The sequence below is a fragment of the Mauremys mutica genome, chromosome 18 (genome assembly GCF_020497125.1).
Source record: "Mauremys mutica isolate MM-2020 ecotype Southern chromosome 18, ASM2049712v1, whole genome shotgun sequence".
In the NCBI taxonomy this organism is placed as follows: domain Eukaryota; kingdom Metazoa; phylum Chordata; order Testudines; family Geoemydidae; genus Mauremys; species Mauremys mutica.
This window is the reverse complement of record NC_059089.1, coordinates 19,204,794-19,433,530: the sequence shown is the minus strand read 5'-3', so window position 1 is coordinate 19,433,530 and position 228,737 is coordinate 19,204,794. Positions and strand designations below refer to the sequence as shown.

Below are 228,737 nucleotides of genomic sequence, written 5' to 3'. Positions count from 1 at the left end.
TCCAATTATGCCATGTGCTTACTCAGACTGAGTAGTACTTTACTACACAAGTAGTCCCCAACTGAAAATCAATGGGACTGCTTTGATATTCAATTACTACAGGCTGAGTAAGGCTGAAGAATAAGGCGCTTAATATTTAATTCAGTTTTTGCTCCAGAAGAGATTAGTCCACAAAGTTTCGGGGGCCAAAGTGTAAACAGATGCGACTCCACTGACTTCAGCAGAGTTGCACTGATTTACACCACAGCTGCATTTGGCTCTGCAAGTTCAAAAGGCTGAATGTGGTTTTGACATGTCGAAGAGGGTGAACAAATGTAGAGGTAAGGTGCTTACCCAATTCTACACCCAGTGACCTAAAGTAATTGAGAATAGTTCGAAGTACAAAAAAGTTAAACGTTGTGCATGGCGAGGCTAAATTTTGTGCTGGTGTAAGCCGAATCAGTCTCCCTGAATTCAATGGGGCTACACTTGCTAACACCAGAGATGAATTTAGCCCCGAGAGCTATTCAAGATTACTGATATATTAATAATTGTACTGAAAAAGATCTTTCCTTTGAAGATACAAAGACCTATATAGCCTATAAGTAACACTCTGTATTTATAGCTCTTATCTAGCATATTGCAACCAAGGGTCTCAAAGCGCTTTATAAAGGTGGGTAAGTGTTGTTAAAACCCATTTTACAGCTTGCGTGAATTTAATGCTCACAAAAGTGTGAGGCTAATGACAGTGACCTGAGCCAAGGATAGTGCGAGACACTAATGTGGTGGGTTTCAAACACAGGTTAGCTAACATACCTCAATCACAACCTGCAACACCCTTGCTATTCCAGTCCTGGCCCTCTCCATAGTAGAGACTGCCCATTATTCCAGGCTGCAGGGCAGTTTTGTGGGGAGCATAAATGGAATGTAGGAAGAAACCACTAAAGTCATTTTCACTTGGGACCTAAGTGAGGAGTCCTGAAGTGAAAATCAGTGCACTCTGGGTCTGAACCTATGTCCCTTAAAGTCAATTGCAAAACTCCTATTGACTTTGTTCATACAGGATTAGGGCCTACTCACTACCCCACCCATTGTACCTTCCTTGCTGAATATGAAAAGAAATCCTAAATTGTTAAGACTGGGTAAGGGACCATTTCCCAGCTATTTGCCCTTCATATGAAAATAAAACGAGTGTATTTTAAAACACTGCGAGGCATGGTATTTTGCACTCAGGGTGAAACTCTGAAATCCTGCACAACGCCTGAGGAACTGAGCTTTGAGTGGCTTTGGCACGTGGAGAAATCTACCCCACCTCCCAAATGTGGAGACTGCAGTGCTGCACATTAGCAGATGCTGCTTCAACCTGTGGGCTGGAATAACAGTTACCATCCAGCCACACCTGTTAGCAGGAGTATTCTGAGCCACTGGATGTGTGTAAGTGTGGATCTGATGTTTCTGCAGCTCGGAGAGCTTTACATGGGCCCTTAGTGAATGTTACCCTCACTGATTAAATAACCAAAGGAGCAATGACTGTGCTCTCTAGAGGGAAGATGCTGTCTATTTCCTGCCAGAGGGACAGCTGGAGGAGGGGGGTGGGATTTTCAGCATGCAAGCACTTAGACAGATCAAGGAAACTGGGATGCAAAGCATTTTAGGTTATGAAAGGTTGTTGTGCAGGGAAACATGAAGCTGCTGTTCTGTGAAGGCGATAATGCTTCTCAAAATGCTTGTGCAAGCCAAACTGCTTAACCATGATAGGTCATTGCCTCTTTAAGGGAAAGAAGCATCACAAGTTAAAAAAAAATGTTTTCTCCACCTTCTTTTCTGAAAAACTTTGATCAATTAAACATTACTAAAGCACATTAACTCCAGAAAAGTTCAGCCAGGTGATGGGAAGTGCTTCACCTTGATACAGAGAAAATAAGTCACTCTCAGCCCCTTGTCTTTGTTTCATTTATCAAATCACTGTATAGTCAAGCGGCGTGTCTCAGGAAGTGTTTAAGATTTATTTGATTTTTAGGAAGAGAGTGAATCCCTGAGCTCCAGCTCTGGGGGAAGAGATAAGGGTAAAGCAGGAGGGGCTTTTAGAGAAGGAATCTATAATTAACAACCCATCAGAAAGGGAATTTGCCTGTCAGCTTATTATTTAAATGGAAGCATTTGTTTGAGAGTATATCTTTTTTTGCTCCAGGGGCTTCTATGCATCCTTGATGGAGCCCTGAAGATTCCTCTAATCTCCTACTCTCTCCTCCCCTACCATCACCATACACATTTTAAAACACTTCCTCACCTCCCGTCTCCCCACTGAGGCCTAGCGTCAACCATCCTTGTGGCTAAGAACTGGAAGAGGTATTCCCTCTGAAACCCATCAGTACTGCTCCTCTACCCGCCATAGGGCTCACTGCTGAGTGATGTGAGACACTTCCTCCCATACCTCAGGGCTGTGTGCATTTCCGTTTGCAGTACTCCCAGCCGCTGTCAGCCCTGGAAAGCAAGAGATGGCAATCTTAGTCTTGAACTAGAAGTTTTCTATGGATTCTTTTTAACCCACAGTGTTTGCAGCCAGGTGCACATCACCTCTAATGGAGTTGACAGCAACAGCAAGGGTTTTTAGGTTAGTGGTTGAAGAACACGCTTGTAATGAGTGAAGTAATTGAATAAATGCTGACAATTTGATATGGAAAATGCATGATCAGCTAGCTCTAGAAGGTTGAGTTGTACTTTTTCCCTCTCTCCTTTACACTGGAATAAACATATTTATTTTTTACTGAGCAGGTGATCTGTTCAGCTGCACAGACGCAGCACATGCACATGCTGATTGCTAAATAATTGACCCAGTTATGCAAATATTGTACTCGCATCATTGGAGCTAAATAAATACATAGATATCCAATTCCAACACTCCACTTCCTCTCTACATAAATCCTGGTTGAACAATCCAGTCAATATTATGCACAATTCTATCACCAATCATGGCAGTAACATCCATATAGGAAATAAAGGTCACAATCTCTTGGCCAGAGAAAAATGAAAAAGACTCCATCCTAGCAAGTACCAGTAAAAGTTGATCATCCAATAATAACTGCGAGTCTATGCAGATTTCCCCATTGCAAACATGAGTAATACATTGTGGACGAACCTCCTCAGTAAGAGGTGGCCACCATACTCTTCAGTGTATATTCCCATTGATTTTCCCAACCTACTATCACCTCTGTTTTATCTGGACCATCTAAGTTGGAAGAGAGAGTCACAGAGCTGTGTGTCATCTGCATATCTGCAAACTGAAGACATGGTAGCCCATGCCTTCTCACTAGTCCTCCTGACTGCCTCATATATCTGCTAAACAAGAGGAAGGATAAGATGGAATCCTGTGGAGGTCCACATGTTGTGAGCATCCTTGGGTTAAGGAGCAATTGCCAATGCAAGCTTTTGGGATCTCTTTGAGGGTTAGGAATTAAGCCATTGAGCAGAGCCATCCATTCCCCGCAATGTCTCGTGGACTGTGGTTTCAAAGGCAACAAATAAATCTGAAAATATCAGCATGGATACCTCAATTTTAACCATCACTAGGAGGATACCATAACCCCAGTTTCTGTGCCATACCCAGTTCACTACCCTGCTGTCTAGGATGTCTAGATTTAACCTGCAAATTGTTATATTCATTAAGTCTTAACCTTTATGTAATTAAATTTTTTTTCTTAACTATTGATGTGGAACTGCACTTGGACACACACATGCATGCACACATATACACACACATAGGAAAAGGCAAAAATAAGGGGGATAACAATTCCATAAGAATAAAATGAATGTGAACTTTTCATCCTGGAAATAAATTCAGAGAAGTGGGTAGCACAAAAGAAGAGAAATAGGTAGAGTTGAGTTTTGTAGTCAAAGAAGAGAGGGGTGTGTGTGTGTGTGTGTGTGTGTGTGTGTGTGTGTGTGTTTACACACATATCGAGAGAGAGGGAGAGAGAAAATGCATAATGCTTAATTCATAATTATCCGGTGTCTTTAGATAAGGTCAGGACTATATCAGACCCAAGTCATCAAGTATTATATGGCCAAAATGTTATTTTATGTTTATATGTAAAATATTTGTACTTGGAGTACTCTGTAAAATATCTATATCTATATATGATTTAACAGGGAATATATTTTGGGAAAGAATTACTCTTATGTTTTTCCTATCTTCACTAGGTCAACTGTATAGGGAAATCTATGGGATTGGCTAATTCAATTTATTTGTGTTACTGGTTAAGATTTTTCAATGGTGTAACATATTTCACTTGTCTGGTAGATTTCAGAAACAACTGTAACTTCTCTCTACAAACTTCAGATGGAAGAAGAAAACCAGGTTGAGTTAACTGTTGCGAATGAGAAAGGAAGGACCGTAGCAACGGATTGTGCAATCCTTGCAGATCATTGGGGCTACTTGTGTAAATAATCGTTGCAGGATCTGGCTCATAATTTTATACCTGTAATTAATCATTCAGCCTCATGTCATACTCAACAGAAAAGTAATAGCTGCTTTGTCTGTTTAGGAGAGGGGTATGTGTGTGTGTGTCTATATATAGATACACACACACAGAGCCAGTGCTGACTGTATTGGGCTTTTTCACTCAAATTACATTTTTGTGAAAATTTATAAACTAAAATTAAAATAATCTGCAAAAACAATGAATGTGAAATACAAATAAGGGAAGAAGCATGAGATGTTTTCCCTTGTTTTTGCAACTCATGGTCACTGTGTGTAAAAGCGTATTGCATGGCAACTGCATTCACACATCTCTATAATAAAATATCCTAGCAGATGGACCCACTATTAAAGTGTACCCCCCAGATTTGCATATTTCATATTCATAACAAGATGGCACTAAGTACACATGGGATAAACAAGGCTGATACAAACACAATAGCATCGGATTAATGAAGGAGTGAAAGGATGTTGGTTTAGGGTCCCCTAAACTGCTAGGAACCCAGTTTCTCATATTAATAATCACAGCTCAGTCCAGCTCCCACTGAAGTCAAATGAAAGTCTTCCACTGATTTGAAATGCTGTTGGACTGGGCTCTTTGCTACGGCTAAGATGGGTACTTCATAAATATCAAGGGTGATAATCTTATTGAATAATGGAGACAAGCCCAAAACTCAGTATATGGATCTGGATTGTGAAGACCCCAGAGTTTGAGACTGGTCAAATCAGGGGGTTTGCTCCAGACTACTATGAAATTAGGGCCTACCTGAAATTCAGATCTTGTGGGAAGAAGAGTCCATCTATAATTTAATAAAGTAACATCCTATCAAACACTGGGTGTTAAAAAGTGGAGTTTTGGAGTCTGAAATCATTATGCCCAGATTCACAAAGAGACTTTGGCGTTGTGATGCTGAGCATTGCAACACCTAACTTTCAGGTGCCTAGAAAAATCCCAGAAACAACACTGTGATTCACAAAACCCAAGGTAGGTGCCTCATCTCCCTATACAATAACGGGGAGAGAGAGACACCTTAGAATGTGATCCACAAAAGCCAGTGTGCAAGGTGGGGAGTTGCCTAAGCCTAATGGGAGATGTCGATGAGAGGGAAGTGTCCTAAGCGCTGGCCCTCACATAGAGATAGGTGTCTAAGTCCAGGCTATAGGTAGGTGCCCATCTCTACAAGCAACTCACAGGCAGGAGCTCCTGTGACTCCAGGAGCTGGAGTCATGTGGCTGAGGCATCAAAGTTGGCTTTTGTTAGGTGCCTGCCTCATTCCACACAAAATGGCTGGAGGAGGAGAGGGTGCCAACTGTATAACTTTTAGCACAGTGGTTAGAGCACTCACTGGAGATGAGGTTCAATTCACCCCTGTGCCTGAGAGGGAGAAAGGGTTTAAATGGGGGTCTCTCCCCTCTCAGGACAGTGCTCTAACCAGGGCAAGATTTAGGGGCAGATGACCCAGGCAACCACCTGGGGTGCCAGGCTTTGGGGGTGCCAGGCTCAGACTTCTGTTTTTGATCCTAGCAACAAAAGGGAAAATAGAATATTTGAAGTAAAATGTTTCAGATATTCCCTATTTGGATTCATTTTCCACTAACCTCCTCGAATGTTCTGTAGAATCTCATGGAACCTTCCAGACTTTCTGAGAAGTACATTTTCCTTGAACCTCCTAGAATGTTGTCAGTCATGCCCTAGCAGGTGTATAAGGGGCAGGGCATCACCATTCAGTCAGTGATATAAGAATGAACTGAAGTGAAGTGAGAGCCCAGCTGCGATAGTGTGAAGTTATATTTTATAGGTGCTGAGTGAGTTTAGGCTCCTACAGGGTTTGGTGGGAGTTTTGTGGAGCCTAAAACTGGGATTTATGGGCCTAAATCCCATATTCAGATGTCTAAATCTGAGGTGTAGATTCCTTAGTATCTTTGTGAATCCTACTGTAAAATCCTTGTCATAGAATGGCCCTGTCCCCTTAAGAGGGAAGAAGCCAGTGTACCTGTGACTGGAAGCAAGCTGTGCCTCTCTCTTCCTCTTCCTTTCCCTTTCCCTCTCTCCCCTTCCCACTCCCCCTCATGGGTTTAAGAGAAGGCACCTGGGTGAGTCAGATAAGAAAGGGGCAGTGAGAGATGTAGGGTTCTTCCCTGCCAGCTCCCTAGGAATGGGGAGAGAAGCCAGGAGGCCTGGGTAGCAGGAGAGGGAGTCTCTGGAGCAAGAGGAAGGCCCAAAGGAGCATCCTGTGACCACTCTCCTGTACAAAGGGCAGACAGCTGGGAAAGACTCTGGAGAATTATGAGGCTTTTATTAAGCCTAAGGTGGGTAGATGTTGTGTTATAGCTTCAGTTAAGTTTTTGAACTCCAGCAGGGAACTCTGGAGGTAAGCTGCATGCCCTTCTGCCTGTAGGATGATTGAGACAAAGAGCTTTCGGTCATAGATGGTGGTGGAGCCGGAACCTTTTGAGTTATGGTATTGGACTTTATTTTGTGATTTGAGTTGTCCATACTAATAAATGAACCTATTGTATATTCCATCCACAGCTGAAGTATTCCTGAGGAGCCCTGAGAAGGGGAAACTGAGGGTGGGTTACCTGCAGAGCTCCCCAGGCCAGAAACTGCTGAGCTTCAGTTCATCTGCAAATTTGACACCATCAGCTCAGGATTAAACAAAGACTGTGAATGGCTTGCCAACTACAAAACCAGTTTCTCCTCTCTTGGTTTTCACACCTCAGCTGCTAGAACAGGGCCTCATCCTCCCTGATTGAACTAACCTCGTTATCTCTAGCCTGCTTCTTGCTTGCTTATATATACCTGCCCCTGGAAATTTCCACTACATGCATCCGACGAAGTGGGTATTCACCCACGAAAGCTCATGCTTCAAAACGTCTGTTAGTCTAGAAGGTGCCACAAGACTCTTTGCTGCTTTTCCAGGCTAGAAAGAGGTGCTTTGAGATGGTGACGACCCCATGACAGTCCTATCACCCTACTCCCTTAATCTGCCCATGTTCCATATACTAATAGTATCAAAATGTGTAAAATGTTTATGAATGAGCAAAAATAAACAAAGCAGATTTCTAATCCACAGGAATTTTTAAAAGAAAATTTGATCATCTGCCATATTACTGGTGCCAAATTCAGGGATAAATCTAGGTGTGGCAGTTTAGACTAATTTAAATTCAATTTACACCTTCTTCCAGGTCCCCTCAGTGTGTAAATTACATCTGCTTATACTCAAATCAAATTTGGACCTTTGCATCAAAGATATTGATGAGATCAGTTTCCTTAAACTCTAGTAGGGTTATTTTTGTTTGTGTTTGAAGGGTTTGGTGTGGGTGGTATGTGTTTGGTTTTTTTGGTGGGGTAAGAGGAAGAGAGGGACTGTATTTAAACAAAACAATAACGTTTAGGGTAATAAAGGTACAAGAACATGTGTTCCTACTGGGTAGTATGACCGCTTTTCACTAAGGCTGCATTTGTTATGATCGTACACTCTGTGACACCAGTGCTAAAATACTGTCAACAATGCAAAATAAGCATTAGTATCAGGGCAATCTTGCCACTAATCCATGTTGAGTGAAATCTTGAACCGATTAGAATCAATGGACATTTTGCTATTGACTTCAATGGGGCTAGGATTTCACCCATTGGATCTACCATAAAAACAAGTATGCAAGTAGCACCGTGGGACCAGGAAATATGGTAGCCATGTATGTTTCTTCTAGGAGTGATATTTCTAGCTTATATGCCGAAGAGTTGAGATCTTGATTTCCCCACCTGAGACAAACTCTTTAATTTTTTTGTAAGTTTTGTTTATTTTGTTAGATTTTTGTTCTTTCAGTTTTAAATTCTATTAAGTTTAAATGAATGAATATTGAACTAGAGACTACAGTGGTGAGTACTCTAGGAATGCCTCAGAGAGACAGATAAGATGGATTGGAGATTTTTAAATATTTTGTTTTGAGGTATATATTCATATTTTAAATATACGTAGGAAAAAAACCTTTTAATATAGCTCTCCTTTCCTCCATTGGAAGAGAGGACTACTATCATGAAATTCTTATTTGATATGTACTTAACTTTAGGTTCCCAGGATGAAACATTTTGAAGTATGTATTTCACAGACTTAAAAGACACAGGACCAGATTTTGCTCTCAGTCACATTAATGCAAGCCCATTGGCTTTAAACTTAAATTATTTGTCTGCCTAGCAATGAATAAATAAGTTAATTGATAGTAATAACTAATGATATTTCTTAATTTACATTGTTATAGAGTGTCTTTTATCTCAACGCATTGCAGTTACTTGATATACTAGAACAGGGGTCAGCAACCTCTGGCACGCGGCTCGCCAGGGTAAGCACCCTGGCAGGCCGGGCCAGTTTATTTATCTGCTGCTTCGGCAGGTTCAGCGGACCGCGGCTCCCACTGGCCGCGGTTCGCCATCCCAGGCCAATGGGGGTGCAGGAAGCCGCGACCAGCACATCCCTTGGCCCGTGACGCTTCCCGCCGCCCCCATTGGCCTGGGACTGCAAACTGTGGCCAGTGGGAGCCGCGATCCGCCGAACCTGCTGATGCAGCAGGTAAACAAACTGGCCTGGCCCGCCAGGGTCCTTACTCTGGTGAGCTGCGCGCCAGAGGTTGCCAACCCCTGTACTAGAATCTTTTCTCTCACCATTTAATTGCAACCAGCTCTGAAGTGGAGGACAGTAGCTCTTTAGTAACATGACACAGTAGCTCAGACCTGGAAATTAAACTGAATGCAGGATTCAGTTGTAACTGTGCAGGAACTTATGACAGTAGATTGTATGTAACTCCACAAATTAATTCCAGTATCTTTGACAAGTTAACACTAATTTTGCATTAAGTGCCATGAGATCTTTAATGATCACAAGTGCACCTTTTCCCACCCCAAAACATTTAACAATACAGTGCCCTCTAGCATTATACTGGGGCACTGGCTCAGTAACACCACCATTCACTACAGCACGGGCAGGCAAACTATGGCATGTGTGCCAAAAGCGGCACATGAGCTGATTTTCAGTGGCACTCACACTGCCTGGGTCCTGGCCACCGGTCCGGGGGGCTCTGAATTTTAATTTAATTTTAAATGAAGCTTCTTAAATATTTTTAAAAACCTTATTTACTTGACATACAACAATAGTTTAGTTATATATTATAGACTTATAGAAAGAGACTTTCTAAAAACGTTAAAATGTATGACTGGCACGCGAAACCTTAAATTAGAGTGAATAAACGGAGACTTGGCACACCACTTCTGAATGGTTGCCGACCCCTGAATTACAGCATCCACAACTTGTCTTGAAGATTTTACTTCTAGAACTTTTCAAGCATGTTCTGCTTAGTGTGGGAGAGCTGATAAGAGCACAATCCCAAAGTGGTATGGATGGCTGTCTTCCAGGGAGTGGACTCAAGTACGCCCTAACTCTAGTGAGGTGTAGAAAAGATTTCTTGACATCTTGTATCCTACATACAAATTGTATTCGCTTAAGATAAAAATGCAAGTAAAGTGGGCCATCGTGGCCAGGCTGCTAGGGGAAACCATGCACCATGATTTGTGACAATTTATTAAAGTTATTTTAATATCTTGCATTTAGATTTATATGGGACTTTTCAGATATTCACATGCAGCCGCTAACTAGCAAAATGCACATTAAGGGAAGGGAGAGGAAAGGACACAAGGATGAAAGCTGAATCATACGGAACATGCTAAAGGATGCTCAGGACCAGATCCTAGCCTTGTTGTGGCTGCTTTGTGCAGGGATGGTGGCACAAGTGGATTCTGCCACCTGAGGATTCCTCTGTGAAGTGAGTGTAGGGGAATCCTGAGGTGGAGCAGCACCACTGCCATGGCTTCTATATCACCCTCCTTCCTGACCACTGCAGTAATGACTACTGATCTGTATGCTCTGAAGATCCCCAGCTGCTGAAATAACCTGTTAGGGCTGGTTGTGTGAAGCTGACCCAATTTAGAGCAGCCCTACTACTGCCCTAAACTGCAACTTGGGACAGGCCGAGTGTGCCCTGAGTCAGGGGGGCATAATTTACTTTAAAGCCATCTTTACAAAACCGCCCCCCACTAAACTATGTGGGGTTCAGAATGGCTTGACCAGAAGACTTCACCCAAGTCTTTAAACACAGTTAAGTTGATAAAGTCTCATCTGAAAGACCCACATTCTATAAGCTACATGGGATTTATTTTATCTGCTTCACACGGATGAAGGACTGTATCAACCCTGCTGGGATTTGAACCTGTAATTCTAGGGAATTAAGGTGGTCCAAATCAGTATGTTAGATAAATAAACCATCCTTTTAGCTTCAATAGGCATGGATTGTACTATAATGATTGATTGGACAAGAAAGGAGCCAGCTAGCTCCTTCCGTTCATATAAAACCCTAGGAAAAAATGTAGCAAAGCCTGGCAATAAATTGTTTAATTCAGAATATGCTCATGCTATTGATTGACATATTTCACTGATGTGAGGGAAAGGTAACTGGTGAATTTCAAATGACATGGTCATTTCTATCAGTTGTTAGCGAGCTGGAATTATGAAGTGACAACTAGATAAGTTATGGTCTTGACACACAGTTTCATATATTTCATATGATTGCATGAGACTTCCTCTGGGAGATCATCATGAATAATGTTATCACAATCTCTTATTTACTTTGGACCATAACATGGCTGTGACAATACATAGTCATATGTTAACAGCATCTCATAATTTGGAACATGTAACAACTGGAAAAGGAAACTTAAATGTATTGGCAAAAAAATAGAAAACAGGAGTACTTGTGGCACCTTAAAGACTAACAAATTTATTTTAGCATGAGCTTTCGTGAGCTAAAGCTCACTTCTTCGGATGCACTTTAGCTCACGAAAGCTCATGCTAAAATAAATTTGTTAGTCTTTAAGGTGCCACAAGTACTCCTGTTTTCTATTTTTTTGCGGATACAGACTAACACGGCTGCTACTCTTAAATGTATTGATAATTTATAGTAACTAATGTTTTTGATGAGAATTAATTATTATATATAGTGCAGCAACTGTTTTCATATAAGCAAATGTTATTTTCTCATATTAAAAATAAGTACTATACATCATATTTACCTTTACATTCTCTCTTTCTCTCGCTCTGACACACCTATAATGGTGAAATGTGGAATAGTAAAGTGAAACCAGTAACAGAAGTGGGTATTTAACTCAAGGTTAAACAAATATTCCTGCAACCCTGGTAATTCTTTAAATTGGTAACTTGAGACCACGTGGTTCCTTTTTGGAGGTGATCTATATTATACATTTCATTGTATTTATTTTCATAAGTGCTACTCATGAATGGCAGAGTGAAGCATAAAGGAGCCGTGGAGAATAATTCATATCCCAAACAACTAACCCTAAAAAAAAATCTGTAGGACATTAATGACCTGAGTGGCAGTATGATGGAAACTTTAGAAAGCCAAATTCTCCTTTCTCTCTAATATTCTCTGCTTTCACTTCAAATGCAGAACTTTTATTATTGTCAATAGTATTTCCATACATGGAACCATGAGATTCAAAGTCTGTAATAAGAGTCTTGAGCCCTTCTGCTTTAATTTCTAACTCCAACTATTGTGTTAGAAATGGAGACTACCTCATCATGTATGCAATATGTAAGTAATTGCACAAAGATGTCTCCTTACAGCCTGAGTGTCAGCACTGAATAGATGGATTGGGGGCTTCTTGAAAGACAGCACTACACATCTCTGCATCATCATTTGCGAAAACTTTAGTTAAGTATCTTAAATTCCTTGCACAGCAATACAACCAACTGCCTCAGCTTCTCAAGGGCACTATACCTTTGATAATGAATACATTTAAACAAAAGGGAGGGGGGAACCTTTCCTGAATATAATAGAGTGCAGCTTTCTACTTTCATATTTCATGGGACATGAAGGTTCATCATTTATTGAAAATATGATGTGGACTATCAGTAACATCCTGTCTAGATTTCATTTTCAGAGGAAAATGCCTTTGCAGTAAAATTACCCGAAACTGCTTTTCTCAGAGAAAACCTTTTGTACTGGATATTCATGTTCAGGCTATGCTGCAATGTTTCTCCAGCATATTTTCTCCCTCTTTTTGTTTCTTTTATATCTTGTATTCCCAGCTGAGACACTTTCTATTGCAAACCTGTATTTTCTTTAAGTTTAAAAATTGTAAACTCATCATGGACAACTTTCCAAGTTGCATTCTAAGATTCCAGGTTTAGTGATATCATCCCAGACTGACTGAGCACCTAGGTCAACTTAATTAGAGACACTCCTCCAGAAAGAAATTTTGGGGTCTCAACTACCACATAAATGCCTTCTTAGCTAGTACAATCAGTTCCTCATGAGTTGCAACTCAGCGTATCATGAACATTTTCCAGCTATTAGCTCACCTGTCACAAGAGGTGCACTATTTAGACATCCTCACTGCAATACAAGGTCTAAAGTATACACCGCCTTTGAGCCTCATATTGTACAATAATAGATGCTGTTAAACAAACACCACAGGGGGTATCAGTGAGCTGATATGAGTGACTGAATGTCAAACCCCAGGCAGCAGAGCCAACAAAGAGGGTTAAAAGTTAAATCAAATTTCTATTCCATGGTAATAGACTGTAACCAAACAATTCTGAAGACTGGGTGCTTTGGATGGGGGAAAGGACATAGCAACTAGCATTTTCTGATAGTTCTCTTGGGTTTTTTTCTACTATCATCTGTCTCAGAGACAATTTCTCCCTCCAACATAAAGTCTCTGATAAAAGAGCTAAATCATGTAATGGATAAATTCCACTAAGGACAAGACTGAGGCTATAAAATTAACAGCCTGAAGCCATATCACCTTGGGCTGTGAGCCTGCAGCCCTCACAAGCAAAACAAGGTTCGGATGCTGGGTCAGTGCATGGATGGGACCTCCACGAAAAGCTCAAGTACTGCAGGTGATTGATTCAGAACAGCACAGTTTCTTCTGAATTTCTTCTGAACCAATGCTGCAGTATTGTGTCAGGGGTACTGTGCGTCTAGAGGTGCTGACTTTCAGGTGAGATGAGAAATTGAGGTGCTGACTACCTGTAATAGTTAGATTACGGTTACAGCGTGTTTACTGGCCCTTTAAAAGGGAAGAGGCTAGTGCATCTGAGACTGGTTAGCTGGTCTTAAGAGGAGCCCCAGGGCCTTAAAGGAGAGAGAAACTTGGTGAGGCAGGAGATTGGCAGGTGAGAGCTGCTAAAGGCAGGAGGCTCTAGAAGGTCCATGACGGAAGCTGTAGGTGGTTCCTGGCTGAAGGCAGGAGAGGAGTAAGAGGGAGCTGCCTGCTGGTTCTCTGGGCTGAGGAGTGGCGGCAGAGGGCTGGAGAGGGTTGAAGGTAGAGCAGCAGTGGAGGGGCTTACTCTCTGACATCTCTGCTGGAGCCTGGGGAACAGTAGAAAGGCCTAGCTGTTGGCTATCTGGGACATGAGACATTAATGGACAAAGGGGCTTTGGGGATGCTTCTCTGGTAAGGATGACCTCCCAGCACAGAGACTGTAGGGTTCCTGCTAGAAAGAGTGGGGTTGCACTCTAGCTGGAAGGATTAGGGTGGCTGCCCTGGTAAAATGGCAGGAAAAGGATCAATGAAGAGCACAGGTGTGATGGAAGATACTGGAGTGTGGGGTGTCAAGGGACTAGATATCTTGGGATTTTAAGGATGATATGATTGGGGGCGATCAATGGACTACATTTTGGAACTTTTGTTATGGACTATGTGCACTATGTTTTTGTAATAAATTGGCCCCAAGGAGGGGTATGTACTGAGGTAAGAGAGTCTGGGAGGGAGTTACTGGGGATTTTGAAGGAGGGAAACTGAGGTAGATGCACTTGCTGTGCTACAGCCTGTAGCAGGAAGGTGTCCCAGGTGGGGCCACCTTGTGACAATTCCATTGCAATTTTGTAACACTAGGGTATTTTGGCCAAATTATAACTTGCTTAACTGTGTGATCTCTACATAAGACTCTGCTACCTATGTTTTTCATTTTTGACTATAGCATTGTCTTCTCTTCCTATCTTAAGCTGTTCATTGGTGCTATGCACTATTAAACTGCTGCTGTGTTCCACAACAAATGTGCTTTCATTTAGAGTTGGATTAATTCTTGGGGAGAGTGTATTAGCTTGTAAACTGCTATATAAATAAATGCAAGATATTAATTACTACACTTGGTGTCCTAAACTAATTTAGAACTCCCGTCTCCAGAGAGATGAGGTTCATGCATTAGCTCACTGGGTTATGAAATCTTCATCTGCAGAAGCCTAGCAATTTACATTTTTTTACCTGAATATTTCATGCAAACAAATAAAATGACCAGTTCACTTAATATTTCCTCATTAGGCATGGTCTTCCAAACACTGAAATGCAATGTTGTGTTTTTTCCCTTGTACAATAGATTAGCACCTCTTAGCAGAGCTGGGCCACAGCTGTATTCACCTTTGTGAATCCAAATAAAGAACCCTGAAGAGGAATACATGACTTGATGCCACAAGCCAGGAAAAGAGAAAAATCCCATTAAGAGGCTAATCAATACTAATAGCAAAGAGTAGGATTTTAAAAGCCTCTCAATGAAGTCAGGCAGCATCTTACCAGTCAGTCAATGGAAACGGAAGTGGGAGAGGGAGAGAGAGACCCTACTTTGAGAGGGACACAGAGGAGTTGGGTCTCTGATACAGTACAGCATGTCCTGGCTGATGTGTGTAAAAGCTTGCCCAGTGGAAGGAACAACACAGCCTAAAGGGGTATGGGAGAGTGTCCTTGCCACTTCTTTCCTTTCCTTTCTCTTAACTCTTACAACGGCTGTTACAGTCTGAAAAGCGATACTGTAAAAGTGACATTGAGGGTGTCAATGTTTAGCCTCGCTCTGCAATTTCCACATTTGTTCAGGTCACAAGGCAAAAGGAGTTGCTGGGTTGTGTTCCCACCCCCACCGGCAGTAACCTTCACCCTGGGATCAGGAAGTCAAGGTGGCTTCCTCTCTTCCTTCATTACCGAGACAAAGATTCTGCAGTCAGAATCTGGCTAACAATTTTGAGGGTGATACATATGAGGCAGAACAGAATCCACCACCCTTTCTCATAGCGGTACCAGCTCTGAAGGCTCAATAGGCATAAGATCTTGTTTACATCAGAGAAGTTACAAGATAGCTTTATCTGCTCCATAAACATCTGAGACATAATGCCATTTTAAATGTTCATTTCTATGAACATAAATGGACTAAAATCTAAATTACGTTTTTGGCTTTGGTTTTATATTTCTCAATCTTTCTTGGCTGTAATTAAGGCTGTTTTGTATGACTCATACTTGTTTCTCTCTTTTTATGCCATTAACAGTGAATTCAGTGCTCAGGAAAAGCATTGGTCTGACAAGCCATGCAGACTGAAATCCTCAGAGCAGGTAAAACGGAGTCCACGGTTGTGCCAGTTTCCCCAATGCTGATCCACTAACATGCCTCATTTCTGACTCACTTCCAGGTGAGAAGGTTGCTCAGTCTCTAGCTCTGTCAGTCCTTGGCGCCTCTACTTAAATTGCCACAAAGGCAGTGCCTACGTATTTTCAGAAAAATCACTTCAGGTTATACAGAAGAAAGCAATAGCAGGAGACAGCAGCACAGGGAACTTTGAGGGTGTGAGTGTGTGTTAATATTCAGAAAGCATATTGCTTAAAAGTCAGTGCCTGCTTTAAAAAACCACTGCAAATTGGTGTGTGTAGAACAGCTATCGGATGATAACACTTTAGGAGTCCTGAACACCATGGGCCACATTTAAACCAATGAATTAGAAATGTAATTTATATTACATTGCCAACCTGCTTACCCATTCACTTCCTCCCCTCTGGCATGAAATACCCCTGCCTAATATGGTTTGGTTTTGGTTAATATGCCAGAAAAAATGATGCCAAGCATGAAATACAACTATGTATGTGTGAAAAATCTTAATTAAGAGCAAAGTTCAGAGCGTCATAAACTGTTCTTCAAAAGATATTCAGTTGATGAAGGCCATTTGTCATTATAAATGCAGTAATAGCTGCACAAGGAATTTTCAATGTACAAAATGTGTTATATAGAAAAAGAAAATCCTTGTAAAGGGGAACCTCTTGCTATAATGAGGATCCTTTCTGAAACAGAGTTGGCTGTGGTATAAGACTATTGTGCACTGCAAGCCATGATAAATATTATGATGTCAAAGTATACACCACCTCTATATCTGGAAGAAGACAAAACATAGCCTAACAGAGGATGAGTTGCAGCCCTACTGGGGGAGCTAGTACATTCTCAGTGCTTTCTGTTAAGACTTGCATTTTTGCAGTGGTCGCACATTGTGCTGCTCAGTCTAAAGTATTACCAAAAAGTCCATTTTAACACCTTAGCAGAGACCTGAAATATGCCTTGTGCTTTGAGACTAGGCTTGAAGGGGAGGTGATATATGGAGGGCTGCATTTTGCACTTAGTGTTGTGTTCACAGAAAACTTGCCCTCAGACCAGTCCAGAATTTTGTAACACAACCCCACAAGGTCATTCCCTACCAGCTGAGAAAAGCATATATGAGCCTACTTTTTAGAGTGGCATTGGGGTTTGGTATTCTGTATTTTTCTCCCACAATGCAATTACCATTTCTACACAACAACTTATAACTATATTGTACCAATACATCTAATATTTTATCTGAATAGCAATACTGTATCAAATATGCTATCTGAGGGCATACCTACCTGTAAAAATACTGTACCAAACATTTATCTGTATATGTGCCTATAGAACAATATTATACCAAATATTTATTTGTTTACTTAACCTGCATAGCAATAATTTACAAAATATTTACCAGTGTACATACTTGTATAATTATGCACATAGCTGGATATCTACTTATTGTACATAACCGATAACTAGGCTTAGTAAGCACTGTATATATATCTCACACAGGTGCACTTTAATCAACCATAAACAGTGAAATAATAAAACAGGGAATGCTGCTTCTTTTAAGAAAGTGAAGCTTCTTGTTACAGATTCTGCAACATCCTTTGTAAGAGCTTCTTATAACACCAGGTTAGGTATCCAAGGTGTAGGAGACCGAACTATTTTAAAGTGATGAAATGCCATGAATAATATCATCAAGTAGAGGTGAAACTCTATACCCCTGTGCTTCCCATCCCAGAAGGAAGCACAGGGCCCATAGTATTTACACTGTAGCTCCCAGGTTAGGGCTACTCCACAGACAAACTTCAGTGGTACCATTCACCCAGTGTAGATCGCTCCATAGATGTTATCCAGTAGTGCTTTTCAAAGGAGACAACTTTGATATTGGTAAGCAAGGAAGCTCAGTCTTAGACAAACTTAGGCTCCCCTTATTCCAACACTAAAATAAGAGAAGTTTAGTGTTATCATTGACCAAGAAAATCCTACATTTCCCATCAAAAGCCAAAACAAACAAATAAAAAGGAAACCTATGCTTGACAGTTCCCCTTGTGTCACTCCAACAGAAATGATTGATACAATTAAGGTTTAATGGTAAGAGAGAACTTGAAGATATCTAAATGCCTTGTCCATGGAGAGCGCTGTTGGCTGAATTATTCATACAAATGCAGCGTGAATGAAGAATCAGCACACGTCTTTCCTACATTTGCTTTCCAAGCTAGAATGTAAGCAAATCACCATAAAATCAGTAGGCTGACTTGGCTGGCACTTTTTATTAAATGCAAAGAAATCAGTCTTATTGTGCCAAATTAAAACCTGATGCAGGTCCAGTGAAGTTGTTACACAAGAGATGATTTTGGCCCACTATCCTAATAACTAGTTTGTGGGGCAGAATATCCTTGTGAGGAAAACAAGGCTGTAATGAAACATGGGGGGGAAATGGGGGGAAGAGTAAGAAAGCCATTAGTGCTTTTTCATCCTAAATTCATTGTAGAGACAATGGGCTAAGATGAGACTTTCTTATTGTGGGGAGAAATGATATTGTGTATGGTGTTTTTTGTTTGTTTTAAAGGAATCAATCACATTAAAAAGCTGTGTCTTAAGCATCAAGCTTTGAAGGACTCCCCAAGCTTTTCCTTTCCCTGTCTACTCTCCTGCCAAAACTTTGATAGCTTTAGCTTGCAAACCAGCAAAGTTCAGAGAGTTGACTGTGCCGAATATAGTTTAAAAAAAAATTGATCATGAATTTTACTACAGCTGCAGCCTTCACTTATCCCATTTCTGATCAAGTCCAGCTATTCTAGGTGAATGGGACTTCCCAAAGGAAATGAACAGTAAAGTTTAATGAGAAGGGTTTTCTTTGATGGTCTGTTATAAATAGTGGATTTCTAATGGGGTTGAAAAGGTTTTTGTTGTTTTATCCAATGGGTGAAAGAAATCTTATAATTATTTAAGGAGTGGGAGGCAGGGCCGCCGAGAGCGGGTTCGGGCCCCGGTGAAAATTTTTTTTCGGGCCCCCAGCAAGGGCAGACTGGCTAAACAGGGCCGACGAAGCCGGGCCCCGGGCCCCCTTCCGGACCGCTAGGCCCCAATAATTTGTACCAACTTCCCCCCCGCCCTCTTGTCGGCCCTGGAGGGAGGTGGACAGATTTGACTCTCCCTCAAACATTTCACAAAATATTCTGATTATAAATCAATAAAAACAAATCTGTAACAACGGAGGGGGACATTTTTGAACAGCTTATTGTTTTGTGAATAGACTTCTGTTTGCATATCAAAGGCTATTTTTTGAACTGACAACAAACAGGATTGGATCAATATTCCTCATGGGGGTTCTTCTGTCCTGCATCAGGTACAGCATCCCAGAAAGGGCACCAGATAGCAGACTTCACAGTGCAATCCCTTATTTTAAATAAAGTACTGTAGTATTCTACAATTCTCCATAACACTAGGGCATACAATAGTGATACTGCAGTGTTTGGGAGCTGTTACTGCAGTATACTTCTCTATTTTTGTTTTTTATTATTATTATTTTTAAACAAAGGATGAAAATTAGGAATGTTTTTACCTTTTCCTCTTTGTTATATTTGCCTGCTGTAGAATATTTTTCTTTTGTGCCATTTGTAGGACAGTTCAGTAGTCTTATGTTTTCAGGAGTCCTGTTTTTTGCCACCTTTTCAGAAGTAACTGCTGTCATTTCAGGAGAAAAGTACATTAAAATACACTCGGTAATGTCTGTTATTGACATGATTTAATTTGGAAAGTTGCAGTGTTAAATGCAACGAAGTGAAGCACTATGTTAAGATAGTGTTGAAACATGAATGGTAGCAAATACTAATAATTGTGGCTTCATTTTCATGCAAACTAAAATGAGACTTCGTCTCAGATGGTGACATATGATATGGCTCCTTCAGGGGAAACATTTTGCTAATTTGTTAAACTTGGATCTGGTTATCTGTGCAGGGCAGGTTTCCAAAGAAAGAATCAGGAATGGATCAGTGCAGGTGATACCTGGGTACAGAATTAAGCCACTTTTTATGTTAGGAAGGCTGGGGAAGTACTCACTCTTTGGTGAACGCTGAGAGGAAAATGACGTAGGCCTCATCTGGTACATGTAAAAGTTTTGCCATCATAGCTATGTTGGTTACAAGTGTGGGGAAAAATCACAGCCCTGACATAGCAATGCCAGCAAAAGCCCTAATGTTGACAGTTATATCATCAAAAAAATCATTTTGCCAGCACAGCTTAGCTTGTTCAGGGAACTGGTATAAGCTAAACTGGCAAAAGAATTATTTTGCTGGTATAAGCTATGTCTCCACAAGGAGGGTTTGCCAGTATAGTTTATACTGGCAAACGCTTTCTAATGTAGACAAGGTCTTAGTATCACATCTCCCAGATTTGTGAACAGTACGGTAAGTGAGTGCAATATGCAGTGGCTCTTCAAAACCGTTTGCAGTCTACTACTGGGTTTAAGAGCAGTCTCTCAATGATCTCATTTACTATTTATAACAAACAGCATACTAATTACTAAACTGTGAACCAAGGTGTCTGTGCAGGGGATGGATGGTTGCAGTGGTGCAGGGTCTATTCAGGAAATGTTTGTCTTTAGAAGAAGGCAGGTTTAGGAAAAGATTGATAAACCTGTCTAGGGAAGAGATGACTAGTGGAAATGGGGTGGGATCAGGAGAGGATCAGGGAATCTGCTCTGCTCTGGTTGCAGAAAAATTGAGTGAGGATTAGGAGGTTTCTACAGGTGAGAAATGTCTACCATGGGAATGATTAGAAAATCTGTCCAGGAACAGGGTGACCTCAATAAGAGTGGAGGGGAAGAGCTGAACACCTTGGAGAATCTGTGTGTTAGGGAACAAGCAGTGAAGCCTAGTGACATACATTAGTCTAGAGTAGCTTATTTGTTCTTGGTCCAGTCTTTATCTGAAAAATAAAATATCTGAATTTCACCTCCACCTAGTTTCTGTAGAAGATTTGCTAAAGTTCTCTGGTCATTTTAATGCTTTATTATCAAGTCTGCTGGCTCTTCCAGGCTCCCTTCTTTATAATACGAGACATTAGCTAGAAAGAAAGTGGGGCTGTATTCTTTCAAATGAGAAAACAGGGCAGGTAGAAATGTAAAGCCACTGTGGTGGTTTTTCTTTCTTTGTTTGTTTTTTATTAAAGCTAAGTATTTCTAATGCACCCATCACCATCATATCTAGGCTGCGGTTTGTTGTTTTTCACAGACTATAATGTGATTTCTAAAGTTTGGATGATTGTTAATGCTCATGCCTAACCATTAAAATTATGTTCCTAGTTAAACTCGAGGGATTTACAAATTTGTTTTGCGACTCCTAAGTTGCAGTGAATATTGTGGTTATGTGATACCCATGAAAGGTTTAATTTGGAGCTGGTAGAAATAGTGTTAACCTCTCAGGAGTTAAGTAGCCAATTCAATTGTTCTGTTGATATAATGCTTCTGACTTGTGCTTTATTGGTTGAGTATGCGGCTACTTGGCATCTTACTGAGGGTGAGGAGGGAGGGTGTAGTTCCTGAGGAAGCTCAAGAAGATCCTCTGCTCAGGCAATTCAGTGAAGCTCTTATTTAATTCAGCACTTGTGGTTTGAGCAATAGTTAATAAATGTCCCAAGAAAAAAAAGCAACTAACTGGGAAATGAAAGATAAAAGAAGGGTTTTTCTTTGCTTTTCTTACCAACCAGTAGTATTCGACTGAATACAGAGAGCTGTAGCTCATAAGATCACTGACTCTCAAGTAAATGGGGAGGCTGCAAATAGCAGTATACTATGGTGTCTCCCTTCAGTGATGGGAACCTCTTCTGTCCTTCCCACCCCTCTTGCAACCTTTAAGTTTCAAGCCTACACCTAGTATAATCAGGTGGTAAAGATGGTTCGGTTGAGTTTCAGAAAGTACCTGGCACGAGGAGCAAGCACAGATGCTCCTTTTAGATCAGTGACAGCAGTTGCTTGGAAAGCTGGAGACTTGGTTCTGACTTTTGTCCATATTAAGTGTATTTATGTTTTGTGAACTGTGATCCATTGGGGAGATGCATGACAGCCTCCACCCAAAGGTTTCCTGGTTTCTCAAGGATTTCCTCAAGCATTAGACAGCCATCAAATCCACAGCCTCTGTAGCAGCACTTAGAGATATAGTTTGGCTTCAGTGAAGGACACTACATATGGAAGTCTGGTTGTATTTAAATTAGAGATGGTGCAAAACAAAAACTGGGATCTGACACTGAACTTTTAAACAATTCAGATTCTAGTCCATGCTTAAATTCTGTGTCTCAGACTCAGCTTTAATGTAAACTAAGAGGGTGACTTCTGGCTGGACTAAGTGGAATTCAGCATCAGAGTCAACACTCTGCAAACCAGAAATCTTCAGTGTGAAAGTAACTCCTTTTTATTCAATGTAAGAATTGTGTATGGAGTTTAGAACACTGGTGCATCTGCTGACCTGGAATTCTGCAAACTCTGGAGTCTGCAACTTCCAGACCAGGAGCTCGAGAAAAAGGGGAAGTCTTCCAGAGGTTGGGAATCCAGAGAGGATCCCAACAAAGGGAGTATCTAGATAGAATCTCCAATATTTGGCAAGTATTCTTCAAGAAAGTGAGTGGCAGCCCCCACCCCTAATACAAGAGCTCTGGCCTCAGCTGTCTGAAGTTTCAACTTGTGCTCTACACTTGCTCTTTACTGTTTTTTCACTGACTTGAACCCAGGTCCTCTTGGCACAGTAGAGGCTTGTCTACACTGGAAAGTTACGCTGCAATATTTTTCCTTTTTCTGGCAGAAAGTGCTTTATGTCCATGCACATACAAAATGTCTTATAGCAGTTTATCTCGCCACTTAAATCAAAATACTTAAACTGCTTCAGAATAAAAACAAGACAGCTTGGCACCATCCTGGTCCCCTCCCTTTTTGCACCTCCTGCTGCAGTTCAGGATGGATGTAGCAAGGTATCTGCAAACCGCTTAGCCACACGCACGATCAATATCAGAAAAGATAAATCTGCTGCAATTGACTACAGGCTGTACTGTCACTAACTGACTATGAAAAATGATCAGTACTTGAATACACTGCATTTTTATCTTTAAATCTTTCAACAGAAGCAGTGTCAATATCAAACACTAAATAATCTCTAGATAGCAGGAAGATTTTTTTTTATTTTTTTTTTAAACAGAAGATGGATGTTGCCTTTTGGAGACCTTAAATACTGAAGCATGGAATTAGCCCTGCAAATCTTTTTTAAGGTGATTGGCTGCCTAGACTTTCCTCTGACTTAATAAGGACACTTTAAATATTTTAATTTAGTTTTACTATGAGAATTACATACAGCTGGACAAATTCTGTTTTCAGGTACCACAGTTGGGGCTAAATCGATCCCTGCTTTAACTCCAGTGACTTTAATGAGATTGTACCAGGAATTAATCTGGCCAGTTCCCTAAGGGAACTCTAGCATGCCCTGTGTGGAGAGTGGAAAAAATGGTTACTGACCTCACTAACTGTTCTTCGGGATGTGTTGTCTACATATATTTCATATTTGTGCATGATATCTTTTGGCAAGCAGTGTCTATTGGACTACACCTGCAGCTTAGAAGTCCTCACACAGTCACCCTCCGCACTTGAAGGCATAAAGAGTGGAGTGGGCCCAATCATCCCTCAGTTCTTTCACCAATACAGAATCCCAAAGGACTAGGACTCCATAGTTGTGAGGGAGAAAGGTGGGTTATGGAATCAATGTGGACAACACACTTGAAGAACCAGTTACTGTAAAATCAGTAACTTTTCTTTCTTCTCTGAGTGATTGTCCACATAGATTCTAGTCTTGGTGACTAACAGGCAGCTGTCTGTTGTTTACCTGGAGGTGGGTTCTAGGATTCCTGCTTAAACGCTGACTGCAGGACAGTCCTACCAAAATGGGCATCCAGTCTGGAAGCCTCTACCAAAGAATAGTGCCTTGTAAATGTGCTGACCAAGCTCCATGTAGCTGCCCTACAAATTTCAGAAATAAGGTTGTTCTTCAACACCTTAGGAGAACAGTCAGGAGAGGCTGTTTGAGACCCTAGTGGGATGAGGTCTGAAGTGGCTAGGTGGATCTAATTTGGCTATCTTAAAACATGTTCTTATACAGTTGGAGATCCATTTTGATAATCTCTGTGAGCATAGTGCCTGATCTTTAACCCTACCATTGAAGCCCATGAACAATCCAGGTGTGCTCCTGAATGATTTTGTTCTGGGAAGGTAGATGACAATGCTTGTATTTTATGATGTTTAGCTTTCCCTGGGGAAGAATATTGGGAGGTGAGTAAATTAGCTCATATGGATGAGACCAGAATGTGACCCTGTTCTTATGAAACCCTGTGTAAGGGAGACCCACCATGAGGGCTTGAATCTCCCCTACCTTTCCAACTGATGTAATGGCTTCTAAAAAGGCAATCTTCACTGATAGGGAACAGGATGCTCAGGGCTCAAAGGTGGGACTCATCAAATCTGTTACTCTACTGAGGTGCAAAGGAGGAGGATCCTGAACCAGGGGACAAACATCAATAAGGCCCTTACAGAATCTAGCCATGGTAGGGTGAAAAAATACTCTGTGGCCCTGGATAGAAGGGTGATCTGCAAATATGGCTGCTAGATGGACCCTCATAAAACTAATACAGAATCCAGATTGTTTCAGGGCTAGTAAATACACCTCTACTCTACTATAATGCGACCTGATATAACATGGGTTCACGTATAGCGCAGTAGCAGCGGGGGTCTGAAGGCACTTTAAAGGGTCCGGGGCCCCGGCTGCTGCAGGGAGCCCTGGGCCCTTTAAATCACTGACGGAGCCCTGCCCTCCCTACCCCAATATAACTGGGTTTCAGCTATAATGCGGTAGGGATTTTTGGCTCCCGACAACCACGTTATAGTGGGGTAGAGGTGTAGTCCGGTATTGCTGAAATGGGTGCTGTCTAAAGAGACAAATGGTCCTGAGATTCCCAAATAGAAAACCTCTTCGACTTCGCTTTATACACCAGGCTAGCGGAGGGTTTCCTGCTTTGGAGAAGAATGTTATGAACATCAGCTGAACAAGGTGTTTCAGTCAGTGTCAGCCAGACAGCATCCAAACTGTCAGATGTAACAATGCTAGGTCCCTGTGTAATATTTTAGTTATTTTGCAAGATTGTTTGGCAAAGCAGGGGAAGTGGCCAGCGGCTGCATTGAGAAGTTCACCAGATTTGAGTATCAGGACTGCTGGGGCGATCATGATCATCAATCCAGCATCTTGCCTCAGTTTCCTCAGTATCATGGGGATCAAGAGGAAGGCATACATTAGTCTTGACATCCAGAAAATTAGAAAGGTATCTGACAGGGTATGTAGACTGGAGCCCCCTCTGGAGCAGAACACTTAGCATTTCTTGCTCTGGTCTGAGGCAAATAGGTCTACTGGTGGGTATTCCAACCTGTGAAAGACCTTGCCTTCTCTAATATAAGCACATAATAATGTATTCATATTTTAAAAAAACAACAACAACCCTATCAAAACATAATACTATACTGCACACTCAATTTTCCCCTGAGGAGAAGCTGAAAGGAAAAAACCAAATCACACTCTGCAAATGTTAGTCATGTCAATTAATGTCCTTTAGTGAGGCGGTCAGACATTATGGTGATGAGGATGGTAGAAGAAGATGAATAGCATGGAATTGACTTGAACCTCCCCCAGATAGATCAGGCAGGTACAGAGTTGTCCCTTATATACTAAACAAGGAGGATTTAGAAATACCTGTTACTGTTTCAGAATCTCTATTAAGTGAACAGGCAACTATTTCTCGAAGGGTGAAATTTCACCATGGTACAGAGAGCACACACCAGGCCCTATGCACCATTTTAGGTCCCAGTTGGCCGTCTCAGTGCTTAATTTGTAATAAAAGAGTTGCCAGGGCTCAAGCAATTATTTTACCTTCGTAACTGATGTGGCAAGTCCAGAGGTGCCGAGGCTATGAACAGCCAACCCTAGAGATACCAGGGCAAATTAAGCACTGGGCCCTCTGCATGGGTTTAAGTGGTGCAGAGAGCCTCGTACAGGCCTTCTTCAGTGGAGTGAATTTCACCGTGAGGGATGCAATTTTAATTATCCTTCCAAACAAGCTTCGTCTGCTTGATGCACAGTTGAATTGAAGGATTCAATTTCCCTACAGGAGAGCAATGGAAATTAGAGACTTGAAAAGCAGTCATAAATTAATTCAAGGTTAATCTAACAATTGAGTTAAGCACAATTCAACTGAAACAAAATTGTTTCATAGAAATTACAGAACTTGTCTTACAACAAATTTGAAACTTTCTGCAAGCAGATTCAGTTCTACAAGATGGCAGCTTGATTGAGAGTTATATTATTTTTCATTATGGATATTTACAACTCATTTAATTATTCCTTACAATCATGCCTAGAAATTAGAATATATTTTATATTACACTGGAGTTTACCTTTAACTACAGTCACACATTTATGTAGACCTGTGTCAGGAAAGAGAAAGGAATGCTTGAAAGAGGACCCGATTGGAGAACTTCTTAAGGGGGGTATGTGCTTAACATTAAATATGTGCTTAGATGCTTTCCTGACTAGGGATATTTTCCTGAATCGGGGCCAGAGTGAAGTAGACTCTGAATTTCCCACTGAGCCTCTATTTATTATATCTGTTGTCTGGAAGATTTTTCTATGCTAAATTGATGTTTAAACTCATCCAGGCTGTCCTCCTTGATGAATTGATGAGTCTGAAACAGTTTGAAAAAACCTGACCTGTTAGAAAATTTATGATGATTCAAAATTGATAGTGTAATCTGGGAATCCCAAATTTTCATAGCTATTTTCAACCATAATCAGATTTTATTGACTTCATTTTTACTGTTGGAATCACACTTTTAAAACAGACAACTCGTGAAAAGGCTGGATTAAAAAAGAGGCCTTAACTGAAATGTGCATACAAGGAAGGCTATGGTGTAAAAAATAATAAAACCTTGCTCTTGCATAGTCCTTGCCATTCCAGGACCTCAAACTACTTTACAGACACTTGTTAATAACTGAAGCCTAAAAACACCCTGAAAGATGGCTATTTAAAAAAAAAACACAGTTGGGGAAAGTTAAATACAGAAAGCCAGAGTAATTATTGACACAGGGTCAAATCCTAGAAAGCAATACTCAGCCTGTGTATCTAGGCTGTGCAATTGGGTTTTCCTCTCTGGCAGTGGAGGAATAACTAAATCAACATAACAGATGCTACCACAAACTTAAGAATTCAGTAGCTTCTGAACCTCTTTTGCCCCTGCTCCATGAGGATCAAGGATAGTTGATTTGCACAGTAGTATATTGAGTGACTACTGAATCTGGACTCTCCACATCCATGGAAGTGGATTTGCCTCATGTGAGACTGTGACAGAAACATATACTAGGAGTCCTAACTTTTAGTTGCCTGCTGTAGCCACTTGACACAACAGTCTGATGTACTACAATACAGTAAGATTTAAAATAATATGACAGAATCCAGGAGAAAACCCTAGTTTAATCACAGTGCATACTGAACATAGGAAGATCACAGAAACACATCAAAGAGCCTAACCCGGTAGCCCTCAGACAAAACTCCTAATAAATTCAACTGGAATTCTGCTTGCATGAGAACTGCAGGATCAGGATGAGTGATTGAGCCATGAAGAAACAATTGGACCATTCAGTCTCATTCCCCTGCCTGTTGCAGCTCTGCTTGTCTACATTATTCCCACTATATTTAACCTGCTCCTGACCGCTGTCCATTTGAAAGTATGCAAAAATACATACAAAATTTAAATATGTATTTTACATATTTTAAAAATAAATATATTGGTGCAAATTTTCAAAGAGACGGCTGTTTGAATGTAATAGTGCAACAGCCCATGACTCAGAGCTCAATTTAAAGAAAGCAGCACATATGTTTTGAGCAGACATCAGCGTTCAGACTGAAGAGAAAGAGAGGAAAAAGCATTTTTTTTTTAGATGTTGAGTGGACTGAATACAGTATGAATTTATCTACAAACCATCTGTGAATTCTGGTATTTTTTGATGCCTTCACAGATCTAATTTTAAGCAGTTATTTAGCTTTTAAATGATGATATATTCTTCCCGTTCAGTGTTACACCAGATTCTGCACTTGATCTTTGAGTAGGAAAAAAAAAAGCAGCTGAGTGTATTGCTCTACAGATTGCGTATGGAATAAAACAGCAGCCTTTTATTTTTGCAAGTAAAATTTGATATATTTTTGGGACAGAATATTACATGCATAAAATAGCACATCTAGTTTGACTGGGTACAGATTATTTTTGCATTTTGTTTTAAATTTTAATGTGAATTCAGTGCTGGTGTAAGGTGCGAAGTTGGCAGTCCTGGAGACTGAAATCCTCTATGTTCTGTGGAGAAATGGCCGCAGTAGGTTTCCCCATACTGACTTAAACCTGACCTCAAAGGGGCCAACTTCAAGGGACAAAAGGCAGTTCAATTTCCATAGGTAGCCTGTTCAGTCCTTGGCCATTCTGAAGAGCACAAGGATGCCAAATAGGTATAGGATGGGAGATTTTGTGACCATGGACATTTCTTCATTGGAAACTGACTAACACCTCCTAGCTGTTCCACAAGGGAAAATGAAGAGCCATCAGTTGTGGTAGCCCTTTCAGGACTGGGATTATCTTTAGGTTTGTGTATTATATAGCACCAAGCTCACTGATGGTGCTGAACAAATACCAGTGACAATTTAAATGATTGAGGATTGAGGATTGAGCGGTGGGAGAACCAGCCAAACCCATTACACAAGCATGGTTAGGGGTCCTGTCTACACCGCAGAAAGTGTGACAAGCTGGTTATAGGAAAACAACCTTACACCAAAAGTAGACCACTATGAACAGTGAAACATGCTGTCTGTCATAATGTATTAACCATGCTGAGTGACAATACAAACCACATTTAAACCCAACCATATCACTAACTAATTACGAACTTGATTAAATGTTGTAGTGTACTAAAGTCTCAGTTTCCCCCAGCTGTAAAATGTATAATTTATCTAGGGTGTTGTGAGGAAGAATTAGTTAATGGGATCAATCCTACAATTCTTCCTCAAGAAAAAGTCCTGTTGACTTCAGTACGACTCAATGAGTAATGAATGCAGACTTGAATGCAGTACAGTGTTTTTTAAGACAAAATATAATCAGGGTTCCATGTATCCTATGATTGCAACTGCAGAGTTTGTCACAAACTGTACTGTCTGCTACAGAAATCCTAGAATCATAAATCTGGAAAGGACCTTGAGTACCCTGAACTCATGGCAGGACTAAATATTTTCTAGGCCATCCTGACAGGTGTTTGTCTAACCTACTCTTAAAAATCTCCAATGATGGAGATTCCCCAACCTCCCTAGGCAATTCATTCCAGTGCGTAACCACCTTGACAGTTAAGAAGTTTTTCCTAATGTCCGAACTAAACCTCCCTTGCTGCAATGTAAGCCCATTGCTTCTTGTCCTATCCTCAGAGGTTAAGGAGAACAAATTTTCCCCTCCTCCTTGTAACAGCCTTTTCTGTACTTGAAAACTGTTATCATGTCCCCTCTCTGTCTTCTCTTCTCCAGACTAAACAAACCCAATTTTTTCAATCTTCCCTCATAGGTCATGTTTTCTAGACCTTTAATCACTTTTGTTGCTCTTCTTTGGACTTTCTCCAATTTGTCCACACCTTTCCTGAAATGTGGCGCTCAGAACTGGACACAATATTCCAGTTGAGACCTAATCAGCGCGGAGTAGAGTGGAAGAATTACTTCTCGTGTCTTGCTTACAACACTCCTGCTAATACATCCCAGAATGATGTTTGCTTTTTTTGCAACAGTGTTATACTGTTGACTCATATTTTGCTTGTGATCCGCTATGACCCCCCCAGATCCCTTTCCATAGTACTCCTTCCTAGGCAGTCATTTCCCATTTTGTATGTGTGCAACTGATTGTTCCTTGTTAAGTGGAGTACTTTGCATTTGTCCTTATTGAATTTCATCCTGTTTACTTCAGACCATTTCTTTGGTTTGTCCAGATCATTTTGAATTTTAATCCTATCCTCCAAAGCACATGCAACCCCTCCCAGCTTGGTATCATCCACAAATTTTATAAGTGTACTCTCTATGCCATTATCTAAATCATTGATGATCTAAATGTGAAGCAGACATGAGGACTTCATTAGAAAAAAAGTTTCCAGCCTTTATGATTGAGAGAAATAATTCCAAATGGGAACCAAATGTAAATCAATACAGTGTTGTTTTTCTGAGTTTGCAGACAGCCTGAAACAGTAGTTAAACTGCCCCCATTCATTTCAATAGGAATGTTTAACTCTGAAGCCCAATGTGATGATTTCATTTTCAACACTGTTGACTATTTCTCCACTTATCATTTTAGTGGATGTATCCAGATAATATACATATCCATTATAGTTGGATGAAGTGAGATATTTTGGGGCAGGTAATAGCTAAGAAACAAGAGTATTGAATCAGAAATTCAGGCCTTCCCCACAATCCAGAAAATTTCTTGATAACTCCAACCTTGCCCAAAAAGGGAAGGGAAAGAAGAGATCCATTGTTAATATCCTCACTCCTCCTAGGTGCCGAAAACCCACACAGTCTACTATACTTCCTCAGTGCCCAAAGTCTCAACTGCCTCTTACTGAGTCGAGAAAACTACCATCTTATCCCTTGACTGTTTTAGGTACTACTATTATTATTTCTATAAAGCTGTCAGCACAAAAATGTGTGGCAAACTGAAGACTTAAATTTTTGGGGAAGTGTAAAATAATTTAATATCAAAATAAAATATAGGAGGAATTATATGCTGATTGTATTACTCAGCCTCACACTTCATTTGGCATAAACTTTAATCTGTTACATTTACCTGAAGCAGCTGCAGAATTTCCAAGCTGCCATCAAATACAATAATGGAATGTGAAGAAACCTGATGACCTTGCCAAAGAATACAGGACCAGCTTGCCACAGGATACATGAGGCTTTGAATACACAGATTTAGTTACACAGGAATACATTTGGTTTACAGGTAGACAATTAACACTTGATGATTCAATAGTAATGTTAGAATTCAAGTACTGTCATTCATTCCAAATAATGTATCCTGTCCTATCAGGTGACAAGGATTGCTTGTGAAGAGCTGAGCACTGACTCAGAACTTTACAAGAGATGCTCAGCAGCTGGCAGGATCAGTCTCAGTATTTGTACAACAGAACCTCAGAGTTATGAACAGCAGAGTTATGAACTGACCAGTCAACCACACACCTCATTTGGAACCGGAAGTACACAGTCAGGCAGCCGCAGAGACTAAAAACAAAACAAAAAAAACCAGTAAAAAAACCAAATACAGTACAGTACTGTGTTAAACGTAAACTGTTAAAAGAATAAAGGGCAAGTTTAAAAAAAGATTTGACAAGGTAAGGAAACTGTTTCTGTGCTTGTTTCATTTAAATTAAGATGGTTAAAAACAGATTTTTTCTTCTGCATAGTAAAGTTTCAAAGCTGTATTAAGTCAATGTTCAGTTGTAAACTTTTGAAAGAACAACCATAAAGTTTTGTTCAGAGTTACAAACATTTCAGAGTTATGAACAACCTCCATTCCTGACGTGTTCATAACTCAGGTTCTACTGTAGTTGATTGCCCTGCCCACCTCCCCACCAACAAAACTTCTTTGTATTATTATGGAAAATCTTTCTAATTATCTATCTTTCTCCCTTCCGTAACAAATCTCTTTTTATTTCACTTCTGGGACCACTCTAAAAGCATACTTTGGGGTTTCAGATTAATCAGAACAAATCTCTATCCATGCCTCTCAATTCTTAGGCCAGATCGACACTAAAAAGTTAGGTTGACGCAGCTACATCGCTCAGGGGTGTGAAAAATCCACACCCGTTGCGACATAGTTAAGCCAACCTAAGTCCCGGTATAGACAGTGCTAGACAGCACTATGTCGACAGAAGAATTCTTACATCAATGTAGCTACTTCCTCTTGGAGGTGAATTAACAACAGCGATGGAAGAACCCTGCTGTTGTTGGAGGGTGTGTCTATATGAAAGTGCTACATGGTGCAGCTGCAGAACTGCAGCTGTGTAACTCTTGCAGTTTAAGTGTAGACATAGCCTTAATAGCTGTGGTGCATGCTATGCTTTGGGTTGATATTTCCTGCTCTGTTCAGTCCTGCCTTCTTGTGTATAGATTCATCTTCATTTTATACTCTCCATCCTTACCTCTGCAGCCTTTCCTGTCAAGATGTGCAGGATTCCAATTTGGATCACTACACCTCTACCCCGATGTAACGCAACCCGATATAACATGAATTCGGATATAACGCAGTAAAGCAGCACTCGGGGGTGGGGGCAGGACCGTGCACTCCGGCAGATCAAAGCAAGTTCGATATAATGTGGTTTCACCTATAACATGGTAAGATTTTTTGGCTCCTGAGAACAGCGTTATATTGGGGTAGAGGTGTATTTGCTTTATGATAACTTTTTTCCATTCTCCCTAAAGTAAATTTAGAGCTTATGAAAGGTATCAGACAGGCAGCACTGGGAATGAAGTTCTCTCCTAATCCACAAAACAGATACAGAATTGGCAGTTACAGTGCAGACCCCCCACTGACTCCCCGCCCTCCTACGTCCACCCCCACAGACCTCTCTACCCCAACACTGACTCCCCACCGAATACGTCCACCCGCACTGACCTCTCTACCCCTGGCTGACTCCTCACCTCTCTATACCCCCCACACTGACTCCCCACCGCCCTATGTCCACCCCCAGAGACCTCTCTACCCCCACACTGACTCCCCACCCCCCTACATCCACCCCCACAGACCTCTCTACCCCCTCACTGACTCCCCTCCTCTCTCTACCCCCACACTGACTCCCCGCCCTCCTACGTCCACCCCCACAGACCTCTCTACACCCTCACTGACTCCCCACCTCTCTCTACCCCCTCACTGACTCCCCGCCCTCCTACGTCCACCCCCAGACGCCTGTACCCCCTCACGCACACTGACTCCCCCACAGACTTCGCTAACCCTCCCTCCGGGACTACATTTCCCAGGCTGCCCTGGGCCGACGCGCCCCGTGGTCTTCCCGGCGCTTCTCGTTGCCAGGCGGGGGTGGGAGGCCCATTCGGCTGGCTGCGGGGTAAGATGGCGGAGGGGGTGCTGAGCCCCGGGGTGAACCTGGAGGCTTTCTCCCAGGCCATCGCCGCCATCCAGGCGCTGCGCTCCAGCGTCACCCGGGTGTTTGACTGCCTGAAGGACGGGATGCGGAACAAGGAGACGCTGGAGGGCCGCGAGAAGAGCTTCGTCGCCTGCTTCCAGGAGAGCCTGCACTCGGTCAGCCGGGACTTGAGGTGCGTGCGGGGCCGGCTGCCCGCCGTCAGGGGAACCGGCACGCTGGAGAGATGGTGGGCAGCGGCTCGGAGCCAGGTGTGAGTGGGGGGGAGCCACCCAGGGGCGGCGCGGGGGAGCAAGGGTGCCCCGAGGGGAGCTGGGGCCTGAGGCGGGAGCCTGGCTTCGCGGGAGGGAGGCTGGAAGGGGCACCCTCAGCTGGACCCAGCCCGTGAACCAGCGAGCCCCTGGGGCTCCCGCCTCGGGCGCGGCACCGTCCGTGTCACTCCTCTTTGCGCGGAAAAAGCGGGGAGAGAGATTGTAGCTAGGAAATGTGATTAGACGAGCACAGCAAGGTGGGTGGAGGGCTGGCCCTTGCCTTTCACTTCTGGCTTGAAACTGACTTGACTTGGAGTTGAACGTCCACTTAATTTGGTGGAAGCAAGCGTGTGTCAGGACTAGGGCCAGTGTGATGAACTGTTACAGGCGCAAATGTTTCCCCTGCAGCGTTTGAAATAAAATAAAATAAAAACCTCTTAGCATTAAGAACCTCAGAGTGAAACTGAGGGCAAGCGAGTGACACTGACTGAACAGAATCTGCCTTTTTAGGTTTAGACCATGAAAAAGTAAACAAAGAGCGTAAATAGAAGTAGATTATCAGAATTTTTTCTGTTTTAATAGGTGTTAGTAACTAACTTTGTTTGTATATAGTGTTTGATTTTAAAGTTAACAGCGTCTCTTTTAAAAGCTGCACTTCAAATTCATCCCGAAGGTTGAGTTTTAATAGGATGCATCAGAAACTGAGAGGTGGTGAGCCCAGTTATCAGTTGTGTGGCTTGTTCAGGTAGATTTCTAACAGCTCATCAGCAAGGGATATTATGGACTCACTGTTTCCTTGTATTCCCCTTCTGTCTATATCCATCTGTTGACTCTTGTTTTATATTTAGGCCCAAGTTCTCAGGGGTGTTTAAACACCTAACTGACCTAATTCCCACTGAAGTTCATGAGAGTAAGGCACCTAAATATCTTTGAGGATCTGGGCCTTAGTTTATCAACTCTTTTGGGCAGGGACTGTCTTTTTGTTCTGTTTGTACAGCACCTAGTGCCTAAGATTTCCAAAGGGGTCTGCACCTCCTTTTGAAGTTTTGTAGGGCTCCACAAATGAAAAAAAGGTAGAAAACCACTGACCTAAGTGAAAGAGGAGAAATTTGTGGGCTACACTAGTTTAACAAAAACGATGAGTACTTGGGGCACCTTAGAGACTAACACATTTATTTGGGTATAAGCTTTCGTGGGCTAAAAGTGGGTTTTAGACCGGGAAAGCTTATGCCCAAATAAATGTGTTAGTCTCTAAGGTGCCACAAGTACCCCTCATTGTTTTTGCTGATACAGACTAACACAGCTAGCACTCTGAAACTAGTTTAACAGTGATGCTAAACTTTGTTTGTAGGATAGGAAGCCATTGAAATTAAGATTTGGTGGGGAAAAATATATTTTTGTACAAACAACAAAAGTAACTCTCAACGAATGTACATTAATCTAAGTGACTGCTCCTATGCATCTGCTATTTTCATTTTAACATAGAACTGGATCCTGCAAAGGGATTGATAGTTATAATACAAGAAAGCTAGCTAAGAGCTACTTGAACAGATCCCTTTGCAAGATCAAGGCCTCTCTTTATTTGTTTTGTCAAGTGCAGTGCTGTAAAAGTTTTATAAATATTCATTTCACTGGCTCTAAACATTTAGTAACTTCTCTGTTGACTAGAGAAAGTCGTATAATTCTGAACGTGGGGTAACCAAGAACTCAGTCCAGACAAGTGATATTTTATTACTTACTGCTTCCCCCATACGAGCTGCTGTGTTGCACTTAAACCAATATGATCATACTGAGGCTGTGAAGGTAACTAGCTTCCTACTTGATTCCTTGTAAACACAAGAAAATTAAAGGTGCAGATAAATTGGAGGGCTTTCTCCACTACTTTGCTAAATTTCTATTTTGATAATACTCAGCTGACTTTTTTTTTCTTCTTCGCCTTCCACACATACGGAAACTGCACTTTGGGAAGTTCCAAAATTGTCTCAATTTTTTTTTTATTAGCCAACCAAATTTGATGACAGTGTCTGTCAGTAAGTTACCTGAAATATTTTCCTGTCTTGCATCTTAGCTAGAGAAGGTATTCTCGCCCACTTCTATAAATATCTAATTATTTTTTCTGAAGTTTGCAACATAATTGGATAGATATCATTTTTATTATTTATATAACGAGCAAAAGTAAGAGAGGTGCTTTAGACACATGATAGCATATTTAAATTACTGAATGAAACAAGGATCTTATCAAAAGCCTGTTGAAGTCAATGGACTTTGGATAATGCCATAAAAAGGCAATTTATGTTTAATGTTACTACTGTGAGTAATCCCACTTATTTCAGTTTGTCTACTTTCAGTAGTAAAGCTAGCACATGCCTAAATGTTTGCAGGAATGGAGCCTTAAGGTGGTGTGGGACATTTAAGTCTAAGTCAGAGGGAATGATAGTTAAGGCTACGTTTTTGTCACAGGTATTTTTAATAAAAGTCATGGGCAGTAAACAAAAATTCACAGCCCGTGACTTGTCCTTGACTTGTACTATATAGCTGTGACTAAAATTTGGGTGGGGGGCCGTGGGTACTCAGGGCAGTCCGGGGGCACTGCGGGTGCTGGGGGAGGTGACCCAGGACCCCTGCTGGTGCTAGGCGGGAGACAGGCCGTGGCGCATGGTCTGGGACCCCTGTTGGTGCTCAGGGTGGGAGGGGGGTTGGCGGGCCTGGCAGGCTCCCTACCCAGCGCCATGTGTCCCTGCAGCTCCCATTGGCTGGGAACCGCAGGTGCAGGCAGCACGCAGAGCCTTGTGGCTCTGCCTAGGAGCTTCAGGGCCATTCCAGTTGGAGCTGGGGAGCCTTGCACCCTCCAACCCCCTGCCCTTAGCCGCCCTCCCACACACCCAAACTGCTGCTGCTACCCAGGGGTTGCCTGGCTTGGGCAGTCCTTGAGCCAGCATTAGCCGCTGCAGAAGTCATGGAGGTCACGGAAAGTCATGGAATCCGTGACTTCCGTGACAGACTTGCAGCCTTAATGATAGTTTATGAAGAAGGATGATGTCGCAGCAGGGAAACTGCTTGGATCCCTTGACAGTTTGTTCCTTGATTTTTCAGTTTATGTTGATAAACAACCTTAACTAATGTTTAATCAAAGCTTTTGTATGTGATTTATTTTTTTTATATAGTATCCAAAAGTGAGGGAGGTGCTTTATAGGCATATATGACAACAGGTCCCTTTCCTAGAGAGCTGACAACCTAAATGGACAGAATACAGGCAAAGAGGAAAAGAATTGCAAAGGCAGTATTCCCCCCACTTTTAGTATTTTCCCTTTTTAATTTTTATATTTTTAAGTATATTATTGTTCTGCTTGTTCTTCAGCTTTGGATCCTTAATTTGGCTTCTCTCCTGCTAAGAATTTCTCAAATCACTGCATTAAGGGCTGAATCCTGCTCTTAATTCAGTAGGAGCTTTGCTGTTGGCTTCAGTGATAGCAGGATTCAGCTTTCACTCATCAAAGGAAAAGGCACCTGATTATGGCTGTCATTTGTAATATCACATTTCAGCACTATGGAAAGTTTCTGGGTTTATAAAGATTATGAGATATTTAAAATATGCATTAACTTTTTATCAGTAAATGTGATGTTTGATAAATGAGATGTAAGCAGCAAAAACTAAACTTAAGCACTATAGTAGGAATATTTTGTGGCAACAATAATAAACCACAGTGTTTCAGTTTAGTAGTATTTTATATAGATCTAGAAGTATGCATGGCATTTGTAAAAATGTGATACATCCCTGCCCTGAGAATTTATGAATTAGAGACTTCTTCCATACATTAATAAGCTGTTCAGGATGTGCTGCAGAATCAGGTTCTGCATTATTACCTCTGTTTATTTAAGGGAAAGAACTTTTAAGTTCCAATACCTTAATTAAATAGTGTGGGACCTGCCTACTTTAGAGAGGCCACCTCTCTGGCCATGTCTGGTGAAGACGTGCTAAATCGATGGGAGAGCGCTCTCCCATTGATTTGTGTACTCCATCTCCCCGAGAAGCGTAAGGGAAGTAGGCAGGAGAATGCCTTCCATCAACACAGGGCAGTGTAGACACCGCGGTAAGTGGATCTAGCTATGTTATACATATAACTGAAATAGTGTAACTTAGATCGATTTACTGTGGGAGTGTAGACCAGCCCCCTGTCTGCATGTTGTACTGCAGCAATTACAGGAAGGGAGGTGCTCAAGCTGGAGGGCTGTTGGCTCAAAGTGAGGGTGCTGCTTAAAGGGCATTCTCCAAGAGTGCCCCTGGTGTTTGGAATTTCTACCAACCCTGGTCTAAAACATTCTGAATCTTCAGGGCATGTTACAAAGCCCATCTGTTTACCCAGGTTTTTGGGGAGGGAGAAGTGTTGTTGTTTGGGGATGGGTCACTTGTGACTCTTTGGTTAATACTGGTGATTAAATGCTTGTCAAATTGCCTTGAGCTTTGGACAAGTTTTTAAATTTTTGTCTCAATTGATTTTTTTTTTAATTGTGAGATGTGTAAGGACCATATCTTACATACACACTTGATTGTTCACTCCACACTGTCTGCAGATCTTACATAAAAGGTGTTTGTTTTTCTACTTCTAGTGAGCTGGAACGTCTGAGCAATCTAGTAGGCAAACCATCTGAGAACCATCCTCTCCATAATAGTGGATTGTTGAGCCTAGATCCTGTACAGGACAAAACTCCTCTCTACAGTCAACTACTTCAGGCCTATAAATGGTCAAACAAGGTAAAAGATATGTATCAAATTTGCTAATGAATAGATCTTTTGTAGACTCTGAAGTAATTAAATAATAGGTGGGGTATTTGGTATGCATTGGTATATGATGTTTGGTCTGCTATAAAGGCAGAACCCTATATATTTCACATTATCAAGGCTGCAGAACTTATGAAACAGAATTTCAGCTTTAATTTATTTTAAAGTTTTTAATTCTTATGTTTGTGAAGATAATCTTCCAAATGTGAACGGATGTTGTATTGTCATTGTAATGGGGTATGGAGGGCCAGGTGGTCAAGCGGTTGGAACTCTTGACCGCCAGCCCCTTGCTTCCCTGGTCAAGGTGCTCAGTCTTTAAGTCAGTGGGGTAGGGGGACCCAGGCCCTCCCACTCCACCAGGTCCCAGCCCAGTGCCTTGTATGAGTCAACCCCTGAACAGGGGACCACCCAGCGGGGAGTCTATATCTACTGTCCTGTGTTACTTCCTATTGCTGTCTCTTCAGTTTGTGGGGTGGCTCTTATAATCCAAGTTGCTGTGGTGGCTTCTCTCTAAGTAGCGTCCCCTCATGGACCTTGGGTGGTGTCCTGCTGCGGTCCCAGATTCCTCTGGGCAGGGCAAACATAAGTTTGGCAGAGCCGGAACCCCATAAGGTCTCTGTGCTTTAGTCACCCAGTTATCTGCGGGGAGGGATAGCTCAGTGGTTTGAGCATTGGCCTGCTTAAACCCAGGGTTGTGAGTCCAATCCATGAGGGGGCCACTTAGGGATCTGGGGCAAAATCAGTACTTGGTCCTGCTAGTGAAGGCAGGGGGCTGGACTTGATGACCTTTCAAGGTCCCTTCCAGTTCTAGGAGATAGGATATCTCCGTTAATTTATTTATAATTTATCTCTTAGGCCTGCTGCTCTGAAGTCTTTCACAGTCTCTTTTAGCCAGGGAGACCATGCTTATTTCCTGCCTTGGCTGGCAGGCTTGTGATCCTTTCTCTCAGGTAGGGAGGCAGCTAGCTCCTGCCTCTTTGCCAGTCAGCCCTGAACTGAACCAGGTTCTCTCCTTTTCTTCCCCCTCCAGGCCTGGCGCTGGCTGCAGGTACAATGGGGCAGGACTAACTGGGCCCAAAGGTCCTCTTTAACCCCTTCTGTGCTGGCAGGCAGTTTCTTCACTTCATCAGAGTCATCTGCAGAACTGCCCACATTTCTCTTGGTGGGGTGTAACTCTGAAACCTAATAATAACTTTGTGTTGTCTATTCAAACTGGTCATTTTAGCACAAATATCCAGCTAATAATGCCCTTATTTGTCCTTGGAGGAAGTACGAGACTTTGTGGCAGAAGGCAGTAGGATGCTGAGGTGGAGAACTAGGAGTTCAAGTCCCTTCCAAACCTACTTCCGAGAGAGAAACTGGAGATGCATCCCTTTCCCATTGCCAAAAGCCTCACCTGCTTCCCATGCCTTCCCAAATGTCAAAACTGTCCCTTGTCTTGCAGCTGAAACCTCCTGCTTCACACCTCCCTGATAATTATTGGTGTGTACCTCTGTACTGTAAATATAAACATCTGTTCTATATTTACCACTTCTGGACTGTATAAATTAAATTGAATAGCAAAATAAACCCCACAAGGAATACTCTACTGATCATATTGTGAATTTTCATTTTTAATTCAATACAATCTTCTATTCTAATTTATCTGCAGTGCTGCAGAATTTCTAGTCTGATGCAAAACTCAGTATTAGTTTAATTTAAAGTTTGATTTCTTTTTTTTCCCCCCCCAAACTGATTTTTTCTGTTTAAAGTGTAGTTATCATCAGCAGTTTGACTTTCTTACTTAGCAGACCTACTTCCTGGGTATAGTCAGAGACATAAAACCCCCTTACTGAGTTTTGTTTTGTTGACAAATTTAAAATGAAATACAAAATCAAGCCCAACCCCTCTACTCAGGCTTGGGGACTTCCAGAGGGTTTTTCCAACCAAATGTTGCCAACCTGTTATACATACCTACTTACTTTACAAAGTATCTTTGTTTTAATAACAAAAATTACTTTGTACCCTTGTGAGCACTCCGGAGCCATTACAACTAGGGGAGAGTGTGAGGTTGATTTGTGTATGGCATTACTGATAAGAGATTCTGCAACTGGAACTTAGCTAATAATTCCGATGATGCACAAGAAAGAGCAGAATCCATCTCTTTTACATAGTTGTATTGGTTCTGTAGCAGTATCAGGAATAAAAAATAGCAAAAATTTTGGGTAGTAAAGTAAGCAGATATATGTTCCCAAAGTAGATGATTTCTTACTGGTGATGCCTGACCAAGAAAGACTTTCAGATTCCAGGATGAATTTAGAACGTGACTTTTTTCATTTGTAAACTGAGCAAATTGATCTAGTCTTATTAAGACCCATAGAGCCCCACTGTCATTTTTGCAATAATTTTTCAGAGTGCAAATGTATGTTAACATTTTATAAATTAGGTGGAATTTAGTGCTAATAGATACTTGTCTTTTTAGAGAGGGGATTTTTTTTTCTTTTTTTTAGTGGAAACATATTGTACAGATCTAGTCTATAATAAATAAATAAATTTTTGCATTTAACTAGTTATTGTCTGCTTGATGCATCTCTAAGCATTACTAACTTCCTTTCCTGAGTTTCTTGTAATCTGCAGTCACCTCCTGCTGTCTTTGCAGCACTTGGCAGTGGTATATAGATTACCCGTGTGACAGCTTTAGCCATCCAGTGGCTTTGCCTGTAGCTGCAAAGATTCTAATAGTGTTCAAGTATGCTGGTGCTTAATTTTTCTTCATTGATAAACGTGTTGTGAATAAATGTAATTAATATAACTTTAAAATATGTCTTTGGCCACCTTCTCTTCCTACTATATGTGTCCCCTGTTTGGAAGGGAAGTTTCGGTAGCAGTAATGTGTGGATGCACTTGCTCTGTCTGCATTTAATTTTTAATTTGTGACCCCCTTTGTGGGTTGCTTGTTGTATTTTTGATGAGATGAGATGAGGGCATTTCCCTCTCCCTTTTTCTTTTGATGGTTCATGCATTACTGATTACATGAATAATCACTTGGTTGCTTGTGGAAGATAAAGAGAGGTTGGCTGGCATGGGCGTGAGTGTGTGCGCGCGCGTGTGTGTGCGCTAGGGTAGGATTCCAAAAGACATCCATGAAGCACAGGGAAAGCACTTGTAAAAGCCTTCTGCTGTTGCATGGAGCCATACATACCCATTTAACTTTTACAACCATGGGAATTTAGGTAGTAGACTAATATAAATGATAAAATATCAAATAAGTGAATTATCTTTTGGGAGAAAAGTAGTGAAAATACACTATAAAGACATTTTACATTAATAGATTTGCAATACTTTGTGTGTGGGAATGTTTTATAGACCTTAACAGAAAATTCTAAATATTAAAATGGGAAATGAAGCTAAAATTGTCAAGGGAATCCTTAATTTTATCCATCAGTGTGAATGTGTATAACTGTGGTTAATGAATATTATGTGGAGGCTCACATTTCAAATGGCAATTAGTGTCTTAAGGCTTTGGCTTGGGGCCATGTATTTAGTTTATACTTAATAGTTGTGGTTTTTCAGAAGTTTACCCCAAGAACTTACTTTATTGTTCCCATGAACCACAAAACCAGTTCCTTCTAGACCTGAGCAGCTAAGGTTTGCCTGCTCTGGGGTTACAGAAGATTATAATGAAAGAATTAATTCTTTCCCTAGAGAAGAGTTATCTTGGCTGCTCTTTATTAACACCTGCTATCTTGATATTTACTTATTGTAGTTTTTGCATATGGTAAAGTTGTACATGTAATAGAGACAGCTGTGTTCTTTGGGAACACAAAACAGCTTGTTAAATGTATTAATTAAACTCACACATGAATCTTCAAAAGAACTTTACTTTTACAGGTGTTGCCTAGCAGAGCTTACAAATTTTAGCTGGTATAAACATTGAAAGTTGAAACTGATCATTTATAAGGGAGGAATTAGATGGCTTTTTGTTTGATTTGGCTAATGACTTATTGTTTTAAGTAATCACAGAAATCGTATAGCTCAATTGACTTAATTCCTGGTCCTAGATCTCATGGAGACAGGAGATGTCTCCATTAGTCAGTATTTAGGTCTAATATATGGAGTGATATATAATTTTTACCATTTCTTTAAGAATGGAAGCTAAGTTTTTAATTATAATTGAAGTACAGTAACTCCTCACTTAAAGTTGTCCCGGTTAACGTTGTTGTTGCTGATCAGTTAGGGAATGTGCTTGTTTAAAGTTGTGTGATGCTCCCTTCTAACGTCATTTAGCAGCTGCCTGCTTTGTCTACTGCTTACAGGAAGAGCAGCCCGTTGCAGCTAGCTGGTGGGGGCTTTGAACCAGGGTGGACCGGCAGCCTCCAATCAGCTCCCTGCTCCCCTAAGTTCCCTGTGCAGCAGCTGCCTGCAGTTCAGCTGTGTCCCTCCCCCCACTGCCATGTGCTGCTCCTGCCCTCTGCCTTGGAGCTGCTCCCCGAGACTCCTGCTTGCTGTGCCGGGATTGGGGGGAGGGAAGGAAGAGGGGGAGCTAATGTCAGGATGTCCCCCTGCTCCTGCACCCCACTTACCCCATCTTCCATAGAGCAGGGGGGACACACCAGGGCTGGTCTCAGCAAGCTGATCTAATTAACAAGGTGCTGTATTTAAGGGAAATGTGCATATCTCCCTCCATTCCTGCTGCCTTGCAGAGTGAGAGAGTTAACCCTTGAGGATCAGCCAATTGCTAGTTCATCATTTAGCAGTAAGGGAAATATCCCACCCTCTGACTCCTCCACCTCAGCCAAACTTCACAATCATCATCACTGTGTACCAGTATTTAAAACTTATACTGTGTGTGTGTGTGTACATATGTCTTTTGTCTGGTGGAAAAAAATTTCCCTGGACCCTAACCTCCTCATTTACATTAATTCTTATGGGGATATTGGATTTGCTTAACATCGTTTCGCTTAAAGTCGCATTTTTCAGGAACATACCTACAATGTTAAGTGAGGAGTTACTGTACCATTTCCCAAATTGACCTTCCTGTGCATTTTGATTTAACAAGAAAAGAATTAGGTATCTTCCTGTAGGTGAAATGCTGATCAGATGTTGATAAGTTATGGTGCTCCTTGGAGCCAGCAGGTATCCTTTTTTTTTTTCTTTTTTTGTTAGCACTCTTTGAGCTCTGCCTAATGATTAGAAATTTTCTGTTTCAGTGGACAGTTGCATTTTTGTACTTTGCTCTGCCAAGCAGTTTAGAAATCCAAGATTACAGTGAATGTTTCAAGGATCGTGGCATGTGCATGTGTGGTCTGATATTACTTAGACCACTCAGCACTTCACCTGCAGAATAATACTTTTCATTGTTTTCTAGTCTGCATCCCTGTATTACGTTAGAATTCACAGAAAAATCTTATGGGAAGATAGTACCGCAATTATAATTTTACACTTGAGGAACTGGTTAAAAGTCATTTAAGTTAGACTGAAATACTGACTAATACAGACATTTTATATCCATATATGTTTCATACAAAAATTATATTAAAATTACATTAAGGTGGCAAAGCCAAGTGTTCAAAAGTTAGGAAATGCCAGAATGAAGGTTGCCTGTGCAACCTTAACTCTAACTCCTTGTTTGTAAGCATTGGATTAGCTTTTAATTATATGATCATATACTATTTTTTACACAGCACCCTGCCTGATTCAGTGCAGAGACTGAGGCAACTGTTACTACTTATATTTATCATTCATTGTATACTCCCGTGTCTTATTTACTATAAGCTGTCCAAATACTGCACTGAGTATGGAATATTTTCATGGTTTTTTCTGTTGTGCTTTCAGATGTTAATGAATTCATCTTTACAACTTCCCTGTGAAGAAGGGAAATATTGTTATCCCCATTTTACAAGCAGGGAACTGAAGCACGTTGAGATTTAGGCCAAAATTTTCAAAAGTGCCTACTGACTTTGGGTGCCCTAGATGCTGGTAGCCTGAGTTTTCAGAGATGCAGAGCACTTGCAACTCCTATTGACTTCAGTTGGAATTGAGTGCTCAGCAGTCTTGAAAATTACACCCTAGGTAGGTATCTCAGGTAGAGCTTCCAAAAAATGAACAATCATTGACTACCTCTGCAGATTTTTTTTTAAATGACTAATCTAACATCACATCTGTGACAGAACTCTTTTTTTCTCCTGGATTTCAGTCCAGTGCCTTAATCGCAAGGCCTGTACGCCCCATCTTTCTGTTGAATAAATTTAACTTTCTGCTGCAAATGAGGCCAGGGACCTATGGATAACAGCTTCATTCACTAAGCAACTCTGCCTTCTGTGCTGTCCATTCTGTGCACTGAATGATGCAGTGGTCTTGTGGAAAAAAAAGTAGGTGATTGTCTAATTAAAGTCTGTTTTATAAGGTATACACAATTATATTGGATACATGACATCTAGGCTAATTTAATTTTAATCTATTAAAGCTTGTAATATAATAGCTATCATGCTGGTTGTAGCAATGTTTGAATTTGAAATACATTTAGCATCTTCTCTGAATGCTTGAGGTCCACCTCACTCTTTGAGTCGGATGTACCTTTGATCCTTCATCTGCTGCTTCTGTGAGTTTTATTGCTTGTTCTGTATATTTATCCATCCTCCTTGCCCTTAGGGTGTCATTTGTGTACCCTAGGCCTGTGCATGCCTGAGGCAATGCCTGTTAAGGTATATCCATTGATTCCATTGAAACAGTAAATGTGTTGCATACTGTATGTCGATGGGGTAGGTGAACACTTTCAGAGGAAAAATGCTTCTTATCTTAAAGGGACATTTTCAAGTAGTTAATGCCCAAGGTTTGACCTTCTTAAAATTAATCATCTGGTAGAGAATTTTTGCTGCTTTGAAGGGAGTGTGGAGAGGCACTATGTCTAACTAACCCTCATCAACCCCTATTCCTGGTGGTCTTAAAGTGGTATGGCTGCTCTGTAGCAGCAGACTTAAACATTGTTCCTGGAGTTGTTAAAATTAATCTTGCTAGTAACAAAATTCCTAATGCATAAACCAGAACGAAGTCTTGTAAACACTTTCAGCAGGGAAAGAAGTTGAATTTTCAGACTTTCAGTGGATGTTGCATACAGCAGTGTGTGTGGTGTGAAATTTTTGAAAGAAACAGCATATATTCAAGAGAATAATTACATATTTCACTTTGAATTAAAACACAGAAATAAAGCACTAGCCTATTCGACGGTGGTTTATATGATGCATTTTTTATTATGCCTAAAGTGATGCTTCCACATTTTCATTCTTGTGACATGTACAAGGATGGGTGGTGATGGTGGTAGTTAGAACAGAATCAAGATAGTATTACAAAATTCTGTTAATGGTATACTTGGGGAGGCAATATTATGTAGTAGTTAGAACAAGTGACTTGAAATCAGAGTTCTGAAATCTGCCACTGACTGGTTGTATGATTTAAGGCAGATTACTTAATTGCTCAGTTTAACCATCTGTATAAGGAAGATTATAGCTACTAGACCTTGAGATGTAATTGATATGTGTAAAGCATTATAAGATCCTTAAATAAAGGGTGGTGTGCAAGTGCAAATTATTAGGAATTCATTTTAAAACACAAGCTTCTCTAATACAGAGTGTGAAGTTAAATTGAACCAAGATAGAAAATATTACTGTTAATCTGCGTATTGGACTTGAGAAACTATTGACATGTTGTAGGTTTAATATTTATTTGATGATTTTCTTTCTAAAATGCTTACATTATTTTATCCATAGTATTTTACAGAAATGTAAATATCTAACTTTAGTGTTAATAACCATTAATGAGTTAAAATGATTTTGTCACTTGAGAAAAGAGAAATTACATGTTCCTTTTCTGTTTATTAAATTACCTTGTTTCCTTCTAAATTAGTTGTGTAGATTGTGTTAGTTGCACGCCTCAAAAAGGAAATCAATAGAGCCTTATAGAGATATTCCAGACTTGTTAGGCTATCCTTGGTAGCTTACTATCGATTAGACACAAATATTGGGCTTAACGGCAATAAAATGCCATTAAATGTTAACCATAATACTAGAGGAACACTGTTGAGGTAATTTTTTTCTTCTTGATTGTAAAGTGAAGCACTCATTCCAAGGAACATTAATTTTAATTGCTGGATGCGCTCAAACATTTTGAATTTAATGCAGTTTTACAGTAGTATGGGCAATGTAACTGAATTATTATGTTGGCAGTTCTTTGGAAACTGGCATATAGCCAAGAGGTTGTACATTAGGGACTTCATCCTATAGAAATGCAGGGTTGTAATGTTTTGACATGCTGTTATGGGGGATCCAGCTTTTTCTATAGAGATTTCATTCATCCAAAGGGGAAACGTTTTCCTTTCAAACCTATTGTAACATCAGCTGGGTGATACATGTGCCTGACATATTGAGGAAACTTTATTATGATAGCTTGACTGTCTGGGAACTAATTGCTGAAGTCCAGTGCTTCTGAAGGTTACTCTTGAAGAGCTATCTTTGCTGTTCAGGATACAAATGGTAATGTCATAGTAGATTTTTGGCTCTTGACATACTTGATGAGCAGGATGGTTGTCCAGAAAAGTGCCTGTTTAGGGGAAAGATTTTAAATGATCCAACCTTGGAGTTGGTACTCCAGTCAATGGAGGAGCAGTTGACAGTAACACCAGTAGAGCTTAAACACTTATGTTGGTAGGATCTTATGGTTAAGACATAGACTAGGAGTTTGGGCCCTTGGATTCCATTCTTGCCTTGCTTGCTAATTTTCTTTGTAACCTTGGACATGTCACCAAAATCTCAGGGCCTCAACTTTCTCAAGTGTAAAATGATATAATAATACTTAGCCAACTTCCTGGGAGAGTTTTGAGTCTAAATGTGTGTAAAGTGCATTGAAATCCTTGTGCAGAAGACACTATATAGATGCCAAGTATTATCCAGTTAGTCACTAATCTTCTTCATTTGTCTGGCAGCTTGAAAAATGCCCTTCTGGGTTTCTAATTCTTTACAGTTTTAGGCAAATGTTTTGGTGAAATGCCTTTAGTCTTCTGAATTCAATTTTCTGAATATTCTGACTTTGAAAGGTTTAGGGAAGAGATGATGATCTTATCCCATCCAACTGCCATAGGTATGGTTCCTTTGTGTTCTACCAGTGGGATGTTAGTGCTATTATTCCTAGATTTGACTCAGTGACCAGCAGAGGGATGGCAAAATTCAGGTGGAGCATAAATTCTCTTGCTGATTTCAGTGTTAGTGGGTAACATGGAGGGAAGACCATCAGATAAAATGTGTTTATGCCAGAAATTGTCAATAACTTTGCAATAACAAAAATGTCACAGGAGGAGGAAAAATAATTGGCTAAAGGGTCACCAAGATTCTAAGGGATTTTTTATAAAAGTGAGAAAATTATTTGAAAAATTACTGTGATGATCATTCAAGAGGGTGGTGGAGGTGGCGGGGGAAGCTGGGAATTGCTGAGTATAGTGCAGTATTTACTCTTCCTAGAAAAAACACCTGCTAAAGCAGCAATTGGGGAAGAAAGAGGCATGTAGGAAGAGTAGGACTAAATCAGTTATGCCCATCTATTTTTGGTGAAGGATCATTTTTAGTGATTGATACAGTAGATTGGAAGTCAGGTCTCCTGTGTTCGCTCCTAACTCTGCTTCTGACTTGCTGTGTGATCTTGAGCAAATCACTTAATCTCTTTGGGATCCTGTTACCTACCTACTTCATTGGCACTGAGGCTTAATTCATCCCTCTAAAGCACTGAGACAATCCGCTCTGGAGTGTATATATAACTACAAAATATCATTCTCTGACATCTGATAAATCATTTAAAACAAACAGAAACAAATTTAAAGGGAAAGAAATTCTTAACTTCACATGAACATTGAAATACATGGTGGCTACTGTTGAAAAGTGCACAGGCTCCTGCTCAACAAGATAGTGCATTGTAATGAAAATTCCCAGCAGGAGACTAGTTACAAAACCAAGAAACTTCTTGAATGAGCCTTTTGTCTCTGAGCATTGCAGGACAATGGGATTCACAGCATTGGTTAAAATCACGGGAAAATTTGTTTAATCTGTATGAGCTAAATATGTGACTAGGTATAAATATTTTGTGTTTCACAAAATAGGAATCACCTAGTCCAGGTCTCATCAACCAGTTATTCTGGGAATGTCCGCTGCAGAGGGACCACCTATGTTGCAATGTTTAGGCACAATGAGGGTGAGTTAATAGCAGCCATAACTCAGAACTGCCTGGCCTTCCTGACGGTCTGTTTTTTAACATTAAGGTTCCCATATCCTCCTTTATGGTGAGTTTAATGTATTCTGGATTGTAGAATCTATTGTTGCAGTTGATGTCCCACAGATATCATGCTTTTGTAATGTGTGCACCACTGTGCTTTTCCTCTGCACACAGGAACCTGCTAGCTCATATTTTGTGTTCTCTAAGGTGCTTTCTCAGGGCTGACTGCAGCATGGCCTTAAGAAAAATGATGAGTCTCTGAGGCCTTGTCTACACTACAAGACTATTTCGAATCAACTTAGTTCGAATTTGTGGATTCGACCTTATGAAGTCGAATTTGTGTATCCATACTAAATACACTAATTCGAATTTCTGAGTCCACATTCACGGGGCCAGCGTCGACTTTGGAAGCGGTGCACTGTGGGAAGCTATCCCACAGTTCCCGCACTCCCCGCTGCCCATTGGAATGCTGGGTAGAGCTCGCAATGCCTGCTGGGGGAAAAATGTGTCGAGGGTGGTTTTGGGTAACTGTCATCATTCAACCGTCACTCACAAACGCCCTCCCTCCCTGAAAGCGCCGGCGGGAAATCTGTTCGCGCACTTTTCTGGTCGGTTACAGCGCGGACGCCACAGCACTGAGAGCATGGAGCCCGCTGCGATCATCGCTGCACTTATGGCCGTTGTCAACTCCTCGCACCTTATCGTCCACCTGTGCAACAGTCAGCTACTGAGAAATCGGGCGAGGAGGCTCCGGCAGCGCGGTGAGGAGAGTGGCGCAGACCTCTCAGAAAGCAGGGTACGCCGGGCAGTGGAGATCATGGTGGCAATGGGTCAAGTTCATGGTGTGGAACGGCGATTCTGGGCCCGGGAAACAAGCACGGACTGGTGGGACCGCATAGTGCTGCAGGTCTGGGATGAATCACAGTGGCTGCGAAACTTCAGGATGCGTAAGGGCACTTTCCTTGAACTCTGTGACTTGCTGGCCCCTGCCCTGAAGCGCCAGGACACCCGGATGCGAGCAGCCCTGAGTGTGCAGAAGCGAGTGGCCATAGCCCTCTGGAAACTTGCCACGCCAGACAGCTACCGGTCAGTAGCGAACCACTTTGGCGTGAAATCTACCGTGGGGGTTGCTGTGATGCAAGTAGCCCACGCAATCGTTGAGCAACTGCTCTCAAAGGTAGTGAACCTGGGAAACGTTCAGGTCATCATAGACGGCTTCGCCGCGATGGGATTCCCAAACTGCGGTGGGGCTATAGATGGGACTCACATCCCTATCCTGGCACCGGCCCACCAGGCCAGCGAGTACATTAACCGAAAGGGCTACTTTTCCATGGTGCTGCAAGGACTAGTGGACCATAGGGGACGTTTTACCAACATCAACGTCGGGTGGGCGGGCAAGGTTCATGACGCGCGTGTGTTCAGGAGCTCTGGTCTCTTTAGACTCCTCCAGGCAGGTACTTTCTTCCCGGACCACAAAATAACGGTTGGGGATGTGCAGATGCCTACAGTGATCCTCGGGGACCCAGCCTACCCGCTAATGCCCTGGCTCATGAAGCCCTATACAGGCGCCCTGGACAGTGAGAAGGAACTCTTCAACTACCGGCTAAGCAAGTGCAGAATGGTGGTGGAGTGTGCTTTCGGACGTCTCAAGGGGAGATGGCGGAGCTTACTCACTCGCTCGGACATCAGCGAAAAGAATATCCCCGTAGTTATTGCTGCTTGCTGTGTGCTGCACAATCTGTGTGAGAGCAAGGGCGAGGCCTTTTTGTCCGGATGGGAGGTTGAGGCAAATCGCCTGGCTGCAGTTTACGCTCAGCCAGACACCCGTGCTGAGAGAATATCCCAGCGGGAAGCGCTCTGTATCCGGGAGGCTTTGAAAGCAAGTTTCCTCGGAGATCAGGGTAACCTATGACTCTCCACTTGCTTTCAAGAGAAACTGACCCTGGGCCTGTGTCAGTTTGTGTCGATTTGGATCTGCGGCTACATGCCTTGTTCTCCAAGTTTCCCCCACTTCCAAAGCACGTTTTTAAGCAAAGTAATTGTTACACTCATTATTAATAAATCTTTCTTTTACTTTGCATTTCTGTTCTGGTGTTGAGACATGGACGCATACTGTGCTGGGCACGGTGTGCACTGACGTACAGACCGCTTCCTCCATAGAGGACTGACATCCTCCTGCTCCTACATAGGTCTCTGGGGTGGGGACGGATGACAGTGGTTCTGCATGAAGGGAAGGGTTAGCAGCAAGGAGCGAGAGCTGCCTTCTTAGCATAGGCGTATGGATGACGGCAGAGGGCTGCGGTTATCTGCGTGGGAAGGGGTGATGGTGTGGGAGAAGGGTGACTATCTGTCCGTGGATGAGGGCTCTGGTTGGGGCTCAGGGCAGCGGATAGGCTCGTGGATCCGTTGCAAGTGCATCGTAAGGGCAGCCTGCCTTCACAGTAATGGCGTGACAGGCGCTAGGACCCTGGACAATTATACACATTACGAAATGAACAGGGGCAGCATACACAACACAGAATGACCCTGGTGCCTACTGACTGCAGTGTGTGTGTGCCCCGCAGTTGATCCTTTCCCCAAGTCTGTACCCTGGTACTGTAGGCTATACCGTGCAAGTATGAAACCCCTGTCCACCCCATACACCGAAAAATCCTCTGACAGGAAAGACATGACGGAAACAGTGATTAACAGCAAACAGCTTTTATTAATCTAATAAACAGTGGGGGGATGAACCTTGGATTTGGGACTGGCTGAGCCTATAAAGGAAGCACTTCTACAAATTTCTAACGTGAGAAGTGCGGGGTACACGGCCGCTCTGCTCTGGTTCAGTGACAGTTCTCACGTCCTCTACCACCCCTCCGTCTTGTACTTTTGGGTGAGGGGGGGCCAGGACTTCTTGGCTGGTGAGGGCGATTGCAGAGACACTGCAGGGGGGCCCTGTCCTCCAGCCTGTGGTCCTGCAGGACATCAACAAGGCGACGAAGCGTGTCCGTTTGTTCCTTCATGAGACCAAGTAGCGTTTGGGTGGTCTGCTGGTCTTCCTGCCGCCACCTATCCTCACGTTCCATGAGTGTGCGATGCTCACATAGGGTCTCCCTCCAGTGTTTCTGCTCTGCAGCCTCTGCTCGGGAGCAGACCATCAGTTCAGCGAACATGTCGTCCCTAGTCTTCTTCTTTCGCCGTCTAATCATTGCCAGTCTCTGCGAGGGGGATGCCTGGGCAGTCCGGGAAGGACCCGAAGCTGTGTGATGGGGAAAGTTAGTGATTTCCTTGTACAGATACATTTTCGCGAACAGTGAACACCGTCTAGTCAATTTCCATGAAGAAGACCGTACCGGACAACAAGTGTCACGTGGTCTCCAGAGAAGCACAACATTTTGGCCTACGCTCTGATTGGCTGCGCCATTGCACAGGAGAGCGGAGAAGTCGGGAGAGAGAGCAGAATCCCTCTAGCAGAGAGTCCTGGTAAGCCTTACAGTACATTATGCTTATCAGTTAACGGATAGCTGTGCCGTCGTGCTAACGGCAATCTGGAAATCAGATACTATGACCCTTTTGCAGCCACTCCCGACACTGCAGGGGAAAGATCAATCTATGCTTTTCCTGTGTGGCCTACAGCACGTGGCTGCTAAGCGCGGGGCTTTGTTATGCAAAGTATAAGTAAACCATTAAGAACAGTAACTATTCGCTAATTGCCCTAATTAGATGCAGCACTTCAGTAACGAGATTACCCTGAGGCGTGTCTCTCGAGTGCAGAAAGAAAGGATGTTAAGGGAAGCACTTCACCGACCGGGACCCTACGCGGCCATGCTGGTAGAGGCGATGGTTCCCCTGTATCTGAGGATGTCGTGGCGTGGAAGAGTGAGCTTCACCGGAGGACCAAATAGGGCACCTCTTCCTCGAAACCTCCTGCGGAGGGTATTTGAGGAACTGTTTGAAGCATTTGTGGAATTGTCCATGGAGGACTATTGTTCCATCCCAATCTGTGTAGACCTACTGTTCGTTTAGTTTCCCTTTAAAAAGTTTTAGATATAGTATTTATAGATAGAATTTATATTTTTGGTATACATGTTTTCGAGCAAATAAATATTTTCTTGTTTATACGACTTACCGCCTGATCCTTCCCCTGACTCTGAGTCCGGGTTCACGGCCGGTGAGGGTTGGTAGGGGATCTCTGTGAGGGTGAGGAACAGATCCTGGCTGTCAGGGAAAGCGGCATTGTGTTCGCTGTCGCCTGCGCCTTCCTCCACGGACCCTTCGTCGTCTTGCCCATCGGCGAACATCGAGTAGGAACTGTCCTGGCTCACTATGCCATCCACTGAGTCCACGGTCAGTGGTGGGACAGTGGTGGCAGACCCACCGAGAATGGCATGCAGTGCCTCGTAGAAGCGGCATGTCTGGGGCTGTGCTCCGGAGCGTCCGTTTGCCGCTCTGACTTTTTGATAGCCTTGCCTCAGGTCCTTGACTTTCACGCGGCACTGCATCGCATCCCGGCTGTATCCTTTCTGTGTCATGGCTTGGGAGACCTTCTCGAAGGTCTTTGCATTACGCTTGTTGGAGCGCAGCTCCGACAGCACAGACTCCTCGCCCCACACAGCGATCAGATCCTGGACTTCCCGGTCTGTCCATGCTGGGGATCTCTTTCTATTCTTGCATTGGGCTGACTCCTCTGCTGGAGAGCTCTGCATCGTTGCAGGTGCTGCGGAGCTCGCCCCGATGTCCAGCCAGGACGTCAGATTCAAAGTGCCCAGACAGGAAAATGAATTCAAATTTTCCCGGGTCATTTCCTGTGTGGCTGGTCAGAGAATCCAAGCTCCGACTGCTGTCCAGAGCGTCAACAGAGTGGTGCACTGTGGGATAGCTCCCGGAGCTACTAAGTTCGATTTGCATCCACACCTAGCCTAATTCGAGCTAGCAAGTGCGAATTTAGCGTTACTCCACCTGTCGGGGTGGAGTACCAAATTCGAACTAAGGAGCCCCCTAGTTCGAATTAAATGGCTTCCTGGTGTGGACGGTTGAGCGATTAGTTCGAATTAACGCTGCTAAATTCGATTTAAGATCCTAGTGTAGACCAGGCCTGAGGGTGCTAGCCAGTACAACTTGTTCTTTGATTAATGTATCTAATCTAACTATCTTGTTATCAACCTGAGAGGGTAATTTATTCACAAATTACCCTTTAAACATAAAGGCGTCTCTCAGATAAGCACCATATTGATCCTTTACAGAAGATCCATAGTACACCTCTACCCTGATATAATGCTGTCCTCAGGAGCCAAAAAATCTTACCGTGTTATAGGTGAAACCATGTTATATCGAACTTGCTTTGATCTGCCGGAGTGCGCAGACCCGCCCCCCCTACCCCCGCCCCCGGAGCACTGCTTTACCATGTTGTATTCTAATTCATGTTATATTGGGTCGCATTATGTCGGGGTAGAGGTGTATTTGTTCAACAGATGTGTGCATGAGAGAGAGAGAATGTTACAGCAACAACACTGGTTTAGAAATTAAAATTCTAGCATTTATCAAAAAACTTGAGTACAATATTTATAACAACATTAGTGTTAAATGTTTAATTTGAAAATGAGTCTGTATTTCTTGCGTTTGTGTAAAGTGCCATTTTTATACATCGCCCAGTTACATGGATAATAACATTCATGGTTACATTAGATGGAATTAAAATTTATAAGGAATATAAACCCTCATGCTTAAGGGGAATTATACACCCCCAACTGCTTCAGAGTGGGAAGAAATCTCCTCTAGAGTCTGGCTTTCATTGTGGGCTTTCTTGCACCTTCCTCTGAATCTTCTGGTGTCAGCCTCTGTTGGAGAAAGAATACTGGATTAGAGGTACTGTTGGTCTGATCTAGTGTGGCAGTTCCTATGTTCTTCTCTGTCAGCGACGTTTCCACTTCTGTCTGTGAAAGTGGAAGATTCTCTTTAAACTCTAAGAAGAAGTTAAAAAAAAAAAGTGGTTGTAGTTGGAAGTTATTTTCTGTATCTTTGTGCTACCAACAAAACTCCCACTTACTCAAGTGGTGCAGAATTGAGCCCTCAGCAGGACTAACTGCTGTAATAGCACTAGGAATTGAAAGAAACTAGAAGAGCATAATTCTCATCCGCTTTTCCCTTGCCCTTAAATGAACCTCCTCACTTTTATCCTTTTAATTCAGCATTTTTCCTTTCTGTTTTCTCCTTCCTTCCCTTCTGTTGCTTTTAGAGTTTTGTATGATTGTCTTCCCTCTTCTCCCCTTTGCTTATTCCCCATCTTTTTGTTTGCGTACTAGCCCTACCTTTTTAAGGTAGAGGATGTATGCGTGTGTGGTGTGATGTGATGTGATTTCTTCAAATTCCAACTCCCCCGTTTCCCCAATTAAAACAAAAAAGGCATACATCTTAGCGAAGCTCCCTTTGGGAGACGAGAGCTGCGCATGGATTCTTATGAAGCTCATAAACCCCAGATTTAAGAAGTTGCTATGGAGTAATGAGGCTCTCCTAAGGTCCAAGCATGCTACCTTTCTAGCGTGCCTCATCCTTGCTGGTCTAAGGAACAATATTTAGGCCTGGCCTACACTTAAAATTTAGATTGACGTAGCTATGCACTGAGCACTGTAGCTATTCTAACCTAACTTCTGGTATAGAAATGACTGTGTTGAAAGAAGAATGCTGCCATCGACCTAGCTACTGCTCCGTGAAAAGGATTGCCTATAGTGATGGAAAAATCTCTTCCATAGCTGTAGGAAGTGCCTACACTATGGTACTTCGGGGACATAGCTACAGCCCTGTAGCTGTGCTGCTGTAGCATCAGGAGCGTAGACATGGCCCTAGTTGGATGCACTGCCACCACCTCAGCCTGTTTTATCCTTCAATTTTGGTCTCCCTCACCTCCTCTATTGTTCTTTCTCCCCCTCAATGTTACTGTAAATCCTCCCTTGCCAACACTGGAGGATCACGCTTGTGCTGGTGACTTTGCAATGCTGGCCACAGGAGCAGAATAAAATTATCATTTTTACTCTGCTCCTGCTGGCTTCCTTGTAAAGATGCTATGGGTGGCGGGGGACTGGTGGGATTTTACCACAGAGTAGCAGTGCTGTGCCAAATTTAATCCCGTGTACAGATCACAGGATATGCGTATGCATTTCTTGGTACATTAAGTATTGATTCATTATACTTGTATAAGAGTGTGGTGAAGATGAGCTGTTCTGTTATTTTAGAGATGCAAGAGAATTAACTAGGAATCCTTGGTCCATGTCTGCTTTGATAATTCTATATATTTTTTTAAATATGTAATCATTTTATTTTTACATTTTCTTTCCCAGCAGGAATTATTTTAATCATTTGCATTAGGGCGCTGTTGGTGAGAATGGTGCCTCATATGTGCAGCTAGAAGATGCACTCCCTATTTCAAGTTGTTAGAATGCTTTATAAAATCTAATACAGCCCACAATTATTATACTGTGCTTGTGTACGTGGTGTTCTATTGTTTTGCCTTGTCTTCTGTAATGCTATAGTATTTTTCAGGGCTATGATTAAAATAATGCCAGAAACAGTACAACTCTCACTTTTCATAATTATGAGAAGTGATACACTAATATACAGTGCATCATAAACCCCAACAGCTGACAGGTGGTTGTGAATTGTTAAATGGTTTGAAATACCTTTATTTTCTGATGAGTGTTGTTTCATATGTCTCTAAGTATTAATGTCCTAGCTGTTAGCACATCTCAGGGTGAATATGATTGATGTTGCTGTGCTCACCAAAACACTCCTCCTCTTCCCCATCCCCTCCAATTCTTATTCCTCTCTTCTTTTCTTATTCCTTTACAAGAGCTGTATGAACCGTTCATTTTTGGGTGGTTGAATTATACAGTAGATAAGCCAGTGAGACCACTCTTCCTTTTTACCTCTACTTTAATTTACATAGTGTAATCATTGCATACATCTGGTTAAAGTGCCTTAATTTAATTTGTGTTAACAAAATTTGAACTAAATTGAGTCATGCACTTTTACAGAATTGTGATTTGAATGGCATCTTGCTCTTCCACGTATCACATTGGGGCTGTAAAAAAAATGAAGACAAATATTTATAGAAGGTGATAAATATGACAACGTATAACTGCAAGACATTGTTGTGTGGGGGTTAAGTGAAGAGTCTGAAACAGAATTCCTGGGTTCTGCTCCTGCTGCTGTTGTTCCTAGCACTGTCGGTGACTCACTGTGTCACCTTGGGCAAGTCACTTAACCTCGCCGTGTCTGGTTCCTGTTAGTGGAATTAATATGTAAGGGGTAAAGCTCAATGTTGATGCAAATATGGCTATTATTAAAATTACTTTATTTGTATAATTTTAGGTTATTACAAACTTGCCTGCTTCTTTACTGAATTTTAGGAGATACTTACCTTCATGCATACAAAAATTGGAGATTATGATAGCTCCCATGCTTATGTTTTTGGTTACTTATTTAATTAAACAATATGTTCAAACTAATTAAGGAAATTCGTCTAAAATATCTTTTTTCTGTCAGCCAGTGGCAAGCACCAAAAGTGTCAGAGGATGCTGACTCCCATAAAACCATATTTATTATCACCAAGCATGTTTACACAGACACTGGAATGCTGCTTTATTACTTACACACGTTTCAAAGCATCACATAAAAGAGACTAATATAAGTGTTAGTAGTTATGATTCATGCTATGTACAGAATACTGGGTAAGAATTTTAATTGCAAGTTGTAAATGTACTATGAATGGTAGCTTGTAAATCTAGGAACTATTTGGACAAAAACAAGTCAACAAGAATGTTTTCTCAAACAGGACACACATCCCTTTGTACAAGACAGCAGTTTCAAATAGACAAGATCTTTATCTCAAGAAAACAAACTTTGTAAGATATTTATTATTTGTAAGTAGGTCCATAGATCCATGACGTTGGAGTCTCTGTTGTTCTGTGCACCCTTGCAGGCAGGTCAAACTTGTTAGTCAGTGGCATGGAAGGCATGGCTCTACCTCTGAGAAACTGACAGTTTTTTGCCTCTCCAGCTGCAGGCAGGCAGAGCAGCTCCTCCCTGTTGGTGGGGGGGAGAAGAGAGAGGAGGGGGAAATCCCCTGGCTCTTCTATCAACAGAGAATTTCCTTTCTCCCAATAGTCACTGAGACTCTGTGTCCCCTGTTCACCCACATGGAGTGCAGCATGGCAGAGAAGTCTAAGAGAGGGGAAGCTACAAACTGCCGCTCCTGCATCTCACCACCAACGGAGGGCCTGGATGGAGATCTTTGCCTGTTCTGTGGAAACCCAAGATCCTTTTCAGTTTCCCAAGCAGGAGAGTGCCTAGAAAGCAGTCAATGGTTGTGCCTCAGCCTCAAGATCTCCCAGGCCTGACACAGGCAGCAGCCCCATGACCATGCAAATGGTGGCTTGGAGCATAGGTTGAAGCAAAACATTGAAGGACCTGGGAAGCTTCCTGTCCAGCCACTGGAGCCTGCACTCACAACCCCCACTGTTGACCATGGAGTAGCTACCCAGCTTCTCTCTTGAAGTGTGGTGGTGGTGGCATGGAGCTACTGTTTCAGAGCAGGCACAGCAAAGAGAGCCACATAGGGGGCCCTTGGGACCAAACTCTTCCTTTCCACAGTATGCTCTTCCCCTCCCAGCCTTGAAATGTTTCGGGGTATTCCGTCCCAGCGTCATCCCACCACAGTCTTCCATTGTAGCAGGTGGACCCTGTGACCCTCTAGGGTTGGAGCCTGGTCAAGGGATGGATACGTTGGTAGTCCAGCAGTCAGGGACGCATAAAGTTTGGATTTTACAAATTTTGAACCTTGCAATCTAGTGTGTTGGATGAAAAGCACAGGCTATGCCAATTACTAAACTTAAATTAGTTTAAAGCTTTAATAAGAAATTTTAGGACAATATATGACCACCTTAATAAAGCAGATAGAGCAGGATAGCGTAATGATTAGTTACCCATTGCTCGGGTGGAGGTTGGCTGTTTTTTATAATCATCAGATTCATGCTGGTCCAGTCTGGTGAAGGTCCTGCATTGCGCCACCTCTCACTTTGTTAAACACACATGCTTTATACCAGGGGTAGGCAACCTATGGCACGGGTGCCGAAGGTGGCACACAAGCTGATTTTTCAGTGGCCCTCAGACTGCCTGGGTCCTGGCCACCAGTCCGTGGGGGCTCTGCATTTTAATTTAATTTTAAATGAAGCATCTTAAACATTTTAAAAGCCTTATTTACTTTACATACAACAATAGTTTAGTTATATATTATAGACTTATAGAAAGAGGCCTAAAAATGTTACAATGTATTACTGGCATGCAAAACCTTAAATTAGCGTGAATAAATGAAGATTTGGCACACCACATCTGAAAGGTTGCCGATCCCTGCTTTATACCTTATCCTGCTAACACTCTGTCTGGTGTCGTCTTCATCTTTTTATAACAATTATGATTCTCCTAATTCAGTCCAGCTATCTTTCCATTGCTTTCATGTATTTCATTATTTTTTACAACAATTGTCTTATTCTTATCTGCTTCTTGTGGTTTTGTAGTTGCTGGTTGGCTAGTTCTGGTCAGCCAGAATCCCTCCTCCCTAGTCTGTCTTACTAGGGAGCTCTTCACGTGGCTAATAAATCACACATTGTCTGGTTTGCTTTGCCCTGTTACCTACACAGACCAAGAATCTACTATAGATAAGACACAAACCAGCTTTCTGATTTTTACAACCTTTTGAAATTGTTTTAGCAAAGATTTAAAAGCTGTGAGAGTAAGATGCATACATACAGAAAGCAGAAAAGTGCCATTTTACATTTTCGTATAACACTATTAAATATATAATATACTTTAAGATTATTTAATATACATTTATCTAACACAGTTCATTATTAGGGCTGTTGCGCTATTAAAAAAATTTGTCGCGCGATTAAATAGAATACCATTTATTTAAATATATTTGGATGTTTTCTACATTTTTAAATATATTGATTTCAATTACAACAGAGAATACGATGTGTACAGTGCTCACTTTATATTTAGTTTTGATTAGATATTTGCACTGTAAACAAAAAATTGTATTTTTCAATTCACCTCATACAAGTACTGTAGTACAATCTCTTTATCATGAAAGTTGGACTTGCAAATGTAGAAATATGTATAAAAAATGTAAAAGTTTAGAGCCTACAAGTCTGCTCAGTCCTACTTCTTGTTTAGTCAGTCAGTCACTCAGACAAACACATTTGTTTACATTTGCAGGAGATAATGCTGCCCACTTCTTGTTTACAATGTCACCTGAAAGTGAGAACAGGTGTTCACATGGCACTGTTGTAGCTGGTGTTGCAAGATATTTGTGTCAGATGTTAGATTCATATGTCCCTTCATACTTCAACCACCATTCTAGAGATGCGTCCATGCTAATAAAGGGTTCTGTTCAATAACGATCAAAAGCAGTGCAGACTGATGCGTGTTCACTTTCATCTGAGTCAGATGCCTCCAGCAGAAGGTTGATTTTCTTTTTTGGTGGTTGGGGTGCGGTAGTTTCTGCATTGGAGTGTTGCTCTTTTAGGACTTCTGAAAGCGTGCTCCACACCTTGTCCCTCTGAGATTTTGGAAGTCACTTCAGATTCTTAAACCTTGGGTCGAATGCAGTTGCCATCTTTAGAAATCTCACGTTGGTACCTTCTTTGCGTTTTGTCAAATCTGCAATGAAAGTGTTCTTAAAATGAACAACATGTGCTGAGTCATCATCTGAGACTGCTATAACATGAAATATATGGCAGAATGCGGGTAAAACAGAGCAGGAGACATACTATTCTCCCCCAAGGAGTTCAGTCACAAATTTAATTAACGCATTAGTTTTTTTAACAAGTGTCATCAGCATGGAAGCATGTCCTCTGGAATGGTGGCCAGAGCATGAAGGCATATACGAATGTTTAGCATATCTGGCACGTAAATGCCTTGCAGTGCTGGCTACAAAATTCTCATGTGAATGGCTGTTCTCACTTTCAGGTGACATTGTAAAAAGAAGCCGGCAGCAGTATCTCCCATAAATGTAAACAAACTTGTTTGCCTTAGTGACTGGCTGACTAAGAAGTAGGACTGAATGGACTTGTAGGCTCTAAAGTTTTGCTTTGTTTTTGAGTGCAGTTATGTAACCAAAAAAAAATAAATCTACATTTGTAAGTTGCACTTTTACGATAAAGAGATTGTATTACAATGTTGTATGAGGTGAATTGAAAAATATTTCTTTTATAATTTTTACAGTGCAGATATTTGTAATAAAAATAATATAAAGTAAGCAGTGTACACTTAGCATTCTGTGTTGTAATTTAAATCAATATATTTGAAAATGTAGAAAAACATCCCAAAATATTTTTAAAAAATTCAATTGGTGTAGTATTGTTTAACAGTGCGATTAAAACGGCGATGAATCATGATTAATTTTTTTGAGTTAATCACGTGAGTTAACTGCAATTAATCAACAGCCCTATTCATTATATATTTCTTTACAAGAGTTATCAAGATTTGTGGACAGGTGTTATAAATTACTCTTCTTCTTTCATAGAAAACAAAGAGCTGACTTGACTTGTAGTGCAGGATGCTGTCTCTTGGAAGAGAGAGGCTTGATTTTTCTCTATGGTTGTAGTCTTGTGTCTTGGTCCAGTTGGGACTAGAGGCATGGTGAAAGTCAGTGCTCTAACTATGGGAGTGGAGATTGCAGAACACCAGAATTATCATTTTATGACCGATTGTCAGGGTATTTTGGTCAGAGAGAAGTTTCTTAGCTTTCATTGCAGCATAATTGGTGTCACAGTACACCTTTTGGTGGCTTATAGAAGAGGATAAGGGACTGGTAAACTAAGAATGATAAAAATGTAAACATCTTATTCAGAACTACTTGAATCCTAAATCTTTGCATTACAGTGGTTATACCTACTTTTGTATAAGCTCTTGCTTTCAAGTGAGCATGGGAGAGTTTGTGCTTGAATAAATTATAAAATCCTACAATTTAGAGATGGACACAACCTATTAGGGCATATAGTCAATTTCCCTGCCAATGCAGGATACTCTAGTGCTTTATCCTGTCTAATTTTAAATGGTTTCCATTTGGAAGAAACAAGAGACATAAACAAAATCTTTTGTCAGTGACATTAGTGCAGTTATAGCATGCTCTGGTAAAACCTTCTTCTGTAGTAATAAAAGTAGGTTTAATAAAGGCCTTTAAGATGACTCATTCTTCCAGGTACTGTTTCTTGGCCATTATTTGACCTGTTATAAAAGTAACAAGTTTTACAGACTCCTGAAGCATCCTGAAGAGATCAATAATTGTCTTCCTGTCATTAACCCCTTTGCAAGGTGAACTCTGACTGAAATCTCGCTTGATGACATTAGGCTGTAGATGGAATGCTTAAAGTTGTTATTGTACTGCATGTACATTAATGGTAGAAGACAGTCATACCAAATCACTACTAGATAATTATATTGAGCAGGAATGAAATAAGCTCACCAGTCAAATATTACTCTTTTACAGTTCTAAACAACTCATGAAATAAGCCGGTACAGTGTAATGAATAAATTGATGGTACTTTTACCTATTAGCTTATTGGTAATTTTCCAATTTATGCTTATTACAATGTTTTAAACATCTCCAGTACTTTGAATGCTATGTCCTAACATTTGGTGTAACTTGTATGCTCTGCATATACGACCGCTTTGATTGAGAAAAGGTAAAACATTTAAATATCTTCTTCCAGAAATTTACCCAAGAAACTGGCCAGTTTAGGAAAACACTGTAGGACTATTCTCTTTGGCCAGGCTTTTCCACAAAGGTTGGTCAGTATCTCCATCCATCCATCCACAGTATGCCTTGATACGACATTGATGGGCACCAAACACATTCCTGAAATAAATAAAAGTAATGATTTTCATCAGAAATTGACCTACACCCTATATCAATATTTAATCTTTGCTTCAGTCTTTTTCAATGTAGTCTGCAACCAAAACAAAAACTGCATCTATAGTGTTTTGGTTAACGTTCGCAAGTCTTTGGGCTTGTCTACATTTGAAATGCTATAGCGGCACAGCTGCACCAGTGCAGGTGCTCAACTGTAGCACTTCAGTGTCGACACTACCTAGTTGACAGCAGGGGTTCTCCTGTTTGGGGTAGGTAATCCTGAGAGGCGGTAGCTAGGTTGTCAGAAGAATTCTTCCGTCAGTTTGCTTTGTGAATGTGTTTGGGAGAACTAAAAATTAATTTATTATCTACTGTTCATTTACAAATAAGATCAGGTAAGTGACTTGTTGGAAAGAATTTGCAGGTAGCTTTATTTTGTGTTTGCAAAATGTATCTCCTGGCAAGAAGTGAGAGGAGCGTCAGTGGTTACTTTGTGCTTATTAAACAAAGGGCTGTTTCTATAAAGAACTTGTGAAACTAAGTGAGAACAAAAAAAAACAGGAGTACTTGTGGCACCTTAAAGACTAACCGATGTAGCGCTGTGCACACTATCGCTTATGCTAGTGAAACTTATGTTGCTCGGGGGGGGGTGGTTTTTTTTCACACTCCTGAGCAACAAAAGTTTTGCCAACAGGCGTGGTAGTGTAGATATGGCCTTACATCTGACATTGAGTGTTTTTCAGAGACATTCTAGGGTTTGATTGGAAACCAGAGCATGACTGAAAACAGCTACCTTTTAAAATATGAAATACAAATATAAAACTGTCTTTTACACTTAAAAAGGTAAAATTAAAAGCTAAGCTACCAGTCTTCTCTTTGCTTGCCCCATTGTGCTTAGATCTTTGGCTACACTTGCATTTCAAAGCGCTGCCGCGGCAGCGCTGCCGCAGCAGCGCTTTGAAGCGCTAAGTGTAATCAAAGCACCAGCGCTGGGAGAAAACTCTCCCAGCGCTGTGCGTACTCCACTTCCCTGTGGGGAATAACGGACAGCGCTGGGAGCGCGGCTCCCAGCGCTGGGGCTTTGACTACACTGGCGCTTTGTAGCGCCGCAATTTGCAGCGCTGCAGAGGGTGTGTTTTCACACCCTGCTGCAGCGCTGCAAATTTGTAAGTGTAGCCAAGCCCTTAGTATTCTTCTGTCCCTGAATTCAAACACTGTAGTGATCTGTGTTTACCCTGTCAGGTATACAGATGCAAATGAATCAATTAAGGGTTGAATGGCAGCCACGTTTGTGAATTTCCTTGCTTTTATCATAGTTAGGCTATGTCTACATTTTTGTCAGTAAAACTTTTGTAGGTCAGGGATGTGGGGAAAAAAACATCCCCCGCCCCTCAACCAACATAAGTTCCACCGACAAAAGCACCGGCGTGGACAACGCTATGTTGGTGAGAGAGACTCTCCTGTGAACATAGCTACCACTGCTCACTGGAGGTTGTTTAATTATGCCGACAGGAGAACTCTCTTCTGGTGGCATAGGGAGATAGTAGTATAGGCATAGCGTTACTTTAGTCCTATCTAGACGTCTCTCTTTATATTTTAATTTAATTTAAATACATATTAAACTTTTCATAGATGTGTGATCACATAATATGCAACTGCAGCAGTACTGTGCTTTACTTTTCTGAACATAGAGTTTTACTTTTGCATATGAAGTCTCATTGAAATCAATGGTGCAAATATTTCCTGGTGTGTGTGTGCGCGCACACATTTCCTGCCCCGAAGAGCTTTACTCTTTTATAATCCTGCACACAGAAGAGGAAAGAAACAGCACACACATGCTGTCCTAGGTTATATCTTGTCAGCCACACCAATTACATTACACCAATAGCTGCTACAGGTAAGGTGAAATATCTAGGAGAGACAGTCATCCAGAGGGTTTCTGTCTTAAGCTCTCTAAGGTATGAAAACATTTGAGAATCCCTGATATGCACAATTTGACATTTCCCCCCCCCATCCTAAAAACCCAAAGCAATAAATCTATGCTAACAGAACTTTTTTTTTTTTACAGAGGTTCTATGAGGTTGTCAGGGTCTGAAATAATAGAATGTTACTATATTTGTGTTTTTGGCTGACCATTACAATAAAAACAGCTGAATCAATCTGTTGGGTCTTGACAGCTTGTTTCCAGTTTTAGTCTAATTCAGTTTGAAACAGCTGCTACTGATATCTGAAAAACAGTTTTATGATGGAAATGATGACATTCTCAACTATAGCAGTATTTCAGAAGTTGGCTTTTCCTTGCATTAAAAGAACAACCCATTTAGAGGAAATGTCACTTTTTAACTTAGATCAAATAAGTGTGATATATTTTAAAAAACATTGTTCTTCTACTGATACATTCAACCTTGAGGGGGATTTTTTTCCCCTTCCTGTTCAGGTTTCATTGCTCCTTTAAAAAAAAAAAATTCTGCATTTCACAGTAGTTAGATTTTTATTCTAACATTCATTGTCCTACCCATATGCTTTGTTATATTCTATTTAGGGTTTTCTCTGCACTTGTCAACCTGTTGAGGTCTAATAAGTTTCCTGGCCTGCCTTATGGTTCAGTTTTACTCAGAGCAGTACATTTCCAGAATTTCACAGAATGTGTCTTAAATTTGGCTTATGCCATTTGGAGTGAGTTGGCTAGTATAGCAGTGCTGCTTACCCAGTCTGGCTTTGAGCTAGTTGTTGCCTCAGTTTCCCCCTTTTGGGCTCTCCAGTAGCTTGAATAAAGGATTTCATGTGTTGAGTAATGCCACTTCTTTGGGGTCTGGGTTTATTAACAAAGTTTACAGGGAAACATAAGCCTTTTCCATCAGCCTTTCCTAGCTGGCTCACAACACTTCATGCTGTGTTCTTAGTCTTGTTTATGCTGAGGCTTTCCTCTAGCAGACTTACTCTCTATGCTCCAGCCGTCCTAGCAGGCTTGCACTCCCAAGGCCGTCTGCCTGGGAGCTAGGAATAGTCTCTCTGCATAGAGAAGTTTATGCAGCCCTTCTGCTTTCTGAGTCTCACTCTGCTCTCTGTCAACCAGCAACCAAAGTTTTCTAACTGGAGTCTTTCCTTCCTGCCTGTCCACAGGCATCTGTTTTTTATCTTTCCCCTACCAAGAAGGCCTGATTTAGCCATGCGCCCTGCCTGTCATGTGACTTTGCTAGTTTACTCCACCTAGGGAGGTGAGCTAAATGTGTCAAAGGTGAGGCTGGACCCATCTCCCTTTCAACATCCTGTTATAGCTAGTTTACCTGGCGTATCCTCTAAAGCCCTGTGTAGTCATTAAATAGTTCACAGAGCTGATCAGATTTGCAGGGTCTCCTGTGGCTTACAACATGATGGTTCCAACTTGGGGCTTGTCTACACTGGCACTTAACAGCGCTGCAACTTTCTCGCTCAGGGATGTGAAAAAACACACCCCTGAGCGCTGCAAGTTTCAGAGCTGTAAAGTGCCAGTGTAGATAGTGCACCAGCACTGGGAGCCGTACTACCAGCGCTTGGAGCTATTCCCCTCATGGAGGTGTTTTTTTTGTTGGTTTTTTTAACGTATGCCGCAACTACACAGCAACGTTAAAGCGCTGCTGCGGCCAACGCTTTAACGTTGCTAGTGAAGACATCCCCTAAATGGCATTCACACATCCCACGAAGCAGTATTGACTTCTTTGTTGCCAGTGATCGGCTCTGGAGTAGGATGTCCTGAATGCTATAAGGAAATTGTTTGCCTTTACAAGGAGGAGGGAAGGGTTGTGAAGAACTGTTAAAGAAGAAAAGTGTCTGCTAATGAACTGTCCACTACCTATGTGCGAACAAAAAATGGGGAATGATACTGAGTGTTGGAATTTTGAAAGCTCTCTAATGGGAACAAATTCTGGGGGAAAGGAAGTGTGGCCTTATGGATCGGGCCAGGGCCAGCTCCAGGGGTTTTGCTGCCCCAAGCAGCCCGCCCCCCTCCCCCCCCAAAAAAGCCGCGATCGCGATCTGCGGCAATTCAGCGGGAGGTCCGTCGCTCTGAGCGGGAGTGAGGGACCCATCTGCTGAATTGCCGCCGAATACCTGAAAGTGCCGCCCCCGTTCCGGAGTTGCTGCCCAAAGCACCTGCTTGATAAGCTGGTGCCTGGAGCCGGCCCTGGATTGGGCACTAGACTGGGATTGTGGAGACCTGGGTTTTGTTCCTAGCCCTTTAACTAGCTGCTTGGGTAACTTTGGGAAAATCACTTCACTTCTCTGTGTCTCAACTTTCCCATCTGAAATTGGGATCATGATACTTCCTTCCTTTTATAAAGTGCTTTGAGAGCTACTGAGGAAAAGTGCTATATAACAGCTGGGTCATAATTCTTATTAAACTGAAGTATACTTGGGCATCTTACAACTTATATGTTTTGGATTGCTTTGATTTTTGAATATTTTAATACTGTTTTACATTACCTCTATTCTCTGTTACCAGCGCTGTACAAGATGATAAAACATTTATTTGATTTGTTGAAGTCTTCCTTCATTTTTCAAATTGTAGGTTGTTTTTTCATCTTGGAAACAATGTTGGCTTGAGCTGTGTGGTACCAGGACTAATCTAAATTAGACGCTGTATTCTAGAATTATGGAATAAAACATTAGTGTGAACTGGAATTGCCTTTTGTAGTATGCATTATAAGGGAAAATATATGTGCAGAAGATGCAGAGTACATTTAAAAAACAAAACAAAAACTCAGACTTTTTGCAAAAATTTCTACTGTAAGATAGTGTCACAGATTAAATTATATATCCACAAAATACCTCAGTATTGCCCCCTCTCAAGTGCTTATGTGTTTAGGGATAAAGGGAAGGAGGTGCTTGACTTCTTGATCTATTTTCTCTGGAATCATTAACTTATTTGTGTGTCCTTTCTTTTTCTGTAAATGTCAGAATATTATGATCCAGCAAAGTCTCAGGAATATTTAAAGTTTTTTTTCCTTGATTTTTTTTTTCCCACAGTCTAAAGAGCCTGATTTGGGACCGCTTTAGGATTAAGTTGGATTACTAGCATCTTCTCTCCATCCCTCTTGTGTACCTTGTATGAATACGTCCTAATAACTATTGATATTGCATTCATCCTGCAAGAAGCTAAGACCTTTAGTGTCTGCTGATGCTGCAGTTTTGATGTTGTGTTTTTCTTACAAGTAAAATCAATTGAGACAAATCTTGGTAACTTTTCCAGTGAAATAAAGTGGGTAGGCCATTGAAGCCATTGAAGGTTGTGCCTTATACAGGGCATGGTCTTACATCACATGCATGACTTTTTCAGCAGAATTGATTGGTTGATCCAGTAGATTTAAAGGTCAAGCTTAATCACATTTCAGAAAGATTGAAGAAGATATAAAATTGCTGCTGTGCCTTATTTGGCTATGTACCTTCCTTTGGTGCAATTTGCTGTTCACAGTATATCTCTTAATTTACTCAGCTGGAGTATCAGTGCTTAAAGGGCACAAGTCAACACACTTTTTTCCTCTTATAAATGAGGGAGCCAGTTAGTGACTTGGAGTCACAATTAGCTGTCTTTTAGAGAACTTAAGGTGGATGAGAGGATTCTACAACACTGCAGAAATGAAGGTTACAACTCCCTTTTGCGGGGGAAGGTGTGAGGAAGGATGCAGGCTCAATGTTTTTGTTAACTCATCCTTACAGTTGTTGGAGTTGACAAATTCAGAAGCCTGCTGATTTTGGCCATTCGAAGTGTGTTGCTGCAGAACAGATGGAGGGGAAAGACTGCATGACCATCTTTGGCAGGTGGGGACTTTTTGGTTGTAGGGAATCAAAAGCACAGCTTATTAGTGGTGGTTTATGTGACAGCTTAGTATTCTGTAGTTGTCCATAAAGATCAACCTGCTTTGGAATGTGAAGTTTTGTAAGCATGGTGTTTCAGGATCACGTTTCTATTTAAAAGACAACCACATCTGTATACAGCTCTGAATAAATTCCTTGTTGTTTTTGTTGCAACCATCAAGAATGAGACAACTGCTTCACCACTGCAGATGGCCATTGCTCCTTTCAGTTGATGCAAAGAAAAATAGATATTGCAGGACTGAGAAAATAGTTTAATATAATTAGTCTAGTGAAACAGCAAAAGGAGTCCTAAAAGGGTTTGATGGGAAGAAACTGAATTTAGGTTCACTGTCCAAAATGAAATTTAGAGACGCTTTCAAGTTTAAAAAAAAAAATCACACTCTTATCGGATTTTTTAACCTATTACTATGATTTCTGTAACTGAAAGATGTTAAAGAAAAATATATTTTTTTCATTAGTATTTTGTAACTTGGCGTATTTCGTACTTGTATGTCGTCTGTTTCGACATTTCTGCTATATGAATTAAACTGAGTTCCTCTGTGTGGGTCTTTCGTGCCGCAGTAAGGAGAGAATAACTTTTTAAATTGAAAAATGGGATTTTAAAACTACAAAATTTGGCAGGTGTCTTTGGACAGGTATAGATCTACTTCTCGCTTATTTTAAAATTGATAAAATTTAAAGTTGACAGTGTCCATTTAAATATCAAATACAATTACAAACCCTCAGATAGTGTGTATGATCTGATGATGGTTTACATTGAGTGCTGTCAGTCATACTGAAGTAGTACCTCACTAATTTTACGTTTTGTTAGTCAGTACATAGAATCATTTTCACCAGAAAAGTGTTGCTTAACTTCTCAGTGGTAGAGGGAGTGCTCTAATGAAGTCTCTTACTCAAATTGTTACCCTATAGTATATTTTTGGAGGCTATATTATGGTATCCTTAGTACAGTTTTATATATAATTGAACAAAATGCACTTTTATTTGCCATATCCTTTAAGCTTATTGGTTTGCTTATGTGCTAACTTGCAAATTTAGAGCTTGTCTGCACGGGAAAGTTATTGTGCATCCAGCCAGGGTGTGGATTTACAGGTCACTAGCTGCTCTGTACTTACTCCCTGTGTGGACACTCGTACTGTGCACTAAAAGTGACTTTGGGTGATTTAGTTTAGTACATTTTAAAGTGTATTAAACTAAAGTGCACAAGGGCTTTTAGTATGCAGTGAGAGTGTCAACACAGGCAGTTGGTGTGGAGTTGCTAGTGTCCAGTAAATTCACACTCTAGCTTGCTGCATATGAATTTCCCGAGTAGACAAGCCGTTGGTAATTCACAATGATTTTCCCAGCAGCAGATCTCAGACTGTGAGTCATGACCCCAAAGTGGGTCGGGACCCCGTTTTAATGAGATCGCCAGGGCTGGCTTACACTTGCCGGGGTCGGGGGCTGAAGCCGGGGCCGGGGGCTGAAGCCTGAGCCTCACCATGCAGGGCGGAAGCCTGAGGGCTTCCGCCCTGGGCTGCAGGGATCAGGTTACAGGCCCCCTGCCTGGGACTGAAGCCCTTGGTCTTTGGCTCCCCTGCCCACTGTGATGGGGTGCGGGCGGGCTCAGGCTTCGGTCCCCCCCTCCTGGGGTTGTGTAGTAATTTTGTTGTCACAAGGGGGTCGTGGTGCAATGAAGTTTGAGAACCCCTGCTGTGGAGTATAACAACACAGTATGACTTCAGCAACTTTGAACCACTGCTGGTGGCTGACTCTGGATAGGACAAAAACAGATTGGAGTTAGTTAAAATGGAGTTAGTTAATTCAATTTTTTTTAAATAATTCCACACCCTTTTTATTGTTTGGGGGTTCTTTTTCTCTCGCATCCCAGACTGTAGGTAATGTATTCTTGTTTCTAGCAGGTGCAAACAAAGCTTTTGGAGATGTCATTGTCCCTATATAAAGGACTTTGCTTGTTCCAGTACTTATCTTCAGCAGGAGGGAAGAACTTCTGTTGGTAGCCCTGAGATTCCAGGCTTTTCTTTTAACTTGCTTTGAGCATTTGAATACCAGATGCCCTTCAGATAGTGATTCTCCTGATACTCAGCGTTCCCCTGGATTGAACCTCCTCCCCCTCCTTTGGGCTTGGTGCCCAATTGGGCTGGCACCAGACATGACTGCAGGTGGGTGTCCAGTCTCTAGTCACTGGCTTTTGCACCTGCAGAGAAAAGCAGCAAAGAAGGAGAACATTAATGACAGGTTTTTCAGGGGGCATGGCTATGTTCTATTCAGGCTGTAGCACTGCCAACCTCAGGGCTTGGCTACACTTACAAATTTGCAGCGTTGCAGCAGGGTGTGAAAACACACCCTCTGCAGCGCTGCAAATTGCGGCGCTACAAAGCGCCAGTGTAGTCAAAGCCCCAGCGCTGGGAGCCGCGCTCCCAGCGCTGTCCGTTATTCCCCACAGGGAGGTGGAGTACGGACAGGGCTGGGAGAGCTTTCTCCCAGCGCTGGTGCTTTGACTACACTTAGCGCTTCAAAGCGCTGCCGCGGCAGCGCTTTGAAATGTAAGTGTAGCCAAAGCCTCAGAGTTAAAAGTCATAACTTAGATTTCAATTTTTGTAAAGTTCTTGGTGTTTCTTATTTTTGTTTTAATTTCCCTCCTCCTCCACTGAATGTATGTGAGGTAACTTCAGGTTGAAAATATAGTAGTAGTAATGAATAAAAGAAATTAACAGCTTGCTTTTGCTCCTGGATTAAAGTTATCTTGATTCTGCTGCTGTTGGTGCCATTTTAAAAATGTTGGGTAGTTAACTAGAAGCACAAATGATGGAAGCCTTGTGTGGGATAGCCCTGCAGAGGAATTAGCAAAGTAGGACATAGGTAGAGGGATCAAGTAGGATTTCTAGTATTCTACTCCTAGTTTAACCACCTCTCTAGGGTCTCGAGGCTATGATCAAATCCTTTGTCACTTACCAGTTTTTCTAAAATAGCTGCATAGCTCTCCTTTCATAAAGTATGTCTTGTCCTCTGATCCTGTTTGTACTCTCATTTTGTGCATATGTAGTATGTGTAAATATATAATATGACAACCCTTGCTTATTTCATTGTCTGCTTTTCTTTTTGGTGAATTAAAGGAAAGGTAATAAGGTAATAATTGGAGATATACCAATCTCCTAGAACTGGAAGGGACCTTGAAAGGTCATTGAGTCCAGCCCCCTGCCTTCACTAGCAGGACCAATTTTTGTCCCAGATCTCTAAATGGCCCCCTTAAGGATTGAACTCACAACCCTGGGTTTAGCAGGCCAGTGCTCAAACCACTGAGCTATCCCCCCCCCGGGCAGTGTACAACTTTCTCTGTGTCCTTAAACATTAGTGATCTTTTAAAATTGACACTGACATACACTAGTAGTAGTAGAAGTATGTGCTTGAATGGACTGAGGGGACACTTCTTTGAAGTGGCCTTTCAAAGTGAATTTTGCATTGCTCTGATGGCCTTCTAACTTCTTTGTGTGTTTTGCTGTGTCAGCCACAATGAGATCTGAAAAACATATCTCATGTTTGCCACACTTTGCAGTAAATGTGGAAAGACTATATATTTTTAAATAAATAATGGACCAGGCAAGGTCTTCACAGAGGCTTGCATGATCAAATCAGAGTGGCAGAAGGTCCTTTGTGATTTCCTTGTGGCTGATAAATCCAAGCACTACCTTGAAAGACCAGTTTTTGTTCTTGTAATGTGTTTTTACAATTTTTTTAAATGCCTTGTTGAGGGCCATTTTCACTTAAAAGCTGTTTGTCAAAACTGACAGTTTTTAAAGGGTGGGAATGTGGTTACTCTTTTCTTACAAGCTGTGTTGTATGTTACACTGATCAATATATTACAAAGACATTGTTTTACACTAACTTAAAAGCTAGAACATATCACTGAGTGCAATTATAGCTTCACTAAGTTTCCAGACTACAAGAAATTTTCTGATTGTAAATTAATGTTTCAGTGTTGGATGGAGATCTATTTGCAAACCTTTTTCAAAGTAAGAAATTGAAAGAAGGAATATAACATTGAAGGAATGCTCCGTATATATAAAGCCTATACTCTTTCTTCCATCATCTTCCCTTCACTCCTTTCTTTAGCTTGCCTCCTTTCTTAAGTTTGATAATTCAAACAACAGATGGTGGTGTTTTCGAATTAAAACAATTTAATGCAAGATCCATTAGCTGCCAACATGAAACACCCTATACAAAAAGGAAAGAAACTCATTATCAAGTGTATTTAACCAAAGTAGGTATTTAATCTTTCTTAATCATTTGCATTCTTGAGAAGAATGATAACCAGTGGCAGCTGTCATTGCAGGCCAAGCCCTATGAATATGTTTGCTGGTAATTACTGTGTAGGATCTGTTTTAATTCTTTGGTTGGTACACTGTACAAGAAGTTTAAGTCCAGAAGAAGTGAGTTGTATTTTGAAAGCATCTTGTTTATGATTAATTTGATTTCATTTTTTCCCCATTTGATTGATACTCTTTCAGGAACAAAACACTGTTCATTTATTTTATTTTTTTTTCCCCATGGCTAGTGGAAAAAAAATACTTTCTGCTTTAGTGGTATATGCATTTTTATTGCAAACTAAAAATGAGTACTGTTGGTTCCTGTACCAATTGAGTGTATTTTAACATGGATTCATTCCAGATGGCTACCCTGTTGTTCATTTTAAATCTGTAGCAAAATACAGATAGTATTTCATCATGGTACACCTCTACCCCGATATAACGCTGTCCTTGGGAGCCAAAAAATCTTACTACGTTATAGGTGAAACGGTGTTATGTCGAACTTGCTTTGATCCGCCGGAGTGCGCAGCTCCGCCCCCCCCTTCCCCGGAGCACTGCTTTACCGCGTTATATCCGAATTCGTGTTATATCGGGTCGCCTTATATCGGGGTAGAGGTGTACTTTAGAAACTTACGAATTTATCCTTTTGTATTTTGAATTGTAACAGCTTCTGACTGATATCCCTCACCACTTTGCATTCACATGCTAGAATATTTGTTCACTCTTAACCAGATTAACTTCCTTCATCTGTCTCTAAAATCTGGCTTGAGTTGAAGTGGAATTTTCTATTCATAAATTGCTGCAGCTTCGTAAGGGGACATGTTGACAAGTAATGTTTCCTCTAATGATAGAGAGTGAATAAACTATATCTAACTGTTTTAAAGAAGGTAGTCCTATTTTAGTCTTGAGTGTGGCATCAAAATTTTCCATACTGATGTGGAAGATGGGGAATAAAATCTCTCCTTTCTCCCCACAATTTTAGTACTTTCTTCTGCTAAAGGTTTACTTTGTTTAGTGGACCAAGTTAACCCTGATGAAGATTGTTGTCTTGTCTAATGGATGTTAGTGTAGTGATGTGAGAATTGCATACTTAACCATTGTTTGGAGAAAAGCTTGCCTACATCTGTGGTTGCTTCCCCTCTCCTATCTCTCTCTCTCTCTCTCTCTCTCACTTATGTGGCTCCCATTACCATAATATCCGTCACACACGGAAGTGTAGATGGTGTGACCTAGTGGCTGGAGCAGGAGTCTGGCTTAGTGAGTGGAGCAGAATTAGGGGACTGAGCTGGAGTCATGGTCAGGAGACAAGCCACTGGTGAGACCCAGGAGTTAGGAATCAAGAAGTCCGAGGTAGGCAGGGACTAGGACTGGATCAGAGCAAGCAAGGGCTGGACAGATAGCAGGGCTGGCACAGCTGTGGGTGTGGAACGCATTAAGCAACTGTGCTCCAGTTGCTGCCAGGCTTAAATAGGGATCTCTTGGCCCTTCTGTCCAATCAGGAAGCGCAGTCACTTAGTGAGGGTTTATTGTGCCCAGTCGAGCTCATTGGGTTGCTATATTACCATGCCCAGAGCCAGCTGACAATACCTGAGCACCTCACAACCTTTAATGTATTTATTCTCCCTACTTCATAAGGCAACGTGAAATGTTATCCCCATTTCACAGATGGGAATTTGAGGCATAAAAAGACTGTGACTTGCACAAGGTCACACAGGAAGTCTGTCTGAACAAGGAGTTGAACCTGAATTTCATAAGATATATGCTAGTGTCCTAATCACTAGACCATCCTTCCTTCTCCCTGCAGATTTTTTAAAAAGCTGTCTTTTTTTCTGAGAAGACAGAATAATCTTAGTCTTCTGTGTCCACTCTGATGCTTCATGTTTCAGCTGGTATGGGGTGCAGATAAGGAGGCTGCATTCACTTCCTCCATCCAAGTCAAATACTATTCCCCTTATTTACACCATTTTTTTAAATCTTATCGGGGCTGCAGAGGGGAAAAAGGGTCTCATGCTTGCTTCTAAACCTATGTTTTCATCCATGGTGCCATTATTAGGAACTTTTATACATTTATTTTCAGGTATCCCTTTGGCCAGAAGATATTCCAATGATTTAGCCTTTCCCAAAGGTTACAGATTTAAGTTTTAAGAATTTTTAAATGTTTGGCATTCAGTTATGGTGGCCTGGGAAATTCAAAATTAAAAAAAAAGAAAATAGTTTGACCTCCTTTCACGTGTGCCATTGAATCAATCTTCTGCTCGTGTGTGCATGTTCTTGCTCTTCGCATTGAAAAAGCCCATTGTATCTGCTTAGGTTCTCAAGGACTGGAACATTACTTACATCTGAAACTAGTCAGCTGCTTGTCTGCTCCAGAATGCCGTTGGAAATGTTCCTCAGCAAATGTTGTTTGTGTTCCATCCAATTAAATAAGTCTGCCAGAATTAAAAACAAAAATTACAAAACCCACAGTGTGTTAATGCTGCCCAGTTGCAGTCTGTGCCATCTCCATGGTTTTGAGCCTTCACTATGCACTGTATGCTCAGAAGACTCTTCTAATCTAAAGCTGAGCTAAAAGTATGTCTAAATAGTTGATGTTCATAGGCATTCTGCATGGTGCAGAATCAACGGGGGAAAACTACTAGTGCCAGGCATATAAATTAATTTATTTGCACAAAATTATGGTGGGATAGCCATTATCTTCCAAAAAGCCTGAATACTTGTATGTTCTGGAAATAAATTCACAATTATAGTAGTGTCTCGTACTGTTATGTTCTCTGCCTCTCTTGATCACTTCACTTCTTGATTACTTTTTCCTTTTACATAGGATTGGAAGTGCTAAATGCGCCCGTGTCCTGGCCGGCAGTGGAGCATCCGCCGAAATGCCGCCAAATTTCTGCAGCGTTTCGGCGGTGACGCCTCTCGATGATGTCACTTGGCAGCAAGCGGCATCATCAAGAGGCGTCGCTGCCGAAATGCCGCAGAAATTTGGGGGCGACGCCTCTCGATGATGCCGCTTGTCAGCTAAATTCTAGGCAATTGTCTTTAAAGCCAGAGATATTTCAGCATTTATGCAAAAGGTAGGATGTCTCAGTTTCAGTTGCCTCCACATCTGTATGAAATTACGGTTAGGACAGCTCCTTCAGTCAATTTTTGGTGAAACAAGCCTGATGCTGTTTGAACCCTGGAGAAAATAGCCCCTTGGCATATGCCTTCCATTTATGGCTATTACTTTTCATGGTTACTACAAAGAATAAGGGGAGAGAAGGCTGTCCTAATCCTACTGAATACAACCTTTTCAAGGAGGAGTTGGCACTGAAAATGATGGCCGGTCCTTCATTGTTCCTGCACAGACCAGATCTCTTGGGAGCAGATTTGACTTTATAATTTGTTGATTCTCTTCCTGACATCATGGCTACTGAGAGGCAAAGACTAAGATAAAAGTTACTCCCAACATGTAGTAATAAACACTTAACTGAACTATAAGGAAGGCTGGACTCCTTATAGTTTCTTTTGCATCTGAAAGATTTTCAATTACTGCTGACATTTCTGTTGGTTTTTGCAGAAAAGTACCATTAAGCCAGGTGATAGTCATTTTAGGTTACTACTGCCACTATTGTAGCCCTTAGTGGCAGCATCGAGGGACTGAAGGGTGTCTACACTAGATTTTTGTGTGTGTGTCCATAATTTTCTATTCTTGCTACCACTTTTTCAGCTCCATTAGTGGTCGCAATGATGAGAGCTCCAGTGTAGATATGGGTCCAGGCAGCTGTTCGCATTTTAAGCCCTTTTTCACCTCCCTCTGCTCAGAGGAGATCCTATGTGATATAGTGCTCAAAACACCAATGGCCACTAGCACTGCCACCATTGCTGCAACTAGGGAAGCTGAGCCAGTGCAATAAGGGGAAATCTGGGGGGTCAGGGTGGGGAAATCCTAGCATGCAGAGGCCTTTGTGCCTCCTAGGAATGTAAAGGAAATAATGCTTTACTTTCTGGTACTAGGTGGGTTGTTTAGATCAGTGGTTCTCAAACTATTTTTTTCGTGGACCACTTGAAAATTGCTGAGGGTCTCGGTGGACCACTTAATGATTTTTCCAAATGTTGTTTGTACCGTTAGCTAACTATTGTAAAGCACTTTGGATAAAAGCGTGATATAAAAAAACCTTTTTTTGGTTCTACAAATAAAAGCACACAACTCATATTTTAGTATCAGTCGTCTTACCTTTCTCATGTGATGGATGTGCCCTCTCGCTCCCACCATGGCAGCTCCTGAGCTGGGGCTGGGAAGGAGGGAGGTCTCTCCCCTGCCACAGCAGTCACAGACCTGAGGCTGGGAGGGAGGGCCATTTCTCCCTGCCAGCCGCAGCCCTGGAGCTGGGGAAAGTCGCCTCTTTCTCTGACTGCTGTAGCCCTGCACATCCCAAATTCCCCGCACCCCCTCTTCTCCCTCCACTGCTCCCTCCCACCTACCCTCTAATCCCCCCAAGGCCACCACCTCACCTTACATGTGCTACATCCCAAATTCCCCGCACCCCCTCTTCTCCCTCCACTGCCCCCTCCCACCTACCCTCTAATCCCCCCCAAGGCCACCACCTCACCTTACATGTGCATCTTCTCCAGGGTCCAGGCACCTAATTAGTGGACGGACACCTGCACGGCTCCACTAATTAGGTGGGTGGCCCTTCTTTCTCTTGTGTGCAGCTGCCCAGACACGCACCTTAGAGGGAACTATCCGCGGACCACCTGAATAGAACTCAGTGGTCCACGGACTACAGTTTGAGAACCTCTGATTTAGATAAAAGTAAGAGTTTAGTATATTAGGAAAACTTAATTTACTTGAGAAAGTGAAGAGAGAGCTTCCAAGTCAGCCATTTCTAAGTTGATTTCCATCTCTATCAAAAATGTGGATGCTGGAAGTTTTCTACTTCCTAAGCTCTGAATGAATTCCTTCAGGTTGGGCTGTCTTTGCCAGTGGTACTCAGAATGGGGAGCTTTGTGCCAAGGAGGAGTTCTGTGTATGTTTCATGCATTGGGTAATGCTACCTTGCATTTATAATAGAATCTTCCATCCAAGGATCTCTAAGCATTTAAAACACATTAATAAAGTTTAACCTTACAACAGTCAAACAACATCATGCCTGTTTTTCAGGTAAGGAAATAGAACTTCCAAAAATGTGGAACGGCTTATTGTAACCCTTGGCAAGTCACTTAGACCCACACTTTCAAGAAGAGGCCACTATGGGTTTTTTTTGTTTGTTTGTTTTTTTTGTATGTGTTTGTTTTTCTTCCCAAACTTGAGATAACTTGGGTCTGGTTTTCAGAACACCCATAACTCCAATTGAAGTCGGTGGAAGCTGTGTGTGCCCAGCACTTCTGAAAATTAAGTCTAATGTGTTTCAATATGGTCATTCAAAATCTGTGGCCTTTTGAAAGTGTGGACCTAAATGACTTGCAAAAGGTCACACCAAGTCTTTGGCAGAGTGCAGGGTAGAAAGAGACACTTTCTTCCACTAAGATGTGTGTGGCCTTCTAGGTGCCAAAGATATTTCTCTGAAGGTGGCTGACAGATGTTCATACTCTGAAAGGAATACTACTTCCAGTAAAGAAGCGAGAATAGGTACACCTCTACCTCGATATAACGCGACCCAATATAACACGAATTCGGATATAATGCCGTAAAGTAGTGCTCCAGGTGGGTGAGGCTGTGCACTCTGGAGGATCAAAGCAAGTTCGATATAACACAGTTTCACCTATAACATGGTAAGATTTTTTGGCTCCCAAGGACAGCATTATATCGAGGTAGAGGTGTAGTTGAAACCACTGTCACTTGCCATTTCCTGTCTGGTGGAAGAAATATAACTCTTTGGGCTGGGATGGAGCACCAAGCTGCAGAAGCAAATCTCACAAGGTGCCCACACAGTTGTTCAGTATTGCTGGAGTAATTGTTGATTGTTGATACATGTGATTTACCTTGTAGTGAATGTGCCAAAGAAACTAATGTGGGTAGCCACATTAATGTAATTGAATTTTTTACCTCTCTTTTGTGATGGTCACTGCTGATAAGCAAAAGATAAATGGTTTTTATTTATTCCATTAATAATTAAGTACGGACAGCAAGAAGGCTTAGTCTCTTAAATCGGTACACTGATGAATCAATGCTTCCTGCTCCTTTTAAGATTCTCTCAGTATTTAATAGTTGTATAGTGTGAGAAAATAAGGAGGGCTCCTTTTTAAATGAAGAACTAAAATGTCTGTGGCTCAGATGGAAGATGCTTAAGTGATAATTAGGTTATTGAAAAGTGCCTGGATGTTCCTTGGTACTGCAAGACGGCTGATGCATGAAAAATCAAATGCATATCAGTTACTTTGCAATCCAGTAAAAGTAATTGTTTAGGATTTCCCTTTGTTTCAACTCTGTGACATAGTAATTTAAAGCTGGCTGAGTCTCTAAGCTAAATCTCCTCTGAGGATATCAGAGTGAAGAACTAGTTAACTGGGGTGTTGGCATTATTTTGGGATAATTTTTGTAGTAAATAGGATAGTACAGGTCATTTGAGTGTTTTGGGGCTTTGTGCTCTTTAGGTGCTTCTGCAGTGAGCTGAACACTGTGATATGTGCAAATTTAGTATTTAACAACTTGGGTTTGGCCCTGAAAAGCATGCTCTCTTCCCTGTATTTCTTTGATTCCAATAAAGCAGAGCACATATTGTCTTTAATCAGATATGCTGGTGTTAGTTGGTGAGGGATGACAAGGTCATGTGCGAGTAGGGTAAAAAGAGAAAAAAAAAATCAAATACTTGAGCTATGTAGGATCTGCTTTTCCCCCCTAATGTATTAAAAGTTGCAATGATATACATGGTTTCATTTCCATTCATGTAGGTATGCATGTGATGCCACAGTGCTGCTTCTGAAATTGGTACTATTACATTATTAATATTACTGATCATACCAAGAAAGTGTCTTGCATTTAATATAGAAAGAAGGTTCACTTGCCCCATATGAAAATCTCAAATTGGAACTGAAGATGCCATAAAAATTTTAAAGGGACAAGGTCAGATTGAAAATCATATATTTTTAAAATACAAATTCCCTTACCCTGTATTACTAAAATCATTTTAGCTGGTTTTAAAAAGTGAGGCGGTTTTAAGCATTTGGATTACTTATGGTTTTTACAACTGCATGCTGTTTGTCCAAGCTGAGAAAAGTAAAGAAAGTAAACAACGGTAATGGACTATTTCTAGCCATTTTCATTTCTTAGCACTAATAGAAAGTTCAGTGCTTGCCTTGTAAACACTATCGAGGAATATTTACTTCCAAAAAGATTTTGTTGTCTTTTTTTAAATTATGGAAATAGTTGTACCTGAATAATATAGAAATCTCAGACTTTTGAAGATTTTTATGTACAGAATCATGCTGAGATCGTACAACACAGTAAATTGATGTAAAATGGATTAATAATCTTGCCAGTATATCTCCCTGCTTCTTTGCCACTTTAGCTAGTTTTCACTTTTTAACTTAAAATTGAAACGGTTAAAATTCCATTATTAACAGTTATATCAGAAACAAAAGTTGCAAAGTCAAGCACTCAGAAGTTAGGAAATCAAGAATCAAGGTTGGACATGCAACCTTAAATTGGCCCTCTTGTGGGTACGTGTTAAATGTCTTTAAAAACATGATCACAAGGTATATTTTGCCCCCCAAATCTCTCCCTCCTTCAGTACACAGGAATGGACAATGCTCGCTGAATGAGTAGCTATTCAATATTTTGTTTTATTTTCATCCTTCAGTGTGTTACCACATGCCTTATTTACACATACACATCAGCCAAACACTGCACTGAACACAGAATTATTCATTTCTTCATGGTCTCTTTTTTTTTTTTATAGTGCTTATCACAGTAGCATATAAGTGCTACAAAGAAGGAAACTGGCTGTATAAGAGGGGGAGAGACACTCCCATGATTTGGAAAAGTGACGTGCAGTTGGTGGTGGTGAACTTGGACTATGACTAATGCCCAAACAATGCTCAAGAGTGGTGAGGAAACTGAGGCAGGGAAATGCATAAATCAAATTGATTTAAATCATGAGTTAAATCATTATTTAAATCACTAGTCAGGAAGACTCGATTTGATCATGGATTTCTACATAAAAGTGCATTCTTCTTGGTTGTTATAATCTTAATACATATTCTTCACAACTCAGAGATAGATGTAGGTTTCATTTTTAGAAGGTACACACTATGCATTTTTAAGTGATTTATTTTGAAAACTTAGTTTTACAGATATATCAGAAAACGAATGATCGGTTATTTCATTTATCAAAGGTAATTGAAGCAGATATTTATTAAGTCATTGGGAGGTGAACTACGTGATGCTGGGCAAGTCATGTACACACAAATTTTCATAGGTGTCCACTGTTGCTCATTTCTTGCTACCCAACTTGAAACATCTATGGAGAAGTGCTGAGCGCTTGTAACTGCAGCTAAGGTCAGTGGGAGCTCTGGTCTGAATTTATAAAGTTCCATACAATGCTAAATACTCTGAAAAATCTGGTCCTAGGCTTCTCAGATTGAGCACCTGAAATTAGAGGATACTTTTAACAATTTTGGCTTTAATCTCTGCACCTCAATTCTCCATCTGTTAAACTGGGAAGAACGAAGATACTATGATGCGTATGACATTGCGGGGAATTTGTCTGTACAACTTATGAATTCTGGTTAATATTGTGAAGTTGTTGTTATGAAATGCTATATGTCTCTGTGTGCCCACCAGGGCTGACAAGGCTTTAAGCATGTCCTTTGCAGGCAGGGTACTATGGTGGTTCATTAATGACTGCCTGTTCAGCTGTTCAGGGTGAAGCACCTTGGGACAGTGGGTTAGCTGGTTCCGGCCTAGGAGTAGCTACTTTGTCCTACTTGTCCTGCAGACAATGGGGAATGGACAGTGGAAAGAAGGGAAGGGGGGGGGGAGAAAGTGACAAAGCAGGTAGTTAGAAAGGATTAATGGAAAAGACTCAGGGAACCACCCAAGAAGCATTGGCTAGGACAGGGGAAGGCGGAGACAGATCAGCCAAGGTGAGAGAAGGAGAGTTAGGAAGAGAAGGCTCCATATTTGAGAAGATAAGTGACGCACTGCAGCAGAAGCAAGGTAGATAAAAAACAGTAAGATTTTTTTTTTTAAATTTAAATTAGATATTTTAATTAGGTTTATTTTTAAAAAGAAAAAAATTATTAAATTTAAATTTGAAATTAGTAGGCCTTAACATAGGTTGTAAAGTTTACTGTAATCTATTAAAATAATTTAAATTAAATAAATAAAGTAATTTTTGTAGTACATGTTTGCTGCTGAAGTTTTAAACAGTCACACCAGTTCAGAGATGTGAAACTCACTTATTAAACATTGGAAACAAAATTTGTTAAAATGCTAAACCAGCTTTTGACAACAGTCTTTCTGTAGGTTCAGAAAGAATATTGTATTCATTTCAGTTTATTCAGCTAGTTCAGTTCAATGACAATTTCATTCAAAGTTAAGAAACCAGTTGGGAGTTGAAAAAGTAGGACTAAATAACCTCTGCTTGCTTGGTTGCATGGGCAACCTTATTTCAGGCATTTCCTAACTTTAGTGCTTGACTTTGCAACCTTAGTATTCTTTTAACATAACCTTTTTTTTTTCTTTTTTGAAGTAATTGACAATATATGTTATGAAATGAGTAAATCACTGTATGTTGGTCTCCAAATCTGAAATTTTTATTGGGACAGCAAAAAATATCTCAGATGTCACTGCAAAGAGCATGTTGTAAATATCTAGATAAATATAGTAAAAAGCTTTTTATGGATCCTGTTTCTTTCTCTTGGTGGTGGGGAAGGGGTAAATGAAATAATTGATGTGTGCACTGTTAGCTGTCGACCAGGTTTCATGTGGCGTATCTCTCCTTTGGCATGCATATTGCAGCAGCACATTTAGCACCTCGCCCACAGCATCCACCTCCTGTTAGCAAAACTTGCCAATAGAAAAGCATTCAGAACTTCATTATTTCTACAACCTGAGTGCATTTGCAAATTAATTGATGTGTGGGAGGAAAGGCATCTGCTTTGTAAAAACCTTTAACTATTGCAGTAAAACTAGAAATAAAATTGGTTGTTATAGTAAACTGATATGTAGTTACAGGTAGTGTGGCCTCCAGGATAATGTGGCACCTTGATGCCTTTTTCTCAGGTCATTACTGACTTGGGTGCTCACTTTCTTTAATACTGCATTCTGGCATTTGAAACACACATTGTTTGCTAAATAAGAAACCTTGAAAACAAATGGCAGACAAGACATAACACACTTTTTTTTGTTTTGTATTTTTGTATAGCTAGTGGTTTCTTGTATGTTGCTTACTCAGCACAAAGCCAGATTTTCATTAGACCTATGAGTGACTCAGGGCATTTAAAGGCTCCTAATCTTGTGGGCTAATTGTGTTGCCCTACAATACCATTATAATTTCCCATGAAAAATAATATAAAGCATGTTCCATTTGTGTACTCATAAAAATCATTAAGTACATGCAGAAAGTCTTGCATATCTTGAATAGTAGGGGGAAAAAACAAACTGTTTTGATTCTCTCCCATAAAAGGTGGTGGTGACTGTCTTCTATTTCTGTTTGTTTAGTGTCTTGGACTGTACCCATTGCTATGGTATCTGAGCTCTTTACATATAAGCTATTGGTAACTTCAGTCAACTAGTGAATGAATACTGAGTAAGCACTTCTTAGCTTAAATTGCACTGTGTTGTATTTCCTTACTCTTTCTAGTTTCTCTGATCAGTTAACTCACCCAGGTGTTGCAGACAAGGGTAAGAATATGTGATCTGTTCTTGGAAGTAAGGATTACATAATCCATAGCTGTTACTCTTTGTGAAAGCAATCTGTGTAATGAAAGAGGTTTTAGCAAAGCAAATGGATTTATTACACCAGTTCAGACTACTATACTTTTTGGATTTGGTTGTAAAACATCTCTGTGCTTTTTGCACTCTCTAGTCTGAGTGTGATATTTAAACAGATGGACAGCTAATTTTTTTTATAATCGAGGCCCGTCTTTTCAAATGAGGAGACGAGATTCTTATTTGTTTAACTTGCTACTGTTAAGAAAACCTCATCTATATAAAGTATCATGCTGTTCACTTAGGTCTCAGGGTTTGAGAATTTAATATAGCTATGCAGTTAAGCATTGGAGTTTTTTGTTTTTCACAATCATGATTTCAGACTGTAATCTTTCTGCAAGTGTAATGCCAGCTATGCTTGCACACTTATTTCAAACCTTATTAAAGCATCATTTCCTTGTTTAGTTTTTAGATTTGGGTGCTTAATCATGGTGCAGGCAAGTTGTTCAAACCCATGTTATTTTTGTTTGGGGGCACATATTAACTTGTTTCCTTTTTCTTTTTGTAATCCTGAGTTATCAGGATTCTGATTAAATATCCTAACTTTTCAATTAAGAGTTATTTCCAAATTTAATTAACCCCAAATTGAAGGTAGGAACTGGGTTTTCACTTACATTCAGGTTTCCTGGTCACACTTTTATATGTTCCATCCTCTGTCTATTATAGAGTTTGTAAATAGTTTTGAAATGCCAGTTTGTGATATATGGGCCTCTTTAACATTTCTTTGATTTATGTGCAGCCCGATGGGGAAAAAAGCAAAGGAAGCAAATTATGCTGGGGAAAAATGTTGCCAAGCTCCACTTTTTTCAGTTTTAGTTAAAAACTACACTTTTATCAATCAAACCTGATGGATTTTGTTTTCCTTTCTAAAAGCATTCATAACTTAACTCTTTGAAGGCTTGAGAAATTTTTGGCCATGATTTTCAAAAGTGACTAGTGATATTTTGGGTGCCCAATTTTGAGGCACCTTTAAATGGCCTAACTTTTAGAGGTGGGTTCTTAGTACTTTTTGAAAATAAAGGCCATTTATGTCATTTCAGTTAGGGCTTCTAAAAATTGAGGCACCCCAAATCACTGTGTACTTCTGAAAATCTTGGCCACATGTTTCTCCTTCTGTGTACAGTCTAGATTAGTGTTACACAGCCTTTATTGTATAAAAGTAAATTTTAATCCTCAAAAATTTAGTTTGTAAATGGATTAAAATGAGTTTTCATTAGAGTGTATCCAAATGATGACAGTTTTGCAGTTTTATAATCTGTTCTCTCAAATTCTAGTCTTAAATGTCCTAATTAAGTGCAAAACATTATTTTTTCTCATGTCAGAAGGCCTGTTTCAGTGCAAAGGTACAACATATCCTGGAATTCATGAAAGTCAGTCTTGCTACGGACTGGAAAGTCTGCACAAAAACGGCTTGATATCAGCTATGACCAGCGTCATGGACTGAGCATGAAGAAAAATGATCTTGTGGCACAAAGATGTAAAAAGGTTCACCTGAATGGCATTGTTGATACATATAACCAAATGAATCTTGGAATTGGGAACTCTCTCCATTAAGTCACAGTTCTACACTTTACTTGCTGATAAATGGATGTGGATGCTGAACCCAGCTTTTATTCCTGAAGTCATCTTAATTTTTCGTGAATTTCAAGAGATTGTATTGCCATTATTATGTCCCAGGCTGTCTCATCCAAAGGAAGAAGCATGGAACACACTGGAAGTGAGGAGGACACTTAAAATATACAAGCTAACCCATAAGTAGGGCTACGATATTGTCACGGAGGTCATGGAAGTCATGGAAACCATGACTACCAGAGACTTCCATGACTTGAGCCCATGACCTGTCCATGGCTTTTACTAAAAATATGCGTGACAAAAACTTAGCCTTACCTGTAAGTCCAAGGAACTCTGCCATCAAATGTAAGAAAGCATCAGAATCTTTCCATATCAAGATGAATGTCTCTGGAGTATAGAACCTATAAAGCAGAGCTGTTTGGAGCATGTTTTCTGAAACTAGTAGAGGTGTTCCAGGCAGAGGCAGAGAAATTTGTGCTCCATATGAAGAAATATACTGGGCAGCCACATGGTCATATGCGTGTTTGGCCAAAGGGTGCTGCACTCAGTAGTACTTCAGTGCAGTCCAACATATTCTTTCTAAATATTCATGTACATGGGTTGCATCCTAATAACCTTTTTATTATTTCCACTCTTAAGTAAAGACTGATGATAATCCCATTGTAGGACCTCTCTGTATTGAAGAATAAAAAAAGTAATGTTTAACTGAAAATTTTATTTACTCAAGAAGTAGAAGTCTACAAATGTAATTTATAGTGATATGAATGAATCTGGAAAAAGCCACTCTTCTTCCAGCCTGAGTGTGTCCACACAGGGTGTTGTTCCTGGTTAATTATATTAACCAATACAATAAAAGTGTGTGCGTGTGTGACAAGCCCAGAGGGTAAATAAAGCTGGGTTGTCGTAATCTTTGTGGGAGACAACATATGCTACTCCAACGTTTGCTCTTCTCCCCATCCCTCTTCGCCTACCAAAGTCTGGATTTGTTAATCTTCCTGGCTCATTTCAAAACGCATCTAATTTTTTTCCTCTTAGGTGGCTAGGGGGTCTGTGTTGATTGACGGCTAAAGGGTTGTTGCTTGTTTTGCTGAAAGTTCGTTATCTTTGTTCTGGGTTTTATTCTTGAGCATTGTGCATTTTAATTACTGTGAAAGCAACCAGAGATAGAGAGAAGCACTTTAAAGAAGTTAAAATAATATCCCTACTGGGCTTCAGGCTGGTTCTCCACTGCTTCCATGCATGAAGCACACACACACACACACTTCACCCTCTCTCTACTCTTCTCTTCCTGGAACAATCAGCAATTCCTCTTCTGGAACAATCAGCACTTCCGCTGCCTGTGTAGGAACTTTTAAAGGGGTCATGCTCTCTAAACCCCAAAGGGGTAACATAAATATTAGGTTTCTTTAAACTAGATAATAGTTCAATTTTGATATAGTCTCTTCAGGTTGAAATTATCCCAAAGTGCAGTTAAATTTTACTAATATAATGACCAAGTAGATTTCAAAACACTTTACAAACCTGCATGATCAGCAGTGTCTCTTGCACAGACTTGGACACTGCAACCACTTTTATTAGAGGTAGAAGAGGGATGGAAAGTTGATCTGGATAATGGGCCTATGACCAATGCTTTCAGGAAAGTGTGATGGATTTGTTAACTTCTGCCTGGTCATAAACCAGAGACCAGCAGAGGAGTCTTTGGTGTAATATCTCATATGAAGGACAGAACTTTTATTGGTCCAACGCTTTTTTTTTTTTTAGGGTGATGTTGCAATTTTAGTATTGGGTAGGAGCCTAACTTTGGAAGTCTACCTAAATATATGGACTCTATCGCCATCCTTTATGAGCCCCTCACAATAACCTAGTCAAGAAGGGGAAATATTATTCCCTTTGAATGCTCTTAATCTCTCTGTAAAAGAAGGTATCAGAGGGGTAGCCGTGTTAGTCTGGTTCTGTAGAAGCAGCAAAGAATCCTGTGGCACCTTATAGACTAACAGACGTTTTGCTGCATGAGCTTTCGTGGGTGAATACCCACTTCTTCGGATGCAAGACATCCCACTTCTTCACCCACGAAAGCTCATGCTGCAAAACGTCTGTTAGTCTATAAGGTGCCACAGGATTCTTTGCTGCTTCTGTAAAAGAAGTATTTGATAGAGCTGAGGACTGAATCCAGACCACCAATCCAGTGCCTTAAATGCAAGGATTAAATGAAAACACCTGTTAGCAAGCTTTCCAGATCACACATGGACATTTAAGAGTAGAGGCCTGGAAGGATAGGAAATTATCTTCATATAAGGTTACGTTATATAAGGTTTTTGTTACTTGGCTCTTGTTTTTCAGTCTCTTCAAAAACTTGCAGTAGATGAATTATTGCTCAGATTAAAATCCAAAATTTTCCAATTACAGCTCATCAGGAGGGACTTGTACTTCTTCAATTAGCGTGAAGCAAGTTCTTGATTGTTTTTATTTATTTTATTATTGTTGCTTTAAACAAAAGGAATGTATCTACCTGATCCCATTAGACTGAAAATAGAAACATTCCAGTCAACAATTAAATATTGGCATATCAGGAAGAAATGATACTGGAATTCCTTTGCTAATCTAATTAGCTCTTGGTAACAGGAATATACTGTTTTATTTGGTTTTGCAAGTCTTCCATTTCTTTCACTAAGGTGGGTTGTGAAGTTGTTATGTTGCCCCTTAATTTTCCCTTTCTTCTTTCCAACATCTTAATCCTTCTCTGAAAGTAGTAAGCAAGGACAAGGTTGATCAGTTCACTGATTTACAGTCAGGAGTTCATACTGAATTTTTTTGTTTTGTTTTTGAAAGAAAATAAGAGAGAAAACCACACTTGAAGGCTGCAGTCTGACACTAATTAAAACAGCACTTGCAGCATAAATATTGTGCTTAGAGAGAATGGAATAAAATAGACATAATGAAGGAGAGAAATTCTAAAATAAACAATGTTTAAAAACAACACAGACTGAGAAAGATACAAACTTTGTTTTCCTAGTATGCCATCAAAGAGAGCATTTTCCAATCTGCCAGTCTTGGGAAAGGACCCACTCATCCCTCTTCTACAGGACTGGGGAGCAAATGTAGGTCTCTTCAGCATGTTCCATGTGGAACTGAGGCAGTGACACGCTGCATATGGCTTCAATACAAATAGAAGCAGTTACATGGAAGAGATTTTTAATAGAAGTGCAAGCTCTTTAGTTCTGCAGCCTAGTTGGGCCAAAGAGTGCAGGAAAAGAGGACAACTGTAATACTGGGATTTGAAGGAAGAAAAGTAATGGGATAACAGTTCTGTTACCTCCACAGATGGGGCACAATACTCGTTGCTTAGGCATCCTAGTCGGTCGGAAGGAGTGTGGGGAATATATTTTAAAAAAAGAAAAGGAGAACAAAGTGTTCTAATTGAGTTGGAAATCTAGAACAAATACATGATGTCTGGCTTTCCTATTAATTGAAAAGCCTGAAACATAGTTAAGCAGGAGAAAATAAATAAATCGGAGAACCTGCTCTTTTGGTCTATTGATGCTGTTTTGACCAAGTTGAGAATTCAGCTATCCTAAAATGATCAAACATTGTTTAGGAAAAAAAAAGTATTTCCAAACTGGCCTCATTATCTGAGATACGCTTTTAAAAAGTATCAATTAAAGTAATGTAACTTCTCTCTTGCCTGCGTTCGTCTGCAAAGATGAAACCGAGGGAGTGTTCTGTTGGCTTGCTCATAGCTGGGTTCAAAAGAACTATTACAGCTTTATCATAATAAACTCCCTTGTTAGCTGAAAGCAAGAAGTATTTTAATGAGGGGCAAAATACTGTACATCTTAAAAGGAGAGAAATGTGCATGTTTTTGCTAATGTTATAGTGGCCTTAGAAAGTCCTGTGATGGATAAGGATCTGTCACTGCTTCCAGGAAGCACCTATTCTCAGGGAAGTTGGAACCAGATACTTTTAAAAACAACTCCCTCTTGCTTCCCTCTTGCCCCCCCCCCCAAAAGCACTTTATTTAAAATATTATATACATATATGTTCCTATAATATTTAAAATTAAGATTTTGGAAAAAGTCACCTTGGGGTTATATGAATGAACAAACATGAGTTTTCTGGTTTTAAATATTTTTTAAGCAAAGTAATTACTCAAAAAAGAATTCTAAGGATTGTTAATATGTGAATTTATTGCACACAGTGAACTGCCATGATCAAATACTCCAGGTGCTTTTTCAGTTTCTGCAAGCTAAATAATATCTTCAGTAAGTGGAGTGTAATGGCTTGTTTTGTCAGCGATCAACACAAGCAAAAGATCATTTGATCTAATATGATCCTAATGGTAAACCTTTGACTGCCAGAACCTGGGACTGGACAATAGAGGATGAATCACTGGTTAATTGCCCTGTTCTGTTCATTCCTCCTGAAGCATCTGGCTCTGGCCATGTCAGAAGACAGGCTGTTGTGCTAGATGGACTATTAGTGTGCCCCTATATGGCCAAACTTGCATTCTTAGCATTTCACTGGTGGTAAAGAGCTTAGCTTCTCACCAGCCAGTTGGATTTCCCCAAAACTGAAAGTTACATGGATGAGTTACTGTAATAGTGCTTCTGAATGATGGGGAATCCTGAGTGGCTGATATGATGATTTTTTAATACTGTCCAATATGTCAACATTCAGGTACAACAGGTATTTGCATATTTTAACCTGACAGCTGTTGCACACATTTAGCTGGCAAAATGCTAAACGGTAACTGTCAACAGCAGCTTGAGGGTGATATTCACTGAAAATATCAGAATAAAAGAAACTTCTGTCAGTCTAGCCATAGCATCTGATTTCTGGGACAGTTTTTATTGAAACAGTATGGTTACAATTGGAGAACAAATTATTTGGAGAAATTTGGTATGTATGCAAAATACTTTTAATGAAATATTTAGAGTGTCTGTGACGAATCAGTTTGAGTCACATCTTTGATGTAAAAAGTTAAGTAACTCATGAGATGGCTTGTTGGTCTGCTCCTTCAAGGTGCTCAGCCTCCATTGAAATTAATGAGTTGAAAGCACTCCACATTTCACAGTAAATGCTGAGCGATGATTGGACCCTAAGGGACCCTGTACCATTCTTTTCTGAGGAATGAAGGCAGAAATCTTTTCAGTCATGTGACAAACTCTCTGATGCTCAGAAGGAGTGGATGGACCAAGTCATAAACTTCTTGAACTGGTTTTATTCCTCTCCCTACTTGTATTGAATTCATTCTTGACCGATGTCTTCCGTTAAACATCCCAGGCTGGCTTGAGCTACAGAAGCCAAATATTTTTTCACCATCCAGGAGAGTGTGAGTTGGCTTTGAATTGAGTAAAAATAATAGCAAGTATTTTACAGTTTATTAATGAGAAGGCTATGATTCTTTCAATATTTTGTTTTTAAGTAATACTAATAATTACTATTTATACAAGTGTTTCAAATCACTTTTTTTTCTTCAAGAAATGCTGGAAGTATGCCAACAAAGGTGCTTTTCTGGATCACCATATATAGTAGTAATACTGTGAGCAAAATAAAGGTTGTCACGGAGTGTGGGGGAGTCCGGCTCTGCACCCCTCTTCCTGGGACTCAGTGACTCTCAGCCAGCCAGTAAAACAGAAGGTTTATTGGACAACAGGAACGCAGGCTACAGCAGAGCTTGTGGGCACAGCCAGGACCCCTCAATCAAGTCCTTCTGGGGTTCAGGAAGCTTAGTCCACAACTTGGGCTTCCCTGAATTCCAACCACCCAGCCCCAAACCAAAACTGACCCAACCCTCTCCAGCCAGCTCTTTGCCTTTGTCTAGCTTCCCTGGCAAAGGTGTTGACCTCCCTCCCCCCTGCCTAGCTCAGGTTACAGGCTGAGTACCTGTCCCTCATCTAAAGCCCTCCCCGGTTCTTCCATCCCTCACACAGACAGTCCCTACTCCATCACAAAGGCGGTGAGCTATTGCATGCCAGAGTGAACAAGTAGGGATAGTGCAATCAGTAAAACAATGGAATAATACTGTGTGAAATTACATATATTTTGCAGTGTCTTTAATGACCAGCTGAGATAACGTTTAAGACAGCTTCGTTACTCAGTGTTGCTAGCTTTCACTAATTTGTTGCGAATCTCATGATTTTTCTTAAAGGTAATTTTCCTGGAGTCAGGCAGTTGCAAGCGAATCTCATATTTTTAAAGAGAATTTCTAGCTCTCATGGTTGCATAGAAACTCTTGAAAGCACCTTAAAGGCACAGAGACCAAAAGGCAAATAAAAGAACTCCACAATTTTAAGTAAATAAACCTGATTTTTTTTTTAAGGTATGACTCATGACTTTTGAATAGTTGGTGTTGACAGTATTGGTTGTATATCCCATCTGTAAGATAATTCCTATATAGGAAACTGTGATAATAGAATGACTAATGGTTTTCTATTAGCTCCTATAATAACTGTACTGTGATAATTTCATGCTGGGAATAAGGGACTTTCTAAAAAGCCCATGAAACCAGAATAATAGAGTAACTGCAAATGGAGTAACAGAACAGAAAACCTAGAATAACCAGATATGATGAAAAGGTGTATTTCCCTCCCCCAATCCTTTATTCTGCTCACATTTGACCATGCCATAAAATGAACATATTATTTTGAAAAGTAGAGAACTATTATAGAACATTTCATGGTCCTCCTTTTTGAAACAAGAGTTGCTCTCATGGAACATTGAGAGATAAATGTGTGAATTGTAAGTGTATATTTTATGTACATATAGCACATTATTAATCTATATGCATTAAATCTCATCCTGTATTTGTAAATAGTAATAAATCTGAATTACCTTCAGCCTTGGTTCTGTTCTTCAGAACCTGAGACTAAGGAAACATTTTCCCAGTCTTTTTGGTTCAAAAATGCATTGTGTACAATACAGTATGTGATGCTTTAAATAATGTATAAATGAGATTGGACAGGAGTTGGCTATCAGTTTTATTAACTTTGACCCTTTCTCTTATTGTAAAGAATTTTTTTTTAATATTTAATGGGTCCTTATAGGTTTTTGACAGTTGGGTCTGTGTTCCTGGAAGCACAGAATTAGCACGCACCTAATTAAGCAAAAGTCACTGAATTACTAGGAGTCAGCATTCAAGGACATAGTTTGTTTTCTGGAATACTAATTTTAAAAAAATGGTACATACTTTTCTTGTACCTTGCCCCTAAATGTGAAATACACCAGAAGGTCACTGAATAGTATCACATTTTAAAATGGTAATATTAATAATTCATCTGTAATAGTACTATTTTTGCTCTGTCTTTTGAGCAAGTGGCCAAAATGATGCCATTTGGGTAAAATACCTGTTGTGCCACTTTGCACAGAGAGCATGACTCTTTCAGAGTAGTGTCAGCAGGGACAAAATGGCTGAGTTTGCACTGATCATAATAAGATGCAATGAAGAAAAGGGAAGGGAATGTTTCTAGAGCCAGGAAGAGGTCTCCTGCCAAGCTGTCTTTCCCTTTAATTCCATAAACACTGTGCATATTGCACTCATTGCAAATTCTGGTAGTGGAGATAAAAAACTAAGCCCCTGACATTTTGAAACATTGTCTTTCAGACTTGTAGTGTCCCTTTCGTTCATTGATTTCCCATTTAAAAAATTTGTAGGCGAAAAACAAATTTGAGCAAAATTCATTGGTCTAAGATGAGTTGTTAGAGCAATCTGATACCCCTCCCTTTCCCTAGCTGAGGGTAGTTCTGCTTTTATTAAAACTGTTATACATCTTTGTCTGTGTCATAGTGCTGTATAAATCACATGGCAAATCGACCAAGTAAATCAGGAAGCTGTTAAAAAAGCAATATGGATGCTCTAAACACTGACATTTAAGTCTTATTGGCTCACTGGATAGCGTAATTCATTTTATAGCCATTTTCAAGGAGATCATTTCAATTGGTTTTGTTTCTTTCATTTTCAGTCACAACACTGTGGAACAGTGGTGTGTAAATGGATTTTATTTTCTGAACATTGTTAGGTTATGCTGAGGAAACGCTGACTTTCATATGTGGTGGTCATGAGATTAGTTTCCCTAAATCGTAAAATAGCTGACCTTTTCAAAACAAATGTGTAGACGCTTTGACAAAACACTGATACAGGGCTACAGATATGGAAAGAATTCCACTTGGCTAACATTGAATAAATATCTGGTGCTTTTTACTTCAGAATCTGGGGTAGGGTGAACTCATTGATCAGGATGACTTAAGAACTGTTAAGGTTAAATTGTTAACTTATCCTTTTCATAATTTGGTTTCACCATAAGGACCCCAGTATGTCTATCTGAGAATGTGCTCAGTAAAATGGCCTTCCATGTTCACGTATGTCCTTCACATATGGTCTTTCACTGTCAACTAAAATAAATGCATGGAGAAGACTGCTACTTCAGATTACATTTTCATTTGCAAAATGAGCAGGTACAAGGAATTGAAACAAAAACTAGATTTTCCTAGTGTAGCCAGCTTCCTGATCCTCTTCTTTAAGGATCCCTGAATCTCTTGGTTTATTGTGTATGATCTGTTACGACAACAATTATTTGTGAATGGGTATCTTGTTCATTAAAAATCTGTTTATATAGTAAAATATTACTTCTTTGAATTAATGAGCACTATCCGTGAAAATGTGCCTATATTTATAGACCATTGGAATCTAGTTTGTGGGTTGGTTTATTATTATTATTATTTATTATTATTATTCTGGTATGGGTCTCTGAAATGTCCAGGTTCACAAATTTATTTTGCATAGAGCAGCAGATTATGGGATCAGTTTTCCTGGCATCTGAAATAAATATTTAAGAGAAATTGGCTGCCTCTGTAGCATTTAGGTCAACTTGGACGCAACATACTGTCCTTAATTAGTTTGTATCTGTAGCTTATTAAACACTACAGTTTTTAATATATTGTGGGTTCTGCTTTCAAGACTAAAAGAGTAGTCTAGCAGAAATTTATAATTTTGGTCACAGGTCATTCACTTAGATAAAGCCTCCTATAAAACTAGCATGGTGACTTCAAATAGAAAAAAAAATCAGAATGCTTGGTTATTAGAGAGAGAGGATGTTCTAGGGTTTTATGAACAATACTGGGTTGCAGGAAATATTGATTCTGTTACTGGCTCACTTGCAGAACGGCTGTTACCTTGGTCAAGTTACTTAGTCTCTGTGGCTTAGTTTCCTTATCTATAAAATGGTCCTTCCTCATGGACCTGTTGTAAAGTGTAAATTGTATTTAATATTTATAAAGTACTTGTATGGATGGTGCTATAAAGTGCAAAGTATTAGTTGCTGTCTTACTAGCAGCAAGTAGCTGTTGTGTGGGCAAACGGGAGGATTTTTAATGCACTGTCTCTTTGCTGATTTCACTTTGCTCTCTAGTTGCAGTACCATGCAGGGTTAGCGTCTGGCCTTTTGAATCAACAGTCTTTGAAACGTTCTGCCAACCAGATGGGAGTATCTGCAAAACGGAGACCAAAAGCCCAACCTACAACTCTTGTTTTACCACCTCAGTAAGTAGTGGAACATTTTGAGAGAGTTCTTATTGTGTGATGTGTTTTATTTTTAAATTAAAAATAAAACCTTTTAATATTAAGTGGCTTTTGCTATGGGCTTGCTCTGTGGAGGAGTGAGACCAGTAACTGGATGGGGACTACGGGTACCACGAAAACAATGTATTGCTGCCTGTCAGTCTCACTGAATATTGCTTTGGACTCTAACAACAAATCTGAATTACAGGAATTCTCCTTTCCAGTTGGCCTTGAAAGTATTTTTTGCAAGATCAGATTGACATTGAAGCAAGATTCTTCATTAACTGATCAGTGACTAGGAGATTTGAGTAGGTCTTTTCAGAAGGTCCTAAAAGACTGGAGCCAAAATGTCTTTGGTGCTAGTACTTTCTTGACAAATGCCTGTTCTCAGTCCATCTGTTCACCATATGTTAATTTTTCATTGGATTGAAACCTCCTTTACAGGTGACAAGCAATTATGAGGACACCTAGAAAATGTTTATGGAAATAGACAACAGCACTCTAGGCAGTCTGTGTTGTGATGCCAGAAACACTGAGACACTCACAACTAGGCTTATAAATAACTAAACTGTTTAAAATATTTAGTTATGTATAAGAAAATTATTATTATAGTAGGAAATGAAGTGTTAAGTGATTATTCAGGGTACTGAACATCCTTGTAGCTGGTAAAAATGGACTGCTGCCTTTCACGTAGAACAAGATCCACTGATGTATACATACTGTATTACTTCTCTCTTGTCACTGGAGTCTGTGGAACTGAGTCAGTGCTGGACCTAAAGGTAATCCAAGCTTTCTTAAGATAAAATTAAATGAGAGCAAAGTGCAATCAGCAGAGTTTTCTCCTTGTATAGTAACTTTAAACAGCTAGTAATTCAAAAATCTATCAACTGTTGTATCTCCTTACCAATATATCAATAGCAGGATGGTTAAAAAGGCTGCTTTAGCAAAATTAAATGATGTAGGGCCAAATATCACTCTGTTATATCAATGTAACTGCATTGACTTCAAACTGCGGTGGTAACTTGGGTAGACTTTCGTCGAATGTGTGCATTTCTTTGGCAGAGGAGTCAAATTTATTTGGTAGAGAAAGACAAATTCCATTTTTAATTATGATTCATGGGCTAGAGTATTGTGTTGCCAATTCTCTCAGTTTTATTGTGAGTCTTATGATATTGTTTTTCCTCATAGCCCCAGCTTCTGAAATCCTATGATTATGGAAAAATCTCAGCTTGTTGTTGGGTTTTTTTTTTAAATTAAATCATGTTTCTAACCTTCTTGGTTGTGGAGGAAAGCCTGAAAATGTGACTAGAGTATATCATGCATAGAATAGAGCCTTTAGTGTAGTAACTAAACTTGTAGTTACTGTTATATTATTGTTGTTTGTTCAATACCTTATTGCCACATTCAGCATCACTCAAGTGGAAAATATGCTCACCTTAAGGATCAGCTATATTTCTCTTCTCTACCACCTCACCTTTTTTCCCCCCCTTGCTTCTTCATTAACCGTTCTGTTCTCTCTCTTTTCACTGTTCTTGTGTCAATTCTCGTTTCTTCTTTCTGAATTTCCTTCCTGCATCAACTTCCAATTCCCAGTCTTACCCTTAGGCTTTACTCCCACTTCTACCCCCATTTTGCCACTAAAATAAGCAATGAAAAAGTTAATGTTTACACTTTGGATCGTTAGGCTTCAGAATCAACATGCCAGTGAGATTATTGGTAGGCAGGGAAGTTCACATCTTGCAGGCTGTCTGCAGATTCAGACAGTAGTGCATCTGTTATACTTGATTCATGTTTGGAAGGTTTTCTTCTCAATCATGAGGATTAGAAAGGTTTTTTTTTTTTTCTCCCAAATGGAAGCTGGGTATATGCAGATTCTAAATATTTCCCATGGACCACATAAATTCATCATGAGAGCTGGATCAGGCCCATCGGCTGGATGTCTACCTGCTTTGGCCAGTGGTGAGAACAGAATTGTGGAAAGTTTAAGAGGTGTCTCATTTGAAAGTTACAGTTGTTTGAAAATGTGATTCCCTCACCCAGTAAACTTGCTGGCATAGCAATATCATCCTGGGAACATCTCTTATTCAGATTCCTTCCTGCTTGTGATTAGTGATTCAGGGCCAACAAAATAAATTGCAGCAGTTGAAGGATTATTGAGATAAAAGGGCACATTATTAATATTTTCCAGTTGGGGTGAGAAAGTGTCCTTTGTGTGTTATCTTTCCAGGTGCTCAAATATTCTCAGTTTTGAAAAAAAAGAGGGGAGGGAAAAAAAGCTTACTCAAGTATGTTGCATGTCGGGAGATCAGTTGATGCCTCAGTTGTTGTTTGCATATTGTATAACCACATGCTGTGGTGCCATTGCAGATAATCTGCAGTAATTCTGGTTTCTCTAATAGTGAACATATAATTGCATTTCCATGGATTAAGATGACTACATGTTGTGCTACATTAATTAATCAATATTTTATCTGCTTGTTCTGTCTGATATTTTTGTATTTGACAGTCCATTGTTATGCTTAATCTGATATCTTGCTTCAAAGTATAAAAATGGAGTGACAAATAGATTATGTTGTCCCAGTTGTGCTACAGTTTCATGGGTATAATGAGTTCTCCCTTCTCATTTTTCCTCATTCCTCATAGCAGCAGAAGCAGTATGAGAAGAATCTTCAGCACAAACCAGATGTTTCCTTGAAAAGGCATTTTAGGAAGTGTACAATTCTTCCCACCACTTTGCTATTATTTATGCCATGGAAATTCAGATATCTTGTATCTAATGTGTATTTGAATAAATAAGATTTTTTTTATTTTGACAAATATTCTTGTTTCAGTAAAAATATTAAATTAAGTTGCATGTCTTTAGTAGCATTGTCTGCAGGGATTCAGTAACACTTAAATGTTATTCAGAGCAGTAGCATTGCCTAAAGTTTTTCTTAGTGCAAGGGGAGATAAAACTAGTTTTGCACTTCAGTTTGTTGTTTCAGGGAAGCAAGTCTAAGTTTGAACACACAGCGACACAGCTGAGTTTATTGGGCTTATGCAACCTGGTTAAACCAAGCCACAGCATTCTTATCAATGATGTTCAAGGCAAGAAGTCCTCCAGGAAGTTGAGTAATTTTTCAGTCCTCAAAAATGTGTCATGGCTGCCCACATTGACATAGTAGACTGTCACTAAAATGCCACCAAAATTCCACAGCAGTACAAATTCCATGTCCAGTATGAAACTAGTTCAGAAGGCTCCATTGCCTTTGTGGTAAATCATACCTGGGTTGATGATGCATGGGGTACGAGACAAGATAATTATTTGTCTCTTTCTCTGCAGATAATGAAGCTCTCCATGTATCCTCTATCATAAATCCTTCACCTAGTAAACTTGTCCACAACTGGTGATGCAAGGGCAGACCACCATGTTGTGGATTAAACAAGTCTTTAATTAAGGGTAGATGTGGCATATCACAAAATTTCGTCACAAGTTTTGCTACGCTTTCCTCTCTGTGAACACTGGGCAGAGCAGTATTGCAGAGACCCAGTAACCATGGTAGAGGAGTAGATTTAAGTGTCCCTGCATCATGGAATTAAATTGCACACCAGTCATCTTTGTGTGATGCCTATACTTGAGCGAGCCTATACTTGAGCGCAATATCTGCCACTGAATAACAGTGCGCCAAGGCTGAAGTGCGTAACGTTTAGGTGTTGGTGCCCCATGTTGTTCCGTCCAATTGTCCGAGCAGGTTGTTGCACATTTTGACCTTAGTTGCTTTCTTTGTAAGATGGTCACAATATGTAAGAGTTCATTCCAATGTGACACCTAGATGGACAGGCGTGAACTACGCTTTATTTGCTGACCACTGAGAACTATGTTCAACTCTCTGCCCGCTTGTGCATTATGTATGAGACACTTGACACAGTCTTATTCCACTTGGTATCAGACACCTCCAATTACGACAATTGGCTGTAGCTGTCAGATCTTCATTCAGAACACGCTTAAGTATGTCAAAGGAGTGTGACTGAGTGCCGAAGCATACGTCGTCTGCATAAATTGTGAGACCCAGTATCTGAACAGTATCTGAAGTTTAAATTATTCCCTAGTATAGTGGTTGAGATTCTCACCACTTTGTATGTTTAGGGTCTTCCATTATGACATTCATTGTATTGGGAAAATAGGTTCTTGTAATCTGCACCTCACGGCATACCGGACGAAGGGCATACCTGTCTCCTCCTAGAGGATTTCATCTTCAATGACGTTGTGCATCTGCACCTCTTCTGTTTCGGCCCATGTGCCATAGAGCCACCTTGCTGCACATTCCGCCAGGGCTCACGCTTCTCAGCTGCCTTCCTGGCTCGCATTCCCTTTCGGGGGATGTGTTGTACACCTATCTGGTCCTCGGTCCACACCTTTGCCTCATTGGTCCGGGAGTCCAGAGCTGTTGCAGCCTCTGGCTTAGCGGTTGCGTTCTGCAACATCTAACTCCGACCCCACCGCCTACGTAAGGCTTGGGAATCACCTAACTGGAATGCATAGGAGCAATCACTCGAAGAAGAAAAGACGGTCACTCACCGTAGTAACTGTTGTTCTTCGAGATGTGTTGCTCCTATCCATTCCAGACCCGCCCTCCTTCCCCACTGTCGGAGTAGCCGGCAAGAAGGAACTGAGGAGCGGACGGGCCGGCTGGGGTATATATCCTGCGCTATAGCGGCGCCACTCCAGGGGGCACCCAGCCGGCCCGCCGGAGTTGCTAGGGTAAAAATCTTCTGAAGAGCCGTGCACGCGCGGCGCGCACACCTAACTGGAATGGATAGAAGCAACACATCTCGAAGAACAACAGTTACTACGGTGAGTAACCGTCTTTTTTTATTTGCTCAGAACTCTCTGGCTCATGGTTCAATTGACAGAAAGGTCTGAGTATAAATGAGGAGTAAAGTTTTTTATTTTGTTTTTGTTTTGGTGTGTGGTACCATTTTTGTTGTTGTTTTTTGTTTTGCTTTAGGGCTTTTTACTTACACTGGAATATAAATGTTTCCAATATATTTCCTAAACTGACAAAGAAAGCATCTGAACTAAGTGAGTAAAAGTTTCTCTGAATCTAAATTTAGGCCTTTAATCTACTTTGTATGAAACAGGACCAGGAAAATGACTCATTTAAATAGAAAAGACATCTATAAAATTGTTCAAGAAATTTAACATGCACAACTGAAAGCCATGAAAATAGTTTCTTTAATCTTTGGTTTAATTCAGGGAGTTGATGGAGGAACATGGCCCAGTGGGTTCTGCTGGTTACACACTTTCTCACTAGGTCTGCTCCTCCTTAGATTTTTCTCCTGGTGAATGCATAACTGCAGGACTTCATTACACACATTAATGGGAGAGGACACTTTGTCTGGGCCCCTCCAATTAGGATGTCAATTGGGGGATGGCGGATCTAGGAACTCCTTCACTGCCTCTCCTCACTGGTTGAGGAGTTCATCTCTTTGGGGCCCTCTGCGTGAAATTGACCAGTCAGGAGCCCACCATTCAAATAGCAATATAAATGGCTTTGTAAGACAAAAGAAATGGTTTGCCCACCGTATTTAGATTTGTTTTTCATAAACTAAGCTAGATAAGACATTCCTACTTAGTTACAGAAAAATGAAAATAAAACCTTGTGTATCTTGGAAATCATTCATCTTTGATCACTCACTGGTCAGCCTGAGTCTTTTCTGTCTTGGAGATCTTCATGGGAGTTCCCCATCTCCCACTCAACGGGTTATTTAAGCCCCTGTGTCCCTGGCAAGTCTTAGGATGGTTTCTAAAATTAATCATCATATCAGACAGTCCCTGTTCATATCCTGCCAATCTCCAAGTAGTCCTTTCAAGGTAGCTGCATGCAATAGGTGTATATGCATTTGTGCATTTTCAAGAAGTCTAGGGAGAAAAAGGTCCTTTGATGATGATATAGCTTCCTTACAAATGCTAATTCACTGGCTCAGCAGACATCTCTTTTTCTAGGCTTAGAAAAATAAAATTACAGATATCAATAAATCAGTTTTTACCTTTTTGTTCCATATTACATATGCTTATTGACATGCCAGTTTCTCTTTCACGGTCAGTTTTTTTGCCAACTTTAATCGTGTTTACTTTTATTTTTTTCACACAATGCATAATTAACTTGTGGAACTCATTGCCATGGGGTGCTGTGATAGCCAAAGTATAACAGGGTTAAAAAAGAATGAGATGAGTTCATGGAGGGTAGGTTTGTCAGTGGCTATTAGCCAATCCCATGCTTGGAGCGACCTGGAACCTCTCACTGCCAGAAGCTGGGTGGAGTTGGGGGAAGACAGGCGTGGATCACTCCAACTGCCCTGTTCTGTACACTCTCCTGAAGCTCTGGTACTGGCCACTGCCACAGACAAGATACTGGGCTTGGTGGACCATTGGTCTGACCCAATATGGCAGTTCTTATGTTCTTATCAAAGCATAATTTATATATTTTTATATATATTGGAAAGTTAAATTCTATTTGTGTCTTGAGGAGCCTATATATATTTTAAAATAGCCAGTACAGTAATTTGTATGTAATATACTAAAGTGAATTACTATGTTTTATCTCCTAACTAAAAGGTGTGTACAAATATAAACTGTGTTCCTAGTGATCAAATATGCCAGAATAGATTATATGGAGCCTATCTTGTGTAAATCTGCATTTTCTAACTTAGATGCTACTGACATGACTATGAAAAATTCTAATGGTCAATTCTGCCAAGGTTTCTTGAGGGGCAAGTTAGTGACTTTTTTTTCATTATTTTACAGAATAAACAATGTCTAGTTTACTTAATAGTTTTTTTTTATGATTTATTTAGGAAATTTTTTAACACATTTACAAACCATATGTAAATAATAACAACAAAAAAACAATAATTGCAACAGTTAGCTTTTGTTTAGAGACTTCATATAGATCTTTCTGCCCTCTGCTTGTTTGCTGGGTATGTAATTGGTGTGTTAATCTTTCCATAACCACAACTTCCCATATTTTTTGAACCATTCCTCTATGGTTGGGCTATATTTCTTTTTCCAGTGAAAGGCTACCAATAGCCAAGCAGCTTCTAGCAGATGAGAGATTAATTCTTCCTTTCCTCAGGTGTGACTATTTCCACTAGGAAGTCACATTAGGACTACCAAAAGATCGTTTGGTAATAAATATCCAACAATTGGTGATATTTGGTTATAGATTGCATCCCAATACTCTCTAATGACTGGACATGCCTACCATATATGCATAAAATCTCTTCTTTCACCACAGTTTCTCCAACATTTATTTCCATTCACACACACACACACTCTCTCTCTCTCTCTCTCAGCCTGACTGATGTGAGGTATCACTGAAACAGTATCTTAAATACTTTTTTCTTATTGTGCTGCAGACTGCAGTTGCTGGTCCTCTTTTCCAGATCAAAGCACATTCCTTTGGGGTAATTTGTCTATCCATGTTCTTTTCCCAATATACCATATATGGACAATTTTTTTTGTTAGGAAAGCTGTCTGCAAAGATTGATAACAATTAGTAATTTTTTTTGTTTCCTAGTTGACCAGATGCCATTACTCCTATTAAAATTAGCTTTCTGTATAGAATAGTCTTTCTAGAAAGCTGGGAAACATAATGCCTGACTTGAATGTACTGGTACCAAGAGAGAGAGTGGGTCAGGTGAAATTAGTTTTGATCTCTTAAGTCAGAAAAGTTTCTTTACTGAATAGCTCACCAGCAGAGTATATTCCATGGGTCTCCCAGTCTTGGAAATGCACTGGTTCATGATCTGGATTCAGATCTGGGTTATTTGCAGTGGGTGTCAATTGGGGAGGGAAAAGAACTCATCTCATCTCTAGTTCTATCCTAAACTCATAGAGTGGCCTTTGATAAAGGATATATGTAAATTTTTGGAAGGCGTGTTTTTTTTCTTAATGCATGGTAGGCTAGAGATGTCTACAGTGCTGCAATTTTCTTGTTCAATAAAGACCTAGTGTGGTCTGGGTTAGAGTGCCACCAGTCCACCACATAGTACCATAGAATATTTGGAACAGCAAGTTTGCCTGTTTAATGGGTCTGTACAAAGTGTCTGTACTCGCTCTTGATTTTTTCTTATTCCATATATATTCTAACAACATTCTGTGTATTTCAAAAACAGATTATTTTTTAAAATGAGTACAAAGAATGTCCAAGCAGATAAACTTTCATAGTTTTTTAAGGCGAGAAGAGACCATTATGATCATGAAGTCTGACCTTTTGCATTATACAGGCCACAAAATTACTCCCAGTAATTCCTGGATTGAACTCAATAATTTCAGATTCCCAGCTAATTGTGACAGTTAATTTATAAATCTTTGGGGAAAAGGGACATTTATAATGGAAGTCCTTACATAACCCTAACTAATAGTATGAATGGTACTCCAACACTTATTACATCATTCTATAGAGAGCAGTCTCAAATTTAGAGGAGAGTTTAGTCTCAAATTTAACTTCTGGAAAGGTTTACTTTAAAACTATTCAAGAAAGAAAGAGCTAAAAGTCTGTGGCAGTAACTTTTTTGTTGCTTTTTTGGGAAAAGTCATCCAGAGTTCTTTGTACAATTCTAAAGTTCTGCTTTGCCCCTACTGTCAGGGCTGTATTAAGTGACAATATTCATTAAATACCAGAGAGATGATATGCAATAAAGAAATAATCCTCAGGCCCATGTCTGTACTTCTCTCCAGAAGAGTTAAAGTTGAGAATGTAATTAAAGATTAAAACACTGTTTGCATTCTGGAACATGGAGATACCTTTTTGTACATGAAGGGGAATTGCATTAATAAGGAAGAGATCAGTTTCCAATAACTTTCAATACTAGGAGCTCAATTAATATCCTCAGTCATGTTTAAGTTTCTCACAGTATTTCTTTAGCTTTACCCTTGCAAGACAGTGCAACCGGAACCGTAAAAGGATATGTGCTGCTCCAATTCAGTGACTCTCTTGCTTCCTAAATTAATCTTTTTTTTTAATATGAAAAAGATTAAAAGTTAGGTACTTATAGTGCAAGACGGCAGTGATTTACATGGAAAGGTTTAGTTACATTTCAGTATATAAATCTTGCACTATGTAGCTATGTTATTTACCTTAATATTTGGTGTCTTCATGAGTATCCATGGTTTGGATCATGTTAAACTTTTTTTCTCATTCTCTTTGGTAAACTAATTAACAACTAGATTTCCTTCAGATGGTGTTGAGTGGAGCTATTTTTGTGTAAGTTGCAGTGCAGTACCATAGGATGAGGGCACACTTTATTAATCATTAATTGGCATGCTGATATATGTGTATTCAAAAAATATTTGTGCACCTTCATGATAAATTCTGGTAATTATATTCCTAAAACCACTCTGCAGAAGCCTGAATAGAAAGGTGACTGCAAACATTTCTGTGCTGACTATTTGACTTCATCAACTTGTTAAATACCTTTTACTTTCACCAAGAGAGCTGTTATTAGCCAATGGGTTTGCACTGTTTTTATCCAGAGCATTATAATAAATAGTAATTCTGTTAAATATTTTTCACTTGCTTTGAAATAAGATCTGCAAGTGCTTTGACAAATAGACTGAAATATTTTCTAGTTTCACCATGGCTTTTGTAAATACCTGATTGTCTACACTACTCCGTTACAGCGCAGCCATGGCTGTGACATGGGCAGTGTAGACACATTTTATCACCAGGGGAGAGCTCTCCTGGTGATTTAAAAAAAAACCCACCCTTGACAAGTGGTGGTAGCTTGCTCCCAGCGATAAAGTGCTGTTTATACTGGCGCTTTTCAGCACTAAAACTTTTGTCGCTCGGGGGGTGTTTTTTCACACCCTGAACGACAAAAGTTTTAGTGCTGAAAGTGGCTGAAAGGCTGTTTTGAATTGGCATTGTAGGCTTTTACTGGGCTAGAGAAAGGTCTGCCACTGGATGCATAGAGAGCAGAACTATGAGTTTAAAATGTTGATGTGTCCTATAGACTTTCTAGTTGGTAGGCATGTGCGTATGTATGGAGTAATCCCATATATGTGACCTTTCAGGGGGCGGGGGTAGGAAGAGGGGGGACAGCGAAAAAAGTCAGGAATTTCAGACTTTGTGTCCATGTCTGTATACAACAGTGCAAATGGAAAAAAGGCATTTTCCTCACTGAATCATGCTTCACATCTATGTCTTTCAGTAGTCATAAGGTAATATACACATACGCTACTTACTATATCTTCGTCATTGATTTCATACTTGTTAAATCTTGGAAATTATCACTGGTATGTACAGATAGCTTTTAGTGGATTAGAGAGGTGGCCCTCTAAATTAGGGTTTTGTAATTAATTTGTAGTGGTTGAGTATTTCAGTTTATTAAGGGAATTCAAGAATTACTTTTGAAAGTTATATTTTATTTCTTTAAAGGAAAACCACAATATAATGATATGCTAACCCCTGCTCAGAGAACAGTGGGTCACTACACGAATACTTCTAAAGTGTCTGTCTGAAATATAATAAAGAATTATTAACAAGCAGACAGCTACCATTATGATAGTTTCATGAAGCAAATTAGAAATTAGGACTGACAATATTTGAATGCCATTAGCAACCACTGAAATGAGCATTTTAAGTTTCGAGGTAAATTCTATATTCTTTGGTCCTATCCTGTGAAATCAACTTTTTCAAATTGTCTTAGATAAAGGTTTTCAAACTTTTTCCTAGAGCAGGACCACATCTTATTAGAAAACCCCGCCTCTTCCCTTCTGGCTCTGCTGGCTGCGCTGCCTCTCCTTGCTCCCTCTGTTAGGGGGAAGGGCTGTGTCCCACCTCTCCCTCTCTATACCCGTTCATAAGCCGACCCCCGTCTCTGGTGCTTCCCTTTTTTACTAAAAAAATTCGGCTTATGAACGAGTATATACACGGTACTTTGTTTTCACAGTAGAGAAGGAGTACGTTTTGAAATCAGCTGTACTTGGTTTGTCATATAAAATGTCAGTGTTTTTTCTACTTGGTTGAGACTCATCACATTTAACTATGAAACCACACATGGCTTGTGCAACGTAATTAGAGACATCTGAGAGACAGAAGGAAGTTTGGTTTTTTGATCTCAGAGACTGCTAAGGTCATCGACTATCCTTTTTCAGTTAAGACTGTGTTAATTTTTTTTGTCAAGCCTACCTTTGATTAGATGGCTATAACATGCTTTAAAGAACAAATGTGAAATAATAGAAAATAGTGTGTTCCAGTTTTAAAATTTGCAAAACATTAGAAAATGTACTGTGTATGGACTAGTCTTGCACTGGCTGATATTGGACTCTGTGGGTATGTCTACACAGCAAAGAAAACCTCACAACTGACCTGTGCCAGTCAACTCAGGCTCGCAGGGCTCAGGTTATGGGGCTGTTTCATTGCTGTGTAGACTTCTGTGCTTGGGCTGGAGGGTTATCTCTTATATTCACTTAAAATTCACCTTTTATAGTTAATAAACTTATTTCTTGTTTATAATATAACCCAGTTTGTGCAATTCATAATTTTTTGGGGGGCGGGGGGAGGGAAGAGGCTGTGCATACCTTCCTCTACATTGAGGGAGGAGGCGGATTTCATAATATCCCTTTGGGTCTGTACTCCAAGGGAGGTGGATACCTTAGTGCTGAGGCAAGTCCTTTAAGCTGAGTCTTCCCAGAGCTGATCTCAGTGTCTGTGTCATTCTGCAGTTAGGTGTGGCCCTGCCTGTGGGTGTGCTGGAGGAGGTTTAATAGCAAATAGCTCAGCAAAACATGTAAAAAGGGGGCCCAGGCTGGCAGAACAGGAGGGCTCAGTGGTTTCTCAGCACATCAGGTGGCATCTTAACAGGGGGCAACCCGTCACATCGTTGTTATCCTATCAAACCTAATTCTCATTGTTAATCCACAAACCTGATACTTCTGGCAAAAACTCTGGCTGTATCAATCCACTTTTCAGCTGAGATTTAGAGCCGGATTGTGGCTGGCGTTTACCTAACGGAGAATTGGGAATGGGATGGGGGGCAAGGAGCAGAGACGGCTTCTCTGTATGCTCTTTGGGATGCAATCTTACCCCCAAGGGGATCAAGAGGGACAGCAAAGGGCTGGGAGGATATTGCATTACTTCAAGGGACACCGTAAGAAATGCACACCTCTGCAATACAGAGAACTCTGAGATTAATTCTGCCTCCCTGACCTTTCCCAGGTGTCACGTAGACCCAAAGCGCTATGTACTCTGGACCATGTGCAATTTACTCAGTCAAACTCATAATTAACAGCACGACAGAGTGATGTCTCTCATTTCCAAGTTTGTTATTCTACACTGTATATACTAAACTGCATTATGTATACTAAGATAATATGGAGTACTGTGCATAAAACAAAACTGTATATGTGGCAAACTAAGTATTTGATCATTTATTAAATATGGTAATTCCTAATAGTCTGAACCAGAGAATTTTTTTATGTACTCAGTTGCATATTATGGTGTCATAACAATCTATAGTTAAGATTTCAAGAATCCTGTCCTTCTGGAAAGCATTATTTTCAATTCCTCCTTACTTTCCTGAAATAAAAATACAAGCTTTTTTGACATAACATTTCTAATGCTTAGTCTCAGACCTAAGGAGAGAATTTTTTTATTGAAGTTTGAAAAAATAAAAATCAGAAGAATCATTTAAATGTTAGAATTGTGTGCGAGAGAGAGACAATCATTTTTGGCATCTGGTACTGAAATAAGTGGTTGCTTTGAGAAATGTAAACTTTTTCATATTTTTAACTGTCAGACGTCACGTTCCATTTGAAGGTTTGAACACATCCAGGTTATAGTTTAAAAAAATTAACGTAGTCATTTATTGTATGTCTGAGTAAGATTTAGCCAAGTGCTCCACCTACTATGTGCATTTGTTGTGTATGTCTTCAGGAGAATGCACACATCCCATTCAGAGCTGTGTAAACTGCCAAGGAGGTGTGCAAGATCCAAATAGGACTCTTATCCCAATGAATTATTCTGTAAGGGGAGCAGTTGCATAAACCTCTCTCTATGCTGGCTGGGAAGTTGATCCCAAGTGTCTGTCTCACCTCATGAGTGGCTGGAAGAAAAGAGGAAGTAATTTTCTGCTTTGCTGTTCTATGCAACTTTAGAAGTATGATTTTTTTATTCAAATCTTGATCTAATCTAATGTGTTGATGTATCTGGCAGCAGGAGTCTGTGTAATAATCTTCTTTATTTTGTACTCCAGAACAATGCTGATTTTTTTTTTTGCTGAATTTTTTTTTTTTTACTCCCATTCAAGAATTGCACAGCTGTACATTTTCTTACAAAAGCAATTACAAAAAACCAGCAGGCATTGATCAACACAGATTGACCAAAGAGAAGGTTTGACTATTCCACCCCAAATGTTGCTTATGATAGTCATTTATATTTGTACATATTACAAAAAGGCTAGAGAGCTAGAAGTTCTTTAGTTCCAATAAAATATAGAAACTTCTATTAAAGATACGGTAGAATTTCACTGCATATTATAACCTGCTCAAAATATTGGCATTGCCTCTCCACTCTTCAACTATTTCATAGCAGGCAGCAGGGTAATGAAGGGCTCACATTATTGTAAAACTAATTAATGAAATCTGTGTGTGATGTAAGAACACACAAGATCGGCCGTACCGGGTCAGACCAAAGGTCCATCTAGCCCAGTATCTGTCTACCAACAGTGGCCAATGCCAGGTGCCCCAGAGGGAGTGAACCTAACAGGCAATGATCAAGTGATCTCTCTCCTGCCATCCATCTCCATCCTCTGACAAACAGAGGCTAGGGACACCATTCCTTACCCATCCTGGCTAATAGCCATTTATGGACTTAACCACCATGAATTTATCCAGTTCTCTTTTAAACGCTGTTAAAGTCCTAGCCTTCACAACCTCCTCAGGTAAGGAGTTCCACAAGTTGACTGTGCGCTGCGTGAAGAAGAACTTCCTTTTATTTGTATTAAACCTGCTGCCTATTAATTTCATTTGGTGACCCCTAGTTCTTGTATTATGGGAATAAGTAAATAACTTTTCCTTATCCACTTTCTCCCCATCACTCATGATTTTATATACCTCTATCATATCCCCCCTCAGTCTCCTCTTTTCCAAGCTGAAGAGTCCTAGCCTTTTTAATCTTTCATCATATGGGACCCTCTCCAAACCCCTAATCATTTTAGTTGCCCTTTTCTGAACCTTTTCTAGTGCCTGTATATCTTTTTTGAGGTGAGGAGATCACATCTGTACACAGTATTCGAGATGTGGGCGTACCATGGATTTATATAAGGGCAGTAATACATTCTCAGTCTTATTCTCTATCTCCTTTTTAATGATTCCTAACAGCCTGTTTGCTTTTTTGACCGCCTCTGCACACTGCGTGGACATCTTCAGAGCACTGTCCACGATGACTCCAAGATCTTTTTCCTGACTCGTTGTAGCTAAATTAGCCCCCATCATATTGTATGTATAGTTGGGGTTATTTTTTCAAATGTGCATTACTTTACATTTATCCACATTAAATTTCATTTGCCATTTTGTTGCCCAATCACTTAGTATTGTGAGATCTTTTTCAAGTTCTTCACAGTCTGCTTTGGTCTTAACTATCTTGAGCAGTTTAGTATCATCTGCAAACTTTGCCACCTCACTGTTTACCCCTTTCTCCAGATCATTTATGAATAAATTGAATAGGATTGGTCCTAGGACTGACCGTTGGGGAACACCACTAGTTACCCCTCTCCATTCGGAGAATTTACCATTAATTCCTACCCTTTGTTCCCTGTCTTTTAACCAGTTCTCAGTCCATGAAAGGACCTTCCCTTTTATCCCATGACAGCTTAATTTACGTAACAGCCTTTGGTGAGGGACCTTGTCAAAGGCTTTCTGGAAATATAAGTATACTATGTCCACCGGATCCCCCTTGTCCACATGTTTGTTTGACCCCTTCAAAGAACTCTAATAGATTAGTAAGACACGATTTCCCTTTACAGAAACCATGTTGACTATTGCTCAACAGTTTGTTTTTCTATGTGTCTGACAATTTTATTCTTAACTATTGTTTTGACTAATTTGCCCGGTACTGACGTTAGACTTACCGGTCTGTAATTGCCGGGATCACCTCTAGAGCCCTTTTTAAATATTGGTGTTACATTGGCTATCTTCCAGTCATTGGGTACCGAAGCCGATTTAAAGGACAGGTTACAAATCTTAGTTAATAGTTCTGCAACTTCACATTTGAGTTCTTTCAGAACTCTTGGGTGAATGCCATCTGGTCCCAGTGACTTGTTAATGTTGAGTTTATCAATTAATTCCAAAACCTCCTCTAGTGACACTTTAATCTGTGACAGTTCCTCAGATTTGTCACCTACAAAAGCCAGCTCAGGTTTGGGAATCTCCCTAATATCCTCAGCCGTGAAGATTGAAGCAAAGAATCCATTTAGTTTCTCCGCAATGACTTTATCATCTTTAAGCGCTCCTTTTGTATCTCGATCATCAAGGGGCACCACTGGTTGTTTAGCAGGCTTCCTGCTTCTGATCTACTTAAAAAACATTTGTTAGCCCACGAAAGCTTATGCTCAAATAAAATTGTTAGTCTCTAAGGTGCCACAAGTACTCCTGTTCTTAATTTGGGGTATACATTTAAGTTGGGCCTCTATTACGGTGTCTTTAAAAAGCGCCCATGCAGCTTGCAGGGATTTCACTTTAGTCACTGTACCTTTTTAACTTCTGTTTAACTAACCCCCTCATTTTTGCATAGTTCCCCCTTTTGAAATTAAATGCCACAGTGTTGGGCTGTTGAGATGTTCTTCACAGCCCTCTCCTGGGCTGTTTTAAACCTCTCAGGGCAGGAGTGGGTGACCACCCCGCTATACTTAGGTTTTTAATAAAACTTACTTCTGAAATGTTTAAACAATAGTGAAATATTTGTAGTACTACATAATTGTTAGCATATGATGTATTGCTTTTCATGTTACTATAAATATTTCACATTATTTCATTCCAAGATGAATTTAAACTGGAGCAGGTAAAGAGAAGAGCTACTAGGATGGCCAGGGGAATGGAGGGATTATATTATGAGAAGAGACTGGAAAAGCTTGGCTTGTTTAGTCTAATAAAAAATGCTGAGAGGGGATATGACTGCTTTTTTATAAACACATTGGGGGGTAAATACTAGAGAAGGTGAAGAGCTATTTAAGAACAAATGGCTTTAAACTTTCCATGAACAAATTCAAGCTGAAAATTAGAAGATTTCTAACCATCAGCAGGGTGAGTTTATGAACTGCCCTCCCCTAGTAGGAGTTTTGAGGGCAAGCAATTTAATTACTTTTTAAGAGAGAGATAAATTTATGGATTCAGTTGTTTGATGGGGTTGCTTGTGATGGTAGGGGTTGAGCTCAACAGCCCTGTGGATCACTTCTGGCTTATATTCCTAAAAGCTCATGTTTTAGGGTTTCAGCTGGTCACCTGCAGTGATCACGGTTTTTCCCTGCAAAATATATCTATATTAAAAAATTAATTGCACAATTAAACAAAAGAAATGATATTTTTCAATTCTCCTAATGCAAATACTTTAGTGTAATCTCTTTATCATGAAAGTTGAACTTACAAAAGTAGAATTATGTACCCAAAAAAACCCAACCTGCATTCAAAAACAAAGCAATGTAAAACTTTAGAGCCTACAAGTCCATTCAGTCCTACTTCTTGGCCAGCCAATCACTCAGACAAACAAGTTTGTTTACATTTGCAGGAGATAATGCTGCCCTCTTCTTGTTTACAATGTCACCTGAAAGTGAGAACAGGTGTTCGCATGGCATTGTTGTAGCCAGCGTCGCAAGATATTTACTTGCTAGATATGGTTAACGTTCGTATGCCTCTTTATGCTTCAACCACCATCCCAGAGGACATGCATCCATGATGATTACGGGTTCTGCTTGATAACTATCCAAAGCAGTGCGGACTGACGCATGTTCATTTTTACCATCTGAGTCAGATGCCACCAACAGAAGGTTGATTTTTCATTTTTGGTGGTTCGGGTTCTGTAGTTTCTGCATCAGAGTGTTGCTCTTTTAAGACTTTTGAAAGCATACTCCACACCTCGTCCCTTTCAGACTCTGGAAGGCACTTCAGATTCTTAAATCTTGGGTGGAGTGCTGTTGCTGTCTTTAGAAATCTCACATTGGTACCTTCTTTGTGTTTTGTCAAATCTGCAGTGAAAGTGTTCTTAAAACGAACATGTGCTGAGTCATCAACCGAGACTGCTAGTACATGAAATATATGACAGAATGCAAGTAAAATAGAGCCAGAGACATACAATTCTCCCCTAAGGAGTTCAGTCACAAATTTAATTAATGCATTATTTTTTTAATGAGTGTCATCAGCATGGAAGCATGTCCTCTGGAATGGTGGCCAAAGCATGAAGGGGCATATGGATGTTTAGTAATCTGGCATGTAAATACCTTGCAATGCCAGCTACAAAAGTACCATGCGAATGCCTTTTCTCACTTTCAGGTGACATTGCAAATAAGAAGCAGGCAGCATTATCTCCTGTAAATGTAAACAAACTTGTTTCTCTTAGTGATTGGCTGAACAAGTAGTAGGACTGAGTGGACTTGTAGGCTCTGAAGTTTTACATTGTTTTGTTTTTGAGTGCAGTTATGTAACAAAAAATGTACATTTGTAAGTTGCACTTTCATGAAAGAGATTGCACTACAGTACTTGTCTGAAGTGAATTGAAAAATACTATTTATTATGTTTATCATTTTTACAATGCAAATATTTGTAATACAATTAATAATATAAAGTGAGCACTGTAAACTTTGTATTGTATTATAAGTGAAATCAATATATTTAAAAATGTAGAAAACATCCAAAAATATTTAATAACAGGAAACTGTAACTGTTTACCAGTGCAATTAAACTGTGATTAATCATGATTAATATTTTTAATTGTGATTAGTTTTTGAGTTAATTGCGTGAGTTAACTGCAATTAATCAACAGCCCTAGTAATTATAAATAATAAACTGTCCTTTGCCTAATCAGATCATTTGTGTATGTGTATACTTAACTATGATTGCTGGAGCTATATTGGATGAATAAATAGGGTTCAGCCATAGTAATAATATATCCCCCCTTCTTTTAACTGGATGGATGTTCATTACTTTCAGATTTACCAGGCTTACTGGACCTCTGATCCTTATGGCTGTCTTTGAGTGTATCCCCCTCAGGTCTCGAGTGGTAAACTGTCACCTCTCTTAGGGAGTAATCACTTGATATTCCCACTTTAAGACCACACCCTGGGCTGTAATCCACTCTGATAAACCACAAGTACCTCAACAGCTCTGACTTATTTTCAGTACCTTCAGTTCCTTTTCCCTCAGGGAGCAATGATGAGGGTCTCCATTAGCCAAACAGCCTTCTTAAAGTATTATTTATTTAGAGCAAAACTATAAGAGAAAAAGATCTTAAAACAATAAAACTGATTATATGTCTAGTTTATCAGATACCTATTTTCCATATGGGAATTGTGATTGGTCTAAGCTTTTTATACACACACACACACACACCCCTACCTGCGAGGGCCTGGGTCACAATCTCTTCCCTTAACTCGCAACCAGTTCTCTCACCACTGATTCTGGGAGTGTCACTTAAAATCTTGCCTAGTCCTTTGATCACCTCCCTTCTCAGATAGGTCACTTTTAAACTATCTATAACCCTTTGATCTGTTAGCTCCTAGCACTGAGAAACAACGCTTGCTACTTGGGTACAGGATATATAGGATCCTCATTGTCTTTCAAGTTTGTGTTGGAGATGTTCCATTGTGTTGCCTTTCTGCTGGTCTTTCAAACAGCTCCCCATTAAGTCAGATCAATACTTTCATATAAGAAAGTCTAATGACTCATAACTAAGGCTAAGATTTTGTCATGGTTATTTTTAGTAAAAGTCAGGGACAGGTCACGGGCAATGACCTGTCCCTGACTTTTACTAAAAATATTCATGACAAAATGGGAAGATGCTGTGCAGCCGTGGGGCGGCTGGGAGGTCTGGGGCTCCCACCACTCATGGGAGCTTAGAGCTTTAGGATCCCCCCTTCCCCCACTGTGGCGGCTGGCAGGGAGCTGTGGGCTACCCCTGTTGCCCATGGTGGCTTGGAGCTTGGGGACCCGCTGCCTCAGGCGGTGGGGATACCTCATAGCTCCCTGCTGCTGCGGGAGGGGGTGGGACCCTGCAATTCCCAGCTGCCAAGGCTGAAGTCACGGAGGTCTTTGGAAGTCACGGATTCCGTGACTTCCGTGACCTCCGTGAGAAAATTGTAGCTTTACTCCTAACTGTACAGTAACTTTATCTCACTGACCAGGTCACTTAAGGTATTCATAAGATTATTATATATCAGCTCCATGTTTGCCACAATTACATATCTTTACCACTTGTGTAGTATGTGTGCTTAATTCATGGGTAGGATGGTCCTGACTCTGCTGCCCTTGTTTGGATACTAGATAAACACCTATTCTTCTTGTTTTGGGCACATAATAAAAAGAAGCCTTCAATCTTGTTAAATCACTGCTAGTCACATGAGGGGATTAATGATTGCTGTTGGTATTTAGGTGCCACATTCTACAGATTAATCCAGCAAATAGGATCACACTCTGAGTCTGATGTGCAGCTCTGTGTGACTGTGAGCAAAGTGCTTTGACATAATTCTCATCTGTTTGGCTGGAGACTGTCTGGGAGATTTCATAGTTAGACAGAGATTTAGCTCATTTTTTTTTAAACTTTGGGCCATATATTGTCCTCGATCTGCATGTATATCTCCTGATACGCTCACAGATCAAGAGCACTGCTTGGCCCTTACTGAGTATTAGTGTCCTGGGAATTGCAGCTGTATTGTAAAGGAGCAAGTTTCTGTTTCTTTGATGTACGTTTGCCTTAAAGGTAATGTTTGTGTGAGAGCAGCACCATTAAGAGGTGGCAGTTAATTAAAAGTTGTTCCATGGCCCCAACCGTTAAAAGATGTCCTTGCGGCGGTTAAATGGTACACTAATATCACACTGTAGGGAATCCCTGTACTTTCAGTAAAAAGGAAGTTAGCGATAAAGATATAAAATTAAAGATTGCAAATTCTAGTTTCACTGCTTGTTTCACTGTCCAAATGGAATGTACACTACTGGTAGTTGAGATAATTGGCCAGAGAAGAGCAGACTAAAATAATAGAGGAAATTTGTTAGGAATTAATAAAAATCAAAGTTTTCTCTTAGCCTGTGATTTCATCATATGAGTGTTTTACTTTTTATCATGAGTGTTTGCAGTTGCTATTTTAGTAGTATTTTGCTAACAGGAGAGATCATTTTGAAAGGGTTAAATTAAAACCATTGCATGCTAACCAGGAGATATAGTGCATGCTAGTAAATCTTCCGTCTCCCCCCCAAGTATATTATGTTGTCAGCTGTAATAAACAAAAAAGAATAGGTCCTTGTTAATTCATACTAATGACATGAGAAAAACCATCAATTTTTATTTTGTGGTTTAGCAAATGTGGCTTAGCAAAATTCTACTTGCAATGTACAGAACAGAATTATATTACATAATGAAGTTATTTATTGATGAATACACTTAAACACTTGTGTGTGATTTAAAATGAAAGCTGTTTCAAAAACATAGTGCTAAAGAGTTTCAAAAGCATAATACTAAATAGTTACACATTTTAGATGCTTAAAATATGTATTGTTAATGACATGGAAGGAAGTTCTAGATTCCTCCTTGTAATAAACTTAGACATATTAGCCTTTCATGAAAGTCAACGCCAATATTGAGACCTATTGTAAGGAGAGTTTTTTGCAGTTTGGACAACAACTCAAAAGGAAAACCCACACAAGTGATTACTATACTATAGTTACAGAAAGAATGTTTAATGTCCTTTTAAGAAGAAAGGGTACAGTGTTGGCAAATTGCTTTGCTGTGCTTCCCATACTCAACATTAAAAATAACTCTCTTGCTTTTTTATTTCACTGCAGGACATTCTCCGGGTATTTGTTTGTTTACAAGGAACCCTCTGGGGGTGTTAAATCAAAAAGCTTGGGGAAGCATTCTAGTCAATGACTTTATGGGAACTTTCTTTTAAACACAGATCTTAGACCATCACTTTCTAACTGTTTTAAAAACATTTTTTGGTACACATGCTTTGCTTTTGCATGTCCTGCCCTCCCCACTCCCAAGAAGGGAAGGGGCCGCGGGGAGGTGACATACCAATGCAGTCCCTAGAAAAGGAGCTTTTTATACAAATGGGGAATACATTTTAAGTGTCCTGCGTGGGTCTGCAGGCAACCCTTGTTGATTTTTTTTTTATGATATGTGACTTAGTCCCTGTGTACTTTTTAGAAGAGCTGCTCCACTGTCATTTCCTTCTCTGTTTCCTTTTGAAGGAGCCCTTTTTCTTGATCCTACATTGTTTCGCAGCATTGTTGTCATACCAGAGTTCTCGTACTGGCCATATTCTCACCCAGCAGCATGTGCTGATATATCAACATTTAAATTCCTATCTCGTACTGACATTCCCTGTCTCCTCAGCAACCTTCTGCAGTTCAGAAGGGGTCACCTGATTGTGGTGGTTGCAGTGTGTAACACTTTTACTTGTTCTAGTGCTTGTTCAGAAGCAATTTAAAAACAAATCTACAAAGTCTTGTGGCAACAATGTAATGTGGAATGCAGATAATTTTATTTTGCTAAAGCTCAGTTATTTTCTTTTCCCTTGAACTCTCAAACTTTAGAGATTGCCATATGTTCATACAGAATGTTCAACCCTAAAATCATGTTTCTCCTTTTGTGTTGAAAATACACTGCTTTTTGGTGTTTTGTTCTTAGGAGTCTTTCTGTTTCAGGAAATGTCAAACTGTGCTACTTGATTTATGCGAGAAGACTGGATCATTCAATTTGTTTAATGTTCGCTAAGTCTACCAATACCTCCAGAATGATAGGTATAGAAAAGATACATTTTATGTCATCTGGCATTCCCAGTCTGCCCCAGCCCATGGTTCCTTCTAATCAACTGTTTAATACCTCACAAAGCTTCATTGCAGAATGTTGGACAGCACACTCATCCATTACCCTGTTCCTGCATTTGAAAGCAAAATAGATGTCTCTTCTAAGCAATTATATTAAAAGGGCTAAACTATTTAGAAACTTTACCTTCACATTTATGGGGAATGACAGTAGAGGATTGAGAGGCAGCATATCTGGGCTTGGGGACTGCAGACAGGTCTGGGAGCCAGATTCTACTGAGTTCTAGTCATGCTCTGCCACTGACTTGTTTTGTTTCATTTGACCCTTCTGCCTTAGTTATACTATTTGCAGAATGGGAATAATAATACGTTTTCTAAAAGCACTTTGAGATTTACAAATGAAACCGCTATATAAATTCAAATGATTATCAATTTATTGAACTGCTTTGTGCCTCAATTTCCCCACCTGCAAAATGTGAATAGTACCATTTTCACAAGGATGTTGAAAATGAATTAGGTAGTATTTGTACAGAGCTTTGATGAGATAAATCACTAATATTAGGAGGATGCTTTCTCATTAGGAAAAAGTCTTGGGTTTTGCATCTCATTGTCAGGTAACATTCAAACCCAATTAGATATTTTTAAAATTCAAAGTATATTAGTGACATGTCCTAGGAAGTGAATGATCATATCATCCTACTTTCAAGATCTAATTGGAAGGCCTAGCTACCCTCTGCCAGGATTCTTATTGAGGAGTGATGTATTATTTTGTACCCCTTGTCTCCATGCTTTTAGGTACCATTTCAGTTACAGAAAGACAAAGTGCGAATGCATGAAATACTTACACAGCAAGCTTGGCTGGAGCCTGTCAGTCTGTTTCAACCTCTCTAGACTACCTGAGTCTTGTAATTATTGAGCTCTTTTTCTGGTTATTACATTCAGCGTTTGGTGTTACAAACAAGTGTGCACTAAAATGTGGAAGGTATCTTGGTGTTTGATATATTTTTAAAAACAGAAGAGTTCTGTCCCAAAAAGCACTATGGAACTAAGCTACCATCAAGAATGCTTATTTTAATCTACTTTTGTATCTTTTATATGCAGAACTTCATTTTTGTGGTGCTCAGATTTTTGACCAGGGTTCAGCAAAGATGACACTTGTTCATGACAAGTTTGTACGTGCCTTGTAGATCACAGAATCTTAAAAGAACTATTTCTGAAGGACTAAAATACAAGTTAAACTTAGTTCTGGGTTTGGGGACTAATCAGTTAATGGGAACTATCAACCTGAAAAATCACATTTGTATCTGAAAATAATTTACCTACCTTGTTACAAGTAACACACAAAAATATAACAGAAAGAGATCAGTCTGGAAAAAAGCATATTCTTTCAGTTTAAACGTATGAATTTAACAACACTTTGTGTGTAATGGGTTTCGTTGTTTCACTTGTATAGTGAATTACTAGTTTCCATTTTTGTTTGTTAATTCTTCAAATGACCAGAGGGATGAGAAAAACATTTTTGGAAAATGGGATTGTAAAACCATGAAAATAGATAGGACAGGTGTTCTGCCAGAAACCGCTCTTAACGTTTTCTGTAATTGATTAGATTTAATGATGTTGTCCCTTTAAACCAAAAATAGGTTGCAGCCTGATTAACCAGACATCAGTTAGCTTTGCAGTGACCAAGTAACCTATGAGCTCAAGGAATAATCCATAACTAATTGGTCATTATTAACTGGTAATGGCTTGTTTCTTAGTTACTGTATGAGGTACAGCCGCAGACAGATAACTGTTGCAAACTGGACAATAATAGCGGAATTACTGATTTTGGAACAAATAGGTGTTGTACACTGTGTTTTTAAGATTAACAGTTGCATTCTCCTCCCCCCCTCCCCCCCCCAGTGTTGGCTAGTATAGCCTATTGTAGTTGAAATATTGAACGATTCATGGTGGTTAGCAAATGATTAACTACAATCGGACACACTCTGATGACTTTATAGTACAGGTTAGAGAACTCCTGCTCTTCTCTAATTGTGAGCTGTCCAGTCTAAGTATGAATGAGCAAATATTCTAGACTTTCGCTTCAATTCATAATGAGCACATTCATAATAGAGCCTGTGCTTTTAATTCACTGGAGTGTGTCTGTAGATGTTTATCTTTCAAGCACTACATCTATTAACCCTCAGACTGCTGAAGTTTTCCAGTTTTGCTAGCCATATAAATGTTAAAGATGGTCTCTGTTGCTGCTGTGGATATTAAAATTACTAACTGATTCTTGTCGGATTGTATTAGGGATTGAGCTAGAGGGGGCACGTTAAAAATAAATGTTGCAATGTTGGATCAGTCAATTTGGCACAATTTATTGAACTTTTCCTCTTTTAGTTCAACAATCTATGAAGCAAGGAAATAGTGGCCAAGTTTTTTGGCACTACAGACCCCTGTGATCTCTGGCTGTTTCTAGCTTTCTTTTACTCCTTCTGCCTGGGACTGAACAACTTCAGTGGTGTGCCCCTCAATTTATTTTTGGTTGGCTTCTTCAATAGCTCTCCTACTCCCGTGCCAGGCATTATAGAAAGAATGGGTCCTCCCTCACTCTTTGGAACCAAAAGGTTTCCCAGGAAGTGGGTCTCTATTTTTGAGTCCAATGAGTAGGACATCCTCCAAATCACATGTGCCTCTGTCTCAAGCTGTGTCTAGCTGACTGAGTGACCATCCATTTAGCAGTTTCATTGGGGTAAACAGCATGTCCAAGTTTTTGAGTCTGCTCCTCCTCAGTCTGCCTCTGTAGAAATATGTGGTGCCAAACCATCCATATCTGCCAAGATCAGGCATTCTTTTCCTCATTTCACGTAGTGGTCTCATGGATGAAGACCGCATCAGAGGCTAATTTCCATGTGTTTTCTGTGGATTAATTATTTAATGTTACAGTGCCTTGAAAACATACAGTAGCATAAAAGTTCTAAGTATTAATCGTGAAGAGAACTGTTTTCTCAGGTAGTTGATTACCCCCATTGTAATAGTCTAGGAGGATTTTTCCCTCTTTTCACTAAAGAATCTGGGATAGATCTTCCTTGTGGAATGATCACAGGGAAATTGTAACAAAGAAGTGTTTGGGGGAGGGAGTCAGATTGTGGGGGGAGAGTTTTAAGAGGGCAAAGTTTAGCTGGCACTCAAACTATTTTTGAAAAGAAATTGCACATGTGAGTGCTTGCTGCCAGGAGGGAAGATTAGAGGGTGGGGTAGAGGGGTTTGGGGCTGCAGCAAAGGGAGGAGGATTAGGGGAAGGGGGATCAATGGGGATGGGTGGTAGGGGAGGAGAAAGGGGGCTAGGAGGCTCAGGCCAGAAGGAGGGGATGATAGTTAAGGGGAGTGGAAGGTGAGGAGTGGGAAACTGCGAGGGTTGACATAGAGGTGAGTGGAAGGGCAAGTGGGAGGGATTAGGGACGCTGGGCACCTGTCAGCCACACATTCTATCCGGTCCCATGTGTGTGCTAGGATCTGGGGGGGGGAGGTTACCTGTCTAGGGCAATCTAAGCCACACCTCTAGGGCTATCTGAGCCCTCTCCCTGCCCTCTTTGTGAGCCAGGATCTGGGGGACCCCTTCCCCTTCCTTCTGAAGGGGTCAGAGCCCCTCATGTGAGCCATCATCTGGGGAAGCTTTGCCCCTCTGGATGGGGAGTTGAGAACAGGAATGTACCAAGAAAACACTGCTGATACAGGGCTGAGGAGTCGAGAATGGGCATGCTCGATGGATATTGCAGCACTCAAGCACTGGGGAGGGGAGGGGTAGAAATACCCACTGAGAGGAATGGAGCAATTCACACATCTCATAGCTATTGTTTCAGGCTGCATTAATCTCTATGAGGTGTTTTTGTTCATCTGAGATGCCACATTGAGATGAATGGACCCTTTTGAGAGATGCCCCAATAGGTCCATAACACACTTGTGCGCTCTGCCTTTGCGCAGTACAGAAAAGGAGCTATCTACATCTGTGTGACATTAAAACACTAGCCTACTCCACAGAGAAATAACATCACATTTCCTAAATGTTACAGCCCTTTCACCATTTTGCACACAATGCCATCTAACACTGTATTTTCACTTACCCTTCATTACACCTACAGACCACACTCATCTCCCACCTAACTGTTGACAATTGCCATGGCAAGGTGACCCCCATCCCCTGCTACTGACAACCTACATAGCATAGGGCTGAAATGAGGCATACTGAATCTCTTGAGGAACATTGCCTTCTTTCCTTTGGTCACATGCACAGGGTTAGCGAGGAGGCTCACCCCTGCCCCCCAATGGCACAAACTCCCATATCACAAGCACAGCTCTGCCAAGCTGCTCCAACTAATTCCTCCACCATTTAGTACAGCTACACCTAGTGCGGTAAATTCAGGTAATTCCCGGTCGCCATTCCTAAACCTGGAGTGGGGAGGGACAGAATTAAGATTATGCAGGTGTATACCTTAATTCTTCATTTCCTGGTTTTCAAAAGCTAGTAGTTTGATTAACTTGATGTTCTGGCACGGCATGAGATACCACCAGGCAACCTTAACTCTGTGGTAATAAAGTTGTCTTTTTCAGTGAATTCTTTTTAGATTGGGGTGCCTGGGTGTGTAATTTTTATGGGTTAAAGGTCTATTAGCACTTGCATTACAAACCATGTTTTTTGGAGAACTGCAATTTTTCTTGCTGATCCCTAAATTTAGGAACAGATGGTTGATCTGACCCTCACTTTGCCGGTGTTAATTCAGACCCTAGTCGCTTCGCAGCAGCAATGCCCTATCTTCATAGAGAGCTTTTTTTCATCGCTAATATACAAGTTGATAGTCAAATCTTAGGTATTTTCAAGAGCCACTTCAGGAAGTGAAACTAATTTCTTGACATATAGAAGCAATGTCATTGTTCCATGTCATTTTAAAAGCTTGCTTGTTTGCAGAAAATGCCAAGTGGAATTTTGTTAATGTGTGATTGTACTTTAAAAAGAAAATTTATTTTCATTGTAAAAGTAGCTACTCCAATACCACAGACAGAAAATCAATTATAAATTTTGCTAGTGCAGCTAAAATATTATCTTCAGCTGCTAATTCATTTTTGTTGTTCTACAATCACTCACTTCCTTTTGTTTTTAATTCCCTTGTTGATGTGGATGGAAATTCTGCTATTGAAACGTAGTGCTCTAGCTGTGGGTAATGTTGCTTTGGCCCCCAGCCTCTGCTTTTCTGCCATTCATCATGCTGGTACAGCAGTATGGTAATATCACCTGTTTAACACTTTTTATACCATTTAAGTAGGGCCTGATTCAGGAGAGCATTGAAACAAGCTTAAGTTCATCCCTACTTAGGAAAGCACTTAAATACAGTACTTGCTTAACTTTCAGCATATGCTTTTTTTCGTGAGCTCCTTTATTCAGGCTTTCTCAGGGTTTACTCTTGCTCCAGTTTAAGTGAAAAAGAATTTTGTCATTGACTTTGGGAGCAAAATTGGGTTCTTAATCTACTTGTAAAATGTGAGGAAGGAGACAGGTTTCAGAGTGGTAGCCGTGTTAGTCTGTATCAGCAAAAACAACAAGGAGTCTCTGCCATGTACATTGGCCAAACCAGGCCTTAGTAAAGCAACCCCCATCCTTTCATGTATTTATACCTGCTCCTGTATTTTTCACTCCATGCATCTGATGAAGTGGGTTCTAGCCCATGAAAGCTTATGCCCAAATAAATTTGTTAGTCTCTAAGGTGCCACAAGGACTCCTCGTTGTTTTTGAGGAAGGAGAGTGACTCTTGGCAACCTACGTAGCCAGGACAAAAATTTATCTTCTATGTATCATTGCAGCTGTCCAGATTCACGCATTCTTAAATTGCCTCTTTTGCATTTGAAATAAGTTGTGCCCCTTCTGCCTTCACTACTGAGCTAGTTTAATCACTAAGGGCTCAATTCTCTAAGGTGCTGAAGACACGTAAGTACATAGGTTTTGTTCTGGTCAACATGAATACTTTTCAGGGTCTTTAGCCAGTTATTGATTTCCTACGTGGAATGCATGAAAGGTTACCCAAATACAACTCAAGCCCTCAAAATGGATTACCAGTTGCATTTCTCTCTTATGTGGCAGTGGGCAGGATGCTACCATGGAAGGTTGACAGCACACACTCCCAGAGCACATGGCGCTTCAGCAGCATTTGTGGGGCACATCCGTTATGAGCACTTACAGAGCAATGATGTGGTCTTCTGTACACACATTTTAGTCACCATGCTCTTACCACTATATCAAGAGATGACACAACGATGGGTAAAGCAGGCTTGCTGTCCATCTACCAATGAACGTCCAAGCCCCACTGCCTAAGATAACAATTTGGGAGTCACCTACTGTGTACTGGATCCATACAAGCACTCAAAGAAAAACAGTTACCTTCTGGTAACAGGTGTACTTTGAGATGTGTTGCATATGTCCATTACACGACCCACCCTCTTTCCCCAACACATCAGAGGCTACCATTGTTTTCTGGTGCGAAGGAATTGAAGGCAGGGCCAGGCAATTCCACTCTTTATATGGGCATGGAGCACAAAGAGACAGAGGGTGGAGCTGCCCTCCTCTACGGCTACTGCTAGGGAAAACTCCCTGACATTGATGCACAAGATGCTCACATGTCTGAAGCATAATAGCTGTGTAATGTATCTTGAAGAACAAGAAGGTGAGTAATTGTTCATTATTAGGTTGCTCCTAACAGAAATCTTATCTGCTTTGCTTTGGTTTCCAGCTATGTATTTATCATTATTTTCTTACACATGATGTATTAAAAAAAACACAAAAAGCTGCTTGTATGTAGCCTGAGAATATGGTGCATGGGTGTACTTCTCACTGGCTTATTAGGTGTGCTACATAATGGAACATGCTGTGCAGAGAGAATGAGTGCAGTAATCTTCCACTGAAAAATTTTGGACTGTTTAGGCTGACATGAAATGTTCCTTTGGGGGAAAAATAGAGCTGCTTGTTGGGATGTACATTTTGAAAGGTTTACCCAAAGAGCTTTTAATTATGAAAAATCTATGTACATGGCCTCTTCTTACAAAGGGGTTTTGAGCTCAAAAATGTAATTACAAATACAGGCAGCCAAAAAAGAAAAATAGCATAAGATGTGTGTTTAATATGAAGGAAGTTGAGGTAACCTTGCATTTAAATACACTGTCAATCATCTACACATTGAATCTACACATCTCATCTTTGTTCAGGGAGAGTCCTTTACCAGGGCACAAGTGTAATTAAATCTTCTCATGATAATGATTTGCAGCTGACCTTTTCTTTATTGGGTCATCCTATTAGAATAATAAACCACTCCCTGCTGAGAGACATTGTTAATGGTAGACAAAAGAAAGACTGCAACAGATTGTTGGATTGATGAATAGGAAAACATTGATCAGGCTGGTAAATGCCTTCAGAGTCTACAAGAAGTCTCTCCTGCCGCATATTGCTCCTACTAGAGAGTAAGCAGGACTTCTGAGACACTATTTGGAAGGGGATCAGGATTCTTGCTTGCAACCAAATGTGGTCCCTTCTGGTGCTTCTGTACTACATAAGAATACAGAATAGTTGGTGTGGTATGATGCACAGAATTGTCCCTCTTGACTTAGTATTTACTGTCCTATTTTATCCTCTTATGATGCCTGTAATACTTGGTTCATAGACTTTAAGGCCAGAAGGGACCATCATGACCAACTAGTCTGACCTCCTTCCTGTACATTGCAGGCCACAGAACCTCGCCCACCCACTCCTGTAATAGACCCATAATCTCTGGCTGAGTTACTGAAGTCTTCAAATCATGATTTAAAGACTTCAAGTTACAGAGAATCCACCATTTACATTAGTTTAAACCTGCAAGTGACCCGTGCCCTATGCTTCAGAGGAAGGCGAAAACTCCCATCTGCATTACCACAACATTTTCAGTGCTTTTTAGCATGTGTATAGCTCTATTTGCCATTCTAGAAATGTCACTGTGTCCAGAAAAAATATCTCCCTTTCAGTTACCTATCTATGGGGTAGCAGCAGGAGCAGATGGCATTTGCAACACAAAAAGTTGAAATATGGAATGTCATTGCATAGAAAAACTTCTTTACAAACACAAGTAGGCCATTTTCAAAAGTGACTGGTGATTTGCATGCTTTATGTTTGGGTGCTCTGTTTCTTGGCACCTTAGCAGGGCCTGATTCTCAGAAAGTAGTGAGTGCCCCCACACTGAAAATCATAAGGTGTTTCAAATTGGGCACTCAGAAATTGAGGAACTCAAAGTCACTAGACACTTTTGAAAGTCTTAGCTATATTCTTTTAGGTAGGAGACCATAATGCTATGGTTCTCCATTTTAGTTTAGTGTTCAGAAAATATTTTTTTCTGTTAACTTACTTTTCGAACACTAGTTTCTTTTTTAATTAGTCAGTTGAACTAGCTTTTCATTTATGTTTGTTTTTTAAATGTTGGATTTATGTATTACTTGAGTCACCTAATTCATCTGTGATCTAACTCCATTGGATCTAGAAGTAATAATGCAGTTTAATATTTTAATTTTCCCCCCCTTTTTCTGAAAATGCTGCAGGTAATGTAGAGACGGTATAAAAATATACTTATAGGGGCAGAACTCTGTTTAGATTCTAGCTTTGATTTTTTTTTTTTAGTGGAATTTTTTCTGATGCTCTTTTCCTCTCCATATGCTTTAGCTGTACTACAGCTGTTGAGAATGTGTGGGAGGGAAAGAGGGGAGAGGTATGGGGACCCGAGTGTCAGAGAAGTTGTATTACCACATTAAGTCTTTTCTGACCTATGCTGTGACTGCAAACTGGTTTATTGTGATGTCGGGGCAGAACATCAGGTGAGAAGGAACCTGACCACAAGAGTGGGAAAACGGCCAAACAACTTTTCCCCCCCAGTTTCTACTAAGTTACTTTGCATAAGTTTGTGAGCTGTACTTGGCAAGCCCAGAAGTAAATGGCATGGTAGACCTTTTTTCTTACCAAATCCCATTTTTTAAAATGAAACAAACTCCGATGTAAAAATGCCAGAAGTAATCTTCTGCCAGTAATTGTTTTTTTATTCTTTAAAGTGAATTTGATGCTTTTCAAAGTAATTTGAGGGACTTAGTCACTCAACTCACATTGACTTTCAATGGGAGCTGATGACTAACTCCCTCATGCCTTCTGAAAATCCCAGCCTGATTTAATACACTGTATGATAGTGAAACTCCTGTATAAAGTTGCATTGGAGAAATAAGTGACACGGATATGAAGTGTGGGATTTATGAAGCAAAAATAAATTTTGAATTGTGTATTATGCATTCTAAATGTCTGCATTAGAGTGGAATCTAATTTATTAAAACCTAATTGTGTGTTGATATATTTAGACTCCCCGTCAAAAAACAAACAAAAAAAACCCACACCACACATACACCTTGTAGAAGACCTCTCTGGGTCCTCGGTGTTTTAAGGTTAGATTTCTCAGTTCTCATATATCATAGGCAAATTGATATATTTGTTAAAAACATAATCCTGAAGAGAAATTTCATGGGCTGATTACAAAATCCCATAAGAAAACCTTTAAATTAGAAGCTCATGTAGCTTAAAATAGCCTGATTTCTTTTATTGTTTAAGTTTCTCCAGAAATTTGGTTACACTGAGTTCTGTATGTAAAGTACATGTGTTACCTATTTAATCATTTTTGTCATGTTTCTTACCATGAAACATCAGTGGTATCTATGGCTGGTATCAATCATGCCATCTCATATATTATTGGGTGAAGCATAACAAGGGGAAGGTAACAAGCTGCTAGTTACGTTCATTGTTTTTAAAAGGCAAGAAACTGAGCTTTACATTTACGCATTCATTCAGCTCTTCACTTCCAAAGATGGTCTGCAAATATTGAAAGTCTAAATGAGTGAACGTGGCTCTGCATTGAATTCGCTGCCTGAAATATTCCATTGTAAAGCATCTAGGGTCGAATTCTGCCCCCTAAATTGACAGGGCTGCATTGGGTCTAAGTGAGTGTGGTACTTGGCCCCTAATAAGGGAACAGACCAGAAATGTTTGCAAGGCTGTGACTAGAACGCTGATCACTATGCAAATGATGAGTTCACTTACAATTTTGAATTGAATTAAACAAATTTATTGTTTAACCCTTTAGTCTCTTGTAACAAACCCGGCGCTCAATCTCATAAACTGCATTTCAGCATATAGTCTATTAAAGTGCTCTGGTTAATATGAGTGGTGCACTGAGGCCTAAATCCAGGCTCTTGTCAGTCTGTCTTACATATGTGTATGGCTCCTATTTTACTGTAGAATCTGAGTGCTTGACCTTTTTTTATGCATTTATGATCACAATACACTTGTGTGGTAGAAGAATACTATATCCTCATTTTACTGATGGGAAGCTGAGGCACAGAGAACTGTGACTTGCCCAAGGTCAAACAGGAAGTATGTGGTGGAGCAGGCAATTGAAATAGATCTCAAATCCCAAATTAGATTGGTTACAGCCTTCCTCTTTAAGTATAGAGGCTGGGCACTAGAGAAATGCACATGGGGGAATGGAGAAATCCTTCCTACTTCCTCTAACTCCCTCTTTCCCTCACCAGCCCATGGAGCAGTTGCGGAGTTCCTATGTGGAATCTGCTTCAACCCCGTGGCTGAAGTTCACAGCATTACATAGAGGGTGCTTGCACCCTAAGTTCCCTCTAAGCCATGCAGCTGCCTATTAAGCCCCATGCAGGGGCTCAGGGCTGCGCAGGGAGAGGGACCCCTCCCTGCCAGCCCCAGCACAGACCCGCTGCAGCCAGGGGAGAGGCACCCCTCCCCATCGGCCCCAGCACGGACCTGCTGTGGCCAGGGGAGAGGTGCCCGAACACTGCCCTGCCCTGGACTTGCCGTGGCTGAGGGAGAGGAGCCCCTCCCTAGGTCCGCCAGAGCTGCCGCAGTTGGGGAGAGGTGCCTCTCCCTCTGCCCCAAGCTGCTTCGGCGAGAGAGGGCTGGGGGGAGTCCTCTCAGCCCCACCCCAGAGCCCACACTCCAACCCTCTGCCCCAGCCCTGAGCCCCCTCCCACACTTGGAACCCCGCGGCCCCACCGCCACCACATGAATTTTATTATGTGCACCAATATGAAGGTGATGTGTCACACACGACCTCTATATTGGTGCACATAACATTCATTCATAAATAAAAAATTAGAGGGAACACTGCTTGCACCCTCAAATGGTAGAACTGCACTGGTTCCACTCCACATTTGCAGGGGAGAGAACTAGATTTTCCTCTTAAAATTGCAAGCTTCATGCTAAAATTCTATGTTTATATACATTTTGACTGATAAAATAACTAAAGGGATGAAAACTCCTCATTTTCCTTTTTGCAACAGCAAGGGAGGTAAAGAGAGAACTCTGAGTCTGAATTCAAAGAGTTTACTATGAATTCTTCATACTTGTGGCATGTGTATGAATCAAACCCATGGATCCTCCTGGTCCCTACCTCCTGCTTGCCCATAGGGAATACTGATTCTATAGGAGCCACACTTTCAGGCCTACACTCACCACAATTGACTCAGGGGTTTCCATTGTATGAAGGGGGATGCAGAATGTTCAGTACAGCCGTAGACCATATTAACTTTCCCTGTGGATTGGGGAGAATCTGAGGAACCCAATTGGCTCCCTTCTACCCAACCCCACCTCCAGCTTTGTGCAGTCTGAATCTAGGCAAGGTATCTGTAAGGGGCTTCTGCAGATTAAAAAGAGAGAGCCTGTTGCCTACATGAAACACTTCCACAGAACATAAGAACAGCTATACTGGTTCAGACCAATGGTCCATCTAGTCCAGTATCCTGTCTTCCAACAGTGGTCAGTGCCAGATGCTTCAGACGGAATGATCAGAACAGGACAATTATCAAATGATCCATCTCCTGTCATCCAGTCCCAGCTTCTGGCAGCCAGAGAATGAGATTTTGTTCCTGACCATCTTGGCTAATAGCCATTGGTGGACTTATCTTCCATGAATTTATCTAGTTCTTTTTTGTAATTCAGTTATACTTTTGGTCTTAACAACATATCCTGGCAATGAGTTCCACCTAAGACTTGGTTTCTTGAAATCATGAATGTACTTATTGTGCCATCCATCCATTCTTGCTGTCTGAGTGAGCTGACAGGAGACTGAAATTTACAAGTACCCTGCTCTCAAAATCATTTGGAGAACAAGGCTCTCATCTATTCCAGTCAAAAGAAACAAGCAGAAAAGAAGTTTGGATAGCAGGTTCTGTGTGTGAGCACCCATAATTTGAGGAAACCCAATTGCTTTGTGTTTGCTGATGGGCCGCCAAACCAAGGTATTGAGATTTTAGTACTGTTTCACCCTTTCCTTAGGAGGGCTGTTTTTTAATTACTTTTCTGCATCAGAAGACTTCAAACAGCTAAATTGTCATCTTAAATAGTAATTTTTTTCAGATTTTGACCTTTCATATAGCCACTTCTCTCTGTAAAGAATGAGGGTGTACAGCAGTGTGTCTGTTTGTGTATACAGTTGACCATTGCTTTTCAAAATGGCAGTCTCTTGGGGACTTCATGTATCACAATAAAACAATTCATTTTGGAAAATTTCCATTCACAATCTGGGCAAACCGACTGAATATGGTTCATGTGACTAATGTTTGCTATTACCCATACATACTATAAATATTGATTTTTTTTGTAATCAGTCACATTAGGACACAAACAGAAATACATGGAAATTGTGTAGCTGGATATTATGGTTTAGTGGCTTACTGAATTTTTTTTAACCAAAACTTTTAAATACATATATTTGTTTTCAGAATTCTTTTCCAGATTTTGAAGGTTTATAATGAATGCACAACTTCTATGAATCACTGGTAATTAGTCAAATGATTAAATACCCCTTACATCATGATATATACTGAGCTATAATACAATTCAGTATTCCTTGTTCAGGTTTATAAAATCTTTATTATTCCGCACAAATTTCTCTTATACACAGAAACATGTTTATCTTTAAAAAGTATTGAAACTTAAAAAGGTTGATACTGCAAATTGTCCAGTTTAGCCTTGTTCCCAATTCAAATGCATTTAATGTGTGCTAGAGCTTAAAGTAAAAGGTGTTTTGAGTGGCTGCTTGACTGATATGTATCACTTTACCCAGAATTTGTACTAATAAATGGATTTTTATTGCTGTAACTTTACCATTATATGTCCTAATCATGTATTCTGTTGAAAAGAGAAAAAAATACCTCGGCAAAGGAACAGATTACAAATGTAACATTCCATCACTGTGGGTTGCTTGTGGCTTGAATGCAACGATAAAGGATATTCTTTTGGTAGCTATAACATTTGTTTGTCCTCTCAAATGTAGGAGGTTTTGTTTTGTTTTGTTTTTCCTACTATCTGCGTGTCTCCTTCTGTTTCTTCAATTTCTGGTGTTTGCATTGTCTGGCTGCCTTCAAAATGAAACTTTGATATAAAAACTAGGAGGGCAAGCAAGCTTTAGAGGTCTATGTGGAAAATACAGCAGGCAGCACAGCACAGATTCAAAGGGAAAATATCTCATAACTCTCCAGAAACTTAAAAAAATTAATTGAGAGGTAGAATCTGGACTTCTGTTTCCTCTAAATTGCCACATGAGAAAAAACATAAATATCCATCTATTGAACACCAACTTTCAGCTTATATTTGTAGGGATAAAACAGTGTGCCTTTTATTGAAGTAGAGTATCTTCATCCCAGTAGGTGCTAACAGGCTATGAAATATTAGATATGGTAGGGTGAATAACTGCAAAACACAAAGCCCATTCACTAGATGAAGCTAGAAGTTCTGACATACATGTTGGTGCCTTTATTAGATACTGAGATTGTATAGACAAATTGTCATATTTATAGCTAAATTTGAAAAACACACGTTGTGAGCAATTGAAATTCCACAGAAATGAGAAACAAATTTTAGGAAACGTCAAACATTAAATTCATAATAGTTGAAAGAATGCATTTAATCTACAAAATACTATGTGCAGGTGATCAGAGTTTGATTTAATCCACCAAAGTAAAAGACATTATTTGAAACAGAAAATGATGCCAGAGACATGCCTATGCTTCCATAATAAGCAAACTGCGACACTGTGATTTAATAAAATTCAATCTTGGGATTCTGAAACCTCTACTCTCTTGGTTTATGATGTTGCTAGTAACTCTCTGGGGAATTATATTCCTAATTCTCCCTCCCCCCATTTGTCTGTTTGGGTTTTTGAATCTTCAGTAAGTTCAGGGGGGTTGTGTGAATAACATAAATTATCACTATGTTCTCTTTCTTCCAGCAATGCTAATAATGTGGTCAAGTATAGTGCATTAAAAAAGTATAACAATGAAAACTTGGTATGCTTGCTATGCATCAATCTTTCTACCCAAGGGTAAAATCTCGCTGGCCTGAAATGGATATAGAATGCATAATAGGTAACATACTTCATCTATAGATCTCCAAGTCCGTCACAAAAGCAGGTTGTTATCATGATTCCTACTTTACAGAGGGAGAAATGAAGCACAGAGCAGGGAGGTGAGGTGACTTTCTCCTGTTGCTATTCTTCCATAGCAGAGCTGAAAATAGAATACAGATCCTTTTTCATGCCATTCTTGTTTTACAAGCTTGGACCCAAGAATGATATGTTACAATTTAGGCCCCAGTCCTGCAAACAGTCCAACTGGGGTGGACCATTGCATCTGGGCAGAGCCTCACTGACTTCATTAGGACTCTGTGTGGGCACAGGGGACTTGCTCACCTGGATCTTATTGCAGGATCAGGGCCTTTGAGAAAAGGAATTTGAGGTGTTTTCTTTTTGTGAAAAATTACAGACAATATAGTCATGAAATTTTTAATGTCTGCAGTTCTCTCCTGTCACTGCTCATGAGTAAGGCTGCAATTTAGTCATGGAGGTCACGGAATCCATGACTTCAAAAGACATCCGTGACTTCAACCAGTGCAGGCTGGGAGCTGCAGGGTCCCCTGCTGCCAGCAGAGGCAGGGAGCTGTTGGGTATCCCAGCAGCTCCTGGCCACCACGGGTGGCAGAGGGGAGCCCCTCAGCTCCCTACCGCTGCGGGTGGCAGGGGAGACCTGGCGGCAGGGGGTGAGGGGGGATCCCTACTGCTCTCATCCATTGCGGGTTGCAGGGGCAATCCCTGGAGCTTCTGGCTGCCGCAGGCAGTAAGAGGAACATCCACCGCTCCCGGCCACCACGGGCATTGGGGGATCCCCAGAGCTCCATGTCCGCAGTTGCCCAGGCTTCCCATTTTGTCATGATATTTTTAGTAAAAGTCACGGACAGGTCACGGGCTTCTGTGAATTTTTCATTATTGTCCATGACCTTTACTAAAAATATCCATGTCAAAAACAGCCTTACCCAGTTATGTCTAATACATGAAGACTTCAGAATTCCATTATAATGCCAACTGTTATGTATGTTTGCATTCATAGTCTTGTCTTTCTTCCTCTTGCCTCCACTTTATACATTAAACAAAAATTTACACAGATATGAGTTATATTACATAATGTAGATATTATCTAATGTTCATATGTAATTGCATTCGTATTGTTTACACTCACCAATCAAACCTATTCTACGGCCCTTTACATATAAAACTACAGAAAACATTTAACCATCATCTCCGTGATAAAGTTAGTTTCTGAATGTTACGCTACACCAGGTTGGTTCTTCATATTGACTAATTAGATTGTATTCTGATTATCTGTTAGTGTTCTGGTATCAGATCTTTGGACTGCCAGGACACCCATTGTAAGAAGTTTGCTCAGTGGTATTTAGTAAAACAGGAGAAACTGCAGCAAAGATTTTCATGCTGGAAAATCAATATAAATGTATTTGTTTATGAATATTTGCCCCTTATGTTTTCCAATATAAAAAGCTAACATTTGTACTGTGAAATTGTTTTAAAGGAATGTAGCTGAAACAGTGGTGTGTTATATGCTTAGTCTGTTCTTAGGTGGAGTAAATGACTGCTGCTAATGTTTATTGTTAGATTGTGAAGTAAATTCTACTTTTACAAACAGATGGAGAGTTTAAACAATGAGTTTGTGTGCTGTGAAGTATTTGTTCTGAAATCCTATTACCATTGATGTTGCACATTTAGGGAGGGTTGTTTTTCCTTTCAAGCTATGTATAAAGAATTATTGACAATTTTCACAAAACATATAAAGACTAGTAAACAAGCTCAGACAAGAATCCAGTAATGACTGTAAAATAGACACATGCTTATTTCACTAAGCACATTCACACATTCTAATGTTCACAACTCTCTTTTGATTACTATTGTGGAGCTAAAGAGTTCTGGAAGAAGGTTCCATGCTAGTTGGAAAGAAAACTGTTTCAATACTATTAAAATCACCAATATGAATTTTACTGCAGGGTCCTTCTCTCTAACTTACACATTGTTACATTATATCACTTACACTGTATGATAGCAGCATGGATTTATTTAATGCTGTGATCAGGAATCTTTTTGCTTTATATTTAAAAACAAAAAACCCAACTCCCCGCTTCAAGGTAATTCAATGTAAACAACTGTTAAAGAATGTTATAACTGAGAATTTGAATGCTCAGATGTCAGGAAATGTCCGTCTGTCTGACTGAAGGGAAGCCATGAGTGTGTACGTGTTTGTGTGTGTAGAAGTGTGAGCTACAATTACTGGGGAATTATAGCTTTGAATTTCCTGCTATCTGTGTTTATATTTTCAACAGCTCAGTGGTTTGAGCATTGGCCTGCTAAACCCAGGGATGTGAGTTCAATCCTTGAGGGGCCATTTAGGGATCTGGGGCAAAAATCTGTCTGGGGATTGGTCCTGCTTTGAGCAGGGGGTTGGACTAGATGACCCCCTGAGGTCCCTTCCAACCATGATATTCTAAGTCACTTAACAGTAGTCTCAGGTTAATGTTGTCTTTGAGATGTTTTCTTTTTTAATTTTTGTGAGTCTCTTCACAGGAGGGATGGGGTGTCCACCCCACACAAGGCCTGCCTTGTTAAAAAGGGCCAGTTAACCCCATGGCAGGCTGCACCTGGAAGAGAGTCAGGGCAGATGAGGTCTGATGAATGATAATGCCCAGCTGGGCAAGGGCAGACTCATCTAATATAAAAGTAGAGAGCAAGAGGGAGCGGCAGAAAGGAACTTTCCAGTCATTCCCTAGAGAGGAGGGTTTCATCAGTATAGTGGCTATCTTCTGCACCAGTGGTGACTGCAGCAGGGCAGATCATGTTGTCAAGACTGGTACCAACCTCAGTGTTGGTACTGAGTGAGAGTATGATACCTTTGCTAGTTGTTAGGGCACCAACTCAGTGGCAATGCAGCCAACATATTGAATTATGCATGAGGCTGGATGTTTCTTTGCTTCTCCGGGAGGTGGCTTCCCTATGAAATCTGGATGACTTTGATTCATTGGGATCAAGTTGGCAGCCATCCTCCCCCTCACCTTTGTTCTTGAGACATTGGTCTAGAAGGTGGTTGAGACCTTCTTTGTATTCAGGATTGATAGCATTTCCACAGTAGAGATGGCCTCTTGGTCCAGTGCTTGCTGGCAACTGATGTTATATGCTTATCCTCACTGGCCTCTGTGGAATCCAGGGGAGGTTCATCATTCTTTAAAATCCTGATCCTACATCCGCTTCACCCAACCATCTAGGGGTATCAGCTCCTCAGCCACTTTGTCACAAATTCAAGCAGAGGCAGGTCCTTTGGAGCATGTGCACTGAACAGGTATATACAGATATCAGTACTGCAGCAAGAGGTTCCAGTGGTGGTTCTTCCTTTGTCCTCCTCGCCACCAAATGACTAGGTAGTGCCGGAGTCTTTCTTCTCAGTGCCTGGAGATTTTAAGGAGCATCAGAATCCTCTCAGAAAAATGGCTTCAGCGTCTTGCATATGCAGGCTGATTTTGTGCAAGGGAATGCACAAATTGGTGGACTACCTTCAGTCTTTGAACCTGAGAAGAGTAGTTCTCATAAATGAAGCACTGCTGTGCAGTACTCCAGCTTCTTTGACACCTATGGCAAAGTGTACAGTCAAGTGTTGTTACTGTGCAGGGGTTGCGTTTCTATTTGCGTCCTGCCCCTAACTCGTTTATCCTGACATGTGAGGTAGTGCTTGGCAGTCTACTTGAAGAGGACTAAACCATTTTGTTCATTGTGTTGACTTTTGTCTGCTGTGTGGATCAGATGAAATGTCAGCTGGTCTCTACTCAAATGATCTCCAGGTGGATAACTTCCTATACCACATCTTATGTGGTAGTTCAGACTATGCCCCTGCAGTCATTACAGGCCCATTTGACAAGAGCATAAGTGACGATCAATCACATTTCTCAGCAATGTCTCAATATTGGCTTCCATGGTCTTCCATACGTACTTTTACTAGACATTATGCTATTACCATGGCCCTAGATCAGACATGAACTTTGGGAAGGCTGTCGTGCAGTCACTGTTTAAATAGACTTCAAGCCTCACCATCTACCGAAAATGGTTGAGAGTCACCTGAGTGCAATACACATCTCCAACCACTCAAAAAAGAAAAGATGGTTACTTATCTGTACTACTTAACTGTTGTTCAAGATGTGGGTGCTGACATGTAATTAACAACTCTTCCTCTGCATCGGAGTCTTCAGCCTTGGATTTCAGTGCAAAGGAATTGAGAGAAGTCAGGTCAGGACCACCTTTATGTAGCTGGGGAGGGGCTAAGGCGACAGAGCTCAAGCACCACCCCTATGGGTACTGTTCATTAAAGTTCTCTGTCTTCAATGCGCTAGGTGCATGCACCTGAGTGGAATATACATCTGTACCTACGTTTCAAAGAACAATAGTTATAGTAAAGTTACATAATTATCTTTTCCTTAACAACCCAGTGTAGAGTCTAAAATAAACTAAGGGAAACATTTAAAAACTCCTACCCCTTAGAGTTTGGAGCTTAGCCTGTTGATTTTTTAGATGCACGCTGGTTCAGCTATTTGAAATTTGCAGGTCTTTGCTGCATTTTTTTTAAAGTGCTTTTGACGTCACTGTTTTATTTTACAAATCACTTACCTGAGGGTGTTGTTGCCAGATAAGCCTGAAAGTAAATCTGCAGAAAAGATTTCTTTTGAATTTGCCCTGTGATGGCCCCCCACCCCCTCAGGCCTTCAGAAACTTCATCTTGTGAAGGAATAAAAGAAAAATGAGTGAGAATTCTCAGTGGTGTGTCGTTCACCTACGCAAAATTCTTCAGAGCTTGCTCTACGGGAAGAGATATAAATGAAAAGATGGATGCATCTTAAATTTGCAGTTCAGTTTTGGCTTTGATCCAGCAAGGAGTTCCTGGCATGGGTGGATGTTCTGGTGTCCCATGTGTTGCACTGGGGCTTGTCTACACTATATAGAAAGTTGTACTACTTTATCTATACTTGTACAGTTAAAGCAGTACACTGCCCAGTGAGGATTTGGTTATGTTGGTGTAAAAGTGCTTTATCCCATATACCTATTTCTGTAGGGGATGGGGAATAACATACTAGTATAAGTCAATGTGTTCACACTAGGACTTTTAGTAGATTAATTATTTTAGTAAAATAAAATAAATTAAAATAAAATTTCACATTTCTAACTGAAAACTTTTAACAGTTAAACTTTTAAGTGCTGACCAGACCTTGGAGTTTGGTTGACCAGAGTTTGCTCCCTTGATTCTTCAGGCCGTCATAGACAGCACAATCGTACTTTTGACACAGGGAAAAATTCTGTTTGTCTCTCCAGATGAACTGCCTGTCCTCCTTGAGAGACACGTAATAATGTGCTTTGGTTGGCTGCCTGAGAGAAATGCAGTTTTCCTCTATGGTGCAGCAAGAATTGGAGTCTTAAGGGAGTAGTGAAAGAATTAGGCAGTGTGACAGGGGGAATAGTTTGAAACAAGCTGAAATGTAGGCAGGAGCAGCCTGGAGTTGCTCTGAGAATGAAGATGTGAAAAAAGAGAAGGAACCCAGTGAAAAGATTCAAAAAGGGGAAGATGGCATTGGAGCAGCTGGAGGAGTCTGAACAATGAAGAGGAGAGGAGCAAGGAGAATATAGTAGCTGAAATGAAAGATGATCAAGGCATGCTAAAGAGTTTTATCAAAAGAGTCAGAAAATGAAGGGTGGATTTTAGAGACATTGAGATTTTGATGAGAGCCAAAAACTTCTGGAATTTTGGAAAAGGGACTGAGGTGTGTTTCCATCTTCAAAGCACGAATCCTCTGCTCATGCCAGCTGTCTAATTGAATGTTTCAAATCTTGTTGCTTTCTCAATGTGAGAATTTATTGAATCTTCCTTCAGGCTCTCTCCACTGCCCATCTGAGCATGCAGTGTCACTTCACGAGAGCTGGCAGAGATCACTGGTTTAATAATTATTGTTAATGGGTACTGCTGAAAAGTCTGCTATGGAGCTGAATTTGCTACGTGCAAAGGCTTGCACAGCAGGTAACTGTTGAATTAAATTATAATTTTCACCCCAAGATTAATAAATTATATTCAGTATAAAAAATTATATCAGAACTGTGGTTTTCCTATTTTTAATGCTATCTTCAGTACACATAACACCTCACATCTGCTTATTCTCTTTATCAGAATGGTAATAATTAAAACTCCACCACTATTAATAACCTTAAATCACATACCTGGGAACAGTGTTTACTGTTACAAATAGTCTGAAGTCTAGTGACTACTTATGGTAGTGAGCACTGTGTTTGGTTAAAAAATTTTTTAGCAGGGTCATTTAAAATCTGTTGCTAATACTCATAAATTATTGTTCAGTTGCTTTTGGATGAAAGCAGCTGGAAAATGGGTAGAATATACTAAAAACTCCAGTGGGTTCATGGCCGGACCTCTATTCTTATGAATACTTATTTTGTTTTACCTTTTAAAACTATTATTCTGAACTTCATTGTATATTTGTCTAGGTTTAATAAAAGTACCTATACTAAAGTATAGATTATTATATATTTACTTTTTAAAAAAAAATCAATATAGAATTTTATTGAATGAATGTCCACTAAATTATCTAATTCACCATAAGTGAGTTAGTTGAGGAAGTGAAAGTCTTATTCCTCAGTGAGCCCACTCATCAGAAAAAGATTGAAAAAATAAACAAGCCTTACAGCATAGACTGAAAACCAATAAATCCAGGCTAAATCAGATTAGGGTAAGAACCTAAATTCCAGAGTTGTATACCCTTGAGGTGAAAATGCCCCCATCCTGGAAGATGGAGGCAGTCTCTAAGGTGTCCAGATCCCAAACATTTTTATGCCTTTATAGGTCAAAGTGAATAGTTTAATTTTCACCTGGAAACCAGTTTTCAGCCACTGTAGATAATAGAGCAGAGGGCGCAGATGCTAACATCTTGTGGGCTTCTGCTATTTACATTGTTGCTCTGCTGTGGAGGATTGTGACTGTATTTGGAATCTGCTGGCCCACTACAGTATTTTGAATGTCAAACTGAATATAATAGTTCTCATGCCCACAACATTTGCCAGATTTATTCCTGTTGTGTGTCTCTCTTTTCTCCTCCAGAATTACTCCATGTCAAATTCTTTGTGAAGCGGCAGTGTTGTAAACATAATGGTGATTTTTCACTAACCTTTTGGCTTACCAGGATATCTGCTAATCAGGATGATTTGTGGGTGTGAAATATTATCCTATTATTATTATTGTATTTATTACAGTATTGCATAAGTGCCAACCAAGAACGGGGCCCATTTTATGTTGGGCGGTGTAGGTGGTCTTTGCCATGTAGAGTTTATAATTTAAATAGACAGGACAGATGCAAGGTGGAGGAAGGGGTATAACATACAAGAAGAATTAACATTATAATGGGCTGATTTATTGTTGACATAATTATCACTTATATATAAAGGAGTAAGACGGTACCAAAAGGACAGCCGTGCTCAAAGCATGTAGAGTGCTGTTTTGGGTAGAATATAATAGTAGCTGGATGCTTTATCAGAACACTCTGGCTTATTCACAGACTTGAAAGAGGAGCAGGATTCACCAATTTCAATTAAGATTTGAAGTGATAGGCAGAGGGGTACATTGTTAATTGTGGATTTGATGGCATCTAGGGAGAAACTTTGAGATAGCCTTACAACTTGACCCAACAAGAGATTCCATCTGTTTTCAGTTACTTTTTTTTTAAAAGAGGCATTTAACATCTTGTCCTACCACAACCCCATAGATTGTATTACAGGAAGTCAAGAGCAGAAGGTTTAGTTTAGGTCTGGTCTGAGATCAAGTATCTCTAGCACCCTGAATGAACCAGAATCTGGTGTCTCCTGCTGTGTAAGTTATTTGGATAAATACTGACCCACAGCTGTAAAGAGGTGTTGTGATTTGTGATGTACTGAGTTATTACTCAGTCTCAAAGCTGACTCTGGTTTGATTAACCTGAACAAAAGGAACCAAAACTAGTGCTGAAGAAAGACTTGGAGAAGCTTGGTTTGATGAAATGTGGTCTAAGTTATATCTATGAAAAAACAGAACCTGGAAGAATAAGTTAATTTAAACAAACAAGAAAAAAGTTGCTTTAGTACACAAGTGATTATTTTGGGAGAGTTTCTTCTACTGCTCTCCAGAACACCCTGAATCGCAGTTCTAGCAGGACAGCAGCACAGTTTGTTTATCCCATGCATAAGAGTTTTCCACCCACTGTACAAATATGATTAAACCCTGTTGTCTGGGAAGGAGTGGAACGATATTCAGAGTTTAACAAGTCTTACAAATTTACCTTTTTTTCCTAACATTATTTTGGGTAATATTTGTTCTCCCTCCCTTTTCCCTCAGTCCCAGCCACAACCCCAAAACAGTGATTATCAATACAAACATTCCTAATGTTTAGATTTTTGTATTGAGTGGAAAAAATGAACAGCATGCATCTTAAACACTATGTGGGATAAATGCTATTTAAATCTTGCCTGAGCTGCTAAACATCACGCTAACATTGGATCACTGGATCTAATCCAGTAAAAAAAAAAAAAAAAAAAGAGGTCATGTTAGAAAACTAAGCCATCTGTCCAGTGTAGAATTGAAAGGCTTTTATAATGAATTACTTGTGACTATTACTCTCTTTTTGGGGGAAGTGGGGTAGCTAGGAGGGAATCAAAGAGCATTATAGGAGCTGTTGCTGCAAAGCTGGCTTCTGAATTACTCCTACGTTGTAAACCTGATCTTTTTAGCGAACAACTGTATCTCAGTGTTCTGCAGAACTAATTAGTGTATTAGAAACAGCATTTTGTAACTGGCTTGGCGATAACATATGGCACAGCTTCAGAAGTGTCTACTGTCTGTTGCAGGCATTGCTCTTCTAATATAAGCTAGAAGATTTTTATATGCTTATTGGCATCACCACTGGGAGGTTTTCAAAGAACTTTGACTCTCTGCTTTCCCTTTCCAGAGATGATTTTTTTGAATTTTTATAACAAAACAAAAAGATTATAGTATTTAGAATTAACTTTGGAGTCTCTGCTAATGTTTATGAAGTAGATGGTTGTCTTTGATTTGCACTTGTTTATGGGAAAACTATTCCACCACCTGAAAACAGAGTATAACATAACAGCCAGCAATGATGATAATTTGGGCACAGCACTTCAAGTCGGATCTAATTTTGTTTGCCGAATTTTACTGCATGTTTAATTGGATGTTAATGAATAATAACTATTCAGCAGTTAGACTATGGATTTTCTGTTGTAAGATATCCTTTTGTTGTGACGTTTGGAGTCCCACACTGCTCTCAGTTCAAGACATGATCCTGAGATATGCAGGGAACTTGAAGTTCCCATTGATTTCAGCATATGTCTGATTTGACCTATTTGTAAATTAAATGGAGAAACAAATCAACTCTACTCTTGGATGAAAAAGCTGATTTTGAATGAAGTGCAAAAGTGTTGAAGGGTGGGATAGTAGGGGAAGAGGAAGAAGGACAAGTGCAGTGAGAGGAGCAGGAAGATATATCTAAAGCCAATGGGGAGACAAACATGATACAATAGTGTGTAGTAAGGAATCTGATTGAAAACCAGAAAATAACTTGTTGGGTGTGGGGACAGGGTTTAAAACCTGTTGTTACAGCTTCATTAGAAAATCCACCATTTTGACCAACTGGTGAAATTGCATTAGATTTGATAAGATTTGAGTTAATTAAATTGATTAATTGATTAATCAACAGCCCTACTTTACTTTGGTAGACCTGGCTTATCAGATCAGACTCACTCAAGAAGTCACCATCATGTAGTCTACATGCAGATGGTATGATTTAATGTTGTTCACTCTTATGTCCATTTTTCCTTGTTAAACTAAATAGGGATGCAGGGGGGAACTATTTGGAGGGGCAGAGAGCTGTTCCCTTTTTCCTTCCTTTTCATATATTTATCGGATAGTTTATTGACATGGTGTCAGACTCTCCACATGCCATTTGCCTTCCATCCCTCTGCCCGACTCTCACCTGGATGATTGTCTTAACCAAAGACATTCTTTTTAAACCAATTCATTCTCTCTAAAGATTCAGGATGTATTTTTTCCATAATAAATCTCTCACCAGTATTTTCTGCTCTTTATAAAATATCATTTATTGACACACATCAAATCTTCGTCCATCACCATGGTATCTAAATTCAATGGAAATTAGAACAAGCATGATATCCAGGCTGTGGAACAGAGGGAGAAAAATGATGGAATAGTATATCGAGGCCAGCCTCCCTTGCCATTTGCCTATTACATATTGAATGATTCTGCATGAGAACCTTGAGCGTGGATAGTGGGACATAGAGAGCTTATTTCCTTGTCCAATGCCTCTATTGTGGAAAATAAGGTTTTCTGCTATTTGTAGATAGTTTTCTTAATTCTTATTGACAGTGCATTTGCCTAGTCTTTTGGAATCCTACTAGTACTAGCTTTGACTTTACTTTGATCAGTGTTATGGTGCTTTGCAAAATAGACTCCACTAAGATTTTTCTGTGCTTAAATACCTTACCCACAAAAAGAATGTGTGGAATGTGGTATAGGATCTTTGTTGGCAATAGTACAAAAGTAGGGCCTTGAGATGAGGAAATGGTTGAATATCTTCTCCTTTAACCTTATAGAAGTGGGAAGCAGGGAACTCAAACTCTAGACTAATTCAATACCTCTGCAGGACAGAGTAGAATATAAGAAAGGTGGAAGTAGCTACCTAGCTGAGGAAGTGGGATAGAGTAAGTCCCAAAGGAAGGAACCATCAAGGCAGACAAGTCTGGAGTGCAAAGACTTAGGTTGGGGTAAGTGACCCCTAGGAACAGCCACACCTGAGAACTTGGAGGAGCCAACAGTATATACAGGTTCATATAGTGTTGTGTTTGAATTATCTTTTAGTAAACAAACAATATGAAAACGTGGCCTTTCAGGTTGGTTGATTTAAATCATTGATTAAAATCTTATTTTGACTTTTGAACTTAGATATTTTCCTAAAGAAAGATTCATTCTTATTGGTTGGTAACCATTAAAATGTTGATTTGTAATCAAATATATCCATACATATTTATTTAAGCAATTATATAGCTTAATAACATGCATTTATTCAAATTCTTGACTTACATTTTTTATTATGTTAGAAAATGGTGAATGGTGTATTTTTTTATCTACTAATTTTTTTACTTGGGATTTGTGTCAAGCTACATTTAGATGGAAATGGGAATTGATTTAAAAATATACAAAAACTGCATTTTAAAAACTGTTTTTATTAGTTAAATAAAACTACCTTAAATATGCTAAATACATAAGGGAAAAAAGCTTATCAAAGTACGTTTTGGATTTAAAACTGATTCCTCAAGCAAAGGAAGTATTAACCATAGTTTGTGAATTAACTAGTTTGGTTTCCGTGGGTCAGATTTTCAAAGGTATTTAGGCACCTAAAGGTGCTGACAGGAGCCGAGTGGGATTTTTCAAAAGCTCCTACACAGGTTAGGCACCTTACTCCCCTTGAAATCAATGGGAGTTGAAATCAATGGGAATAGGTGCCTAACTTCTGCTTGAGAACATTTGAAAATCCTATGAGGTGCCTATCTGCATCTTTAAGTGCCTTAACTACATTTAAAAATTTGTCCTCATGCCGCTCAAGTTTTTAAACTGAGTAGATCTCATCCTTTCCCACCTGTTTTTAATGCATAGATTGGAGGAGGAAACTAGATTTCCTGCTTTTTCAACACCCAATCGATTTCTTAAATTTGAACGAATTAGTGCAAATTAAGAAAATACTATTTGTGTACCTGCTATCTAAACTGAACCCAAATATCATTAAGACAAAAGCTTTGCTAGACAAGTGAAATTGAAAATACTTCCATTTGAGAACATGTAAATACTGGCCTTTGCTCAATTCTAAAGACTGAAAATAATATCCAGACTTAATGCAGTACATGGCATTGTGACAAATTTAGAAAGTTTGAGTTCACCTCAACAGGTAGATGTTTCCCCCAGTACTCTTTAACTCATTAGAATTTGAGGAAGCCTCAATTAAAAATCCTGTGGCTGGCCTGTGCCAGCTGACTCAGGCTCGCGGGGTTTGGGCTGCAGGGCTGTTTAATTGCAGTGTAGATATCTGAGCTTGGGCTACAGCCCACGCTTTACGACCCTGTACGGTGGGAAGGTCCCAGAGCTCTGGCTGCAGCCTGAGCTGTAATGTGTACATTGCAATTACACAGCCCCGCAGCCTGAGCCCCGCGAGCCCAAGTCAGCTGGCACAGGCCAGCCGCGGGTGTCTAACTGCCATGTAGACAGACCCATTGATGCAGTGCTTTTATTTATTTAAATGATCTTAATAGGTTCTGGGAAGTTTAGACCTTAATGATAGATTGTGGTCATTTCAAATTTAACTTTAAACAGATTTTTTTAAAAGGAAAGATATTTACATTTTATAAAGTCTGATTTTTAAAATGTTATTTTTTTAATCCGTCCTCTGACCTTTCCTATCAGATTGTGGATTGCAAGAATTGATGTGTATTCAGTTTTTACCTTTTCTAAGTGTAATATAGAGGTTTCAGGTGGTGTTCAGGAGAATACATTTAATAGGCAACATTTATCTTAATGTACATTGACTTTATCATAAATTGGGACGGCTTCCTATATCTGAAATATGATGTCATGGTGAGCTATAATAGCACAGTAAAATAATTGCTTCTTTTTAATGCAAACTACTGTGTCATTGTATTCTAAAGAGACTAGTTATGATTTAGATGTGTGCTTAAAAAACAAAGAAAACCCTAACTTTTCTAGTATAGATATAGGATTTAGTATTATTTTAACTTCCCTTACATAGTAAAATAAAGAATATTCAACACACGATGTTGGTGTGAGCCTGGCTTTATATATGCCAGACAAGTGGCATAATACTTCTAAATGTTCATTTTTCATTCAATTTTAATTATCACCTGAAACTCCAAAATCTGTTGCCATAGCTTCTTATTTAAATTCTGCAATAATTTGCATTGTTGTCGAAGGCTATGCTGTGTATTGATTGAGGATCTGTTAAGGAGAAACTCCATGTTTCTTAATTAGCATATGGTTAGCAATGACCTCTTTTTTCACACACAAGTGACAGCTGAATTTGCTTTTTGCAGAGTCTGGAGTAACTGGATTCAAGTCATACAGACATATGCTTAGAATAGAAATGTATCAGATGCAGGAATGTTTAAAGTGACAGTGATACATATTGAACACATATTGCACTATCAGTTAGCAAGCTGAGAGTCAATTTCATTTGCATGGGTAAAAACCATTCGTTTTTCTCTTCCCCCTTGTAACAGGAAGAATGGAGCAGTTTTTTATGTTAAAATGTTACAGTAGTTCCCTTCTTTATTTGCAATAAAAGGGTCGAGTTCACCAATTGCATGAGCAGATACAACTTCATTGACTTACTGATGATGCCCAGCAGTGAATTTGGGTTACTGCAAGATAGCAATCAAAGCCTAAATGTCCCCAGTGAAAAGACTCCTTTGGGTTTTTTAAACAAATAAGACTAAAAAGAATAATTAAAAACATAGTTTAAAAAGCAAAATCTCAAAATTGCTTACCCTCCTTAAACAGTTCAAATAATTCCATGTGAGAAATAGTTTTTAGATGCAGAAATGTTTTACTTTCACTTTTGTGGTGGTTAGCTAATATTGTGAAAACTCTTTTCAAAGCCCAAATGTGTGTTAATATGTAAACATGTCCATGTATACCTTCTTCCATTTGTAGCTTTGTAACCAAGTCATGCTGTCTGTAGATGCATTCAGAAGCAACCCAGTAGCACCCCATCTGATCCTGTCCTTAAAGAGCCGGAGAGTGAGCCCTGTATTTTCCTGCTTTGAAAAGGGTTTAACTTTTTCAGAATACTGTACAAAGATTTTATGGTGGGTTTTTATTATTCCAGTGGCACAGTTCACACCACTAGAGTTTAGCTTTTCTATAAACCCTTGTTGTCAGAGGCTTATGACTTTGATATAAAAAAATCCCTCAAGGCTGTTGTGTAGTAATAACGGTCTCAGACTTTGGTTTGAAAATTTTGAGTTGTGGTACATATAAAAAGATGTTTGAATTATTTTTAAAACAAAAAATAAATTTGCTCAACCACTGCAAAAATAAGAACAATCAACATGGGGGTATGTGAACTCTGAAAAACTAGTTAAAGCAATTTGATGGTTACTAAAATGATTGTTTTTTAAATATTTCAGTTCATTCTCACAAATATGCTGTATATACTCATTCATAAGCCGAATATTTTTGGTAAAAAAGTGACGCATCAAAGAGCGGGGGTCGGCTTATAAATGGGTCTACGCCAAAATTTGATGATTTTAAACTCTATGGAATCATTGAATTGAATATCGAATACATTGTCGTGTTGTTTACTTGGAGCGTCCACAGGCTGGGAACGGCAAACTGCGGACACTGGGAGCTGAGGGGCTCCGTGCCTGTGAACACTCCAGGTAAACAAAATGTCCAGGCCTGCTAGCGGCTTTCCCTAATGCGTAAGGAGCCAAAGTTTGCCAACCCTTGAAATACAGGGTTGGCTTATGAAAGGGTCATACAGTTTTTGCTGTTTTTACCTAACCATCTTGGGGGGTCGGCTTATAAATGAACCGGCTAATGAACGAGTATATATGGTTTAAAATTTAGTACATAAAATAGTCTAATCAATTTTGTATTTTGAACATATGTATATTTTTAACATTCATGTTATGGATCTAAACTTTGACTTTACTCATGAGCAGTAACTATTTTCATGAGTATTTTTAATGTGTGTTTGCATTCATCTTTATAATGATAGTATTTGTGTGTCATTATTTTAGTGTGGAGTTAGGTTGCTATATTATCTTTATTATCAGTAATTATTACTAAATGCACCATAAGTGTGCATAGTGCCTTGCAGACAAAAAGTACAAGTTTCTTCCGTAGGTGTATTTAATTTAAATTCCATGAAGTACAAAAGGCTTGCATTCTGAAGTAGTGTATGTAGGTGGGGTGCTATAAAAATCTTTAGGACCAACACTTCAGAATAGCTGTATTACTCTGGCATTGGAAAGCCATGAATGAATTATGTAGGTCTTCTCAAACAAGAGGCAATTTGAACTTTATAGCACCTCATGCTCCCACATGTTGTCACATATTCAATATAATTTTTCCAGAGTGAAGTTATTTTTTGAAAAAAATCACTTATTCTCATTTAGTTTAGAATTATTCCTTTATTGCTCCTCTCTCTGCTTTCACATTGGGTTGTCTTGTTTACCAAAATATATTAAACGTGTGTGACTCTTTGAAGTATGTTAGTTACTAAGGAAACACAGCTGTCATTGGTATGAATGGAGTTCAATGAGTGCACACTGCTAGAAATTCATTGCTGAACTTCTGTTTCCTAGTGCATCCTAGCATATTATTCAAAGGTTGCATTTGTGAGCTGTAGACTTTCATATTACTCCAAAGCGATCTTCCAGTTTACGGCACTTCTAGCATTGAGCTTTGCTGCTGCGTGTCAGTGATGGCTGAATGGAATGTAAAAAACTTAGAGTGCTCCCAGCTCTGACTGATGAGTGAAAGGATGATATCTGAATTAGTGATGATCACAAATGTAATACAAAGTCAACTTATATAATGTCATGGAACAATCCTTGACCAATAACCGATGGCAAGAGGTGTGACAGAAAGGTGCTCAAAAAGTATTTTGGGAGCACAGCCTTACAAATGCTTGAAAATTCTAGAGGAGTTTTGCCGTGAAGGTGTGGAGGGAGTCTACTGATTTCAGGTGCTCTGTAGGAGGAGGAAGTCTTTCACCTTTGGAAATGCAGTAGCTAATTAGGAAGAGGGGAGGGAATCAGCCATCCACCTCTTCTTTCTTTCCCCACTATTCCTTGCACACAATTGGCTAGAATAAAACTTCTGGCTTGTTACCTATTGGATGGTTTGTCAAAATGGATTTTGAAATCTGTACCACAATCTATTTGTGATTGTTTTAATTGCTGCATATGTGGCATAAATAGACTTCTAAAATTTTGGGGTTTTTTTGTTTTGTGTGGCAGGTATGTTGATGATGTGATCAGCCGCATTGATAGGATGTTCCCTGAAATGTCTATCCATTTATCCAGGCCAAATGGAACCTCTGCAATGCTTCTGGTAAGTTCCACCATTTGGTTTTGAGGTAATCCAGTGGGGGTTGAATGCTTAACAGACTAATTTGCTGTTCTTAAAATGAACATTGCTAAAGACTCAAGTACATTTCAGAGTAGTAGTGTTCCTGAGGCTGTTCAATAATGTAGTTCATTTCTTCCCCTTGGTAAGGAAGATGGGAAAATATATTTGACTTAGTCCAAAACCAAAAAGTACTGATCCAGTCCTGGAAGACATATTGGCAGAGTTCAGAATCAGGAGGACTTTGTGGGAATCAGCCCACAGACATGGCAAAATGTGATGATTCCCAGGACCGCTTTGCATTTCTGATGGAGGAGTTGCAGGAAAGATTATTAATTGAACAGGAAAAGCATTAGATGAGTTTGAGGGGAAAATATATTTTTGATTTTTGCACTGATAAAAAGTTTGATAAATAACGTCAGAATGACTGTGTGTCATTTGACACTAAAAAGATTTTGCCATCTTGACTATGGGCCTGATCCTCCAGCATTGAGGTGAAAGGAAGTGTTGCCATTGAGTGCAGTGGGAGCAGGATCAAGTCTTGTTGCTGATTCTTCTTCGAGTGATTGCTCCTATGCATTCCAGTCAGGTGTGCGCGCCGCGCGTGCACGGCATCTCGGAACTTTTTTACCCTAGCAACTCCGGCGGGCCGGCTGGCGCCCCCTGGAGTGGCGCCGCTATGGCGCCTGTTATATACCTCAGCCGGCCCGTCCGCTCCTCAGTTCCTTCTTACCGCCCGTGACGGCCAGTTGGAACTGTGGAGTGCTCTCTGTCCTCCACTGCCCTAGCTCTCGCTACTGTTCTTTGTATATAGTTTGTTAGTGCTTAGTGTAGATAGATTCATAGTTAGTTAGTTAGGTTTTAGGATAGGGTTAAGGGGAGTATCCCCTCCCTTTCCTCCCCCGGTGCGGGCTCATGCCCAAAGCACCGGGCTTTAAGCCCTGCGCAGCGTGCCAGAGGCCTATGCCAGTCGGGGACCCACACGACGCCTGCCTCCGTTGCCTGGGCGAAGGACACCGGACAGATAAGTGTTCTTTCTGTTCCGCCTTCAAGCCACGAACTCGGAAGGAGCAGGACATTCGCTTGAAACAACTCCTAATGGAGGCGTCGCTCCAGCCCCCGGCACCGTCCGCGCCGGCACCGAGAGCTTCATCGGTGCAGAGCACACCGGCGGCACCAAGCCGCTCCGGCTCCGCGGCCCCACGGCCTCAGCCAGCGGCTCTGAAGACCCGGCACCGCTCGCTCTCGCCTTCCAAAAAACACAAGCTGGCGAAGGCACTTGCTAAGGCCCGCGCTGAGGACTCAGCGAAGACGATTGCGCCACCTGCGGCCCCCGCGGTGGCCGTGCACAAGACGTGCACCGGGCCATTGACTCCGGCGCCGCAAGAGCCGTCGAGTCCGGCGCTGCCACACTCCCCGGCACCGACCGTGGTCGAGCCCCGGCTGCCATCTACGCCGGAGACATTCTCCTCGGCGCGCGAGCTGATACAGCTCATAGAGGCACCGAGCCGCCGGCCCCCGGCACCGCCGGCGTGGGCTGTCGTGTCGGCAGGAAAACCGGCCATGATGCTCCGGCCGCCCTCTCCGGACAGACGGCACGGACGACGCTCCCGCTCCCGGTCACGTTCCCGGTCCCACCGTAGATCACCGCCCCGTCGATCGCGATCTCGGCACCGCTCGCCATCGCGGTACCGCTCGCCGTCTCGACGCCGGTCACAGTCCCGGTACCGCTCGTCATCGCGGTACCAGTCGCACTCCCGGCGTCGCACCAGGTCCCGATCGCCGTCGCGTCGGCACCGGCAAAGGTCTCCGTCCCGGCACCGTTCCCGGCACCGTTCCCCGCGCAGCCGCTCCCGGCACCGCAGGTCCGATTCCCGGTCGAGCTCCCGGCACCGCGGCACGCGTTGGTCTAGGTCACCATCCCGGTACCGTGACGACCGGCACCGATCCTCGGCACCGTCCGGGGCCGGACTGCCTCAATCGACGGCGCAATCGATCAGCGCGTCTGCACCGCCATGGCCATCCCGCTCTGCATCGGTCGCCTCCGCGGTGGACAGCGCTGCCCACCTTCCGCCTACCCCGCACGGCCAACCTCAGGGGGCACAGCAGTGGGGATTCTGGGTGCCATGGGCCCAGTACGAGACTCAGGGGTTTCCATTGCCCCCGAAAGCCCCTGCTTCCGAGCGCAGGGTACTAGAGGCGACGGTTAGCCGACCGCCCCCTTCCCCTACACGTGAGCTTGACCGCGAGGGGACCATGCAGCCCGACCCAGCCGATGAACAGTCCGCAGGTCCGTCGACGGAGGTCGCTGTCCAGGGCTTGTCCTCGTCCTCCTCACCGGACGAGGCGGTGGCCGGAGCGTCTACCAAGGAGCCACCGCCTATAGACCTGAAGGCCCATCAAGACCTGCTTTGCCACGTGGCGACGGCTATGGCTCTTCTGGTGGCGGAGGTTCAGGAGGACGAGGACCCTATCACGAACGTCGTCGGTGCAGAGGCTCCCGTGGGAGTGGCGTTACCGTTTCTGTGAACAATACAGAAAAACGCCACCACGCTTTGGCAGACGCCTGCCTCCATCCCCCCTACGGCTCGTGGGGTCGAGCGGAAATATTCAGTCCCCCCCACAGGCTATGAGAATCTCTATACTCACCCAACCCCGGACTCGTTGGTCGTCCAGTTGGTCAACTACAGGGAGAGGCATGGTCAACCTGCCCCTGCGCCCAAGTCGAAGGACGCGCGGCGCATGGACCTGTTAGGCCGCAAAATCTACTCGGCGGGCGGCCTACAGTTGCGCATCGCCAACCAGATGGTCCTCCTCGCCAGGTAGGTCTTTGACATCATGACGTCCCTGGCGAAGTTTACAGAGCTCCTGCCAACAGCCTCCCGCCAGGAGTTCTCGGCGATGTTGGACGAGGGGGTCCAAGCAGGCCTTTTGATGGGACGGACAAGGACGGCCCATCACTCTCCCTACCGGATCCTACCCCTTTATTTTACAACCGCCTTTCCCATTTCTTTTCGGCGTGGTCCCAATTAACAACGGACAACTGGGTGCTTCAAACAGTCCAGTCGGGATACCGCCTTCAATTTGTTTCACCCCCGCCTTCCCACCCACCCTCCCTGTCCCTCTTCAGGGACCCCTCTCACGAGCAAATCCTCTTACAAGAGGTCCAGACTCTGTTGAGCGTGGGTGCCATAGAAGTGGTGCCTCAAGACAGGCGGGGCAGGGGATTCTACTCCCGTTATTTTCTCATCCCCAAAGCGAAAGGGGGGCTACGTCCTATCCTGGACCTTCGCGAGCTGAACAAGTACCTGCTCAAGCCCAAGTTTCGCATGGTCACCTTGGGGACCATCATTCCCTCTCTGGATCCGGGAGACTGGTTTGCCACCCTCGACATGAAGGACGCCTACTTCCATGTCGCGATCTATCCTCCCCATCGACGTTACCTCCGGTTTGTGGTCAACAACGCCCACTACCAGTTTGCCGTGTTGCCGTTCGGGCTCTCCACCGCACCAAGGGTATTTACCAAATGCATGGCGGTGGTTGCCGCAGCCGTCGTCGGATGCATGTCTACCCGTATCTCGACGACTGGCTGGTTCGCGGACAGTCTCGACAGCTGGTGATGGGCCAGTTGACAGACATACTGTCCCTCTTCCGACGACTCGGTCTTCTCATCAACACCGAGAAGTCCACCTTGATCCCGTCGCAGCGGGTGGAGTTCATTGGAGCGGTCCTCGACTCCTCGTTGGCCCGTGCTTGCCTACCGCGATCTCGACATCAGACGATGGTCTCCCTCATCCGGGACCTCGTCTCCTTCCCGACCACGACGGTGCGCTCCTGCCTCCGCCTCCTGGGCCACATGGCATCATGCACGTACGTCACCGCGTACGCGCGGCTTCACCTCCGCCCATTCCAGTCTTGGCTCGCGTCGGTGTACCGGCCGCATCGAGATCCCATCGATATGGTGGTCACAGTCTCCAGGCCAACACTCGAGTCCCTCAACTGGTGGCTAGACCCGGAGATTGTCTGTGCGGGAGTCCCGTTCCATCCTCCTCGCCCGTCCGCCACTCTGACCACGGATGCCTCAGCGCTCGGTTGGGGAGCTCACCTGGGCGATCTTCACACCCAAGGCCTGTGGTCGCCCCAGGAGCTCGCTCTGCACATCAATGTCCGCAAGCTGCGAGCAATCCGTCTGGCCTGTCGCACCTTCTGCACCCACCTGCAAGGCCGTTGTGTGACGGTGTTCACGGACAATACGTCAGCTATGTTCTACATGAACAAACAGGGCGGAGCCCGCTCCTCCCTCCTCTGCAAGGAAGCGATGCTCCTGTGGGACTTCTGTGTGACCCACTCCATTCACCTGGAAGCGTCTTTTCTTCCCGGAGTGCAGAACACGCTGGCCGTCCATCTCAGCAGGTCGTTCCTCTCCCACGAGTGGTCTCTTCGTCCCGATGTAGTACACACAATCTTCCAGAGGTGGGGGTTTCCCCAAGTAGACCTATTCGCGTCCAAGGAGAACAGGAAGTGCCACCTGTTTTGCTCGTTCCGGGGTCACGCGCCGGGCTCCCTGTCGGACGCCTTCCTGTATTCCTGGAAGGATCACCTTCTCTATGCCTTCCCTCCGTTCCCGCTCGTCCACCGAGTGTTACAGAAGCTTCGGAGGGACAGAGCCTCCGTCGTTCTCGTGGCTCCGGCCTGGCCGAGGCAACATTGGTACTCCCTGCTGCTCGAGCTCTCCGTTCGGGATCCCATCCCCCTTCCGTTGTGGCCGGACCTCATCACTCAGGACTTCGGCAGACTCCGCCATCCGAGCCTACAGTCCCTCCATCTTACAGCTTGGTACCTGAGTGGTTGACCCACGAAGAGAGGGACTGTTCGGCGGCAGTACAGCAAGTCCTGCTAGAGAGCAGAAAGCCTTCCACTCGCTCCACCTATCTGGCGAAATGGAAGCGGTTCGCGCTCTGGTGTGACCACCAAGGCCTCAATCCCTTCGTAGTCCCTGTCCCTACCATCCTGGACTACCTCTGGTACCTTAAGGAGCAAGGTCTTGCGGTCTCCTCCCTGAGAGTTCACCTGGCAGCAGTGTCCGCCTTTCGTCCATCTGTGGAAGGTCGGTCCATCTTCTCCAACCAGATGGTTTCCCGCTTCCTTAAAGGCCTGGACCGCTTCTACCCGCCGGTGCGGCGTCCTGCCCCGACCTGGGATTTGAACCTCGTGCTGGCCAAGTTGATGGGTCCCCCCTTCGAGCCCTTGGCCACGTGCTCCCTGCTCTACCTCTCCTGGAAGACAGCCTTCCTCGTCGCCATTACATCAGCGAGGCGAGTCTCTGAGCTCCGTGCTCTAACGGTTAGTCCGCCATACACCGTCTTTCACGGGGACAAGGTGCAGCTTCGCCCACATCCGGCTTTCCTCCCAAAAGTGGTGTCAGCCTTCCATCTCAATCAGGAGATCTTCCTCCCGGTCTTCTTCCCGAAGCCGCATGCCTTGCCTCGGGAGCAACAGCTTCACACCCTCGACGTCCGCAGGGCGCTCGCTTTTTACATCGAGCGGGCGAAGCCCTTCTGGCGTTCGACCCAGCTGTTCGTAGCGGTGGCTGGCCGCATGAAAGGCGAGCCGATCTCCTCACAGCGGATTTCCTCATGGGTTACAGCATGCATTCGGACATGCTACGAGCTTGCTCGCATGCCACCATGCCGCCTCACCGCTCACTCGACGAGAGCGCACGCCTCGTCCGCCGCCTTCCTGGCCCATGTTCCCATCCAGGACATCTGTCGAGCGGCCACCTGGTCTTCGGTCCACACCTTTGCCTCCCACTACGCGTTGGTGCAGCAGTCTCGAGACGACGCAGCCTTCGGCTCCGCGGTATTACACTCCGCCACGTCTCACCCCACCGCCTAGGTAAGGCTTGGGAATCACCTGACTGGAATGCATAGGAGCAATCACTCGAAGAAGAAAAGACGGTTACTCACCGTAGTAACTGTTCTTCGAGATGTGTTGCTCCTATCCATTCCAGACCCGCCCTCCTTCCCCACTGTCGGAGTAGCCGGCAAGAAGGAACTGAGGAGCAGACGGGCCGGCTGAGGTATATAACAGGCGCCATAGCGGCGCCACTACAAGGGGCGCCAGCCGGCCCGCCGGAGTTGCTAGGGTAAAAAAGTTCCGAGATGCCGTGCACGCGTGGCGCGCACACCTGACTGGAATGGATAGGAGCAACACATCTCGAAGAACAACAGTTACTACGGTGAGTAACCATCTTTTCTTAATTGGAGAAGCAAATATTCTTAGTATTAAGATCTTCTCTATTATCCATATTCTCCCAATTTGAGAGATTGTCAGGATTAATCTTTTAATTTAGAGCGCTTTTTGTTTTGAAAAGAAAAGTAAATGGTCAAAAATAGCTCCTCCCTTTAAAGGGATTAATGTGCTGCTTTAATACCTAAACTATTAGATTTGATTGTGGAAGATTGAGTCTACCCAGCCTCAGACATATTAACGATGCCTTCAGCAGCATTATCAGGGAGGGAGAGTTTAATGAGGTAAAAAAATCCTCAGTGAAATAGGTTTGTTCAAATTATTTCTGGGTCAGTGAGTTTCTGTTCCATGATGAAGTCAGGAATTTGGCATCGGAGTGAATGAGCAGTAAAGACTGGATTATCGATAAACAGGTCCAAGATATTAGAGTTACTTCTGTCTGAGCGAACAAGCTTTTATTCCACAAGGACCTATCAGCCACATCAATTTTCACATGCAGCTGCTGTGTTAATGGCAAGAAGAGAGCTTTTAAAAATTTTAGTGTACAAGATTAACCTGTTGAAGGGCGTTGAGCAGTGACCACTCAGCTCACTTTTAATGTATTTAGCTGTTTTTGCGCTATCAAGGTGAGTGATAGAAGTCCCATTATTTGGCACATTTAAAATAAAATAAAATAAATATATACTATAGGTGGGAGAGGAAGTGGATGGGACCTATTCAGTCTTCTTCATCTAACTTCTCATTCCATTTCCTTTTATGATTAATTTTTCGTTATCACGTACACAACTATGGAAAGATTGGATACAACAGCTGTGTGGGTAGGTATGGGTGTATATGTATTTTAAAACACTGTTCAGAAACTAGGGTAATTTCTACAAGGGCATCCAACATTAGCACTCAGATACTGTGCTGATGGTACTGTACATCTTAGATAACAAATATCCACGTGGAAAGTGGTCTCAAGGAGACATAGAATATGGACAGAAAAAGGTTAACCTGTTCAGGTTTCAGAACACTTTTCTTGGTTTACTTAGTGCTTCCTTTATCTTCTATAGTTATAGTGAATAGTAAAATGAATCTAAAATTAGAATCTTTGACAAAATAGAACAAGAAGGTATGGAGTCATCTTAATACACTGGCCTTCAATTTCAGATGTTGGGTCACTGACATTTGTATTTCTCAACAGGGGAAAGGAAAGACTTGCACAACGTGTGCTGATTTATAATTATAATATCCCAGTAGTCATTCTAACCTTCTTTTTTAGTCACTTTGTTGGAAACTTCAGTTAATCAGATGTAGAAAAGAATTCAAGCTTTCATTTAATGTCCAGTCTGAGCCAAAGCTAAACCAAACTGTAAACATATTTGTGACTCAATGTTAGTTGCCATCTAGAATCTGGGTTATTTCTGTAGCATTTGTAGACTTTAGAATCCTCAGTATGGGTACATTCCCTGTACATTTCTTAAAAGGATGAGTTCATTTATCCATAAGTCTAATTGTGTTGATTTTTAGTTTGTTAATCAACTAACATCCCATTATTAATTTTCTTTGAACAGAAAAAAAATATTAAGAGATTAACTGAGTCAGAGGTTAAAAAGCTGGCTTTCATAGGCATTAAAACATGTCATTTGCAATTGTTTGTTTAATCAAATGGAACCACATAATATCTAAGGGGCCATAAAATGGTAGTCCTCATGATGCTTTTAAAGTTGCTCTTAGGTTTATTTATTTATAACATTTTCTGTATGAGAAAATATTTGTCGCCATTTTCACTTTGAACCCAACTCTGCTGGATTCAGAGCATCTCCTAGTAAAGGCTGAGCGCCCTCACCTTATTTTATTATAGTGGGAGTTGAGGACACTCAACACTGTTTAGAATCAAGTCCCAAACATACATTGTGATTTGGGCACCTCGACAGAGTACAGGTAAGGAATAAAGTAGGTTGGAAGAGTTGTTGTTGGAAGAGACTCTTTTTTGCAATAAGTAATAACATGCTGGATTGCATGATTAAATTGCCCTCTGTGTACCTGTCACAGTACCAGCACTAAATCAAAGACATGATTACTGGTACCAGATAACTGCAGTGTATTGTACAAGTGATATTTCCCTTTCAGTTGGTATTCACATAATCCACAATCAGAGATCATGAAACTTTGTTTTAATGTTGTTTGTTGTATATAGTCATGTAATGATCATTTTTCTTTTCAGGCAGCTATTCCTTCTATTTCCCATCTGTCTCAGTTCATGTTGCCAATATGGAATCTTCCATTTTACCCTGACCGCCATAAAAGCTTTTGCTGGTTTCAGGCACAGTCAGTCAGTGAAAGGTGCTATGTGATGGGCAATGAGACTGGTATCTGTGCCACTAGAGAAAAGTGAGTCTTCCCTAATACTTGTGACTTGTCAATATGTGACTGAGAGTCCCAAGTAAGACCAGTTTAGAGTTTCTGCACAACAGCACTTTTTCTCTGCCACAGCAGTATTGGTTCATTCTCTTACTTCAAATAGCAATTCAAAGGACATTTATTATTTTATTTTAAAAAATTGCACCACCAATCTGTTTGCCAAATAGTATTTATTAAGTAACTATATAACCTCATTGATGCAACCTTTGTCCATCTCTTCCCTACTGTTTTATCCCCTCTCAGTTTTGCATTATGTCTGAAATTATAGTGTAAGCTCTCTGAGGCAGGGGGCCGTGTCTTGCTTTTGTACTGTAAGGCATCCAGCATGCTCTAAAATAATTCAGTTGACCAAGAAAAGTATATACGGTACTTACTAATAAAGGTATTGGCATGAGAAACAAGTATATTAAGAAGGCCCAAATTGTTGTGACCTTGAGGGCCCATATTTTCAAACATTGGGCTGGATTGTGCCCTCTCCCTTTGTGAGTGGAAGAGACCAAAATGGTGGGTCAGTGCAGGGGAAGTTATGGAAGGGATCTACTGGCTCAAAAACATGGTGAGAAGGAGGCAGCCTGCCTCCCTCAATGTTAAGTTAACCCTTCACACTGTGTAACTCTCATTGTGGGGCTTTGGGATATGTATTTGGAATCCTGCTTCTAGGGAGCTGGAAGAGGGCACATGCTGAGGCCAAGAGAAGTCCATTGGTTTGGGGAGCCAACCTCCCGTTTGTTCTATGTGTAGCGGGGATGTAACTATGATGCTCTATCCCAAAAAATAAAAGGCAAGACAATTCCACAAGGAGAACTTCATGATTTCCAGCCCTCCCTCCCCCCTCAAGAAAATTCTCACTCAGAGGATGATCTTGCCCTTTGTTTTAAAAGATTTTCCTTTTCAGACTGAGCAATGCATGTTCTGTTATCGTGACCTATTTGAGTGTCTAGTTTGAAGTTTTGAAGTTTAACTGTTCGTAGTTATCTTTATGGGGGAAGTGGTAAAAATATGCTTGCTAGCCCTTTTGTAACTTCAAAAGGATGAAGGAGTTTGTTCAAACTTTCCCAAACAAATCACCCCCGGGAAGAGACCTAACACTGAAAATGTTAGCCCAAAAGATTATTGTTCCAGAAAGTTTTGAGAATTTAGAAATTGTTTTGCAACTTTAACCATAGCAGTTGTGACTACTGTAATCCACAGTTCCTTCAGTGTCCCAAAAGTAGTAGTTCTTATTTGAAAGACACCATCTGATGAACAAAAATAGACCTGCAGGCTTGCTTTCAACTGGTAGTAACCTTCCTGTGAAGCTTGGCCCTCAGTTGGCAGCATACATCTTTCAACACAAGCCACCACCAGTAAGCAAGAAGATACTAAACTATTCCTAGAAGCATAAATGTTGGTTCTGAAAGATTCCTACATGCAATCCTATGAGGCTGTTACTTCTTCCAGACAACTGAGTCTTTTTGTGTTTCAGATTTATACATAGCAATTGTACCTCATTAGCTTGGATTTACGCTGCATAGACCAAATGCATAAATCATTGACATCTTTCAGAGCTGTGTGAAATCCTCAACTGATTTTAAAAGCTGTTTATCATGGTATTTCAGTGTGCAGTTTAATCCCAATCTACACTATTGATTTTTCAATTAATTTTTTACTTGTATCCATGCATGAAAGAAGATAAACATTCACTTTAGATCAGCTTCAATAAAAGTGCTATGCAAAATTAATTTGCTGTGGCACTGGAGTGAACAGAGGACTCTTTTAAGGTTTTTCTTTGACTTTGTTTCTCAACTTCCAGGAGCTTGCAATATTTGAATTGGGATGGTAAACAGATAAACTTTCCCTAATATGTTAAGAATACATTAATTATCTTAGACTTTTTGTTGTTTCTTTGATTATTTAACCTGTTAAATTCCTGGACACACAACATTCTTTGTCAAACAGTTGTGTTTCTTGTGAGATCAACTGTCTTCTTTGTTGTTTTGTGGTGATCACAGCCCTGGGGAAAGTATTCATCTCCCTAAATCAGGAGTTTGGAAAAATTTTCAGAACATGGACCCTATCTTAATAAACATACTGGGATTGATTCTCAATTATTATGTTCCTATGCTTGAACTGTAAGCCACCCTAGCGCTCCCCCTGTCCTGGGCTGTGAAGGGACCAAACCAGCTCTCAGTGTGAATTAGAGCATGCTTAGAGATCGTATCAGGCATACTTCCCATTTCAGCATGGCTGCTGCCACCACAAGGAAGTAATTTGTGACCCTTGCAAAGTGAGAGCCCTAAGTCACCGTTAACCAGTTTGCAGCCTGTCTTTTAATGATCAGAAGAAAACCTTCAATTTTGAATAAAAAATACTCATAATTTACTTAAATTCCTTTTTATGATTGTAGTCAACCAGTTAGTGTGAAGCAGGTAGACATTTTTATGTACTCTCTCACCTGGGCTTCCATAATGCCAAGATTACATGCAAATGCAGCTGTACATTCAGAGTCAGATCCTCAGCTGGTGTAAATCAATGCACCTCCAATAAAAGTAAATGGATCATACCCTAAAATTTTAACAAATTGTGAAATGCACAATGTATTTCAAAATAATTAGAGCTTTCTTCCCTGTTGGCTTTCATGTTACTGGGGTGATCAAAATTGGTACAGCTTTATTTGCAATAGGTGTAATACAGGTTAAGAAGATAGGATTTTGTTTCTTTGCAGTGGAACTCCCCTGATTTTGGCAGACCTACAGAATATCATTTGTCTGCTTCCGTTCTTTCCAAACTAACCATTTTTGTAAGCTTTACTATGATTATAAGGCTAGGAAAAGAGAATACCAATATTAGAAACAGTGGAATTGCCACTTTAAATGTCATCTTTGGTTTTAAGGTAGAGTGTCTCTAAAATTCAACTATTGCAATTGCCCTGTGTCTATAAAGACTTTTCACAGTGTGGTTGTTTTCAACCATCTTGTGACCATTATCAAAATTCAAAATCTTGATGTGTGATATTTTAATGATAATACCAAATATATATATAGTAGTATATTTATTCAAGCATCAAAAAGGGCTTTACAAATTAAGGTAAGCATTATCTCCATTTTACAGATGAGGCACAGGAAAGTTGTGATTCAGTTGTGACTGAGAGAGGTAGAATTCAACTGACTCAGCAATTCAAAAATAGAACCAAGTTCTTCAGTTTTCAACCACTAGACCATTCTGCCTCTGTCACCATACTTCAAAGGACTGACTACCTTCTAACATTATAAAAGCATATAAAAGGAACACTATAGCAGATATAAACACTGGGAAAATGTGTTTTAAAAAACACTGGAAGAGTTTTTTATTGTTTTGAGCTGTTTCTAACACATAATGATTTAAATAACTGAATTCTAATTTTGGAAAATACTTTCTGCCAAAACAAAGCTCATTTCAGAAATAGCATTTTCTTCTCATATTTTGTTATCAAGCAATCTTTTTGATGATAAATTCATTGTATACATTTATACTGCTAGCTAGATTTTTACCTACTGCTTCCCTCGTCTACTATTCATGCCCTAAAAGGAGAGAGATTTTTGACATCGTTTCCATTCATTCTCATTAAAATCAGATAATTTACCTTTTAACTTTTAAATCTTGTTCCAGGCATTTTAAGCAGTCTGATTGTATGGAATTGGGTCGTATTAATTGCAAATGGGCTAGACATCTGTTCACTAAGATGGAAGACTTTTTTGGCTCAGTTTTTGTTTTTCTATATATTGTAGCTAAAGTGCATTAGTTAAAATTGCCACCATTTTCTATTGGAAATTCAGTTTTTGAGGTTTATAATTTGACCATTAAAATACATCAAATTGAATCGTGTTCTATAAGATCTTATCCTGAGAGCAGTTAAACATTTTTTATATACATATTTCATTATCCAGTAATTTGGAATCAGTTGCCTATGCTATAGTTGGCTGGAACAATTTAATGTTTGACTTTAAAAAAAAAATCCCTGTTCCCCCCCCATGCTAATCAGTGTAAGTCTTCATCCTTAAAACCCTGCTAGTTGTTCTTGGTAACTAACATTTCCTCAGCATTTGTCATATTTCCTCCTCTATTTTTCTAAAGCAAAATTAGCAAATTTTAAAAGTGAACATTGTAAATATCTTCTCTCTGTATTTACATTGAACTTTATATGGTGCATAAGCATGATGGGAACAATCAACCAAATGTCAGAAAACCTTTAATAGGGCACTGATTAATTCTGAGGTGTTTAAAATTGTGGAGACTGGCCAGTTTCCAGTATTTATCTGGGACACTGAGTTACAGCTTCTTTTGCCAAAGTCAGAACTAGAAGAATCAATCTCAACCCCTTGTGCCTGCATCAATCCCCACCCCCTTTGACCATCACAGTCTGACCTGCCTCCCTCTGCTGCTGGTACATGACTGTCTCCTCAGGTCAGGGACAAGCAGTGGGGAGGGCAGGTCACATTATGGGCTGTAGATAGGGAAGGACTTCTATGGAACCAGCATAATCTATGAGCAGCAGAGCCCTGGAGGATGAGTGTGTTGCTCTCTACCTGCTTTTGGTGGGTGGAAATTAGTAAGGTGAGGAGGCGAGGGAAAGGAGAAGGAGCAGGGACAGGTGGAGAGAAGCTGGAGATGAATTTATTCAGCTTCTATTCCTCTGTATAGGTGAATATGCATCCAATTCCAGAGTGTCAATGATCCATCTTGATGCTGTAGTAGAGCTTCTTTGTTGACGGAAGTCAGAAATCCTTCCCATCCCATCCCAGTAATATTACTGGGGTATTAAAATTTAGAATGATGAAAGCAAAACTTAAGAAACTATTGGTCTTCAGTAGCAAATTAATCTTCATTGGACTGGGATAATTATACCATAAATGTGACTGGCCCACGGGCAAAACCTGTCTTCTAACCTTTAGGCAATATTGTTTGCCAGTTTGGTCTCCTTATTAACAGAATATGCCTTGTTACTGAGGGAAAAGATCACCAACTGATCCTTAATATGGGAAAATCATTTAAAGACCTTAATTTGTGTTGACTTTTTAACGTGCACTATTGCAATTAAGTTAGATTAATGAAAGGTAAATTCCAGCCTCTACATTAAAAAAAAAATTCTTGTAGAGAACCTAATTAGCATGTTGGTTTATTTAGCCTCTAATGGCTTAATTGCATCCTATCATGCTATTTACAAATAGGCATCATTAAAGATTAATGATTGTGTGAAGGGAATTGCAGCATTCATACCAGCCTCAGATGAGAGAAAGAAATGGAGGGAAAAAATAACTAATAGAAAATCTGTTGCTTTTCTAATGCTTGTATTCTCAATACACGTACCATATTATTCGTGGCTGTTCTGCTGATTATCAAGATACAAGAGACAAAAGAGTAGGTCTGCCTATTTTGCAAGGAGCAGGTGGGCTGGACTTTTGCTGCTGAACGTGCACAGCTTCATTATGCTTTTAATTTGTTGATGCATTACTGTCTCCTAAGGTGAATGAAAACACATCCGTGCACACACGCACCCCCCTCCCCTCTCTCTCTCATTCCTTGTGACATTAGCAGTGAGGTATGCAAGTGAACTGAAAATAATATTTCTTCTGTTTAGCTCTGCATTGCAGAGCATCTGCATTTCAAATCAGCAGAGGATTCCCTGGGATGCTGAGAGGCAATCTGGAATTTAGGGAATTTTCCTGCATAGTATTGGAACTTGGTGCCTTCAGCAACCTCTCTCCTAAAATCAAAATATAAAATAAATCTAACAGAGGATGTTTATAATAGTATTTAATTAGTGCCTATAAGAGCAAATTAGTTTGTCATAATTTTCAGTACAGTACTAAAGTTACAAAGAGGAGATTTAAAGATATTTTCTCCAAACAGAATTTTGACCATTTTAAGCTAAATTTTGGCCTTGTTACTACCAGTTTGGAGAGAGGAAAAAACTGTTTTTGCTTCCTTTTCTGTCACTACGTTAATTAAAGTGAGCATTTGATAGGAGTCTAAGAATAACAAAATCAAATGTTCAGGTTACCTCTCCTAAGTGCCCCTCATTTTTGGCTTAAAATGTTAGTCATTTGCACTCAGAGTTCTATTAGTGCTAAACAAAATATTTTTAAATCTAGGATTTTACAAAGGGACTTTTATTTTACCCCTATTTTTGTCAGTAAAGTTGCGTGTTTTAGTACATTGTCTCTCCTTATCCTGGAGCTTCCCATTTTAGGAAACAGCATTATGAATATCTCAGCTGTCAGATTGAGCACATAGTGGTTAAAACCAAGTTAGAACAGCATTGTTAGTAGACACAGAACCAAAACAGGAGCTACATGAGTGTTTAACTTGCAGCTGTTCCATTTTCAGCTCACAGAACTGTGGGGCATATTTTTCCATTCATATTAATTGAATTTTAAAGTGACCTTGTACATGTATTGATTTGAATTAAAATTTTCTACATCAAGGGCAAGTTGGCACATATCCTACAGGCGAAATATTAAAAAGCCAAGTGCTGTCTAACAGGGTATCGACAGAAGAAGTTGAAGTTTAATGGGAAAAGTTTGCTTTAGAAGGGAAAAAATGTTGCCCACTTTAATTAAATTGAAAAGTAGCAGATCTCTACACTGATAGTAGCTCCCTATGATTATCAGCTGTGCAGGTCATTGAGTGTTCATTTAAAAAGGACTGGCCAGGTGGGGCTTGACCTCCAAAAGAAGAGACCTGCACTGCTGGAGTTCAGAGTAGAACTATCAAATTACTCCCTTTGTAAGGGCTATTAGTGTTTTATTCCCTACTATCCGATGATCTGCAGGGCCACAGCTGTATGCCTGAAAATGTAAATTATACTCCAGAGCTAGATCTTTTCCAAGCATGAATTCCTATTGTCTGGGCCAAGTTAGCCCCACATGTGCAAGAACAAAACGTATTCCTCTGAGGATTCTCTTTAGGAGAACTGTAAAATGCTGTTGAGATCAAGACGAAAGACCTGTAAAGCAATTTATGACTACTTCTTATGACATTTGATCATTACAGATAAAATAAAAGTATTTATAGTTGTAAATAATATGGACTCTGTTCCACAGTGAAAGGAGCTACGGGGTGCTCTTGTGGCTTCCAAATCTCACAGCATTCCCCACTTAGGTGACAGGCTGTTGTACAGCCATTGCTGAGTGCAGTATTACTGGCCTCATTCTTTCAGTGACATTACAGAAATTACGACCTTAATCATTCTTTACCACAGTGACCTTTCCAAAATTTCTGCCTCTAGTTCTGTTCCATTCCCTAATCTGCTTGACAGGAGCCACAACCCCTTCAATTTGTGGATTATTCTGTTCCTAGAATAAATTAATTGCTGAAACCCCCACTCCCTCTTTTTCAGCCATAAAAAGTACTGGAACTCCACTGTCAAGAAAACATTGGTACGAAATAGGAAACTTAATATTCCAACACCTGGTAGCTGTGAAGAACCCAGAATGATAATTTTTAAAACGTAACTTTAGAAAGAGTGAAAGTTGCAATGTACCTAAGTGCTAAAATTCAGAACTTTCAGCACATATTTCAATAACAGATTATTTCCTTTATTTGTTAAATTCATTGTTTATATAAGTATCAGAGGGGTAGCCGTGTTAGTCTGGATCTGTAAAAGCAGCAAAGAGTCTTGTGGCACCTTATAGACTAACAGACGTTTTGGAGCATGAGCTTTCGTGGGTGATTACCCACTATGTCGGATGCATGCACGAAAGCTCATGCTCCAAAACGTCTGTTAGTTTATAAGGTGCCACAAGACTCTCTGCTGTGTATATATGTCATTTATAAAAGAGGGCAGGTGGCCTTGCGGTAAAGTTGTGTTACAGTGGGTAAAAGACCCAGGATAGATTTCAGGACTTTGTCTTCTGTGCCCCAGGATGGAGCATTAACTTGCCCAGTTCTTTACAAACACAAGTTTTTCTCCTCATCTCAGTCTCCATTCCAAGAAATTTAAGGCGCATCATGTACAGGCTTTAAAGTCGTCCTCATCCAACACTCTTTGACCTGAGAGAAATGTCCTGTCCTAGGCCTGAGGAAACTGAACAAATACATACGCCAGTTCAGATTCAGGATGGTAACACTTTCCTCCATCAATCCATCTCTTCAGATTCAAGACTGGTTCATGACTGGACACATAATTCTACATAGCCATCCACCTAGCCCACAGGATGCCCCTGAGATTTGCATTGAGGCTCAATCACCATCAGTCGAAAGTACTGCCCTGTGGACTTTGCACAGCATCAAGGATCGTCATAAAATGCCTAGCAGTCATGGTGCCTATCTGAGAAGAAAGCATTCACTTCTGCTTGTACCTGGATAATTGTCTGATGAAGACAAAATTTGGTAGGAGATGGCAGCAATCTTGGGATATGCCCTCTCCCTGTTCTTCCAGTTAGGCATCCTGGTGAACAATAAAAAATCATCTCTTATCCTGTCACAGCTGTATACAGGCCTCCTAGAGCCACTTTACCCTGTTTACAGGGGCCAATGTGAGGATGAGAATCTCACCCCAAGCATTGAGAATTACTAAAAGTGGTTCAATGATAACTAGGAGCCATGAGTTGAAATTATGAAAAGAAGAATAAAGGCAAAACATCAGAAAAACTATTGAGAATGAGATTTATTAGAATGTGGAATAGTCTGTCAAGGTTAGCGGTGGAAGCACCATCACTCTGGTGCATTTTAATCTAGACTGGACAAAGTCCTGGAGACCATACAGTAGGAAATAGTTCTCTATTGGCTGGGAGTTGAATTTGAATAATCTAAAAGATATTTTCTCACTTTTATGATTTTCCATTGAAGAAAAACTATGTAATGCTGTCTGTATAACTAATCACAAAGACAGAAATCCTTGTTGGGGAGACATCCTTTTACCAACCTTAAAACTCAAACTAATCTTTGAAAAATAAATTGATATTACATTAAAATGCTTTCTTAATTATTGCATTTTTTCAGTAATTAAGGCTTATTTCTGTTCTTATGCTCCACTGGACCCTACAGACTTCCTTTGACACTAGTTTTACTTTTTATATGTTTACTCTGTATAGAATAAATTAGAAATAGAGGGGTAACTATCCCTTTACAACTATTGAAATTGTAACTTTTTTTATTCTTGTAACTGTAATCTCCCCCTGCAACTGCTTCATTCCCCTACTCCTTTTATTTTTTCCCCAAAGGGGCATCAAGCTAACCTTCTTTTATTTAATTTTTTTATTAAGTCGAAGTTATGATGAAATGTTAACATACTACATGGTACATTACTTATGCAGGATCAAGTTAATATTCAAAAAATCTGACTAAATATTCTGGCTTGCTGCTTGGGGAGCCCTCCTCCTCTGAGTATGATAGAAAGGGTGACCCATTTTCCAAATAAGTATCCTTTTTTGGGCACTTGTCATGTTTGTGTACTTGATGTGTGTGTCCCTAAGAGCCCTACTGCCCACTAGCATAGGTACTCTGTCTCTCCTGAGACCGACTCAATTAACTCACTTCACCCAATCTCTTGCCATGGTATTTATCCGAAAGGTAAGTGTGTAAGGTTTCATATAAAAGTTACCACCACTCTGGTTATTAATATCACTATAAAATGCATGTGTTAATGTTATATGTGAAGTTATGAATTCCCTCTGTATGATGTTACTAGAACACGTTTTAAGACAAGACAACCTGGCTTAGGTAAAGGTGATAAACAGGTCTGTCTTAAACAAAGAGAAGTGGGTTTACCTCAATTTACATATTAGCAGTAAACAAAGCCATCAAGCTAGACCAGGGGGTTATCCTGATCCTGAACTCGATAGAGAATTAACGTGGGTCCTGTGCACCAGGGAGAGACAGGAGACTGAATCTCCCGGAGGCCTTCCTGACTTGTAAGACAAAAACAACCCCTTTGGGGATATAAGGAACAGAATGATACTCCATCTTTATCCTTCACCTTAGGACACAAAAAAAACAAAGCAATTTGATCTATGTAATGGGTCTTGGCCAGGCCAACCAGTAAAAGCAGAAAGGAGACCGTGGGTGAGAGAAACCATCTTGAACAAAGACTGCATCTTGGTTGATTGAGTTTTTGACTTTTAGCTGTCTTATCACTTGTATTTGCTTGTAGCCATTTTTACCTTTATCTCTTTTACTTGGTATCACTTAATCTGAGTACTTTTATAATGAAAGCAAGTTTATTAACACATCAGCAGTGTTGCGTAAGTTCCGTAAAGAGTGTGCTTCTGTAAAGCTAACAGCTTGGAAGTGTTTTGCTGTCTCCATAAAGGCGGTGAACCTCACACTTTCTCTGCGAGGATCCAATGAGAGGGACTGGTCCCTGCAGTAGGATGATTTTGGAGGCAGATTTGAGACTGGAAAGGTACTACGGTCAGCCTACAAGGAGTAACCAGGTTGCGCAAAGCCAGAGGAAGGCTTGTAGGCTGCTGACAGTAGGGAGGCCATTTGTCCGGTTATAAACCAGTCTTTTTGTGTTCTTTGTTCCCCATGTGGTAATGAGACAAATCCAGACATGGTTTTGTCTGGTACTGGACAAGGGAAGCCATAAAGAAGAGCATGCCTTTCCACCCCCGACAGCATAACCTCTCACACATGGTGTGTGAGAGACTATGCCAGCAGAGGTGGGGGTTGTGGGGGTGCACTCTTCGTTATGGCACCCCCCTTACAGGATGACCTTGCACACACAGTGTATGCGATCTCACCTGGAGGGGGATGGGCATGCCAGCAGGGACAAGACCACGTCATTCCGCACGTACCAGAATGTGAGACATTCCAGGAATGTGAGAGTGGCCACAAGTCACCCAAAGTTTCAAGGCAGACAGTGATCAAAGCCATTACTGCTCTGGGTGAACCCCAAAATGTCAAAGCGTGAAAGTTTTTCCAATACATGTTTTACGATGCCACAATTGCATGGAGAAGTCACATTGCATGTAATGTGCAATACAAAGTCTTGCTGCTAACAGTAAAAAAGAACCCCCTCCCCCCCCCTTTTCCATTTTTGTTAAAGCGAAAATATTTTGCTTTAAACCCTCAACATGCATTTCAGGGGTAGCATTAGAAAAGTCTGCTGATTCTTTTAAAAATTATTTCTTATGCATGCAGTTATGTTGGGAAGCATAAAATATATTGAAAACAATCACATTTGCTCAGTATTTTTGACATATTGGGTTTTGTTAATTTAAAGAGGAGAGAGTTGTTTGGCAGTGTCATATCTGTACAGGTGAATTTCATGATCTCAAACATTTTCAGACACAAATGGTCTACACTATTTACTTATTCTGTATTTTATAATCTGCCTCTTTCTCACACATGCACACAGTATTTTTGATCTTTATTTTCATCTTCCTGTAAAATGTTGCAAACTGAAATTCCCACAAATGTTAGTAATTAACTCCATGACCTCGTGAATGCAGACTTCATCCAGCTCTCTTTCAGCATTGTTTTTGTCCTTGTCTTGTTATTGACAGGTTACCTTAGGAAAAGTGCTAAAAGTGATAGTGGTGATGCGGAGTCTCTTCATTGACCGGACAATAGTAAAAGGATATAATGAAAATGTCTACACTGAAGATGGCAAGGTAGGGTTTTCACATCTCTAGCAGGGCTAAACTTCATACTTACTTGATACCTGTTTTTTGAGAAACTGCAAAAAAGTCATCTCATCACAAGTATGTTTGCAAACAAGAAACCATCACAAGAGGCTGGGCTGATGTTTTGCAAACATTTCAGCTTTAAATTTAACATGCTTCACTCAGATTTTTTCATACCCAAGCGTCTGATTTTTCTCTAAGCCCTGATGCCCTTGCTTGAATTTCTAATTTATCACCTTAGACCACAGTTGCCTCATTAATGGTGTCTACTGAGGAAACATTTTTTCAGTGTACCAGCACATCAATAGCCCAGGGTTCACATTTCTCATCTCTGAGAGCCACTGGAAAATCTTGGGCTAATTTTATACTTAAGTTGATAAACTCTGCTATGAAAATCATTGGTAGCCCTCAATAAGTTGCTGGTTGGTAATAGTGCATCTTGAACAGCAGCTATTAAAGAAAGTATAACCTGTATTTCCTTGAGTGATTTGCTTTATGAAAAATTCAACCTGCTTGAACCTCTACTTTCTTTTGACTGCACACACTCCATATGGCTCTCTGTATAGCATCAAAAGATGTTAATGGGATCTGACAGCTTTCAGCTTAGTTTTATTTTCTCTTTTCAGAGTGGAATAGGCTCTCTTGCTGAGACACCCACCACAACCCACCCTTTCCAGTAACAAGTACTGAGCACCTCTGTCATTCACATTCTCTCGGGAGCTTTCTCCCCTTATTATGAATCCCATTAAAATACAAAGTTCTTTATAGCTAGATGAGCATGTGGCACCCATAGGCCATGTTATAATGAGAGATTTTTTTCGTTCAAAAGAGGAACCTGTGTTTTAGCACACAGCAGCATGTTATGTACTGACCCTTGAGTTCAGTGGCTGAGTTTGAACCTCTCTTCCAGAGAAGAGGTTAAGAACTATCTGTTAAAGGGAAGTACAGCTCTATTTTCTCCCTTTTGGAGTGGGGAGAATAGAAATTGCTTGACAGTGCACTGGTTTTAAATCAGATACACCATGGAGCAGGAGATATTTTGGATATTAGTGAATAAAAGGAGACTTTTAAGAACCATAAAACCTCTGGTCTTGCATGCAAGTAAAATGATAATCCTACTCCTCTTAAAAAGCATTGATAATTTGATGAGAGGAGTGTACCATTTCACCTTCACTTCCAGTCTTTGCCAACACCTGCAGTGAGACTGTATGAACTTGTCACTCTCTTGTCAGCTCATTATTCCACCAGGCTAGTCTAGGACTTTACTAGTCCCAAACCCGAAGGCCCAAATTATTTGCAGGTATAAGCAGGCATAACGCCTTTGAGTTTGACGGAGCTGTGTCCAGTTAAACCAGCAGCAATTTTGACTTTAAAATGTTGAGTGAATAAATATATAGCTTGCTAGTTTGCCCAACTGGAATGCATATTGACAAGCAGTGGGCTACCTGTATTTCCCTAATTAAATATGTTGGTAATTGGAGAGGAAGAGCAGGGCTGAACTCATGCAGTAATGCTCTTTACTTACTGTGTCTGCTGGGAAGGCGTGATTATAGTAAATTCCATTTCTTTTTCCCTTGCGACAGACGCTGTGGGTAAAGCATTTTAGAGCAGTTGCCTACTGCAACTCCAGTTCTTCTACTCCCAGCCCGAACCAAAAAGGAGACAGAGGAATAGAAGGAAATTAAGAGAACTGTGGAGAGATTTCAGACATCATCTTTTATAGAGAGAGAGAGATTAAGAGTCAGTTCTTAGGATCGCAAAAGGAGTTAGGAAGAAATTTTCCTTATGAGCAGGTTATTTCATAGGTGTCTCTTTCATGATATCGTGCATGTTTCTTGAAAGCATCTGGTATTCATCACTCTGAGAGAGAAAATTCTTGACTAAATGGACCAATGGTTTCATCTACTATGGCAATTCCTGTGTTTCTGTCTTTAGCATAAACCAAATAGGAAAGAGAAGTTAGAACAATAATAGTAGTTACATTGTGCTTTGTGTTTAAATTGCTGTACAAACATCATTCACTTAATTTTCCCAACATTCCATTGGGGCAGATCCAGTAACAGTTTAAGGTGAAATGTGCACAGGAAGTGGCTTGGAGGAAAGGATGGGGAGAGTTTGGATAGAAGAGGCATCAGAAGTAAGAAGAGCCCCCTCACTGGAGAGTTCCAAGACAGAAATAGGAGGCCAAAACTGGAGGTTTAAGTGTGAAGATAGGGCCAGGAGATGATCTGAGGTTAGAGGGGAAGGTGGATCAGAAGAGAAACATGAAGGCAAATGTAGGTGTGTCAGGGGCATGAATAAGTTTTATGTGGTTTTGATCTTTGAGAGGAACAATGTTGCATTAAATGCTGAGAAGTTTGGTATGAGAGTGGGGGAAATATTGATTCTTTTAAGGATCAGAGTTTAGGAGTTATAGATGCAGTGAGTTTGGTGGATTCTCCTGGACACTGTTGAGCCACATAGGGTTGGCATAGTTAGGAACAATCGGTAGTTGTAGAAAAAAATTGGGATTAGAATAGCCAGGTTATTACAGGTCATTATGGAAGTACATTGGCAGAGCTGAGAAAGGAAGCTGCCAAATAGCTAGCTTCTACTCTGTTGGAGTGCAGCAAATGCAATTAGTCAATCATTTTTATTCATATGAGAAAAAAATAACACTGTATTCAAAATGAAGAGGAAAAAATAAATCTAGCAGATGGTCTTGTCCAATTTCTCCCCATGTTAGGTTATTTTTAAAAAAAAAGATTTCTGCATACTGGCAAAGAAATAAGAACCAGTAATTTTCTGAAAAGGTCTGGTTGTATTTGAATTATGAATAAGGCCCTACTTAACTTGCAATATTGCGGAAATTGTGGATTCGGCAATATTAAGCTCCCACCTAAACCTTGACAGCGGGAGTCCTGCCATGTGTGGGGCTGACAGCGGGAGTCCCCACTCTGAGTCCCGGGCTGCCAACAGCAGAAGATCGTGGAAGAATAATAATTGACTTTATTACCTCAAATAAGAAGATCTGTTGTTACTTTTCTGCAGTTTTCCATGGCTTGTCCACAACTCAGCTACAATTTTTTTTTGATAATCTTGCTATTCCAATAGGGCCCTAATTATGAAGCATTCAAAAGACCTGCCGAACTTGCTTTTGCCAGATTGCAAACAATACACCGCCCACCTTTTTCTTGGATTTTTTGGAAAAACAATAGGTGGGATTTGTCAGTTTTTTCCATAGAGTAGGTGCTGTATTCTGATGGTTGTGCAATCTCCTCTGCTTTACTGCTGGCCCATTACATCCATCGCATAGTGATGCATTTTAATTAGTCTGTAGCTATAGTGGTGGCATTGTGCCTCCCCTAATTTAAAACTTTGACATACTCATAGTGCACTGGAATCCAGACATGGAAAGTAATTATTAGTAAGGCTAAGATTTTGTCATGGTTATTTTTAGTAAAAGTCACAGACAGATCACGGGCAATGAAGAAAATTTCATGGAAGCCCATGACCCATCACTGACTTTTACTAAAAATACCCATGATAAAATGGGAAGGGGCTGTACAGCTGCAGGGTGGCTGGAAGCTCCATGGCCCCCACCACCCATGGTTGCTCAAAGCGCCTTCGTTCCCAAGCCCCGCCATGGTGCCTGGCAGGGAGCTGTGGGGGGTCCCCCTGCCCCACCGTGGTGGCTCAGAGCTTGGGGGCCTGGTGCCTCAGGCGGTGCGGGTACCTCATAGCTCCATGCTGCTGCGGGAAGGCGGCGACGGGACCCTGCAGTTCCCAGCTGCCAGGGCTGAAGTCACCGAGGTCTTTGGAAGTCACGGATTCCATGACTTCTGCAACCTCTGTGACAAAATCGTAGCCTTAATTATTAATAATGCCATCCATATTCCTGAAAAAATAAATCCATGCAGCTCATCCTTGAGGGCAGGCTTTCATGAACTGAGCCATTAGTATCCTAATTCTGCTGTAGAAATAAAATTGCAGTAAGATTTGTTTAGTGAGGCAAGGTGGGTGAGGTAATATCGTTTATTGGAGCAACTTCTGTTGGTGAGAGAGACAAGCTTTAGAGCTACACAGAGCTGCTCTTCAGGTTTGTTTGGCATGCTGACAGGCTGCTTTTCTGTAAATACAGAGATGGGGAAGAACCATGACATGGCATATTTGGCGTGGGTATTTAACATTACTGCACAGCCAAATTCCTAATTCTGCATTAGTTAGACTTACTTAAAGAAACATAAGTGTCTCAGTTGAATTATCATGTTCAGGAACTTGGGTTATGTTAATGCTATGGCTTCATTAATTACCCCATATCAATAAAAAAAGGCAGCTTTTAGCCTCCTAGCGTAAGAGAGGAAAAGAAATAGTAGTATCAAAGGAAAGCTTCAAAGACAGCCAGAACTGTCTCTTGGGTAATTTCTGATCCCTGCATTCTTTCCACTTCAAAGCTGGATGTGTGTGTGTTTGGGTGAAAGGGGGGGGTTGAATCCGATTTCTCTAACAAGTGTTGGCACCAGCCGTGTTTGATATTAGATGCAGGGAACATTTTGATTTGTTATCGCCTTTGAAATTGTTCAGACGACCTTCAGAAAATGGTCTCTTGTTACTTATACTAGGGACGGGTGGGGAGAGTGGGGCACTGGGAAAAAAAAGCCCCAATTTAATTCAAATGCAGAGGATGCCCCGAAATTGTGCTTTCAGCAGCTTTTTAGATACAAATGTGTATCTTGATTGAAAGTGAAAAGTTGAAGAATAATAGATCTGTAACAATGCATTCGTTAGTACTCTGTTTTCATGGAGAAAAGTAGACAGTCATTTAAGATGCCTGCATGTGTTTCGGGTTTTTTTTAAACTTGGATAACATCAGGTCTGTAAGACATTCATTACTTTTGCTGCTTTTGAGTATTCATGCCAAATAATGAACATTCTGTACCTGTTGAATTCATCCAAATGCAGCATCTAAAATAGAAATTTTTGCAGTTTAATTCAAAAAATTTAAAGGATCATATATTTGGCTTGGAGAATGATCATCACTGGAGATTAAAACTGAATAACAAATATGCTTTCCAATTATAACACAAGATTTGCAACCAACCAACATTCAGTTAGATGAAAATAGCTAGAAAACAAACTCTAAATTAATTTTCTGTGTGTCTTAAATTGTAGAGTTAGCTTTACAAGCATGCATATTTGTTACTAAAATGTAAGACTGCCTTTGCCTATTCCTGTGTTGCCTCTCTCCAGTTATACAAAAGGGAGCTGCTAAGGTCATCTTTCTCCCATGCATTCCCCACTCCCCTACCACCACCAAATCAAGTTAGTTTCACATCCTGACCTTGAACGTCTTTTATGACTCTTCATTCTTGTATGTCATCATGTCACCCACTGCTCTGTCAGTAATGCTAGCCTTGACTGCCTAGTTGTCCAGTTCTCCTGCAACTGACTCCATGCCAACTCTCAAGCATGAAACACACTTCTTGAGCTGATCCATAAGGTCACTCTACCTTCTCCTCCCTCCAAGGCTAGCATTACTGACAGAGGCAATGCGGGTGCTGGGGCCTGAAGCCCTGCAGCCAGAGCCCGAAGCCCCTTGGCCAGGAGATGGGGGCCAGGACAAAGCCTGAAGCCATGTGGCCAGAGCCTGGGGCCTGCCACTGCGCAGCCAGAGCCCAGGGCTGGAGCCTGACGCCCTGCAGCCAGAGCTTGCTGCCCCCCCCACCCCAGGACTGATGCCCAAAGCCTGAGCCCCAGCACCCCTGGGAAGGTGGGGAACTTACTGGCTGCCTGCTCCTACAGCGTTGTGCCCTGGTGACTCTAGAGGGGGCAGGGCCCAACCCCTGCTGCTGGCCCCAGCATCCAGGAGCAACAGGGAGTTGGCTCTACTTTGCCCTCTCCCCATCACAGCCCAGGAGGCTGTGGCTGCATTTGAGAAATGCTGCCATAGACCTACCCTCACTTATTGTGACTTGTTTCAGTGTAGTTTGTAACCTCAGTGGAGCTGGGACCATGCCTTTCTAAGGAGTTCTGATCATTATTGGAGCTTTTGGGCATTACCATAACAGAAAAAAAATCAAAATAATTGTATAGCTATACTTTATTTTAAAGAAGAAGGTCGACCAAACAAAACTAACCCTATTTATATGTAAGAATGCAAACTTTAGCAGAACTTAATAAATAGGATCTGTTCCTATTTGTTGCAAAACACTTCGATTGTCTGATTTCTCCTCTGTGTAAAAAAAAAAAAAAAAAACCTGTTAAAATATATAAACAATAATATAATTAAGTGATAAAAATAACTCCAATGCAGTGTTAACATTATGCATTTAAGCCCAAGCGTAAATCTTTGCAGAATTGGGGCTGTAGGTTGGTAGTTCTTTGGGGCATGTATCATGTCTACCTCTGTACAGGGCTCCAGTCCTGTTTGGCCATCTAAGTGCTACCCAAGAGAACTAATAATCAGGGCCCTATTTACTTCATGGCACAATGGAACCAAAAATTATAGCTACCCTTAAATTCCACAGCAATATTAGTTTATTCTACTTGCATTAAATACCCTGAATTCCCATCCTCCACCCATACACACTCAAACACATCTCTGGCTCATAAATGAAAAAAACTCATTGATCTAAAATTCTTCATTTTAAACAGTGCTTATTTTTCCTGATGGGTTTTTCCTTACTCTCTTCCTTGCTCCATTTCTTGGCTCCCATGATGCCAAGTAATCCAGCTCAGAATCTCATTCGTCCTCAGGAGTGGGGAGCTTTTAGCTGGCGTCAGCGGTTTCACCTTCCCAGCTCGCTGGGTTTTCGCTGGTATGCTGTTGTCCATGCAACAGCCCAAACTTTTAGCCCCTTCCACTTCCTGGCTACAAGCTGGACGTGCCCACTCTGACACCTGTTTCTCTCTGCTGCCTGGCTCCATGGAAGAGCATGCACTTTAATCCAGTTAATTCCCCTTTATGGGGAAAGTTGGAATGCAAGACACAGCTGCATGTAGGTCCCAGAAGGGCAGGGAGTGAGAAGACAAAATGCTGGGCACATAGCTACAACAAAACAGCAAATTCTGTGGCAGAAATGCTGAATTCCATAGTATTTGGGGAAAAAGCCAGTTTCTGTGGCTGCAGAATCATGGAGTCCACAGGGCTGTGACAGAAGTGAATGGATCAGGCCACACAGCCATCGTTTCAAATACTGCACAGACTCTCTGCAGCATTTTACTTTTGCTTCTTCTTCTTGATGTTTTCTACCCATGCCTAAAGGTTAGAAATGATTTTTTTTAAATGAAAGCGAAGTATCTCTGCAGCACAATTCTTCAATAAGTGTGATTTCCATGATAAGATTTGCAGATGAGAAATTATGACTAATAAGAGGCCCTGTAGTAATAGAAAATAAGCTGGAGGTCAGGAAAGGAGGGAGGAAGTTGCCATCTTTGCTACCTCCACTGAGACGGTATATTCTGAAGGCTGTGTTAAAATTGCACTAGCATGTCAGTTGTGCTTGTGTAAATGTGTGAATCAGTCCCTTGTTTGAGAAGTGCAACCTTAACTCCTATTTGTTTGGTGTTTTTAGCTCCTATATTCTTGAAAAGTAAAATACATTGAAACCAGAGAGAGGTTCAGTACCCACAACCTTAATCTAGCTTAACAAAAACAAAAAAACCCCACCTGTTTGGAAATCTAAGTATGGTATACAAAGGGGTATTTTATTTGGTTCCTGTAGACCAGTGTTCTAGCTTAATTCAGCTAAATGTGTTCTGTGTCAGTGGTTGCTGAATCACTTACTCGTGGACATAGGACCAGCAAAAGATTAGAAGAAATGCCCTTGTTATGGAGACAGGCTGGAGCTGATAAATATTCACATAGATCAGCACAATCTCCTACAAATGAATTTAGGGATCTTGCTGGCTCTGAGGTTGCACATTGGTTCAACGGGACTCATTTATAAGATTTCATAGTACAGCTTTAATAAAATGAAACTTAAACACCGTATGCCTTATTCATTGCAAAACAAGGAATATTTTATTTCATTAGATCCTTTCTTAGATGTGTGTGAAGGTTGGGGAGAACTGTCTAATGGCCAAAACAGTACAAAGTCAGGACTCCTGGAAAGCTGTTGCAGCTCTGTGAACTTGAGCAAGTCATTTAACTTCTTTGAGCTTCAGTTTCCCCATTTGTAAAATGGGAATATATACCCACTTCATAGGAGAATTCTAGAAGATAACACATTTTTTTGTTTGTTTTGTTTGTTTTTTAAGGCTGGAAGGGACCTTATGACTGTCTCATCATCACAGGCCATCACCCTTTAATTCCCACATCAAACTTTTGTTTGACCTTAAGCATAACTTGCAAGCCTTGCTTCCATGAGTAGTCTTTAAATACATGGTCAAAATATTAAAGACACCAAGTCACTCAGATACTACAGTAATTGGCTCATATAATACCTTAGATAGTCATGTGCCTACTGCAAGTAAAGCACTTGAGGGATCTACTGATTAATGGTGATGTAGAAATGCAAAATAATCTTATAGAACAGATCTATTTTTTTTAAGTGTGGACCTTATTGTATAAAATCCTTCTGGTTCACATGGTGTATAAACCACCCTTGAGTACTGAAAACCTCTAGGCATTTTCATAGAATATTAGGGTTGGAAGGGATCTCAGGAGGTCATCTAGTCCACCCCCCCTGCTCAAAGCAGGACCAGTCTCCCCAGATTTTTACCCCAGTTCCCCAAATGGCCCCCTCAAGGATTGAACTCACAACCTTGGGTTTAGCAGGCCAATGCTCAAACCACTGAGCTAGCCCTCCCCGTGCACACGTGAAATGGGTTTTGTTGTGCTGAGAATCTACAATGGTCTGTCTCGTGTGTGTGTGTGTGTGTATAAATAAATATTATCAAATGTCTCTCCTTTTATTCCTCTTATTGTAAAATTAGCTCAGAAATGCTGGGTCATGAAACTGAGATAATAGAAAACATTATTTGTGGAAAATATCACTTTCCATTTTAGGAAACGGCTTTATGAATATCTCAACTGTCAAATTGAGCACATAGTGGTTAAAACCAAGTTAGAACAGCATTGTTAGTAGACACCACTTTAAAGGTCCTTCACTACTCTTTTTCTTGTTATATTCCACAGGATCCTGCAGCCCTTATGTGTCTATGTGTATATAACTAAAGCCACACAACTGTTGTTGAAGTCAGAGGAAGCTGTCTATGCATATGGGCGGTAGGACAAGTGGAAAGGGTTAGTCAGTATAATATTTCAAAGGAAACTGCTTTCAATATTTATTAAGTGGCCTAGCATCAAAGCACTCAAGGTTCCATACTACCATATTAAAACTACAATAAATTTTAACATAACTCATTTAATTAATTGTGTCTGTATGTGAAATGTCTGTACTTGAATACTAAAGGGTAACAGTGGAATTTCACAGATGACGTTTTCTTTTGTTAAATCCTTAGTGCCAAGGATTCAAATATATCTTCAGCATGACCCACACAAAACTTGACTTCCTTTATTAACATCAGCTGATATGCTCTTCACTTCGATTAATAGTGCTAAATGTGTCAATTTTATGTGCCAGCCCATCTAGTTTTAGTAATGGGAAATCCCCAGCAACTGGCTGAAGACTGTACATCTTTTAAATTTTTTTGGCCAGAGTCTAGCTTGCATTCCATCCGTTTTGCATCACTTGAACATAGGGGCATGACAGCTGTGACCAGAATCGCTCCACTTCAGTGGCACAAAAGGGATAGGATGCAAAGTAAAATTTGGCCTTGTGTCTAGCCAGGTGTCAAATTCTAAAACTGTTTTTGGGATTTCCCATTACAAAATACAGATGCCCCTGGCTCCTTTTAAATATAAATAAGAGATCTCTATAGATATATACAAATAAATATTGGAAGTCTTTACTGGCCCTCCATCTAGCCATTATCAGTTGGTAATTTCCTTTAGGCAGTTTAAGTGGGTCTTGACAGATTAAAAAGAGGACAGCAGAGTGGCTTTATAGTCTAGTTTTGTGGAGCAATTAACTCAGTAGCATAAACTCAATTTAACCTAGTAAAGTCCAATAAGTGAATGCAAGAGAAAAATCCTAAAACATTCTGTTGAGGTTGAGCAATCCCCATCAGCCTGCACACTGGAAACCAAGGTAATGTTAAGAAACAAATATGTTCCTCTTCTCTTTTAGACTGCTTATTTCTGGTAATCGGGGATTATAGATTTTTCAAGACAAATATTAGTCGAATAAAATGTTCTTATGAATCCATGTGTGGTAATATATAACTTTTTTCTTTCTTACTACAGGTTGATATATGGTCCAAATCCAACTATCAGGTTTTTCAGAAGGTAAGTCCCACAACATTTACTTTCTACTCAATGCCTATAAAAGATGCATCCAACGAAGTGAGTATTCACACACGAAAGATCATGCTCCAATACGTCTGTTAGTCTATAAGGTGCCACAGGACTCTTTGCTGCTTTTACAGATCCAGACTAACACGGCTACCCCTCTGATACTTGATATAAAAGAAATGTGGATTCTGTGTCTTGCAGAACTTCTTGTTTTTGAATAGACAAACACTTTGCAAAAGCAATTAGGTCTTGTGTTATTTGTCAGCCATCTTTAATGTGATTATAAAACTTCCATCATGGCTTACAAAGAACAAAATATAATCTCCAATGATTGGAGATAGTAAGTAGGACAAAAATAGGATACGCTTTTTTTGTTTTTCAGAGATTACTTTACACTTATATCCTGGTATATCTCTGACCGTAGCCAAGGCAATCGGGGACCAAACTATGGGACTTTCTCCTCTCTAGCCTGAGAAATCATTTTCACTTATTCACTTTTGAGCTTTAGTTTGATTAATTCTTTCTAAGTACACCTCTCCCTCGATATAACGCTGTCCTTGGGAGCCAAAAAATCTTACTGCGTTATAGGTGAAACCATGTTATATTGAACTTGCTTTGATCCACCGGAATACGCAGCCGCCCCCCCCCTCCTCCGGAGCACTGCTTTACCGCGTTATATCCAAATTTGTGTTATATCGAATGGCGTTATATCGAGGTAGCAGTGTAGTTTAAGTCTAAAAATCTGTTCTTTTACTTTTCTCAGTTTAAAGGAAAAGGTGCACCCTCTATGGGGGGGAAGTCAACAGCACCTTTTCCAAACTGATCTGAAACAAATTCCACACATTCCTCTTCATGAGGTTTAATTTTAATAAGTCAGTGGGACTTGGGCACGTCTAAAAATTTTACCATAAAGCTAACTATTGGACCTGCTTGTCCTCTCATGCTCCTGTAAACTAAAGTAATTCCATGAATGTGAGAATGGTATGAGACAACAATAAGGCCAGTAAGTATAAACCTGCCAAGAGTTTAAAGACACTTTTAGACTTTGTGCTTTTTTTTTTTCTTTCAAGGCAAGTGAAATAAAATTTCTCTATGAAAACCTCTGGCCAAAATGTTGCAAGTTCAAACTGAACTGGCTTTAAATTCCAATTTCATTACATTTAAACCACAGTTCAAGGAATTTAAGGCTCAAGCTATTTTATTCCTTTCATCTACTTCTGTAGTTTATGTAACAACTATGGGTCATGGACTCTAAAGGGCATAAAAGCAGGGATCAAAACTAAAGAGATATCACCTGTATTTGGGCATAAATGTTTCCAAGAATCCAAACTCCCTCCCAGGATTTCATGTGCAGTCAAAAGAAAAACAGTTTTGACCTATGATATTACCCTGTGAAGGATCAAAGGGGACAGCTTTTGGGGAGGTATGTAGCAGTCCCTCCCTGACTAGTATTAAGGCAGAAAGAATGCCTTTCTTTACTCTAGACACAGGTAAAGAATTCTTTAATCTGTTAATTCTTCTCTGTCCACAAAAATATTTTCTTTCCTATGTCAGGTAGAGAAGAAAGCAGTGGAAAGTAATTTAGTGCAGAATTAATCTTAATAATCCTTTATCAATAATGCTTTGAAGTAATTATTGCAATGGAACAGGTTTAGGTTTTTGTAATTAAGTATGTCTTCTGAAATTCTCCATGTGTGTTTTACATTTTGATCTTATAGGAAGATGCAGCCTCTCTCTCATATGTTTGTACAGTGCCTACCACATTTTGGGCATAAATGTATTGCAAATCATCATAATGGGCATTCCTTAGAAGTTTTAATTTAGAATATATTTTTAAAGGGACCAACCGACATACTTAGTAATAGTTCTCATCTTAGTGCAATCAGTTTGACAAGTGGGTAGAAGTATCAGCTACTCATTCTAAACGGTAAATATAATTGGTAAAAAGATGAGGAAGTCTTTTACAGTGTATGCCACCAGTTCGAAGCCAGCCCAATGGCTGCATAATAGTTAGTGAAGCAAGTTGGAGGTCTCAGTACAGTTCCTACTTGTCAGGAATCCACATAATAGCCACCATCACACTGGATGCTAGTTGGCCCTATAATTTTACCTAGCTTCTAACTAAGATATTTATAGGGCAATAATCAGAGTAGGTGGTGGCCTGTCAGGTCAGAAGTGAGATAGTTTGGTGAGAAAGTATGGGAGAAGCCTGTACTTCCTTTCCCCACATACTCCTCTCCTGTGGGTAATGGGAAATCTTTGTTCTCTAGCATTGTCATTGCAGCACATTTAACTCACTAAATTTTCTTTTAAAATATTAAGTTAATTAAATTCAATAAAATATGTAGAGTGCTGGTTTGAATACATATCAGTAGTGAAAAGAAACTTTAACCATCTCATATCTATCTAGGGGCTGTATAGGAAATAAGTTATTGGTTTCTCTGCCCAGCGCTCAAAGCACAAGTGCACATCTTATACACAAACCCACCAAAATTGACATATAAATCCACACCTTTAATATTGCATGCAGTTCTGGTCTCCCCATCTCAAAAAAGATACACACCTCTACCCCGATATAACATTGTCCTCAGGAGCCAAAAAAATCTTACCTCGTTATAGGTGAAACCACATTATATCGAACTTGCTTTGATCTGCCGGAGTGCGCAGCCCGGCCCCCCTGGAGCGCTGCTTTACTGCATTATATCCAAATTCATGTTATATCGGGTCGCGTTATATCGGGGTAGAGGTGTATTAGAATTGGAAAGGGTACAGAGAAGGGCAACAAAAATGATTAAGGGTATGGAACAGTTTCCCTGTGAGGAGAGCTTAAATACTGGGATTTTTTCAGCTTGGAAAAGAGACAACTAAGGGGGGATATGTTGGAGGTCTATAAAATCATGACTGGTGAGGAGAAAGTGAATAAGGAAGTGGTATTTACTGCTTCACATAACACAAGAATTATGGGTCACCCAATGAAATTAATAGGAAGCAGGTTTAAAACACACAAAAGGAAGTGCTTCTTCACACAACACACAGTTAACTTGTGGAACTACTTGTAAGGCCAAAAATATAACTGGATTCAAAAAAGAATTAGGTAAGTTCCTGGAGGATAGGTCCATCAATGGCTATTAGACAAGATGGTCAGGGATGCAACCCCGTGCTCTGGATGTCCCTAGTCTGACTGCCAGAAGCTGGGAGTGGATGACAGGGGATGGATCACTCACTGATTGCCTGTTCTGCTCATTCCTCTGAGGCATCTGGCATTGGCCACTATTGGAAGGGAGGATACTCAGCTAGATGGACCATTGGTCTGACACAGTATGGCTGTTCTTATGTTCATTTTTCATTGCAAATAATCTACAACTTTTCATTCATAATTGAAATAGAATTAAATTATCTGAACATTAAATTACTATTTATCATTCCTATCCAGGAAAACTAATCAAATAATATAAAACAGATTAGTTTAAAATAAGAAGCACATGGTTGCTGGAGGGAGGAAGTGTTGGCTAATGGCTTGAGCAAGGGTCTGTTAATCAGGGGCTTTTGAGTTCTGTTCCCAGCTTTGCCACTAACTCACTGCACTACCTTGAGTAATCAGTGGATCAGTTTCCCTATGTTTAAAATCAGGATTATACTTTCCTACCTCACAGGAGCTCTGAATCTTGGATGCATTGCTTTGAGTTCCTTGGATGAAAAGCATTATAGAAATGCAAGATATTATTTCTTCCTGAGAATCAGTAGCAGAGCCTATAACTGCACTAATAGGGAAATAAGTTAAAACTAGGACCTATGAAAAATATAGTCAACATTTCTAAACAGCTGGTGGAAAATGCTGTGGTTCTACATATTCAGCTCTTATTATGATTTTGCTTTTTTATTCTCCGATGAAGTTATGCTCCCATCAAATTCTTTTTAATACATTGAAATAATGATATAGCAGCATGAGCTAAAGGGTATCAGATAAAGTAGTGTTGGAGAAACGTTTTACTGTGGCACTCCTAAGTCTCCAGAATAAATGTTTTCCCACCATTTTTTGAATTTTTCTACCTGTCTACCCATGTCACAACATATCTGTATGTCTATGAAATCTTTCTCTCTGTGCAATCAGTGTTGACCCTTTGTGGAAATAGCTCTGTTTTCACCTTCTCAGAAGAGCAACAATGACTTCCACCAAGGAGGCTGGGAAGCCCTTTGACTGTGTCTGTTTCCTTTAACACTGCAGAATCCATCATTCCTTTGAATGGCAGGGACATTTATTTTTAAAAAGCTAAACGTAGTTCCCAAACTCTCTTCAATGACAATATAACAACATCTGGAGCTCACAAGATATCTGCTCATGGAAGCTGCAAACCCTGTCAAATTCTCACAGGACTGCAGCATGACTTTCTAGGTTAAGGACCAGAGACCTGTGATCCTTTATCCAACCCTGTCAGATGAAGCTAAATTTGTCCTGACTTTTGTTTGCAACCGTTGACTGTGTCAGCAAGCCTTTTCTCTCCTCCTTATTAGACAGGATACTCGTGTGTGTATAATACCAAGGGGGAGAACTCCCAGTGGGCCCATTACTGCTAAAATGTACAGCCATTTACGAAGGTTCCCTGGAGACTTTTTGAACTTCGTCCAGGGGTGAATAAGCTTTCATAGCCACCGAACCTACCAGCAGGGTTAGTCTCAGAGAATGGAACTTAAAAATAAGGGGGGAATATTTGAAAGGGCAAAACCACAAACAATAAAGAAAAGGTTTACGTGTTTCCATATTTTTCTGACATTCAAACTCGGCAGGTGCTGAGTTTTGTTCTGTTCTGATATTTAACCTCCCTACTTTAACACCTCACATGTCTTCATTCAGTAACATAAGAGGAGGAATAAGACAAGAAATTTAGAAATATTTACTGTGTTTAAATTTTGCTGTGAAATCTGAAAAATAGAGGTGAGGGGTGTGGAATCCCAAGTAGCTTAACTGAAGGAAAATATTGTAGTGACTGGAGCAAGCTTCATAGCTTCCCATTCAGAGAGAAAGTAGAAGAAAAAATGTGCATTGCCAAAGAGACACAGTAATACGTCAGCAGCCCCCATCAGCTCCCTGCTCCCAACACCTCCCACCCACCGGCAGCCCCACCGATCAGTGCCTCCCCTCACCTCCCAATCAGCTGTTTTGTGGCATGCAGTAGGCTTGGAGCGGGAGGGCATAGCAGGCTATGGGGAAGGGGCATGAAAGGGTGGAGTGGGGGGTAGGGCCAGTGGCGGAGCCAGAGGTTGAGTAGTGAGCACTCCCCGGCACATTGGAAAGTTGGCACCTGTAGCTCCAGCCCTGGAGTTGGTGCCTATACAAGGAGCCGCATATTAACTGCCGAAGAGCTGCACATGGCTCCAGAGCCACAGGTTGACCACCCCTGGTATAGTTCTTTCTATTGTAGCATAGTGAATGAAATGCTCTACCAGTAGCTAACTTCTACCCTTAACTATTAGTTGAGCCCTTCAGTAACAAGATATAGTTTCTCTGTCTAATGTAATTTATTCTTTCTCCTCCCCTCCCCACCACACCCCAATTAGCTATGTGATCCATAGGCACCATGTAAACTCACATGTATTCCTGCCAATTCAGTCTTGACCTACAGCACACCTGGTAGCCTAATAGTGGGTTACCCCTAACCAGAGATTCACAGTAGTCAGACTGCAAGTTGGTTGTATGATGGTTTCACATGTACAGCTGGGACTAAACAATCCTTTGAGATCCTACCTACATTTGAACCCAAGCTTCAAGAGATTTAAAAGATAGTTGGCGAAACCAGCAAACAAGCTAGTTCCAGTATTGTCTGGTTAATTGTTAAACAGTTGCTTAGCTTTTTCCTTTGTGTAGTTAGTCATGATCTCTAAAATATCTAGAGGTAGAAAGACATTATGGATGATAAAATAGAGTGTGTAGACCTGAATGCATATGTACATGTTTTATAAGGCAAATCATGCTTCTATCTTTTATTCAACAAGCTGTTTGTAATGTAAGGAAATAACCACAGTCTAAAAATTACAGTGTACAAAATCCTGCAAGAACAAGACAAGCAAGATGCAACCACAGGAGAACTGAACATATGAAATAAAACATGGCTTCCACAAAAGAGTGCTTTGAGTAGTCTTGTATATTGTAGGGTCGGGGTTCTATTTCTCCAAATTTTCAAATGCTATTTTCTTTCAGGGAGGGGAGACAGTAGTACATAATTGACAATGCCTGATGCTATTTGCATTTCTTGCTGTGCATCCGGGTCTTTGTCTAAGAGGTTTGCAGTCCCAAACTAATGAAGTTCAATTGTCACCGTTACAAGGACACACAAGTGTTGTAATGTATGAAGATGTATTCTTGTCAATAATATCTGAATAAAACAATGTGTGGGATGAATGCATGCATGAGCTGAATACTGGACTACTGCTCAAAGAGAGGAGATGGACTGTTCGAGGGTCACCTAGCTGATTGCTTGCTTGCATGATCAGTACTTGGTTATATTTAAGTAGCTGGTTAAACAATGATTAAATGTCTGATCAAGTCCAAATAAGAAAACCAAGCAGATTAAATATTTCTGGTTTCCAGAGGTTTTGGACACAGCCACCAAACCCTACCCTCAGGAAAACTCCTGTATCCTACCATGCTATATTGAGGAAGCAGTTCCTTAAGAAACTTCAATCATTTGTTATGTTTTTCTTATTGAGAGCTGCCTGCATACCATCTCTCATTCCTTCCTGGATTTCTCTGAGCCTCAAGGCTCTGTGGTTCCATGATGAAGTGGTCTTTCTCTCCTCCAAGCTCAATATTTCCAGGCCCATTTCTTACGGAGCATATGCATGTGAGCTATGTCAAAACCTGAGTTGCTAGCTTATTAGGGCTGTCAATTAATTGCAGTTAACTCAAGCAATTAACTCAAAACAAATTAACTCGATTTAAAAAATTAATCATGATTAATCGCAGTTTTAATCACCCTGTTAAACAATAATAGAATACCAATTTAAATTTATTATCAATATTTTGGATGTTTTTCTGCATTTTTAAATATATTGATTTCAATTACAACACAGAATACAATGTGTACAGTGCTCATTTAATATTATTTTTGATGGCAAATATTTGCACTGTAAAAAAGATAAACAAAAGAAATAGTATTTTGCAGTTTACCTCATACAAGTACTATAGTGCAATCTCTTTATCGTGAAAATGCAACTTTCAAATGTAGGTTTTTGTTGTTGTTACATAACTGCACTCAAAAACAAAACACTTTTGTAGCCAGTGTTGCAAGGTATTTATGTGCCAGATATGCTAAACATTTGTATGCCCCTTCATTCTTCAGCCACCATTCTAGAGGACATCCTTCCATGATGATGATGATGATGATGCTTATTTAAAAAAATAATTAATTAATTACATTTGTGACTGAACTCCGTGCACATCTGGCATGTAAATATCTTGTGACGCCAGATACAACAGAGCCATGTGAATGCCTCTTCTGACTTTCAGGTGACATTGGGCTTGTCTACACTTACATTTCATAGCGCTCTAACTTGCTGGCTCAGGGGGGTGAAAAATCACCCCCCTGAGCACAGCAAGTCTGAGCACATACAGCGCTAGTGTAGACAGGCTTTGAGCACTGGGAGCCATGCTCCCAGTGCTTGGAGCTAATCCCCTCGTGGAGGTGGATTACCAGGAGAGCTCTCTCCCAATGCTCACACGTGATCACACTCGCACTTCAAAGCACTGCCATGGGAGAGTTCCTGTGGCAGCACTTTGAAGTTTCCAGTGTAGACATACCCATTGTAAATAAGAAGTGGGAAGCTGTATCTCCTGCAAATGTAAACAAACTTGTTTGTCTGAGCAATTGGTTGAACAAGAAGTAGGACTGAATGGACTTATAGGCTCTAAAGTTTTACATTGTTTTGTTTTTGAGTGCAGTTATATAAAATATAATAATAATTCTGCATTTGTAAGTTGCACTTTCACGATAAGAAGATTGCATTACAGTAATTGTATGAGGTGAATAGCAAAATACTATTTCTTTTTTCTTTTTTACAGTGCAAATATTTGTAATAAATAATATAAAGTGAGCACTGTACAATTTTTGTATTCTGTATTGTAATTGAAATCAATATATTTGAAAATGTAGAAAACATCCAAAATATTTAAATAAATAGTATTCTCGTATTGTTTAACAGTGCGATTAAAACTGCGATTAATCGCGATTGTTTTTTAATCTCACAATTAATCGTGATTTTTAAAAATCATTTGATAGCCCTAAAGCTTATGTATGAATACATTATTTCTTCTTTGCTGTGTTTTGTGACCTCACCAAAGTGCTTTTGCTCCACTATTTTATGGGATTCTCAGGCTTTTTCCTGAAAGAGAAATTGAGAAGATAGGAGCTGTTTGCCTCTCATTCATCTCTAAGTATTCTTCTTTACTCTTTTCAATAAGAGCAAAGGGGCATTACATTAAATTGAAAGGCAGCACATTAAAAACTGATAAAAGAATTTTTTTACACAGGACATAATTAACCTATGGAACTCATTGCTACCGTATCTCATGGAAGACAAGAGCTTAGTAGGATTTTAAAACAATAGACACTTATATGGATTTTGAGAACATTCACAGATACATTAGATTGGGATGTCAGCTATTATGTTTGAGGTCATAAGGCAACCTCTAGGTTAAAAAATTATATCCACTACAGGGATTTTACATGTACCTTTGAAACCTCTGTTACTGGCCACTCTGAGACAGGATGCTAGAACAGAGGAACAACTGGTATAAACCAGTATAGCAATTCCTATAGTCTAATATCCTGTGTTATTAGTTCTTTAAGCCCCTGTCAGCCTCAATAGTAAGAAACCAGACTATTTAATAGGTTCCCTTCATAATAGTGCAAAGTAACACCCCTACCTTTGTATTTTTTGTCACAATTTTGGAAGCACTCATTTACCCTGGCCCACCCATAAACAAGACTGTACTTTTTAAATGAATCTGCAACACTGGAAATTCTAATATTTTGTCATTCCTGGATACTGTCCACTTCTGAAAAGTGAAACCTCCAGGAATAATAATATACTACTGCCTTTTATAGTACCATTGAGTGGATAAGAAATTTTGGAGAAAGGCTGAGGATGGGTTGGTTCAGGCAAACAGCAAGACTTCTGTTTGTTGCTATCACTGTGTGTTGATCTTATGAGCTATTTATAACCTTACCAAGCAAACGAGCTGAGCCGTCAGATGCGATAAGGAACTAAGGAGTTACCTGCCTTTTCACTCTACTGCTGAGCAGCAATGTGGGCTCAGCATGTAGCTTCTCAGAGTGAACAAATACCCAGACTATTCTACTCACTTACTGGGACCTAATTGTTATTCTTAGAGAAAAAGTATTGAAAATTTCTTTCCCATAAAGTCATGTTAAAGATTAGGTTTGATCCAACGGAAGCCTGGTGATCTGCGGTTTGAACTCAGAATGCAGGCATCTCTCTAGACTGGAAGAAAGATATGCATTCAAGCAGTTTACATTTATAAGCAGTTTTGAACAAAAAAATGTTAAATTTGGTGCCAGAGATCAATCGAAATAACTGCTAACAAGAGGGAAAGTGATTCTATTAAAATCTAAACACAATTGTATTTTGATAAACCAAAATCTGCTCATCCAGTCCAGTAGAAATGTAAGTTCATTCAGAAGACAGGACCCAAGAGCACGTCTCTACCAGTCAATTTTTTATTGCAACTGGAGTTCTTTTTTTCTTTGAGGCTCTGCTGTAAAATGTGAATGTGTCTGGTTAAATGATAAATATTTCATTTAGCAAAACTTGTCTTTAACTTCAATAGTGTATCTTGCATTTTATTTGGAAAAACTCACAGGTATTTTCCAGAAGATAAATTGTGACAATTGAAGCTTTTTTTGCAAAATTTCTTGGAAAAGTTTTTTTCTGCAACTCAAAGTAGTAGTAGTCTAATCAGTTTGTGTACTAGAGAACAACCTAATCAGGAAAAAAGGGGACAGGTGAGGGGAACAGAAATGTTGTGAGATGGTGTAGAGAAGAGATAACTATAAAAGATAAGTTAATAAAACAAGTCTTGTATATACAAAATGTCGTTCAACACACAAAATAAATTATCTTGCAACTCCAACTTGAATGGAAGAAAAAATAAACCCAAAATGAGCTGGTGCATGTGCTATTTACTTTGGTTTGACATGAAATGATATTTCCATTAGTAAAGCCTTCTGTATTGATCTCTTACCTTCCTTTTTAATTTTTTTAAATCTTGGACAGTTTGCGATTTGTCTCTTCATCTCTGTTTTGTTGGGTTTTGTTTGGTCCCCCACCCGCGAGACAGTTTGACATTTTTGCATCTCTTTTTTTTTTTGCTCTGTTCAGCATCACAATGTTTGTTGCTACTTTTGTGGGGTGTTATTCCCCCTTTCCTCTTCCCAAAGTTTGACACCCACTTTGATCTTTTTAGAAGCATCTTTTTTCTTTATCAGCATTTGCTTATGGCATGAATCGCCTCCTTTTTGTTCAGAAAACATTATTAGTGTTCCAGCAGTGCTGGGATGGCTTTTATCTCCCTGTGGAATCTCATTAGCTTTACATCACAATAGGAACAGCATATGTGCAGCTATGCCAAAATAGCCAGTGAATTTGAATTTGTTAATGGCAATATTTCTCTTCAAGCAACTTTTCCCACATCTTCAATGCTGAGAGAAAACAACTTTGTTTTTCAGGGGAAAAACACTGTTCGTTAGAGGTAGAAATATCAGCAGAAGGGGAACTGTTATTCATAAACATCTTTAGAACTGCCTGTTTTTTTAAAGTCTGGTACTGTCCTATAAATCTAAGAGCTATCTTAAAAAAAAAAAAATAGCTAGTAGGATTTGACGTGTGAAGAGGTTAACGTAATCCATGAGATTTAATTAAAGAAATGACTGACTGGTTTAAGTTAGGAAGCTGTAAATTACTATTGTTCGTTATTAACAATTAACTATTTTATTGCTAATTATCATATTGTGGTAGCTCCCAAAGACCCCAGTTAGGGTCAGGGCCTCATTGTGTTCTGCACAGTACACACTTGTGTGAAAACATAGTCCCTGCCCTGAAGATAATCTTATTCACAGTCAGCAGCAATTTACTCCATGAGTAGTACCTTTTTAATCAATGGGGTTATTTTCAGAATAATGTATTAGTCTACATGAATAATTGATGGCAGAATCTGGCCCAAAGAAATTAGTATTTTTCATGGTATTAGTTTAAATTAAGTTAAATATGCTTTAAAATGGGGCTTGATGAAGAATAGGCTACGTTGGTCCAACTATCAGTATAGGAAGTTTGAAGCAACCAACTGCACTGTGTGAATTAGAGAGGAGCTTGTCTCTTGAAAAAGCTACAAGAACACAACTAACCACAGGACAATGATATGATTTTATATTCTTATATCCAGGGTGATGCTAGTAAGCACCATAAAATCTAAACTTAGATTTTTAAGGGCATAAGGGATCAGTTTGACTTCTTATATAACAAGCAGGAGAATTCCACCAATAATTCCTGCATCAAGCCCATAACTGGTGGTTGAGCTATATCATATCTTTTAGAAAGCCCCTCAGCCTTGATGTAAAGACTTCAGTGATAGTGTCTACCACAGCCTTGGTAAATTGTTCCAATGGTTAAGTACCAGCACTGTCAAACCAAAATGCACCTTATTTTCAGTCTGAATATGTCTGGCTTCAACTTCCAGCCATTGGCTCTTGTCATGACTTTGTCTGGTAGATTAAAAAGCCCCCTGCTATCAGAAACCTTCTCCCTATGTAAGTTGGTAAGTAGACCCTGAACATATATGTAGATTCTTGGTTACAGAGGAGACCAAGAAGAGTGCTAAATCTGTATCGGTTTGACGTAAACAACCTTAAATGGGACTTTAAGAATTATGTTTTCTTTTTTTCCTGTTAGAAGAGGGTATCCATTTTTCCATTAAAATGTGGTACTATACAGATAAATAATCCTGTCAAATATGAAATCTTTATGGGGAAGAGTGGAATCATTTTTTAAAATAGTATAAAATAGCTTGACTTTTAAGAGGCTTCCACTCCTTTTCCCACAAGATTGTCTACCTAGACAACTTACATTTGGAATTGAAACTTGAAAATAATTTTCCTCATCCAGAAAAGGGAAAATTGTTTGTGTATGAATAACATTAGTGAGTTCTCTGCTTTATCACAGTGGATCTTTTCCCCCATAGAGTAAATCAACATGACTTAAGGGAACATAAAACTTAGGAAAAATGGCAAAAAGGAAATGTTGGCCTATAAAGAAGAGAACACTTAAGATTTTCCTCTGAAGCTGTTTGCTAGTGGTTCAGCTTGTTAATGACTCTGTAGTGCTACACTGGGTTTCCCTTGCAGAGCCACAGCCAAGAGGGTATTATTCTACTCTTCACTGTAGAAGGCTAAAATACAAATTAAGTGAATTCCTTGATGTAGCTCTTGTTTTGAATATTACACTGTTATTTTCTCGAGATTTCTGCCTATCATAAGTTATATAGAAAACCTCTATAGTGCTTTCCACTTAAGGATCTCAAAGTGCCTTACAAAGGTGGGTCAGTAAACTAAGGCATAGAAAAATTAAGTGACTTGCCCAGTGTAACTCAGTGAGTCATTAGCAGAATTGGGACTAGAACCTATTTCTCCTGGCTTACAGACCCCTTCTTTAATGACTTAAACCATGTTTCCTCCCTATATTATTAGCTATTACCATGTTATTGCATTTTAAAGGTGCTTTTAGTTTTTAGTGTTTGCGTATGAAAACACTAATTACATTTGTGTCTTAATGAATTCTCTTGTGTAGAGAGCTAAAGAATGGGACTATATTTGAGAAAGCCACACAAACATCTTTGTGTTGCTATCTGAATATCTTGGGTGTCATGTAATTCTTTCTTCACATCTTTCCTTTGAGATATTATGCTGTTTCTATTTAAAGTAACACATCTTTGTCTGAAATAATGAATGAATAAGGAGGTCTTTCCCTTCTGTCTGTGGCACAGGTGACAGATCATGCAACCACTGCTTTATTACATTACCAGCTGCCCCAGATGCCAGATGTGGTGGTCAGATCCTTCATGGTAAGCTTATTTTAAAAGAAATTCTTCCAGCTGGACTTCAGCCTGGTGAGCGTGATTGATACCAGGCAGTTTGTTACACAGAGTAATTTCCCATATTTAAAGTGGTTAAAAATAATTATTTACTAAATTCCCTCTGGTCTCACAACTGAAGAAGGTAGCCAATGTTATTTGTAATTAATACTCTTTAAAGTAAAGAGTGCCGTTTTCAGTACACTGGGGTGGATGGTATTCGAAGATTCCTGTATATGCAACTGTATAACTCATTATAGCTCTCAATGTTTGCTTGCTAAATCTTATCTGTGAAGCTGGTCTGGGGTCAGTTCTGAAACTAACATGAAAATGAGGCCAGATTCTCAGTTATGATCTGTCCCCTTTGGACTCAGGCAGTGTAAAAGAGCTGGATTCTGGCTGTCGTTGGCCAGCTGAGAATTCCCATTTGAGGAGAACCCCTAACTGGCGTAAAACCAGCAGAGCCATGTCTTTTACCAACCGTGCCTTCTGGCATGGAGTGCACATTGAGGGGTGGGAGAGGACATGTTGGTAGGGGGCAGGCTGGCTGGCACTCCACTTTGCTACATCAGTCTTCATCTCATACCTGGTTCCTCAGGGACCACACAACTCTGGCATAATTCTTGCCACGGCTGGCACAGACTAGCTCTCAGAATCAAGTGGGGAAAAGTGCGCACTCGTGCGCATGCGCGCGCACACACAAACCTATCCCACAATTTCACCAGAAAGATTTATTCTGAATTATTAAGTAGTACTATTTATTAAGAATTACCTAATTTATTTAAAACAATCTATGTCTCAGTATTCACCACGTACAAACTTTATAAATATATTCAATTTTGTTTGTAAAAACAGATTTCTGTATAAACTATACTGCTGTCTGGTGAGTAAGAACAATGGTTCCTTATTTAGTACTCCTTCTGGCAGGATATAGTTTGGCAGTGGAAAACAGCTAGGGCTCAATCTACCCCACCTACTGTCGAAGAAACACTTTCACTGCTCATAAAATTTATTTCAACTTTTTTATAACTGTCCAGAACATGTGATAGAGACATGGGCATTTTTTAAAATCAGGATCCGATTTGCTTTGTCTACCATCAGTCTCCACCACTTCTGGAGAAAACTTAAAGATTCCCATGTGGGAAGTTGTAAATTGCTCTTTCATGTTCCAGTTATTAGAAGTCTGATTTCAAAACAGTTGAACTCATTTACCTGTTGCATTTATTTAATTAATTTATAAAATAGCCACCAAGCTAAAATACTTGTGTACAGCACTTTTCTATTAGGGAGCATCTTACAATAAGATTCTTCAGCTGTAAAATGGCAGAAGTAGGCCTTATTGGTCCAATCCATGTTGCAGGATGTACCTGAAAATTAATGTTTTGAGAACTGGTAGCACATTTGCCTGTGCTGTGGACTGGTCATATTGATTTGATAAAACACTACCGAAAACTTTAACAAAGCAAAAACACAAGCTCATCACAATATCAATGTGTCGGTCCTTTTACATGTTAGGTGTTCAGTCCATTTGCCAGGATGTAATGAAGTACATTATTTTTCTTTCAAAAGGTGTTTAAGTGTACAATTTAACTTCATTTACTTATTTCTATATAATGGTTCAGAAAAATTTATTTTCTGTGGTGCAAGCTAAGTCCTACAGAGTTGAAGTAAATAGCAGCTTACCTATAGTATTCTGTTACCCATATCCCTACAGTTATTGCTAAACCCAGAGATGATCTAGTTCTTTTTGAGGAAAGTTATTGACTGCCTTAGATTCTGCTGCTATAGAGAAGGCTCTGATGAAGATGCAAGGATTTGTTTCAATAAATTCACTTGACCTCTTCTTCAGAGAACAATTTTCTCTTATTGATGTAATTCAGTAGGACTTTAAATGACAAGATTCATGTGCATCCTTCACAGTGTGAATCTGCTTGTCTTGAGTCTTTTAGTTGTATATCTCCTTGAGTTTGGAATTGAGTTATGTAATGCTCATTCTTATCTATGACAACCTGGTTAAGAAAGAAAACCTTTACTTGGGAATATTTTAAGCTGTTATTTGTTGTTTATCACTTGACAACATTTTTTCTTTTGTAGCAGTGTCATCAAATATAAGATTTTATAGTATTTTTATCTCCAATAAGTACTATCTTCAAACCACATTAGAAAGAAAATTAGTTACAGTATATGACTTTCACATCAGGTTATCTTCATCTATTAAGAGTTCAGGTTTCTGCACTGTGACTGCAGCAGAGGTGTGGTAAAGGAATAACAGGAAGAAAGAAACCAATATCCAGTTTACCAGGGCACAAGTATCAGAGAATGATCGAGCATAATCCTATGTCAGTTGGAACAAGAGGAGCATTGGTTGTCCATGGTGACCCTTTAGCTACAAATAACTTCTTCTCACAGGGTGAATTTCTGTTTACAAAGTTGCTTAATGAGAGAGAGTAGGGACTCCAGCAAAATGGAAAATCAGCTGTCTTGTGACCTTGTGGTTTTCTGCATGCTTCCATTTCCATAAAATCACTGTATATCTTGCTGGGCCCAAGCCAAGGTACGTTCTTGATCCTCAGTATCATTTTGTTTGACAGGAATGATAACATTGGGGAGCATCCATATCCAGTTTGTTTAATTTCTCTTTATGCTTTTCTTTTTAGACCTGGTTAAGAAGTTACATAAAGCTGTTCCAGGCTCCATGCCAACGCTGTGGAAAGTTTTTGCAGGATGGCCTTCCACCTACATGGAGAGATTTCCGAACGCTTGAGGCTTTTCATGACACTTGCAGGCAGTAGTAGCACGACCCAGTCACTGTCTTGCAAGAAGGCAAGCGAATGGGACTTATGAACAGAACAGGCCTTCAGATGAGCTCTGAAGAATGCTGATGGTTCATTAGTTGATTCCCTTTCTGAACATTAATATGCACCATTCCCTCCTTTAGTGAAGTTTTCTTACTGAGTAGTAAAGCAGCACTATGCATTTGGCCGTTAAAAAATAAGTCTCTGTCCAAGGTACTAATGAGGCTTTTATTTTATTTTATTTTATTTTTACTTCAATTAATGCACAAGGGAAAAGGTGGGAAAAAGCTACTGTTATAGGCACATCATATGTGGTCATATTGGGGTGTTCGTGCTGAAGTCCATTCTCTGGGAACTGTCAGTTGTAGTCATTGTCATGAATAACTGGTATTTTAATGAGAATATCCATGTACAATGTACATTTTGCTACAGAATTCACAATGGAGGCAAACTTATTTTTGGTGAACTATAAATAACTTTGTATTAAAAAAGTACGTGTCATTTACTTTGTTACTCTGTAACACAATTTAGGTTCATTTTGTGTGTGTTTCAGAGTTTTTGACTTTTTAAAAACCTGGAATAATTAAAAAACAGTGCAATTAGAATTTTTTTCTTTGCAAGGATGGTTCTTTGTGCTGCTCTTATTCTGGAAGAGAGTATAGTGTTGATAAACATGAAATTTCAAAGGCATGTGGCAGCTTGGAAGATGGATTGTACTTTTTGAGAGAGGAAACAGATGTTTCCCTTTACTAAAATTGTAATGAAAAATGTTAACAAAATCTGCGAGTGTTGAGCGATTAGAAAATATGTGGTGAGCAGTCAGTGTGTCTAATTCATTTGCCCCATTTTAGTATTGAAAGTTGTAAAATAAATTTAGGCTTTAAGCACAGCTTCTGTAGTGCAGACACATACTCAAGGTGGGGTTGTTGCAAATAAATGCTGATTGAGTGTAGGTAGCCTCTCATGCTTTTGTGGATGATCATAGATTGTATCTGTCCCTGTCCCTATCAGTCATTTCACTGTGTTTCCCTTTAGTGTACCTTTATTACCTTCTCAAACCTAATGAAGCCAGTAGGGGGAGAGCTATGGAAAGGCTGTCACTCTGTTAATTGTTTATTTTTCAGCAGATTTGATGTTGAATCCTAATGGTGCAAACTTATTTTTGTAGCCCCTACAGTTGTGTGGAGAGTGCCTCTTGCTGAAAAGTGAGAAGTTTCTTTCTGAGGACTGTGTTTTTAGAGAAGACTGTTGAGTAAAGTTACCTCCTCTTGGTGGCTATGTTCAGTAAGATATTGCACATAGTCCATTTTATGCAAAGAGCTTAAAGCACTCTTCTGATATCATTGGATTAAGTTTACAGTCCAGCTGTGCAAGATGCTATTATTTAAATAGGTACAGAAACTGAAAAATGGAGATGTTGCAACTTGCTCTAGCTGTCATTGTATATAGTTATGGTACTGAGTGAAACATCCTTACATCCTGTTGCTAATGTGAAGGACTAAATACTGATGTTTCAGCGTTAATGCTAAAACAGAGACTTTGTTCAGAATTTAAGAATTCCAGGTGTGATTCTATATCTGGAACTTTTTTAGCCAGCCCAGCTTAGAGAGAGAGGAGACAGATGCTTCAAAAAAGATACTCGTGTGTGATCCTACTATTCCTTTTAAGTTTGCGAGGTGTGAATATACATTTGATTATGTTGATAAGTAGGAGTGAAATTTTATATATCTTACCTCGCTTTTTAATTTTTTAAAACTCTACAAGTGACCCCAAACACAATATTGCCAAATTGGATTTAAAGACTCTGTCAATGCAAGTAAAGTTGACTTGCTTGGTGAAAACTGGTCCCATTGCACATATTCCTGCTCACTTGCTACTATTTGACCCATCTATCATTCTGGGTGCAAAGGTCATACAGGACAGAACAATATGTGCATCCCAGATGAGAGTGAATATTGTAATATGGTAAGTGGTCTTGCCATCCTGCACCCGGCCTGTGAATAATTTAGAGGACTTAATTTTCTTATGCTGTCAGCTTTTTCTTTTTTTTAAAACCCCCAAAAGGTCATGCTATGGTTGACAGCACTTTTCAGCAGGCTTTGGAGGCTTCTGTCTATTCCATTTTGTTTATACTTGGATAATGGTGTAGAAAGCAACCTCAAAGTTCACAGGAAAATCACACGTGAAATAACATATTGACACTTACAGATAATAAGTTGCAGAAAACTGATTCAGCCAGTCTGTATGTTAATTGAGTTTGAAATTTTAAGCTTGTAACTGGCTATCCTGGTGCCGAGTCAGAAAATTTCAGTGTAGGTACCTGAACAGGAGAATAATTGTCTTGCTTGTGGACATGTAATGCAAATTCAGTTTACGTAAGTCCTTCAGAAAGCCCCAGGTAGATGGGAATGTTCTCCCATACAGAAAGGTCTACCATAGTCCCTGGCAAATCATGTCTTGTTGATGAGGCTCAGGGGAAAGAAATACAAAGCCAGTTCCAGAGGTTAAGTGTAAGGGTTATAATATTTGCTTTAAGGGGGAATGGGATATAACTGTGTCTAAATTGGTCCAACTTATGAACTGATGGACTGAAAAAATTATAATAGGTTAGACTTCATTTAATCTTACCTCAGAATTTGCCCCTAAAACTTTGGATTGTTCTTTGTTCACCTGCTACTAATCACTGGGTCATGCATTCCCTAAGCCAAGGAGAAACTAATTTTGGGTTTTGAATTTTGAGGAATTAAAGCCTCAGGTCAACTTTAATCAAAACTACATTCTTATGGTGGAAAGCTTTCACTGTTATACCTACCAACCTTATTCCTTAGGCAATGAACGTTGCTCTCCTTATTCAGTCTTAGGTAAAGAGATGGGCAGCAAGATGTGGCTTTTTTGCAGTTTGGGTAACTTTGCATTTTATCACAATCTGAGTTTGTTGCATCCTTCACAAAACCATTCAAATTATTTAAGGCAAATGATAATGAACATGTCTCCTGAGGAATGGTTGGCCATTTCCCCCTATATTTAGTATTGGAGAGAAGTCAGAACTGCATATTTCATGGTACCTTATTTCAGCAAGGCAAATTGCATTGTAGAATGGAGTGGTAGTCAAATTCAGCAATGGGAGTGAGAGAGAAGTGGAAATTACCTATGCTATCAAATAACACTGCTCCAATGGCTTTCTTTGGTGGATCAGAAGGTAAGGCAGGTTGTGTGTTATGAAGCTGTATTGTTCCAGCATTCAGACTACAGTACGCTGATACATTAGTCTAACCTGATACTGCAAAGAAAACACACTGCCCCATGATGCCTGTTGTTGCCTCAATATCACTTTACCCCAGGTCAGAGCACACGGCTGTTAAGCCTTTGATAAGATGCCTGATGTGAAGACATCACCCTTTCTGTCTAATGTGCAAACCCCACTCCTACTACCATGTAGCTTGTAAATTTTAAAGGTTACAAAATCCATCTTTTCTCTAAGAAAGCAACTGTAATTAATGTGAGAGCTTCTCTCAGGAAGGGACCCCTTAGCAGATATTCAGTACATATTGCAGCCAGCTCTCCTCTTCCCTCCCAGCATGCACACACCCAAACCACTTTAATTTTTCTGCCAATATTGGACAAATGTAACAGGCTGAGTTTTTAATTTTCTACTCCCAGGTCTCCCTTGTCCCCTCATACATTTTTCATCACAACTCGCAGCTCTTTCCGTGCCTGCCCTGTGAACAGTATTGATCGACTGATTAAGCCATCAAGCCATGGCAAACAACTTTAATTTTCTAACCAAAGCCTTTTAGTTCTCTTGCTTTTCTTATATAGCTGTTACCCTTGTATGGAGTTTTTCACTTTTCTTTACTAACAAGATTTTTTGTTGGTTTTTAAATAGGACCTAGGCTACCAGAAGGGCTTATGCCCCACTAATGCCAATTAAAATATCAAGCAATGATGCATCAAAAGCTAACGCTGGGGATGCCAGATCTCATAATTGAACCTGGTTTAGAGAAACTATGAATCACTCTTATTGAAGCATGGGGAGGGGGGAGGGCTGAAGAGTCAGAGTATCTTTGGCTGTTCTTGTTGCTCTGTTCCAAAAAAGGTACCAGCCCCAAAGCAATGGTCATTGTCATAGTCATAAAACTGTGTTTAGCAAAGAAGATGCGCAGAGCAGGCGTGTAATACAACTCATCCTGCCCATGTGATACCTGTATATTATAATAGATCAGGATTGTTAGATTCAGACAGTGCATTGGCAGACATGTCTGAGAGCTCTCTACTCTCATGCTATGAGATCCCCATTCAAGTTTACAGGTTCTAGTTCTGCAGACCTGCCATGGAGCCTGCCAGCAGTATTTCAAAATCAGCCATAGGGATTGTTAAAGAGCAATGTGAGGCTCAAATTTAGAGCTGCTATTTGAAGTCTTTAACAGCCTTTAAAAATATGTAACAGTGGTGTTTGATTTCAAACAAGTTTAGGAGCAAGAGCCCATTAAATTACACCTGTATGAGAAAAAGTGAATGTAGCTGCTTTTATAGTGCTCAGGAGTATCAAATACAGATTGTGATGAAAATTACTTAGTTTTTTACTGAGACCACATTTTCTGACAAACCTTACCAATAACGCCTACATCCAGAGCAGCTAACGCTCATAGTGCTGAAGCAGACATAATAGAAATGTCATCATTTAGTGCCCCAAACAGCACCGTGTGTCACGCATCTCCCCTGCCCACATACTCTTAATCAGACACCAGTGTTTTGGTGGCATCCATTCATTGGAGCTCCAGGATGGCAGAAAGGATGGTTGTCTTCAAGAAGAATCAACTTTGACCTTTGAACACACTTTACTGAAATTAAGTGTGCAGAATCCTATTTAATTTATTATTATTATTTATCTGTATTACCATAGTGCCTAAGAGACCTAGTCATGGACCAGGGACCCCATTGTGCTAGGCTCTGTACAAAGAGCAAAAAGTCCATGTCCCCAAGGGCTTAATTAAATCCTTTCTTTTTTTCTTCTCCATCTCATTGTCACTTAAAATACTATACAGCCCCCCTCAAAAAATGACTAAAAATGGCACTGAGTAACTCATGAATTTCCATATCAGATTTGCTCAATATGCAAATTAAAATGTTTTTCCTCCCACATGATTTGGTGGGTTCCATATGTGGGTTTGGGATCACAGTTTTGCTTGAAGAGCTTCTATTGATGGTGATGATGATATGCGAGATAGAAGGCGCCCGGTTTAGCCATCAGAGCCTGAGGTGAGTTTTCAAGAATGGTGGTGAGAAAAAGTAAACTGGTCAGATATTATATTCAGTGGGCGTCGTGGTTCTGCAAACCCACAGTGCGGTTTGTACAGCCACTTTTAAGGGTAAACATGCAGGTTAAAAAACAAAGTAATTATGTCTGAATGGAAACCCTCACATCTCTGAGTTGTGTAATGATACTGCAGTCCACTGTCTGAGTCCTTGGTCCCCTTAATGGCAATGGATTGTGATAGCACATGTGCTGGTTCATGGAGTTACTGAAGAATTTGGGTAGAGGAGAAGATGTTAATTTCAAACCATGGTCAGGACTCTGCTGCTGGCTCCAGTCTATCTAACCAGCCAACTTCATAAATTTTAAAAAGATATAAACAGCAGCAGTATGGAAGAATAGGAGAATCCTGAAGGAACTGAGTGCATTAGTACTTAAGGCTTGTCTCCACGTTCAAGTTGTAGCACTTTATACCAGTATAGTAAGGCTGGGAAAGATTAGATTAGATTTTTATCAGTAAATGTTGGAAAATGTCAATTTCATCACATACACGCACACTCCCCTCAATGAAAATTTGTTTCCATTGATGATGATTGAGATTTACAGATAGACGAAATAAGCAGCGTACTGCTTGAGAACTTTATTAGAGTTTGATTTAAGGATATTTACTTTGTATAATTTGACACGTGATGTTGATGGTTTGTGTTTTAACGGTTCTAAAGCTTTAACTTTTTGAGTCACAGTATCTACTGTCATTAAATAATTATTATCTGACTCCTTCCCTAATTTCCCACAACTGTGAAAATCAATTAAAAACTGGGAGGGAAGAAATAATTTTGTGCAACTGTGAAAATTTAAATAGATGAAAATTGAAAAATGCTTTAAAATAAAATTGATAATATCCATCAATTATATTTATAAAATTGAATTTTGTCCACCCTAAGTATACAGTCCCCCCTAGTGTGGATGCAGTTATACTGGGATAGCTTATTCCTGTACCAAGGCTACACTAGATTGTACCAATATACCTCTTTTGGTAACCCCTAAATGAGGGATTCTCAACCTTTTTCTTTGAGAGCCCTCCCTCCCCCACATGGTATAAAAACTCCACAGTCCACCTGTGCCACAACAACTGTTTTTCTACATATCCAATCGATTAAAAACCAGGGCTGGCGTTAGGGGGTAGCAAGGAGGATAATTGCCCGCAGCCCCACCCCACAGGGGGCCCTGTAAAGCTGAGTTGCTTGGGCTTCAGCTTCAGCTCTATGCAGCGGGGCTTGGGCTTCGGCTTTCTTCCTTGGGCTCCAATTACTTTAATGCCAGCCCTGATCTCTGGTTTATTTTGGCGGACTCTCTGAAACCTGCTCATGGCCCCCCAGAGGGCCTCAGACCCCTGGTTGAGAACCGCTTCTGACATAGTTATACCTGTATAAAAGTAGAGGGTAGCTCAGGTATCTGAGAAGGGAGAGCTGGCTGTGTATGTCTATAATTTATTCTCAGTCACACAGCTCAGTTGTTTGATTTATGAGCTGGGTTATCACTGGTAAGTAAAGTACAAACCTTAAATACTCTCTCTGCTGTCTGCACCTCTACCTGTGTGACCTTATTATGGATTCATGCTATGGATTTAGTTCAAATACATGCAGGGAGGGTGACATTAACCTCAAAGCCTTCTCTAAATGCTGGTTCCATCAGTGAGTTTAGCAATGCAAGTCGTTTTCTGGACTCCTCCCCTGGCTTAGGTATGGCAACTGTTTCCTTGATCCAGATTTGAGTGTAGTAGGTATTACTTGTGGAACTCTTGAATTCCCTATGTCTACTGCTAATGTGTTATTGCTAGGCAGGGATTTCTCTCTTCAGCATTCACCTGGTGTCCTTCAGAAGAGATGATACTCCACAAGAAAATGGAGAAACTGAGTGCTTTTGTTGTTTTGAGGGAGAGGGCGTTGCATCATGAAAACATTCTGTTCTGCGTGTAGGCATTTCAGTGGCACAGGATTACAGTCCGCTGCTTTGTGAGTGATATCCTGGAGATGAAACTAGTATGAGTTGTCCCATCTCCCCTCCCCCGCTCCACTTTTTAGGGAGTCTAGATGGGTTTTGGACATAAGATAATCCATTTCCATAGAAGTGAGAATTTTTCATGAAGCTATTAGAATCTGTATTTTTTCCCTTCCTTTTTAAAGCTGGATGATCAAAACAAAGAAGGTTTCCAGTTTTGATGCTTGTTAATAAGAAAAGAGCAATGAACTCTGTATGAGGTCATTTGGGTTGTTCCTTTATAACAACCAGATTGTTTTATCACTTGGCTTTTTATCATCTGTAAAGCGCAGCAGCAGCCAATTGCCACTTTTGTACTGTAAAAATAAAGGGAGAGCAGAAACTGAAGGCGTCTTTACAGGAATGTAAATGACATTTCATTATATATCTCATCCTCAGGACATTGTCTGTGGGGGACACACTTTTTTATTTAATGTAATTTTTAAGCTAATAATGAGGGTAGTTTATAATGGAGGTCTGTTGTTAGAAATGTGGGAGAGAACCCAGTAATGATTAGAGTTTACCAAAAAGTTCACATTGCTCTAAAATCCAGGGGATTGCTGGATAAGACAGAAGACTTGTCATTGCGCAATTGTTTCCTTGTGCAAAAGGCAAGGTTCTTTTTTATTTTCAGCAAGCAAATATTAATTCTGTTGCCAAAATAATTCCTCAATGCCCAGCTCAGGGAGGAAGAAGGAAGAAAGCTCCTTAAAAATCTCTTATGTTGTCCGTTTGGAGGCTTCCAGATCAGAAGTAGGCTACAGGAATGTCCTTTCTGGACAGCAGTCTTCCGCTGACATGGTTGTTACACGCTGCCCAGAAGCCAAAGTTATGGATATTTATCTACCATTTCATTCCTAAGGCTTGTCTGCACTGAAAAAGCCTATTGTGTTAGACCATGCTGTGAAGACAAGACTCTAATGGCAGTCCCTGTAGGTCATAGGTGGAATTTTTTAGCTGGATTGTCTAAGAAAGCTTGGACAACTGACTACTGCTGCCCATGCTGTATTGCTGGTGAATATAAAGAAGGGCAAGATCTTCATTACACCTTTGAGCATAAGGCCACCTTAACAACACTGATATAATTAAAGTAGTGCAACACCTCCTAGTATGGACATAATTACACTGGTATAAATGTAATTATACTTGTATTGCTGATTCCTGTAGGGGAAGAGGAATAAGCAATACCTGCATAAGGCACCATTATACCAGCATAACTATTTCAGTAGAATCAACCCCTAACAGACACAGCTATACCAGTACAAAATCTGTGGGGAGACCAGGATTCACTTACAAGAGAAAAAGGACCAAATAGTCTCTTGTCCTGCAGAAGCCAATTATGATCCTATCAGGAGTATTGAACAGTTCTTTGGTGAACATAGAACCTGAACATCTGATGCTGGGTAAACAACTTGTTTTTCTTAACACTTCCTATTTAACTGATCCCAGAACCTAGCACGCTAGTGCACAATGCCTCTAGCACGCTAGTGCACAATGCCTGCAGCAACTGTAAATCATCTGTGTAGCCTAAGGATTTAGAGATCTGTATTAGAGCTGGGCAAATGCTGAAAAACAATTTAATAGACACTTAAATTTTTAAACAAATCTGCTTTGATTACATTCTTGACTCTCTTATGTACTTTCTACAAGTGCTCTAGCAAATGAGCCCAGGAATGTTTCCAAAAACAGCAAATATGGGAAAATATTAATGGAAAATAAATTTTGAATTCATAAGCATTGGAAACCTGATTCTAAGCACTACTCTCATCCAGTCGCTAAACAGAAACATATCATAGGATTTATGTATCTACTTACAGTTAACCAACAAAGCTGAAATTTCATCTGTTGAATTCTCACAAGCTGCTTATGTGGAAATTATAGACGAAGAATAATTAGCAAAAAATTTCACCACACCCTTTTGGTAGGAAAATAACCTTGATATTGGGGGCATGTGGACACGAGTGGCTCCAAGATGTCCATGTCTTTCACCAACTGCACTATCTGTATGAATTTTGGCTCTTTTGGAGTGTTTTTAGTGCTTTTTTCTCCCCCTTGTAGCCTCGCTGCTTTTAGTAGCCTCTTTAAAATGCTCAGAGGAAAGCGGAAGTCTTCAAAAGAAGAGTTGAAGCCCTATCAACAAGGACTGAAAGATGTGCTGTAGTTTCTTTTTGTGATACAGCCCTCAACCTTGGAACAGTATGTGGAGGAGTTGAAGGTAGTGATGACCGATAGAAACATTGTTTGCACAGGAAAATTAATACAATCCCTGTGTCATTTCCTAAAACTGAACAGAGGATGGAACCCTCCATGTGATCTGAACAGAAGTTGGAGTTCAGGTCAAAGTGGCAAATAATGAAACTTCCTTCTGAGCTTGAGGGTATTGTAAACACTGATCAAAGAAAATAAACTTACCCTTCACATTTGGATGACCAGAGCAAGGGAGTCGGTTCAGAACCTGTAGTTAGTCAGGTAGAGTTGAATCACGAAAATACTGCTTTGAGCAAGAATTTCTAGGGACAGAGCCTACTATAGAGATTTTATTATTCATTGTTTACTTAGAGACTCCCAGAGAAAATAAAAATTAGCTAGGTCTCCAAGAAATTATACTCTTGAGGAATCCCTGGTGATTCACACTTGGAAGCAGTTCCAGAACTGGGATTTATCTAACTCAACACCAGCTTTGGTTAAAAGGAGCTTTGTCCAGACTAAGAAGCAATTGAGTTGCAATACCAACTGATTTGAAAAATTTGTTCTGCACATGCATGGTATGAATTCTCTATTAGAATTAAGATTATTTTTTTACTGTGGAGTCATAAATATGTACTATCAATATTGGTTACATAGGTGGTATGGATTTGCACTGCTGTTTCACTGTGGATTTCTGTAATGGCATATGTTTTTCAGTATACATCTGTGGAAGTATACAGGGAAATTGGTCCAGTCTTTTCATGCATGTTTTAATGAAAACCTGAGGAACTAATTAAAACAGCATCTTTAAGATTTTGTATTTTAACATTCAAACATCAGGAGATGCCAAAAGTAAAAGCTACTGTAGTAGTCTTAACTTACTCACAGTGCACATATGGTTCTTATTTTTTCGCTCAGTTATACTGATGTAACTCCGTCAATGCCAATGAAGTTAAATCAATGTAAAACCAGTGTAACAAAGTGAATAATCAGGCGCATGGAATATTCTGAATTATTGTAGTATCGTCATCAGTTCTTAAGCAGAACTCCCCATTGCCGTAAATAAAGGGGATTCTAGTTAAAATCAGATTGCACCGATGTTAAATACATGTATTAAAAAGGGGATAATTCTTCTCTCAGCGATGACTCTGATTGATGACAGTGGGGTTTGCATGGATGCTTAGGAATAATTAAACTTACTTTTGAGATCTTTGTATGATATGTTCCTATAGTGCCTAGCACAATGGGCCCCCGATATGTCTGAGGCCTCTATACAATACTGCAATATAAGAGGAAGGGTGGTGGTGGTCGTGGACTTCCTGCAGAGGGTGATGGAGATATCCATCTGCTGATCCAACCTGACAATCTGGGGCGTGTGCTGCCTGCCTGGAGCCCGCATCTGAGATGTTACAGAAAGGTTGCTGAGGCTCGTCTGGCCCACTGACCACTATCCCATGCTGTTCCTCCATGTGGGCATTAATGATACTGCCAGGTCTGACCCTGAGTAGATCAGTAGTGACTCCAGAGCTCTGGTAGCAAGGGTGAAGGGGTCATGAGTGCAGGTGATGTACTTGTCCATCCTCCCAGTTCAGAGTAAGGGCCCAGACAGGGACAGATGCATCCTGGAGATGATAATGGCTATGCAGATGATGTCAATGGGAGGGCTTTGGTTTCCTCAACGAAGGAGGAAGGATGGCTGGGAAGAGATGGAGTCCATCTGCCCAAGAAGGGAAAGAGCATTTTCATGCATTGACTTGCTAACCAGGTGAGGAGGGAGGGCTTTAAACTAAGTTCAAAGAGGGCAGGTGACAAAAGCCCACAGACAAGTATAAAAAAAGTGACCTTGACAGACAGCTAGATGTTGGGGGGAAATGGAAAATTACAGTAGGATTATAAGAGCAAAAACGAGGGAAACCAGTAGGGGAATCTGCTCAACATCTTGGTTGTCTATACACAAATGCAAGGAGTATGGGGAATAAACAGGAAGAACTGGAAGCCTTAGTGTACAAGCTAAATTATAATTTGATCCCACGAAGTGTCTGTGATGTCAATTAATCTAATTACTGGAATATTGGTATATAGCAGTACAATTTGTTCAGGCAGTGTCGAGCCTGGGCACTGGCACTGCAGCTCAATGGTTAGAACTGGGCTGAGGGGACTGGAAACCAGAGTCAAGGGTCAGAGCCGGAGTCAGGATACAGGAACCAGAGCCAAGGCTGCAGCAGGACCAGTGCAGATGCAGGATGTGAGCAAGACTGGAGCAGGACCAGCACTGACTTGGAAACATGGACAAATTGCTAAGGATGAGTACAAAAGAACAACACAAGCATGTAGGGATAAAATCAGAAAGGCTAAGACAAAATATGTGTTACACCTAGGAAGGAACATAAAGATCAATAATAAGAGGCTCTCTAAGTACATTTGGAGCAAGAAAAAGACAAAAGAAAGTGTAGGTCCACTATTTAGCAGGGAAGGAGAGATAGTAATGGATGACACCAAGAAGGCTGAGGTGCTTAATGCCTATTTGGCTTCAACCTTTACCTAAAAGGTTATTTGTGACCACATGCTTAACATCATATTAACAACAAGGGGAAAGGAACACAAGCCCAAATAGGGAAAGAACAGGTTAAAGAATATTTAGATGAGATAGATCAGTGGTTCTCAACCAGAGGTACGTGTACCCCTGGGGCTACGCAGAAATCTTCAGGGATACATCCACTCATCTAGATATTTGCCTAGTTTTACAAGAGGCTACCTAAAAAGCACTAGTGAATACAAACTAAAATTTCATATAGCCAATGACTTGTTTATACTGCTCTATATACTGTATACCGAACTGTAAGTACAATATTTATACCAATCAATGTATTTTATAATTATATGGTAAAATGAGAAAGTAAGCAATTTTTCAGTAATAGTGTGCTGTGACACTATTTTTATGAGGTGAAACTTGGGATATGAAAGACAAATCAGACTCCTGAAAGGGGTACAGTACTTTGGAAAGGTTGAGAACCACTGAGATAGATGTAGTCAAGTCAGGAGGGCCTGATGAAATTCACTTAAGGAACTAGCTGAAGCAATTTCAGAACTGTTTATTTTATCTTAGAGAACTCTTGGAGGATGGGTGAGGTCTCAGAGGACAGGTACTGTGTTTCACCAATCTTTAAAAAAGAGAACAAAGAGGAATGGTCTAGATATATTTGGTCCTGTCTCAGTGCAGGAGGCTGGAGAGATGACTTATCAAGCCCTACGATTTTTGTGATTTATGATTTTTTGTTTATTATGAACAAACATGCTATTTAAATGCTATTATTTATTTTACAATATATATGGGAAAAATTGAGTCCTATGTGTATAAATAATGTGGGTGATGTAGGATTACCAGGAGAGACTTGACTTCTTTTTCACTTCCTGATTTTTGGATTGTTTAACATAACTTTGATAAGTTTAGGTATAATTCTAAGATATACTCCTATGACACAGAACTATTTATTTCAGGCCATTATTTACATGCATGTTAGCCATCATTTGTTGCTGCTGTTAGCCGATATTGTGGATAATTATGTGCTTCATTGTCTGGCCATTTTATACTGTTATAAAGATCACTTTTCCCCCCCCCTACTTAAAAAGCAGTCTAACATATGCCTTTTTTTAGCAGTCACCGCATAGTAGAAAAGAGCTGAGTCAGCTCTCTTTTTAATATGAGCCACTTCACAGCAGAAGGCAGAGAAATCAATACGCCTTACAGAAGTTATCAGAAGCACTAAAAATATTTATCATTAAATAACAGTGATATAAACAAAAAGTAACACCTTCAGCCATTAGGATTAAAAGTGCATTTACTTTGCTTTCCCCGATTACTGTGACATAAAAAATCTGTGTACCAAAGTGAAGCATTATTTGATAGAGAAACAGTATGAAATAAATAAATAAAGCATTCAGAAGGCAAAGTAATTTAAAAATAAATGAAAGGACTATAACACACTGATTTCTTTTTCTTCATTGAAAACTGGTGTGGCTGACCAAACATTGCTCTTAAAAGAACACTAACAACCACTTTTCATTTTACTTTTTAACACTATGAATTCTCCAGCGTTTTACAAGCTTAAAAAGAATCCTTCGTTTCCATGTTCCCTTCTAGAAGCTCAAACAAAGCATTCTTCATTTCCAGCTACAAAACACGTTGACCTTTTTCGCCACTATTTCAAAGAAGCTGTAGGCAGGGTTGCTCCCTTTTGTTGACTTCCTTGTCTGTGCTCTCGCATTGCCAATATCTGTAAATAGGAGTCTTTCAATTGACTTCAGTGGGATCTGGATCAGCCCCTTGATAACAGTAATCACTTCATCTGACAGAAATGCAGCCATCTCTGCGGTGGAAAACAGTGTCTATTAAACAATGTAAAGTAAAACAGTTTAGGACAACAAGTGAGAAGTATAGGTAGATAGTGTAGGTACCCAAAATGAAATTGGGCTAGGACATCAGGACAGGCACACCTTGTTCTTAAGATTATTGGGATTATTGCTGACCATACATCAGCAGCTCCTTCTCTTGTCTCATCCAAAAAGAGTCCACTTCTAGTGCCACCTAACACCACAGAGGGAGGGAGGCCAGTCAGACACATTGAGGGAATAGCATCATCTGAAGCATTGCCAACATCATTTCTGCAGTATCTTGGCTTTTATTTGGTGTCTCATCCTAGTGCTGACCAAACCTGATGCTACTGAATTCATAAGCTGTCGGGCGATGACAGCAAAACATGTTATATGGTTGTAGGAAGACTTTTCCCCCGCCAGTCTATAATTGTATTCAATTTAAACTTCTTCACAGTGTCTCTTTAACTTGTATGTAAACAAAATACTCTGGTATGTGTTACATAGGCTTTTTTGGCTCTGGAAAAGTTTAAAGAAATATCTTAAGGTGCGGTATAATATAAACATAAATCATCACTGAGTTGTTGTAATTTGGTTGATCAATCTGTCCTACAGATTTTTTTCCCTCTCTCATCTATAATGGTCTGTGCATCTTTGATGCAAGATTAATGATCACCAGTTCAGGAACATTAAGATGAGACCATCTCAGAAGAAAATGAGCACCACTTGAATTAAGAACTGTAAGGGGATCGACATAACCTGGCTTCTATGGATGAAGTGACTGATTGCCCTTGCCCCGTGTAAATTCTTCCTGCAAGATAGAATATGAGCCAACATTAAAAATGGCCTGGAGTGAAGTCTGGTCATTTGCTCTCCTAAGGGGAGAGAGTAATACAACCTCAGAGCATGGGGAGGTAACAAAGGGGGCGTATGTTAGTACAACAGTAGAACCTCAGAGATACGAACACCTCGGGAATTGTGGTTGTTTGCAACTCTGAAATATTTATAACTCTGAACAAAATGTTGTGGTTGTTCTTTCAAAAGTATACAACTGAACATTGATTTAATACAGCTTTGAAACTTTGGGCTGGTCTACAATACCACTTAAATCAATGTAACTTGCATCGCTCAGGGTGCGACACAAGTTACAGCCACCTAAGTACTGTCCACACCAGTGCTATGTTGGCAGGAGGTGCTCTGTCGCCGACATAGCTTCCACCTCTCACTGAGGTGGAGTAATTATGCTAACGGGAGCGCTCTCCCGTCAGCATAACGCGGCTTCACCAGACATGCTACAGTGGCGCAGCTGTGCCAATATAGTGCTATAGTCTAGACTTGCCCTTTACTGTGCAGAAGAAAAATGCGGCTTTTAACCATCTTAATTTAAATGAAACAAGCAAAAAACCAGTTTGTTTACCTTGACAAAAAACGTTTTAAATTTTCCCTGTATTTTTTTTAGTAGTTTGTTTAAAACAGTGCTGTATTTGCCTTTTGTTTGTTTGTTTATTTTATTTATTTTTGGTCTCTGTTGCTGCCTGATTGCATACTGCCGGTTCCAAATGTGATCAGTCAGGTCATAATTCTGGTGTTTGCAACTCTGATGTTCAACTGTACTTGATGAAGAGAGAGAGATTATCAAGTAGTGCATCACCCCTGGATCACAAATGAACAGATTTCACATGCACAGGACTAAAAGAACACCTCCACACACACGCAGCATAGCCGTGAAGAACTGAGATTTTTAAAAAATATCTAAAAGTCAAAGGGTTAGCTAGCGCCTGAGTGAGACTTTAAAGTCACCATACTTTTTTCATGCATTTTGCAGAAATTCAATGCAAAATAAATAAATAAATAAAATAAAACGCCACTCTATTCAGCCTAATCTTTTCTTCTAAACTTCCCTGTAGTTTCACAGCCCTACTTTGGAGGAACCTTTTGTACAAAGGTATCTGTGACATACGGATGTCCTCTATTTGTCCTGCTTTGAACTATGTGGCTGCAGCATTTTCTCCCAAGCTTAGTGCTAAAAATACTTTAAAGATAAACTCTAGTGCGGCATACTTTGCCGAATCATTCTCACTCGGCGTTCTTCCCAGCCAATTTCCCTTACACGAGAGCCAGGTCTGCTGGCCTGATGGAAACTTTTTATTGATCTTGACACTTTGCAGTGGGAGGGGAAACACAGTGCCTTTCATCTTCTCCTTTCAGAGAGCCATTCCTCTGTCAGTTTCGTGTTTGAGGAGGTGAGGGTTCTAATCCAAAAAGATTGGAAATCTTTACATGATCAAAGAATTCCTCCATGCAGCAGGAGTTCAGAAAGGAATGGCAGCTGAAACAAAAAGGTACAAAAATAGAAAAGGAAAGGGGAAGTTATACGGACAGAAGAGTCCAACATGCAGAGACTATTGCTGATGGAAAATAGTCTCTGTATTTTTAATGATGTAGTAATAAAATGAGATCAGTGGACATGTATCCTAGCCATTGTGTTTGCAAGGCAATCTACCCAAATAATATAAAAACAAAGCGATTGGGGCTTTACAATCTTACCCCTCCCCCCTTTTGCGTTTTCATTAAGTCCCCATCATTTTCGCCAGTGAACACCCAAGCTATAATATTGAGGCAATTTAGCAGGTTATGTGATCTGTGAAAAGCAGATTTGTGAAATTTGCGGATTGATTGTTGAGGTAAGTGCTAATGCTGCTGAGTTAATTTGATCTGATGCTTCTGGAAAACCCTCCAAACTCTTTAAAGTGAAAGGTTGGATAGGAATAGATAAATACCCATTTCAGGGGTTGGCAGTACCCAAAGTTTATCCAAAGAGCAGGAGCCTCCTGGATAAAATGCTGCAAAATCATATCTTCTTCCATTTGATGATGATGCAACTTGGCCCCTTATCTGTTTTGAAATGGCTTCAATTTTGGCCAAAGATTAGTATGCAGTCAGGACAGCCATGCGTCAGCAGGAACAGCAGAGAGTGTCCATGCCTGACCTTTATTCAGAACCCAAAAGGAGCACTTTTATTTATATGTATTTACTACAGTGCTAAAGGGAACTCACCATTTCAACCAAATACTCCTTACCTCACTAAAGGGGAATTTTTATTCCTCTTTTGTAGGCTGTGCATTTTCTAAATGTCAAATATTACTTTGGTTTGTTTTGTCCTTCGAGCCTACATGAAAAGGTTTAGATAAGCTTTACATAATAAGAATTCATACGTGCTGGGACTTATCCAAGGCAAACCTTCTGAGATTTGGCCTGCACTAGCGGTGATGTTTTCACTCCAGGGCCTTTTTCCCCAACAAGCAGATGTGTGTGATTGCGTAACCTGAAGATGTTTTCTCAGCACTCACAACTTTGGTGGCAGTTACAGTTTTATGAAAGAGACATTTTCCAGTATGGCCTATTGGGAAGAAAGAGCTCTTCCAGATGTTGGGATGGTCCAGTGGTAAGGCACTGGACTGTGATTCAGGAGAGTTGGATTCGATTTGTGTGTGAGAGACCTTGGGCAAATCACGTCATCTCAATAATACTGTTTTCTCCCCCCTGCCTTTGTCTGTCTTATTGTGTCACTAGGTATATGTATAGTACCAAGCCCACTGGGGCCTCCATTATGGTGGAGGCCTCTAAGTGCTATTCTAATACAAATACATATAATCTAATATGGGCCTGGACTATATCTAATGTTGCTAAAACACCAAACACAGTTATGGTGCTATAGATTATTTTTTGATTGAAAATTTGTTTAAGTAGACCAATGAACGAGTGAGAAGATTGGTGATGGGAGACGGCGTTTTCAGTTCAAGTCTAAGTCAGTAGGGAACAAAAGCCATTACCTGATAAGGTGACATGTGTGAAATGAATTGACAACCTCAGCCTAATTTCTGGAATGCTGAGGGGAAAGGAAGATCTACGTCACAACAAAAAACAACTTGTCTCCCTTTGGTAGCACTGTCAGGAAAAAGGCCTCAGAGACCGAACTTCCTGCTCATTCTTAAAGGCGGTCCTTCAGTGCCAGGGTTAAAACCTGTGGGCTGCACAGCTGTGGGGAAGCCCACGTTTTTACTTACCATGCTGTTCCTGGTCTGGGGGTGAACTGAGGATGTTCAGCAACGTCCACCTGGCATCTTTCATGTGCATTACCTTCTACACGTGTTCAGTCACAGACTGGGAGGTCAGTCAGACTTGAGAGTTTACTTTGCCCATTATTTGAGTGCATGTGAGACCCTTGCTTCGCATACAGCGATGTCTAGAAGTTGGTTTGCTCCCCTTTGCCCATTAAACCTTGCTCCTTTGGGTGCAGAATTACTGCAGGTATGAGCTTGTGTTGTGTACGATCAGCTGCAAATCAGCTTCTTCTGAGGTTGCAGGAGGCCAGGAAGAGAGGAAAAGGATTTCCCTACATTGACAATAGCTCCCATGCAGTTGCAGGAGTAGCTATGGAGAGGATCCCTGGCCTCTTGGCCATGGGAAGGTTTCATGCTTCTTTTGAGAACCTCTGCTTGAGGTGCATTTTACTTGGGCTTTGTGACTAGATCAGGATTTTTTACTTTGTCTCTCTCTAATTTGATTGCAACCAACTGGAAGTTTAACTTGTGGCTTTGAACTCAAATTCTTCAGAGGGCTGGAGTGAGTGACTCCACTTCACTCTGGAAAGGTTCTTCAACTGTACATCCCTAGCTGAGGATGTCACTGCATCTTGAATTTCCCTGTGTTTCTGTTCTCTTCAGCCTGCAGTGTAATAGTAGCCGTTCTGAGACAAACTTTTATGGGCTCTGTCCTCATTCTATCCAGAGAAAGTCATTGATAGATTAATTTGAACAAAGATTAATCAATAATTTATGCCAGTGTTTTCACTCACCCGACACCAAGACAGACTTTGATATGATTTGACAGGGTCAGGCACACCTCAGTTTAATTAAACCTGATGCTGGAAATTAAAAGAAAAACTATTGGCTACTGGAAATGGAATCAATCTGTAATCAGTAACAAGGGATTGATTAAAAGGCTGGGTGATGCTAGGAATGAAAGTACAGATTCAGCAGTCGCTTTCTGATGGCCAGATTAACAGGGCATATTGAATGTAAATATACTTACTGGCATTTTGTCATCATGTGGCCTTTCGCAGGCAAGCTGTTTCTATGCTGTGATAAATGGGTTTGCATCCGGAGGAGCTGCAGCTGGAAGCCAGGGCTGTACAGAATCCTATCCAAAAGAAAGAGAGCATGCATTAACTGGCATCTTGTTTGATCATGGATGTGCAAACAGATCAGGTTGGGTATCTATTTCAGGATCATCAGTGGCCTGCTATGATCCAAACTGGAAATAAAAGCAGTGCTAATAGTACATACTTCCTACAGGGTCTTGCAGCCAAGAATATCAGGGCCCTTTGCGAACACTAATTAAGTTGCATTGCAACAACCTTTGGGAAATAGATATGTTATACACAGAGATACAGCTCTAGGGTAGAACGTGGCAACTCTGTAACAGCACAGCTGTTGAGGGTGGGAAGTGAGGAAGAATGCAAAGTGGTTATCAAGGGAGTCAGAGCATTCTCAGATGTGCTCAGGACACTGGGAGAAGCCCCTTGACTCTTAAAAAAGCTGCCATGGGATCTTTAATGACTTCAGGTGACCCAGGCCTCTGTTTGTCCATGTGAAAGGTAGCATCCCAGCATAGTTACCAATCATGCTTGGGGCTTTACTGCTTGTTCTCATGTCATGAACTGGCTCCCCAACAGTGTGCCGGGTAGCTGGAAGTTTTCCATCTAAGTACTGTCCCAGGTCAGCCTTGCTCAGTTTGTGAGATCCAACAGGCATACAGCACCAGCTGGTTCTTCTACAGAGCATGAATAGTATGAACAATTAAAAACAACATGTATAGTGTAAAGATCTATCCAAATTTGTGTCAGGTCATGAAAGTGGACAAGATGAGCCACCAGACTTCTCTAGCCCAAATGATTCTGTGGGCCAGTTGAAAAATCCAAGATGTGGATGTGGAGAAAAAAAGGTGTGATGCACACAGCCATGCACTGTACTTTACTCTCCAGGCAAGTATCCAAAAGACCCGGGAGCAGCTCCTCAAGGCAAAAAGCCTCAAATAACACTGCTATGAACTGGCTCTTTGGAGGCCACATGCAAGGTATCACCTCCCTGAGAGTATTTAGAAGGGGACTATGTCACCTTCAGAGAACTCAAATTACAGATGAGCAGGATTGTTCTTCCATACCTTGGCCATTCATTTTCTCTTTGTCTAGGGAGTAAGATGGCCCCATGGCAGACCCTTCCCTTTTAATGGAACTTAGGCTTTTTAAAAAAAAACATTGCCACTGTGGCAATCCTCACGCTAAGGGGAAGGAAGAACACCCATCGTTCTGAATGAAGAGCTGTGATGTACTCCTGTGTAGGCACTCAAGCTAATAACAAGAGACAACATATTGGTATACGTTGTTATGTGTTTTAGAGCTTTCTTGTGTTGTGCTTGGGGTCTTGGCACCAGAATTGGATTGTACTTGTACTTGTGTAAAACTGGAATAACCCCTTTGACGTTAGTGGGGTTACTCTAGATTTTCACTAGTGTAATTGAGACCAGAATCTGGCTTTGCAGTAGTTGAGATTACCCCCAGAAGGCATTTCCATGAGTTGAAACATTGTTTTTAGAGCTGGTATATGTAAAACACTTACACAAACCTCTCTGTGTACAAAGGGAGGGTCTTTCTGAAAGCCAACATGAAAATAAGTGGTAACCTCCCCTAAACTCTGCTTCCTGGAAGCCAATTAGGGCAGGGGTAACTTCCCAATGACAGCACAGCTCTGCCACACTGTGGCAGGGAAAACAACTACCCCAATAAAAGCAGCAGAGAGTCCTGTGGCACCTTATAGACGTATTGGAGCATGAGCTTTCGTGGGTGAATACCCACTTCGTCGGATGCATATACCCAACGAAGTGGGTATTCACCCACGAAAGCTCATGCTCCAATATGTCTGTTAGTCTATAAGGTGCCACAGGACTCTTTGCTGCTTTTACAGATCCAGACTAACACGGCTACCCCTCTGATACTTAACTATCCCAATGTCATACCAGTTCTTCAAAGTCCAGCTGAGACTCAGTTATAAATAAATACAAGAAAGCTCTGAATTCATTTGAATGGCAGATGGGGGCTTGTGAGGATGACATTGTTTTCTTTTTTCATCAGCCTCAATAACTCTTAGCTTTCTTATCACCTTGAGAGTGGAATAGCTGCTGGGTGCAGCAAGAGGTAATATATTTTAACATTTTAAAAGATTACAGTTGAAACACCGAGCCACAGTGTGGCAAAGGCACATTCGCTGAATAAAGCAGCCTTTCTAGTTAGCACTGTTGTGTTTTTAGTTGAAACAAAAGTGGATTTGGATTTTTTTTTTAAAAACTTGCTCCAAACAAGATGACTTTCCCATTTTAAAATAGCTTTTGACATCAATTATTAATATGCAGAATCTTGGAATAAGCTCAAAAAAAGGTGTGTATGGTTGGGGTTTTTTTTTTTTAAGGCTTTGTAAGTCTGCTTCCGGCAAAGACATAGTGTTTGGAGGGGTGGGGGAAAGGCTTGTAGGCATTGCGGCGGCTGCATGTTGGGGGGTTGAAAGCCATTTCCTCCAGTGCCTGGCTTGTTTGGGCTTTGATTTCTAACTGACAGCCTGCTGAAGGATTGATCTGAGCAAGGATAAATAATTCATGAGCTTTTTGAGCAGCTGTGAATTTTGAAAAGCAAGTTCTGCACAGCAGACATTGTTGGGACTAGAAGAGCAGTTTGAGGAGAAAGCTGTATGTTTTTGTTGTTGTTGTCTTTTGCCGTTTGTAATTTCCAATCTCCCCCTTTTTTTAAGGGCCTGTCTTGTTCAGCTGGCTCTCAGCAGGTGTCTTTGGCAGTGCCAGAAAGCTGCCATGAGTGAAATATTTCCACCGGCAGAGCCCTGCCAAAGCACAATATGACTTCTTAGACTTTGGTGAAATAATTCCCCCTTTCAAGGGGGAGCATTTTGTGATGACAGGCCACCTGTCCAAGCACTGTTCAGAGATATTAATGCACGTTGAGAGCATATCAGATTAATCTCCGGCTCATGGTAACTGCAGACAAGGCTGAGAAATGACTTGGTGGAATACTACACTAATCTGGGGTTGAAATCACAATCAATTGTATGCCAAGGTTTCAGTGTAGTAGTCCCTATAAAGGCAATGTTACCTAGTGGTCAGAGCAATGGCATGCAAATCAGGAGTTGTGGGTTCTAATCTCAACGCTACTACTGACTCGCAAGGCAGGTCAAGTCACTCCCTCAATCCATGTATCAGCTTCCCCTGCTGTAAAAGGAGGATAACACTTGCCACCGAGGAGGGTTGTAAGGCTTGACCGTTTTTTGTAAAATGCTTTGAGATTCTTGGATGGAAAGTAACATAAGAATGCAAAATATTGCAGCACTGGGAGTATGTGAATGAATGAAACAAGAGCACGTTGTCAGAAAAAGCCAACAAACGTACATGCTGCCAGCACTGTCACACAGCAGTGTCTGCCTCCCCCAAAACAATCACATTGTTGAATGACAGGTACGTTGCAGGTAAGAACTGACGTTCTCTGTCAGAGCAGAGAATAGAAGATTGCGAAGTATCAGCCTGCCTACATCCATTGCTGAAATAAAGACCTGCTTCCATTAACATCAAAAATGATCCAGGAAATTGTAGGGGAGGATCCTTTAAAAACATAGGGTTTCTTTCTTATTTACATTAAGGCCCCTTCATGCCACTCTGGCAGTGTGAACTATAATTTACTCCCACTACAAGGCCCCTTTACACTGCCGGATAAAAGGGCCTTGGCATCAGTGAGAACCAGGCCTACAATGACCATCTGGTAATGATTTAAGTAGGTTACATTTTTATGTTTTCTTCTAGCATTTAGTAGTCTTGCTGAAATCCGTGACTGTATCTTTACAAGACCCAAGCTTTTGTTTGCAATTAGCTTTGCAAAGTTGAAAATGTCTTGACAAAAAGAGCTTCCAAGCCTAATCTGGTTGAGAAAAACAACTCCTGCCTAGTGACATATGATAAAATCATACTGGACATCCACATATTAACTACAGAAGACCCCAGATTGCCTGCAGCCGCACGAGGAAGGTGAAGTGTAGTTTGGAAAACTAATTATAACAATTTTCAGATTTAAACCAGCCAGAAATTATAACATCAGAATTCTGAGGTGGTTTGTGCCTGGGTTAATTTTGGCAGCTATGGAAAGCAGGCATTTCAGCGAGGAAGCCTCTGGCTGCATCTAAATCTGGTGGGGACCTACTAATGCTATTAAAAATCAGCTCAGAGAAATCTTCACTCTGAAGAGTTTATTTAAGTAAATGAAAACAAAAGCCAGCCTCTCTGCTGAAACTGTCGGAACTGAAACCCCTTGAGCTCAGTATGTATCAACATTGTCATAAACCTGAGATGAGATTAAGCCTACCCCAGACATCGCTTCTGACCAGAAAAGGGAAAGGAGAGGCATGAGCTCATCACAAATTCTTTTGCAGAGTCCCCCTGAGCTGTTCTGATATATTCTTGAAAAGCCCACAGGACTGGTGGGACACCTTGTTTAAAGCTAAGGGTACAGTACGGTTGCTTTTGCAGCACCATGGAGAGGGAAGGAGCAGATTCCTATGAGCAGAAACTCAGCACAGGCATGTCCATTGTGACTCTTCAGACACAATACCCCTGCAGTTTTTCTTTGATCCTGCTTCTGCTCCCTTAAAATCAATAGGGATTGGCTTGAGTGGGAACAGGAATAGGTCTTTGTTTTTCTCGTGTGATGGTTATGCTTAGTTGGCTCTTGAGTAGAACAGTCTGGATACCTGGGTCTGACTGCAGATCTGTCATGTGACTGAGAGTACATTGCCCTTCCTCAAAAAGCGGACAGAATTTTATTGTTTAAGATACTGATTCCATGGCATGCTGTCCGGGTTGGGATTTTTTTATTTTTGTTTTTCCTTCTGTATCTGGGCACTGAAAGAACTGTAAAAAGACCTGTCCAAGCTATCAACTGCTCATTAGATGCAGTCACTCAAAAAAGGACTCATGATGCCAAAGCAACAAATATCTTTCTGGTTCTTTTATAGTGGAAATATTTCTCTAGCGAAAGAGGAGCAGGGTGTTTTGGGTGGAGTTATTTTTACATCTCTATCTGGCTCTTTAGATTTCTTTTTCCATAAGTAAATTAATGCAGGGTAAGAGGTAGACTCAAGAGGTGAGATGATAGATAATCTGGATAATACTTAGTCCTGCCATGAGTGCAGGGGACTGACTAGATACCTCTCAATGTCCATTCCAGTCCTATGATTCTATCCGCATTGACATAGCTCCCATTGACTTCAGTGGGGCCAGGATTTCACCCTAGGTGTATAGAATCCCTCTGCCTTCCGGATTTCATATGGCAGACGGGGTTGGCGCATGGTCGTTATTTTGCCCGACCTGAGAGAGATTCCTCTCACTTCCTTCTGTGAACTAAGTTAAGAGTAAATACCTATTAATCATTTAACCGCCTATATCACAGGAGAGAACTGTGAATGTTCAGAGTTGCTACAAGCAATACCTCAATGGTTCTATCAGGAGCTCAGGAAAAAGGATTGCTCTAGTCCAGCAGTTGTCAAGCTATACGGCAGGCTCCCAAGGGAGGCATGGGAATGTGTCAAGGGAAGCACGAGCTGTGTATGTTTTTTTTAAGAACTCCGGCTGTCAGCCCCAGGCAGCTGGGGCTCATGCAGCAGGACCATTCACACCTGGAAGGTGGGGGGATGGGATAAAGGGGTCAGGCAGAGCCCCACCGCCCCAGGGCTGACGGAGCCCCACTCCTTGGGCTTTCCTTCCCCCCAACCCTCAATCCTTTGCCAGGAAGCAGCCCAAGCTTGGGCTGTACCCCCACCACAATCCCTCACCGGGAGGTAGCAGCGGGGCTCCAGCTGTCAGCGTCCGCGTGGCAGCAGCGGCGCAGAAATAAAGGTGGGAATGCGGCGCTAAATCTGCTGTGAAAAGTGATGACAAATATCACTTCACATTGCCAGCCTTGCTTCTGCTGGTGCGACATTCCTTCAAAGCTGGGCACCTGGCCAGCAGCTCCTGCTCTCGACTTTGCCTTCAAAGCTGGGCAGCGATATATATACCTGGGGGCGGGGGCATCGTAAGTGACTACAGACACAAAGAAGGGGGTGTGATCAAATAAGTTTGAGAACCACTGCTGTATTCTATTCCTTTCTCTACTGTTGATTCCCTGTGTGACCATGGGTAAGTCACGTGACCTGTCTATGCCTCAGTTTCTCCATCTATAAAATGGAGATACTTTCTCACCTGTAAAAATGAATGAATGTATATACAGTGTTTTGAGTTCCTCCAATGAGAGATGCTTTAGGAGGGAAATGTACTTTTATTATTGTTATAGTAGTCAATAGTATCTAGTGAACAATTATCTTTCATTCCTGGCCTGTTATATTTAAAATAGAGGGAAGGGAAGTGTAGTGGGGCGGACTGCCCCACTCCCTGTGAGACTGGGCTGTGGCAGGCCAGGGCGCCTGCGCAGACAGGGAGTCAATCAGAGAAGGGCTTATTGTGAGCCAATCAGGGCCCAGTTTGGAGACAGCCAATCAGGGCCAGGCTCAGACATATATAAAGGCTGCCAAGAGCAGGAGCAGTCAGTCTGTCCTAGGCCTTTGAGAGGGGAAGGTCAGTCTCCAAGGGTGGAGACTAGCACTGCGGACAGCGCAGTGCTGGCCAGGGCTCGGGGAGGCTAGAGAGCTTGAGCCCATAGCTGCCAGGTTGCAGGCCCTGAAGGGAAGGGCCTAGCGGGTGCGAGGGGCCATAGGGGAAGTGGCCCAGGGAAGCAGAAAGAGGAGGGGAGAGAAGGAGGACAGCGAGGCTGCCACCAGAGGGTCCCTGGGCCGGGACCCAGAGTAGTGAGCGGGCCTGGGTCCCCCCTTTACTCCTTGCAGTACACCCAGCCAATGGCCGTAGGGAGCTGCCATTATACTATGCCAGATCCCTGATGAGGGATTGGACTGAGAGGGCGGTTGGACATAGTGGCTGGGGTGTGGGACTGCTGATCACCAACCCCTGGAAGGGGGTGCAGATGGACTAAGGGGCACTGCCGGAGGGCAGTGGCCTCGAAGAGGACGCCGCTGAGCAGGCAGCAACGCAGATCCAGAGAGAGCAACAGAGGGCAGAACGACGGACAGGACACCACCAGGAGGGGGTGCTCCACTGGACAGAGCTAATTCCTGGAGTCACCAGCAGGAGGCGCCAGGTGGTGAGTCCCAACCCCGTTACAGGAAGATATTAAAATAATAATAATTTATTGTCCGCTGATTCAGCCATGGTCAATGCATGATCAGTTTCTTCCAGTAATGTTAAAGCACACTGATTGTGTGTGAAATTATTATTAATGTAAAATCCGTGTTCTTTATGTTCCCAATGCTTGATCATCTTTTGCAAACTAAAGAAATATTTCCATGCTGGAAGCATGGACAGCTAGGCCTTTGCATAAAAGACAGACTCCCTGGTCCAGAGGCCAATCAAATTGTGACAGATGAAAACCACGTCTAGACTCAACCCCTCTTCTCTTGGCCCATTGAGCAGGGTTTGTGTTGGCTTTCTTTTGGGCTGGGTGGTAGCAGCACAATAGTTAAAACTTTGTTTCGAGTGTTAGGGTTCCTCACTCACACCAGCCTCCTGCAAAAGAGGCACAGCTGTGTAGAAAGAAGATAAACACTTGAAATAAGAAACGAAAGCGGCTTCAAACATCTTTGCCGCCTGTAAAATATATTTCTGCTTCTAGCTTCTTTTCTGAAAGCCACAAAGATCACAAAGAGATGCTCTGAACAGTTAGAGATCTATGGCTTTGTATTACTTATTCATAAAATAATCCCTAGCCTTTCCTAAGAAGCACCACCGTTGTTTTTGTTTTCTTTTTTCACTGCAGTTCAAATCAATCACACTTACCTATTTCAATTTCTCTGCTGCTTGAAAAGAATCCTTGTTAATATTGATGTTGAGTGGCGGTCTTTTTATTGCTGAAGGCTGGCCATGCTCAAGATGACTTAATTAAGAAAGGTAGGCTTCTGGAAGTTGGAGGAATAGCAACAGAACCCAAGAGGATCGTTCTTGAAAATATAAGGGAGAAATACTGTCCCTATAGATCAATACTTGTCTGAGGAGATGGGCATTAGGTATGTAGAGAGTACTTTGGAACAGGGAACCTGTGCTGATTTGCTATTTCTGTAAGCCATTGGGAATGGAGGGTGAATCTACCAAGGGCCTGCTGCAGTCAGCAGAGCAAAGACAAAAGCCAACCTGTCACCATTCCAGGGGCCACCAATTTTCCTCAACCTCTACCCCCTTTCCCAGCTGCAGCACCATTACAGCAGTGACCCTTTAGCTGCCCAGTTTGAAGCACCTGATGCATCTCCACTTATTGACGAATATGACATGCTCCAGGGCTGGAATCTACTCAGGTGCCTAGCAGCCACATAAGGAAATGGAAAGACTCCCATTGACTTTAATGGCTGTGGATCAGGCCCTAGGAAAGGGCCCAGTCAGTGGATCAAATGACCTAAAAACCCTGCTCAGATGGGCATTGGTTGCTATTCCATTCCATATGTACACAGGACTGGACACCATGGTGGAGTTGCACCTTCTTATACCAGAGGTGAGTTTGCCCCCAAATATCCACAGGATTTAGCCATTGTCTATTTTGTCTGTGTTTATTCTGACATCCATGAAATTATGTCAAGAAACTGGGAGGGGCATAATCAAAAGTTTTGCCAGGCTCAGACACTGTAGAACCATTGAAAGCTGTGGCTTCTGTATTTCAGCTTCCACTTAGTCTAATTATTCCTCCTCTACAATCGTGGCTCAGACCCTAGTGGGAACAAGACATCTTGAGAAAGGAGGAAACATATTTCATTATTAGATGGCAGAGTAAATTTTCCTTACAAGAGTATTGCACCTCAATTACATCTGAGATTCACAGGTACTTAACACACTGCTGCTAATTAATTTGCTGTGGTTAATGTACCTGGCAAAGGGCTGTGATATGTCTCCCATCAAGGGACTCTTCTGAACAGATTTTTCTACACCAACTTGCCTTACATTTAAAACAAACTGGAGCTAGAATTCCTGGGCTCTTTTGAAAGAGAATGACAACGATCTCATGTTTATCTAGCTTCTTTCATCCTGAAGCACTTTACATTTAGCGAACTGACAGACAAATTGTAAACGGGGATAATTTCCCCCTTGCTCCCCGCATTGCAATGCAGCCACCTCTAAAGTGGAACTTAACAGCCATTTAGCAGCAAACATTATATGGCAGCATAGGACAGGAAGTGAAGAATACCTGTTCCAGCTGAAACTGCAAGGATTTTTTTAGGAAGATAGAATTTTACAAAGTTATTCCTAGTGTCCTGTTTAAATTCTAATACCTTGGTTTTATTAAGAATGATACGGAAGGTTAAGGACAACAGGTTGTCAGGCCTTTGGTTTTGTGTGTCATTGAAAAGATGATATCTCCTATTGCACAGCATCCCCTTAACACCATCCTGGGATATTGGAAAGACCATCACTAACTCCATACAATGAGATGGAGCAAGGGGCGTGAAGGGTAACAAGAAAGGTTTCTACATGTATGTTAGCAACAAGAAGAACATGTATGTTAGCAACAAAAAGGTCAGGGAAAGTGGGGGACCCTTACTGAATGCGGGAAGCTGAAGAACTCAATGCTTTTTTTCCCTCAGTCTTCACAGACAAGGGCAGCTCCCAGACTGCTGCACTGGGCAGCACAATATGGGGAGAAGGTGAGCAGCCCTCAGTGGTGGAAGAACAGGTTAAGGACTGTTTAGAAAAGCTGGACATGCACAAGTCCATGGGTCTGGATCTAATGTATCCAAGGGTGCTGAGGGAGTTGGCTGATGTGATTGCAGAGCCATAGGCCATTATCTTTGAAAACTTGTGGCGATCGTGGGAGGTCCCAGATGATTTGGAAAAAGGCAAATGTAGTGGCCATCTTTAAAAAAGGGAAGAAGGAAAATCTGGGGAACTACAGACCTGTCAGCCTCACCTCAGTCCCTGGAAAAATCATGGAGCAGGTCCTCAAGGAATCCATTTTGAAGCACTTGGAGGAAAGGAAGGTGATCAGGAACAGTCAACATGGATTCACCAAGGGCAAGTCATCCCTGACCAAGCTGACCATGCCTTCTATGATGAGAACTGGCTCTGTGGATACGGGGAAAGCAGTGGATGTGACATACCTTGACTTTAGCAAAGCTTTTGATACGGTCTCCCACAGTATTCTTGCCAGCAAGCTAAAGAAGTATGGATTGGATGAATGGACTATAAGGTGGATAGAAAGCTGGCTAGATCATTGGGCTCAACAGGTAGTGATCAACAGCTCGATGTCTAGTTGGTAGCCAGTATCATGCGGAGTGCCCCAGGGGTCGGTCCTGGGGCCGGTTTTGTTCAACATCTTCATTAATGATCTGGATGATGGGATTGATTGCACCGTCAACAAATTTGTGGATGACACTAAGCAGGGGGGAGAGGTAGATATGCTGGCAGGTAGGGATAGAGCTCAGAGTGACCTAGACAAATTGGAGGATTGGGCCAAAAGAAATCTGATGAGGTTCAACAAGGACAAGTGCAGAGTCCTTCACTAAGGACAGAAGAATCCCATGCACTGCTACAGGCTGGGGACCACCTGGCTAAGCGGCAGTTCTGCAGAAAATGACCTGGGGATTACGGTGGATGAGAAGCTGGATATGTCAGCAGTGTGCCCTTGTTGCCAAAAAGGCTAATGGCATATTGGACTGCATTAGTAGGAGCGTTGCCAGCAGATCGATGAAAGTGATTATTCCCCTCTATTCGGCACTAGTGAGGCCACATCTAGAGTACTGCGTCCAGTTTTGGAGCCCCCACTACAGAAAGGATGTGGACAAATTGGAGTGAGTCCAGCAGAGGGCAATGAAAATGATTAGGAGGCTGAGGCACATAACTTACGAGGAGAGGCTCAGGGAGCTGGGCTTATTTAGTCTGCAGAAGGGAAGAGTGAGGGGGATTTGATAACTACCTGAAGGGGAGTTCCAAAGAGGATGGAGCTAGGCTGTTCTCAGTGGTGGCAGATGACAGAACAAGAAGCAATGATCTCAATTTGCAGTGGGGAAAATCTAGGTTGGACATTAGGAAACACTATTTCACTAGGAGGGTGGTGAAGCACTGGAATGGGTTACCTAGGGAGGTGGTGGAATCTCCATCCTTAGAGGTTTTTAAGGCTCGGCTTGATAAAGCCCTGGCTGGGATGATTTAGTTGGGGTTGGTCCTGCTTTGAACAGGGAGTTGGACTAGATGACCTCCTGAGGTCTCTTCCAATTCTAATCTTCTATGTGGGGGTTCAGATATTTCCCGTACACAGCATTTCTCCAGTGCTGTTTTCATATTCTCTTTATATAAACCAGAAGACATGTAATTGGCCACCTTTCAGGGACTTTCATGGTCTCTATGATTTTATATAATGTCCACAAAGATTCTCCATCTTGTCATGTGCATTCAGTGGTGCAATGCACTGTCTCAAAGCCTTTGACATCAAATAGAATGTGTAGCGAGGGGGCATGGCCTCCCTCTGAGACAGACGGGGGGGACCCCCACCACACCCTGGTGGGCGGAGCCAGGCAAGCCATGCCAGCCACACCGGAAGCAGAGGGGTGGGACAGGAAGTTTAAAAGGGAGGCCCTGCAGCTCAGTTGGGCCAGAGCTGGCGAAGGAGACAGAGGCCTCCCACCTGCTGCTGGAGTGGGAGCCTGAAGAAGACCTCTTCAGCACTGAGGACTTGCCAGGACTACCAGAACTACTAGCTGACATGGATGTCAAGGAGTTACTGGGACTGCCGCTAGGGGAGACAGAGGACACCTGCAAAGTGAAGGTACACAGCAAGGGGATCGTAGGAAGTAGCCGAGGGACACCTGACAATAGTCCGGTTGTGTAGCCCGAACACAGGTCAATGTGTTGTGGTGGAATACCCGCTGACCTAGTGGTAGCACCCTCCGCCTCTGTTAAATCCCTGGGCTGGGACCCTGTGGAGTAGGGTGGGCCCGGATCCCACTATGCCCTGCTGCCATCCACACCTGAGGCCAAGCGGCCTGCATTTATCTGCTGTCTGCCAGAATTTGGACGTCAGATTGTTTGCTGCCCTGCCCTGCCTGAGGGCCTGAACCCCCTAGTCTGTTTGGTGCCCTGCCCTGCCTGAGGGCCTGACCGCCCTAGACTAGTTGGTGCTGTGGGGTCAGAGCCCCGGACTACATGCTGCTTGGCCGTGCCTAGAGGCCAGGGGCCTCGGAGACTGCTAATTCCCCAGTACACCTTGTCTTGATAGAGGCGCGGTAGCGAGTGGTGTGGCCTCTCTCCGAGACAGGAGGGAGGGCCACAACCTCCTACAGTATGCTAGGGTCCTGGAAACAATCTCTCTTTTTCTGTGTTGTTTCCTAAGAGCACTTGAACGAGGCATATCTGCCTTATTAAGAAGCCCAAAGTGGTCTCTCTTTGAATGGTAATTTGGATAAAACAGGCTTTCAGGAATGGACAAAGTATAAACTCCAGGGAAACCCAATCTCCCACTAAAATCTCTCTGATACTGAACAGTGTGTGCAAAACTGAAGAGTTCTCCTTGGACACTCCTACTTTGTATTGTTACAGTGATGTTTAATTTATAGTGCTGGATACTGGAGCACAGTAAACCAAAACCAAGTGTTAACAGAGATGCCCTTCTGCCCTGAGACAATATTTTAGCTAAAGCTCAGATTGGGAGTCTGAGCTTTTGGGTTCTGTTCCCAGCTGTGCCACTTGCACACTGTGTCACCTTGGGGTAGTCACTTAACTTCACTCGGTTTCTCAATTTATCTATCTGCTAATGGGAAATAATGTTTACTGCCTGGGAGCAGAATAGTGTCCTTATGCATAACATGTAAATGTTGCATCATCCGTGTCTACTACTATTGCTGGTTTGAATTTTTTTAATGGAAAGTTTCAAATCTTCATTTTAAAAAAAAGTTTGTTTTTTGGCTGAAAACTTTGTTTTCAATTTTTTGGTTTTCTGACCAAAAAATTTCAAGTAGACACTTTTTGTGAGAACTTTTGTTTAGTTGAAAACCCAATTTCTGTGGAAAAAAGTTTTGGTGGAGAATTTTCAACCAGGCCTTTATATTCTTGTACAGCCTGAACGTTCTTCACTCTATTGCACGCAGTGGGAGCCATTTCCATAATGCTTTCCCTGATGGCAGCAGGTCCAACCTTTTCCGCACAGATTTTTCAGATGTTGACTTGGGCTTGTCTGTACGGCAAGTTTCTTCGCGGCAAGCCAGGTACGGGACTCCAGCTTGCTGTGTCGCATTATCCTGGATGGGCACTGCTCCAGCACAGAGAAATGCAGCTTGGCAGACTACGCTTTCAAGTACTGGTATGTTAAGCCACACTCCAGGACTTCTACTTTGCTGTAGCAATATCCTCATAGGATGTTACTGTATGGCAAGCTGTTCTGCTGTAGATTCACATCCTGGTGTGCAGCACAGCAACTTGCCAGGTAGAGTATCAGAGGGGTAGCCGTGTTAGTCTGGTTCTGTAAAAGCAGCAAAGAATCCTGTGGCACCTTATAGACTAACAGACGTTTTGCAGCATGAGCTTTCGTGGGTGAATACCCACTTCTTCGGATGCAAGTCTTGCATCCGAAGAAGTGGGTATTCACCCACGAAAGCTCATGCTGCAAAACGTCTGTTAGTCTATAAGGTGCCACAGGATTCTTTGCTGCTTTGCCAGGTAGAGAAGCTCTTCAGCTCCTCAACTGTATTGTGACTTTTGAAAAAGACGCTATGGAGGAAGGAAACTAAACCTGAGCAAGGGGCTGATTAGGCCCTTTACGCTGGTAAAGCCGAAATCTGAATAGCAGTGTATTAAAAACACATGTGCACGTACCAGGTTTATCGAGTGAGGGGGGAGCAATTTCCTTCTTTTATTAAGTGAGTCAAAGCACCCTCTGTTTATTAGTCATTCGGGCACCTTTCTGTGGCATAAATCCTCAGCTAGAGGAGTTTACTAAGAAGCTGCTGTTTCGACAACAATGAAGGCTAGACTGAACCTGCCCTAGAATACCTGGGCTGAAAATATATTGCTGCAAAATATCCTTTGACTGTTAGGGCTGGTGCAGCGTAACAGCTACAGTTGCATCATTCCAGAGCAAGGCTGGAATCTGTTCTCGACTTGCAGGGCTGGGATTGTTCTTTGGGCAGGGAGACGATCTTAGAATGGGATAGCATGTTATGAGGGGTTTTGTTTGGTTCACCACCATGCTAGATTAGTTTCTAGCCAAAAGCAAAACAAGATCCTGCCTTTACTATTTTCAGAAAGTGACGTAGAGGAGATTCAGTAAAAAGTCTTGTAAATGTTGTAGTCTTGATAATGGTAGTAATTAGTACTTTTTCCATCTTGAAAGCCCTTTATATGCATTTAGTGAAGCCTGATGACTACCCTGTGAGGTGAGGAAGTATTATCTCCATTTTACAGATGAGAAAACTGAGGCCCAATGGGGAAATATAACTTTCTCAAGGCATTGCATGATGTGAGTGGCAGAGCTGGGACACAGAACCCAAGGTCCTGCCTTCCGGTCTCTTGTTCTACCTACCAGACCACACATCTCAGTTGTTAACATGAATTATAAAAGAGCTTTTGACAACTTAAGACCTCTTTAAGCACCCCCTCATTCTTACTGGAAACAAATTTCTCTTCAGCTACTGCCCCAATTAGTGATACTGATACATACTTAGAAAAGTTGGACATCCTGCTCCATGTGCATTTAACATCTCCCAGACCCCCACCAAAGTCTGGCTGGGCTCTTGCTGCTTCTATCCCATTGCAGCAGGAGGGGGTTCTGAACCCTCCAATCTCATTCCTGGAGCTCTATTTCATGTAAAAGTCCTGAGCTCTTGGAGTGGCCTTGGAGAAGTGCCAACTCTGCCACTGCTTGATGATGGAATTTCACTAGTTCCTAATGGTGCAACTTGTTTGAATGCATTTACACTGTTCTTTGCTTCCTTTGGGTCCTGGGAGTTGGGAAGTGTCTATAACGCTAGACAGCAGAAGCAGAGGCGAGACTGAGGGGAACTGGTGTGAATCAGCCCAGCAGGAAGTCGTGCATGTCTATGCTGGCTGGCGAGGTGCTGGCCAGGGCTGGGCCCAGAACAGGGGGATCTGATGGGGTGTGACTCTCGGATTTAGCAAAGGGCAGTGCAGAGAAATCTCTAGTTTTCCTGAAAGGACCTGAAGTGCCCTTGGTGCCCCCCAGTCAGAAAAGGCTCCTGTATGGTCCCTTCATTTAATGAAAGCTTTGAGTGTCCCCTGAGACTCAAAGATATCAGATATCAGAAAACAAACCAGAATAAACCCAGGAGATTTATTTCCGGTCTGAAACTCTCACAATGCCCTTCCACCCCTGTGCCCTGTATGTCTATTACTGCTCTATGGCAAGTAGCATCATACCCTGAAAAAAAGAGGAAAATACCTGTGAGAAGGGTGAGCTGTGGACTCTGCTTACCAATTAGAAAGTGCTGCTTCAGACTTGGCCATCTCCCACCAATGCCTTCAGAGCTGAGCTTTCACTGTTTTCCTGGGCCAGAGCTGCAATCACCACTGACCCAGCCAACTTGAAGTTTTGCCGACATGCTAAAGTATGCTGTCCTTTAACCCTGCCTTTCCAGAGCCCATTTCTCCCACATCCCCACCCCTGACAAAACTGTCTTTTTACTGGAGCTGCAAAATAAGCCAGACTTTGCTTCACAAAGTCAGCTTTGCCTCTTACCCGTTCTAGTAATAATGTGATGCAGTGATTAGGTGCTGGTTTGGGATGTAGGAAACACAGGTTCAATTCCCTCCCTGCTCTTCCACAAACTTCCCGTGTGACCTTGGGCAAGTCACTTATTCTCTGTGCCTCAGTTTCCCATTTGTAAAATGGAGATAATAGTGTTTCTTTATCTCACTACATAAAAGATTGTGAGATGCAAGATACTAAGTTGATGGGAGCCATATAAGTGCCAAAGAGGAAGAGACAATAGTTATCTGGC

General features: G+C 40.8%; 1 protein-coding gene across 4 annotated transcripts; it reads left to right on the top strand.

The window, feature by feature from the left end:
- Positions 1-33,081: 33,081 nt before the first annotated feature.
- Positions 33,082-194,473, top strand: MED27 (mediator complex subunit 27). Of its 4 annotated transcripts, none has more exons than XM_044993164.1 (8): positions 33,089-33,408; positions 38,039-38,183; positions 94,383-94,513; positions 147,122-147,215; positions 167,354-167,461; positions 177,762-177,803; positions 190,861-190,938; positions 193,605-194,461. In XM_044993164.1, exons 1-8 carry the CDS (start codon positions 33,149-33,151, stop codon positions 193,737-193,739), a joined length of 993 nt encoding a protein of 330 aa, XP_044849099.1. In that variant the 5' UTR covers positions 33,089-33,148; the 3' UTR covers positions 193,740-194,461. The 4 variants fall into 4 exon arrangements, with proteins under 4 accessions (XP_044849101.1, XP_044849099.1, XP_044849102.1 ...); XM_044993165.1 differs by having other exon boundaries at positions 33,095-33,354; positions 193,605-194,366; XM_044993166.1 differs by lacking the exon at positions 167,354-167,461 and having other exon boundaries at positions 33,082-33,408; positions 193,605-194,473.
- Positions 194,474-228,737: the final 34,264 nt, after the last annotated feature.

Coding starts and splice junctions, on each gene's coding strand:
- MED27 (XM_044993164.1), top strand. CDS start 33,149: ATGGCGGAGGGGGTGCTGAGCCCCGGGGTGAACCTGGAGGCTTTCTCC. Junction 94,514..147,121: donor ACTCTTGTTTTACCACCTCA/GTAAGTAGTGGA, acceptor TTTGTGTGGCAG/GTATGTTGATGATGTGATCA. Junction 147,216..167,353: donor GAACCTCTGCAATGCTTCTG/GTAAGTTCCACC, acceptor TGTTATTGACAG/GTTACCTTAGGAAAAGTGCT.